Source organism: Pseudophryne corroboree, chromosome 9, assembly GCF_028390025.1.
Source record: "Pseudophryne corroboree isolate aPseCor3 chromosome 9, aPseCor3.hap2, whole genome shotgun sequence".
NCBI lineage: Eukaryota > Metazoa > Chordata > Amphibia > Anura > Myobatrachidae > Pseudophryne > Pseudophryne corroboree.
The window spans coordinates 150027635-150315992 of NC_086452.1; the positions used below are offsets into that span (position 1 = coordinate 150027635).

The window sequence follows — 288358 nt, forward strand, 5'->3', positions numbered from 1 at the left end:
AAGAGCTGATTTTTTTGGTATTTTCACCTGGCATGTCAACGGCCATATTCCTCCCACGGACAACAGGTGTCTCCCCGGGTGCCTGACTTAAACAAACCACCTCACCATCAGAATCCTCCTGGTCAATTTCCTCCCCAGCGCCAGCAACACCCATATCCTCCTCATCCTGGTGTACTTCAACACTGACATCTTCAATCTGACTATCAGGAACTGGACTGCGGGTGCTCCTTCCAGCACTTGCAGGGGGCGTGCAAATGGTGGAAGGCGCATGCTCTTCACGTCCAGTGTTGGGAAGGTCAGGCATCGCAACCGACACAATTGGACTCTCCTTGTGGATTTGGGATTTCAAAGAACGCACAGTTCTTTGCGGTGCTTTTGCCAGCTTGAGTCTTTTCAGTTTTCTAGCGAGAGGCTGAGTGCTTCCATCCTCATGTGAAGCTGAACCACTAGCCATGAACATAGGCCAGGGCCTCAGCCGTTCCTTGCCACTCCGTGTGGTAAATGGCATATTGGCAAGTTTACGCTTCTCCTCCGACAATTTTATTTTAGGTTTTGGAGTCCTTTTTTTACTGATATTTGGTGTTTTGGTTTTGACATGCTCTGTACTATGCCATTGGGCATCGGCCTTGGCAGACGACGTTGCTGGCATTTCATCGTCTCGGCCATGACTAGTGGCAGCAGCTTCAGCACGAGGTGGAAGTGGATCTTGATCTTTCCCTAATTTTGGAACCTCAACATTTTTGTTCTCCATATTTTAATAGGCACAACTAAAAGGCACCTCAGGTAAACAATGCAGATGGATGGATTGGATACTAGTATACAATTATGGACGGGCTGCTGAGTGCCGACACAGAGGTAGCCACAGCCGTGAACTACCGCACTGTACTGTGTCTGCTGCTAATATATAGACTGGTTGATAAAGAGATAGTATACTCGTAACTAGTATGTATGTATAAAGAAAGAAAAAAAAACCACGGTTAGGTCACTGGTATATACAATTATGGACGGGCTGCCGAGTGCCGACACAGAGGTAGCCACAGCCGTGAACTACCGCACTGTACTGTGTCTGCTGCTAATATATAGACTGGTTGATAAAGAGATAGTATACTCGTAACTAGTATGTATGTATAAAGAAAGAAAAAAAAACCACGGTTAGGTCACTGGTATATACAATTATGGACGGGCTGCCGAGTGCCGACACAGAGGTAGCCACAGCCGTGAACTACCGCACTGTACTGTGTCTGCTGCTAATATATAGACTGGTTGATAAAGAGATAGTATACTCGTAACTAGTATGTATGTATAAAGAAAGAAAAAAAAAACACGGTTAGGTCACTGGTATATACAATTATGGACGGGCTGCGGAGTGCCGACACAGAGGTAGCCACAGCCGTGAACTACCGCACTGTACTGTGTCTGCTGCTAATATATAGACTGGTTGATAAAGAGATAGTATACTCGTAACTAGTATGTATGTATAAAGAAAGAAAAAAAAACCACGGTTAGGTGGTATATACAATTATGGACGGGCTGCCGAGTGCCGACACAGAGGTAGCCACAGCCGTGAACTACCGCACTGTACTGTGTCTGCTGCTAATATATAGACTGGTTGATAAAGAGATAGTATACTCGTAACTAGTATGTATGTATAAAGAAAGAAAAAAAAACCACGGTTAGGTCACTGGTATATACAATTATGGACGGGCTGCCGAGTGCCGACACAGAGGTAGCCACAGCCGTGAACTACCGCACTGTACACTGGTTGATAAAGAGATAGTAGTATACTCGTAACAACTAGTATGACGACGGTATAAAGAATGAAAAAAAACCCACGGTTAGGTGGTATATAATACAATTATGGTTGGACGGACTGCCTGCCGAGTGCCGACACAGAGGTAGCCACAGCCGTGAACTACCGCACTGTACACTGGTTGATAAAGAGATAGTAGTATACTCGTAACAACTAGTATGACGACGGTATAAAGAATGAAAAAAAAACCACGGTTAGGTGGTATATAATACAATTATGGTTGGACGGACTGCCTGCCGAGTGCCGACACAGAGGTAGCCACAGCCGTGAACTACCGCACTGTACACTGGTTGATAAAGAGATAGTAGTATACTCGTAACAACTAGTATGACGACGGTATAAAGAACGAAAAAAAAACCACGGTTAGGTGGTATATATTATAATACAATTATGGATGGACGGACTGCCTGCCGAGTTCCGACACAGAGGTAGCCACAGCCGTGAACTACCGCACTGTACACTGGTTGATAAAGAGATAGTAGTATACTCATAACAACTAGTATGACGACGGTATAAAGAACGAAAAAAAAACCACGGTTAGGTGGTATATATTATAATACAATTATGGATGGACGGACTGCCTGCCGAGTTCCGACACAGAGGTAGCCACAGCCGTGAACTACCGCACTGTACACTGGTTGATAAAGAGATAGTAGTATACTCGTAACAACTAGTATGACTATGACGACGGTATAAAGAAAGAAAAAAAAACCACGGTTAGGTGGTATATAATACAATTATGGATGGACGGACTGCCTGCCGAGTGCCGACACAGAGGTAGCCACAGCCGTGAACTACCGCACTGTACTGTGTCTGCTGCTAATATAGACTGGTTGATAAAGAGATAGTATACAATACTACTAATATACTGGTGGTCAGGCACTGGTCACCACTAGTCACACTGGCAGTGGCACTCCTGCAGCAAAAGTGTGCACTGTTTAATTTTAATATAATATTATTTATCATGTACTCCTGGCTCCTGCTATAACAACCTGCAGTGCTCCCCAGTCTCCCCCACAATTATAAGCTTTATATACAATACATTGATGTGCAGCACACTGGGCTGAGCAGTGCACACAGACTGAGTCACTGTGTGACTGTGTATCGTTTTTTTCAGGCAGAGAACGGATATATTAAATAAAACAAACAACTGCACTGTCTCTGGTGGTCACTGGTCACTGTGGTCGTCAGTCACTAAACTCTGTCTGCACTCTGCACTCTCTTCTAATCTACAGTATCACAGCAATCTCTCTCTCTCTCTCTCTCTTCTAAATCTAATCTAAATGGAGAGGACGCCAGCCACGTCCTCTCCCTATCAATCTCAATGCACGTGTGAAAATGGCGGCGACGCGCGGCTCCTTATATAGAATCCGAGTCTCGCGAGAATCCGACAGCGTCATGATGACGTTCGGGCGCGCTCGGGTTAACCGAGCAAGGCGGGAAGATCCGAGTCGCTCGGACCCGTGAAAAAAAAAGTGAAGTTCGTGCGGGTTCGGATTCAAAGAAACCGAACCCGCTCATCTCTAATATATATATATATATATATCATGGTAAGTCCGGCACTCCTCCATTGAAATAAACTTGACCCGTTTCCCTCACAGTAACGAAATACAATGTAGGTAAATGAATGAAGGTGCGGCACTCAGGGCTCAGGATGAAGAAAAAACAACCACTAGCATGTCTGCAACGTTTCAATCTTATTCAGATTTTCATCAGGCTTCCATAATGATACAAACAACTATTACCTTTTAAACATCCCTGCACCAAGTGACCGCCTCCCGACATGGGCGTTCCCCCCGGCGATGGCACACCCTGATCACGTCACAGTGTATCCCACAGGTGCCTTCCAGCATGGACTTTATCCCAGCCGTGGCGCTGTCAGGTAACGCTGCAGCGCATCATATATGCTCCATCCAGCCCTGGTGTTCCCCCAGCGGCGGCGCTATGTAATGACGTCATCCTGCAGCTGCAGGATGCACGTCCACCCCACACATCTCCATGACAACCGGAGATAACAACGTATGTGATCTATATTAAGAATAAGTGTAATCTAAAACCAACACCCCTCACAGTATTTGGATAATAAGAGTGGACAGCATAGCTGAAATACATAGTCTATCTTATTAAAATGAAAAATCAGATCCTATGTTTATAAAGACCATCATAAACAAGATGTGCCCATAAGAATATAATTACAACTGTGGAGTAATATGATTATCTAAATTATTGACATCTCTATTGCCGCAATTGCATTAGTGTAATCATGATTCAACCATGTTGTCTACACTTACATAATTGCACAGACTCATTAAAGGCATGCACTTAGAATAAGGCTCCCAATGTTAATTTGTCATTAAGTCCTTTTGGAGCCATAACCCCCAAGCGAATAATCCATTCGGTTTCCTTTTTAATCAGAAGGGCACCCCTATCTCCACCCCTTCTAGAGGCAGGTATGTGATCTATCATTCGGTATCGTAGACTTGCAAGGTTATGGCGAGCTTCTAAAAAGTGTTTCGCCACGGGCTGATCACTCTCCCCGGTTTCCAAGGCTAATTTGATTGATGAGCGGTGCACCGCGATCCGTTCCTTGAAGGAAATTCAAATTCAAATTATTCAAATTCAAGATTATTATTGAGATATGGGCATCTGATAATGCTTTGCTATCTTCTTATAGCCTTCTCCTGCTTTGTGAGCGTCAACTATTCTCAGTTTCAGTGTTCTACACAACTGCTTAGAGGAACCCATGGTGCTGATTGCTGGAGCAAGGTCAGATGAGTCTGGGCTTTTAAAACCTTCGAGATTGACATCACCTGGTCTTTCCAGACAATGATTGAGAACAATCCATGTCACTGTCAGGTCTCAGCTGTCCAAAGGGGGCAGTACAAGGTATTAACTCTGCAGGGTGCCCAAACTTTTGCAGACGCCATTTTTTGTTTTCTGTTCTTTTGAAAGTGTAAATGATGGAAATAAAATCAATTTTTTTTGACATGTTATAAGAATGTCTAATCTGTAATTTGATGCCTTTTGTAGATTTTTCCATCTTTCCTTGGCTTCTTTTTGTACATTAAAATGAATTTTTGCCTGGGGTGCCCAAACTTTCAATCCCCACTGTATATATACTGGTGGTCAGAAAAATTCTGCACTGTCCTCCTACTATATACTGCGCACAACCACAATGCAGCACAGATATGGATAGTATACTTGACGACACAGAGGTAGAGTAATAGACTACTGAACCGTACTGCTATATATATATATATATATATATATATATATATACTGATGGTCAGCAAAATTCTGCACTGTCCTCCTACTATATACTGTGCACAACTACAATGCAGCACAGATATGGATACTATACTTGACGACACAGAGGTAGAGCAATGGACTACTGTACTGTACTGCTATATATATATATATATATATATATATATATATATATGTATATACTGGTGGTCAGCAAAATTCTGCACTGTCCTCCTACTATATACTAGGGATGTGCACTTGAAATTTTTCGGGTTTTGTGTTTTGGTTTTGGGTTCGGTTCCGCGGCCGTGTTTTGGGTTCGACCGCGTTTTGGCAAAACCTCACCGAATTTTTTTTGTCGGATTCGGGTGTGTTTTGGATTCGGGTGTTTTTTTCAAAAAACCCTAAAAAACAGCTTAAATCATAGAATTTGGGGGTCATTTTGATCCCAAAGTATTATTAACCTCAAAAACCATAATTTCCACTAATTTTCAGTCTATTCTGAATACCTCACACCTCACAATATTATTTTTAGTCCTAAAATTTGCACCGAGGTCGCTGGATGACTAAGCTAAGCGACCCTAGTGGCCGACACAAACACCTGGCCCATCTAGGAGTGGCACTGCACTGTCACGCAGGATGGCCCTTCCAAAAAACACTCCCCAAACAGCACATGACGCAAAGAAGAAAAAAAGAGGCGCAATGAGGTAGCTGTGTGAGTAAGATAAGCGACCCTAGTGGCCGACACAAACACCTGGCCCATCTAGGAGTGGCACTGCAGTGTCACGCAGGATGGCCCTTCCAAAAAACACTCCCCAAACAGCACATGACGCAAAGAAGAAAAAAAGAGGCGCAATGAGGTAGCTGTGTGAGTAAGATAAGCGACCCTAGTGGCCGACACAAACACCTGGCCCATCTAGGAGTGGCACTGCAGTGTCACGCAGGATGGCCCTTCCAAAAAACACTCCCCAAACAGCACATGACGCAAAGAAGAAAAAAAGAGGCGCAATGAGGTAGCTGTGTGAGTAAGATAAGCGACCCTAGTGGCCGACACAAACACCTGGCCCATCTAGGAGTGGCACTGCAGTGTCACGCAGGATGGCCCTTCCAAAAAACACTCCCCAAACAGCACATGACGCAAATAAAAATGAAAGAAAAAGAGGTGCAAGATGGAATTGTCCTTGGGCCCTCCCACCCACCCTTATGTTGTATAAACAGGACATGCACACTTTAACCAACCCATCATTTCAGTGACAGGGTCTGCCACACGACTGTGACTGAAATGACGGGTTGGTTTGGACCCCCACCGAAAAAGAAGCAATTAATCTCTCCTTGCACAAACTGGCTCTACAGAGGCAAGATGTCCACCTCATCATCATCCTCCGATATATCACCGTGTACATCCCGCTCCTCACAGATTATCAATTCGTCCCCACTGGAATCCACCATCTCAGCTCCCTGTGTACTTTGTGGAGGCAATTGCTGCTGGTCAATGTCTCCACGGAGGAATTGATTATAATTCATTTTAATGAACATCATCTTCTCCACATTTTCTGGAAGTAACCTCGTACGCAGATTGCTGACAAGGTGAGCGGCGGCACTAAACACTCTTTCGGAGTACACACTTGTGGGAGGGCAACTTAGGTAGAATAAAGCCAGTTTGTGCAAGGGCCTCCAAATTGCCTCTTTTTCCTGCCAGTATAAGTACGGACTGTCTGACGTGCCTACTTGGATGCGGTCACTCATATAATCCTCCACCATTCTTTCAATGGGGAGAGAATCATATGCAGTGACAGTAGACGACATGTCCGTAATCGTTGTCAGGTCCTTCAGTCCGGACCAGATGTCAGCATCAGCAGTCGCTCCAGACTGCCCTGCATCACCGCCAGCGGGTGGGCTCGGAATTCTGAGCCTTTTCCTCGCACCCCCAGTTGCGGGAGAATGTGAAGGAGGAGATGTTGACAGGTCGCGTTCTGCTTGACTTGACAATTTTGTCACCAGCAGGTCTTTGAACCCCAGCAGACTTGTGTCTGCCGGAAAGAGAGATCCAATGTAGATTTTAAATCTAGGATCGAGCACGGTGGCCAAAATGTAGTGCTCTGATTTCAACAGATTGACCACCCGTGAATCCTTGTTAAGCGAATTAAGGGCTCCATCCACAAGTCCCACATGCCTAGCGGAATCGCTCCTCCTTCAATGCCTCCAGCTTCTTCTGCAAAAGCCTGATGAGGGGAATGACCTGACTCAGGCTGGCAGTGTCTGAACTGACTTCACGTGTGGCAAGTTCAAAAGGTTGCAGAACCTTGCACAACGTTGAAATCATTCTCCACTGCGCTTGAGACAGGTACATTCCACCTCCTATATCGTGCTCAATTGTATAGGCTTGAATGGCCTTTTGCTGCTCCTCCAACCTCTGAAGCATATAGAGGGTTGAATTCCACCTCGTTACCACTTCTTGCTTCAGATGATGGCAGGGCAGGTTCAGGCGTTTTTGGTGGTGCTCCAGTCTTCTGTACGTGGTGCCTGTACGCCGAAAGTGTCCCGCAATTCTTCTGGCCACCGACAGCATCTCTTGCACGCCCCTGTCGTTTTTTAAAAAATTCTGCACCACCAAATTCAAGGTATGTGCAAAACATGGGACGTGCTGGAATTTGCCCATATTTAATGCACACACAATATTGCTGGCGTTGTCCGATGCCACAAATCCACAGGAGAGTCCAATTGGGGTAAGCCATTCCGCGATGATCTTCCTCAGTTGCCGTAAGAGGTTTTCAGCTGTGTGCGTATTCTGGAAACCGGTGATACAAAGCGTAGCCTGCCTAGGAAAGAGTTGGCGTTTGCGAGATGCTGCTACTGGTGCCGCCGCTGCTGTTTTTGCGGCGGGAGTCCATACATCTACCCAGTGGGCTGTCACAGTCATATAGTCCTGACCCTGCCCTGCTCCACTTGTCCACATGTCCGTGGTTAAGTGGACATTGGGTACAACTGCATTTTTTAGGACACTGGTGAGTCTTTTTCTGACGTCCGTGTACATTCTCGGTATCGCCTGCCTAGAGAAGTGGAACCTAGATGGTATTTGGTAACGGGGGCACACTGCCTCAAGAAATTGTCTAGTTCCCTGTGAACTAACGGCGGATACCGGACGCACGTCTAACACCAACATAGTTGTCAAGGCCTCAGTTATCCGCTTTGCAACAGGATGACTGCTGTGATATTTCATCTTCCTCGCAAAGGACTGTTGGACAGTCAATTGCTTGGTGGAAGTAGTAAAAGTGGGCTTACGACTTCCCCTCTGGGATGACCATCGACTCCCAGCAGCAACAACAGCAGTGCCAGCAGCAGTAGGCGTTACACGCAAGGATGCATCGGAGGAATCCCAGGCAGGAGAGGACTCGTCAGAATTGCCAGTGACATGGCCTGCAGGACTATTGGCATTCCTGGGGAAGGAGGAAATTGACACTGAGGGAGTTGGTGGGGTGGTTTGCGTGAGCTTGGTTACAAGAGGAAGGGATTTACTGGTCAGTGGACTGCTTCCGCTGTCGCCCAAAGTTTTTGAACTTGTCACTGACTTATTATGAATGCGCTGCAGGTGACGTATAAGGGAGGATGTTCTGAGGTGGTTAACGTCCTTACCCCTACTTATTACAGCTTGACAAAGGCAACACACGGCTTGACAAATGTTGTCCGCATTTCTGGTGAAATACTTCCACACCGAAGAGCTGATTTTTTTGGTATTTTCACCAGGCATGTCAACGGCCCTATTCCTCCCACGGACAACAGGTGTCTCCCCGGGTGCCTGACTTAAACAAACCACCTCACCATCAGAATCCTCCTTGTCAATTTCATCCCCAGCGCCAGCAACACCCATATCCTCCTCATCCTGGTGTACTTCAACACTGACATCTTCAATCTGACTATCAGGAACTGGACTGCGGGTGCTCCTTCCAGCACTTGCAGGGGGCGTGCAAATGGTGGAAGGTGCATGCTCTTCACGTCCAGTGTTGGGAAGGTCAGGCATCGCAACCGACACAATTGGACTCTCCTTGTGGATTTGGGATTTCGAAGAACGCACAGTTCTTTGCGGTGCTTTTGCCAGCTTGAGTCTTTTCAGTTTTCTAGCGAGAGGCTGAGTGCTTCCATCCTCATGTGAAGCTGAACCACTAGCCATGAACATAGGCCAGGGCCTCAGCCGTTCCTTGCCACTCCGTGTGGTAAATGGCATATTGGCAAGTTTACGCTTCTCCTCCGACAATTTTATTTTAGATTTTGGAGTCCTTTTTTTACTGATATTTGGTGTTTTGGATTTTACATGCTCTGTACTATGACATTGGGCATCGGCCTTGGCAGACGACGTTGCTGGCATTTCATCGTCTCGGCCATGACTAGTGGCAGCAGCTTCAGCACGAGGTGGAAGTGGATCTTGATCTTTCCCTAATTTTGGAACCTCAACATTTTTGTTCTCCATATTTTAATAGGCACAACTAAAAGGCACCTCAAGTAAACAATGGAGATGGATGGATACTAGTATACTTATGGATGGACGAGCGACTGCCGACACAGAGGTAGCTACAGCCGTGGACTACCGTACTGTGTCTGCTGCTAATATAGACTGGATGATAAGGAGATGAAATTAATATATATATATATATATATATATATATAATATCACTAGTACTGCAGCCGGACAGGTATATATATTTATTATGTAATGACTGATGACGGACCTGCTGGACACTGTCAGCTCAGCAGCACCGCAGACTGCTACAGTAAGCTACTATAGTAGTATGTATAAAGAAGAAAGAAAAAAAAAAACCACGGGTAGGTGGTATACAATTATGGATGGATGAGCGACTGCCGACACAGAGGTAGCTACAGCCGTGGACTACCGTACTGTGTCTGCTGCTAATATAGACTGGATGATAATGAGATGAAATCAATATATATTATATCACACTAGTACTGCAGCCGGACAGGTAGATATATTTATTATGTAATGACTGATGACGGACCTGCTGGACACTGTCAGCTCAGCAGCACCGCAGACTGCTACAGTAAGCTACTATAGTAGTATGTATAAAGAAGAAAGAAAAAAAAAACCACGGGTAGGTGGTATACAATTATGGATGGACGAGCGACTGCCGACACAGAGGTAGCTACAGCCGTGGACTACCGTACTGTGTCTGCTGCTAATATAGACTGGATGATAATGAGATGAAATCAATATATATATATATATAATATCACTAGTACTGCAGCCGGACAGGTATATATATTTATTATGTAATGACTGATGACGGACCTGCTGGACACTGTCAGCTCAGCAGCACCGCAGACTGCTACAGTAAGCTACTATAGTAGTATGTATAAAGAAGAAAGAAAGAAAAAAAAAACACGGGTAGGTGGTATACAATATTATATATATATTATATACAATTATATATATATATATATATATAATAAACTGGTGGTGACTGGTGGTCAGGTCACTGGTCACACTATCAGCAACTTGCAAGTAGTACTCCTAAGCAGACAATCACAATATATATTATACTGGTGGTCAGTGTGGTCACAATGGCAGTGTGGCACTCTGGCAGCAAAAGTGTGCACACTGCAGCACACTGAACACAGAAACTGAGAGAACGCAGCCACGTCCTCTCGCTATCATCTCCAATGCACGAGTGAAAATGGCGGCGACGCGCGGCTCTTTATATGCAATACGAATCTCGCGAGAATACGACAGTGGGATGATGACGTTCGGGCGCGTTCGTGTTAACTGAGAAAGGCAGGAATATCCGATGCTGGCTCGGACCCGTGTAAACCACGTGAAGTTCGGGGGGGTTCAGATCTCGAGGAACCAAACCCGCTCATCTCTAGTCCAAATCACTGGAAGAAAATGACAAAATCACTGGAATTATTTGTAAACATTTGTAGAAAGTTGCTGCTTTCTGATTACAGAAATGCTCAGATATTCTTGCGAATCCACAATCCCTTCCCAGAGGAAAAAGAAATTGAGAAACCGTTGTTTGAGAACGTTTGTTCTCTTTCCTTTACAAAGGAACAAACCACTTTCCAAGAAGACTGACGTTTTTGGGATTATGGAGACATAATGTTTTTGAATATAAATCCTAAAGCAGGTGGTGTATTAGAGCAAAAGAGTGCAAGAGACCAGCCATGCAGTTTCTGAAATATTATGACAAAATGTTACTGTATTTCATAAGCACTCATTCCTAACTCTGCTAAGTACTGTTTGGTATACTGTATCTGGCTTCCATGAGGTAGTTGTCCATTATTTCAGCTTACATTGACCTTTTTGAAAGTGGTAGAAGTGATTGATTCTTTTTTTTCTTTCCCCCCCCCCCCCCCTATTTTTAATTTTCTCCTGCATAGCCCAGTAAAATGTTACAATATTAAGTAGTGACTTGTGCCTTCTGGGGGTCCACTTCTTCACCAAACCCAGCCAAATCTCATCCTAACCCTCTGTTCCACGTTCTCTATGTACCCCATCTGTGTCACCCATGTCTGTTTACCTGTCTTCTTTAGATTGTAAGCTCTCACGAGCAGGGCCCTCTTCCCTCATGTGCTTATCCTTTGTCTTACTTTAATAATCTTCAACTGTACCACATCCAGCAGTCTTCTGCCACCTGATACTTACTCCAGTGTCATCTGCTGATGTAACTATGTTTATTTACCCTGTACTTGTCCTATACTGTCATCAACTGTAAGTTGCTGTTTTCCTGGTTGATTATTTATGTACTCTGTAATTGGGCGCTGCGGAACCCTTGTGGTGCCATATAAATAAAGGATAATAATAATAATAATAATAATAATAATAATAACAACAATAATAATAATAATAATAATAATATAGGGTGTATAATCCCCAGGTGTATATCACACATCACACAGTACAGTATATAGGGTTTATAATCCCCAGGTGTACTGTATCTCACACATCACACAGTACAGTATATAGGGTGTATAATCCCCAGGTGTATCTCACACATCGCTCGGAACAGATTATAGGATGTATAATCACCAGGTGTATAACACACATCGCACAGTACAGTATATAGGGTGTATAATCCTCAGGTGTATCTCACATATCACACAGTACAGTATATAGGGTGTACAATCCCCAGGTATATAACACACGTCGCACAGTACAGTATACATACTGGTCACAACAATGCAGCAGATATTGAGTACTGATCAGGATACTAGACGTGACACAGAGCTGCAAGATACAGCAATGGCCTACTGTACTGTGCTATATATGTATACTGCTGATCACCAAAATGCTGCACTGTCCTACTATTTACTGCTCACAATAATGCAGCACAGAGATAGTATACTTGACACAGAGCTGCAAGATACAGCAATGGCCTACTGTACTGTACTGTACTATATGTATATTGCTGGTCACCAAACTGCTGCACTGTCCTACTATATACTGCTCACAATAATGCAGCACAGAGATAGTACAGATGTATCCACATTTATCTTGACGGTTAATAGGATTATCTGTGACTGCTCAGTCAGACTTAATCCCCTGCTGTAATGACTTAATCCCCTGCTGTATTGTTCTCTGTATTGTATTGCAGTTGAGAACAATAGATGAAGGGTTTATGGTAATAAATCATGTTGTGACTAGGCACAGAAAACTACTCAAGATAACGGTGGACACATCTGTATACTTGACACAGAGCTGCAAGATACAGCAATGGCCTACTGTACTGTACTATATGTATACTGCTGGTCACCAAAATGCAGCACACTGAGCACAGATATTTGCAGCACACTGAGCACAGATATGGAGTGTTTTCAGCAGAGAACGTAGATATTTGCAGCACACTGAGCACAGATATTTGCAGCACACTGATCACAGATATGGAGTGTTTTCAGCAGAGAACGTAGATATTTGCAGCACACTGAGCACAGATATTTGCAGCACACTAAGCACAGATATTTGCAGCACACTGAGCACAGATACGGAGCTTTTCAGGGAGAGAACGCAGCCATGTCCTCTCTGTTCAATCTCCAATGCACGAGTGAAAAATAGCGGCGACGCGCAGCTCTTTATATAGAATACGTATCTCGCGCGAATCCGACAGCGGGATGATGACGTTCGGGCGCGTTCGGGTTAACTGAGCAAGGCGGTGAGATCCGAGGCTGCCACGGAACCGTGTAAAATAGGTGAAGTTCGGGGGGGTTCGGATCTCGGAGAACCGAACCCGCTCATCTCTAATTGCAATGGACAAATCTTACAGGATAAGTTGTCCTTTGAGATTTTGTAGGTACATACCAGTGGTATTTTCTCCGGTATGTAGTGTACCCAATAAATGGTGGGATGTGTGGTACATCCCGCCCATTGTGAGATATCTGACAGTGTATGACCATGATATCCGCATTCCTCCACTGGCAAGGAATAATTTCCATATTCTTCTCTTCCTGCCCACTTCACTAGAAAGTGGGTGGTATCCTGGAGATCTGGCCACTCTTCTGTGCGTTCGGGAGACTACCTAAAAAACGGAGTCTCCCACAACTTCCAAAAGAGTAGGCGAGTATATCATAATAAACGTTTTGAAAAGTAGTTTCAGGGAGATTATAGATCGCACTCTAATGCGCCACGCGGTGCACTATTGAGGGGGTGTGTCACATTCCACCCAAGGGATGTGTCTATCTCCGCCTATGGTGTCAATCAGTGGCAGGTGAAAACCAAAGCACAAAGCTCAGTACTGGCTACACTCTGACATTGCAGCAACATACACAGCAGGGCTACATACTGACATCACACCCACATTACACAGCAGGGCTACAACTGACATCACAGCTACATTACATGGCTACACACTGACATTACACCAACATTACACAGCAGGGCTACACATTGACATCACACAGGAGGGCTACATATTGACATCACAACTATATTACACAGCAGAGCATAATACTGACATCACATCTACATTATACAACAGAGCATAATACTAACATCACACCTACACATACCTCCCAACTTAACAGTGGAAGGAAGAAGGACTCCTGTGCGGTGAATCCGCGTCTGATGGTGAAAAGGGGGCGAGGCTAAAGAAAGAGGGGCATGGCGTTGGAGAAAGGGGCATGGCGGGTGGGACAGCGGGACAGTCCCCCCCCAAAAAAAAAAATGGACTGTCCCGCGAAAATTGGGACAGTTGGAAGGTATGCCTACATCATTATACACATACAGTATATGTGACATATACATTTGACAGACTTTAATCCGGCCCTGGTGATAACTACTAAGTTTAAATGTTAATGTTCTTACATTGTTTACATGCCACTTTGGGGAGTAGATCGTATCCAGGGTCAGGGAAATGGGGAAGGGAGGGGGGGGGGTGTCAGAGAAAGTGAGGAAATGAGAAGGGGAGAGCGAGAGAGTGTCAGGGTGAGAGAGGGGTGAGAGGGTAGGGGAGGGGATGTGAGGAGAGAGTGAGCAGCAGATGGGAACGTGTGGGGAGGGGAGGGGGAGGGGGTCGGAGGTGCTGTGGATGGGGGAGGGGGTGTGAGGAGAGAGTAAGCAGGAGATGGGAACATGTGTGGGGAGGGGAGGGGAGGGGGAAAGGGTTGGAGGTGCTGTGGACGGGGAGGGGATGTGAGGAGAAAGTGAGCAGCAGATGGGAACATGTGTGGGGAGGGGCGGGGGAGAGGGTGGCGTGGATGGGGAAGGGGATGTGAGGAGAGAGTAAGCAGCTGTGGAATCTGGGAGTTGCATTTCAATTTGCGGGGCAGCGGGGGACTCTGGTAAAAAGCGTGAGCCTCCCGCTAAATTGAGGGTAGGCAAGTCTGTAATAGGTGTAAAATAATATATGGACTGCGCTCAGAGGCGGATTGGCCATAGGGTTTACAGGGAAGATTCCCGGTGGGCCGCCGCACCCGTGGGGCCTGTTTTGTTTGAGGACATGTGGTCCTTTTTATAGACATAATGAATAAGATGCAAAATAATTTGCATATATGAAAATTTCTTTGCCACTTAGCCGGTGATTGCAGATGATCTAGTGTATGCTCTGTCTGCCTGCTTGGCTGACATATAAGATTGAGTGAATAGTGATTGGGACACAGTTGGTGTAATAAGCAAGAAAATATATCTTTCTAAAGAATGATATAGTTTCCTAAATTCTGAAGGTGTATCATATAATGTGCTCATAATATTTAATTTTATTTATTTTTAACTTCCCCCTTGATGCTGGACATGCCCACTATCTGGAAAGTCTTGGGGGGAGGGTGCTGCTGCCATGGCTAAACCATACATCTCTGGTGCTGCCCATGTTGGGCCACTAGTACAAATTTTTCCAGGGCCGCTTTTTGTTCCCAATCCGCCCCTGGCTGCGCTACAGAATGGGGTTTCTGGGTGAGCAGCTCTAATTAGAAAAATGAAATGTAGATAAATGATAAACACATTTTTGTTAGCAGTTGGGCAAAACCATGTGCACTGCAGGGGAGGCAAATATAACATGTGCAGAGAGAGTTAGATTTGGGTGGGGTGTGTTCAATCTGCCATCTAATTTGCAGTGTAAAAATAAAGCAGCCAGTATTTACCCTGCACAGAAATAAAATAACCCACCCAAATCTAACTCTTTCTGCACATGTTATATCTGCCTCCCCTGCAGTGCACATGGTTTTGCCCAATTGCTATCAAAAATCCTGCTGCGATCAACTTGGAATTACCCCCTAAATGCAGGAGGGTAGGCAAGCCTGTTGGTATGTATTAAAATATTTATCAACTTTATTCAGTCTATTAAAATTGCTGAAGTATAAAAACAGAAAGTAGTGAAAAGAAATGAAATTATCAGTGCATTAAAATATATATTTTACAAAAATAGCCGTTGTCTCTATTGTTCTATTTCAATGTATTATATGTAATAGCTGCTTCGCTCATTGATAATCATATACTGTTATGTTCTATATTCCTCTATGGAGATTAGTGGAATAGTATTTCCTCTAGAGAGGAGATTAGTATCAAACATTGGTGTTCCCTAAATCTCCTAAATGTAATATTAGTAACCAGTTCCCAGTTAGTAGCTGTATATATTATCAGAGCACTGCAAATATTGTGGTTATTATTTCACAGTTCATAATAATAGATGTTTTATAACTAGATTATATTGTGCCCTCAGAAAGTGTGTACACTATATCATCGTATGGACATTATATTTTGTCCAAACATAGCAAAGATCTATATATGATTAATAACTATTTCCCCACTGATCTACACCATGGCTAGGTAATAAATTGGGCAGTGTGTGGTATAAATTTTTAGCCGCTATAAGATAACATTTCATTGTCATATTCTCCGTACCTATAGTGGTTACTGCCACTGTTGTTAAGCCACATTTATGTGCTGTATTAATATTAACCGCTTATGACTGACCATCATGTACTATTGCTGGTGCTTGTAATACATGCCACCAACTATAATGGCTGCCGTCTTTTAATCACTCACCGCAAGCCACGTATATACTGTGCCCCCATACTGTCAGTGACAGTGCCTACTCCCTGCCCCTAAGGCAGGGGTGGGGAACCTTTTTTCTACCAAGGGCCATTTGGATATTTATAAAATCCTTCGGGGGCCATTCAAAAATTCTCAACTTAAAAATGACCCTGCCCCCCAGTAGGTCTGCCCCTTAGAGGTACTGAGTGCGCGCGGCAAAAAATGGGTGTGGCCAATTAAAATAGAACGTGATACACATATGCCCCCAATAGTGCAGTGCCAGAAACACATGTCAGTGCAGTGCCAGAAACACAAATTCCCCACAGTGCCAGATCCACAAATGCCCCCACAGTACCAGGTATACAAATGCCTCCACAGTGCCAGGTATCCAAATGCCCCCCACAGTGTCAGGTATGCAAATGCCCCCACAGTGCCAGTGTTATGAACCACAGGTAGTGGTTCATTCCTATTTTATGTTTTCTAGTTCTCTTGCAGGCCAGGATTTCCCTTTTCTCTGGTTTAGAAGATTCTTGTTTGCTGCCGGTGGTGAGTCTGTGTAATTGCAGCTTGTTCCCATGTGTTCAGCCTCACCTGTCTGTTAATTGCACCTCTCAGTTGTGCAGCAGGGCAGCTGCACGACATAATTAATTAGGACTCTCTGTTATATTCTGGCTCAGTGCAATACACAGATGCTGGTGATAGTTCCAGAGTTCTTGAGTTCTGAGCTAGTCCCTGCCAGTTCCTGAGCTCCTGTCTAGCAGTGTCTGTCTAGCTGGTTCCAGTGTCGGTTCCAGTTTCGGTTGCAGTGTCTGATCCCGTGTCCTGCCGTGAAGCGTTCCTGTCCAGAAGTCCTGTGGCTTTGTCTGTGCCTGGTCGAGTATCTGGCTTCTTGGTGTCCACCGGTCTGTCGTTTGGGATTCTGCCTGTCCTCCGGTTCTGAGAGTACATTGGGGGTTCCTGTCCATTTGCCAGTATTTGTACCGGTTCCGTGAGTAGCGGCTTTGCCGCGTCCATCGGCCTAGGCCGCAGTATTCTTTGGTTATATCTGTTACTGGTGTTTTGCAGAGGGTTCTGCATATGCTGTCACCGCCGGTACACAACAGTATAGTGTCGGCATGTGGACAGCATTTCCTTTGTTGTTCTTTTCCTTTGGTGGCGTGCTGCACATGTATTTAGTTTTAGGGTTGCTAGTAGCCCCTAGCCTTCTGTTTGCTTTAGTTAGAGGTCCCCTTGTTATTATCCTGTCTCGGTTCACGCATTGTCTCACTCTAAGACCTGGGGGCATCGGAGTTGGGCAGACCTAATCCGCCCTTCAAACGCGGCTGCCGTGGGCCCAAGAAACCATAGTCACTCAGGCGTGAACTGACCACACGGGTGAAACAATGGATGTAGGGTGCCAGGGGCTAATTCCACACCACACCTTATTTCAGCATCACGTTCTGGTGCTCTGGACTCACTATGCAACATCTCCCTTGTTCTGAGCACCAGGAACCTAACATTATCACCAGCCATACAACAAAAAAGAAACAAAGATAAACAGTAGTTTTTTCCTTTTTTGGTCCAGTATCTTGTCTAGAATTCAGTGTGCAGAATCTAGTCCGGTGTTTAGAATCCAGTCCTGTCTAGAACTCAGTGTGCAGAATCTAGTCCGGTGTTTAGAATCCAGTCCTGTCTAGAACTCAGTGTGCAGAATCCAGTCCAGTGTTTAAAAATCCAGTCTTGTCTTGTTTAGTTTAAAATCCTCCTATGCCAACTATGCAAGCCCTGCAGGCGTCTCTCTCAGCCCTGAACTCTGCTTTCAGTGCTTTGAAACCTGAGCGACTGGAAGTTTTGCAGCAATCTTTAAAGCAACTGCAAAACCTTCTGACTAAAATTTTGCTTATCTTGCCAGAAGTCATTGAGAGTTCATCTACCTCTAAAGAGATTCTTGCTCACAATATGGTGACAAGAGAATCCTCAGGTTCAGTTGGAGAAAAAAAGTTTAAACGTTTTCTGTGGCCCAGGCTCTCAGAAGAGGAGCCTCTGCGTCGCAGAAACTTAAATTTATGCCTATATTGTGGGGGTTTAGGCCACTATCTGCAGACCTGTGAGTTGCGCAAGCCAAAGTGTGGCGACAAGTCCTGCCCTCTGGCCAAGTTGAGTCAGGATACAAGACCTACTCCTGTCTCTACTGTGGCAGAGGTACTTGTCACACAACCCACACTAAAAAGCACTCTATCCTATAATTGGGGTCCTTGGGCTAGGGAGCCCCATTATAGATTCAGGAACCAAAGGAGAATGTTTCTCTCCTCTCTTGATTTTCCTGTTGAAGCAGAGTTTCAAACCCCTGGAGCGGTGCCCGATGCCCGGGTCCTGGAGTGGTGCCCGATGCCCAGGGTCCTGGAGCGGTGCCCGATGCCCAGGGTCCTGGAGCGGTGCCCGATGCCCAGGGTCCTGGAGCGTGCCCGATGCCCAGGGTCCTGGAGCGGTGCCCGATGCCCAGAGTCCTGGAGCGGTACCCGATGCCCAGAGTCCTGGTGCTGTACCCGATGCCCAGAGTCCTGGAGCGGTACCCGATGCCCAGAGTCCTGGAGCGGTACCCGATGCCCAGAGTCCTGGAGCGGTACCCGATGCCCTGGGTCATAGAGGGACATCGAATATTATAGCTAAGGTGTCAATACCAGAAGGGGTCTCAGAAGCTGTTACCCCAGGTAGGGACTTGAAAAGCGCAACTCCAGAGAAGGTGTCTAAAACCATAGTTCTAGAAGGGAACTCGAGAAGCAAAACCCCAGAAGGGATCTTTGAAGTAATATCCCCAAGTGGGGTCTCAAGAAACACAGCCCCAGAGAAGGGTCTAGAAGTCGCTTCCCCAGGAAAGAACTTAAGAGGCATAGCGTTAGTGGAGGTTCTGAAGGTTATAGCTTCAGCAAAAGTCCCAGAAGTCATAGTCCCGGGAGAAGTTTCGTTAATTATCGACTCAGAGAGGGAGGCTGACGACCCGGTCCCAGAGAGGGAGGCTGACGGCCCGGTCCCAGAGAGGGAGGCTGATGGTCCGGTCCCAGAGAGGGAGGCTGACGGCCCGGTCCCAGAGAGGGAGGCTGACGGCCCGGTCCCAGTAAAAGAATCCGAGGCCACTGCCCCAGCGGGGTTCCTGAAGGCCACTGCCCCAGCGGGGTTCCCGAGGGCCACTGCCCCAGTGGGGTTCCCGAAGGCCACTGCCCCAGCGGGGTTCCCGAGGGCCACTGCCCCAGCGGGGGTTAAGAAAGTCACTACCCCGGGTGGGGTTCAGAAAGTCACTACCTCAGGTGGGGTTCAGAGGGTCACTGCCCCAGGTGGGTTTCAGAAAGTCACTGCCCCAGGTGGGGTTCAGAAAGTCTCAGCCTCGAGTAAGGTCAGTAGTGACCAGGTCCTAGCAAAGCACTCTAGTCAGTCAGATGGTAAGGAAGCAGATCCTGACTCTGTTGATATCTCAACATCTATAATCTTTGATGGGGACTTAGTCCAATTTCTGGCGCTTTACAAACACTATTACATCATTATGTTGTCTAGACCATTTCTGGGCATCACTTCAGAGAACCTTGTGCTCTATCTGATACATTCCTTTAGAGGGGAGCCTTTTGAGTGGGCATCCAATTTAATGAAAACTGAAGATCCCATTCTTCAGGATCCCCCAGCATTCAGTGATGCAGTTATTAAAAGTTATGGTTCCAAAGAAATTGGTTCAGGTTTCTCTAGGTCACCCGTCTTATCTGCTGAGAGTTCACCGTATACTGTAAACTCGGCACAAGAGTCTCAGGCCGTTGTTTTGACTGCAGGATGTGCTTTTCTGTCTTCTTCTAATAGTAGTACTTTGCCTGAAAGTTCAGCTCCCAAGGTTAAGAAACCAATCTCTGATTTGAACCCAGCCTTGCTGGGAGGTACCATCAGTTCAGACAATGTTTGGGGAATTACCTTGGTCAGACCTCAAGAACTTTGTAAAAATAAGAAGAAAAAGAAATAATTATTGACTCTTGTCTTGATATATAAAAAAAAAAGAAAGATTTTTTTTCCTTGTCTTGTGTCCAGTGGCCACCGTCAAGGTGGGGGGGGGGGGGGGGGGGTCAGTGTTACAATAATTTGCTGGTGTGATACTGGATCAATGCTGACACTTTATGTGCCATCCTGACAATCCTGAATAAACTACACCAAGCTGGTTCAGCAAGGCATGTGTGGACATTCAATTATTACTGTGTGTGCAACAAGTGGTGTCACAGGTGGCGTTGTTGAAGGTAAGCCAGATCTTGCTGACTACCCAGCCAAATGAGCCAGGGTGGTGAGTCTTGCAAACCTTAAAGTTTTCTGTGAAGTGCTCTTTAAAACAGAAAATATTTTGCAAATGTGGAAAAGCAAGTGTTTGTGAAAATGATGCAGCAGAGAAGAGGCTAATAGTGCACAGCCCCAGTTAAGCAGAGTGTGATACAGTCAAAACAAGAAAAATTGTTGCTGTGTAAACTATAGGGGTGATACAGACCTGATCGCTGGGCTGCTAACTTTGCTGTCCTGCATTCAGATAGGTGCCGCCCAAGGAGGAGTGTAAATTCGCCGTGCAAGTGTGCGATCGCATGTGTATGCCGAGCTGCTAAAATCCACTGTGTGCAGTCTCTACACAGCCCAGGACTTACTCCTACAGTGCGATCAGAACAGGCTGATTGGGGCCGGAGCTGACGTCAGACACCCTCCTTAAAAACGCTTTCCGGACACTGACTGGCGATGCCTGTTGTTGGCCATCGCACGTGCGCATTGCAGAGCATACGCATGTGTAGTTATTACCTGATCGCCCGCTGTGCGAAAAGTAAAACACACAGCAGCAATAAGGTATTAATCAGGCACTATAGGTGTTGCAAACTTTAATCACAAGGTTAATGTATAAAAAAAAAGTTTGATGGTTGCAAGTGTGACACAAACCTACACAAGCAAAACCATTAATTTATGCTGAAGGAAGCAAAGTTTCATTTTGCTACACACCCAGAGACCATTATGAAAGATATTCTGAGGACTTTGCTAAATGTGGCTGCTACGCAGCAGATACAAAATGCTCAGATGCTGCAAGTCACAGAGGCCTAGGTAGAAATCATGGTGACATAACTGCATAACATGCTCACAGCCAATCAGTGAGTGAGAGCAGCCGCATCACAGAATACCCCCTACTGTCTGGTGAATTGGGAGCTGAAGATAATCATCTGCTTGACGCTCCCTTTACCTGGTATATTGGAGCTGATTATGGATCATTGTATACGGTTATTGTAGCAAGACTGCAGGTAACACTCAGTAGGGTTGGTGTTAGTCTAGCAGGAGGTGCGTATGTGTGTGCGTGGGAGGGGGGTCAGGAGGAGATGCTGGCTATACCCCTGTGTGTATGTGTGTGTGTGGTGTGTGTGTATGAAGTGTGTGTGTGTGTGTGTGTGTGTGTGTGTGTGTGTGTGTGTGTGTGTTTACAATTCAATCCTGGTAGCGAGATTGAAATTTTTTTCAATCCAGGATGCTGGAGTTACGAAAATGGGGCAAGATAGTCTGTCCTCTGTTCATATTACGCAATACTATAGGGCCTCCAGTTCCTATTTTGCCACATTACAGTGCTCCAGTTCAAATGATGTAATATAACAGTGCCCTCCAGTTCATATTATACCACTCACAGTTTCCAGTTCAGATCATGCCACCTTGCAGTCTCCCCTTACCATTATAATACCCGCTACACAGTTCACACATCCAATGTCACCGCAATTAGTCCTGGCAACAAGTCAGACCCAATTGCTTAGCAGGCAATTCTGGGTACTTGGTAGACAACTATATGACCTGTGTCTGGAGCCCACTAAGCCTCTGGATCCCATAGCAATGACACACCCTGCTCCCACTTTACCTACACCAACATGCTCACATCACCAGAGTATCAGTGTAGATGTCATTGAAATGTGTATGGCGGCATTTCCTATACTTTCGTGCACTCATGTTCTGCATAATCACAGTGCAGATATTTGCAAGACACACTCCATAAACCAGTATTAGCCCCTATTTTATTGTATCTTTCTATCTTGAGTTTACTTTAATGAACTGTGATTCAGAAACTTTTTTGAATCAATGTTAGAAATGAGGGTATAAGAATTGTGCAGTGTTACAGCCACTGCTTCCTATACATTAGACACAACTTTATACACAGGATCTGTAAAATTGTAAAATAACCAATAGTTTTTATTTTTTTATGCATACTGGTTAAAAAAGCTTATTACTCCAGTTTACAATATGCAAAGATAAAATAAAAAAATAAAAATAAAATAAAAAAACAATGTCATAATTTCACGTGGTCACTTGACAGCTGAGCCTTTCTGGCCTTCTCTGACATCTGCTTTACCTGGTATATTGGAGCTGATTATGGATCATTGTATACGGTTATTGCAGCAAGACTGCAGGTAACACTCAGTAGGGTTGGTGTTAGTCTAGCAGGAGGTGCGTATGTGTGTGTGCGTGGGGAGGGGGCAGGAGGAGATGCTAGCTATACCCGTGTGTGTGTGTGTGTGTGTGTGTGTGTATGTGTGTGGTGTGTGTATAATGTATAAGGAGAGTGTGTGTATGAAGTGTGTGTGTGTGTGTGTGTGTGTGTGTGTGTGTGTGTGTGTGTGTGTGTGTGTGTGTGTGTGTCTGTCTGTGTGTATTTACAATTCAATCCTGGGACCGAGATTGAGATTTTTTTCAAACTAGAATTCCGGGCCTCCAGTTCCTATTTTGCCACATTACAGTGCCTCAGTGCAAATGATGTAACATAACAGTGCCCTCCAGTTCATATTATACCACTTACAGTGTCAAGTTCAGATCATGCCACCTTGCAGTCTCCCCTTACCATTATAATACCTGCTACACAGTACACACATCCAATGTCACCGCAATTAGGGGCTAATTCATACCTCCCAACATGACCCTCTCCAGGAGGGTCATAATGCTCTGCTCCTGGACTTCCCTCTTAATGTATGATTGCCGGCACCTGTGTTGAACAGGATAATAAATAACAAAGGTGTTTCAGCACAAGTGATTGCAATCATACATTTAGAGGGAAGTCCAGGAGCAGAGCATTCTGTCCCTCCTGGAGAGGGTCATGTTGGGCGGTATGGCTAATTCAGACCTGATCGGCGATCAGGCCTGATCTGCGCATGCGCCGGTGCCGCAGTTTGCAGGCGCATGACAGACAGCCGACGGCTGTCTTTAGCTAGCGATCGCCTCTGCCTGATTGATAGGCATCACCACCTTACATTTATTTTTAACACTTATATGTAGCATTTTTCACATATCTTTTAACACTGCTCAGCTGAACCTCACTTTCTAACACTTTGACACCTTACTGCTGTCCTCCTTTTTTTTTTTTTTCCTTTAACACTCAGCAGCCAATATATGGCGTGGCTCTCCATATATTGCTCTGGCTGGGCCACTTTGGGGCATCACCACCTTACATTTATTTTTAACACTTATATCACCTTGTGTTTGTTTTATATTTTTGTAGCATTTTTCACATATCTTTTACACTTGTAACACTGCGCAGTTAAACTTCACTTTGACACCTTACTGCAGGTCCTCCTTTATTTTCCTTTAACACTCAGCAGCCTCTTTCATTTGCTTAACACTGATCTCTCACTCCTATCCTTTTTCTGTGTGATGCCTTGGGGTGGTGTGGCTGGGGTGGTTGGGGGTGCTCTACGCCCCAGAGGTGAACCCCTATAGCGTTAGGGACCTGTCTGACGAGGTCACAGTGAAGTTGGTGGGCAGGCTCATATATTGGCCAATATATGCCAAGAACCTCGAATATTATGGTTGTTATAATTTTAATGGTGTATGGTGCACCTACACCCTTGTTCCTATATTGTAGTACCAAGTCCCAGCAAGGTAGCACATCCCATTATAATGAGCTAGGGTGTTCATTCCAGGCCCCCTCTCTCTATAGTCTATATTATGTGTGTGTATACACACCTGAAGGCTTGGGACACCCTCATCTCTGGATTAGCACCCCACCCGCTGCCTCTCAGGCCTTTAAACAGGGAACCAGCACATGCTGACTGCACAAAAGACATAGGTAAGATCCTTTCAATTATATACAAAGTCAGTTTGGGGGTGAACTTTTGGGGCGTGGCGCTCCATATATTGCTCTGGCTGGGCCACTTTGGGGCATCACCACCTTACATTTATTTTTAACACTTATATCACCTTGTGTTTTTTATATTTATGTAGCATTTTTCACATATATTTTACACTTGTAACACTGCGCAGCTAAACTTCCCTTTGACACCTTACTGCAGGTCCTCCTTTATATTTCTTTAACACTCAGCAGCCTCTTTAATTTGCTTAACACTGATCTTTCACTCATATCCTTTTTCTGTGTAATGCCCTTGGGTGGTGTGGCTGGGGTGGTTTGGGGGTGCTCTGCGCCACCAGATGCGAACCCCTATAGTGTTAGGGCCCTGTCCGATGAGGTCACAGTGAAGTAGGTGGGCAGGCTCATATACTGGCCAATATATGCCAAGAACCTCGAATATTATGGTTGTTATAATTTTAATGGTGTATGGTGCACTTGCACCCTTGTTCCTATATTGTAGTACCAAGTCCCAGCAAGGTAGCACATCCCATTATAATGAGCTAGGGTGTTCATTCCAGGCCCCCTCTCTATATAGTCTATATTATGTGTGTGTATACACACCTGAGGGCTTGGGACGCCCTCATTTCTGGATTAGCACCCCACCCACTGCTTCCTATACATTAGACACAACTTTATACACAGGATCCGTAAAACTGTAAAATAACCCATATTTAACTTTTTTTTTATGCATAGTGGTTAAGAAAGCTCATTACTCCAGTTTACAATATGCAAAGATAAAATAAAAAATAAAAATAAAATAAAAAAAACAATGTCAGAGTTTCACGTGGTCACTAGACAGCTGAGTCTTTCTGGTCTTCTGTGACATTTCACATCATCTGTCACTGACTGTCAGGCTGAAACACTGATCAGATCTGAATATGCATAACCTACTAGAACATAAATAAACCCAGGGCAGTTTTTTTCCCTTTTGCTCCCTGTAGCTTCTTTGACGTCAGACTTAGAGACAATAAGCTGTGAATTCTAATAATGCCTAAGTGAATAGGAGCTCATTGGGAGTTCAAGCAGAGCAAGAGGGGTGTTTTTGTACAGAAGCCATTCCTGTTTCTATAAGGCGTAATGAATAATTTTCACTGACTGTGTGGGAACTGTATTGCTGCAAGCCAGGGAGAGAAAGAGAGAGAGAGAGAGAGAGAGAGAGAGAGAGAGAGAGAGAGAGAGAGAGAGAGAGAGAAATAAGGAGACAGGGAGAGAGAGAGAAAGAGAGAGAGAGAGAGAGAGAGAGAGAGAGAGAGAGAGAGAGGGAGAGGGAGAAATAAGGAGAGAGACGGAGAGAGAGAGAGAAAAACACACACCAAATGCTGCACACTCCATAGGTGGCACTAAGGAATGGCACATCAACGCTGAGCTTTAGGTTTGCAAAAGGAAAATCATTCTGAACCAGCTTGCCTGAAGAGAGGATTCTGCTGATAAAAAACAAACATGTCTGCAAAGGAACGGCAAAAAATGAGAGTTACAAAAGACAGCGTTACCTTACTCCCATGTTTTTATTTTGTAGAGGTAAGTGATGTTAGAATCAAAAGGCTGTTTGATGATTACCTGCTATATGAGAATTGTGTGCATTGCATGGTTGCAGCAGATGGTAAAGGATGCAATATCCATACATGCTGGAAAATCCGGCTTATTTTCTGGACACTGTATTTGTAGAGATGCTGAATATAGACTATGTGTAGCAGAACACTGGTTTGCATCATTTAAGTAATGTCTAAACCAACATGACTTAAGACCCAATGCAGGTGATACTAGATAGATAGATAGATAGATAGATAGATAGATAGATAGATAGATAGATAGATAGATAGATAGATAGATAGATAGATAGATAGACCAAAAATTGGGGAAATATCTAGACTGTCTCATACTCTGGTAATGAAAATCAATATTATATCTGATGACTGAAATAGAATAAGATGTGCTGTACAGACTACGATACCAAAAACTGTAATGTAAATGTGTATATAAGATATCATAGTAAATCTGTTAGTGGATACCTGACAGCTGATTCATCCTTTTCATAGCAATGTCATCAAGCAAAGATATTTAGTCATATTTTATACCACTGCTGATTATAATTAATTTTTATGTTATCATTAATACCACTATTGTATGTAATATTACTAATAGCCTATTGAGGATACAGATTTGGCAACATGTAGATTTCAGATGGCTGGTTGTTGTTTGGCAAAAAGCCTTTTTTGTTATACATTTGAGATCTAGACCTTTTTGGTGAGTGAAGATACTTCAGGGAATAACACATATTTACTGTATATACAGTGCAGTATTGCACGCAGATAGCACACACACACACACACACACACACACACACATATGCTGTTTTATATATATATATATATATATATATATATATAAAACACAGCATGTTTGTAAAAATAGCTTCTTGTAGATGAGTTACTGAAGGTCACATATGTGTGCCTGTTTGAAGGCCATGCTGTAATATTCATCATTAATTATAGGGTGGCAGTTGCTATGTATGGCAGAGTTCAACAACAGGGCATATTTACTGTCATTACATTCAGTGTGATGCCAAATCTTTAACATGTGATTTGTCTTTGATGGTTCAATGAAGAAAGTACTTATCTATGTCATGAGTCTGTGTTCTAATATATATATATTTCTAGCTCTAAAATACAGCACAGTTAGGAACAAATGGCACAGTATAGCATTTAACATTTTCAGCACCAGTTCATTAATATACACCACTATGATCATATTCTAAACCCCTAGATAAGACCCATTCTACAGAGAAGGCCCAATGAAGAGCGGATGCTATAGAGTTCCCATTTGCTCCCAATTGTAAAGCACAATTGAATATGGTCATGCTGTATAAGTAAAGCTGGGCATACACTATACAATTATCTGGCAGATCATCTGCCACATCTGGCTGGTTGGAATGAAAATCTGGTTATGGACAATTGACAATTTGCTCCCAAACAGTGGAAAACGGAGAAAACTGTTGTTCATACAGATTGGTTAAATCCGTGATTTAACCAATTTGTATGAACAACAGGTATTGTCTGTTTTCCAGTTTTTGGGAGCAAATGGTAAATCATCATTTGCTCTCATCCATTACAAGATTTTCAATCCAACCAGCCAGATCTGCCAGATGACCTGCCAGATAATTGTATAGTGTATGCCCAACTTAACTGACAATAAATAAACAAATAAATAAATAAATAAACAAACAAATAAATAAATAGAATGCCACATACAATTCAGGCAGATGATTGTTTCTGTGGGACTTGTCCCAGTCTAATGGGAAAATGGTACCATATTATTGATTGATGTACCGTATCTTCCACCAATGAAGCTCTTTCATGCATAAGAACCAGCCTAAATTTAGTAGTTGTATGGTCTTACAAAGTACCAGTATTAGATTTGCACAGACCTACTATAGTAGTGAGTTACAGAAGACTATAAAAATCAGCCAACTGACTAGCAACAATGCACATACGTTGCTTGGAAGGAGGAATACAGGTTTTTGTACAGAAGGCCAAACTCTTTGAAACTCCAAACTACTTCTATGATGTATCATCATGCATTTCCAACAAAGGTCACTGTTAGTGGCCAAGTTTGTCCCATAGCAAACACTAGAATTAAACATGAGATATATATGTGCTAAATTTATTTTTCATATCTCTTGGTTCATTTCTTCATCCAACACACATAAGAGACATTAGTGTTAATACTGTAAATGTGAAAGTTGCATCTCCCACTGCTTCTGGATCTGTGAACATTGTATATGTTGTTTGTTCCTTTTGAAATCCAATGGGAATATTTTTTCCAGCAGTAGCCCAAATGGAAACGGCAAATGAATAATGCAAATAAAGTAAAGCAATTCCATAAAATATAGATGCAACAGTAGAGGAATAAGTACTATCAGTTGGAGAGAGAGATAGATAAGCAAGCAGCTAATCAGAATCTGCTAGATGATGCTGCTTTTGTCATCATGATCATCAACATCATCATTTATCTTTACATCAGGCCTCCAGTATATGCGAATGCATCTAAAGGTGGTTACACACTATACACTAATTATTTGTGATTTGCGCAAGATTGCAATGACCATTATATAGTGTGTACTCACAATCCACCCAATGAATCATCCGATGAATTGGGTAGTTACATTATCCACATCAGATGGTAAGATGCCATGGACGATACGGTGTTGTTACATTAAGTATGTCATGATATATTGTGTAGTGTGTACAGCACAATGCAGTATATCGTTACATCACATTGCCATGTTGATGGGTTGCCATATTATGTAGGTGTGTACCCAGCTTAAGTATAATTATATAAATAGATCAGTAATATCTACAGGGAGACTTTTTACACTTCCGTGAACATGCGCTTACCAGGGCCATCTTAACATATAGGCACACTGGACAGCTGCCCAGGGCCCCATAATTCTAGGGGCCTTTGAGCAGGAATGGATGGTAGCCACACAATCAGAACGGCAAAGCAACATTCTCTGCCTCCTCCCACAGCTGAAGCTATCCACAAATCTGAGTGCTGACAGCCATTCAATGTATGAAAGCATACGGAGAGATGGCATATGACCAGAAGAAGGGCATGTTATGATTTTTTTAATTAATTGCCATGAATGGGTGGTTATGTGCCCCGTTACATTGCTTTGCCCAGAGCCTACAATGCCATGAATGGGTGGTTATGTGCCCCGTTACATTGCTTTGCCCAGAGCCTACAATGCTGTTAAGATGGGCCCTGGCGCTTACTGTACTGAAGTCATTATTGCCCACTGCCATTCCTTCCATCTCTCAAGGTATGAAGAGATGCAAATCCATAGTGAACACATATCTCGACATGGCTGCACCCATGTGCAGTACTGAAATGCGTCTTTATATGGCAATAATATATTCAAATATTCTGCTTTTATAGCTATTGCATTAGAGAATATATTCACAGAAAGGACAGTGATGTTTATAAAGCAATGCTTATGTTTGTACATGTGACTATTGCAGAGATATAATAAACATTTTATGAAAGTGGGGAAATGTACAGTAGACCCACAACTGAAATGGCCTTTCTTAGATGTTATGCTTTTATTTATTCATGATTGCACCCGAAGTACAAGTAAATAATATGAAGATGATGGTGACTGCGGATGAGCAATAGTCAGCTCTTTCTAAAGGAGCTGCATATCGGCAAGCCACAATAAGTCTGCAAACTTAGATTTACTATTGCTGGAAGAGAAACACTCATGACTTGTTTGAAGCTGGGTACACACTATAAGATATATTGTACTGTACCATATATTGCTCCGACATTGATCGGATTGATATGTCATACACATATAATGTGTAGCCCGATCCCTTGTTCATGGTCGTCATTCATTGAACCAACCATTTGGATGTACTGCACAGCCAATGGGACAATACCATGGCTAACTGCAGTGTACTGTACTTACTGTAAAAGCAACATGTAATGATACATTGCGCCATCGTACAGCGGATTGTTCAGTGTGTATGGCAGTGATCCACAAGTGACAGCAAGAAGCTCTTTGAAGGAAATTTATTGTTTGGCATGCAAATATCTACCACAATTCTATAAGTCCTGTGTTTAAAACATGAGACCATGCGCAGGTAGAGAAGCAGTTGTATAAGTAACATTTATATTTGTTTCCATTCATAAAAGTCCTCAATGTATATTTATAGAGCTAGACTTTTTGAATCAGAGAAAATCCATACAGTATGTTTAGCCACGTCACTGTGACAGTCTGTGTGGGATTCACTGGCTGAGATTTCTATCAGAATGGATGTAAACCCACTAAGCCACTCAATGGCGATACTGGCTTCCCTGTAGGGATGTCTTCACCAGGGACCCCCTAGAAGAGGATGAGCTAGAGGTCCAAGAAAACAAGTCTAAAATCCAAGATCCCAGGCAGACAGGATGGTCAGGGAATAGGATGGGTCAGTTACAGTATGAGAGATCAGACAAACACTAAGTAAAGCTCAAATTGAAACCCTATTGAACAGAGACATTGCTGTACAAGGGCTTAATTCTGAGTTGAACATAATACGAAAACAATTCTGAATGACCTCTGTGAATGGAAAGTAAATTGAAGGCTAATGTAAGTACACACAGTTGTACGCATCTATACAATGGCAATGCCCCTATTCTCCATTAACAAGAGAAGGGAATTCTTCTGAATTTGGTGCCCTCTCTGCATATGCACAATTTAGGATTGCAAGTGACTTTGGCTACCAGCCCATGACTCACCCACAAAACAGTTTTCTAATGTGCATGTAAGTTTTCTTATGTGTTGTTGACATCCAGTTGCCACACAGAAAGACCCATTCAAAGTCCACAGAGAAATAGCGGAGATGTGTGCAGCTGGAATTGCTTGTACATTTGCAAAGATGTGAATAGTGCAGCTGTCATCATTTTACTCCCTTCTTACCATAATCTCCGGGTTTTCTCTACTGTACATCAACAGGGATTGTCTCTGGAAACTCTTAGCAAAAAAAGGAGCATGTGTGTCAGTTGCTCTTACCCTAAGTCTATTTTCCAGAATATATTTTTTCATTACAACAAAAACTGAATTTTCCCCCAGAAAAGTTTGCGCTCAAATTTCTTACTTAAAGTATCATGCTATACCTTCAGATAATTCAAGATGAAAGAGGGTATAGTCTGTAGATCCACACGTGACTTTTTGAAGAGTTCATCGAAGCAAGTCAATTTACCAAACATATTGCTGTGTAGTGACATAAGTTTGTAGGCAATGCTCAAGGGCCTGATTGACTGTCTAAGTACAGTATGTCCAATGGACTAGGGATTGTCCATAGAGGAAAATCCAGTTTAATATCTATTTAATTAAATAAGAATATAATTTGCACCCCTTAATCAAATACAATATGAAAAGACAGACCAAGTATATGGAGTATTCTCTAATACAGAGATTTACAGGTAGAGATGTGGTTAGTAATCCAGTGAGGGGACATAAGTGAGACAGAGAGATATGAATAAACAGTTTTTATAGAATGGGTAGAAGACAATAACATTAATTTTATTTTGGGCGAAAATACAGAGATTTGTGAGCCCAAGCAAGAGATGAAGATCCTTAATAACACATTTCTGTAGAAGAGGGAATTTTGAAAATTAAGCAGATGTAGCTAGCTACATGCTGAGTTTCCATATCCAAAATTCTTGAGACTAGAAGTATTTCGGATATTTTGGTACTTTGGAATATTTGAATTCCATAATGAAATACAGTATCTTCGGGATGGGACCCAAGTCTAAACACAAAAATGTATTTACGTTTCACATACACCTTAAACACATAGCCTGAAGGTAATTTGATACAATGGGCAGTATTCAAATGATATATCACGCCTAATCTCCTTTCTAAAGTGATCCCCGTTATCACGCATATTGCACCCATAGTAATCAGATTTTGCTGCGTAAAGGGCTGGGCGCCTTGCTACCCTGGGGGGTAGCGAGCTGAAATGATAATACTGCACCCATCAGTAAAAACAGAAAAATGATTTTGTGCATGAAACAAAGTGTGTGTACACTGAACCATCAGAAAGCAAAGGTGTTACTACTGTATCATAGTTGTGCTAAAAAAAAATTGGATTGAATCAGATTTTCGAATATGGGAGACTTAACCTGTACCATGAATGAAGAATTGTGAAATTAAAGGGTACCTGTGGATTTTCATAAATTAGTGGATCAAAAGATTGGGATCAACCATCAACTCTAACATTTTATTACATGAGCAACATAAGAGAATGGAATTTAAATGAAAAAAAAAGTGTGGCCATGCATAATGCAAAGGATTATTGTCTCAAGACAATATTGAGCTTTTTTTTATACTGTATTTGGGAAAGGTTACTGCATGACGTGCTCTCAAATTCTTCAAGACCAGCTTTCCATTCAAAATCTTTTATCACCAGTAGAGCAGTTCTAAACAGGAGAAAATTTTTCATAGAAGAAACTCTACAGGCCATAACCAACAGGTTATGCCTGTTCAGTACCACAGAAACATTTATAGAGTTCATTTGAAGGACAAATCCTAAGATGATGTGTTCAAATAATGGTGCCTGCAATTTTTCATACACATTTCTACAATGTACAGTATTGCAAGTTCTCTTCTACTTGACTCTTTTTATTTTTATCTGGATAGTATTGAAGGAAGCCTGTATATTGACTTTAGAGAGTATTAAGCCACCATGAATTTTAAGATAAGTGAAAGAAAGTAGCAGTTCTTTAAGAGCCTCTGCATTTGACACAAGACCTTGAATAATGATTATTCTGAACATACAAAAAAAACACCTCTGGTATTCTTTGCTTCATAAAGAAAGGACTTAAAAACAATATTTGATAATGGAATAGAGGGAATATGTTATATTATATCAAGCAGGTGTAAGTGGCGTGCATCCTTTTATTGCTGAAGAGCTAATGATACTAACTGGGATAGCTTTTCCAGGACCACCTAGCTTTCAGATTGAGCATTAGCCTAAAAAAGTGTCCCTTTACATTAATAGTCCTACTCCCTGTACAATGGGTGTAATTCCAAGTTGATCGCAGCAGGATTTTTTTTAGCAGTTGGGCAAAACCATGTGCACTGCAGGGGAGGCAGATGTAACATGTGCAGAGAGAGTTAGATTTGGGTGGGGGTGTGTTCAATCTGCAATCTAATTTGCAGTGTAAAAATAAAGCAGCCAGTATTTACCCTGCACAGAAATAAAATAACCCACCCAAACTTAACTCTGCGGAAAATGTTGAGGGTATGAGCAGCTATAAGTGAATCTCCTGGGACCCAGGTTGATAACTTTTTCAGTCCAATTTAAAAATCCGGTTTTGGACTATATTTTTCATGGTTTTAAGGTTTGAGCCAAACCCTTTACAAACATGATTTTAAAGAGAGAAACTGACAACCACAAACAGAGAATGGCAGGTGTTAGAGAGGGTCCAATGCCTAGTTGCACACAAGTGTCACATATCCCACTCCGTGAGCTTGGAACTGAATATGGTTATTCAGTCATATGCCAAGCTGTACGCATCTAAGTAACTAGACCACAGAGCCGGCCTTAGGTATAGGCAAACTAGGCAAATGCCTAGGGCATTTGGTATGCTTAGGGGCACCAGCAGTTTCTTCTGATTAAAATGATATGCGGCATGCCTATATTCTGTGTGCGACTGCAGCTGCATACGAAATGCTATGTTGCAGTGTATTCCTGGAAATCACTGTAATGTAGCATTTCGTATGCAGATACAGCCGCAGTCGCACACAGAATATAAGCATGCTGCATATCATTTTAATCAGCAGAAGCTGCTTGTGCATCCTAGCCACATTGTAATGCAAATAAGATGCATTTTCATAAACAAAAGGTGCCCAACGTTAGCAGAGCTGCCAGCTGACTCATGCCAGGCATGTCCTGCAGAACTAGCGGCGGTGCTAGGGGGCACCAGCCAAAATCTTGCCTAGGGCATCATATTGGTTAGGGCCGGCTCTGCTAGACCATCATTATCCCTATGTTTGGTGCCTGTCATCATTGTCACCGTGCCATTGTACTAGCCCTATCCTTGATACAAGCAATGTGATTGTGACTCCGAATCACCCCACAATACGTGTGCTTGGCTTTGGAGCATGCATGGTGTGAAGACACGCAAGATCCATCCACAAAGAGGACTTGCATACAACACTGCAACCGTACCTGAGTGAGCAAGCATGTAAATTATAAACTGATAGATACAGTATTGCTTGAAGAAGTAATTTGTTATTATGCTAGAGTAGCTATAGTATAAACCAGGGATCAATGCCCAGAAGCATGCTGCAATATCTAACCCACTCACTTATATACTGGGCCAGGGCAGTTGAGAGCCTAGATGGGCCCAGGTACTTTTCAGGGGGTGTGGTCTAATCACAGGAGGCGCGGTCATGCACCCTAAGAAAAAAATAGTGAAAAAATGTATTTTAAGTGCCTTCTTAGCCACACTGAAGCCCAGCACACAGCAGCATGTACTGGGCTGAGGAGAAGAGCTGCAGCTGCTGCTGCCAGGTAACGGGGAGGGGTCTGGGCCCCCACTGGGCCCCTCCATCAGACCTGTGCCTGGGTAATTTGTACTCCCCCCCCCCCCCCTATCTCGGCACCACTGTACTGGGCATGTGCACATTTCTACAGTATGTTCCTGTCTTCCTTATAAAATTACTCTGTGTCTACTATTTGCATGGTGGAAAGAATAAAATGTTACTTCAAACTCCTCGCTACTATCACTTTAATCAGCCCTATCATTAATTTAAACTTTGGGTTATTTGCCTAAATGACTATAATACTTGGTTAACTCTTATTTATTTATCAAAGTAAGCAAGAGAGTGAGAGAAAATTTCAGGTGTCTTTAGCGGGTGTGGTTCATCAAACCGACAGTGTCTAGGTCAACAATGTTTAGGTCGACCACTATAGGTCGACAGTCACTAGGTCGACATGGATGGAAGGTCGACAGGGTTTCTAGGTCGACATGTGCTAGGTCGACAGGTCTAAAGGTCGACATGAGGATTTTTTTTTGTGTGTCGTTTTCTTCGTAGAGTGACCGGGATCCCAAATTAGTGCACCGCGTCCCCTCGCATGGCTCGCTTCGCTCGCCATGCTTCGGGCATGGTGCCTTCGCTCCGCTACCGCTTCGCTCTGCACACTTTACCGTTCCAATCGTAGTCCACGTGGATCGTTAAGTATGAAAAAAAAAAAAAAAAGAAAAAAATGTGAAAAACTTATGTCGACCTTTAGACCTGTCGACCTAGCACATGTCGACCTAGAAACCCTGTCGACCTTCCATCCATGTCGACCTAGTGACTGTCGACCTATAGTGGTCGACCTAAACATTGTCGACCTAGACACTGTCGATCTTCAGACCGGATCCCGTCTTTAGCATATGTGTCATTATCAAATATCAAGTTTGAAATCTAGCTTATTCCCCTTTTTCTGAGGACTGCGCATGTTCATAGCTACACACACTCTGGGGCAGATGTACTGAGCCTTAGAGAGTGATAAAGCGGAGAGAGATAAAGTACCAGTCAATCAACTCTTGACGTTTTTCAAACATAGCCTGTAACATATCAGATAGGAGCTGACTGGTTGATACTTTATCTCTCCAAGGATTAGTACATCTCCCCTTCTAAGAGATACATTATTGACAAGGAAAATACGGGGAATGCATGTGATTTTTTTAATACTGTTGAGTACTGATTAATGCATATATCCCAACTGTCCCAATTTAAGAGATACTGGGGCAGATGTATTAACCTGGGGAAGGCATAAGGAAGTGATAAACCAGTGATATGTGCAAGGTGATAAAGGCACCAGCCTATCAGCTCCTAACTGTTAATTTACATATTGGAGCTGATTGGCAGGTGCCTTTATCACCTTGCACATATCACTGGTTTATCACTTCCTTATGCCTTCTCCAGGTTAATACATCTGCCCCACTGTCTTTATTTGAGGGCCCTATCCCTCCATCCTGATCAGGACAACTTTGTCCCAATTGAGCCACATGGCTTTCAAAGGAAACCTGCCAGGGTCAGTCCAGTGCACCAGAAGCATTGGCGTTTCTATCATGGTTGCAATGTGTGCGGTGCACAAGGGGCCCCTGGGTCCAGAGGGGACCCACACACTGCACACATTGCACCCATATTTTACTACTCACCTCTCCGGAGTCCTGCGTTGGGTGCTGCAGCTGCATCCGTCGCACAAACAATACCCTCCAAAATGACCGCTGCACATGTGCAGTTTGAATTTTGTCTCCGGAACATGGCGGGTGCCATTTTTCCAGAGACCTGCGCATGCGCAGTAGGCTCTGGCACAATGTCGGAGCCTACAGCGCCGTGGAGAGGGCCCACCCGGACTCTGCACATGGGCCCCCTCCTTGCTTAAGACGCCCCTGACCAGAAGCACTGATTATGCCCTTGTGACACATGGCCCTCAGTGTCTTCTCATACATGTGATTGTGATTGTCCCTACTCATCAACACCAACATTTGGCAGAAAGGGTTAATGCTTTTGTTTACTAGTTACTACAGCAGGATATCTCCCATTTACACAATTAACTACTTAAAATGTCCAAACCATGTCATGCTATAGACTTGATAAGATAAAAATATATTTATGTGTCATAGGATATGTTCAGCCATCTATTCATTTATCTAGGGAATACAAATAGACTGACAAAGTGCTTCTACAACTTTTAAAATGACTAATAATATTTAATACAGTATCCATGAAATGCATCTTCTGCTTACAGTTATTTTTAAATTCAAATAACTAGATATTATTAATCATTTTATTTTTTACATTACATTTTGGAAAGCTGCATTTCTATATAAAGTGATAACATGTACCGGATCTAGTATGTAATACCGGCAGATGGGATTCCAGCTGTCAGTATACTGACACCGGCATCCTGTCTGCCGGAATACCGGGAGCGAGACAGCGAGTCCCCTTGTAGGCTTGCTGTGCTCGCCACAGGTTCTATTCCCACTCAGTTGGTGGCATGGACCCACCAACTGAGTGGGAATTACAGGTGGGTGTCAGTATTTCACCCGTCGGTAAAATGCCAGCTGTCGGGATTCTGACGTCGGTCTCCTGAACACCAGGATCCCGAGAGCCAGCATTTTGACTGCATCCCCGTGTACCATCTATCTACACACACATGCAGCACTTACAGGTATGTGCAAAATATTGACTAAAAATACAACTGATACAAACCCCCCTCCCCTCCCAGAAAATTGTAAATCAATGATACACCATATCAATCACTATAATCTATATATATAAATGCGAAAGCCCTCACTCACGCACTGACTCATCACTAGGAAGCTGAAATTTAACATAGGTATTCTTCAGGTGTGAAATAGGAAAACTATGTAATTAGAATTGTAATAAACCTTCCCTAAGGGGATGAACAGGAGGTTGACATAAGGACGTTATTACCGATGCGTGGCTTGTGTTGCGTGAACAATAACGCCCAAGCGGACAATCGGATCAAAATTTGGATTGCACCTCCAGTGTGTAGAACTTCATAAACCACAAAAATGGTCCTGTCACTTTTTACCATATCTCTCACTCATTCACTGACTGACTCATCACTAATTCTCTTACTTCCCGATATGTTAGGAAGCTGAAATTTATCATAGGTATTCTTCAGGGGAAGTAGGAAAACTACATAATTAGAATTTTAAAAAACCTCCCCTAATGGGATGAAAAGGGGGTTGTCATAATTATGTTATTACCGATGCCTGGCTTTCGTTGCGTGAACGATAACGCCCAAATGGACAATCGGATAAAAATTTGTATTGCACCTCTAGTGTGTAGAATACAACAAACTACAAAAATGGTCTCATCACTTTTTACCGTATTTGCTCAGGTAACACTAAGAACCATGGATTAATATTTACTTACAGTACATTAAGACATCTCAAATTTACAGCTCTATAGATTTACTAAATTTTGAATACTCATTTATATTGACCACCATGAAAATCAGAAACTCCTGTGCGAAGAACGAGTAAAACAGCTAGTAACTCATAAATTAAACAATAAGCAGGAGTGCTTTTTTTAATTAGTGTAACAATGCAACACCTGTAGAGAAAAGGTTTTGCTAGAGCATAATGTTTAAAAGCTCTTTTAAATGATTTATTAAAAGCAGATTGAGGAGTGCTGAAGCTGTGAGGGGTTCCGGTGTTAATTGCCGGCAGTTGAAGCCGCAATGAGGTGGTTATTTGGGAGCAGGCTGACTTAGCTTTCCCTACTGCTTCCTACCTTTAGCGCTTGTCTGTTTCTTCCTTTGTTCTTGATATAACTCATAAAATCATTTTTTGGATAATTTATATTGCCAATTTGAATTTTTGGTTCAAAATCAACAATTTTTTTAAAAATCAGTGTTTGCAATTTCATCATCTCACACTAATCTTATAGACCAAAATGAAAGGGCCCAAATATACAGTAAAACCAGAGATTGTACTGAGTGCATAGATACCATACATGTATATTCATTTGCACCCAGCAAAATAGTCAAATATGAATTACACAGACAGATGCTAGTGTATAATTGAGTTGGTTGTTATATATATGTTTGCTTTATGTGGTTTTGGTGAAATTGTGTGCTTGGGGATGGTATCTAAATTAAATTGATGGTATTGGTTGTTTGAGATGGGTGTCATGTCATCCTTATGTCATGTGACATTGGCCAATACCAAATAATATTTGCTGGTCTATTTGTTCTAACACTTCCAGCACTGAAATCTGGGTGGATCCAGATAAGTGGTGGTTAGGGCAAGTTGGCATTTTGTAGATGATTGTCCCAAAAAATTGGCAGTATACGGGGGTTCATTTGTTGCTAATTCTGACCAACAAGTGATCAGAATCGCAAATTCTTTTTTTTGTGATTGCTGATATATAGGCCTTTTACAAAGATCAAAATCTGGTGCAAAAGGAAAGAGGTTTTCTTTCAGCCCCATGGATGTTTAATCATAGACTCAAAGCACTTACATTTACTACCTTCTATGAAAACGTAGTGGGGCTGATTCTGAGTCACATGACTATGTCTGCATTTTGTGCTAATGCTGTGATTAATTTCATTAATACTAAGACACTCACTTCCAGTGGTGCAGTTCCGTCTCTGTACCTCTTTAGCTGCACCATTGGACAAAGCATCAAAACTTACACCAGGTTTATGGCAGGTGCAGTTTCTCCATGCGAGAATGGCCTACTGTATGAGTGGTTGTACATCTTTGGACACAGCCACTAACAGCAACACATCCGCAACATGTCCTAGCCACTCCTCTATCACCTCCCAGGAATGCCCACTGAGTTCCACAGACGCATCCAAATCTGTTCAGCATCTCTGAGCTCTAATAATCAGGACGCATGCTCGGTGCGACTGGGACACATGTGCAGGCTTAAAACAATGGCCAGCGGCGTACAGCTAGTATTTACGCTAGGCTGTTTTAGCAGGGTGCCGCGCCCTGCCCGATTTTTCAAGGGCAAAACCCGCCCTGTTCTTTCTGCTAAAACAGCCGCCCGCTTTCTGCCCTCCCAGCATGTAAAGATGCCGTGCACATGCGTGCGGCATCCATTCACGCTGTGAGAGAGCTTGGTGGAAGCCCAGCACCTCCGTTACTTGTGCCCCTCACAGTCCAGCGCCCTGCCCTGCCCCACTGCTAGATTGAACACTATACAGCATTGACATGTGAATCAGAGTAAGGCCCAGTGTGAAAGAGTTTGTACTTTATTACTGATTATACATTGGGCATAAGTCAGATGTGGACAGATCTTGCATCGCTGCTTCTTACTTGGAAGCAGCAGTGAGGCACTAGTATGGCAATGCAGCAGGTGGTGTATAGTATAAGTAGACATCTCCTGCTTGCAATAGTGATCTGTGCTGCATCCTAAGATGCAGCATCAGATCACCTGTGACACCATCGGTTGGCTGTGTGACCAATAGGGACACGCAAGCTGGCCACTGCAGTTCCTACAAAGAGGCCAGGAAATCTCTGTCTTCTGATGGAGATGTTGGCCTCAGTTTTGGGCCCCACCCCACCTCCAAACAGCTGCAGACTGTCACTCTAGTGACATCTGCAGCTGTAGTGCGTCCAATGATGTAAGAACCATACTGCACACGTCCAGAACATGTCCGGCGCATGTGCAAAGATTGGAACATCGGTACTTTGCACTATGCAACTCAGATCCTTCGGGATCTTAATTAGGCTCCTTGGGATTTAACAAAAATACTTCAAGAATTAGATCTTGCTATTAAAAAAGCATTCAAAAGCCAATTATGGAAACAATGGGGCAGATGGATTAAGCCTGGAGAAGGCATAAAGAAGTGATAAAGCAGTGATAAGTGGAAGGCACCAGCCAATCACCTCCCAACTGTCACTTTACATATTGGCGCTGATTGGCTGGTGCGTTATCACCTTACACTTATCACTTCTTTTTGCCTTCTCCAGGCTTAATACATTTGCCCCAATGTTAAAATTGGATGAAGAAAGGAACTCACACGTATACAAATGAACGTAAAATGCAGAGAGCCATGTCAGTAGGAGTGACGCATTGGATTTCGTATTTATGACAGTGTATTAAAGTTCTATAATTATTGTTGGCTTTAGTGAGGCAAAAACATTAAGTCAAAAACTCATTTAAGAAAGTAAGAAAATGAAGAATCAGGCATCTACGCAAATTTAAAAAAGGAAGTGTTAGGTTTATTTAACTCAGACAGTGATCAGACGGTAAGCAGTTAAAATACGGCTAGTCAGGATCCCGCCGATCACAATGCTGATGCCGGAATCAGTGAAATACCGCCGCTGGAATACCGGCGCCACAGGCTATTATCCCTCTGTGGGTGTCCACAACACCCATAGAAGGAGAATATAACCGTGCCTGCAAGGGGCTTTCTAGCGCTTGCCCCTTTGCTGGCATACTGGTGGCCAGGATGCCGCTGTCGGCATCCCAGCCACTGGTCGTTCATACTGAACCCGATCAGACTTTGGAGGTTTTGTTTAACTAAAACAACACTGGCATTAATGGCTTAGTATTTAGCATAATGTAATATGTATGTATGCATGTATCCACTGGCGTTTCTATAATGGGTGCAGTGTATGCGGTGCACACGGGCCCCTGAGTCCAGAGGGGGCCCCCACCGCACACACTGCACCCATTTTTAAAATACTCACCCCTCCGAAGTCCAGCGCTATTATAACTCCGTGAAAATGGCTCAGCGACCATTTTCACGGAGTTCTGCGCAAGCGCAGTAGAGAAATCTCAGGGGAAATGGCCGCCGCACCATTTTCCCGGAGATCTGCGCATGCGCAGTAGAGTCTGAGCCCTCTAGTGCTCAGACTCTACAGCGCTCCGGGCAGAGAGGAGGGGGCCCGAACGGAGGAGGCTGAACACAGGCCTCCTCCTCTCTTAAAACGCCCCTGCATGTATGTATGTGTGTATGTAAGTATGTATACTGTACATGTAACCAGGGGCGTAGCCAGACCATTGTGGGCCCCATAGCAACATTTTGAAGGTGCAGTTAATTTTATGCCCTATAATAGCACCCTAGATCATTTTCTGAACCATAGTAGAGCCTTTTTTAATGTTATATAAGCCCCATAGTAGTGCCCTAGTTTCTTTTATGAATTGCAGTAGTGCTTAAGTTCACCCTATGTCACATTTCAGAGCTGCCAGTACACATTATTCCGCACAGTACCCCCAATTCACATTATGATATATAGTGCCTCATTACAGTGCCCCGGTTCATATTACATAACATTAAAATGCTCTCCAGTTCATTTTAGAACACACTACAATGAGGAGGTCTAGGGGCATACCTAGATATATTGCAGGCCCCCCAAAAAAAGTTTGAAAGAACTCCTACGTACTACCCAATGGCGAAAAATTTATATAACACATGTAACTTTGATAGGAAAGGTAGGCCCCTCTCAGCTCTAGGCCCCATAGCAGCTGCACTGCCTGCACCTATGGTAGCTATGCCCTTGCATGTAACGATGAATAATTTTACCATTATTTAGGTATTATTTTCATATAATATTTAGGTAATAAGCTTACCTTATCCTGTGAGATGTCAGTCTGGCAGATACTACTCATACAGCAACTGGCAGCTCTATACCTAACAGTAACTATTATGTCAAAGCTGAATGACATCACAGATGCTGTTTATGATGTCAGTCAGTAACATGAACAGCACAGTTTGCTGATAAATCTCAAGCATCCTGTATTTCACAACTGCATCTATTTTATAGTAGTGTGCACATTACCGCATATATATTACATAAATGATGTGCATGAGGTTATATTTTACCACTATATTTAGTAATACCAACAGTATATTACTATTTTTATACCTCTTGAAAAACATTATATTTTATTTATACAGTGCATCCGGAAAGTATTCACAGCGCTTCACTTTTTCCACATTTTGTTATATTACAGCCTTATTCCAAAATGGAATAAATAAATTTTTCCCCATAAAATTTTACACAGAGTACCCCATAATGACAACGTGAAAAAAAAAATTGGGAGATTTTTGCTAATTTATAAAAAACAAAATAATCACATGTACATAAGTATTCACAGCCTTTGCTCAATACTTTGTTGATGTACCTTTGGCAGCAATTACAGCCTCAAGTCTTATTAAATATGATGCCATGTGCTTTTTACTAAGGAGTGGCTTCCGTCTGGCCACTCTACCATACAGGCTTGATTGGTGGATTGCTGAAGAGATGGTTGTCCTTCTGGAAGGTTCTGCTCTCTCTACAGAGGAATGCTGTAGCTCTGACAGAGTGACCATCGGGTTCTTAGTCACCTCCCCCGATCGCTCAGTTTAGGCGTCCAGCCAGCTCTAGGAAGAGTCCTAGTGGTTCCGAACTTCTTCCATTTAAAGATGAAGGAGGCCACTGTGCTCATTGGGACCTTCAAAGCAGCAGATCTTTTTCTGTACCCTTCCCCAGATTTGTGCCTCAAGACAATCCTGTCTCGGAGGTCTACAAACAGTTCCTTTGACTTCATGCTTGGTTTGTGCTCAGACATGAACTGTCAAGTGTGGGACCTTATATAGGCAGGTGTGTGCCTTACCAAATAATGCCCAATCAACTGAATTTACTACAGGTGAACTCCAATTAAGCTGTAGGAACATCTCAAGGATGATCAGTGGAAACAGGAAGCGCCTGAGCTCAATTTTGAGCATCATGGCAAAGGCTGTGAATACTTATGTGATTTCTTAGTTTTTTATTTTTTATATATCTGCAAAAATCTCAAAATAACCTTTTTCACGTTGTCGTTATGGGGTATTGTGTGTAGAATTTTGAGGACAAAAATGAATTTAGTCCATTTTGGAATAAGGCTGTAACATAACAAAATGTGGAAAAAGTGAAGCGCTGTGAATACGTTCCGGATGCACTGTATATCACCAATATAGTCATCAATATAATCATTCACAATGGCCCTGTCCAACAGCCACATAAAGTCTACATTTTCAATCACTATGATACACTAGAGTTAATTTTGTCAGAAGTCAATTAACCTACAATACCAGGGCCATGTCTCTAGGGGTGTGCGAGCAGTGCCGTCAGTGGCAAACGCAGGATATCTAGAGGGGGGTTTTCAAATGTAGTTCATAATCTCCCAGTTTGCAGAACATTGGAGCAAGTGCAGGAGTCTGGGGGAGCAGTAGAAGAACCCAGTACAGATCCTGGACATTAGTGTTCACATTGATCTTTTTTAGAGATGAGCGGGTTTGGTTCTCCGAGATCTGACCCACCCCCGAACTTCACCTATTTTACACAGTTCCGAGGCAGCCTCGGATCTTCCTGCCTTGCTCGGTTAACCCGAACGCGCCCGAACGTCATCATCCCGCTGTTGGATTCTCGCGAGATTCGTATTCTATATAAAGAGCCGCGCATCGCCGCCATTTTCACTTGTGCATTGGAGATTGAACGGAGAGGACGTGGCTGCGTTCTCTCCTTGAAAAACTCCGTAATCTGTGCTCAGTGTTCTGCAAATATCTGTGCTCAGTGTGCTGCAAATATCTGTGCTCAGTGTGCTGAAAATATCTACGTTCTCTGCCTGGAAACGCTGCATATCTGTGCTCAGTGTGCTGCAAATATCTGATCAGTGTGCTGCATTGTGGGGACTGGGGACCACCAGTATATAATTATAGTAGTACAGTCCAGTAGGCCATTGCTGTATCTTGCAGCTCTGTGTCAAGTATACTATCTCTGTGCTGCATTATTGTGAGCAGTATATAGTAGGACAGTGCAGCATTTTGGTGACCAGCAGTATACATATAGTACAGTACAGTAGGCCATTGCTGTATCTTGCAGCTCTGTGTCAAGTATACTATCTCTGTGCTGCATTATTGTGAGCAGTATATAGTAGGACAGTGCAGCATTTTTGGTGACCAGCAGTATACATATATAGTACAGTACAGTAGGTCATTGCTGTATCTTGCAGCTCTGTGTCAAGTATACTATCTCTGTGCTGCATTATTGTGAGCAGTATATAGCAGGACAGTGCAGCATTTTGGTGACCAGCAGTATACATATATAGTACAGTACAGTAGGCCATTGCTGTATCTTGCAGCTCTGTGTCAAGTATACTATCTCTGTGCTGCATTATTGTGAGCAGTATATAGTAGGACAGTGCAGCATTTTTGGTGACCAGCAGTATACATATATAGTACAGTACAGTAGGTCATTGCTGTATCTTGCAGCTCTGTGTCTAGTATACTATCTCTGTGCTGCATTATTGTGAGCAGTATATAGCAGGACAGTGCAGCATTTTGGTGACCAGCAGTATACATATATAGTACAGTACAGTAGGCCATTGCTGTATCTTGCAGCTCTGTGTCTAGTATACTATCTCTGTGCTGCATTATTGTGAGCAGTATATAGTAGGACAGTGCAGCATTTTGGTGACCAACAGTATACATATATAGTACAGTACAGTAGGCCATTTCTGTATCTTGCAGCTCTGTGTCAAGTATACTATCTCTATGCTGCATTATTGTGAGCAGTATATAGTAGGACAGTGCAGCATTTTGGTGACCAGCAGTATATATATATATAGTACAGTACAGTAGGCCATTGCTGTATCTTGCAGCTCTGTGTCAAGTATACTATCTCTGTGCTGCATTATTGTGAGCAGTATATAGTAGGACAGTGCAGCATTTTGGTGACCAGCAGTATACATATATAGTACAGTACAGTAGGCCATTGCTGTATCTTGCAGCTCTGTGTCACTTCTATTATCCTGATCAGTGCTCTGCTGCATTGATGTGACCAGTATGTATACTGTACTGTGCGACGTGTGTTATACACCTGGTGATTTTATACATCCTGTAATCTGTACTGAGCTATGTGTGAGATACACCTGGGGATTATACACCCTATATACTGTACTGTGTGATGTGTGAGATACACCTGGTGATTATACATCCTGTAATCTGTACTGAGCGATGTGTGTTATACACCTGGTGATTATACATCCTGTAATCTGTACTGAGCGATGTGTGAGATACACCTGGGGATTATACACCCTATGGGGGTAATTCCAAGTTGATCGCAGCAGGATTTTTGATAGCAATTGGGCAAAACCATGTGCATTGCAGGGGAGGCAGATATACCATGTGCAGAGAGAGTTAGATTTGGGTGGGTTATTTTATTTCTGTGCAGGGTAAATACTGGCTTCTTTATTTTTACACTGCAAATTAGATTGCAGATTGAACACACCCCACCCAAATCTAACTCTCTCTGCACATGTTATATCTGCCTCCCCTGCAGTGCACATGGTTTTGCCCAATTGCTAACAAAAATCCTGCTGCGATCAACTTGGAATTACCCCCAGTATACTGTACTGTGCGATGTGTGTTATACACCTGGTGATTATACATCCTGTAATCTGTACTGAGCGATGTGTGAGATACACCTGCGGATTATACACCCTATATTATTATTATTATTATCCTTTATTTATATGGCGCCACAGGGTTCCACAGCGCCCAATTACAGAGTACATAAATAATCAAACAGGAAAACAGCAACTTACAGTTGATGACAGTATAGGACAAGTACAGGGTAAATAAACATAGTTACATCAGCAGATGACACTGGAATAAGTATCAGGTGGCAGAAGACTGCTGGATGTAGTACAGTTGAAGATTATTAAAGTAAGACAAAGGATGCACATGAGCTCGTGAGAGTTTACAATCTAAAGGGGAGGGTTAGACAGACATGGGTGACACAGATGGGGTACATAGAGAACGTGGAACAGAGCGTTAGGATGAGATTTGGCTGGGTTTGGTGAAGATGTGGACCCCCAGAAGGCACAAGTCAATACTTAACATTGCAACATTTTACTGGGCTATGCAGGAGAAAATTAAAAATAGGGGAAAAAAAAAAAGAATCGATAACTTCTACTGCTTTCAAAAAGGTCAATGTAAGCTGAAATAATAGACAACTACCTCATGGAAGACAGATACAGTATACCAAACAGTACTTAGCAGAGTTAGGAATGAGTGCTTATGAAATACAGTAACATTTTGTCATAATATTTCAGAAACTGCATGGCTGGTCTCTTGCACTCTTTTGCTCTAATACACCACCTGCTTTAGGATTTATATTCAAAAACATTATGTCTCCATAATCCCAAAAACGTCAGTCTTCTTGGAAAGTGGTTTGTTCCTTTGTAAGGGAAAGAGAACAAACATTCTCAAACAACGGTTTCTCAATGTATTTTCCCTCTTGGAAGGAATTGTGGATTCGCAGGAATATCTGAGCATTTCTGTAATCAGAAAACAGCGACTTTCTACAAATGTTTACGAATGATTCCAGTGATTTTGTCATTTTCTTCCAGTGATTTGGACCAATAATACCATTGATTAGAACGAATAATTCCAGTGATTTTGTCATTTTTTTCCAGTGATTTGGACCAATAATACTATTGATTAGAACGAATAGTTCCAGTGATTTTGTCATTTTCTTCCAGTGATTTGGACCAATAATACCATTGATTAGAACAAATAATTCCTGTGATATTGAGGTGCTTGTGTCGCTTAGCTTAGCCGCCCAACGACCACAGTGCACCTCTTTTTCTCTTTTCTTTGCTGTTTGGGGACGATTTTTTTAAGTGCCATCCTGTTTGACACTGCAGTGCCACTCCTAGATGGGCCAGGTGTTTGTGCCGCAATCTTGGGTCGCTTTGCTTAGTCATCCAGCGACCTTGGTGCAAATTTTAGGACTAAAAATAGTATTGTGAGGGGTGAGGTGTTCAGAATACACTGGAAATGAGTGGAAATTGTGGTTATTGAGGTTAATAATACTATAGGATCAAAATTACCCCCAAATTCTGATTTAAGCTGTTTTTGAGAAGTTTTTGGGGAAATAAACACCCGAATCAGACAAAAAAATTTCAGGGAGGTTTTGCAAAAACGCGTCCGAATCCAAAAAAACGGCCGCAGAACCGAATCCAAAACCAAAACACAAAACCCGAAAAATTTCCGGTGCACATCTCTAATCTTTTTGTACATTGTTTAATGGATGGAATACAGTATTAATATTTAACATTATAGATGGTCTATAGTATAGGCTGTATCTAACATTTAAATAATATAAGTCAGTGGTCAGAAAAAGGTTAAACAAGCCATAATAAATACACAAACATAACAGAACCAGTACTGCACTTTCTAAGCACACATTCTCCCACATCATGATAAGGCTCCTGTCTCTTCTACCTGGTAGCTGCTCTCTGGTCCATTCACTAATTGAGAATTCCGATCCACACACAGCAAACGTGGTAGATGAAGCTGCTACACTGGGCATGCGCAGCAGCTCTGCTTTGTCCCTTAAACTGCATGATGTGTAAGGAGCTCTAGTAATTGTATTATATCCCATTGCTATTGTCATAATTTAAGCCACTTACCAAGAGGAGAGGGGTTTCTGGGCAACCGGAAACCCCACCTGTGTTTGCCTATGAGTGCCGTAAGCCAGTGTGAAGAGCCCTGGGGCCGGTATCACGCAGGATTCTGGATGCTCTAGGCATGTTCCTCACAGCATGTGCAGCCACACAGAGCACCACGCAGAGTGTCCACCCAAGTATGACAGCAGATTGATCTTTTCACTGTCTCTACCTGAATGTTTCCACATAGATTAATGACTGCACCCTCCAAATAACATATATTAGGGCATCTCTTCCTATTACATACACACACCATATACTGTATACTGAAATGCAAACGCTACAATGACACTGGGGGGCTGATACAGAGTTGAACGCACTTCTGTATGTGGAATGAATGTTTTCACACTGTAAATGGTTCTCAGGGCTGGATTAAGACCTCACAGGGCCCTAGGCAAGGTACTGGTCTGGGACCCCCAACCCGATACAGTTATACAGTCATACAATGAATACCTTTTGTAGACAAACTGGAACTAAACCCCCTCCCACAACAGAAACAAAAAATAAATAACAAAGCAAGTTAATACCCAAAGATATAAAACACATAGGGGTCTAATTAACAATAAATGGTGACAGATAACATTTTCAATCAGCAGTGCCTGCAATGCTGTCAGCACACCTATCCCATTGCCGCCCAATTACATCCACCCAGTTGCACATGGAGATACATATAATTCAGCAAACATCAGCATAATATCTAGAGGGATGATTCAGACCTGATCGTAGATGTGATAAATTTAGCACATCTGCAATCAGTTTCTCAGATATATGGGGGGACGCCCAGCACAGGGCTAGTGCGCCCCACATGTCTGGCCCTGCCCCCTCTGCAAGGGTGCAAAAGCATCGCTTTATGCTTTGAACCCACTGAGTAGTTCCCTGCCTGCGCAGCTCCTGCGCGCTGGCAGGGAGCTACCCGCCGAGTCCCTGCATGTGACGTCTTTTATCCGGACCGCGCCCCGCCAACAGCGTCCCCTCTTGCCCCGCGACCGCCTCACATCCCTGAGATACTTTGAGCATCTCGCTGGGCTCCCGGGGTGCACGTGCGCACTCCACATAAGGATTCAGACTGCAATCACTGCCGCTGCAGCGATCCAGTCTGAATTAGGCCCTAAGTATCTTTTGTACCTAGTATAGGGTAGGTGTAAGCACACTTTATGGATGATGCTGAGTAGATCTTTATCTGCACACTACTTTGCACACGGGCGAATATACATAAGTCAAGTGATGTAAATGCTTCTTTGGAGCAACATGCTGTATGCCCAGTTTACCCCAAGGCATTTTTAAATAACACTTCAGTGTCCCAGATAAATTCCAGATACATTCTGTAGCTGATCTTGTTGTTGTATGTTCTACAGTGCAAAGAGGGTTAAAAATGGACATGGAGAAAACGGTTCTGAGCTTCAGTTATGTGTATTTAGAGGTGTGACAGAAGTGTACATTGTGATGGGTGTAAGTAGTATTAGCAGGAGGACATTCAAATGTGTAAAGAAATCTCCTGTCATTACAACTTTTCTTATTTCTTTTATACTACTGTATATAGATACGTTCGGGCACATGCAATGAAAGAACTATTGTGGGTGCAGGGTGTACGGCCACTACGGGTCCTGCAGAAGATAGAAGGAGCAGACAGCAGTCCACATAACTGGCCTGCTCCCTTGTCTTTTCAGAGCAAATGCTCAGGCGGGTACAAGAGCAGCATCATTGGGTCCCTACCTAACTTTTGCCTTGTGATAACCTTTTCTGCCCCTGAATACATATTACAGATTGTAGGGGGAAATTTTGCTCCTATGGAAGACATTTACGGTTTGGAATGAATTATCCTATATGCAAAGTAGATTTAATTCCGCAATATAGATTATACATTGTACCTTTCCAAGGCTTTCCTGACCCATAGCAGTCTCCTGAGGGAGCACAAAGTACAACAAGGGCATGTTAACTACGACAGACCTGGACTGGATGTATATACAACTGTGATGTCTTGGAGCATTGGTGCAACCACATGCGATGATGATGATGATGATGATGATGATGATAATCAGCAGCACTAGCCACTTCTAATTAGCTGATTGTTTTGCCATCTCCAGCTTATATTACTTAAATTTGTCAGTGTGGCTGTTATATTATATGACGTCTCACATATCTATTTGCATTACATATTTGACATTTCCTTTGGACTGCAGTAGGACAGAAGAGTACTAGCAACAAAATAATTTTTTTTTATTTAATTGAATTATAGTTCATTTGTATTTCAAATGCATTTCATTGTAGTTAATTATATTTATTATGGTAAGTGCGACCTCTGGCACTGTCAACATGCTTGCTCTGCATTTTATCTACTTTATCATATTTTCTCTACTTTATCATATTGGGCCTCGTTCAGGTCTGTAAGCAAAGCAAAAAAGCACACAACTGGGCCAAACCATGTTGCACTGCAGGTGGGTTAGATGTAACATGTGCAAAGCAAAAAAGCACACAACTGGGCCAAACCATGTTGCACTGCATGTGGGGTAGATGTAACATGTGCAAAGCAAAAAAAGCACACAATTGGGCCAAACCATGTTGCACTGCAGGTGGGATAGATGTAACATGTGCACAGAGATCTAGATTTGGGTGGCTTATGTTGTTTCTGTACACAGTAAATACTGTCTGCTTTTGCATGTAGTCCACAAATGTTAGACCATTTTATTTTTTAAATGCAATTTAGATTTTAATTTGAACACACCCCACCGAAATCTAAAACTCTCTGTACGTCTTACATCTGCCCCACCTGCAGTGCAGCATGGTTTTTGCCCAGTTGTATGCGTTTTTGATTTGCTTACAAACCTGAATCAGGCCCATTGCGTGTATATGACACTTCCATACATTATTATATAGTGGGCCACTACAGTAATGGAACTTTCACATTTACTACAGACTTGTTACTCCTGATGTAAACCTACCATATATTGTATGCTCGAGTTGTAGTTCTGGATGCATCATGAGACACATCTAACCGAATAAATACACTGAACTGCATAGACACTCTAAGTTTTTAGTCTCATAGAAATTTGTGCATTTTATTTCTATCAATATTATCGTGTGATAAAGCTGCCTTTTAATTAATTGAGGAATTTAATTTCTTAATTGAAGAGACAGCATACACATCTTGAGTTCAAACAAAAGACAATTATCATAATTATAGAAGTAATTAGCAATGCTGTGAATGCCACAAGGATTTCAAAAGCGTAAAATAAGTGTACTGTATTAAAAAAGCATTGTTTAGTGCTCTATGAAGTTCATCTACAGTTTCTAAAATATCTTTGAGTCAGGTTTAAGATGAACTAAGCTATCTAGTATACATTGAATATACACACGTCATCAGTGTCGGACTGGGGCATGAAGGGCCCACCGGGGAAATGCAGTGGTAGGGGCCCATGTTTAGAGGCTTGGCCAACTTATAGTGTATGGTCTGGGCCCCTTGATAAATATATAGAGTAAATACATAGTCCTGTGCAGTATAAGGTAACCTATGTATAGTGTATAATTCAAGTGCACAGTCTGTAACATAGTAACATAGTATTTGAGGCTGAATAGAGGCAAATTGCCCATCGTGTTCAACCTATTTTAAGTTGTGATGATTCTACATACTTGCTGAATAATGTTTTATGACTAGTTAGCTACTACAACTCATGTTACCCCCGGATTAATCCACGTTGATATTTTAAGTATTATAACCTTGGATAGCTTTTTCATTCAGAAATGTATCCATTCCTTTTTTAAATCAAATTACAGAGTCCACCATTACCACCTTCCCTGGCAGGGAATTCCACATCCTGATTGCCCTAACAGTGAAGAACCCTTTCCTCCGTTGCGTTCGGAACTTTCTCTTTTCCAGTCGCAGCGAGTGCCCACATGTCCTAAACTGTGTTCTTTTAATAAATTATTCCTCTGATAACTCTTTGTGATGTCCCTTTACATATTTGAAGATATTAATAATATCTCCTCTTAGGCGCCTCTTTTCTAGTGTATACATATTCAGCCTAATAAGTCTTTCCTTATAGCCAGTCCTACTAGGCCTTTAATCAATTTAGTAGCTCGCCTTTGGACACTTTCGAGTTCACTGATGTCTTTTTTATACCATGGTGCCCAAAACTGAACACAATATTCCAGGTGCGGACGTACCAATGCCTTATACAGCGGCATGATTACATCCGAGTCCCTTGTCTCAATTCCCCTTTTTATGCACGCTAGCACCTTACTTGCCTTCTTTACTGCATTTTGACATTGTGTATGGTTATTAAGCCTATTATCAATGAATACCCCCAAATCTTTTTCCAACCCTGTTTCCCCTAGGCATTCCCCATTTAATATGTAGGATGCAAGTTTGTTTTTAGTCCCAAAATGCATAACCTTGCATTTGTCTGTATTGTACCTCATTTTCCATTTAGACGCCCAGAGTTCAAGTTTAGATAGATCATTCTGCAAGGACTCCACATCCAATTCTGAATTAATTACCTTACACAGTTTAGTATCATCTGCAAAGATTGACACTGTGCTTTCCAGGCCTTTTTCTAGGTCATTGATAAATATGTTGAACAGTAGTGGTCCGAGTACGGACCCTTGTGGTATTCCGCTGACTATTGGGGACCAGGTTGAGGACTTCCCGTTGACCACTACTCGCTGTACCCTGCTATTTAACCAGCTGCTTATCCATGTGCAAATAGTTTTCCTAGGCCAAGCTCCTTTGATTTGATCATCAGTCTCCTGTGAGGAACTGTATCGAAGGCTTTTGCAAAATCTAGGAAGACCACATCCATTGCTTTTCCTTGATCAAGATTATTGCTCACTTCCTCGTAGAAGCTAATTAAGTTAGTCTGACATGACCTGTCCCTCACAAACCAATGCTGGTTCTTGCTAATAATCCTAGCGGACTGTAGATACTCCTGTATGCCGTCCCTTAGAATTCCTTCCAATAATTCACCTCTATAGATGTTAAACTAACTGGTCTGTAGTTTCCCGGAAGATTTTTGGATCCCTTTTTAAATAATGGCACTACCTCCGCTATACGCCAATCCTTCAGTACCATGCCTGATCTAATTGAACTATTGAAAATCAAGTATAGGGGTCGTGCTAGTTGTGAACTAAGCTCCATAAGAATCCTTGGGTGAAGTCCATCAGGACCAGGTGATATATTAATCTTAATTTTGCTTAGTCTCTCCTGGACTACTTCTTCGCTTAAACAAGTATCTAACCATGAATCATTACTGTTACAATTGTTATGCTCTACTCCCACCATCAGTTCTTCACTGGTGAATACTGATGGAAAGAATTTGTTCAGTAGTTCTACTTTTATTTCGTCATCATTTATCAATTTTCCTAATTCATCTTTTAATGGACCTATATACTCCTTTTTTAACCTTTTACCATTTATGTATTTAAAAAACTTTTTAGGATTGGTTTTACTCTCCATAGCGATTTTCTTTTCATTTTCCATTTTAGCTGCTCTTATTGCTTTTTTGCATTTCTTATTACACTCCTTATAATACTTGAAAGACTTCTCCTTTCCATTAGATTTAAATGCTTTGAAAGCCTGCTTTATTTTATCTGGAAACTGATCCCTAGAGGAGGATGTGGACCTCCAGGCATTGGGGCCAACCAGTGGTTTCCCCTGTACCCCTGTGGGCCAGTCCGCCCCTGCACGTCATAAACACACACACTACTGATGAAGTACAGAGGAAAACTAGCTTTGTTACTGACAACTCTTCTTATTTGTCTACTGACATATAAATCAAACTGTATAATAATGAAAAACATAATTCCTATATCTCTATATCAAACCAGTATTCATATTTCCACACAACCTCACCATGCTCTTCTCTTGTCACCACCTACCATCTATTATTATTTATAAAAAACTCTGTTATCTCCCTTCCAACCCCCCATAACATGTTATTAATCAACCCCTTCAGAACACTCATCTATTAGTCATCAGCCCCTTATCTCCCTTCTTATCTCCATTTCGCCCCTGTTTTTCTTCACTCCTTTCATTATCTTTCCATATCATTATCACCATCATCACCATCATCCATGCATTGATTTTGCCCTACATTATTTACTTTCTGAACAATCCAGCCCGTTATATATAATCCACCATGATAATCACCCACCCATGCTTATTCATAATGTTCAATGCTAATTCATCCCCCCCACTGCTAATTATTAATCAATCCATAAACCTGGTTAATTACACTACCCAATAGGGGTCATTCCGAGTTGATTGCTCGCTAGCAGTTTTTAGCAGCCGTGAAAACGCTATGCCGCCGCCCACTGGGGAGTGTATTTTAGCTTAGCAGAAGTACGAACGCATGTGCAGCCGAGCTCTGCAAAAACTGTTTGTGCAGTTTCAAATTAGCTCTGAACCTACTCAGCGCTTGCGATCACTTCAGCCTATTTGTGCCTGGATTTGACGTCATACACCTGACCAGCGATCGCCCAGCCACGCCTGCGTTTTTTCAGACACGCCTGCGTTTTTGCAAACACTCCCTGAAAACGGTCAGTTGACACCCAGAAACTCCCCCTTCCTGTCAATCTTCTTGCGGCCGTCAGTGCGACTGAAAACTTCGCTAGAGCCTGAGCACAACCACAAAGGGCTTTGTACCCTTACGATGTGCGTGCGCATTGCGGGGCATACGCATGCGCAGAAATGCAGTTTTTTCACCTGATCGCTGTGCTGCAAAAATCGGCAGCGAACGATCAACTCGGAATGATCCCCAATGTTCTTACTTTTTTACATTGGAAATAGTGAAAAGTGCTAATGAGAGCTGCGCAGGGCCTGGGTAATGTTTCTGGTGCATGGCCTAATTACGAGAGGCATAGCTACGCCCACTTAAAAAAAATAATAGAAAAATAAAGCATTTATAACACCGCAAAGCAGTTCTGTGCATCAAACAGGGGGCACAGTGAGATCTTCAGCCAGGTGCAAATCCATGAGATTGGGGGCACAACTAATGCAGTGTGAGGGGGTAGCAGACTAAGGGCTGCTCAAACATGCTGTGCCCAGGTGATAATTGCCTGCCCCCCACCCCATCTCAGTGGCCTTGGTTGTGAACAAAAAAGCTGGTGGCCATCTCAGCATCCAACCACGGGTGGTCTTCAGTATGCCGACTGACGGGATCCCAGCGCACAGTATACCGGCGCCGGGATCCTGACAGCCGGCACACCGACAATTGTTCTCCCTCGTGGGGGTCCACGACCCCCTGGAGGGAGAATAAAATAGCGTGGCAAGCGCAGCGAGCCCGCAAGGGGCTCATTTGCGCTCGCCACACTGTTGGTAAGCCGTCGGTCGGGCTCCCGGCGCCGGCATGCTGGTCGTCAGGAGCCCGTCTGCCTGCATACCATAGTGAACCCTCCAACCACATGTGATGATGCAACTTGCAGATGCTAATAGACTGGGATCACAGTGCTGCAGAGATCTCATAATGGCAGCAGAGTGCTTTCAGTCTACTACCCATTGCAGCTACTATGTAACATAACAAAAACATTACTGTAGAATAGCATCACCAGAAGAGCTAAGCAGAGTTACTGGAGCCATTACTACTCCTCTGCCTTAATCATCCCTAACACAAACTAATAAACAATGTTTAGAGTAGTGTTCTGTACAAAATATAAATATTGTAACTATGTAACATTCCAACACGGTATGACTTATCAATTTAGGGCCTGCCTTAAAGTTGGAAGCTTTGCTTTACTGTACAAGCAGATGTTTTAGTACTTCTAGAAACCTTTGGCAACCATAGACATGCTAGTCTCAAGATAGCCATGATTAGCTCTTGTGCTATTCAGCATGTTGCTAGTTTGGGTGTGGGTGCACAGTTCATGTGGGTCTAATATCCAGGCTTTTTGTTTCGCTAATTACGTTTATTGGTTACCAACACAAAAATACAGTTGACATATCATCTCATAAAAAGAAAATAAAGTATGGAACAGAAGACATACAGTAAATTTTGTTTTTTTATATAGAAACTAAAACAAAACATTTGAAAGTTGATGTAAATAACAAAAAGGTACAAGGAGTTTGAGATATAGGAAGGAAGAAAAAGTGAAAAAAAATAAAAGGAAAGAGGGAAGCCTCGTTACTAGGAGGTAGATATATACGACCAAACGCTAGCTATAAGAAAAAATACCTGTCAAACCATTGCAGGAAAGCAAGCAAGAAAAGGGTCAACCACTCTTGAATCCCTACTGCTCTCCTCCCAAGTCCCTACATAGTGACTTACAATATAGTGATTTGAGTCTTTATAGATTGGCCATGGGTAACAAATCTTTGTAAAGTCCTGGCAGCTTTTCTACAAGATAATATACAGACATATCATGATCTAATCATAGTGGGTACAGAGACTGATCTCCAATGAACTGGAATGACTGCCTATGAAGCATTAAGTATGTGTCAAAGTAATATCTTTTTATATTGTGCTTGATGTCTCCATAGGAGATTCAGCAGTCAAAAACTAGCACATGAGGGCAAGTCCTCCTGGAGGATGAAACTAGCTGTCTCTATAACCTTATGCCGAAAATGTTGGAGGGGAAAATACTCCCTCCAAATATGTAGAGGAGTACCCACAGCCGCCTTGCATCTCCAACAAGTGTTAGGTACTCCAGGGAGCATTTTAGGTAATAAACTGGTACAACGATTCCAGCTGAAGAATACTTTATGATGTGTTTCCATCACCAACATGTTTGGTGAGCTAGAAAATGTATTTTTTAAACTTTCCGGACAGTCATCCTCTCCCATCAAGTAAGCCTCTAAGGCACATGTTAATTTAGGCCTAGTAGAAAAGATGTGATTAACCAGTATTTTATAAATATAGGACAAGGGGTGTGATGGGTACGATTTGGATATACACATATTCTCAAATGGAGTAGTCCCACAGCTGTAAGATGTAGTAGAACCTAAATGCTTAATTTGGAGGTATTTCCATACTGTATCTCTTTATTAGGTAAATCCTATTTGGCTTGAATAGAGGGAAACTTCAGAACACCAGGTGCATCAACCAATTGGCTCAGCCTAGTAATTCCTTATATGCCACAAACGAAATGAGTTATTTGGAATTCCCTGGGGAAAGGCTGAATTCCCAAATAATGAGGTCGGGGTGGTCAAGGGAAAGGAGTGATTGGGTACAAAAATTATGCTAGCAAGAGATAGTAGGACCCAGCAAAGGATGGGGGGCTAGAGGAAGAAGTGAGAGCCAATGCAACCCCGGGTTAAGTGCAGGGAGAGACTGCTTCATGACCCTCGCAAGTAACAATGCATGATAGTAAGAACGACAGTGAGGTAGCTGAGGGCCACCCCGTTGCTTACTTCTATATAGTTTCTCAAACTTAAAACAAGGTCTATGAGCTGTCCATAGTAAGTCTCTAACCACATGGTGAAGTGCGGCAAACCATGAATGTGGGTTTACAATGGGGAGGGTTTGCAGAAGATATAGCACCCTAGGTAGAACTTTTATTTTAATAACTCCTATCCTCCCTGTCCACAAGATCCTCTTGGAATGCTGGGTAAGGAGGTCCATTCGGAGCTTAGCCAGTAAGGGAGGGAAATTAGAAGAGACAATCTGGAATAGATTCTGTGCAATAGTACTAAATTTGCATTGGATGCCACGAAAATTGTGAGATAGTTTGTATTGCAGGCTTGTCTGATCCATCATGAGCTTAAGAGCCACTGATTTGGACAAATTCACCTTAAAGTTAGATAAGGCGCCAAAACGCTCAAACTCATTAAGAAGGTTGGGGATAGATGTCAGTGGATAAGTAACTATAGCTAAGAAGTCGTCCGCAAAAAGGACTAGTTTGTACTCCCTGTCTCCAACAGTCAGCCCCGTTTATTAATATTCCGCCGAATGGCCCTCACCAAAGCCTTCATACAAAAAACAAATACCAGTGGAGATAAGGGGCAGCCTTGGCGAGTGCCACTGGAGATCAGAACAGGTTCTGACAAGTCCCCATTAATATTCATACGGGCAGAAGGGGAGGAATAAAGAGCTTGAACTCTCTGAGTACCTCCCAGACCCAACCCCAGATGTTGCAGAAATCCCAATCAACCCTGTCAAATGCCTTCTCTGCATTTGAGAGAAGTATAGCTGGAGTCTTCCGACAAAATGCTACATGAATCAGATCCATAACCTTTGTGGTATTGTCCCTGACCTAATGACCAGGAACAAACCCCACCTGGTCTGAAGAGATCAGGTAAGGGAGAAACAATTTGAAGCAGTTAGCCATTAGTTTGGCAAAAAGGTTCAAATCAACATTTAACCGGGAGATGAGTCTGTAGCTAGAACATTGGGCTGGGTCTTTTACCTCTTTAGGTATAACTGAGATATGAGCAAGGAAGGATTGGGAGGAAAAGGGTGAAAGATCTGAGACCTCATTAAAAGCCTGAACATTAGTGACAGGACATCTTCATACATCTTATAGTAAGCAATAGAAAAACCATCTGGACCTGGGCTTTTGCCATTCGGAATAGGTTTAATGGCCCCTTCTAATTCAGATAAGGTGAATATCTCTGCCTCTGAGAGGGTGGGAAACCCTACTTCTGCAAGGTAAGCTTTAATTGAGGCCTTCTGAGACAGCATATCTATCTCCACTCTCGAGTCCTTCTAATTGTACAATTGGGAATAATAAGACTGAAAGGCCGTAGCTATTTCCTTTGTGGAATTACAAAGAGACCCAGACTGGGACTTTACTAGGGCAATTAATGTAGCCACATGTTGGGCACGCAACACCTTAGCCAACATCTTGCCCAGTTTGTTTCCCCAATGGAAGTAGTGGCTATGGCATTTGCGGACATCAAATTTAATTTTGTCTGACATAAGAATATTCAGTGCATGGCGAGCATCCCTGAAGGATTGAAAGGAGGACTTGTGTAAAAATTCTAGGCTCTGTATCTTCTGCAAAGAGGCATCTATTGAGGTTAAGAGCTGTTTTTTTAAGTATACCCCTAGCTGTATAAGTTTCCCCCATATATCACACACTGCTTCCCAGATAGTAACTTTAGATGCATCGGGTAGGTCTTGAGTTGCACGCAATCTGAACATAATGCCAATGTTCCAGAAGTTGAGCAATTAAAACTGTGCAAGAGCAATAAGTTCTGAAAACCGGCTGCATTCACAGACACACAGCCGCAAGCATAGGAGGCCATGGTAAGACAGATAAACTGCACTTGCCATGGGCAAGTGTTTATAAATATTGTAAAATATTGGGGAAATAGAAGTCAGTCATTCCCCCTCCATACCTTTTACATAATCATGGATTACCAGACTCCTCCCCTAATTCACACTTGCAGTAAATACTGGTGGTAAGTATTGTTGTTGTTGCTGTTGTTGTTTTTAGTTTAGTCCTTAATTCTGGCTGCAGCTTGTGGATAACTGAATAAGAGAAAATCATATAGCTATCCCTTTTTTCTCTAACCCAGAATTACCCCTCCCTTTTAGCACCTGAGTGACATCACAATCTGATCGAGCAGCTTACCAATAAATGTGCATTGGGTAATTGAATAAGCCTGTTATGCTTAGATGCATCACCAGATCCTCTTCATCTCTTTGTAGCCATATCTACTGCATGTACTTGGTGGCTGGTAAAAAGATACACTATGAAGGTGATGATGATCATCATCATTACCACTAGTTAGTCATTCTGATTGCATATTGAATTCTCCTAGTTATAGCCATCTAGTCCCATTAATTGTCATTTTCATGTGAACTTTCTTTGAATTTTGAAATCACTCAGTGGCATCATAAGGGGGGTGCGGCCCGCACCCGGGTGTCACCCGCCGAGGGTTGATACCAAAATGACAGCTGCTGCTTAGTGACAGAAGGTGGGTGCTGAACTTTAACATTATGTGCAACATCTGGTTCCTCCGACACTTCAGTCATAGCACTCTCAGGGAGCTGCCCTATCCCCGAACCCCTGGAATGCTGATAACAGGGATTCAGGTCATGCTCCTTCGCCAAGCCTCGCGACTCCTCTAAGCCACACCCCTGTTTTGCCCCCACACGCACCAGGTGTCATCAGGGGCAGTAACACCCCTGAAATTAGTAAACAACATATGTATGGCTGCTTGTATACTGTATAACAAATTTTTTAAAACTTATTTTGGTGTTCTGGCAACTTGTGAATATCCGCTATCAGAAACTAAATGCTGCTACTAAAAAATTATAGTGTTGTCAATTTTAAAATCGTCTATGAAAACTGACAGCTAATATGTACTTGGTTTTATATGGAAATAATAGCCAACAACATCTTTATCTTTACGCTATCATTATGTTTTTAATATATACATATCCTATATAACAAAAGGCTAACTGCTCCTCACATTTGTTATGTGCACCGGTGGCCACTGGAGTCAGCCAAACAGACCAAATGAAAATTAAACTGATCATGCAGGGAGATGTTACAGCCTGCTGCTAATTACGTAAAAACATGGTCCTAATTGAGACCTGATCGCAGCCAATATTGCACGGCTACGATCAGTTACTCAGACATGTGGGGGGATGCCCAGCACAGGGCTAGTCCGCCCCACATGTCTGCTCCCCCCCCCCCCCCCGAACAAGTACAAAAGCTTCGCATGGCGGCGATGCTTTTGTACTTGACGAGTAGCTCCTTACTTGCGCAGCTCCTGCGCGCTGGCAGGGAGCTACCCGTCGCTGTCCAGGTCACAGCGGCTGCGTGTGACGTCACGCAGCCACCGTGGCCCTCCCCCTGCATGGTCCGGGCACGCCTGCATTGCCCGGACCGCACCACCAAAACGGTGGCCAAACGCCAGGCCACCAGGCAGAGGCGATCGCTGGGCTGAGATGGCCATCGGCTGTCTGGCACTGCGGCGCCGGCACATGCGCAGATCAGGCCTGATTGGCTGCTGTGCAAAAACGCCCCCAGACTTCTCACTTTTCCAGCCGGCCACGCCACCAGACCACCCACACTGCCGCTGGACACGCCCCCATTAGCCTACTACGCTGCAGCCTCCCGGAGGAAGGTGCAGCAGGGTAGGCACCTATGTCTTCCCCCCATACAATTCGACCGTGGTATCCATCATTTTGACGGGCTTTTAACTAGTCTGTACATATGACATATGCAAGGCACAAATACTGTATGTAGGTACACATTGAGGGGTATGGGACTCAAGGTCGACACCCATTAGGTCGACACCCATTGGTCGACAGTGGGTAGGTCGACACTAGAAATAGGTCGACACGCGTCATGAACAAGGTCGACATGCAAAAAGGTCGACATGACTTTTTTTATATTTTTTGGGTGTTGTATTCTCCATCAAGTAACCGGGAACCCCAATTAGTGCACCGTGCCCCCTTGCATGGCTAGCTAGGTTAACGTTCCCAATCATAGTCCACGTGGATCGTAAAGTGTGAAAAAGTAAAAAAAGGGTGAAAAACTCATGTCGACCTTTTTGCATGTTGACCTTGTTCGTGTTGACCTATTTCTAGTGTCGACCTATCCACTGTCGACCAACGGGTGTCAACCTAATTGGTGTTGACCTAGAGTCCGGATACCCACATTGAGATATGTCCAATTCATATGCGTATGTTTTTTCACCACACACTGTACAGTATGTCTTTTTTTACGGTCAATGCACAAAAGCAACCTACTCTACATGAGGCCCTATGTTACACACAGGCATCTATACTATAATTCAGCCCCTACAGCCTTTATGTGTGAAATAGACTTACTAAGGGGGAGATATACTAAGCAGTGATAAAAGTGGAGAAGTGAGCCAGTGGAAAAGTTGCCCATGGAAACCAATCAGCTGCTCTGGATACGTTTATAGTATGCAAATTATAAATGTTACTTCAATGCTGATTGTTTGCCATGGGTAACTTCTCCACTGGCTCACTTCTCCACATTTTTTACTGCTTTATGAATAGACCCCTTAGATGAAACTGACTATGAATCACTCCTAGCTGCTGTAACACAGATACTGACTGCGACACACGTGTAGTTTGCTAACAAGCAGAATCAGGTCAACTGTGTATACAGTATACCAATGCGTGTCGGAAGCAGGTGGGAGAGGAGCAGAGCTGAGAGATCTCTGAGTCTGCAGTAGACTTAATAACATAATTTTAATGATAATAATAATAATAATAATAATAATAATAATAAACATTTTAACAATTTTTGAAAATAAATTCAGTGGATGTCACATAGCTACCTACAAGTGTAAGTTGTATATGAGAGATCTGACCCTATTTCTGCCAGTTTTCATTTTTCATTGCCAGGCAGGGTGTAAAAGTGGGGTGCATTTCTACTACACAAAGAAAAGAGGCACAACAGAGGTACATATCGTTTCTAAACTATAAATGGGGACCCGCAATCTCGTGTCTTTGGGGGAATTCAATTAATTGTTGAAAATTGCTGGGAATGAGTGTCCAGAGCTATTCAATTAGCTGCATCGCACCCGGCACTTAAGTCGGGAGATGCAGGTTACCGTGCCTAATGAATGCCGTTTCGTCGTGGTAAATGGCATTCTCAGACTTAAGTGTCGGGCGCAATGCTGTTAGTGTAGGTGGTGAGCTCGCAATTCACATTGCGGCACCAAGCACTCATTTTTTTAGATTTCTGCTCACACCTCAGGAGGGTGTAAGCAGAAATCCTCTAGTCACGACTTTGCATCATGGCTAATTTAATAGCTCTGGGCACTCATACCAGGTGCTATTCAATAGCACGTTTAATTGAATTCCCCAATTTTACTCTATTTCACCTTTTTCAAAAAGCTTCTATTTTCAAGCTTATCATAATTCTTGTAAAGAATAATGAATGCAGCAACACAGCATTAAGTAACATATGTAAAATACATTTGCTGTATCATTCAAGTAAAGGAGGCTACTGCTGATTGAATTATTATTGAATATTATTGTTTACTAAATAAAAAAATCTCACATTATGTTAAACAAAACAACGTTTATGAGAGAGGCATTACATTACAAGTGAGTCAAATTGTTCAAATTAATGATGATGATGACTGCCTTCTCTACCACTTAAAGCATATTATGTGAATTAAATGTGTTTCTGTTCAGTAGATGCATGTAATGCAGTAAGCAGAGTCACACGTGTCTGTGTGGCTCAAACTGCATAGAAAATTGCATCTTCGTTTTTGAAGCGTTTTATACACATAAGGGGGTATTTATAAAAGAATGGAGGGAGAAAAAGTGGAGAGAAATAAAGCAGTAACCAATCAGCACCTGTCATTACAGAACCCGTAAAATGAGAGTTAGATGCTGATTTGTTAGTGCTTTATGGGGGTCATTCCGAGTTGATCGCTCACTAGCATTTTTTAGCAGTCGTGCAAACGCATTGTCGCCGCCCACTGGGGAGTGTATTTTCGCTTTGCAGAAGTGTGAACGCTTGTACAGCAGAGCGCCTGCAAAATCTTTTTGTACAAAACAAGACCAGCCCTGTAATTACTCTTCGTGTGCGTTGATTCTAATGATGGAGGGACGGCTGTTGACGTCACACACCCGCCCAGAGAACGCCCAGCCACGCCTGAGTTTTTTTCAGCCACACCTGTGTTTTTCTAAACACTCCCTGAAAACGGTCAGTTGACACCCAGAAACACCTACTTCATGTCAATCTTCCTGCGGTCTGCCGTGCGACTGGAATGTTCTTTACACTCTGTGCAAACCCACGAATCTCATTGTACCCGTACGACGCGCCTGCACATTGCGGTGCATACGCATGTGCAGTAATGCTGATTTTTAGCCTGATCGCTGCGCTGCGAACAACAGCAGCTAGCGATCAACTCAGAATGACCCCCAATATCTCTCTGCTTTACCTCTCTTTATGCTTTGATAAATACAACCCATAGTATCTAGCTGAGGAAACTAATTTTCTTATTTTATAGATTGCTCAGTATACTTACCTAGTAGGTGTCAAGATTCTGCGCGTCAGGATGCCATTGACGGTATTATGAATGCCGGCAGCCCAAGCGCCGGGATCCCGATACCATCCTCTAAGGAAGGGTAGTATAATTATATGGGTACAGAGTGTGTCGTGTGGGTACCGCACACCCTCCACCCATTGTACTGTAGAATCTTCACGCCAATGACTCATTATTATTATTGTTAATGTGATTTTTCCACTAGCTCAGATATTTATGGGGGCATCTGACCTGTCCCTCTATCATAAGCATCATCTATAATGACTGTAATTCTTAAAGTTTGTTCTGTTAAAAACATTTATCTCAAAGAGGCACCCAACCTAATGAAGATCCAACGGGCATTTTTTTCAAGGCATGTTAAAAGACTGGGAGAGATGCAGAGCTGGATTAAGGTTTTGGGGGTGGGGAACACTAGGAGGTATCCTATTGTATCCCTACTTAGGATTTATGTGGAAAGAAACCCATAGGCTTCTATAGGCAACACCATCTATAAAAGGCGTTGCCTATCAGTTACAAGCCCTGGAAAGTTTTCCTTTCCAGAGCTTGATACATGTGGAGAATGTGGTCAAACCTCATGTTAGCGTTAGTATATTCTGCCTATAGTCACACACATAAACACATAAATACATACTGTCACACACATTTTCACAAACATGCGTACCGGAAGGCTGAAGTATAGCAGCCCGCCATACAATCAGCCACAGAGGCTGTATATAGTTGTGTGTGTGTGTGTACACACACTCACACAGATATACAAATATCCCATTGTATCCTTGAACATTGGAGGACAAAGACCCCCTGTGATTTGCTGCTATACTTCAGCCTTCCGGTACGCATATTACCTGTAGAGGTGACCAACGGTCTCATTTTGAAACAAACAATACTGCACCATGAGAGGTGTTCTTTATGTTTACTTGTAGACCCCCTATGCTGTGAGCAACAGATGGAAGATCTAAACTAGCAGTATCTGATGTGCTTGATAGAAAACCCCTCATCTGGTACACATAATACCTATATGAGTGTTGTTGTGATACAAAACTAAGGTTGAAATTACTGCACCATCAGGCGCTTGTCCTTTACTTTCCTTTTCTATATATATATATATATATATATACACAGTATATTTCTATTGTTTTTAATATTATGTTTGTCTGTATAATGGTTTTATTGTTATATATTAGTGTTAATTCTATGTATGTGGTGTAATTATGGCTACCTCTACTACCTCCTTAACAGGTGTGTGAACCAGCAGGAGGATGAGGTGTTGTCACCATTGCTTATAAGGGTGGAGGGTATATAAAGTTCTGTAATGTTGTGTGTCGACGTATGAAATAAAGTTTTACTGTCGACGGTGTGTGTGTCCTGTTTTTATTTGGGTATTTTTTTCCCAGTAGTACTACAGGTACCAGCGGGCCCGTTTTTCTCCCGCATGCTGGTACTTGTGGTTCTCCAAGTACCAGCTTGCGGGGGAGGCTTGCTGGGACTTGTAGTACTACTGGAAAAAACAATATCTTTTTATTATCACAAAAGGCTATCAGCCCCCCCATCCGCAGCCCATTGGATGGGGGGGGACAGCCTCGGGCTTCACCCCTGGCCCTTGGGTGGCTGGGGGGGGGGACCCCTTGATTGAAGGGGTCCCCACTCCCCCAGGGTACCCCGGCCAGGGGTGACTAGTTGGATATTTAATGCCACGGCCGCAGGGCACGGCATAAAAGTGACCCCCAGCTGTGGCATTATCTGTCCAGCTAGTGGAGCCCGATGCTGGTGTTAAAAATACGGGGGACCCCTACTCTTTTTGTCCCCCGTATTTTTGGCACCAGCACCAGGCGCAGAGCCCGGTGCTGGTTTTAAAAATACGGGGGATCCCCTGTCAATTTTTTCCCCGCATTTTTAGAACCAGGACCAGCTCGAAGAGCCCGAGGCTGGTTATGCTTTGGAGGGGGGACCCCACGCCATTTTTTTTTATGATTTCACCGTTCCAGCATAAAAAAAAATAAAAAAAAAATAATATTTTAAAAAATATATAAATAATATTTGTGCCTCCAAAAAAAAAAAAAAAGTACCTAATCCCTTCTAATATAAATAGATCTGCTATTCCCCAAAAAAAAATATATACCCCATAGTGTTTCCCAGACTTACTTGGATCGTGGCATCCCAACGTCCCCACAATTTTTTCATAGCCCCCTTTAGGATACAATTTTACTAATGAGATACTCAGCAAAAATGATTAAACTAAGAAAGTGTGCTTACTGCTTACCTGCCATTCTTAGGTTTAGTTAGGAGGACATGTTTACATTTCAGTTAACCTACATCGCTCCTGTTAGGCAGCCACTAGTGAAGAGGAAGAAAAAAAGATGTGAAAAGGGGAGCATACTTACTATTTATATGTCATTTATATGCCCATGAGACTTCACAGCCAACATACCCCCAGACACCCCCTCCCACCAACATGCATTTGATTTACCCATCAAATCCCTTACATGCTATTCAAAGTCAGAGCCCCTGACATGACATTTATAATGCCCATCAGATAGTCCTTCCCTAACATGCCATTTATAATACCCACTAAGCACATACAGTTGTTGTAGATATAATGGAGGGGGGGGGGGGGGGGGGGGTTTGCATAAAAGGAGCTAACTTTGGATCCAAAGCAACATTTTGATTGGCAGCTGAGGACAGCTCTGCTGATTGGCTGTTGCCACAGTTTGAAAAGTGATACACTAAGTACTGCACTCTGTTTAAATGGCCTGTCCAAATAATTTGGGACTAGACCACAGGCCTGCAGCACCCCTGTAAAGCTGACCATACACCTAAAGATTTTACTGTCCAATCTGGCTGATTGTAACAAAAATCTGGCAATGTATGGGAGCAAATGACAATTAACCGTTAGCTTCAAAATGCCAGAAAACTGGCAAAAATTGTCATTCAGACAAATTGGTTAAATCCAATGGATTCAACCAAATTGTCTGATTGGCCATTTTTGCCTGTTTTTCAGTATTTGGGAGAAAATGGTCAATTGTCATTTGCTCCCATCCATTAACAGATTTTCATACCAACCAGCCAGATTCGACAATAAATCTTTAGGTATATGGCCAGCTTAAGTGTGCTGTGGCTCCAAGGTGCTACAGCACACAGTTTAGAAATAGCTGCAGTAATATATCCAATGTTGGTATAATCTTATTTATACCATTATTTATACTGGCTTTGCAAATTAATGGTATACACATTATATATTTATTTCCTGTATATATGTATTCATTATTCCAAGAATGCAGTGTGATTGTTTTGGGGGTTATTTTTTTTGGATTTTTTTTTTTTTCTTTTTTGTAAATTAAGGGAGTATACTCCCCATTAGGAAGATAATAAGGACCTATTTCTTCTGGAATGTTAGATTTAAAGACCATCCTCTGATGCCTAATTATACCCTCTACATTGCAAAGGCTTGTAGCTCCTTGGGATTACTAGTATGCACTGTTGCCCTTTCAAAAAATGTCTTGCCCCCTACTGTTAAAATGTTTAGATTTCATTACATTTTCTCTAGTGTTTTGAATTGACAAAACATGCTCAAGAAGTTTTTTCTTGTAAGGTGGACTTGTCATCCATTATACTTCATTATACTATAAACAGTTTACTACTCCTGGTATAAAAAAAAAAACCTTAATCACCCATGTTTTGGGTGATTAAGGGTTTCAATATAATTCAATATAATTGAATGAAACAAATGTAGCTATAACAAGGTATTAGGAGTATAATAAAAATTATTAAATATTAAACACTACTCAAGCATACTGTAGTTGAATACACGCTTTTTCTTGATCACTTTACTTACTTATATTTTAAATTATGTTGCGTATTTTGAATTACAGCTTATCTGCCAGCCTGAAATAAGTAATCATTTTAACTAATAAAACCAAAATGAATATTTTTTAATATATCAGTTGTACCATAGAGCAACAGTATAACTCTGTCTCCTTTTTATATACTGTATGTGTTATACTCTAAGGCTGTCCATGAGTTTATGAGTTGTACAGTTTAGCATTCATTTCAGAGTCTGACATCATTATACTTGGTCATGGTCTTGTTGACTTGACACCAGTACTGGCACTGATGAGGATGTTGAGTAGGAATTCTAATTCATTTTGAAAATTCTAAATTGCAGAATTGGCTGATTTGTTAAACTATGGATGTTTTTTTAATCCACAACATATCTGTGGACAATGTCTTTTTATTGTACTTTTATTCAAAAAGACTGAGCTTATCCCCACCAGCAAATTTCTTTTTATTAAACTGACATCCTTCTACCTGTCTAAGGCTGCTCTTCCTATCAGTTTCATTCACACAATACTATCTTTCTGTACTATTAACAAATTATAGACTTTGACTGCTTAAATCTGTTATTACATTTCCATCCTACTGCCCTACTCAGGCTGCTTGTCCTTGGTATAAAATCAGGAATTGAGATTTACATTCAAAAAGGCAAATCACAAATTGTTATTGCTACTGTTGACAGATGCCTACAAGTTGATAGGTGCATAGCAGATGCGAGCCAGGAGGTTGGTTCTCATGTTGACTCCAAAACAACATAGGTTTTATTGAAAGTAACCAGATACAGGTGATAGAAGATAAACAGTAGTCAATATGATAAAGTATCAATCTCTACTGGACTGAGTATTGTACAACCATACAGCACTGTGACATTCCAATAACACAGTGACAAGCATGGGCATATGCCGACACTTTTGTGGAGCCAAGAAAACAACATGCACCTGCAGTCTAATCAACCTGACCTTTAAGTCTGGTGACTTAGACATAAGTCACCAGACTTAAAAGTCAGGCTGATTAGACTGCCGGTGCATGTCTGGTTACTCAGACATTTAATTTAAGTCTGAGTAACTCACACATGTGATGTAGTTAAGTCTGGTGACTCAGACATGAGATGTTATTGTGGATAATGAGTCATGCACAATAACACAATCATGTAATGTTATTGTGGCTGATGAGTCATTACAATGATACTCAGTTTAGAGACAACTTGCAGTGTTTAACCATGTAACTACATGTCAACAGCTACAACCTTGGGAGTATTCAAATTCAGCAAATGATCTTCACAGTCATCCACCACTCATTGGTTAATATAGCTCTATACAGGGTGGATCTGACTGAAACCATTGAAAACCCTTCGTTAGTGGGTCCTGGACATTCAACTAATCATCTGATTACATCAAGTGTCATCATGTAGTTTAAGAAAATGCTGGGTTCATCCCCCCTGTATCTTAAACTGGCATCCTACTGTCTATCTGAGGCTGTTCTTTCCATCTGTTATATTCATATCCAATGCTATCTTCTCATGCTAATATAAAAAAAATGAATTTCCCATCTGTATCTTTTATTAAAGTACCATCATGTCTGCCATCACTCTGCCACACTGTTTCATTTACATCTAATGCCATCTACTTGTGCTACTATTAAGAAATGATGAGCTTTAGTGACCAGGGTACTTTGTTAAAATGGCATCCTGCTTTCTATCCATCTGTTTCATTTCCATTCTTGTACTATTTTTTTTTTCAAACATGTTTTTATTGCAAATTGTACAATATGAATTACATCAATTGAGCATTATATAAAGTCATTGCATGCTTTTTCTAACATTTTCTTCCTTCAAACGTAAATACAAAGAAATAAATGCTGATTTTTATGATGTGAGCAAATGTAATAAACCTTGACTATCAATAAATTGACCATCATGCTATCCAATTACAGTCTCTCGGGTATTTTTTTTTTTTTTATGCGATTGATTAGCATATAAATGGCTGACAACAGATTATGGTCTTAATGAATTAAGAGTTTTAAGAAAAACACAGAATGAGAGAAAAAGAAATAGAGGGGGGAGAGAGGGGGAAAAGAAAAAACAGAAATAGGGTGGGGATGGGGGGATGATGAATCCATGCATGTCCGAGTCCCCTTCTATATTTCAATCCAAGGCAATTGGCGGATCCTGTACGAATGATCTAGTTTCATACCAGAGGGTCATACGGAAACACTAATGTATTTGCTGTCTAATTTCCACGGGTAAAGTGTCTATGTAACTTTCCCAAACTGAAAAAAATTCCTCAGTTTGCGAATCTTTGTGGAGTGTAGTTTCGGTCCATTCAAGTTTGAACAATTGAAATAGTTTGACTTTAAACATATCAAGTGATGGGGGTGTGGAAGATATCCATTGTTGTAATATGCATTTTCTGGCTACCGAGGAGACAAACAATAATAACTTTTTACATCCAATTGAAATTTTTGGAATGTTTGGCAAAAATCCGAGGACTGCCCATTCTGGAGTTACTGATAAAAAGTTCACCAAGTGGTCTATCGTAAATTGTCTTATCGTCAACCAGAAGCGCGGAATCATGGGACATTCCCATAGACAATGGTATAGTGTTGCCTCAGAGCAGCTACACTTGTGGCACATAGATGTGTTAGTCATACCAATTAATTTACAACGGTGGGGAGAGAAGTAGCCTCTATAAAATATTTTGAAAAACATGTCTTTGTAAGATGTGGCTGAAATTGTTCTGATAGGAATATAGAAGAGTTCTCAGAATATCCCCTTCCTCTAGATTGGGGAAATGTGCTTGCCATTTGGTAATACCCGTGTGGAACTGGCCAGTATGATAGGGTAATCGTAATATTTTATAAAAGTAAGTTATGGATTTTCTGGAATAATTCACATTTAAAAAGGCTTCATCCAGTGGATTACATCAGTCCTCCTCACTTAAAAAATTAAGCACTTTATTTGTGTAGTGTTGTGCCTGAAGAAAGGCCAAATTGCATACTGATAAAAAGACATAATGAGATTTTGCTTGTACATGAGTAAGGGGCTTTTTTGTTTCGGAGTTTGCAAGGTGTCTGACTGTATGCAATCCCTGTTTATACCATGATTTAAATGGTTGTGTTGCTAAACCATGTTGAAAGTTATTATTGGCCAGAAAGGGAAGATGCATCGAAAATAGAGTATGAAGTTTGGCTTTGTTACGTATTGTGTGCCATGTGGACCATGTTGACATTAGTAAGGGATTTTTCAGTAGATGTGTAGGAATCTCATGTTTAGGTAAATGTAAAAAACAGTTTAAATCGAGTTTGGGGAGAAATTGTTTTTCAAGTGTATAATTTGCATATTGGTCGTTCCCATGAAGCCAGTCTTTAATATATCTGCAGGTGGCTGCTTGATTATATCATTTAACATTAGGGAAGTTGATTCCTCCCTCCTACCTGTTTTTTTGTAAATTTTTCAGACTAATTCTTGATCTTTTCTTAGACCAGATAAATTTTCAGAATATCTCTACAATTTTTTTTTCATCAGATAGAGTAAATATGAGCGGGAGAACTTGCAATGGATTTAATAGCTTTGGAAAAGTTACATTCTTGTACTATTAAAGAATACTGTTTTCTACACTTATTCTTTAAATTAAACTTCTATATTAACTAGGTTTCACTGTGTTTCATATGCATCCTTGTATGTATACTTGTCTTTAGCCTGTAAAATGCCTGCCCCTTCTTCGGGGTTTGACAACCACGTAAAGAGCACTGCAACAGCAGCAACACAAATGTAAGGTGACATTGCACCTATTGTGGCAACATGAATTGATAAGGGGGGATTCAGCAACCTACAATACTGTATATGCTTCAGCAATTTAAGGAAAAGCAGCAAGCCATCAATATCTATGCAGTAAGTTATCAGTTAGGCAAAGGGGGAATATGTTCCTTGGATGAATAGCAAATTGTGTGAGTCTGAACACAATTGGTCCAAAGTCCCTAGTCCAAATGCATAATCCCTAATTTTATGGGTTTCTAATCAAAATAAGAGCTTTAGCCACAAATGCGACACTCAATGTCACTCAAGTTCCTTGTTTGATAAACTATTTGCAGGTCCTCTATAATCTACAACATTAAGAATGATAGGATTGCTGTAGGAAAATCCTCTCACAATCTAACGTTAAGTAATGCTGGACTTTGTTCACAACTATATCTTTTATTAAACTGACATCTAAAGGGCCCTACACACTGGGCGATTTTGTCGATTTTGCCGATATGATCGGTGAACGATTTTTTAATAACTATTTGGAGCATACAGTACACACTGGACAATTTAAATGAACGATTTGAACGATCTGCCATTGAATACAAAGATATCGTCCAAATTGGCTTTCAGTGATAAACAGTGATAGACCAACGATGAACAACTGTGGGGGCGCGCATCGTTCATCATTGGTGCCTCCACACTGAACAACATGAACGATTTATCATTCATTTTTGATCTACATAGTTCATATCGTTCTGTCAAATTGCCCAGTGTGTAGGGCCCTTTAGGCTGCTCATTCAATTAGTTTCATTTGCATCCAATTCCATTTTCTTGTACTACAGAGAAATGCTGATCATTACCCACCTGGATCTTTTTTATACTGTCATGATATCTGTTGATGCACCGTCACTCTGTTTCTATCATTTGCATCCAGTAGAGAATATATATTTTAATATACTGGGAGGTAATGTATTAAACTGATTTCCTATAAGGGGCTGTTCTACTTTGTTTCATTTGCATCTAATGCAATGTGAAATAAGTGAGATGTTTATTTAATTATTCTTATTAGTATTTATTATTAAGCTGCCATCTGACAGGCTATGTGGGGCTGTTAAGGCACTTTTGTTTCATTTGCATCCACTGCCATTTCCTCATATCGTAATGATATAGTATTTCCTTTAAGCTTAAGGATAGATACAGGCTTGTCCGTATAATAGAGACAACAACTTATGTTTTATTGACCCATCCTTTTAATATTGATATAGGTAAATTTGTCAGTCAGCTCACCTCACATTATAATGTTGTTAAACGTGGGGTAATTATAAAAGTTTTGCAACTGAGTGCAAAATATTGTGATACGGTCCTTAGGTCAACCTCACTTAGTCATTAGGTCGACCACTATTGGTCGACGTGCATTGGGTTGACATGGGCATTAGGTAGACATGGCAAGGGTTGACACATGAAAATGTCAACAAGTTTTTCACAATTTTTCAAATTTTTTGAACTTTTTCATACTTTACGATCCATGTGGACTACGATTGGGAATAGTATCCTTGCTCGAAGCATGGCGAGCGTAGCGAGCCATGTGAGGGGACACGGTGCCCAAACTGGGTCACTTTAACAAAGACGACACAAAACCCCCCACCTGTGTCGACTTTTTCCCATGTCAACCTTTTCTATGTCGACCTGACAACCATCGTGACCTTTTCCAGGTGTCAACCTACTGCCTGTCGACCAATAGTGGTCCACCTAATGGGTCAACCTAAATAGGGTCAACCCAACAAACCCATTTAAAAATATTAAACATATTGGTAAAAAAATGAAAATAATTTTTCCAATTTTTCTTTCATTTTGCAAACATTTTCAAACTCAAAACAGAACAAAAGCAACACAAAAACACAACAATGGTTAGGAACAAAATCAAAACATGGGCTTGTTAGGGATTGGGAATAGTATTCTTGCCTGAAGCATGGAGTGCGAAGCAAGCCATGTGAGGGGAGTCAGGGGACATGGTGCACTAATTGGGTACCGGTCACTTTTTTAAAGAAAATGACACAACCCCCCACCCATGTCGACTTTTCCCCATGTCGACTTTTTCCCATGTTGACCTTTTCTATGTCGACCTGATGACCATAGCGACCTTTTCCAGGTGTCAACCTACTGACTGCCGACCAATAGTGGTCCACTCAATGAGTGTCGACTTAAACAGGGTCGACCCAACAAACCCATTTCAAAATATGAAACATATTGGAAACAGTAATGGGTGGGGGTTTTTTGGAATCTGCACAGGACCAGATTGTGAAATAAATAAATGTCATGCAATTTTTATACCATATGAGGCAAAAATAGTGAACCAACATAAAACTACCAGCTTCGCCAGTAAGGCTTTTAGGGTAGAGTAGGGTTGGCGGTGCTCCCGGACATTAGTTCAGGACTAACTATTGGAGGGTTGTTTTGCAAAGAAGCAAAAAAAGAGGACTACTTTTGTGTCTCTCTGGGGCACACTTTATTAATGGTTGACTAATTAATGAAATAGTAGTACTTGTGCAATATATGTGCAAAAAATAAAATAAAACTTTACTTTTATTACTTTAGACAGACGAAAAGACAATATAAATTACAAGACTATTGCTGTATATAACAGCAAAACATGGATTAAAACAACTATTAAACAACAATATGGTGATATGTCACTCACTGGATGTAAAGTAGGTGGCAGAAAATGTAACTGCACACACACTAAATTGTGAGCGAGTATTAATGTTCGACGTTAGTCTGAGAGCGAAAGTTTAGAAATTCTTGTTATCTCTATCAACTTATGAATTGATATGCACCTGTATATTCATAAGAGAGATTCAAGAAAAAAACGGCTTTAAAGAATCCGGACTCCCACTGGACTGGTCCGCTTAGGTAAGTATACTACAATAATGTTTAGTATGGAATTAACGTCACGCAGAGGTGATCGCAGCCCTGAAATACTGATAGCATCTCACTGGGCTCCTGGGAGTGCACAAGCACAGTGTGGCCACTTCGCATTCTCCCTCCAGTAAGGGCTGCAGACTGCGATCGCTGCCGCTGCAGCGATTCAGTCTGAATTAGGCCCACTGTCTCTATCTCTCTGTCTCTCTCTGACACTGTCTCTCCCTCTCTCTCCCTAATACTGTCTCTATCTCTCCCTGACCATGATTCTCTCTCCTTCTTTCTGACACTGTCTCCCTTTCTCCCTCCCTGACACACTCTCTCCCTGACACTCTGTCTCTCCCTCTTTCTCTCCTTGACATTATCACTTTCTTCTGCTCCCTTCTCTTTCTCTCTCCTTCTGTCCCTGACACTCTTTCATTCATGCTTGCTCCCCTCCCTCTCTCTCTTCCTCTTCCCCATTATCTCTCTCTCTCTAACTCCCTCCCTCTGTCCCTTATACCATCTCTCTTCCCCCTCTCATTCATTTCTCTCTCTCCCTGACACCCCCTTTCTCGCTCCTGTCTCTTTCTCTCATTCCATCTTTTTCCATGAAACATCTCTCTCTTTCCCTGACCTCCCTCTCTCTCCCTCTCTATCTTGCTCCTCTCTCTCTCTGTCTCTCTCTCTCCCTCCCCCTGGCACCCCCTGTGTCTCGCTCTCACCCCCATCACTCTCTCTCTCTCTCTCTCCTGCTCCCATAAGGGGCTTGTGGTGACAATATTTTGCTATGGGGACCACAATGTTCTAGTTACGCCCCTGCTCTAGGGATACCCAAACCGTGTACTTTAGGTAAGAGTTTATGTAGTTATTGGAACTAGAAACAAAAGGCAATTTTATATTTCACTTTTTTCTTTTAACTACAAGCATATGTCTCATCTCATTATTTGTATTATTTGCCTTTTTACTTACCTTATGCAACTCAATCTAGGGCTGGTGAATGATTCCAGTGACTGCAGAAGACCTGGGGGTAAATGTATGAAGAAGTAATAACAGTGGAGAAGTATGCCAGTGGAGAAGGGTGCCATGGCAACTAATTAGCACTGAAGTAATATTTATCAAGTGCATTCTAAACAATTATAAGTAGCAGCTGATTGGTTGACATGGGCAACTTCTCCACTTGCTCACTTCTCCACTCTTTTCACTGCTTCATACATCTATGTCAAAGTACCTAATGCAGTTACATTAACATTGACCAGGTGTGAGGTACAAATGTGTCCTCATACATCTTGCTTCAATATATCACGTAGCAGGAGATACCTGGTGTGAGTGAGCTGACAGTGAGCTGACAAGTCCCACGCAACTCCATTAGTGTTGGGCATCTTTTTTTTTGCCAAAAATGCATCTTATTCACAGATATGCGACATGCCTATATTCTCTGTACATCTGCAACTGTAATTGCATTACAGTTGCAGATAAGCTGCTTGTGCGTCCTGTTCACATCATTGCATGTAAAGACGCTCAGTGCTACTAGAAGGGCTGTTTAACGTGCAGGGAGACTAAATGTGTGTGGACACATCTGTAGGCATGGATATTGTTACATTATTGCAGGTAATGACTGGAGCAAGTTATCCCTTACAACCAAGGCACATTTCACAGTTTTATTTTGCATTGTTTCACTTTAAACCAAGGATCAGTTTTGTGTAACATAGTAAAACGTTGGGGATTTTTGGAGTGGGGGAGCAGATTGTACTATCTTTAGGTAGGAAGATTAACTAAATCTTTTTCTTTCTTATTTTTATAACATCAGTCAAAAATAAGTAAAAATAGAAAAATGTTATAAAGACTTTGAACAAATTAGCAAGACTTTTGAAAGGTACCCAAAACATTAATTGGCTAGTTTTCCCGAATTTACCAGGGCTGAGAGGCAGAACAGATCTAAACCAGATTTCTTCTACAGTAGTTTGCCCCTTCCCCCCCTTTCCCTTTGTGAAATCCTTTTTTATATCACCAGGATTTCATACAACTGAGCTGTACACAATGCTCACTTTATAGCATGCCCTGCCCATTTAAACAGATTATGAGGTTGACTTCAATGGACAAATTCTGAGCATAGGGCCTCAAGGCGCACCATGGGGATACCTTTATTATCACTAGCTCGGGTTAAACCGGTCTGCTAATATGGGTGTAGTGTTGATGGAGGGGATGCAACATATGCTCTGGACACATGACATGCTGCAAGGTTCCAGAGATTATTTATGCATTTGCCATATGAACCTGTTAATTTATCATTAATATGTATCAGTACAAAGATGTACAGTAGTTAATTAAGCACAAAAAAAAAATCAGCTGAGTAGCACACAGTAATTATATAATATGCTATATCCAGTTTGATGATACTTCATGCTATTTGCTTTTGCCATTTTATGGTCCCTTTTCTGTCCTTTAAGCCTTCCATAAAAGCTGAAATCATGTTACATGTTTCTGATAGTAGGAGCAGAAAGTCGGGCCCCCATCTCATGTGACAATGTGACAGGAAAGGGTTCACGAAAAATGAATCAATGACCCTGCCCCATGACTTTTTTAGGAGTAATTCAGCGAGAGAATTCCATCTAGGATTACGATTTACCAAGACTATCCACCTTAAACATGGGATCTAGTAATACATCAATTCCTAAATATGGTCCTTAGGACCCCTAACAGTTCACGTTTTCTAGATCTCCTAGCTAGCTGGTGCACAGCTGTATTACTATATCTGTTACCTTTTAAACTGTCCACGGGTGGTCTGAAGAACATGAGCTGTTAGGGGTCCCGATGACTGATTTTGAGAAACACTATGGTACTGTAATATACAGTATTTGAAAATGGTTAATTCCCAACACTAAGGCTTTTGCACATCAATGACTAGAGAAGATTTTAGAGCTCTGTTATGCATCTTTTTAATTTTGTTGTTTTACAAAGGGAATACTAGTGGTAGCATTTTTGAATATCTGTATTTTATTATAAAAGATTCATAATAGAAAATACATGCAAATTTATGGCAAAAAATATTAATTTTACCGTAACTTAACTTTGGAAATCCAATTTAAAATAAATTCAGCAACTTGGAATTATCAGGGCAAACAGTTCTTCTTTACTTAAGGCCTGATGTGGTCATAGGGCTCAGAAAAGCAAGTTTAATTGTCACAGTATGCAGCATGTCAACACGTCTGTAAAGGTCTTCATGTTCAAGGGTGGGCAGACAAATGTTAGGGACAATTTCTAGTTTTAGGAGGTCAAACCAATTGATGACAATGGGTGAGAGTTGCCATTGCACCGGTGTAAAAACACCAGCCATGGCACCACATCTCGCCCGCCTTTCAGCCCAATCTCATCCTAAATTTGCACAATTTTTTATGCAGCCTTATGGGGTGGCTAACAAAGGTGTGTGAGTCCAAGCTGCCATAGGTTGTTGCTGCACTAACTCATGGGGGTTAATGGCTTACACGTTTACATTTACACACTTTTTATACTCAATTTATGTTATTTATTTAATGATAACATTACTCTATACCTTTATATACTGACACTGGCATGCAGTATTCTTACCCTTTTGCCCTGGAGCAGACATACAGTAATACATTTTTTTAGATAATATTTTCTTTGAAAATATTCTATTTTTTGTTAACTATTTTGGATTGCGTGATTATTTTATTTGATCTAGACCTTAGGGTTTTTTTAAAAAATGGGGCAATAGGCATGAATGAGATGTAGCATTAAGTAACAAATCAGATTCTGTCATTTTCTGATGCAGTTTGTAAAAGTACATTTACACACGTAGCATAAGTTCATGCATCTGATATAAATGTGGATTACTGTATTAAGAAATTTTTAATTATCTATAAACAAATCAGTTCTGTTTTTTGGTGTGTGGGGTCTATGTAATATGTGTTCCTTAATATGTTTATATAGCGCTTATTTTAAGTGCATATAAGATACATATGTGATCTCTGTTTTTCTCCATTAGCTGCCTATCCTGGCATCATCGGTGGTCAGTCTCTACTTTCTGGAATTAACGGACGTCTTTAAACCAGTTCATTCAGGTTTTAGCTGCTATGACAGAAGCCTTAGTATGCCCTATATTGAACCTACTCAAGAATCCATCCCATTTCTGATGTTGCTTTGTTTGGCGTTTGCAGGACCGGCTGCGACAGTGAGTATGCAGATTTAAATCTCCTATAAATAAAAACTTTGCAGTAGGATACTTACAGATAGGTCATCCCTCATCTTACCCACAATTGCTAATAATCAGTGGTTGTTTGCCGCAACTACTGTGCACTCCAACGTACGCATGCACTGCGTACTCACCACGATCCATAGGGATGGTATGGCTCACATGTAGCAATGCTCATCTATGCTGTGATGCAGCATGCTGCAACACTGCTTGCTGCATGGCATGCTAAAGGAATTAATGAAGCGATCCCCGGCTGTGAATGGCCGCAGGCTGGCACGCCATGCAGCATGCCGTGATGCAACATGCGGCATCACAGTAAGATGAGCATGGCTACATCTGTATGTATGCTCCCGTTAACGGTAGTTGCAATTCATATGCAGGTGCAACCCGTCTGCGGGTAAGATGACCGGTGACACATCTGTAGGAAAGATACTGTGGCAGTTCACTAAGTAACACTTATGTTTGAGTTATTGGGTTTATAAAGTATTGTGATGTCATAACTTGTTCTTTAGGATGTAACACAAACCCTTCTGTAAATTATTATGAATATTAGTGTGATCTGTACTGTATGTTCATAGAACTACTTGGTAACTAAGTACATTTGCAATGAAAAGTTGTTTATATTATATGCTTTTTAATTGTATATTATTGTACATGATCAGAAATGTAAGTATTGGTTTATAGTGCTTATACAGTAACTTTAATAACATTTGCTCATTTGACTCTAACTCTAAGGAATAGCATTTTGTAACTAATATATATATATATATATATATATATATACACACATGGTTGGTATGGCGTGACCGGTGGTCACCATAGTGACGCCTGAATCCCGGCAATAAGATGCCCGGCGGGGGAGGGGCAAGCGCTACAAAGCTGTGCTTGCCACAGGTTTTATTCCCACTCTATGGGTGCCATGGACAGCCTGGAGTAGGAATAGTCCCTGTTAGTCGGCATGCTGGTCACATAACAACATCCCATATATATATATTTATATATACACGCGAAAAGTGAAGCACAGTGCCTGTGATTATCCTAGTAAGACACACTAATTAGTGTTCTAAGAATACTAATTTCATCAAACTTTATAAAAAGCACATGACACACCCCAATAATAACTGATTTGCGGCTCTTACACAGTACGTGAATAAATATAGAGCAAATTGAGTGAAAAAGAGCGCCTACTAGTGTCTGGCACATTAAATTTAGTGAGATCACCCTGTGAGTTGTGTGTACACAGTGGTAATAAAAGCAGCAACTTAGCTTATAGAAACATCTTCAGGCTGATGACTCTTAGATGCGTAAACATGTAAATTAAAATGAAAACGACATAGTGTGTACTGTTTTTAAACTGTTTTTATAGATGCTCATAATTAGGAACACTGCTGGTCCCAGTAAGCAATAACAGAGCGGGTTAAATAAAAAAAGACAGTTTTTAATATACACAATCCAGTCGTAAATGCAGGTATCAAACGTACAAGATTAAAATATAAAAACGGCTTATCTGTCCGCTATGGGAAGTCCTGGGTAAGCATCAAGTTCCTGGCCCAACGCGTTTTGTCCTAAGGTGAGGACTTCATAAAGGGGATCTATATAAATATATTGTGGCAGAGACAGCATGTTTCCATTTGAAAGTAATGTGGAGGATCCAGACCAGGTTTTGGAAGCAGTAGCAGAATCCCAGGTGTGTGATCAGCAGCACCTGGGATTTCCTGATATAAGGGTTTCCAGGGCAGAGTCACCTTGCTCCTGATGGCAGTTAGTGTCCAGGTGATAGGCTGGGGTGTGTGGGTTAGACTAGGGACCACTGGAGCCTATCAAGAGTCTGCTATGCTGAAAGTGCCTGTATGCTACTGCCTGTAACACTGACTGCATATGGATGTAACTTGCTGTGTGCTGACCTGCTGTTCCAAATAAACACCAAAAATGTTCATCTGAGTTCCCGTGTGTGTGATCCTTATCACAATATATATATATATATATACATAGTGATTCAAAAGTCGCAGGACACCCTTGTCAAAGTCGCAGTACACCCTTGTCAAAGTCACAGTACACCCTTTTGGTTCAAAAACTAGGCAGGAAATAGGGAAACTGACTTAGATTCAGTTCGGTACATACCCTAAAAGATAACCCACCTCACCCATACCTTACTGGAGTATTCAGTTTTCCCATTTCCTGCACAGTTTTTGAAACAAAGGGTGCACTGCGACTCTTGAATCACCCTGTATGTGTGTGTATATATATATATATATATATATATATATATATATATACACACACACACACACACACACACACACACACACACACACACACACAGTAGTGGTCAAAACCTTTTGGAAAATATCTGTTTTTAGTGTTTAATTGCATATAGCTGCATTATTTTTAAAGTAAATCATATGAAGGTATATATCAGTGGAAAGATCATTTTATAAGTTCACTGCAATGAATTATCTTTGTTACTTAAAAAGTTGTAGCCAAATAAATATAAGGAGACTTTGTTATGTAAAGAGAGTGGATTTCTTCAACTTAAAAGTGACCAATAGGAGTGTTTGTTCTGAGAGCCAATCAGGTGTTGCGATGCCATAAAATGGATCCAATAAGGTGTTAGCATGAGTAAGTTCACATTTGCTGCTACCAGTATTGACAGTAAAACAACTTCTTTAGTTGTTTAATTATCACTAAATTGGTCAATGTTCTTTATGAGTTTTTTTTACTTTCATTTCCTGCAGTAAGCTGTGTAACTTATTTAGGATCACAAGCAAAGTAATGAGAGTTGACTGGTCACCTAGAAAGAGCTACAAAATAATTACTTTACTTGGGTAACACTACAAATTTATAAGTAAAGTAGATGGCAAAATAGCTATAGGGGGAACTTTGGAACTGTGGAATAAGTATCAACAGACTCAGTCCATTCAAAACCAAACTGGTAAAGGTAAGAAAAGATCCACAATACCGTGCTGTGATAGAAGAATGAAAAAACTGTGCCTGAGAGACAGAAAAAAATCATCTGAGGCAATTCAAAATGATTTACGCGAATGTGGTGTAAACATCAGTACCAGGATATTTTCTTTTAAACGCCAGAATTCCAAGGAAAAAGTACCTTTTATCTCTCAAAGACAGAAAACATTAGAATGGGCTAAAAAGCATATTAATTAATCATAAGAACAATGGAACAATGTCATGTTTCATGACAAAACCAGAATATCCATATTTGGTAGTGATTGAATGGAATTTGTCTGCAGAAGAACTGGAGAAGATTTGCTACCTGAGTGCTTCCCAACAAAGTTCTAATGAATATTGGGGTCATTCCGAGTTGATCGCTCGCTAGCAGTTTTTAGCAGCCATGCAAACGCATTGTCGCCACCCACTATAGGAGTGTATTTTCGCTTTGCAGAAGTGCGAACGCTTGTTCAGCAGAGCGGCTGCAAAATCTTTTTGTGCAAAACAAGACCAGCCCTGTAGTTACTCTTCGTGTGCGTTTATTCTAACGACGGAGGGACGGCTTTTGACGTCACACACCCGCCCAGCGAACGCCTAGCCACGCCTGCGGTTTTTCTGCCACGCCTGCGTTTTTCTAAGCACTCCCTGAAAACGGTCAGTTACCACCCAGAAATGCCCACTTCATGTCAATCTTCCAGCGTTCGGCCGTGCGACAGGAATGTTCGTTAGACTCTGTGCAAACCCATGATGCTCATTGTACCTGTATGACGCGCCTGCATATTGCGGTGCATACGCATGCGCAGAAATGGCAATTTATAGCCTGATTGCTGTGCTGCAAACAACGGCAGCTAGCAATCAACTCGGAATGAACCCCATTGTGCGAAACTAAGAAATGTACTTTCCTACAGTTCAGTACGTATAACTGTTTTCAAAATGTAGATTTTAAAAAGGCACATTTTCAAAAAGGTTTCCACAATTTTTGCCACTACTATATATATATATATATATATATATATAAAATTATTAAAAATATTAGCTAAAGCCATGTTATTTAGCTCCTCCACTACCCCCATGCTCCCTTTGTTGATTGTATTGTTTTTTATGCTATGTGTTTCACTGGCGGGCCCCACTTAGGACCCACTTTTCAAGAGTTTTTCGCCCTCGCGGGCACTCTTTTTATTTTTTTCCTCTCTTTTCTCTTCATTTCCCCTCTACTTCTTCTTTTTCTTGGGTTGGACCACCCGGTACATTGCATATTATCTAGGGTTAATTTATATTATGCATATATTGTCCTATTCTATGTTTCCTTATGCCCCTTAAATTGTTATCTGTAAATGTAAACGGACTCAACAGCTCTAAGAAATGCATGGTTGTTCTGGGCGCTTTCAGTACGGAAAAGGCTGATATTGTGTTCCTTCAGGAGACGCACTTTACTGGTTCCACTTCCCGGCTTCAGGGTAGGCAGTTTTCACAGGTCTTCTTTGCATCTGCTGATTGCAAGAAACGTGGTGTTGCTATATTAATTCACCACATCATTCCGTTTGTCCACATTGAAACTGTGGTGGATTCGGAGGGACGCTACTTAATGGTAATGGGTACGCTTCGCTCTGAAATTTTTACACTAATTTCGGTATATGCTCCCAATCAAGACCAACCCCAATTCTTTGATTCTTTGTTCCATCACATAGACAGGGTGGCGCAGGGAAATATAATTCTAGGTCGGGATTTCAACACAATTATTGACCCTCAGTTGGATAGATCTAGTGGTGCGCTTCTGATGCAGGGAAGGTCTGGGTTAACATTGAGGCCGAGGAGCTGGGTTTATCAATGCTCTCCTCCCTCTTGTGACTCCCCATGACTCGCCGTCCTTGGACTGTGTCTTCTCATCCTATAGTTTCTCGCTCATTAGCCATCTGGGATTTTACTAACAGGCAGTTTAAACTATCTGCGGGCTCATCTCCCCTTATCCCACTATTTCATAATCCTGACTTCCCTCCTGGCATGTGTAAGTCATCTTTCCGTGTCTGGAAGGCAGGGAACATTCTGTATTGAAATGTTATCACTGTTGATGACATCTTCCCTCAATTTTCAGATATTCAAGAATGAGCAGCAATCCCTGCTAGGGAATTTTTTCGTTTTCTACAAATACGCCACTTTCATTCCAAGATTAATTCCCTATTGACAAGAAGTCCTTTATCTTCCTTTGAATCTATTTGCTTGGGGAGATCTTCAACCAGAGGACTAATCTCTAAGATATACACATTGTTTATTAAAGATGAGTCCCCTGCACGGGATTCCCATGATTTGGCATGGGAAGCGGATTTGGGAACTAACTTAGATTCTGAGAAATGGTCAGAAATATGGGATAATGCTGCTTCTAGTTCCATCTGCATCAAAATTAAAGAAAATAATTATAAGCTTTTATACCGGTGGTACTATGTACCTTCCCGGTTGAAGTCCACGTTTCTGGACACCTCGGATAGGTGTTGGAGAGGTTGTTCAGAAGAAGGCACCTTCTTACATATATGGTGGACCTGTCCATGGATCTCTGCAATATGGCAAGAGGTCATCACCCTCCTCTCGCACCTATTCGAGGTTACCATCCCTTCTGACCCTAGATTTTTCCTTCTTCCTCTTAACCTTCCCACCCTTTCCAGACACCAAAAGACACTGCTGCTACATATCTCCGCTGCCATGACATGTCAAATAGCTATAGATTGGAAAAAAACTATTCCATCCCCCATGCAGTCAATCCTTTCACGGATCTGGTATGTTCATAAAATTGAGTATATGACCAGTATAATTAACCATTCATCTAAGTCATTTGATAAAGCCTGGGGCCCCTGGCTAACCACTCAGAATGCCCCATCCCCGTTTCGTAGCTGATTTACTTACCTGGTTTCACTGCTGTAGCCTCTACCCGCGGTCCTCCCCAACTGCTCTACACCTCTCTCATTCCTACAACTCTTTTTTCCTATCCATTCTCCACTTTTGATTCTCTTTTATTTCCTTTTGTTAGTGCCTTTGAGAAGGCGCATATGGCTTTCTCTCTTCCTTGCAAAATTTGGTCACTTTTGCAGTATGTTATTGTATGTTTATAGCAGTTGCATCAGTTTCAGCCGACATTTCGATGCTCCAATGTTTTTGCTATTTGTATGATGTATATTTACGTGATCTGCTTAATAAAAAGTTATTTTAAATTTTTTTTGGCTAAAATGACCTTCAGGCTGTGTATATAAGGTGTATATGAAACATAAATGCATTCTGTGCTTAGACTTAGGTCCCATCACCATGATATCTGACTATGGTACGCAATTATTCCAAAACACGGAAAAATCCAATATCCAAAATACTTCTGGACCCAAGCATTTTGGATAAGGGATACTCAACCTGTATATACAGTATGTGTGTGTGCATGTGTGTGTGTAATTATATTATATAAATACTGTATCGGGATGGAAGAGATGTGTCATATCCTTTTTTAAAGTATTTAGAAACAATGGGGCTTATTTATCAACGAGTTTTATCATACGCAACAAGCATTAAAACTCGTTGCATATGATTAATCGGTGCTCCATCCAATCAGCTCTTAACTGTCATGTGTTTTGTGTGTTTTATGACAGTTGGGAGCTGATTGTCTGCAGCATCATTTATCATACACAATGAGTTTTAAAACTTGTTGCATATGATAAAACTTGTTGATAAATCAGCCCCAATATATTTTGAGTAGGCAGCTCCTGTATTTCTTTGTCTTTTTACTAAATATCATAAATATATTGTATATGCAGGTAATTAAGCTAAATACTTTTTCATATTGCCTGTTATAACATATTAGTTTTGTGGTTTGGTTACTTCAAAAGGAAAATATATTTTTTATATTTTTATCTTTAGAAAATAATACAACTTTACTAGTATCCCATAAAAAATATCCTATAAAACATATACAGGTTGAGTATCCCTTATCCAAAATGCTTGGGACCAGAGGTATTTTGGATATGGGATTTTTCCGTATTTTGGAATAATTGCATACCATAATGAGAGATCATGGCGATGGGACCTAAATCAAAGCACAGAATGCATTTATGTTACATATACACCTTATATAAACAGCCTGAAGGTCATTTTGGGCAATATTTTTTATAACTTTGTGCATTAAACAAAGTGTGTCTACATTCACACAATTCATTTATGTTTCATATACACTATATACACACAGCCTGAAGGTCATTTAATACAATATTTTTAATAACTTTGTGTATTAAACAAAGTTTGTGTACATTGAGCCATCAAAAAACAAAGGTTTCACTATCTCACTCAAAAAAGTCCGTATTTCGGAATATTACGTATTTCGGAATATCTGGATATGGGATACTCAACCTGTACCATAAAAAAAATCAGACTGTTTTTGCCACGTAGTGCTGGGATGTTCAATTTCATCATACCACAAACAATTTAATTTATTAGAGCTTTTCAAAGGAAAGAAATAAAATTTTGACATCAGTGATGTCCAGTCTCTCTATACAAAAAATCCCCATGAAAGAGTTAAAGTATCAGTTAAATCTCATTTACAGGTGTGTCCTCATGCACTGTGTCTTTAGCTTTGCCAAACAGCTCCTCTTAGTGTGCCAGGTCCCGAATGACTCAGCTGAGCCAAGTGTCTCTTATGCTTAAAACGTGCATCTTATTCACACAAAAAAAAAAAGAACTGGCAATGACAAAAGTACTCAGCTAAATTTCACTGCTCAATTCAACATTTGTATATCTGTGTGCGAATAAGTCTGAATCTGTATAGAAAGTGCTAAGATGCAGCGGGCACTGCAATTTCTCACACCAAATTCCGTTGTGCTTCATATGTGACTTTGTACGTATATTTGAAACTAGTTCTTCATGTGTGGTTATATTCACAGCCCAGTGTCTATATGTAGTATTCTTTGAATGGTGGTTTGCTTCCTCTGCAAATAAACTGCAAAATGTAATGAAACAGTTGGTAAGTTACACCTCTCGGAGCGCCTCTGTCATGCCAAGCTTTTCGCATCATATGGCATACTGGGGCAAGGTGTATGAGGACACATATGTAGCAAGAAATTTGGACATTTCTGAGCCACAGCATTACCTTTTTATAAATGTCATTAATTATTTTTATCCCACAACTATTTATGTTTCAATGACATGTATTATTTACAAATTCTAGGAATGGCCATGGGCACCATGTTTAATCACAGTTGTGCTTATCTATAAATGGATATCTTCAAAAAAAATGTCATGCTTGGGGTCAAGCCTGATGTTCTGTTGCCAACATGCCGATCATCCTTTAATTATTTAGAATGATGATTCACACTTGATTACGATTGTTACCATTGGAATAGTACAGTATACTGTATATATTTTTTTATTTCAAATATGTGAGCACATATCACAAATCCCATATTTTCTTATTGGATGTCACCCTGCAAATCACTGATGCCATGATTAATACTCACACATTTTGTAAGGAAACTACTATGAATAATTATAGTAATCAACAATGAGCACTGATAAATAACATAGCCAACAGGTAACTATAAAAGATGCAGCAAAAATGCTCTAATTCTGCTGTTTTTGAAAATTCATTGGATCTACAGTATCTCTATATAAAGAGATGATGTACCCTGATGCCTTATTAGCTAAGATTCTTAATAATTAGGTTTGCCTAATTATTAATAACCTTAGCTAATAAGGCATCAGGGTACATCATCTCTTTATATAGAGATACTGTAGATCCAATGAATTTTCAAAAACAGCAGTAAACGTATAGTGTTCTGTGAATATGCAGTGCATATGCACTGTGGGCAGGCACCACTTGCACACAGCTAGATATGGTGCTGGACAAAATGTTCGACATTCAAAATGTCAACACTCACAATGTCAGCATGGACATAATGTCGACACTGTCATAATAGTCTTTGTCAGCTTGTTTTTTTTTAATTGTTGTTGAACACCATGCTCTGTCACCTATAGTAACCATAACTTATCAAGAGGCGGGCACTGTTCAATGAGTGAATGTACTCAGTGAAGTCAAAAACATCTGTGAATGGTATTTATCTTTGGCTTTGCAACTATAAAGATTAATAACATTTTATTTTTCGGATTAGGAAATTCTATTTATATTTTAATATTCCTACATAACAAATATAACAATTTTTTTTTACGTATCAGTTTACTAAAAGGCAGTCCAAGTATATTCCCATTTCACTGCACGGTATAGTGATAAACCTCGTAAAATGTAAAAATAAATTCCACAAAATGCTTTCAAGTACAGCAATATAAAGAAAACTGCCTGTCACACTTCACTAGTTATAACTAAATGGAGCTGTCCATCTCTACAATACTTCTTCAGCATCTGTTTGGATGCCCACTCACCTCAACTCACCTCTGCCATAAATTCATTTAATTGCCATGGCTTGGTGTGAAAGGGTAAACCCAGATCCAGTAACCCGGGGGTAGCTACCCACATTGGTTCGGGAAGGACCCGAGCTACAGGGCAGTGTGAACGGGTAACCTGGGTCATCCCTATGGAGAGACGGTTCACCAGCACTTGAAGATGATGTCATCTCCAAGCACAGGCAGAGGAGACGCCCCGGCAATATCCCGGGTCTGTCTGAGGATTGTGGTGTGAAAGGATATAAGACACAACACTTTAATATGTGCATTCCATGCAGACGCAGATACTCTGCACCAGCAGGGAGACACAGCACAGTCCTATTAGCGGTGGTAAAACATCACGATTTTCGCAGTTTTTCTTGATGTTTCACTGATTTTTTTTCTAATTAGATCACCTGTAAAACAATGCAGTTTCTCCCAAAAACACATAAGTTCAGTGAAACCTGTGCGTTTTCGGTAGAAACAGTGCTGTTTTTGGATGAAAATGAGGCTGTTTCCGGGGATTTGGTTTCGTCTGCCTGATGCAGGTGAAACAAAATACCTGACAAGCCGCGGCTCGCGCTGGTTTATCGGGTCTAATAGGATAACCCCCAGCGAGACAATTAGATGCAGTCATTTACCGTGGCCCATAGTATATCCGTTAACATTTAGGTAATTTAAGAAGGGAACAAATTAACAACAGTATTCCCAATCATCCTCTGTTTCCATCAAGCAATGTATGATTATGGTATATTTGTATACAATTCTGTAGTCTGATTAGCAGCTAATTCCATATACTGTGAGTGGCAAATTGAGTGGTATAGTGGCATACAAGGGTCATGTGGTAAAGTCTGATGGCATTTTTTTTCAAATGTTATAATATTATTTATTTTTAAAACTATAACATAATTATTCTACCCTGAGGCGCAAAAATCTAATTTGGCTTACCAAAATAATTAGAGACAGGCTGGCCCTGGGTGCTCCACCTACAATTCTACATAGCAAATATTCGCATTTATTTCTGAGCATGCAATGCAGGGTCAATAATGTCAGACATGCACTCAACTCTCTATGTGCCTAATATAATTAATAATAGACCTTACTATTTGTAACTATTATGTTTTATTCCCTTACCAAGATGGGCACTAGTACTCTTACTGTGCGTGTGCTGCGCCATCTTGTTACTGTGTATGAGTGACATAAAGATGGAGCCACGCTAGTCGTGGCTTCATCTGTGCCTAGGGGCGCCTAGGAGCGTCTCCGTCCGGGCGGGCGTGCACCCCCAGATGGAGACGCTCTCCTTTTCTATGAATGGGAGAGCATCTCGGTGTCAGGAGTGCTCGTTTGCGATGGAGCCGCCTCAGATGAGCACGGCTCCATCTGTAGTGAGAGATGGGCATGTCCCTCATAGCTCCTGAGGCTGCAACGTTATTACCCACGTTGGCCACTGTTCCAGCACAACATCCCAGAGTCAGTCACTGGATGGTGGTCATTCTGAACCCTGCTCTGTTGCAAGCTCTCTTTCATGCTTATTCTCTATAAGTCTAACAGTGAATATGAATGGATGCACAATAAACCACACTGCCTGGTTACGCTACATTGATTTGGTTCTTGGGTCAATCATACAATCTGCTGGTGTGTACTGTATATATAATCTCCAGTCACTTTCCCCCAGTTCTCTTCAGCCTCATCCCCCACCCTTGTATCTCTCCAGCCTCATTCTGTGTGTTTTTGCAGCTCCAGCACCCCAGTCTGTCTCCAGTCAGCCGCCTTCAGTCTCCTTTGTCACCGGTACTCTGTCATGATATAGTTAATGAGCAAGATACTAGTTTGGAGCCCCCCTACCTCAAACAATTCATCACTATATTTTCATTCCTGATTATATGTTGTTTTACCTCCTTATATTCAACTTATATATTCAACAATATATTCAAACAGTATACTCTGGACCTGAATCTAAATCCAGATACATAGCTAGCTTCCCTACCCTAATCCTGACTCTAACCCCAAACCTCACACTAACCATAACCAAACCACTATACCCTTCACCATCCTGAATACCCTATCAATAATACCCTAACCCAAACCACTACACTATCCATAATACACTATCCCTAATACCTTAACCCCTAAACTAACCCTAACCTAAACTGCTAAACCAAACCCTAATACCCTATCCCTACTCTACTAACCCCTAGACCAACCCTGATACCCTATCCTAATATTCTAAACTAATCCTAATACTTTACTACAAGCTGCTTCAACAACCTAATGACCTATTCCTTATACCCAAACTCCTAAACTAACCCTAACACCCTAACCCTAAGTTTTTTCCTCTTAGTACTATAAAGGTGTGGTGAGTTAGGGTACGTCAACTATAATGTGCATAATTGTGCCCAGCTTAGTGCCTATAATAGTATCACAAAAATACTTCAAGGGCGCTATCTAATACCACTCACATTATGTTATGATTGACATCTGTCTATGACACTCACTATCACAAAGATGTGCTGACCCTCACAAATAGACAGAAACACTTTACATATATAATAGTGGAGTGCAGCCTAAGCAACAAATTGCAATAGTTAACCAATTAAACATTCTTTAATATTTCATATCATATTCAGGCCACACTTTACGATGGCCCAAATTTGCATAAAAGTGCTCGCCACCCCATAGAAGTCCGAATAATTTTGTGCTATTTGGGGCCGATTTCAGTCTGCGAAGGGTGCAAGATCAAGTGCTGCTGCCGGCGATGAAACGCCTCGGCAACGACACATTGCACCCTTCATGTATAATTGGATTGACCCCATAGCTCAGTCACCAAATGGAGATGACACTGATCCCGCTCACTGCTCACCCCCCACCCCCCCAGGCAGCACCAGCACACTAGGAAAGCAAAGTAGAAAAACTTCCGCTTCTAAACAATAGTGCAGTAACAAAAGCAAAGGTGGTCACAAACACCCCAAAATAGAACAGGACAAAGGGGGTCATTCCGACCCGATCGCACGCTGCGCTTCCTTGCAGCCGCGCAATCGGGTCGGAACTGCGCATGTGCAGCGGCCGCATTGTGCAGGCGTGTCGTTGCCTGGTGACGGCCGTCGCCAGGCAGCGACGTCGCTAGTGTGGAAAGCGGTCGCAGCGACGACCACAAGAAGATTGACAGGAGGAAGGCGGAACCGGGCGGAAACTCACTGTTTTCAGGGAGTGTTGAGTCCAACGCAGACATGTCCAGGCGTTTTGAGGGCGGATGTCTGACGTCAATTCCGGTACCTGCATTGCTGGATCGATCGCACAGGGTAAGTAACTCTTACCTTGGTCTTCTTTTACAGGAAACATTTTTTGCATAGCAGTGCTGCACAAGCTTTCGCTGTCCTGCTATGCAGAAATACACTCCCCCATAGGCGGTGTCTAGTTGATCGCACAGGCAGCAAAAAGTTTCTATGTGCGATCAACTCGGAATGACCCCCAAAGATACTTGCAATAGTGCGCACCACTGGGATAGTCAATACTAGGTGTATTTAAATGTCAGTCTCAGTCAATTCCATAGATTCGAGGTGATCTCTAGATGATCTTGTAGTCAGATACTCCTTTCTTATGAAATTCTATGTTTATGAAAAAAACACCAGATCCTTTTCCTCATGGCAGTGTGGCTTTAAACAGATCTCCTTCTGTTAGAAGTAGTGATGTGCACCGGACATTTTTCGGGTTTTGTGTTTTGGTTTTGGATTCGGTTCCGCGGCCGTGTTTTGGATTCGGACGCGTTTTGGCAAAACCTCACCGAAAATTTTTTGTCGGATTCGGGTGTGTTTTGGATTCGGGTGTTTTTTACAAAAAAACCTAAAAAACAGCTTAAATCATAGAATTTGGGGGTCATTTTGATCCCATAGTTTTATTACCCTCAATAACCATAATTTCCACTCATTTCCAGTCTATTCTGAACACTGAACACCTCACAATATTATTTTTAGTCCTAAAATTTGCACCGAGGTCGCTGGATGGCTAAGCTAAGCGACACAAGTGGCCGACACAAACACCTGGCCCATCTAGGAGTGGCACTGCAGTGTCAGACAGGATGGCACTTCAAAAAAATTGTACCCAAACAGCACATGATGCAAAGAAAAAAAGAGGTGCACCAAGGTCGCTGGATGGCTAAGCTTAGCGACCCAAGTGGCCGACACAAACACCTGGCCCATCTAGGAGTGGCACTGCAGTGTCAGACAGGATGGCACTTCAAAAAAATAGTCCCCAAACAGCACATGATGCAAAGAAAAAAAGAGGCGCACCAAGGTCGCTGTGTGACTAAGCTAAGCGACACAAGTGGCCGACATAAACACCTGGCCCATCTAGGAGTGGCACTGCAGTGTCAGGCAGGATGGCACTTCAAAAAAATAGTCCCCAAACAGCACATGATGCAAAGAAAAAAAGAGGCGCACCAAGGTCGCTGTGTGACTAAGCTAAGCGACACAAGTGGCCGACATAAACACCTGGCCCATCTAGGAGTGGCACTGCAGTGTCAGGCAGGATGGCACTTCAAAAAAATAGTCCCCAAACAGCACATGATGCAAAGAAAAAAAGAGGTGCACCAAGGTCGCTGTGAGACTAAGCTAAGCGACACAAGTGGCCGACACAAACACCTGGCCCATCTAGGAGTGGCACTGCAGTGTCAGGCAGGATGGCACTTCAAAAAAATAGTCCCCAAACAGCACATGATGCAAAGAAAAAAAGAGGTGCACCAAGGTTGCTGTGTGACTAAGCTAAGCGACACAAGTGGCCGACACAAACACCTGACCCATCTAGGAGTGGCACTGCAGTGTCAGGCAGGATGGCACTTCAAAAAAATTGTCCCCAAACAGCACATGATGCAAAGAAAAAAAGAGGCGCACCACAGGTATAGAATGTAGATGGATAGTATACTTAATGACGACATAGAGGTAAGTACAGCAGTGGCCTTCCGTACTGCTATATATAGTATACTCGTGGTCACTGTGTCAGCAAACTGCAAAACTAAAATGCACCACAGGTATAGAATGTAGATGGATAGTATACTTAATGAATGACGACATAGAGGTAAGTACAGCAGTGGCCTTCCGTACCGTACTGCTATATATAGTATACTGGTGGTCACTGTGTCAGCAAACTGCAAAACTAAAATGCACCACAGGTATAGAATGTAGATGGATAGTATACTTAATGAATGACGACACAGAGGTAGGTACAGCAGTGGCCTTCCGTACTGCTATATATAGTATACTGGTGGTCACTGTGTCAGCAAACTGCAAAACTAAAATGCACCACAGGTATAGAATGTAGATGGATAGTATACTTAATGAATGACAACACAGAGGTAGGTACAGCAGTGGCCTTCCGTACTGCTATATATAGTATACTGGTGGTCACTGTATCAGCAAACTGCAAAACTAAAATGCACCACAGGTATAGAATGTAGATGGATAGTAAACTTAATGAATGACGACACAGAGGTAGGTACAGCAGTGGCCTTCCGTACTGCTATATATAGTATACTGGTGGTCACTGTATCAGCAAACTACAAAACTAAAATGCACCACAGGTATAGAATGTAGATGGATAGTATACTTAATGAATGACGACACAGAGGTAGGTACAGCAGTGGCCTTCCGTACTGCTATATATAGTATACTGGTGGTCACTGTGTCAGCAAACTGCAAAACTAAAATGCACCACAGGTATAGAATGTAGATGGATAGTATACTTAATGAATGACGACACAGAGGTAGGTACAGCAGTGGCCTTCCGTACTGCTATATATAGTATACTGGTGGTCACTGTGTCAGCAAACTGTAAAACTAAACTGCACCACAGGTATAGAATGTAGATGGATAGTATACTTAATGAATGACGACACAGAGGTAGGTACAGCAGTGGCCTTCCGTACCGTACTGCTATATAAAGTATACTGGTGGTCACTGTGTCAGCAAACTGCAAAACTAAACTGCACCACACATAGGCGTGCGCAGGACATTTTATTAGGGGGTGCACGATTAGAAGGGCGTGTTTAGCACCACCTATTGGGCATGTCTAACACCACCTAATGGGCGTGTCTAGCACCACCTATCAGGTGTGTCTACCACCACATATTGGCACTCAATGCAAACTAAATAATATAGAGAATTGATGCACAGATATATATATATATATATATATATAGATATATATGTATATATATATATATATATATATATATATATATATAGAATCTGTTTAATATATGTTCAATTTGTATATTTTATTACCATAGATTATATCCTAATCTCTCAAAATATATATTGATATTGAATTTGAACTTGTCCTCCTCCAAGAGGAACGCTGTATTCTGTGGCATTGGCACATGATGAGGAGAGAAAGAGCGTGGGTGGGAGCATGAGCGGGCATGCACGCGGCATGACATCATCACGACACATCCCAGAGGTTAGAGGAACTGGGAGTAGGATTACGTCAGTGATGCTGCACCATAAAAATGATTGACAGCCAGACTGAGCGGAGGGGGTGGCGGGCACAATGGGCGGGAGGACAGAAATGAGCACACTCGGCAATCGCCGATACTGCAGCAGCAGCAGGTGTGTGTGAGGGGGTTTACAGACATTAGGGGGTGCCTGTGCGCACCAGGAACCCCCCCTGCACACGCCTATGGCACCACAGGTATAGAATGTAGATGGGTAGTATACTTAATGAATGACGACACAGAGGTAGGTACAGCAGTGGCCTTCCGTACTGCTATATATAGTATATATATATATATATATAGTATATATAGGTCACTCTGTCAGCAAACTGCAAAACTAAAATGCACCACAGGTATAGAATGTAGATGGATAGTATACTTAATGACGACACAGACACCTTGACAAAGGGGCATGTAAGCCCCGAAATGTCGGCTTCTTGTAACTTTTTTTGAATACAGTTTGTATTTCTCACTAAATCCTCGAGTGCCGCTGTTTTTTCTGGATAGCTATATATATAGTATATATAGGTCACTGTGTCAGCAAACTGCAAAACTAAAATGCACCACAGGTATAGAATGTAGATGGATAGTATACTTAATGACGACACAGAGGTAGGTACAGCAGTGGCCTACTGTACCGTAATGCTATATATTATATACTGGTGGTCACTGGTCAGCAAAACTCTGCACTGTACTACTGCTATATAATACAGCTGCTCCCCAGTCCCCACAATTAAGCAGTGTGAGCACAGATATATGCAGCACACTGTGAGCACAGATATGGAGCGTTTTTTTCAGGCAGAGAACGGATAACTGGTGGTCACTGATCAGCAAAACTCTGCACTGTACTCCTCCTATATACAGCTGCTCCCCAGCCCTCCCCACAATTAAGCAATAGTGCACAGCACAATCAAGTTCAACAATAACGGAGAGGACGCCAGCCACGTCCTCTCCCTAACATTTCCAATGCACGAGTGAAAATGGCGGCGACGCGCGGCTGCTTATATAGAATCCGAATTTCGCGAGAATCCGACAGCGGGATGATGACGTTCGGGCGCGCTCGGGTTACCCGAGCCATACGGGAGAATCCGAGTATGGCTCGGACCCGTGTAAAAAGGGTGAAGTTCGGGGGAGTTCGGTTTCCGAGAAACCGAACCCGCTCATCACTAGTTAAAAGTCACACTACCGTAAGAAAAAGGATCTGGTGTTTTTTTCATAAACATAGAATTTCATAAGAAAGGAGTATCTGACTACAAGATCATCTAGAGATCACATCAAATCTATGGAATTGACTGGGACTGACATTTAAATACACCTTCTAGTATTGACTATCCCAGTGGTGCGCACTATTGCAAACACCAGCACATTGGTCCCCGCATTGCTCACCCTCCCCAGACAGCACCAGCACACTGATCCCCCTCAGTGCTCACCCCCCAGACAGCACCAGCACATAGATCCCCCTCATTGCTTACCCATCAGTACAAGCACACTGATCCCCCTCACTGCTCACCCTCCCCAGACAACACCAGCACACTGATCCCCCTCAGTGCTCACCCCCCAGACAGCACCAGCACATAGATCCCCCTCATTGCTTACCCATCAGTACAAGCACACTGATCCCCCTCACTGCTCACCCCCCCACCCAGACAGCACCAGCACACTGCTCACCCCCACCAGACAGCACCAGCACACTGATCCCTCTCATTGCTCCGCCTGCTCACCCCCACCAGACAGCACCAGCACACTGATCCCCCTCATTGCCCCCCACAGACAGCACCAGCACACTGATCCCCCTCACTGCTCATCCCCGCCCCCAGGCAGCACCAGCACTCTAATCCCCCTCACTGCTCACCCCCCCCCCAGACAGCACCAGCACACTGATCCCCCTCAATGCTCACCCCCAGCCCCCAGACAGCACCAGCACACTGATCCCCCTCAATGCTCACCCCCCAGACAGCACCAGCACACTGATCTCCCAAACTGCTCACCCCCCCAGGCAGCACCAGCACACTGATCCCCCTCCCAGCTACCCCACCAGTCAGTTCCAGCACACTGATCCCCCTCATTGCTCACCCCCACCTCCCCATACAGCACCAGCACACTGATCCCCCTCACTGCTCATCCCCGCCCCCAGGCAGCACCAGCACTCTAATCCCCCTCACTGCTCACCCCCCCCCAGACAGCACCAGCACACTGATCCCCCTTAATGCTCACCCCCAGCCCCCAGACAGCACCAGCACACTGATCCCCCTCAATGCTCACCCCCCAGACAGCACCAGCACACTGATCTCCCAAACTGCTCACCCCCCAGGCAGCACCAGCACACTGATCCCCCTCCCAGCTACCCCAAAAGTCAGTTCCAGCACACTGATCCCCCTCATTGCTCACCCCCACCTCCCCATACAGCACCAGCACACTGATACCCCTCATTACTTACCCCTCCAGTCAGCAGCAGCACTTTGATCCCCCTCACTGCTCACCCCCCCCCCCCCTTCCAGACTGCACCAGCACACTGACCCCCCTCACTACTCACTCATCCACTTCCAGGCTGCAATAGCCTACTGATCCCCCTTACTGCTCACCCCCGCCCCCAGACAGCACCAACACACTGATCTATCTCATTACTCATCTCCCCACCCAGGCAGCACACTCACCTGTTTCTTTGATCTCATCAGACAGGCCCGGCTCTGCTGTAATTTGAAGCTGGCAGCTGGCTTGTTTTCACACAGACTGTGCAGGGCTGGACCCGTAGTTCCATTTTTGGGAAGGAGATTGGCCTTACTTCCCTTCTAAATCCTCCAGCCAGACTGCCTCCTGCCCCTCTTTCTCCTCCATCCGGTTCTCAGCAGCATCCTATTTCTTTGCTGTTGGAGACGTACTGTAATGTGTAATGAGTCAGTCTGACTCATTACAGTACTGATGACAATAGTGTACACTAGAGATGAGCGGGTTCAGTTTCTCGGAAACCGAACCCCCCCGAACTTCAGCCTTTTTACACGGGTCCGAGGCAGACTCGGATCTTCCCGCCTTGCTCGGCTAACCCGAGCGCGCCCCGAACGTCATCATCCCGCTGTCGGATTCTCGCGAGGCTCGTATTCTATCGCGAGACTCGGATTCTATATAAGGAGCCGCGCGTCGCTGCCATTTTCACACGTGCATTGAGATTCATAGGGAGAGGACGTGGCTGGCGTCCTCTCCGTTTAGAGTAGAGTAGAGAGTAGAGAGTCTAGAGACACTTGATTTACTAATTTTGGGGAGCATATTAGGACGGAGTACTACTTGCTGATAGTGTGACCAGTGACCACCAGTTTAATTAATCCGTTCTCTGCCTGAAAAAAAACGATACACAGTGTGACACAGTCACATACCATATCTGTGCTCAGCCTCAGTGTGCCCTCAGTGTGCTGCATCATCTATGTAATACTGTATATCTGACTGTGCTGAGTGCTCACTGCTCACACAGCTTAATTGTGGGGGAGACTGGGGAGCAGTTATAGCAGGAGTACATATTTTAACAGTGCACACTTTTGCTGCCAGAGTGCCACTGCCAGTGCCAGTGTGACTGACCAGTGACCACTGACCACCAGTATATTGTGATCGTCGTGTGGTGTATTTATTCTATAAACGCATTCTGCTGACAGTGTCCAGTATATACGTATATAATATATACCTGTCCGGCTGCAGTAGTGATATATATATATTTTTTATATCATTATCATCCAGTCTATATTAGCAGCAGACGCAGTACGGTAGTCCACGGCTGTAGCTACCTCTGTGTCGGCAGTCGCTAGTCCATCCATAATTGTATACCACCTACCTGTGGTGTTTTTTTTTTTTCTATCTTATTAATACTACTAGTAGCTTACTTTAGGAGTCTGCAGTGCTGAGCTGACAGTGTCCAGCAGGTCCGTCATTATATAATATATACCTGTCCTGCTGCAGTAGTGATATATACATATATTTTTTATATCATTATCATCCAGTCTATATTAGCAGCAGACGCAGTACGGTAGTCCACGGCTGTAGCTACCTCTGTGTCGGCAGTCGCTCGTCCATCCATAATTGTATACCACCTACCTGTGGTGTTTTTTTTTTCTATCTTCTTGATACTAGTAGCTTACTTTAGGAGTCTGCAGTGCTGCTGAGCTGACAGTGTCCAGCAGGTCCGTCATTATATAATATATACCTGTCCGGCTGCAGTAGTGATATATATATATATTTTTTATATCATTATCATCCAGTCTATATTAGCAGCAGACGCAGTACGGTAGTCCACGGCTGTAGCTACCTCTGTGTCGGCAGTCGCTAGTCCATCCATAATTGTATACCACCTACCTGTGGTGGTTTTTTTTTTTTCTATCTTATTGATACTACTAGTAGCTTACTTTAGGAGTCTGCAGTGCTGAGCTGACAGTGTCCAGCAGGTCCGTCATTATATAATATATACCTGTCCGGCTGCAGTAGTGATATATATATATATTTTTTATATCATTATCATCCAGTCTATATTAGCAGCAGACGCAGTACGGTAGTCCACGGCTGTAGCTACCTCTGTGTCGGCAGTCGCTAGTCCATCCATAATTGTATACCACCTACCTGTGGTGTTTTTTTTTTTTCTATCTTCTTGATACTACTAGTAGCTTACTTTAGGAGCCTGCAGTGCTGAGCTGACAGTGTCCAGCAGGTCCGTCATTATATAATATATACCTGTCCAGCTGCAGTAGTGATATATATATATTTTATATCATTATCATCCAGTCTATATTAGCAGCAGACGCAGTACGGTAGTCCACGGCTGTAGCTACCTCTGTGTCGGCAGTCGCTCGTCAATCCATAAGTATACTAGTATCCATCCATCTCCATTGTTTACCTGAGGTGCCTTTTAGTTGTGCCTATTAAAATATGGAGAACAAAAATGTTGAGGTTCCAAAAATAGGGAAAGATCAAGATCGACTTCCACCTCGTGCTGAAGCTGCTGCCACTAGTCATGGCCGAGACGATGAAATGCCAGCAACGTCGTCTGCCAAGGCCGATGCCCAATGTCATAGTACAGAGCATGTAAAATCCAAAACACCAAATATCAGTAAAAAAAGGACTCAAAAATCTAAAATAAAATTGTCGGAGGAGAAGCGTAAACTTGCCAATATGCCATTTACCACACGGAGTGGCAAGGAACGGCTGAGGCCCTGGCCTATGTTCATGGCTAGTGGTTCAGCTTCACATGAGGATGGAAGCACTCAGCCTCTCGCTAGAAAAATGAAAAGACTCAAGCTGGCAAAAGCACAGCAAAGAACTGTGCGTTCTTCGAAATCCCAAATCCACAAGGAGAGTCCAATTGTGTCGTTTGCGATGCCTGACCTTCCCAACACTGGACGTGAAGAGCATGCGCCTTCCACCATTTGCACGCCCCCTGCAAGTGCTGGAAGGAGCACCCGCAGTCCAGTTCCTGATAGTCAGATTGAAGATGTCAGTGTTGAAGTACACCAGGATGAGGAGGATATGGGTGTTGCTGGCGCTGGGGAGAAAATTGACCAGGAGGATTCTGATGGTGAGGTGGTTTGTTTAAGTCAGGCACCCGGGGAGACACCTGTTGTCCGTGGGAGGAATAGGGCCATTGACATGCCTGGTGAAAATACCAAAAAAATCAGCTCTTCGGTGTGGAAGTATTTCAACAGAAATGCGGACAACATTTGTCAAGCCGTGTGTTGCCTTTGTCAAGCTGTAATAAGTAGGGGTAAGGACGTTAACCACCTCGGAACATCCTCCCTTATACGTCACCTGCAGCGCATTCATCATAAGTCAGTGACAAGTTCAAAAACTTTGGGCGACAGCGGAAGCAGTCCACTGACCAGTAAATCCCTTCCTCTTGTAACCAAGCTCACGCAAACCACCCCACCAACTCCCTCAGTGTCAATTTCCTCCTTCCCCAGGAATGCCAATAGTCCTGCAGGCCATGTCACTGGCAATTATGACGAGTCCTCTCCTGCCTGGGATTCCTCCGATGCATCCTTGCGTGTAACGCCTACTGCTGCTGGCGCTGCTGTTGTTGCTGCTGGGAGTCAATGGTCATCCCAGAGGGGAAGTCGTTCTCGTAAGACCACTTTTACTACTTCCACCAAGCAATTGACTGTCCAACAGTCCTTTGCGAGGAAGATGAAATATCACAGCAGTCATCCTGCTGCAAAGCGGATAACTGAGGCCTTGGCATCCTGGGCGGTGAGAAACGTGCTTCCGGTATCCATCATTACTGCAGAGGCAACTAGAGACTTGTTGGAGGTACTGTGTCCCCGGTACAAAATACCATCTAGGTTCCATTTCTCTAGGCAGGCGATACCGAAAATGTACACAGACCTCAGAAAAAGACTCACCAGTGTCCTAAAAAATGCAGTTGTACCCAATGTCCACTTAACCACGGACATGTGGACAAGTGGAGCAGGGAAGGCTCAGGACAATATGACTGTGACAGCCCACTGGGTAGATGTATGGACTCCCGCCGCAAGAACAGCAGCGGCGGCACCAGTAGCAGCATCTCGCAAACGCCAACTCTTTCCTAGGCAGGCTACGCTTTGTATCACCGCTTTCCAGAATACGCACACAGCTAAAAACCTCTTACGGCAACTGAGGAAGATCATCGCAGAATGGCTTACCCCAATTGGACTCTCCTGTGGATTTGTGGCTTCGGACAACTCCAGCAATATTGTGTGTGCATTAAATCTGGGCAAATTCCAGCACGTCCCATGTTTTGCACATACCTTGAATTTGGTGGTGCAGAATTATTTAAAAAACGAGAGGGGCGTGCAAGAGATGCTGTCGGTGGCCAGAAGAATTGCGGGACACTTTCGGCGTACAGGCACCACGTACAGAAGACTGGAGCAACACCAAAAACGCCTGAACCTGCCCTGCCATCATCTGAAGCAAGAAGTGGTAACGAGGTGGAATTCAACCCTCTATATGCTTCAGAGGTTGGAGGAGCAGCAAAAGGCCATTCAAGCCTATACAACTGAGCACGATATAGGAGGTGGAATGCACCTGTCTCAAGCGCAGTGGAGAATGATTTCAACGTTGTGCAAGGTTCTGCAACCTTTTGAACTTGCCACACGTGAAGTCAGTTCAGACACTGCCAGCCTGAGTCAGGTCATTCCCCTCATCAGGCTTTTGCAGAAGAAGCTGGAGACATTGAAGGAGGAGCTAACACAGAGCGATTCCGCTAGGCATGTGGGACTTGTGGATGGAGCCCTAAATTCGCTTAACAAGGATTCACGGGTGGTCAATCTGTTGAAATCAGAGCACTACATTTTGGCCACCGTGCTCGATCCTAGATTTAAAACCTACCTTGGATCTCTCTTTCCGGCAGACACAAGTCTGCTGGGGTTCAAAGAACTGCTGGTGACAAAATTGTCAAGTCAAGCGGAACGCGACCTGTCAACATCTCCTCCTTCACATTCTCCCGCAACTGGGGGTGTGAGGAAAAGGCTCAGAATTCCGAGCCCACCCGCTGGCGGTGATGCAGGGCAGTCTGGAGCGACTGCTGATGCTGACATCTGGTCCGGACTGAAGGACCTGACAACGATTACGGACATGTCGTCTACTGTCACTGCATATGATTCTCTCCCCATTGAAAGAATGGTGGAGGATTATATGAGTGACCGCATCCAAGTAGGCACGTCAGACAGTCCGTACTTATACTGGCAGGAAAAAGAGGCAATTTGGAGGCCCTTGCACAACTGGCTTTATTCTACCTAAGTTGCCCTCCCACAAGTGTGTACTCCGAAAGAGTGTTTAGTGCCGCCGCTCACCTTGTCAGCAATCGGCGTACGAGGTTACATCCAGAAAATGTGGAGAAGATGATGTTCATTAAAATGAATTATAATCAATTCCTCCGTGGAGACATTGACCAGCAGCAATTGCCTCCACAAAGTAGTACACAGGGAGCTGAGATGGTGGATTCCAGTGGGGACGAATTGATAATCTGTGAGGTGGAGGATGTACACGGTGATATATCGGAGGATGATGATGAGGTGGACATCTTGCCTCTGTAGAGCCAGTTTGTGCAAGGAGAGATTAATTGCTTCTTTTTTGGTGGGGGTCCAAACCAACCCGTCATTTCAGTCACAGTCGTGTGGCAGACCCTGTCACTGAAATGATGGGTTGGTTAAAGTGTGCATGTCCTGTTTATACAACATAAGGGTGGGTGGGAGGGCCCAAGGACAATTCCATCTTGCACCTCTTTTTTCTTTCATTTTTCTTTGCGTCATGTGCTGTTTGGGGGGTGTTTTTTGGAAGGGCCATCCTGCGTGACACTGCAGTGCCACTCCTAGATGGGCCAGGTGTTTGTGTCGGCCACTAGGGTCGCTTAGCTTACTCACACAGCTACCTCATTGCGCCTCTTTTTTTCTTTGCGTCATGTGCTGTTTGGGGAGTGTTTTTTGGAAGGGCCATCCTGCGTGACACTGCAGTGCCACTCCTAGATGGGCCAGGTGTTTGTGTCGGCCACTAGGGTCGCTTAGCTTACTCACACAGCTACCTCATTGTGCCTCTTTTTTTCTTTGCGTCATGTGCTGTTTGGGGAGTGTTTTTTGGAAGGGCCATCCTGCGTGACACTGCAGTGCCACTCCTAGATGGGCCAGGTGTTTGTGTCGGCCACTAGGGTCGCTTAGCTTACTCACACAGCTACCTCATTGCGCCTCTTTTTTTCTTTGCGTCATGTGCTGTTTGGGGAGTGTTTTTTGGAAGGGCCATCCTGCGTGACACTGCAGTGCCACTCCTAGATGGGCCAGGTGTTTGTGTCGGCCACTAGGGTCGCTTAGCTTACTCACACAGCTACCTCATTGCGCCTCTTTTTTTCTTTGCGTCATGTGCTGTTTGGGGAGTGTTTTTTGGAAGGGCCATCCTGCGTGACACTGCAGTGCCACTCCTAGATGGGCCAGGTGTTTGTGTCGGCCACTTGGGTCGCTTAGCTTAGCCATCCAGCGACCTCGGTGCAAATTTTAGGACTAAAAATAATATTGTGAGGTGTGAGGTGTTCAGAATAGACTGAAAATGAGTGGAAATTATGGTTATTGAGGTTAATAATACTTTGGGATCAAAATGACCCCCAAATTCTATGATTTAAGCTGTTTTTTAGGGTTTTTTGAAAAAAACACCCGAATCCAAAACACACCCGAATCCGACAAAAAAATTCGGTGAGGTTTTGCCAAAACGCGTTCGAACCCAAAACACGGCCGCGGAACCGAACCCAAAACCAAAACACAAAACCCGAAAAATTCCCGGTGCTCATCACTAGTGTACACCCTGCTGTTCATAAACAGTAAGGACTGCTGGTATGCTAGCATGCTGACAAGCTTTACCTGGCGCTGCTCACTTCCTCTATCGTCAATGATTAAGGCCCCACCCGATAGGGCTTGCACTAGAACGGAATGGATGACAATGTAGGAGGTGCCCCCTGCAGGCTTGGAGCCCGGTGGCAACTGACTCCATTGTCTCCGGGAGTTCCGCCCCTGCCTGTACACACATTTCCAACAACTACCCTTACAGTATCTCAGCATAACTGCAGCCTCTTTTTCTTTTTTCAGCATCAATGGTTCTATTTTTTTTATCTTTCTGCTGTCAATGACAAGTCATCATAGAGGCATTATTTTGTGCACTATTTTCCTTTTTCTTGAAAGAATGCGAGCAATAAAAAGCAGAATATGAAGAATAAAAATCACCTGTCTATCTTTAAATCAGAATAATCACAGACAAAATAAAGAGATATGGCTTACGAGAATGCCAGTGAATGACAATCTATAGACAATAGACTAGCAATCATGTTCCTCTAAATTACATGTAAAAGCATAAGAGAGTCATCCCTGGCACAAAAGTGATGATTGCAATGTACATGAGGGAACAGAAAAGTTGATAGCAGATTGTAATGGCACTGCTGTAACCTATTGTGCTCTATCCATTTTCATGAAGTTACATACTGTAATGCTTCTTACAATGCACTGATGTGTTTTATACCACCACTAATCTAAAATAAAGCTGTAAAAACACGTTATAGCATACTGTACTAATGTGTAATACTCATTTGTAGTATGACTAGTACACTAAGTGGTTCTTGCCTTTTGGAAAAATACAGACTACATATTGGGCCTGATTCAGTTGTGGTTGGTGGTGCTATCACTACTGCCTACTTACATGGAAGCAGGGGATCGGTATGAAATACCTACAATCAAAATCCCGACGGTTGAAATCCCGACAGCAATTGACAAACGGTCAAAATCCCGACATGGTCAAAATCCTGACACGGACAAAATACAGACATTTAAAATTCCGACATGGTCAAAATACCGACATGTAAAATGTCGACAGGTAAAAATGCTGACTTGAGGTTTTCATTGTTTCTTGTGTGTATGTCGACATAGGTCGACATGGACACCATGTAAGGGTACCGCGTCCCCTCGCATGGCTCGCTGCGCTCGCCATGCTTCGGGCGCGGTGCATTGCTGCCCTCGGCACACTATTATATTCCCCCTCCAGGTCCACAGGGATGGTAAAGTATGAACAAGTCGGTTTCAATGAAAAAATCATAAAAAACGCATGTTGGCATTTTGACCTGTCGACATTTTACATGTCGGTATTTTGATCTTGTCAGTATTTTGAATGTCGGGATTTTGACCATGTCGGGATTTTGACCGTCGGTCAATTGCTGTCGGTATTTTGACCATCGGGATTTTGATTGTTGGTAAATTGACTGCATCCCGGAAGCAGCAGTGATAGTGCTAACATGTTAATTTATTTATTTATTTATTAACAGTTTCTTATATAGCGCAGCATATTCCGTTGCGCTTTACAATTAGAACAACAGTAATAGAACAAAACTGGGTAAAAACAGACAGACATAGAGGTAAGAAGGCCCTGCTCGCAAGCTTACAATCTATAGAATTAATGCAGCAGGAGGCGAGAGAGAGAGAGAGAGAGAGAGAGAGAGAAAGAGTGGAAGTGAGTAGAAGAGGGGGGAGTGAACAGGAGAGATAGAGAGAGGGGGAGAGAGAAAGCAGAGAGGGCTGGGAGTGAGCAAGAGAGAAAGATGGGGAGAGAAGGAGGGGGAGTGAGCAGGAGAGAGAGAGAGGAGAGAGAGGGGGGAGTGAGCAGGAGAGAGAGAGTGGGATTGAGCAGGAAAGAGGGGGAGAGGGAGGGGGAATGAGCAAGAGAGGGAGTGGGAGATGGAGAGAGAGAGGGTGGGGGAGAGAGGGAGGAGGGAGTGAGCAGGAGAGAGAGTAAGAGAGGGAGTGAGCAGGAGAGGGGGAGAGGAAGGGGTTGTGATGAGACGGGCACTTCTTGGCATTATGCCATGCCCCCTAAATACCCGCGATTCGTGGCACTGCTCTCCCTGCTGACGGACAGGTAGGAGGTGGGGCAGAGCGGGCGGGACAGGATGGGACAATGTTTGATGTTGTGTGGGCCCCCTCCTACCCCACTACATCCCCCATGGGCGTTCTGCCGCCGGGGGTGAAGGGGGAGCGACGGGCCACGGAGGTAGTCCGTGGCAGGGTGCAGGCGATGCTGCGGGCCCTGGAAGCAGCTAGGGCCCCATAGCAGCTGCACCTCCTGCACCCTCGGTAGTTACGCAAACTGTCTGTATCTATAGATTGTTATCTGCAGTACACTGGATAATATGGATAGAACTCAGAGACCCACAATTGTAATAAGTACACAGATAGATAGAGATAGATAGATAGATAGATAGATAGATAGATAGATAGATAGATAGATAGATAGATAGATATCTTTATCTCTCTAACTATATACATACAACACAACAAGTTACCGGAACTCCACCTATAATTGTATTTGCCCCAGGTGCCATCCAGCTATAGAACGCATGGTTTTTGGACCATAACTATATACATATATATTCAATGCCCTCACAGTTAGAGATAACTCCTGGCGTGTTCGTGTTGACACCACAGGTGAACATCGTCCATCCACTGGTTTAATTCCATTTACATATAAGTGGAATATATTGTAGATATTGTAAAGCAGGGCAGTCACCAGTCTTCAGGCAGTTAAAACAGCATATTTATTCCTTAGCAAAGTTACATACTGCAGTGCAGTTAATTAAGCCATCAAGCTGATGTTTCGGTCTATGAATAGACCTTAATCATGGCATATCCTGCAAAATCAAAACAGCAAATGATCTGTCCTCATGTCCACAGCATAAAGTAGGCATTCCCACAATAATTATTGATTACACCTGTTTTTAAGCTGGGTACACACTGAGCGATATGCAGTGCCAGATGAAGGTCCACATGGGCCTGGATCTGAAATTTAGGGTCTATTATATGCGGCCGCTGAGGGTGTGACTAGTGATGTGGAGGAGCATGACCAGTAGCACCCATTACTACACTCACAGCAGCACCTGTTACTGCACTCACACGGCAGAACCCATTACTACACTCACACTGCAGAACCCGTTACTACACTCATACCGCAGCACCCAATTCTACACTGACACCACAGAACCCAATACTACACTCATACAGCAGAATCTGTTACGATACTCACACAGCACAACCCGTTACTACACTCACACAACAGCACCCGTAACTTACTACACACACAGCAGCACTCCTTACGACACACACACAGCAGCACCCCTTACTACATACACACGACAGCACCCCTTACTACACTCACACGGCAGAACCTCTTACTACACTCAAATAGCATCAACTGATACTACACACACACACACACACACACACACACACACACACACACACACAGCAGCACCCCTTACTACACTTACTAAATGTTTCTTGTTTTTGTCATGTATTGTACTGTCTATATATACCGGTATTAGTACCATCAGCATTCTATAAACCATATAAACTGTAAATAATACTGGGTTTTTATGCTTTATATGCTTTATATCCAAATAAATTGGATTATACCAAAATGTCAAAGTAAACTGCATCTGTGATATTATTTGTTTAGGAGTGAGTACTGGGAGTTATGGCCCTCATTCCGAGTTGTTCGCTCGCAAGTGAATTTTAGCAGATTTGCTCATGCTAAGCCGCCGCCTACTGGGAGTGAATCTTAGCATCTTAAAATTGCGAACAATGTATTCGCAATATTGCGATTACACACCTCGTAGCAGTTTCTGAGTAGCTTCAGACTTACTCGGCATCTGCGATCATTTCACTGCTTGTCGTTCCTGGTTTGACGTCACAAACACACCCAGCGTTCGCCCAGACACTCCCCCGTTTCTCCGGCCACTCCTGCGTTTTTTTTCGGAAACGGTAGCGTTTTTTCCCACACGCCCATAAAACGGCCTGTTTCCGCCCAGTAACACCCATTTCCTGTCAATCACATTACGATCGCCAGAACGATGAAAAAGCCGTGAGTAAAAATACTAACTGCATAGCAAATTTACTTGGCGCAGTCGCAGTGCGGACATTGCGCATGCGCATTAAGCGGAAAATCGCTGCGATGCGAAGATTTTTACCGAGCGAACAACTCGGAATGAGGGCCTATATACGCTAAGCATCCAATTTCTAAGGGCTAGTGGAACCCCTTCCCTCCTCAGCTGCTACTCATAAAACAAATAGGTGTTAGCGCAGCCCTCCCAAACATAGCATATATTATACACACAGACCCCCATCACCACATACACACACACACACACACACACACACACACACACACACACACACACACACACACACACACAGTACACACACATACCCCCCCCCACCACCACCACCACCACCACATATACACACACACTACACACATATAAAGTACACACACACCTCCACATATACACACACAGTACACACTACACACACAAAGAATACACAAACACCTCCACCACCACATATACACACACATTACACACACAAACACCCTCCCATATATATATATATATATATATATATATATATATAGCACATCTGCTAGACCAGAAAGAAGTGGCAGTGTTTGTGAAGGAATCACCGTGCACTCTGTTCTGCTGCAAACACTGGTGATTTAATGTCAGGGCCGCAGGGACCAATATAAAAGTGTCCCCCGGCTGTAGCATTATCTCTCTGACTAGTGGAGCCCGGTGCTGGTGGTAAAAATACGGGGAACCCTTACGTCTTTTGTCTCCCGTATTTTTTGAACCAGGACCAGGCGCAGAGCCCGGTGCTGGTAGTTTAAATATGGGGGAACCCCTATCAATTTCCCCCCAAAATTTTTACAACCAGGACCGGCTCAAAGAGCCCGAGGCTGGTTATGCTTAGGAGGGGGGACCCCACGCAATTTTTATTTTAAATTTTTACACTAAACAGACCCTTTCCTATAGATAACCATGCACAGATCTCACTGATCCGTGCATGATTATCCAAACTCGCCTGGACAAAGCAGGTCTATTTTTTTGCTGCTTTTTTTAATGATTCGCAAAAAAATATGACCGCAATTGAGCATTCAGAAACTAACACCCAAATACGAATGAATAGTAAATTCCCGTGTTGTATGAACAAACCGCCGCGTTTGACTGATGGTCTATTCATTCGTATTTCTGAACTTAGCCGTGAAAACCATTACCAATAGTCCCAACCCTGCCGAGATTTGTGCTTAGTAAATTCCCGTGTTGCCACTTTGGAAAAAAAATAGGATTTTGATACCTACCGGTAAATCCTTTTCTCCTAGTCCGTAGAGGATGCTGGGGACGACATCAAGACCATGGGGTATAGACGGGATCCGCAGGAGACATGGGCACTCTAAAGACTTTTCATTGGGTGAACTGGCTACCCTCTATGCCCCTCCTCCAGACCTCAGTTGTAGGAACTGTGCCCAGGGAGACTGACATTTCGAGGAAAGGAATTACTTAACTAGTGGTGAGATATCTACCAACTCACACCCTCAACAGGCATGAACCAATTGCAGCAACATGCTGAACTAAAATAACACAACTTGTGTAACTGTAATAACTAAACTGCAGGTAAAATACGCACTGGGACGGGCGCCCAGCACCCTCTACGGACTAGGAGAAAAGGATTTACCGGTAGGTATCAAAATCCTATTTTCTCATATGTCCTAGAGGATGCTGGGGACGACATCAAGACCATGGGGTCTATACCAAAGCTCCAGTACGGGCGGGAGAGTGCGGATGACCCTGCAGCACCGATTGACCAAACTTGAGGTCCTCATCGGCCAAGGTGTCAAACTTGTAGAACTTAACAAATGTGTTTGACCCTGACCAAGTAGCTGCTCGACAAAGTTGTAATGCCGAGACCCCCCCGGGCAGCCGCCCAGGATGAGCCCACTTCCTAGTGGAGTGGGCCTTTACCGACGTCAGTAACGGCAATCCAGCCGTAGTATGAGCTTGCTGAATCGTATTTCTAATCCAACGTGCAATAGTCTGCTTGGAAGCAGGACAGTCAGTCTTGTTGTGAGCATACAGGACAAACAGAGCCTCTGTTTTCCGTATACGAGCCGTTCTAGCGACATAGATTTTCAAAGCTCTAACCACATCTAGAGATTTTGAATCAGTGAATGTGTCACTAAAATAGGTTGGTTTATGTGGAAAGATGAAACCACCTTCGGAAGAAAATGTTGACGAGTCCTCAACTCTGCCCTATCTTCATGGAAGATCAGGTAAGGGCTCTTGTGAGACAAGGCCCCCAATTCAGACACCCGCCTTGCGGATGCCAAAGCCAAAAGCATCACCACTTTCCAAGTGAGAAACTTCAACTCTTTCTTTTGTAGAGGCTCAAACCAATCCGATTGAAGGAACTGCTATACCACGTTAAGGTCCCATGGTGCCACTGGAGGCACAAATGGAGGCTGGATGTGCAGAACCCCTTTCACAAAGGTCTGAACCTCTGGAAGAGAGGCCAATTGTTTCTGGAAGAACACTGACAAGGCCGAAATCTGGACCTTGATTGATGCCAATCGGTGGCCCGACTCCACACCATCCTGCAAAAAATGGAGAAAACATCCTAAATGAAACTCTTCCGTAGGAGCTTTCTTGGATTCACACCAAGATACATATTTTCTCCAAATACAGTGGTAATGTTTCGACGTTACTCCCTTTCTGGCCTGAATAAGGGTGGGGATGACCTCCTCGGAAATACCCTTCCTGGCTAGGATACGGCGCTCAACAGCCATGCCGTCAAACGTAGCCGCGGTAAGTCTTGGTACACACACGGCCCCTGCTGCAGCAGGTCCTCTCGAGGAGGAAGAGGCCGAGGATCTCCTATGAGTAACTGCTGAATATCTGGGTACCAAGCCCTCCTTGGCCAGTCTGGGGCAATGAAGATTGCTCAAACCCTTGTTTTTCTTATGATCCTGAGTACTTTTGGGATCAGCGGAAGTGGAGGGAAGACATACACTGACGGAAACACCCACTGGGTCACCAGTGCATCCACTGCTACTGCTTGAGGGTCTCTCGACCTGGAACAGTATCATGTCTATTTGAGGAACTCCCCAAAGACTTGTCACCTTTGCAAAGACTTCTTGGTGGAGGCCCCACTCTCCTGGATGGAGATCGTGTCTGCTGAGGAAGTCTCTTTCCCAGTTGTCTACTCCTGGAATGAATATTGCCGACAGAGCTTGTAGATGTTTTTCTGCCCAGCGGAGCATTTTTGTCGCCTCTGCCATTGCTGCTCAGCTTTTCGTTCCGCCCTGCCTGTTTATGTATGCGACTGCTGTTACATTGTCCGCCTGGATCTGTACGGGACGCAGGGGTGTATCTACCTATTGGCCAGGATGACACTCGCCAGGGGCGCCAGGCAAGGAGGGGGCGCCGCCTGACTGTGCCACCCACGGCCAAAGGATAGAAAAGCAGTACTGTCAGACTGTACCTGGTGAGAGTCTGTTACTGCTGGAGAGGCGCTGGTGTCTGGCAGCACCACACTTGTAATCAGACTCAAATTAAACTACAGCTCCCAGCAGCCCTTGTTGCAGGGAGCTCCCAGCAGCAAGGGCTGCTGGGAAAACTATAGTTTATTGTGAGTCTGATTACAAGTGCGGTGCTGCCGGACACTAGTCTGATCACTAGTGCAGTGCGGTGCTGACGGACACCGGCGCCGCGCCGGCTGTAACAGACTCTCACCAGGTACACAACATATGTTATATAGCACAGTGCTATAGATCTATTTGTTGTTGAAGAGAATAAAAAAGTGCCAGTGTTTGGGCGAAGGGACTGTAGCATACCTCCCAACTTTGTCCTGGCTGGAAGAGGGACACACGCGCAAAAAGGTGGTGTGACCTATGAAAAGGGGTGGGGCTTCATGGAGGACCTGCAATCGTGAGCCACGCCCCCGTTTTCGTCACTGAGGAGGCATGCCCAGTGCTCTGTGAGCCGCTGGCATGCCCCCTCTCGCTCTGACTCCAGTGAATAGATGCTGTGCTAAGCAGGGCAGCGAGAGACAGAGCCTCCCAACTGCCCCTTCCCACCGCTGGACACTGCAGCCCATGGGTGGGACAGCGGGACTGTCCAGCGAAAATCGGGAGAGTTGGGAAGTATGCTGTAGTACCTGGAAAACTACACGGTTTTCATGCATGTTAGATGTAAGTAAGTAGTAAGTAAGCGAAAACTTTAACTTGTTGAGTGTAATAAAGAAAATACATATCTTGCCTATTTCAAGGCCAGGTTCAAGGAAATGTATATCAGTTAATTTAATAATTGATCATTTTATCTTGGAAGTGATGGCACCCTGATGTTTTTTCTAACAGGAAGCACTTTTACCATCCAACTAATGGTGTTTGGTTAATGGCTGGGTCCATTTGAGGCTCATCTCACAGCAGCTCGTTAGCACTTCATTCGGGATGCAGTCAAGATGCCAGCGTTTGGCATCCCGGCGGTTGGAAAGCTGACGCCAGCATCCCGAAACTGCTCGGAATGCTGATGCTGACATCCCAACATAGATAGCGATGCAGAATGCCAAAATCCAGATCGAGTTGATGCCAAAGTCTCCACTGGCAAGCCGCGTGGGATGGTTAGGGTTAGCCTGCGAGGGCGGGAGGGCTAGGGTTAGGCTGCAGGGAGGGAGATTAGGAAGGGTGGTTTATGGTTAGGCAGCACTGAAGAGGCTTTTGGGGGGGGGGCAGTTTAATGTTAGGCTGTGGGAAAGGTGGGTTAGGGGGGAGTGATGGTGTAACATAAATACAAGACACTACTGTGTGGTGTAATGTGAATGAGGGACACTACTGTGTGGCATAATTTGAATTGGAAGTACTATTGTGTCCACACCCTTCCCCCACAAGACCATGCCCCATTTCCAATACTCACACCTTATTCCAAATGTGTGTAGGGGGGGTGCCAGCCCCTTACTTTGCCAGGGGCGCTCGGACCCCTAGATAAACCCCTGACGGGACGGTCTTAAAGAAGATGTACCGCTTGTTGAAGGCCGTTGTAAATGGCTCTTAGCTACAGAACATTTATATTAAGGCAGGCTTCCTGTTGTGACCAACGTCCCTGGAAGTTTTCTCCCTGAGAGACTGCTCCCCAGCCTCGGAGACTTGCATCCGTGGTTACCAGGACCCAGTCCTGAATCCCGAACCTGCGTCCCTCTAGTAGGTGAGAGCTGTGTAACCACCACAGGAGCGAAATCCTTGTTTTTGACGACAGGATTATCTTTCTGTGCTTGTGTAGGTGTGACCCCGACCACTTGTCCAACAGGTCCCACTGGAATACTCTTGCATGGAACCTGCCAAACTGTATGGCCTCATAGGCCGCCACCATCTTCCCCAACAACCGAATGCACTGATGGATCGACACACTTGATGGTTTCAATATCTGTTTTACCATTTTCTGGATTTCCAGAGCCATTTCCAGTGGAAGAAATACTCTCTGAACTTATGTGTCCAGAATAATCCCGAGGAAAGACAACCTTGTCGTCGGTTCCAACTGTGACTTTGGGTAATTTATGATCCACCCGTGTTGTTGGCATATTGACAGAGAGAGTGATATGTTTTGTAACAACTGCTCCCTGGATCTCGCCTTTATCAGGAGGTCATCCATATAAGGAATTATATTGACTCCTTTCTGACGAAAGGAGAATCATCATCTCCGCCATCACATTGGTGAATACCGTTGGGGCCGTGGAGAGACCGAAAGGTAACGTCTGGAATTGGTAATGGCAATCCTGAACCGCGAATCTCAGATAAACCTGGTGAGGAGGATAAATGGGAACATGCAGGTAAGCATCCTTTATGTCCACCGACACCAAGTAGTCCCCCTCCTCCAGACTGGCAATCACTGGCCGAAGTGATTCCATCTTGAACTTGAACCTTTTTAGGTAACCATTCAGATCCTTTAGATTTAGGATCGGTCTGACCGAGCCGTCCGGCTTTGGAACCACAAAGAGGCTTGACTAAAAACCCCTACCTTGTTGTGACAACGGTACCAGGACTATGACCTGGTCTTGCCATAATTTTTGGATTGCCGCTATTACTGCTTCTCTTTCTGACGGAGAAACTGGCAAGGTCGATTTGAAAAATCGGCATGGGGGAATGTCTTGAAACTCCAGCTTGTACCCCTGGGATACTATTTGCAACACCCAGGGATTCAGGCCAGACAGAATCCAATCCTGGCTGAAGAGTCTGAGACGTGCCCCCACCCGAGCGGCCTCCCGCAAGGGAGCTCCAGCGTCATGCTGGGGATTTGGCAGAAGTAGGGGTAGACTTCTGCTCTTGGGAACCTGGAGCCGCTGTGGGCTTCTTTCCCCTTCCCCTTCCTGCAAAGAAGGGGGAACCTCTCATCTTTTTGTATTTATTGGGCCGAACGGACTGCATTTGCGGGTGATAGGTCTTTTTGCCGGTGCAGGCGCAGATTGCAATAATGTCGATTTACCTGCGGTAGCCGCTGAGACTAACGCATCCAGGCCATCGCCAAATAAGGCCTCACCATATGGGAGAGCCTCCATGTTTCTTTTGGAATCTGCATCTGACGAATCCACAACGCCCGCCTTGCCGATACTGCCATGGTAGCGGCCTGTGAACTCGAGTCCAATATCCTTCATTGCTTCCAGCATGTAGGCGGTATCACATCTTTATCAATCGTGTCAATTTCTGATGGCACGCTTTCTGACCATTTTTCAATAGCGCGACTCACCCATGCGCAGGCAATAGTGGGCCTAATCAGTGTACCATTGGTAACATAAATGGATTTCAATGTCGTTTCCATTTTGCGGTCTGCCGGCTCTTTAAGAGAAGCCATGCCAGGAGCAGGGAGAATTACCTTCTTTGTCAACCTGGAAAGTGCACTGTCTAACACAGGGGGTGACTCCCACTTTTTCCTGTCCTCAGCCGGGAAAGGGTAAGCTATGTGAATCCTTTTGGGAATACGAAATCTTTTATCAGGATTCACCCACATCCCTTCAAACAGAGCATTTAGTTTGTGTGCAGGGGGGAACGTGACTTTGGACTTCTTTTCCTTACATAAATACGCCTTCTCCTGAGGTACAGGATTGGTTTCTGTAACCTCCAACACGTCTTTTACAGCCACAATCATATATTGTATATTTTTTGCCAATTTATGATCTATCTCTCTGTATTCACTATCGTCGACACAAGAGTCAGAATCCGTGTCGGTATCAGTGTTTAAAACATTTGCAAATGGTCTCTTATGTGACCCAGAGGGGAATAACAGCATCCTGAAAAATCACATCTTCCACAGATTTTCTCCAGCATGCAGCCTTAGATTCAGACTTATCTAATCTACGGTTAATCAGATGCATACTGTCACGTATCTCTTTAACCCATGCAGGCTCTTGGTGTGCTGGTAGCGCCACCACATTACAACTCTGTGTCCCTAAAATGGCTTCCTCCGGGGAGGAACTCCCTCCTTCAGACATGCCTCACACGTGTACAGCCCACCAACAGACACACTGGGACTTATTTTGGGGACAGACCCACAGTAAAATCTGTCAGAGGGACACAGGATAGGAGCAGCCAGTTCACAATTCCAGCGCCAGTATTTCCTGTGAACACAGTATATCTACAGCCTAACAGCGCCTTTTAAATAGTAATATACACTATCAAATGCACCACAATCGCTTTGTGCCCCCCCCCCCCCCTTAATAGCACCCTGTACTTGTCAGAAGTGGAGGAGAGGACCAGCGTGTTCTCTACAGCCTGAGAAGAGAAAATGGCGCTGAGTAGTGTGCTGGCTGCCTGAGGACGAAGTTCCGCCCCCGCAATGGCACGTCCTTACACTCATACAAAGTAAACACTGTAATATTTATACTGACAGGGGTAGGGCTATGCCAGCTGCAACTTATGCCCCCTTTTAGCCGGTTTGAGGTATTTTTCTTGCTGCCCAGGGCCCCCCCCCCCACACGCTCTGCTCCCTGTAGTGCCTGTGTGTGTGGGCAGCAATGGCGTGCTGCGCTCCCGCCAGCCGCTCCGCACCTCAGCCGTCACTTACTTGATTGAAGATCATTCTTCTTATACCCACCTGTCTTCTGACTTCTGGCTCTGTGAGGGGGGTGACGGCGTGCTGTGGGAGTGAGCATCTAGACACGGCTAGCGTTCAGTTCCCTTCAGGAGCTAATGGTGTCCTGTCAGCCAGAAGCAGAGCCATGAAACTCTGAGGAAGTTCGTTCTGCTTCTGCCCCCTCAGTCCCACGAAGCAGGGAGTCTGATGCCAGCAGATCTCCCTAAAAATAAAAAACCTAACATAAGTCTTTTCAGAGAAACTCAGTAGAGCTCCTCAGAGTGCATCCAGTCGACCTGGGCACATTTCTAAAACTGAGGTCTGGAGGAGGGCATAGAGGGAGGAGCCAGTTCACACCCAATGAAAAGTCTTTAGAGTGCCCATGTCTCCTGCGGATCCCATCTATACCCCATGGTCTTGATGTCATCCCCAGCATCCTCTAGGACGTAGGAGAAAAAATAAAAATCGGACCAACTCGAAATTTTAGTAAATATACCCCCTGGTCTCCATGTCAGGTTGTGTCAATGAGCACTTACACAGACACAACACTATACACACACATATCCACCACCACATACTCACACACACACACACAAATACACACACAGTACGCACTATACACATCACACACCACATAAACACACACAGTACACACTATACACACCCATACACACACACAGTACACACACACACACCACCACATACACACACACACACACACACACACACACACACACACACACACAGTACACACTATACACACACACACCTACCACCACATATACACACAAAGTACACACTATACACACACACACACACCACCACATATACACACACACAGTACACACTACACACACATTCAGTGCACACACAAGCACACCACACAAACAGTATATACATTAATCAAGAAGCTATTACACTTGCCAGGCTTCCTGCAGCAGCAGCTCCCTGTGCAATCTGGAGGTGGAGCTTGGGACTGTGAGTGACAGCAGGACCTCCAGTGGAGGAGAGGGAGGGGGGGGGGGAGGGGAGGAGGGGATGGGGGGGCACCACACTGCCTTTACGGCACCATGACATCTCAGGTGAGAGTGCTGGAGCCAGAGGAGGAGGTGGGGCATGGGAGAGAGGAGGCTGCTGGCAGTCTGTGACAGGAAAAAGTTTTTTCCTGTCAACGCTGTCAGTTTGCTCTGGGCCTATTTTCAACTGGGGGCCTGGAGCTGCAGCTCCATCTGCCCCATTGTTAATCTGGCACTGCCGATATGCCATCCGATCGCTCAAATTGGACCAACATATGACTTACATCGCTCAGTGTGTGCGCTCAATGGCCCTCATTCCGAGTTGTTCGCTCGCTAGCTGCTTTTAGCAGCAGTGCAAACGCTAAGCCGCCGCCCTCTGGGAGTGTATCTTAGTTTAGCAGAATTGCGAACGAAAGATTAGCAGAATTGCGCGAAAATATTTTCCTGCAGTTTCTGAGTAGCTCCAGACCTACTCCTAGATTGAGATCACTGCAGACTGTTTGGTTCCTGATTTGACGTCACAAACACTCCCTGCGTTCGCTCAGCCACTCCCCCGTTTCCCCAGCCACTCCTGCGTTTTATCCAGACACGCCTGCGTTTTCTCATACGTCGAAAACGGTCTGTTTCCGCCCAGAAACACCCACTTCCTGTCAATCACACACCGATCAGCAGAGCGACTGAAAAGCGTTGCTCGCCCCTGTGTAAAATTGCTTAGTTTTGTGTGAAAGTACTTGGCGCGTGCGCCCTGCCGCCCATACGCATGCGCAGAACAGCCGGTTTTTAGCCTGATCGCTATGCTGCGAAAAACGGCAGCGAGCGATCAACTCGGAATGAGGGCCAATATGCACGCTCCCACGGTCACATGCAATGTTGTCAGGTTTGATGTGCTGCACATAAAACCTAGCGATATTGCTAGAGTCCTTTTATGCTAAAGAAGGACAGAACTTGATAGTTCCAACCTTCATTAACATCACTGCAGTATGTACGGGCAATCTGGGTTGACCAATGTCAGAACAAATGCCCATCGTCCCAGTGTATACCCAGCTTTAGTATATTGGAAAACCAGAAGTTTAGTTTGTTAGGCTCAATTATCTTTCAACTTACATAAGTCATATTACCATGTGCACTGCAGGTGGGGCAGATATTACAAGTGCAGAGAGATTTAGATTTGGGTGGGTTATTTTGTTTCTGTGCAGAGTAAATACTGCCTGCTTTATTTCTACACTGCAATTTAGATTTCAGTTTGAACACACCCCACCCAAATCTAACTCTCTCTGCACTTGTAATATCTGCCCCACCTGCAGTGCACATGGTTTTGCCCAACTGCTAACAAATTTGCTGCTACGATCAGGTCGGAATGACCCCCATTGATTGTTAGGTGCTGGTAAGAATAAATAGCACATTTTCTGCCTTGACAAAAATAAGTGAGGATCGAAAAATCAACTACTGACTATGTGGATTTGTGAGTACCAATAAAACACCTGTTGCCTTCTTTTCACTATTTTGGTAAGTGGCTATACTTCTGTTCTACATATGATTGGATATTTTAGTCTATAATGAAGCACTACCATGTTGATATATTTAAGTAATGAGTGCAGATATGCAAGGATAATGATATATACATTTTTATAGATAGATCGATCAATCTAGTCTAGTAGTTTATATATAATATCTATATAATATCATAGATATTTTATATCAAATTAATACCTTAAAATTTTTTTGGCATGGGGTTCTGAGCAGACACTTGCAGTCTGTGAATCACTGATGGCCTGGACTGCTGCTGTGATGCTGGGCTCAGTTTTCTCCCTCTTCCTTACTGCTGCTTGTTCTGCCCGCAGTGTGTGAGGGGACTGTCACAGCAAGGTCTTCTCAGGGTCAGACAGGCAGCACATGGGTGTTTGAGCGCAAGTAGTACTGCACAGTAGTAGCACTGCTCAGCCGAGATGCAGTGCTGTTGCCCCATTCTCTTTCTTACCATGACCACTCCCGTCATCGGCATTTTGGGAGTCTTGGAACAGTGGCCCTCCTTCCGAGTTGATCACTCGCTGCCGTTTTTCGCAGCCCAGCGATCAGGTGGAAAAACGGCAATTCTGCGCATGCGCATGGTACGCAGCGCGCATGCGCTAAGTACTTTCACACAAACCTTTGTAGTTTTACCCAAGCTCGAGCGACGCTTTTCAGTCGCACGAGTGTTCGTTGTTTGATTGACAGGAAGAGGGTGTTTCTGGGCGGCAACTCAGCGTTTTCAGGGAGTGTGCTAAAAAACGCAGGCGTGCCAGGTAAAAACGCAGGAGTGGCTGGAGAAACGGGGGAGTGGCTGGCCGAACGCAGGGCGTGTTTGTGACGTCAAACCAGGAACTAAACAGACTGCAGTCATCGCAAGCTAGGAGTAAGTCTTGAGCCACTCTGAAACTGCATGAAATTTTTAAGTTGCAGAACTGCTAACCTTTTGATCGCACTTCTGCTAAGCTAAGATACACTCCCAGAGGGCGGCGGCTTAGCGTTTGCATTGCTGCTAAAAGCAGCTAGCGAGCGATCAACTCAGAACGAGGGCTAGTATCAGCTGTGCAGCACAGTTTATAAATATGGCAGCGGTGGAGGGTGAGAGTGGGTGGGTGCTGTCAGATTAGACAGCGCCGGCAAGGTGACTGCAGTTGTGCCCTCAGGCCGTAGCGCTCTGGGCAATAGCCCTGGTTGCCCACCCATTGAACTGCCACTGACCAGAGCCATAGTAGCTAGATTTGGGATCACAGCCGCAAGCGGCAATACACCCCACAAGCGCAGTTCAATATCAGGTTTGCATAAATCTCTGAATCAGGCCCATAATAAAGAGCCCATTCTGACTTGTCATTCTGGTAATCAGTGTACAAGTGTGTTTCTACATTTCAAAATATAGCTTTAGCTGGCTCATTCTTGCTCTCCAAGATTGTTTTTTTAAACATTGAGCCCATGGTGGTAGGGTACTAATACAGTATGTAAAATAGATCATCTGCACAGTACAAGTTTTCATATCTGTGTACTTACTTTCGTTATCTGCATTTAATCAAAGGCGCAATAAGTATTCATAGTATTATGTAATAATATGGTGTAGTTCTCTACTAGAAATTCAAATGTTTTACATGCAAGAGATATATCTTACCTAGCTGAATAAAATCCTAGGAACATTTACTGAAATGTTGTCAAGTATGTAAGTCATTGTCAATTATTACAGAGTAACAGAGCTGTAGAGTTAGCGGCAGACATTGTGGGAGTAAGTAGCTCTGTGTAAATTGCAGAGTAGGAGTATGGCCTGCTGAGTAGGTGACTCATGACTTTCCTATCCTGCTGCATTGGAACAATGCTTTCTTGCATTAGTAAGGAGTTATTAAAATTCTGTCACAACACTATGGGGGTAATTCCAAGTTGATCGCAGCAGGAAATTTTTTAGCAGTTGGGCAAAACCATGTGCACTGCAGGTGTGGCAGATATAACATTTGCAGAGAGAGTTATATTTGGGTGGGTTATTTTATTTCTGTGCAGGGTAAATACTGGCTGCTTTATTTTTACACTGCAAATTAGATTGTAGATTGAACTAGAGATGAGCGGGTTCGGTTTCTCTGAATCCGAACCCGCCAGAACTTCATGTTTTTTTTCACGGGTCCGAGCGACTCGGATCTTCCCGCCTTGCTCGGTTAACCCGAGCGCGCCCGAACGTCATCATGACGCTGTCGGATTCTCGCGAGGCTCGGATTCTATCGCGAGACTCGGATTCTATATAAGGAGCCGCGCGTCGCCGCCATTTTCACACGTGCATTGAGATTGATAGGGAGAGGACGTGGCTGGCGTCCTCTCCGTTTAGAATAGATTAGAGAGACACTTGATTTACTAATTTTGGGGAGCATTAGGAGTACTCAGTACAGTGCAGAGTTTTGCTGATAGTGACCACCAGTTTTATTTATAATCCGTTCTCTGCCTGAAAAAAGCGATACACAGCACACAGTGACTCAGTCACATACCATATCTGTGTGCACTGCTCAGGCTCAGGCCAGTGTGCTGCATCATCTATTATCTATATATAATATTATATATATCTGTCTGACTGCTCAGCTCACACAGCTTATAATTGTGGGGGAGACTGGGGAGCACTACTGCAGTGCCAGTTATAGGTTATAGCAGGAGCCAGGAGTACAATACATACTACATAATATATTATATAGTGAGTGACCACCAGACACACAGTGCAGTTTATTTAATATATCCGTTCTCTGCCTGAAAAAAGCGATACACACAGTGACTCAGTCAGTCACATACCATATCTGTGTGCACTGCTCAGGCTCAGGCCAGTGTGCTGCATCATCTATATATATATATTATATATCTGTCTGACTGCTCAGCTCACACAGCTTATAATTGTGGGGGAGACTGGGGAGCACTACTGCAGTGCCAGTTATAGGTTATAGCAGGAGCCAGGAGTACATAATATTATATTAAAATTAAACAGTGCACACTTTTGCTGCAGGAGTGCCACTGCCAGTGTGACTAGTGACCAGTGACCTGACCACCAGTATATATAATATTAGTAGTATACTATCTCTTTATCAACCAGTCTATATTAGCAGCAGACACAGTACAGTGCGGTAGTTCACGGCTGTGGCTACCTCTGTGTCGGCACTCGGCAGCCCGTCCATAATTGTATATACCACCTAACCGTGGTTTTTTTTTCTTTCTTTATACATACATACTAGTTACGAGTATACTATCTCTTTATCAACCAGTCTATATTAGCAGCAGACACAGTACAGTGCGGTAGTTCACGGCTGTGGCTACCTCTGTGTCGGCACTCGGCAGCCCGTCCATAATTGTATATACCACCTAACCGTGGTTTTTTTTTCTTTCTTTATACATACATACTAGTTACGAGAAGAGATGAGCGGGTTCGGTTTCTCTGAATCCGAACCCGCACGAACTTCATGTTTTTTTTCACGGGTCCGAGCGACTCGGATCTTCCCGCCTTGCTCGGTTAACCCGAGCGCGCCCGAACGTCATCATGACGCTGTCGGATTCTCGCGAGGCTCGGATTCTATCGCGAGACTCGGATTCTATATAAGGAGCCGCGCGTCGCCGCCATTTTCACACGTGCATTGAGATTGATAGGGAGAGGACGTGGCTGGCGTCCTCTCCGTTTAGAATAGATTAGAGAGACACTTGATTTACTAATTTTGGGGAGCATTAGGAGTACTCAGTACAGTGCAGAGTTTTGCTGATAGTGACCACCAGTTTTATTTATAATCCGTTCTCTGCCTGAAAAAAGCGATACACAGCACACAGTGACTCAGTCACATACCATATCTGTGTGCACTGCTCAGGCTCAGGCCAGTGTGCTGCATCATCTATTATCTATATATAATATTATATATATCTGATTATCTGTCTGACTGCTCAGCTCACACAGCTTATAATTGTGGGGGAGACTGGGGAGCACTACTGCAGTGCCAGTTATAGGTTATAGCAGGAGCCAGGAGTACATAATATATTATATAGTGAGTGACCACCAGACACACAGTGCAGTTTATTTAATATATCCGTTCTCTGCCTGAAAAAAGCGATACACACAGTGACTCAGTCAGTCACATACCATATCTGTGTGCACTGCTCAGGCTCAGGCCAGTGTGCTGCATCATCTATATATATTATATATCTGTCTGACTGCTCAGCTCACACAGCTTATAATTGTGGGGGAGACTGGGGAGCACTACTGCAGTGCCAGTTATAGGTTATAGCAGGAGCCAGGAGTACATAATATTATATTAAAACAGTGCACACTTTTGCTGCAGGAGTGCCACTGCCAGTGTGACTAGTGACCAGTGACCTGACCACCAGTATATATAATATTAGTAGTATACTATCTCTTTATCAACCAGTCTATATTAGCAGCAGACACAGTACAGTGCGGTAGTTCACGGCTGTGGCTACCTCTGTGTCGGCACTCGGCAGCCCGTCCATAATTGTATATACCACCTAACCGTGGTTTTTTTTTCTTTCTTTATACATACATACTAGTTACGAGTATACTATCTCTTTATCAACCAGTCTATATTAGCAGCAGACACAGTACAGTGCGGTAGTTCACGGCTGTGGCTACCTCTGTGTCGGCACTCGGCAGCCCGTCCATAATTGTATATACCACCTAACCGTGGTTTTTTTTTCTTTCTTTATACATACATACTAGTTACGAGTATACTATCTCTTTATCAACCAGTCTATATATTAGCAGCAGACACAGTACAGTGCGGTAGTTCACGGCTGTGGCTACCTCTGTGTCGGCACTTGGCAGCCCGTCCATAATTGTATATACCACCTAACCGTGGTTTTTTTTTCTTTCTTTATACATACATACTAGTTACGAGTATACTATCTCTTTATCAACCAGTCTATATATTAGCAGCAGACACAGTACAGTGCGGTAGTTCACGGCTGTGGCTACCTCTGTGTCGGCACTCGGCAGCCCGTCCATAATTGTATATACCACCTAACCGTGGTTTTTTTTTCTTTCTTTATACATACATACTAGTTACGAGTATACTATCTCTTTATCAACCAGTCTATATATTAGCAGCAGACACAGTACAGTGCGGTAGTTCACGGCTGTGGCTACCTCTGTGTCGGCACTCGGCAGCCCGTCCATAATTGTATATACCACCTAACCGTGGTTTTTTTTTCTTTCTTTATACATACATACTAGTTACGAGTCGAGTATACTATCTCTTTATCAACCAGTCTATATATTAGCAGCATACACAGTACAGTGCGGTAGTTCACGGCTGTGGCTACCTCTGTGTCGGCACTCGCCAGCCCGTCCATAATTGTATATACCACCTAACCGTGGTTTTTTTTCCTTTCTTTATACATACATACTAGTTACGAGTATACTATCTCTTTATCAACCAGTCTATATATTAGCAGCAGACACAGTACAGTGCGGTAGTTCACGGCTGTGGCTACCTCTGTGTCGGCACTCGGCAGCCCGTCCATAATTGTATATACCACCTAACCGTGGTTTTTTTTTCTTTCTTTATACATACATACTAGTTACGAGTATACTATCTCTTTATCAACCAGTCTATATATTAGCAGCAGACACAGTACAGTGCGGTAGTTCACGGCTGTGGCTACCTCTGTGTCGGCACTCGGCAGCCCGTCCATAATTGTATATACCACCTAACCGTGGTTTTTTTTTCTTTCTTTATACATACATACTAGTTACGAGTATACTATCTCTTTATCAACCAGTCTATATATTAGCAGCAGACACAGTACAGTGCGGTAGTTCACGGCTGTGGCTACCTCTGTGTCGGCACTCGGCAGCCCGTCCATAATTGTATATACCACCTAACCGTGGTTTTTTTTTCTTTCTTTATACATACATACTAGTTACGAGTATACTATCTCTTTATCAACCAGTCTATATATTAGCAGCAGACACAGTACAGTGCGGTAGTTCACGGCTGTGGCTACCTCTGTGTCGGCACTCGGCAGCCCGTCCATAATTGTATACTAGTATCCAATCCATCCATCTCCATTGTTTACCTGAGGTGCCTTTTAGTTGTGCCTATTAAAATATGGAGAACAAAAATGTTGAGGTTCCAAAATTAGGGAAAGATCAAGATCCACTTCCACCTCGTGCTGAAGCTGCTGCCACTAGTCATGGCCGAGACGATGAAATGCCAGCAACGTCGTCTGCCAAGGCCGATGCCCAATGGCATAGTACAGAGCATGTCAAAACCAAAACACCAAATATCAGTAAAAAAAGGACTCCAAAACCTAAAATAAAATTGTCGGAGGAGAAGCGTAAACTTGCCAATATGCCATTTACCACACGGAGTGGCAAGGAACAGCTGAGGCCCTGGCCTATGTTCATGGCTAGTGGTTCAGCTTCACATGAGGATGGAAGCACTCAGCCTCTCGCTAGAAAACTGAAAAGACTCAAGCTGGCAAAAGCACCGCAAAGAACTGTGCGTTCTTAGAAATCCCAAATCCACAGGAGGATATGGGTGTTGCTGGCGCTGGGGAGGAAATTGACCAGGAGGATTCTGATGGTGAGGTGGTTTGTTTAAGTCAGGCACCCGGGGAGACACCTGTTGTCCGTGGGAGGAATATGGCCGTTGACATGCCAGGTGAAAATACCAAAAAAATCAGCTCTTCGGTGTGGAGGTATTTCACCAGAAATGCGGACAACAGGTGTCAAGCCGTGTGTTCCCTTTGTCAAGCTGTAATAAGTAGGGGTAAGGACGTTAACCACCTCGGAACATCCTCCCTTATACGTCACCTGCAGCGCATTCATAATAAGTCAGTGACAAGTTCAAAAACTTTGGGTGACAGCGGAAGCAGTCCACTGACCAGTAAATCCCTTCCTCTTGTAACCAAGCTCACGCAAACCACCCCACCAACTCCCTCAGTGTCAATTTCCTCCTTCCCCAGGAATGCCAATAGTCCTGCAGGCCATGTCACTGGCAATTCTGACGAGTCCTCTCCTGCCTGGGATTCCTCCGATGCATCCTTGCGTGTAACGCCTACTGCTGCTGGCGCTGCTGTTGTTGCCGCTGGGAGTCGATGGTCATCCCAGAGGGGAAGTCGTAAGCCCACTTGTACTACTTCCAGTAAGCAATTGACTGTTCAACAGTCCTTTGCGAGGAAGATGAAATATCACAGCAGTCATCCTACTGCAAAGCGGATAACTGAGTCCTTGACAACTATGTTGGTGTTAGACGTGCGTCCGGTATCCGCCGTTAGTTCACAGGGAACTAGACAATTTATTGAGGCAGTGTGCCCCCGTTACCAAATACCATCTAGGTTCCACTTCTCTAGGCAGGCGATACCGAGAATGTACACGGACGTCAGAAAAAGACTCACCAGTGTCCTAAAAAATGCAGTTGTACCCAATGTCCACTTAACCACGGACATGTGGACAAGTGGAGCAGGGCAGGGTCAGGACTATATGACTGTGACAGCCCACTGGGTAGATGTATGGACTCCCGCCGCAAGAACAGCAGCGGCGGCACCAGTAGCAGCATCTCGCAAACGCCAACTCTTTCCTAGGCAGGCTACGCTTTGTATCACCGCTTTCCAGAATACGCACACAGCTGAAAACCTCTTACGGCAACTGAGGAAGATCATCGCGGAATGGCTTACCCCAATTGGACTCTCCTGTGGATTTGTGGCATCGGACAACGCCAGCAATATTGTGTGTGCATTAAATATGGGCAAATTCCAGCACGTCCCATGTTTTGCACATACCTTGAATTTGGTGGTGCAGAATTTTTTAAAAAACGACAGGGGCGTGCAAGAGATGCTGTCGGTGGCCAGAAAAATTGCGGGACACTTTCGGCGTACAGGCACCACGTACAGAAGACTGGAGCACCACCAAAAACTACTGAACCTGCCCTGCCATCATCTGAAGCAAGAAGTGGTAACGAGGTGGAATTCAACCCTCTATATGCTTCAGAGGTTGGAGGAGCAGCAAAAGGCCATTCAAGCCTATACAATTGAGCACGATATAGTAGGTGGAATGCACCTGTCTCAAGTGCAGTGGAGAATGATTTCAACGTTGTGCAAGGTTCTGATGCCCTTTGAACTTGCCACACGTGAAGTCAGTTCAGACACTGCCAGCCTGAGTCAGGTCATTCCCCTCATCAGGCTTTTGCAGAAGAAGCTGGAGGCATTGAAGAAGGAGCTAAAAGGGAGCGATTCCGCTAGGCATGTGGGACTTGTGGATGCAGCCCTTAATTCGCTTAACAAGGATTCACGGGTGATCAATCTGTTGAAATCAGAGCACTACATTTTGGCCACCGTGCTCGATCCTAGATTTAAAGCCTACCTTGGATCTCTCTTTCCGGCAGACACAGGTCTGCTGGGGTTGAAAGACCTGCTGGTGACAAAATTGTCAAGTCAAGCGGAACGCGACCTGTCAACATCTCCTCCTTCACATTCTCCCGCAACTGGGGGTGTGAGGAAAAGGCTCAGAATTCCGAGCCCACCCGCTGGCGGTGATGCAGGGCAGTCTGGAGCGACTGCTGATGCTGACATCTGGTCCGGACTGAAGGACCTGACAACGATTACGGACATGTCGTCTACTGTCACTGCATATGATTCTCTCAACATTGATAGAATGGTGGAGGATTATATGAGTGACCGCATCCAAGTAGGCACGTCACACAGTCCGTACTTATACTGGCAGGAAAAAGAGGCAATTTGGAGGCCCTTGCACAAACTGGCTTTATTCTACCTAAGTTGCCCTCCCACAAGTGTGTACTCCGAAAGAGTGTTTAGTGCCGCCGCTCACCTTGTCAGCAATCGGCGTACGAGGTTACATCCAGAAAATGTGGAGAAGATGATGTTCATTAAAATGAATTATAATCAATTCCTCCGCGGAGACATTGACCAGCAGCAATTGCCTCCACAAAGTACACAGGGAGCTGAGATGGTGGATTCCAGTGGGGACGAATTGATAATCTGTGAGGAGGGGGATGTACACGGTGATATATCGGAGGGTGAAGATGAGGTGGACATCTTGCCTCTGTAGAGCCAGTTTGTGCAAGGAGAGATTAATTGCTTCTATTTTGGGGGGGGTCCAAACCAACCCGTCATATCAGTCACAGTCGTGTGGCAGACCCTGTCACTGAAATGATGGGTTGGTTAAAGTGTGCATGTCCTGTTTTGTTTATACAACATAAGGGTGGGTGGGAGGGCCCAAGGACAATTCCATCTTGCACCTCTTTTTTCTTTTCTTTTTCTTTGCATCATGTGCTGATTGGGGAGGGTTTTTTGGAAGGGACATCCTGCGTGACACTGCAGTGCCACTCCTAGATGGGCCCGGTGTTTGTGTCGGCCACTAGGGTCGCTAATCTTACTCACACAGCTACCTCATTGCGCCTCTTTTTTTCTTTGCGTCATGTGCTGTTTGGGGAGGGTTTTTTGGAAGGGACATCCTGCGTGACACTGCAGTGCCACTCCTAGATGGGCCCGGTGTTTGTGTCGGCCACTAGGGTCGCTAATCTTACTCACACAGCTACCTCATTGCGCCTCTTTTTTTCTTTGCGTCATGTGCTGTTTGGGGAGGGTTTTTTGGAAGGGACATCCTGCGTGACACTGCAGTGCCACTCCTAGATGGGCCCGGTGTTTGTGTCGGCCACTAGGGTCGCTAATCTTACTCACACAGCTACCTCATTGCGCCTCTTTTTTTCTTTGCGTCATGTGCTGTTTGGGGAGGGTTTTTTGGAAGGGCCATCCTGCGTGACACTGCAGTGCCACTCCTAGATGGGCCCGGTGTTTGTGTCGGCCACTAGGGTCGCTAATCTTACTCACACAGCTACCTCATTGCGCCTCTTTTTTTCTTTGCGTCATGTGCTGTTTGGGGAGGGTTTTTTGGAAGGGACATCCTGCGTGACACTGCAGTGCCACTCCTAGATGGGCCCGGTGTTTGTGTCGGCCACTAGGGTCGCTTATCTTACTCACACAGCGACCTCGGTGCAAATTTTAGGACTAAAAATAATATTGTGAGGTGTGAGGTATTCAGAATAGACTGAAAATGAGTGTAAATTATGGTTTTTGAGGTTAATAATACTTTGGGATCAAAATGACCCCCAAATTCTATGATTTAAGCTGTTTTTTAGTGTTTTTTGAAAAAAACACCCGAATCCAAAACACACCCGAATCCGACAAAAAAAATTCGGTGAGGTTTTGCCAAAACGCGTTCGAACCCAAAACACGGCCGCGGAACCGAACCCAAAACCAAAACACAAAACCCGAAAAATTTCAGGCGCTCATCTCTAGTTACGAGTATACTATCTCTTTATCAACCAGTCTATATATTAGCAGCAGACACAGTACAGTGCGGTAGTTCACGGCTGTGGCTACCTCTGTGTCGGCACTCGGCAGCCCGTCCATAATTGTATATACCACCTAACCGTGGTTTTTTTTTCTTTCTTTATACATACATACTAGTTACGAGTATACTATCTCTTTATCAACCAGTCTATATATTAGCAGCAGACACAGTACAGTGCGGTAGTTCACGGCTGTGGCTACCTCTGTGTCGGCACTCGGCAGCCCGTCCATAATTGTATATACCACCTAACCGTGGTTTTTTTTCCTTTCTTTATACATACATACTAGTTACGAGTATACTATCTCTTTATCAACCAGTCTATATTAGCAGCAGACACAGTACAGTGCGGTAGTTCACGGCTGTGGCTACCTCTGTGTCGGCACTCGGCAGCCCGTCCATAATTGTATATACCACCTAACCGTGGTTTTTTTTTCTTTCTTTATACATACATACTAGTTACGAGTATACTATCTCTTTATCAACCAGTCTATATATTAGCAGCAGACACAGTACAGTGCGGTAGTTCACGGCTGTGGCTACCTCTGTGTCGGCACTCGGCAGCCCGTCCATAATTGTATATACCACCTAACCGTGGTTTTTTTTTCTTTCTTTATACATACATACTAGTTACGAGTATACTATCTCTTTATCAACCAGTCTATATATTAGCAGCAGACACAGTACAGTGCGGTAGTTCACGGCTGTGGCTACCTCTGTGTCGGCACTCGGCAGCCCGTCCATAATTGTATATACCACCTAACCGTGGTTTTTTTTTCTTTCTTTATGCATACATACTAGTTACGAGTATACTATCTCTTTATCAACCAGTCTATATTAGCAGCAGACACAGTACAGTGCGGTAGTTCACGGCTGTGGCTACCTCTGTGTCGGCACTCGGCAGCCCGTCCATAATTGTATATACCACCTAACCGTGGTTTTTTTTTCTTTCTTTATACATACATACTAGTTACGAGTATACTATCTCTTTATCAACCAGTCTATATATTAGCAGCAGACACAGTACAGTGCGGTAGTTCACGGCTGTGGCTACCTCTGTGTCGGCACTCGGCAGCCCGTCCATAATTGTATATACCACCTAACCGTGTTTTTTTTTTCTTTCTTTATACATACATACTAGTTACGAGTATACTATCTCTTTATCAACCAGTCTATATATTAGCAGCAGACACAGTACAGTGCGGTAGTTCACGGCTGTGGCTACCTCTGTGTCGGCACTCGGCAGCCCGTCCATAATTGTATATACCACCTAACCGTGGTTTTTTTTTCTTTCTTTATACATACATACTAGTTACGAGTATACTATCTCTTTATCAACCAGTCTATATATTAGCAGCAGACACAGTACAGTGCGGTAGTTCACGGCTGTGGCTACCTCTGTGTCGGCACTCGGCAGCCCGTCCATAATTGTATATACCACCTAACCGTGGTTTTTTTTTCTTTCTTTATACATACATACTAGTTACGAGTATACTATCTCTTTATCAACCAGTCTATATATTAGCAGCAGACACAGTACAGTGCGGTAGTTCACGGCTGTGGCTACCTCTGTGTCGGCACTCGGCAGCCCGTCCATAATTGTATATACCACCTAACCGTGGTTTTTTTTTCTTTCTTTATACATACATACTAGTTACGAGTATACTATCTCTTTATCAACCAGTCTATATATTAGCAGCAGACACAGTACAGTGCGGTAGTTCACGGCTGTGGCTACCTCTGTGTCGGCACTCGGCAGCCCGTCCATAATTGTATATACCACCTAACCGTGTTTTTTTTTTCTTTCTTTATACATACATACTAGTTACGAGTATACTATCTCTTTATCAACCAGTCTATATTAGCAGCAGACACAGTACAGTGCGGTAGTTCACGGCTGTGGCTACCTCTGTGTCGGCACTCGGCAGCCCGTCCATAATTGTATATACCACCTAACCGTGGTTTTTTTTTCTTTCTTTATACATACATACTAGTTACGAGTATACTATCTCTTTATCAACCAGTCTATATATTAGCAGCAGACACAGTACAGTGCGGTAGTTCACGGCTGTGGCTACCTCTGTGTCGGCACTCGGCAGCCCGTCCATAATTGTATATACCACCTAACCGTGGTTTTTTTTTCTTTCTTTATACATACATACTAGTTACGAGTATACTATCTCTTTATCAACCAGTCTATATATTAGCAGCAGACACAGTACAGTGTGGTAGTTCACGGCTGTGGCTACCTCTGTGTCGGCACTCGGCAGCCCGTCCATAATTGTATACTAGTATCCAATCCATCCATCTCCATTGTTTACCTGAGGTGCCTTTTAGTTGTGCCTATTAAAATATGGAGAACAAAAATGTTGAGGTTCCAAAATTAGGGAAAGATCAAGATCCACTTCCACCTCGTGCTGAAGCTGCTGCCACTAGTCATGGCCGAGACGATGAAATGCCAGCAACGTCGTCTGCCAAGGCCGATGCCCAATGTCATAGTACAGAGCATGTCAAATCCAAAACACCAAATATCAGTAAAAAAAGGACTCCAAAACCTAAAATAAAATTGTCGGAGGAGAAGCGTAAACTTGCCAATATGCCATTTACCACACGGAGTGGCAAGGAACGGCTGAGGCCCTGGCCTATGTTCATGGCTAGTGGTTCAGCTTCACATGAGGATGGAAGCACTCAGCCTCTCGCTAGAAAAATGAAAAGACTCAAGCTGGCAAAAGCAGCACAGCAAAGAACTGTGCATTCTTCGAAATCCCAAATCCACAAGGAGAGTCCAATTGTGTCGGTTGCGATGCCTGACCTTCCCAACACTGGACGTGAAGAGCATGCGCCTTCCACCATTTGCACGCCCCCTGCAAGTGCTGGAAGGAGCACCCGCAGTCCAGTTCCTGATAGTCAGATTGAAGATGTCAGTGTTGAAGTACACCAGGATGAGGAGGATATGGGTGTTGCTGGCGCTGGGGAGAAAATTGACCAGGAGGATTCTGATGGTGAGGTGGTTTGTTTAAGTCAGGCACCCGGGGAGACACCTGTTGTCCGTGGGAGGAATATGGCCGTTGACATGCCAGGTGAAAATACCAAAAAAATCAGCTCTTCGGTGTGGAGGTATTTCACCAGAAATGCGGACAACAGGTGTCAAGCCGTGTGTTCCCTTTGTCAAGCTGTAATAAGTAGGGGTAAGGACGTTAACCACCTCGGAACATCCTCCCTTATACGTCACCTGCAGCGCATTCATAATAAGTCAGTGACAAGTTCAAAAACTTTGGGTGACAGCGGAAGCAGTCCACTGACCAGTAAATCCCTTCCTCTTGTAACCAAGCTCACGCAAACCACCCCACCAACTCCCTCAGTGTCAATTTCCTCCTTCCCCAGGAATGCCAATAGTCCTGCAGGCCATGTCACTGGCAATTCTGACGAGTCCTCTCCTGCCTGGGATTCCTCCGATGCATCCTTGCGTGTAACGCCTACTGCTGCTGGCGCTGCTGTTGTTGCCGCTGGGAGTCGATGGTCATCCCAGAGGGGAAGTCGTAAGCCCACTTGTACTACTTCCAGTAAGCAATTGACTGTTCAACAGTCCTTTGCGAGGAAGATGAAATATCACAGCAGTCATCCTACTGCAAAGCGGATAACTGAGTCCTTGACAACTATGTTGGTGTTAGACGTGCGTCCGGTATCCGCCGTTAGTTCACAGGGAACTAGACAATTTATTGAGGCAGTGTGCCCCCGTTACCAAATACCATCTAGGTTCCACTTCTCTAGGCAGGCGATACCGAGAATGTACACGGACGTCAGAAAAAGACTCACCAGTGTCCTAAAAAATGCAGTTGTACCCAATGTCCACTTAACCACGGACATGTGGACAAGTGGAGCAGGGCAGGGTCAGGACTATATGACTGTGACAGCCCACTGGGTAGATGTATGGACTCCCGCCGCAAGAACAGCAGCGGCGGCACCAGTAACAGCATCTCGCAAACGCCAACTCTTTCCTAGGCAGGCTACGCTTTGTATCACCGCTTTCCAGAATACGCACACAGCTGAAAACCTCTTACGGCAACTGAGGAAGATCATCGCGGAATGGCTTACCCCAATTGGACTCTCCTGTGGATTTGTGGCATCGGACAACGCCAGCAATATTGTGTGTGCATTAAATATGGGCAAATTCCAGCACGTCCCATGTTTTGCACATACCTTGAATTTGGTGGTGCAGAATTTTTTAAAAAACGACAGGGGCGTGCAAGAGATGCTGTCGGTGGCCAGAAAAATTGCGGGACACTTTCGGCGTACAGGCACCACGTACAGAAGACTGGAGCACCACCAAAAACTACTGAACCTGCCCTGCCATCATCTGAAGCAAGAAGTGGTAACGAGGTGGAATTCAACCCTCTATATGCTTCAGAGGTTGGAGGAGCAGCAAAAGGCCATTCAAGCCTATACAATTGAGCACGATATAGTAGGTGGAATGCACCTGTCTCAAGTGCAGTGGAGAATGATTTCAACGTTGTGCAAGGTTCTGATGCCCTTTGAACTTGCCACACGTGAAGTCAGTTCAGACACTGCCAGCCTGAGTCAGGTCATTCCCCTCATCAGGCTTTTGCAGAAGAAGCTGGAGGCATTGAAGAAGGAGCTAAAAGGGAGCGATTCCGCTAGGCATGTGGGACTTGTGGATGCAGCCCTTAATTCGCTTAACAAGGATTCACGGGTGATCAATCTGTTGAAATCAGAGCACTACATTTTGGCCACCGTGCTCGATCCTAGATTTAAAGCCTACCTTGGATCTCTCTTTCCGGCAGACACAGGTCTGCTGGGGTTGAAAGACCTGCTGGTGACAAAATTGTCAAGTCAAGCGGAACGCGACCTGTCAACATCTCCTCCTTCACATTCTCCCGCAACTGGGGGTGCGAGGAAAAGGCTCAGAATTCCGAGCCCACCCGCTGGCGGTGATGCAGGGCAGTCTGGAGCGACTGCTGATGCTGACATCTGGTCCGGACTGAAGGACCTGACAACGATTACGGACATGTCGTCTACTGTCACTGCATATGATTCTCTCAACATTGATAGAATGGTGGAGGATTATATGAGTGACCGCATCCAAGTAGGCACGTCACACAGTCCGTACTTATACTGGCAGGAAAAAGAGGCAATTTGGAGGCCCTTGCACAAACTGGCTTTATTCTACCTAAGTTGCCCTCCCACAAGTGTGTACTCCGAAAGAGTGTTTAGTGCCGCCGCTCACCTTGTCAGCAATCGGCGTACGAGGTTACATCCAGAAAATGTGGAGAAGATGATGTTCATTAAAATGAATTATAATCAATTCCTCCGCGGAGACATTGACCAGCAGCAATTGCCTCCACAAAGTACACAGGGAGCTGAGATGGTGGATTCCAGTGGGGACGAATTGATAATCTGTGAGGTGGGGGATGTACACGGTGATATATCGGAGGGTGAAGATGAGGTGGACATCTTGCCTCTGTAGAGCCAGTTTGTGCAAGGAGAGATTAATTGCTTCTTTTTTGGGGGGGGGTCCAAACCAACCCGTCATATCAGTCACAGTCGTGTGGCAGACCCTGTCACTGAAATGATGGGTTGGTTAAAGTGTGCATGTCCTGTTTTGTTTATACAACATAAGGGTGGGTGGGAGGGCCCAAGGACAATTCCATCTTGCACCTCTTTTTTCTTTTCTTTTTCTTTGCATCATGTGCTGATTGGGGAGGGTTTTTTGGAAGGGACATCCTGCGTGACACTGCAGTGCCACTCCTAGATGGGCCCGGTGTTTGTGTCGGCCACTAGGGTCGCTAATCTTACTCACACAGTCAGCTACCTCATTGCGCCTCTTTTTTTCTTTGCGTCATGTGCTGTTTGGGGAGGGTTTTTTGGAAGGGACATCCTGCGTGACACTGCAGTGCCACTCCTAGATGGGCCCGGTGTTTGTGTCGGCCACTAGGGTCGCTAATCTTACTCACACAGCTACCTCATTGCGCCTCTTTTTTTCTTTGCGTCATGTGCTGTTTGGGGAGGGTTTTTTGGAAGGGACATCCTGCGTGACACTGCAGTGCCACTCCTAGATGGGCCCGGTGTTTGTGTCGGCCACTAGGGTCGCTTATCTTACTCACACAGCGACCTCGGTGCAAATTTTAGGACTAAAAATAATATTGTGAGGTGTGAGGTATTCAGAATAGACTGAAAATGAGTGTAAATTATGGTTTTTGAGGTTAATAATACTTTGGGATCAAAATGACCCCCAAATTCTATGATTTAAGCTGTTTTTTAGTGTTTTTTGAAAAAAACACCCGAATCCAAAACACACCCGAATCCGACAAAAAAAATTCGGTGAGGTTTTGCCAAAACGCGTTCGAACCCAAAACACGGCCGCGGAACCGAACCCAAAACACAAAACCCGAAAAATTTCAGGCGCTCATCTCTAGATTGAACACACCACACCCAAATCTATCTCTCTCTGCACATGTTAAATCTGCCTCCCCTGCAGTGCACATAGTTTTGCCCAATTGTTAACAGAAGTGCTGCTGCGATCAACTTGGAATTACCCCCTATGTGCTTGTAAGAAAAGAAAAAAAAACTAAATGTAAAAATGTGTGTTTTACGGCATTAGCTGAATTTTCTTATTTTTTGTGAAGCAGAGAGTAAAGGTGGCAGGATTCAGGTACCTCAGCCAGTGGTGTAGCTTTGTGGTTATGTAATTTGCTCTCACTTGTGTATTGTACCTATTCTTGGGGTGGAGGTGGCTTTCCAACATAAACAAACATACTGTAAACCTATTAACAATAGCATAAACAGTTCAACATATGTTGTTGTTTTTTTGCTTAAACTAAACAAAAAATAGTAAGATACAGCAGGTATTATACACATATGCATCATATTCTGACGAGTACTGTTGATAGATATACAATAAAGCATGCATCCTAGTAATACACAATACAGAGAGTATCCTAATGTCCGCCAAACATTGCAAACAGCATGCTAGTGTTCTCCAAACAATACAGAGAGCATCTTACTGGCCACCATACAATACAGAGAGCACCCCAGTGGCTGCCATATAACACAAGAAGCATCTTAGGGCCTAATACGGTGGGGCATGCAAAACCGATGTTCACATAGTTGAGCAACTATTTGGAATTGCACTTGTGGCAAAAAAATCAGACAACTCTTATAGTGCATGCATTACACAGTGTGTGCGCACAGTATCAGAAATAGGGTGGCAAAGTGATGGGTGCTCCTGGATGGTGACTGGAAGGTGTCTTAAAGCAAACACAAAAAAAATAATCTCATTTGCATATTATATAATATAGGAAGAATCTTAGTGACTGCAATATAAAACAGAGAGTTTCCTAGTGATGAATATATAATCTAGAGACCTTTCTAATGAGAGATGTGCAATATAGAAAGCATCAAAGTGACCACCATTCAAGTGATGGCCATTTCATGCAGCAACCATTGCACAATCTCATACCCAGCCTATGCTCAGGTTGCATTTTACACAGATTTACTCCACCCCTACTACCATGGGTGGGATACACAAATAAAGAGTGGTTTACAGTATAGCTTCTTATGAGCCCAAGATACCTTACTCCTGCCACCTTTTCTCTCTTTTTTAACCACATGTTCATCACTTTTACCCTTCCCTTTACTTCAGTAGGCCAGAATGCATGTCCCATCAGCACCATGGAAAGCGCTCACCATAAGATGGCCATACACCAAAACATTTATTGTGAGATCTGGCTGGTTGGAATGAAAATATGGTAATGTATGAGAGCAAGTGACAATTGACCATTTGTTCCTTTGTTCCCAAACACTGGAAAATAGCCAAACATGGTCAAACAAACAAACAAACAAACTGGTTAAATCCATTTGATTTAACCAATTTGTCTGAATGACCGTTTTAATTCCAACCAGCCAGATCAGGCAATAAATCTTTAGGTATATGGACAGCAATAGTCGAGTCATGCAATCCTTTACAGTATACTGAGAACAGATGGTTGGGTGGGGGATTAAACATAGTTTCCTACTTCTACATTCCCCAGTGCACCCTTAATGCCCCAGTCTGACACTGCCTGTGCAGACCATTTATTTACTGCTGCATATGTCCACATGTAGAAATGTAGTTCTTTATCCATCTCGCACAATGTGTCCCACCATCCCTCCTGTGCAGGGTCGAAACTAGGATTTTCGTCACCCGGGGCAAGGCAGTAATTTGGCGCCGCACTGCATGGCAAAGAAGAGAGTTTAAGACAGTAGCTGGCAGTGGAAAGATCCCAGGTACTGGCACTCACCCACACAGCATCAGAGCCAGTTCCGTGCAGACAGGTGGGGCAGATACACTGCCCTGGGAATCATCTGATGTCTCACTAGAGCAGCACAGCACTGTTGGTAAAAAAAAACCCTGCTCATCTGTAACTCCTCAGCACCCCCTCAAATCCTGCACCTGGGGCACATGCCCCCTTAGGCGCCCCCTAGTTAAGGCCCTGTTCCCATGGCAGCTCTCCTCATGTTCTAACTCCTCAGAACTGCCCTGTTTCCTCTTCTTACCTTGTGTTTAGCAAGTGATTGGTATATTTTACTTATCAGACTGAAAGGTGGAACTAAGCTTTGGCATCAAAGTCCAGAGTCACAATCCTTTCCCATTACATGGAAGTGCAGAAGCCAAGTTTCAAACTTGTGCCTCTCTGTGCCAGTGGCTGTGCCCATGGGGTAAATAAGAACACTGAATAAGTTATGATATGTAACTTATTTATTACTAATGGTACCCTCTAAAACCGTAGATGACTGCCTAGAGTCACCCAGTGGTGGTAGTACGGGCCCCCTGCCTTCGATTTTGTGTACATTGAGTAATGTACATTATAAAAAGTCACTTAGTCAATATTATATTGATCAGTAAAGTAGAAACAAATAAACATTTACAGGACAATAATTTTCATTTAATAGAACTGCCTACATTTTGTTGCTAGCAGAAAAACTTCATCTCTCGCAGCCTACCCTCGATTCTGAGTCACGTTAGTGCATCTGGTTGTCATATAACAAATGAACCCCTCCCAACTTCTCCCATTAGAAGGCGCAAAACCCAGCAGTAACTTGAAAAGTTATCTGAAATAAAGATGTGATTTCATTTTTTTGTGACTGACTGCAATTATTTTATTTTCAGATAATGGTGGGTGAAGGTGTCCTGTATTGTTGCCTGTCTAAGCGGAGAAATGGGATTGGAGCAGAAGCAAATATCAATGCCGGAGGATGCAACTTTAATTCCTTTCTAAGAAGAGCAGTTAGGTTCATAGGTATGATTTACTGCATCATATCATCATGGATACCATTTGACTTACTATCTATATATGTGTGTATGTATGCAGGGCCGGTTCTAGACCTTGTGGCGCCCAGGGCAAAAGTTTCCTTTGGTGCACCCCCACCCCGACAGGTAGAACAGAGTTAGTGCACGCTGAAGGCGCATGCCAAAAATAGGGGCGTGGTTTTGTAGGGAAGGGGCATGGCCACAGTTATGCCCCCAGTAGTTGTGCCCCCTGTAGCTGTGTCCCAAGTAGTTGTGCCCCCAGTAGATTTGCCCCCAGTAGTTGTGCCCCCTGTAGCTGTGCCCCCAGTAGTTGTGTCCCCAGTAGCTGTGATCCCAGTAGCTGTGCCCCCTGTAGTTGTGCCTTCTGTAGTTGTGCCCCCTAGTAGCTCCTCTTACAAACACAACAAAAATAAAAATACTCACCAGCCCCACTCCTGCTTCCCAACCGCTGCTGCTCTGTCTCTGGCCGCCCGCTCCTCTCTATGGGAGAGACGTCATGACGTCTCTCCCATAGCGCCGCACAGACACTAGAGGTCAATTATGATCTCTAGCATCTGACAATGGCGCTGTCTGCACAAAGCACACACACAGCCCACAGTGCCTGCTGCAGCAGGGGAGCGGGTGGGCGGCGGGCGCCTGTGGGCTGAATGCGGCTGCACCCACTGAGCCCTTCTTGCCCACGCCTAGATCTGCTCCTGTATGTATGTATATATGTATGTGTATATATATATATATATACATATGCAAAAGAATGAGGCGGCACTCCAAAACTTCTTAACCAGTGATCGGTTTAGTGAAAATTCATCACATCACAACATCAATGTTTTGGGGAATTAAAACCCATCATCAGGATCCTGATGATGGGGTTTAATTCCCCGAAACGTTGATGGGTAGTAGAAGCTAGGGGCCCCCTCTCTGTGCCAAAAACATGGACTCTAGTCCTGACAGTCCCCCCTTGATGGCAGTCCTGAATACACATTTTTACTTTTTTTATCAAGAGCCAAAATTCTACTATGCACACTGAATAATGTATAAATATTATTATGTTTTATATTATCAATTATTTGTATATAACATTATACTCCGTTTTATGATGTTAGTCATTTTAGAAGGTTCTTAATTATTTGCTTTTGCCATGTTAAGTTTTTTATTATAAATAGTGCAGTGCCATCCTTAGTTATTAAATTATGAAAATAGAATATTTTCTATCGCTGCGATGAACAGTGATAGAAATGTTTCTACGATCACTAGCAAAATGGACGTCTTTGTACTGTGCAGTTAATCATGAATACAGTATGAACTCAGCGACATATACCAAATATAGATGTAAAAGTAGTTATGTTTTATGAAATATTTTGTAAAACCCTATTATCTAAAAAGAAAAGTTTATCATAAAATTTTTAATAAAAAGACAGTTTAAGGAATTTGGGGACTTCCGGTGGGCGGACCTACGGCTGGCCGCATTTTAACGAGAGCTCTCCGTCCCCCTGCTCCCTTACCATCTAATAAGGGGAGCAAACACACACTCCGGCCCCTCCAAACATCACAGGGCCTGGCGGAGATAGAGGTGGGCAAGAGGGCACCAACACCCCAGCTCCCCGCCGCCTCCAACCCCGGATCTCGGACGCCAGCTGTGGCGTGTGCAGCCCGCGGCCGCCATCTTGAAAGTGGCCGGGCGCCCTGCTCCCCCTCTCCCCCGTCCTGCCTACCGCCCGAGACGAAAGAAGCGGTGCTGTGCCGGACCATCGCGCCCCTGTGTCCCGGCTCGTAGCAGCGGACGCTGCTAGGCAACAGAGCGGGACCCAGCCGGCGGGGAGACGACGCCGCTGGAAGCCGGGGGGAGACGCCGTGCAGGCCCCCCTCCTCCCCCGCAATACAAACACAGGTACTGGCCACACTGGACTGCTCTGCTGCGCAATATAAGCCAGCAACAGTACAATCACTTGAGGTGTGCTCTCCAAAGCTGCTGGCTGCGCCCTGTATGACCCCCTGATGCCTGAATTCCTGCATGGTGCCTCTCCCAGACCACAGGATCTGTAAACACAGCCCTCCTACTTGCTCTCCCTACACCCCTGCCTACCATCTATTCGTGCCAACACATTTCTCCGTGAAGGGGGGGAGAGGTTGCTGACCCTCGCACAGCTTCTGGAGCTGCTGCGCGCAGAACATATATTATCCCATCGGCGATTGACGTGCCGCATTGTCGTCAGCTGTGCCCACGCACTTGTAACTCGACAGACATAATACTCCCTGCAGGGCAGGATAATTGATTTCATCTACTTTCTCATCGTGACACGACACATCCTCTTTTTATTATCATGGATAAATATGTGGCAAAATCTCAGCGAGGTGGTCGCGGATCCGCACCGGTGAAAACTAAGGAAACTAGGGCCTCGTCCTCCATGCATGCTTGCTCTCCGCCTCCCTCACCCAATACCAATGTCTTGGACAGTGTACCGGACCCCTCCAGATACACGGCAGACGCGGTGACCAGGGCACAGGAAATCTCTGACATCCTCTCGCCGCTGTTGGACAAGAAACTCGCCGGTCTGAAAGACGCCATCGACACCACCATGACGCAGCTAAAGGAACACAGCTCCCGGCTGGATGAGGCCGAACAACGGGTCTCGAACCTGGAAGATGATCTGACGGCGACGCGTTCTATCGTCGATAGTCAAGCATCCACTATCTCCGCCATACAAGAAAAGCTCGAGGATTTAGAAAATCGTAATCGTCGAAATAATCTCCGGCTGATAGGCTTGCCAGAATCGGTCAAACCTCGGGAGCTGCTGTCCTTGGTCTCTACCTGGCTGCCGACGGAACTTGGATGTTTGCCGGGAGGTGAATCCATGTTGATCGAGCGAGCTCATCGCATTGGCCCTGACTTCCAGACGGACCGCCGCAGACCCCGGCCAGTCATATTTAAATTTCTTAACTACACGGACAAGGTCAAGACGATGGAAGCATACCGCAAAGCTCAAGGCCTCGCCTATCACGGCGATAAATTGCTTCTGTTCCAAGACTTTTCGTATAATGTAGCCATGAGAAGGCGGGAATTCTCTCCAGCTTGCAAGATCCTATTTGAAGAAGGAATCCGTTTCGCCCTGCTTTATCCAGCAAAGCTTCGTGCTCAATATAATGGGAAAACGTATTTGTTCGACACCTCTTCAGCAGCCAAGACGTTTGCAGAATCGTTACGAGATCCGTCCTAGCCGGCCTCCAGAGACAAAGACTTATAACATGTTTTCCCATGGACTCAGAACATTACTCATCTTTCCTAATGATTTCATGTTTGGTAATGTATGGCTGCTTACAAATTACCTTATTGTTATGATCATTACCGCACAGTATGTTTGTGGAACCGAATGTTCCTGGATATCCCTACCCCCCTTCATTCCCCTTCTCCCTCTTTACTTAATCCTCATTCCCTTTCTTCCCCCTCCCTTTTCTGTTTATTTAGATAGAATTATGTTTATGGTTTCTAAAGTGTCCTCTGGACCACTGTTTTGGGTTAAAAAAACTACATCAGAAAATGGACACACCACTATATTTTGCATACAACAGTTTTTCCTACTGATCACATGGCATGGATTCATTGGTATTTACAATAGTTGGGCCTCCCTACTCGCTGGGATGGGGAGAGCCACATGGTTTATTGTATTGATGTTTTACACGTCCGACAGGACAGGCATCGGTTGATTTTTGATTAAAATGGCAGTTTCTTTGGAGACTAAGACAAATCTCAAGTTCCTTACTTGGAACGTCGAAGGCTTAAATACCCCGATCAAGCGTAGGAAGATATTGCAACACCTTAAGCGGCTACGGCCAGATGTTGCGATGTTACAAGAGACACACTGGAAATTAGGAGATCCTAATGTCCTGAGAGACAATTGGTTCCTAGACTACAAATCGGCCTCATACACTTCCAAAAAGAGGGGTGTGATAATTATATTCCACAAATCTCTCAGATATACGATATTAGATACCCATACTGATGAAGAAGGCCGGTTTTTGTTTATAAAACTACAACTAGAAGGCGAACTTTATACCCTTGTGACGTTATATGCGCCTAATTCAGAACATAACGCTTTCTTCACGGATATATATGTACGACTTCAGGATTGGGCTGAGGGCAGGATAATAATTGGGGGAGATTTTAACTCTACACTTCACCCTACTTTGGATAGATCAGATACACCTAGTGGCCGCGCACACTCCACACCAGCCGCTCTACAATTTCTATTGTCCTCGCTTAATTTGGTTGACCCTTGGCGACATCAGCATCCTATCGGCCGAGAATACACGTTCTTCTCGCACCCACATGCCACTTCCAGCCGAATTGACTACTGGATGCTCTCCGATACACTGCTCTCCAGGGTAAGCGACTCCAAAGTAGAAAACATTGCCATCTCTGACCATGCACCCACCTGGTTCACACTAGACCTGCACTCTCCCAAAACTACCTCATTTAACTGGAGATTTCCCTCCTACTTATACACATCTCCTGAATTTAAGACTTACTTAGAGACTAATTTCATACACTATGTTAAAGACAATGCACAGCATGAAGATGACATAAATCTCTTCTGGTCTGCCTCCAAGCCGGTGATGAAAGGTTACGTCATTGCATATGTTGCAAATAAACGTAAGAACCTTAATCAGAGATATCAGGATCTGGGTCTGGCACTCACTAATTCATATGCACTACTGTTGTCTTCCCCAACAGAGGATAACCGTAGAATCTATATCGAAACTAAACACCTCTATGATACTCTTTGCACGGAAAGGGCGCAATACGCCCTGGATATTCAAAAACATAGATATTATAAATGGGGCAACAAAGCAGGCAAGCTTCTTGCGAACATGGTTCGTAGTCAGCGCCCCACCCCAACTATTTTATCCCTACATGCGGGCCCTCAATTGACCTCTGACCCAACGGTCATCGCAGACTCCTTTTTGACCTACTATAAGGAACTTTACACTGCCCCACCGGATGACCCTATTAGTGGCATGGCCTTCCTCCACTCTGCCGGATCCTACATTGACTGGAGACGACAGGGCTTCCCTCATGGCACCGGTCACCGACTTAGAATTGGTGACGGTGGTTAAACAATTAGCTAACGGCAAATCTCCTGGCCCAGACGGTTTGAGCGCAGAATACTATAAATTATTATTACCCCATGTTGCACCTCATCTCCTATCACTTATTAATTCAATTTTATCGGGAAATGATGCTCCTTCCACTTTTAATCAAGCCCGTGTGATAGTTCTACCAAAACCGGGGAAAGACCCCACCCAAGTTCAGTCGTATCGCCCAATTTCCCTCCTAAATCAGGACTTTAAGATTCTAACTGCTCTGATGGCGTATAGGCTGCAACTTTTACTGCCCACGCTCTTACATCCGTCCCAGACTGGCTTCGTAAAGGGGAGAACCTCGGTACATAATACCAGACAATTGTTGGCGGCATTGACCGTATCAGCCCAGTCCCCGGGGGGAACATCCCTACTGGTGAGTTGCGATGCTGATAAAGCATTTGACCGTGTGTCGTGGTCGCATCTGCTGAGAGTCCTTCATTGTCAGGAATTTGGGGCTGATTTTGTTAAATTTTTTCGCACTATCTATGCCTCTCCAGCCGCATTCATCACGGTTAACGGAATGAACACTGATACCTTTATGTTGCATAGGGGCACGAGACAGGGATGCCCACTATCCCCACTTTTATTTGACCTGGCACTGGATCCGCTCATCAGACACTGTCATCTCAATACCACCTGGCGCGGGATTAAAATTGGTAATCAAGACCTTAAAGTCACGGCCTATGCAGATAACTTACTGCTATACTTCTCGAATCCCAAAGATGCGTTTCCTAGCTTAATGTCTCTGCTGACGGTTTTTGAATCAATTTCTGGGTTCAAGATCAATAAATCTAAAACCGAGGCTTTAGCCCTCCATCCCGGTGCGACTCGCGACTGGGATGGCCAATTCCCTTTTCGATGGGCAAAACAGACGATCACATACCTAGGCCTTACTATACCTATAAACCCAGCTGACTTATATAGATACAACTACCCACGAGTCATTGCACGTATCCTTGACGACTTTCAGAAGTGGAAACACTTACCCCTCTCTTACCTAGGCAGATGCCAGTTAATTAAAATGATCACCTTCCCGAGATTACTATACCCCATTTAAATGTTGCCTCTACTGATTTCTGAGACAGACCTGAAAACTCTTAACAAGGCCTTCAGTGAATTTATCTGGGTGTACAAAAAACCTAGGATCTCGCTATTTAAGTTGTCCCAATCCCAAAAGCTGGGTGGTGTCAACTTACCCTGCATCAGAAGTTATATGCTGGCTGCGAATTATCGTTACGCAGTCGACTGGATACATGGGTTGGAGGCTTTCGCTAACACCGGCTTGGAACAGGCCTTTTGTCCTGACACTCCACTCGTTAGCTTGCTGCACACACGTCCATCCTCTCTCCCCCCTCAGATACAAAGTAACATCCTACTAATGTCGACATGCACGGCTTGGAGACAAGCACGTTCTAGGATGGGCGTCTCCAGCCATACCACCACCTTTCTCCCCTTATCACACAATCCAGATTTTCGTGGAACAACTATACATAACACGCTGGCTGCTCTGGCACGACAAGACATTAGGCTACTGTACCAGTTGATTGCTCGAGACACTTACCAGAAGTACACATATCCCACTCTTTGCGAGAGGTTTCCACAACTTCCAATCCCACTATTTGTATACTTTCAGATTCGTAGCTATCTTCACAAATCATTGGCCACAATGACAATACAAGACAAAACTAACAGTTTAGATGTCGTCCTACAAGCCACACCTACGGCTCGCTATTCTACAGCCTTTCTTTACACATTTCTCAAAAAGATCATAGACTGGGAAACTACACCAACAGGACTGACTAAATGGGCAGTGGACTTCCCAACTATCACCACTTCCGATATGCTCACAGCATTTAACAAAATCAACAAAATTCTCCCGTCGGCATCCTATGCTGAAATGAACTATCAAATATTACATCGTTCCTATATCACACCGAAATTAAGATTCCAAATGGGTACGGCTCCTGACTCCAAATGTTTTAAATGCGGAGCGCCTGAGGCAGATATATATCACTGTCTATGGAGCTGTCCCGAAATTCTCAAGTTCTGGGATCTAGTACAAAACTATATTAAAACTAAACTGCATATCGATGTGGTGGCCACCCCTGGGTGGGCTATTTGGGACGTCCACTGTCAATCTTCAACACCTGGGCTGTCCCTTGGCCAACGCAGGTTGTTGACTAAAATAGCAGCTGCAAGCAAAAAAACTATCCTGTCACAATAGATAGCTACTGACTCATTGTCCCTAGCTCTGTTGCTACCAAGGTTATCATACCTATTTCACATGGAGTGGCTTGAGATGTCTATTGATAAAGAACGTAAAACTGAAACATTCTTTGATATATGGCTCCCTTATGTACAGAAGTTAGATGATACTATCAAGATTCCCCTCCGACAGGCGGTAAAATACACCACTTGGTATAATCTTGAATCACTTATCCAGTGGCGGTTCTTGCCACGGGCAAGCGGTACTTTTGCCCGGGGCGCCGCCTTCCGGAGGGCGCCGGCGCCATCCGGAGGGCGCCGCACCAGGGCAAGATCCGCCACTGTGCCCCCCGTAGTGCCCTGCTGTGCCCCCCCGCTTTGAAGGGAACCAGACGCGTAGCGTCTAGTTTCCCTTCATGGAGAGGACCTTAGTTGTGCGGTGCGCGATGACGTCATCGCGCACCGCACAGCAAAGGTCCTCTCCATGAAGAGAAACTAGACGCTACGGTCTAGTTTCCCTTCGTCTAGAGGACCTTTGCTGTGCGATGCGCGATGACGTCATCGCGCACCGCACAGCATAGTGGCACAGACACTAGGGGTCATAATTGACCTCTAGTGTCTATGCTGTTCTATGGGAGAGACGTAATAACGTCTCTCCCATAGATCGAAGAGAACAGAAGAGAGGAGGAGAGGAGAAGAGCGGCGCCGCCGGCGGAGGGGGTCTGGATCAGGAACGGGGATGGTAAGTATACTTTTTATTTATTTTTATTTTTTATTTCAGCGCGCTGACCACGCCCCCAATCGAAGCCACGCCCCCCATATTTTTCCCGGGGCGCCACAAATCATAGAACCGGCCCTGCACTTATCCTAGGTCACCCCCCTTTCTAGGAATTGTTAAACTGACATGATTTGTAACCTGTTTCTTCCTTTGCCTGATCATTAATGTTTATTTCTCTACTATGCCATGCTGATCTACTAACATCATTTTCAGTTGTCATATACTGTAATGTATGCTTATATTTTTTGGAAATGTCCAATAAAACATTTTGGAAACAAAAAGACAGTTTAAAAATAAAATAAGTAATACTTTGCTATTTTCTATATATTAATAAACCACGCAGGGTCCACATGGGCTGCTCTCCAGCCATCAAAATGACAATGCATTACTTTTAGGGGGAGATTAAATTGCCAGCAAAGGGTGTAAATTGCTGTTGCCGCAGCGTTTAAATGCCGGAAACTGCACCTCATCTCATACCCTTCATCCGGTCGGCCGAATGCCAGAGTCAAAAGTGCTCACTACCCTATGGGACAGCATACACTTTTGTGTGAAATCAGGCTGCCATACAGTGCAGCTATTATGGCACTGATCGGCCGGGTGAAGGGATTTGCCACCCTTAATCTCAGTAAACCACTGGTGTATTTATAACGGGTGCAGTGTGTGCAGTGCTCACGAGCTCCCGGGATCCAGGGGGGCCCACACCACACACCCTGCACCCATTACTTTTAATACTTACCCTCCAGAGTCCTGTAGTGCAGCAGTAGCAGTGCAGAAATCACTGGAATAATGGAGAGGTGCCCATTTTCACAGTGTTTCATGCATGCACAATAGGAAAATCACTGGGAAAATGGCCACCGTGCCATTTTCCCAGAGACCTGCGCATGCGATCTAGGGGCAGTGCTAGGGTCCCCTAGTGACCCTGTGCCCAGAGCTGCAGTGCTGCCTGCTAGAGAGGAGGGGGCACAGACTGAGCCTGCAAATTGGCCTCTTCTTCTCTAGATGTGCCCCTGCAGTAAACATATAAAATAATACATTTAAAAAATAGACACTTATCTGTAATAAGTTATGCAGAGGCTTTTTAATGTTAGAGTAACCAGTTTCAGAAACAATAACAAACAGAACTGACAATACAGCAGGAAGGTGCTGAAGGCTCAGAGGGCTGCCTGTTGCCCATCACTGCTGTGCCGTCACATTAGGCAAGCAAAACTTAATCAGGACTTAAAGATGGAGTAATGTATGCCGGAATAAACTATCAATTCGACATACAGTACACTGCTAATGCAGTGTCTACTGTATCACAGCAGTCTCTCAATTATTGTGTTCCCATGTGGTGTGTGATTGAACAGAAAATAGGTCATGCCATAAGTAGATTTTCTCTTACATACAATAGGTCTGAAGACTTTTTATTGCTGAATATGAGCATTTATAAAAGGGGCGACATGCTGCAACTTTTTACAATATACCTTTTATCTAAAAAATAAATATATGTAAAGACCGCATACAAATCAGTATTTTATTGGTACAGGTTGAGTATCCCTTATCCAAAATGCTTGGAAGTATTTTGGATATCGGATTTTTCCATATTTTGGAATAATTGCATACCATAATGGGATATCATGGTGATGGGACACAAGGCTAAGCACAGAATGCATTTATGTTTCATATATACCTTATACGCACAGCCTGAATGTAATTTTAGCCAATATTTTTTATAACTTGTGCATTAAACAAAGTGTGTGTACTGTACATCCACACAATTCATTTATGTTTCATATACACCTTATACACACAGCCTGAAGGTCATTTAATGCAATATTTTTGATAACTTTGTGTATAAAACAAAGTTTGTGTACAATGGGGGTCATTCCGAGTTGATCGCTCGTAGCTACTTTTTGCTGCTCGTGCGATCAACTAGACGCCACCTATGGAGGTGTTTATTTTAGCATAGAAGAGCTGCGAACGCTTGTGCAGCCCTGCTATGCTAAAAAGTTTTGTGTAAAACAAGACTAGCCCTGCAATTACTTATCCTATGCGATCGATCCAGCGATGAAGGTCCCCGGAATTGACATCAGACATGCGCCCACCAAACGCCTGGACACGCCTGCGTTCGGATCTCCACGCCCGGAAAACGGTAAGTTGACGCTCCGGAACGCCTTCCTCCTGCCAATCTTCTTGTAGTCGCTACTGCGACCGGTTTCTTTGTACGCGGCATTGCTGGCCATCGCCGGGCAACGACGCGCCTGCGCAATGCAGCCACCATGCATGCGCATTTCCGACCCGTTCACACCGCTGCGATGAACGGCAGCATGCGAACGGGTCGGAATGACCCCCATTGAGCCATCAGAAAACAAAGGTTTCACTATCTCACTCTCACTCAAAAAATTCCGTATTTCGCAATATTTGGATATGGGATAGTCAACCTGTATCAACATTTGAAAGCAATTTTTATGGATTCATTGCTGCTGGAAAGAAGATTCTGAGCAGGGAGAATAAAAACAGCATTAAAATGATACTGTGCAAGAGCGTAGACAGCATCAGTGCAACTTAAAATTGTGCAGACTTTAGTGCGTCAGTTGGTATTGGGAGCTGTGCCTGGTATTGTATTGTTTCCTTGCTGGATGGCTGGGCCGTAACTAGAGGACTGCGAGTGGTGCCACCACTGCACTGTAACTATATTTGCTGGTTGAGCCGCACATAGGGGGTAATTCCAAGTTGATCGCAGCAGGACATTTTTTAGCAATTGGGCAAAACCATGTGCACTGCAGGGGGGGGGGGGGGCAGATATAACATTTGCAGAGAGAGTTAGATTTGGGTGGGTTATTTTATTTCTGTGCAGGGTAAATACTGGCTGCTTTATTATTACACTGCAATTTAGATTGCAGATTGAACTCACCACACCCAAATCTAACTCTCTCTGCACATGTTATATCTGCCTCCCCTGCAGTGCACATGGTTTTGCCCAATTGCTAACAAAGTTCCTGCTGCGATCAACTCAGAATTACCCCCATAATGTCCTTAGGATGCTCTGGGTATTCCTTTTCTGCTGGTATCGGTGGCTCTACCCCCTCAATGTGACGTCATGATGTCACCTCTTAGGAAGGGGTGGGTCTGCACAGGGCTTATTTTATCCCTGCTACTGCCCTGCTGGATAGAAAGTACAGAAATCTGACAATTGTCCACTATGCAGCATTAAACAGTTCTTCTTATAGCAGTGGTTCCCAAACTGTGTGCCGTGGCTCCCTGGGGTGCCTCGGGACACTTGCAGGGGTGCCTTGGATTGGTGGTCCAGGACCAATTCAAATTATTTATGGTCAATATAATAGGGTAAACTAGTGCTGGAAGCTGTCAGTCATAAAATATGTGGACAAACAGAAGCAAATCTTGTCCCTCACCACACAATTGAGCCTATGGATGACATATAAACACAATCTACTTCATTTAATATTTATTTCTAAATTTATCAATAAGAAACTTTTAACCTAGGGGTGCCGTGAAAAAAATCTGGTACTCTAGGGCGCCGTGATCCAAAAAAGTTTGGGAACCACTGTCTTATAGGCTTTATATAAATGCATAAACATTCATTTTCCAAATATATTTAACATAAATGGTGCATATTGGATATAACAGTAAACATTGCCATGTGGAGAATAATGCACATCTGACAATGTAATGCAATGTAAAATGAAGAACTTTAGACTCACATTCTTGTAATGTTGGACTTTGGCACTTGCCATGTTTGAATAGAAAATTATACTTATTGCTTTAAATATGAACATTAAACCTTTTTACGTGTTCATCAGGTGTCTTTATAACACAGAAGATTAGGTCTTATATATATTTTTAGAAGTACATGTTAGTCTCACACAATGTCGATGTCAGACATACTGTAGTTGTGCAATTTTCCTTACTACACATGCATCTAGGTTGCACAATGCATGCGTCCAGAGTAGGGATGAGCGGGTTCGGTTCCTCGGAATCCGAACCCGCCCGAACTTCATGTTTTTTTACACGGGGCCGAGCGACTCGGATCTTCCCGCCTTGCTCGGTTAACCCGAGCGCGCCCGAACGTCATCATCCCGCTGTCGGATTCTCGCGAGGCTCGGAATCTATCGCGAGACTCGGATTCTATATAAGGAGCCGCGCGTCGCCGCCATTTTCACACGTGCATTGAGATTCATAGGGAGAGGACGTGGCTGGCGTCCTCTCCGTTTATAGAGAAGAGAGTGAGACAGTAGAGAGAGACACAGTAGTAATTTTGGGGAGCATTAGGAGGAGTACTAGTTACTTGCTGAAGTGATAGATAGTGTGACTGTATATTATCTGACTTGTGGGGGAGACACTGACAGTGGGGAGCAGTTAGAGTCTGAGAGCAGGAGTAAATATAACGTACAGTGCACACTTTTGCTGCCAGAGTGCCACACTGCCATTGTGACCACACTGACCACCAGTATAATATATATTGTGATTGTCTGCTTAGGAGTACTACTTGCAAGTTGCTGATAGTGTGACCAGTGACCTGACCACCAGTCACCACCAGTTTAATATATATATATATATATATATATAATTGTATATAATATATATATAATATTGTATACCACCTACCCGTGGTTTTTTTTTTTTTCTTTCTTCTTTATACATACTACTATAGTAGCTTACTGTAGCAGTCTGCGGTGCTGCTGAGCTGACTGTGTCCAGCAGGTCCGTCATCAGTCATTACATAATAAATATATATACCTGTCCGGCTGCAGTACTAGTGATATTATATATATATATATTGATTTCATCTCATTATCATTAGAGATGAGCGCCTGAAATTTTTCGGGTTTTGTGTTTTGGTTTTGGGTTCGGTTCCGCGGCCGTGTTTTGGGTTCGACCGCGTTTTGGCAAAACCTCACCGAATTTTTTTTGTCGGATTCGGGTGTGTTTTGGATTCGGGTGTTTTTTTCAAAAAACACTAAAAAACAGCTTAAATCATAGAATTTGGGGGTCATTTTGATCCCAAAGTATTATTAACCTCAAAAACCATAATTTACACTCATTTTCAGTCTATTCTGAATACCTCACACCTCACAATATTATTTTTAGTCCTAAAATTTGCACCGAGGTCGCTGTGTGAGTAAGATAAGCGACCCTAGTGGCCGACACAAACACCGGGCCCATCTAGGAGTGGCACTGCAGTGTCACGCAGGATGTCCCTTCCAAAAAACCCTCCCCAAACAGCACATGACGCAAAGAAAAAAAGAGGCGCAATGAGGTAGCTGTGTGAGTAAGATTAGCGACCCTAGTGGCCGACACAAACACCGGGCCCATCTAGGAGTGGCACTGCAGTGTCACGCAGGATGGCCCTTCCAAAAAACCCTCCCCAAACAGCACATGACGCAAAGAAAAAAAGAGGCGCAATGAGGTAGCTGTGTGAGTAAGATTAGCGACCCTAGTGGCCGACACAAACACCGGGCCCATCTAGGAGTGGCACTGCAGTGTCACGCAGGATGGCCCTTCCAAAAAACCCTCCCCAAACAGCACATGACGCAAAGAAAAAAAGAGGCGCAATGAGGTAGCTGTGTGAGTAAGATTAGCGACCCTAGTGGCCGACACAAACACCGGGCCCATCTAGGAGTGGCACTGCAGTGTCACGCAGGATGTCCCTTCCAAAAAACCCTCCCCAAACAGCACATGACGCAAAGAAAAAAAGAGGCGCAATGAGGTAGCTGTGTGAGTAAGATTAGCGACCCTAGTGGCCGACACAAACACCGGGCCCATCTAGGAGTGGCACTGCAGTGTCACGCAGGATGTCCCTTCCAAAAAACCCTCCCCAAACAGCACATGACGCAAAGAAAAAAAGAGGCGCAATGAGGTAGCTGACTGTGTGAGTAAGATTAGCGACCCTAGTGGCCGACACAAACACCGGGCCCATCTAGGAGTGGCACTGCAGTGTCACGCAGGATGTCCCTTCCAAAAAACCCTCCCCAAACAGCACATGACGCAAAGAAAAAAAGAGGCGCAATGAGGTAGCTGACTGTGTGAGTAAGATTAGCGACCCTAGTGGCCGACACAAACACCGGGCCCATCTAGGAGTGGCACTGCAGTGTCACGCAGGATGTCCCTTCCAAAAAACCCTCCCCAATCAGCACATGATGCAAAGAAAAAGAAAAGAAAAAAGAGGTGCAAGATGGAATTGTCCTTGGGCCCTCCCACCCACCCTTATGTTGTGTAAACAAAACAGGACATGCACACTTTAACCAACCCATCATTTCAGTGACAGGGTCTGCCACACGACTGTGACTGATATGACGGGTTGGTTTGGACCCCCCCCAAAAAAGAAGCAATTAATCTCTCCTTGCACAAACTGGCTCTACAGAGGCAAGATGTCCACCTCATCTTCACCCTCCGATATATCACCGTGTACATCCCCCTCCTCACAGATTATCAATTCGTCCCCACTGGAATCCACCATCTCAGCTCCCTGTGTACTTTGTGGAGGCAATTGCTGCTGGTCAATGTCTCCGCGGAGGAATTGATTATAATTCATTTTAATGAACATCATCTTCTCCACATTTTCTGGATGTAACCTCGTACGCCGATTGCTGACAAGGTGAGCGGCGGCACTAAACACTCTTTCGGAGTACACACTTGTGGGAGGGCAACTTAGGTAGAATAAAGCCAGTTTGTGCAAGGGCCTCCAAATTGCCTCTTTTTCCTGCCAGTATAAGTACGGACTGTGTGACGTGCCTACTTGGATGCGGTCACTCATATAATCCTCCACCATTCTATCAATGTTGAGAGAATCATATGCAGTGACAGTAGACGACATGTCCGTAATCGTTGTCAGGTCCTTCAGTCCGGACCAGATGTCAGCATCAGCAGTCGCTCCAGACTGCCCTGCATCACCGCCAGCGGGTGGGCTCGGAATTCTGAGCCTTTTCCTCGCACCCCCAGTTGCGGGAGAATGTGAAGGAGGAGATGTTGACAGGTCGCGTTCCGCTTGACTTGACAATTTTGTCACCAGCAGGTCTTTCAACCCCAGCAGACTTGTGTCTGCCGGAAAGAGAGATCCAAGGTAGGCTTTAAATCTAGGATCGAGCACGGTGGCCAAAATGTAGTGCTCTGATTTCAACAGATTGACCACCCGTGAATCCTTGTTAAGCGAATTAAGGGCTCCATCCACAAGTCCCACATGCCTAGCGGAATCGCTCCCTTTTAGCTCCTTCTTCAATGCCTCCAGCTTCTTCTGCAAAAGCCTGATGAGGGGAATGACCTGACTCAGGCTGGCAGTGTCTGAACTGACTTCACGTGTGGCAAGTTCAAAGGGCATCAGAACCTTGCACAACGTTGAAATCATTCTCCACTGCACTTGAGACAGGTGCATTCCACCTACTATATCGTGCTCAATTGTATAGGCTTGAATGGCCTTTTGCTGCTCCTCCAACCTCTGAAGCATATAGAGGGTTGAATTCCACCTCGTTACCACTTCTTGCTTCAGATGATGGCAGGGCAGGTTCAGTAGTTTTTGGTGGTGCTCCAGTCTTCTGTACGTGGTGCCTGTACGCCGAAAGTGTCCCGCAATTTTTCTGGCCACCGACAGCATCTCTTGCACGCCCCTGTCGTTTTTAAAAAAATTCTGCACCACCAAATTCAAGGTATGTGCAAAACATGGGACGTGCTGGAATTTGCCCATATTTAATGCACACACAATATTGCTGGCGTTGTCCGATGCCACAAATCCACAGGAGAGTCCAATTGGGGTAAGCCATTCCGCGATGATCTTCCTCAGTTGCCGTAAGAGGTTTTCAGCTGTGTGCGTATTCTGGAAAGCGGTGATACAAAGCGTAGCCTGCCTAGGAAAGAGTTGGCGTTTGCGAGATGCTGCTACTGGTGCCGCCGCTGCTGTTCTTGCGGCGGGAGTCCATACATCTACCCAGTGGGCTGTCACAGTCATATAGTCCTGACCCTGCCCTGCTCCACTTGTCCACATGTCCGTGGTTAAGTGGACATTGGGTACAACTGCATTTTTTAGGACACTGGTGAGTCTTTTTCTGACGTCCGTGTACATTCTCGGTATCGCCTGCCTAGAGAAGTGGAACCTAGATGGTATTTGGTAACGGGGGCACACTGCCTCAATAAATTGTCTAGTTCCCTGTGAACTAACGGCGGATACCGGACGCACGTCTAACACCAACATAGTTGTCAAGGACTCAGTTATCCGCTTTGCAGTAGGATGACTGCTGTGATATTTCATCTTCCTCGCAAAGGACTGTTGAACAGTCAATTGCTTACTGGAAGTAGTACAAGTGGGCTTACGACTTCCCCTCTGGGATGACCATCGACTCCCAGCGGCAACAACAGCAGCGCCAGCAGCAGTAGGCGTTACACGCAAGGATGCATCGGAGGAATCCCAGGCAGGAGAGGACTCGTCAGAATTGCCAGTGACATGGCCTGCAGGACTATTGGCATTCCTGGGGAAGGAGGAAATTGACACTGAGGGAGTTGGTGGGGTGGTTTGCGTGAGCTTGGTTACAAGAGGAAGGGATTTACTGGTCAGTGGACTGCTTCCGCTGTCACCCAAAGTTTTTGAACTTGTCACTGACTTATTATGAATGCGCTGCAGGTGACGTATAAGGGAGGATGTTCCGAGGTGGTTAACGTCCTTACCCCTACTTATTACAGCTTGACAAAGGGAACACACGGCTTGACACCTGTTGTCCGCATTTCTGGTGAAATACCTCCACACCGAAGAGCTGATTTTTTTGGTATTTTCACCAGGCATGTCAACGGCCATATTCCTCCCACGGACAACAGGTGTCTCCCCGGGTGCCTGACTTAAACAAACCACCTCACCATCAGAATCCTCCTGGTCAATTTCCTCCCCAGCGCCAGCAACACCCATATCCTCCTCATCCTGGTGTACTTCAACACTGACATCTTCAATCTGACTATCAGGAACTGGACTGCGGGTGCTCCTTCCAGCACTTGCAGGGGGCGTGCAAATGGTGGAAGGCGCATGCTCTTCACGTCCAGTGTTGGGAAGGTCAGGCATCGCAACCGACACAATTGGACTCTCCTTGTGGATTTGGGATTTCAAAGAACGCACAGTTCTTTGCGGTGCTTTTGCCAGCTTGAGTCTTTTCAGTTTTCTAGCGAGAGGCTGAGTGCTTCCATCCTCATGTGAAGCTGAACCACTAGCCATGAACATAGGCCAGGGCCTCAGCCGTTCCTTGCCACTCCGTGTGGTAAATGGCATATTGGCAAGTTTACGCTTCTCCTCCGACAATTTTATTTTAGGTTTTGGAGTCCTTTTTTTACTGATATTTGGTGTTTTGGTTTTGACATGCTCTGTACTATGCCATTGGGCATCGGCCTTGGCAGACGACGTTGCTGGCATTTCATCGTCTCGGCCATGACTAGTGGCAGCAGCTTCAGCACGAGGTGGAAGTGGATCTTGATCTTTCCCTAATTTTGGAACCTCAACATTTTTGTTCTCCATATTTTAATAGGCACAACTAAAAGGCACCTCAGGTAAACAATGGAGATTGATGGATTGGATACTAGTATACAATTATGGACGGGCTGCCGAGTGCCGACACAGAGGTAGCCACAGCCGTGAACTACCGCACTGTACTGTGTCTGCTGCTAATATATAGACTGGTTGATAAAGAGATAGTATACTCGTAACTAGTATGTATGTATAAAGAAAGAAAAAAAAACCACGGTTAGGTGGTATATACAATTATGGACGGGCTGCCGAGTGCCGACACAGAGGTAGCCACAGCCGTGAACTACCGCACTGTACTGTGTCTGCTGCTAATATATAGACTGGTTGATAAAGAGATAGTATACTCGTAACTAGTATGTATGTATAAAGAAAGAAAAAAAAACCACGGTTAGGTGGTATATACAATTATGGACGGGCTGCCGAGTGCCGACACAGAGGTAGCCACAGCCGTGAACTACCGCACTGTACTGTGTCTGCTGCTAATATAGACTGGTTGATAAAGAGATAGTATACTCGTAACTAGTATGTATGTATAAAGAAAGAAAAAAAAACCACGGTTAGGTGGTATATACAATTATGGACGGGCTGCCGAGTGCCGACACAGAGGTAGCCACAGCCGTGAACTACCGCACTGTACTGTGTCTGCTGCTAATATATAGACTGGTTGATAAAGAGATAGTATACTCGTAACTAGTATGTATGTATAAAGAAAGAAAAAAAAACCACGGTTAGGTGGTATATACAATTATGGACGGACTGCCGAGTGCCGACACAGAGGTAGCCACAGCCATGAACTACCGCACTGTACTGTGTCTGCTGCTAATATATAGACTGGTTGATAAAGAGATAGTATACTCGTAACTAGTATGTATGTATAAAGAAAGAAAAAAAAACCACGGTTAGGTGGTATATACAATTATGGACGGGCTGCCGAGTGCCGACACAGAGGTAGCCACAGCCGTGAACTACCGCACTGTACTGTGTCTGCTGCTAATATATAGACTGGTTGATAAAGAGATAGTATACTCGTAACTAGTATGTATGTATAAAGAAAGAAAAAAAAACCACGGTTAGGTGGTATATACAATTATGGACGGGCTGCCGAGTGCCGACACAGAGGTAGCCACAGCCGTGAACTACCGCACTGTACTGTGTCTGCTGCTAATATATAGACTGGTTGATAAAGAGATAGTATACTCGTAACTAGTATGTATGTATAAAGAAAGAAAAAAAAACCACGGTTAGGTGGTATATACAATTATGGACGGGCTGCCGAGTGCCGACACAGAGGTAGCCACAGCCGTGAACTACCGCACTGTACTGTGTCTGCTGCTAATATAGACTGGTTGATAAAGAGATAGTATACTACTAATATTATATATACTGGTGGTCAGGTCACTGGTCACTAGTCACACTGGCAGTGGCACTCCTGCAGCAAAAGTGTGCACTGTTTAATTTTAATATAATATTATGTACTCCTGGCTCCTGCTATAACCTATAACTGGCACTGCAGTAGTGCTCCCCAGTCTCCCCCACAATTATAAGCTGTGTGAGCTGAGCAGTCAGACAGATATATAATATATATAGATGATGCAGCACACTGGCCTGAGCCTGAGCAGTGCACACAGATATGGTATGTGACTGACTGAGTCACTGTGTGTATCGCTTTTTTCAGGCAGAGAACGGATATATTAAATAAACTGCACTGTGTGTCTGGTGGTCACTCACTATATAATATATTATGTACTCCTGGCTCCTGCTATAACCTATAACTGGCACTGCAGTAGTGCTCCCCAGTCTCCCCCACAATTATAAGCTGTGTGAGCTGAGCAGTCAGACAGATATATATAATATTATATATAGATAATAGATGATGCAGCACACTGGCCTGAGCCTGAGCAGTGCACACAGATATGGTATGTGACTGAGTCACTGTGTGCTGTGTATCGCTTTTTTCAGGCAGAGAACGGATTATAAATAAAACTGGTGGTCACTGGTCACTATCAGCAAAACTCTGCACTGTACACTACTGAGTACTCCAAATGCTCCCCAAAATTAGTAAATCAAGTGTCTCTCTAATCTATTCTAAACGGAGAGGACGCCAGCCACGTCCTCTCCCTATCAATCTCAATGCACGTGTGAAAATGGCGGCGACGCGCGGCTCCTTATATAGAATCCGAGTCTCGCGATAGAATCCGAGCCTCGCGAGAATCCGACAGCGTCATGATGACGTTCGGGCGCGCTCGGGTTAACCGAGCAAGGCGGGAAGATCCGAGTCGCTCGGACCCGTGAAAAAAAACATGAAGTTCTGGCGGGTTCGGATTCAGAGAAACCGAACCCGCTCATCTCTAATTATCATCCAGTCTATATTAGCAGCAGACACAGTACGGTAGTCCACGGCTGTAGCTACCTCTGTGTCGGCAGTCGCTCGTCCATCCATAATTGTATACCACCTACCCGTGGTTTTTTTTTTTCTTTCTTCTTTATACATACTACTATAGTAGCTTACTGTAGCAGTCTGCGGTGCTGCTGAGCTGACAGTGTCCAGCAGGTCCGTCATCAGTCATTACATAATAAATATATATACCTGTCCGGCTGCAGTACTAGTGATATTATATATATATATATTAATTCCATCTCCTTATCATCCAGTCTATATTAGCAGCAGACACAGTACGGTAGTCCACGGCTGTAGCTACCTCTGTGTCGGCAGTCGCTCGTCCATCCATAATTGTATACCACCTACCCGTGTTTTTTTTTTTTTCTTTCTTCTTTATACATACTACTATAGTAGCTTACTGTAGCAGTCTGCGGTGCTGCTGAGCTGACAGTGTCCAGCAGGTCCGTCATCAGTCATTACATAATAAATATATATACCTGTCCGGCTGCAGTACTAGTGATATTATATATATATATATATTGATTTCATCTCATTATCATCCAGTCTATATTAGCAGCAGACACAGTACGGTAGTCCACGGCTGTAGCTACCTCTGTGTCGGCAGTCGCTCGTCCATCCATAATTGTATACCACCTACCCGTGGTTTTTTTTTCTTTCTTCTTTATACATACTACTATAGTAGCTTACTGTAGCAGTCTGCGGTGCTGCTGAGCTGACAGTGTCCAGCAGGTCCATCATCAGTCATTACATAATAAATATATATACCTGTGCGGCTGCAGTACTAGTGATATTATAAATATATATATTGATTTCATCTCATTATCATCCAGTCTATATTAGCAGCAGACACAGTACGGTAGTCCACGGCTGTAGCTACCTCTGTGTCGGCAGTCGCTCGTCCATCCATAATTGTATACCACCTACCCGTGGTTTTTTTTTTCTTTCTTCTTTATACATACTACTATAGTAGCTTACTGTAGCAGTCTGCGGTGCTGCTGAGCTGACAGTGTCCAGCAGGTCCGTCATCAGTCATTACATAATAAATATATATACCTGTCCGGCTGCAGTACTAGTGATATTATATATATATATATTGATTTCATCTCATTATCATCCAGTCTATATTAGCAGCAGACACAGTACGGTAGTCCACGGCTGTAGCTACCTCTGTGTCGGCAGTCGCTCGTCCATCCATAATTGTATACCACCTACCCGTGGTTTTTTTTTTTCTTTCTTCTTTATACATACTACTATAGTAGCTTACTGTAGCAGTCTGCGGTGCTGCTGAGCTGACAGTGTCCAGCAGGTCCGTCATCAGTCATTACATAATAAATATATATACCTGTCCGGCTGCAGTACTAGTGATATTATATATATATATATATTGATTTCATCTCATTATCATCCAGTCTATATTAGCAGCAGACACAGTACGGTAGTCCACGGCTGTAGCTACCTCTGTGTCGGCAGTCGCTCGTCCATCCATAATTGTATACCACCTACCCGTGGTTTTTTCTTTTTCTTTCTTCTTTATACATACTACTATAGTAGCTTACTGTAGCAGTCTGCGGTGCTGCTGAGCTGACAGTGTCCAGCAGGTCCGTCATCAGTCATTACATAATAAATATATATACCTGTCCGGCTGCAGTACTAGTGATATTATATATATATATATATATTAATTTCATCTCCTTATCATCCAGTCTATATTAGCAGCAGACACAGTACGGTAGTCCACGGCTGTAGCTACCTCTGTGTCGGCAGTCGCTCGTCCATCCATAATTGTATACCACCTACCCGTGTTTTTTTTTTTTTTTTTTCTTTATACATACTACTATAGTAGCTTACTGTAGCAGTCTGCGGTGCTGCTGAGCTGACAGTGTCCAGCAGGTCCGTCATCAGTCATTACATAATAAATATATCTACCTGTCCGGCTGCAGTACTAGTGTGATATAATATATATTGATTTCATCTCATTATCATCCAGTCTATATTAGCAGCAGACACAGTACGGTAGTCCACGGCTGTAGCTACCTCTGTGTCGGCAGTCGCTCGTCCATCCATAATTGTATACCACCTACCCGTGGTTTTTTTTTTCTTTCTTCTTTATACATACTACTATAGTAGCTTACTGTAGCAGTCTGCGGTGCTGCTGAGCTGACAGTGTCCAGCAGGTCCGTCATCAGTCATTACATAATAAATATATATACCTGTCCGGCTGCAGTACTAGTGATATTATATATATATATATATATATATATATATATTAATTTCATCTCCTTATCATCCAGTCTATATTAGCAGCAGACACAGTACGGTAGTCCACGGCTGTAGCTACCTCTGTGTCGGCAGTCGCTCGTCCATCCATAAGTATACTAGTATCCATCCATCTCCATTGTTTACCTGAGGTGCCTTTTAGTTGTGCCTATTAAAATATGGAGAACAAAAATGTTGAGGTTCCAAAATTAGGGAAAGATCAAGATCCACTTCCACCTCGTGCTGAAGCTGCTGCCACTAGTCATGGCCGAGACGATGAAATGCCAGCAACGTCGTCTGCCAAGGCCGATGCCCAATGTCATAGTACAGAGCATGTAAAATCCAAAACACCAAATATCAGTAAAAAAAGGACTCCAAAATCTAAAATAAAATTGTCGGAGGAGAAGCGTAAACTTGCCAATATGCCATTTACCACACGGAGTGGCAAGGAACGGCTGAGGCCCTGGCCTATGTTCATGGCTAGTGGTTCAGCTTCACATGAGGATGGAAGCACTTAGCCTCTTGCTAGAAAACTGAAAAGACTCAAGCTGGCAAAAGCACCGCAAAGAACTGTGCGTTCTTCGAAATCCCAAATCCACAAGGAGAGTCCAATTGTGTCGGTTGCGATGCCTGACCTTCCCAACACTGGACGTGAAGAGCATGCGCCTTCCACCATTTGCACGCCCCCTGCAAGTGCTGGAAGGAGCACCCGCAGTCCAGTTCCTGATAGTCAGATTGAAGATGTCAGTGTTGAAGTACACCAGGATGAGGAGGATATGGGTGTTGCTAGCGCTGGGGAGGAAATTGACAAGGAGGATTCTGATGGTGAGGTGGTTTGTTTAAGTCAGGCACCCGGGGAGACACCTGTTGTCCGTGGGAGGAATAGGGACGTTGACATGCCTGGTGAAAATACCAAAAAAATCAGCTCCTCGGTGTGGAAGTATTTCACCAGAAATGCGGACAACATTTGTCAAGCCGTGTGTTGCCTTTGTCAAGCTGTAATAAGTAGGGGTAAGGACGTTAACCACCTCGGAACATCCTCCCTTATACGTCACCTGCAGCGCATTCATAATAAGTCAGTGACAAGTTCAAAAACTTTGGGCGACAGCGGAAGCAGTCCACTGACCAGTAAATCCCTTCCTCTTGTAACTAAGCTCACGCAAACCACCCCACCAACTCCCTCAGTGTCAATTTCCTCCTTCCCCAGGAATGCCAATAGTCCTGCATGCCATGTCACTGGCAATTCTGACGAGTCCTCTCCTGCCTGGGATTCCTCCGATGCATCCTTGCGTGTAACGCCTACTGCTGCTGGCGCTGCTGTTGTTGCTGCTGGGAGTCGATGGTCATCCCAGAGGGGAAGTCGTAAGCCCACTTTTACTACTTCCACCAAGCAATTGACTGTCCAACAGTCCTTTGCGAGGAAGATGAAATATCACAGCAGTCATCCTGTTGCAAAGCGGATAACTGAGGCCTTGACAACTATGTTGGTGTTAGACGTGCGTCCGGTATCCGCCGTTAGTTCACAGGGAACTAGACAATTTCTTGAGGCAGTGTGCCCCCGTTACCAAATACCATCTAGGTTCCACTTCTCTAGGCAGGCGATACCAAGAATGTACACGGACGTCAGAAAAAGACTCACCAGTGTCCTAAAAAATGCAGTTGTACCCAATGTCCACTTAACCACGGACATGTGGACAAGTGGAGCAGGGCAGGGTCAGGACTATATGACTGTGACAGCCCACTGGGTAGATGTATGGACTCCCGCCGCAAGAACAGCAGCGGCGGCACCAGTAGCAGCATCTCGCAAACGCCAACTCTTTCCTAGGCAGGCTACGCTTTGTATCACCGGTTTCCAGAATACGCACACAGCTGAAAACCTCTTACGGCAACTGAGGAAGATCATCGCGGAATGGCTTACCCCAATTGGACTCTCCTGTGGATTTGTGGCATCGGACAACGCCAGCAATATTGTGTGTGCATTAAATATGGGCAAATTCCAGCACGTCCCATGTTTTGCACATACCTTGAATTTGGTGGTGCAGAATTTTTTTAAAAACGACAGGGGCGTGCAAGAGATGCTGTCGGTGGCCAGAAGAATTGCGGGACACTTTCGGCGTACAGGCACCACGTACAGAAGACTGGAGCACCACCAAAAACGCCTGAACCTGCCCTGCCATCATCTGAAGCAAGAAGTGGTAACGAGGTGGAATTCAACCCTCTATATGCTTCAGAGGTTGGAGGAGCAGCAAAAGGCCATTCAAGCCTATACAATTGAGCACGATATAGGAGGTGGAATGTACCTGTCTCAAGCGCAGTGGAGAATGATTTCAACGTTGTGCAAGGTTCTGCAACCTTTTGAACTTGCCACACGTGAAGTCAGTTCAGACACTGCCAGCCTGAGTCAGGTCATTCCCCTCATCAGGCTTTTGCAGAAGAAGCTGGAGGCATTGAAGGAGGAGCTAACACGGAGCGATTCCGCTAGGCATGTGGGACTTGTGGATGGAGCCCTTAATTCGCTTAACAAGGATTCACGGGTGGTCAATCTGTTGAAATCAGAGCACTACATTTTGGCCACCGTGCTCGATCCTAGATTTAAAACCTACCTTGGATCTCTCTTTCCGGCAGACACAAGTCTGCTGGGGTTCAAAGACCTGCTGGTGAGAAAATTGTCAAGTCAAGCGGAACGCGACCTGTCAACATCTCCTCCTTCACATTCACCCGCAACTGGGGGTGCGAGGAAAAGGCTCAGAATCCCGAGCCCACCTGCTGGCGGTGATGCAGGGCAGTCTGGAGCGACTGCTGATGCTGACATCTGGTCCGGACTGAAGGACCTGACAACGATTACGGACATGTCGTCTACTGTCACTGCATATGATTCTGTCACCATTGAAAGAATGGTGGAGGATTATATGAGTGACCGCATCCAAGTAGGCACGTCAGACAGTCCGTACTTATACTGGCAGGAAAAAGAGGCAATTTGGAGGCCCTTGCACAAACTGGCTTTATTCTACCTAAGTTGCCCTCCCACAAGTGTGTACTCCGAAAGAGTGTTTAGTGCCGCCGCTCACCTTGTCAGCAATCTGCGTACGAGGTTACTTCCAGAAAATGTGGAGAAGATGATGTTCATTAAAATGAATTATAATCAATTCCTCCGTGGAGACATTGACCAGCAGCAATTGCCTCCACAAAGTACACAGGGAGCTGAGATGGTGGATTCCAGTGGGGACGAATTGATAATCTGTGAGGAGCGGGATGTACACGGTGATATATCGGAGGATGATGATGAGGTGGACATCTTGCCTCTGTAGAGCCAGTTTGTGCAAGGAGAGATTAATTGCTTCTTTTTCGGTGGGGGTCCAAACCAACCCGTCATTTCAGTCACAGTCGTGTGGCAGACCCTGTCACTGAAATGATGGGTTGGTTAAAGTGTGCATGTCCTGTTTATACAACATAAGGGTGGGTGGGAGGGCCCAAGGACAATTCCATCTTGCACCTCTTTTTTCTTTCATTTTTATTTGCGTCATGTGCTGTTTGGGGAGGGTTTTTTGGAAGGGCCATCCTGCGTGACACTGCAGTGCCACTCCTAGATGGGCCAGGTGTTTGTGTCGGCCACTAGGGTCGCTTATCTTACTCACACAGCTACCTCATTGCGCCTCTTTTTTTCTTCTTTGCGTCATGTGCTGTTTGGGGAGTGTTTTTTGGAAGGGCCATCCTGCGTGACACTGCAGTGCCAGTCCTAGATGGGCCAGGTGTTTGTGTCGGCCACTAGGGTCGCTTATCTTACTCACACAGCTACCTCATTGCGCCTCTTTTCTTCTTCTTTGTGTCATGTGCTGTTTGGGGAGTGTTTTTTGGAAGGGCCATGCTGCGTGACACTGCAGTGACACTCCTAGATGGGCCAGGTGTTTGTGTCGGCCACTAGGGTCGCTTAGCTTACTCACACAGCTACCTCATTGCGCCTCTTTTTTTCTTCTTTGCGTCATGTGCTGTTTGGGGAGTGTTTTTTGGAAGGGCCATCCTGCGTGACACTGCAGTGCCACTCCTAGATGGGCCAGGTGTTTGTGTCGGCCACTAGGGTCACTTAGCTTAGTCATCCAGCGACCTCGGTGCAAATTTTAGGACTAAAAATAATATTGTGAGGTGTGAGGTATTCAGAATAGACTGAAAATGAGTGGAAATTATGGTTTTTGAGGTTAATAATACTTTGGGATCAAAATGACCCCCAAATTCTATGATTTAAGCTGTTTTTTAGGGTTTTTTGAAAAAAACACCCGAATCCAAAACACACCCGAATCCGACAAAAAAAATTCGGTGAGGTTTTGCCAAAACGCGGTCGAACCCAAAACACGGCCGCGGAACCGAACCCAAAACCAAAACACAAAACCCGAAAAATTTCAAGTGCACATCCCTAGTCCAGAGTCACAGTTGCAATTCAGATGTATACACATGGAAGAGTACACTGAAAATGTATTGGGCGTTCCTGGGCATTGAGTGGGAGGTGGCTAATCAAAAGCCATTTCACTCCAGTCACACTGCTGTGTGCTGTGCTCTGCTCTGCTGTATCCATCCATCTAAGGGCTGTGCGGTGTCCATCTAAGTGGCTGTGTGGTGTTCATCTAAGTGGCTGTGTGGTGTTCATCTAAGTTGTTATGCTGTGTCCATCTAAGTGGCTGTACTGTGTCCATCTAAGTGGCTGTGCTGTGTCCATCTAATAGGCTGTGCGGTGTTCATCTAAGTTGTTATGCTGTGTCCATCTAAGTGGCTGTGTAGTGTCCATCTAAGTGACTGTGCAGTGTCCATCTAAGTGACTGTGCTGTGTCCATGTAAGTGGCTGTGTTGTGTCCATCTACTACAAGTGGCTGTGCGGTGTCCATCTAAGTGGCTAAGCTTTGTCCATCTACAAATGGCTGTGTAGTGTCCATCCACAAGCTGTGTCCAGTCCCCTTAGTCTAATTCCATCACACAGTGGTGCTGCGCAGGCCTCACCCACTGTATTTACGTAAGCAGAATGACTCAATAGTTGCAAAAAATGTAAAAAATTAAAAAAGGTTAAAAAGTAACAAAAAGTTATAAAAAAAATAAAAAAAAATATAGAATTTGTTTGTACTGTTCTGTGCATTGCACCCCAGTATGCTGTACCCAGTTGTGCTTTGTACATTTCACGTACATATAAAAGCAGTCTGATGCCGTATGTGTAAGCTGAGCTGCCAATTAAATATAGTAAAAGAATGAAAAATAATGTTGTATAATTTGTACTGTTCTCTACACTCTACCTACCCTAGTATGTTATAATTGCCCAGATCTGTCGCTCTGTGACTGTGTGGATAATGCTGGGCGTGGCTAGGAGCTCTCATTGGGTTAGCAGCAGGTCTATCACACCCAGCCCACAGCTGATTGGGCGAGTAACACCCTCCCACAAAGGTTACATCCAATGGGAGGTTCTTCCCTTTAGCTGCTGTGTGTTCACAGAGCAGGATTAACAATGGGGCTGATGGAGCTGCAGCTTCATGTCCACACCCTAAAACAGGCCCACTGCATCTGCAGCAACATACCCTCCAACAATTTACACATAAAAATAGCTACAAATGCGAAAAGCGGGCATGGCCATGGGTACTGTGGCGTGGCCATGCCCCTTTTCCTATACTTTCATTGGAAGTTTGGAGAGCCAAAAATCGGTACTGACCATAAAAAAAAGGTACTGTACCTGCCTAAAAGGTATAGCTGGAGGGTATGTGACTGCATCTGCAGCAAGTCTCTTAGCTGTAGATAGGGAAAACAAAAAATCCTTTTACTGCAGTGTCCTATGGGGGTCATTCCGAGTTGATCGCACATAGCAACTTTTTGCTGCCTGTGCGATCAACTACACGCCACCTATGGGGGAGGGTTTTTTGCATAGCAAGGCTGCGAACCCTTGTGCAGCCGAGCTATGCAAAAACATTTTGTGCAGTTTCTGAGTAGCTCTGGAGTTACTTACCTGCTGCGAAGTCTTCAGCCTGTCAGGTCCCGGAATTGACGTCAGACACCCGCCCTGCAAACGCCTGGACACGCATGTGTTCGCCGCACCACTTCCAGAAAACGGTCAGTTCACACTCTGTAACGCCTTCCTCTTGTCAATCTTCTTGCGACCTTGGCAGTGATCGCTTTCTTCATTCTTGTCGTTGCCCAGTGCATGCGCAGAACCGACACTTCATTCTTCTTGTCGTTGTGGCCGCCGCGCATGCGCAGAACCGACATGTTCGCACCGCTACGAAAAACAGCAGCATGCAAATGGGTCGGAATAATCCAATATGTCCTGCTGCCAGTCCGCCTGCCCCCTCTGGTGCCAACAATCCCCACTCCCTAGCCACGGAGCAGGTGGAACAAAAGCTGCTGCGGCCTCCGGCATATATGTCTATGAAAGCCGCGCAGCGGAAGGTTTTCATAGCCCTCCCTGCGCCGCATACTCTCTGAGCCCTCCTCTGCGCATGATGTCACAGAGGTGCCTCTCCGCCACAGCCACGCTCAGATTCCCTGAGGCCCTGACTCCGCAACACAGCACTTGGGCTGCCGGTGTGTAAGCCCCGAGATGGCTAATGTAACAGATTGGGTGATATTGCGGAGGGTAATGTCCGGACGATGAATCACTGTAAAAGGTGACAGTGCTGTGCAGTGCAGTGGGTGTGCAGTGTCACTGACACTGCACAGCACTTACCTTTTACATAGATTCAGCCAGTCAGTCAGTTCTGCCAGCCAGTCACTATTGTTAGCACCGGTGTCCCAACGCACAGCATTACAGGGAAGTAGACGCACTAAATAAACTACACCTCCCAGCAGCCCTTAGCGCCAAAGCATTCCGGTGCTAAGGCCTGCTGGGAGCTGTAGTTTATTGAGTGCATCTTCTTCCATGTAATGCGGCGCATTAGGACAGCGGCACTAACAATAGTTACTGGCTGCTTAGCTACTGTGCGAGTCTCTGGGAGAGCCACTGCCAAAGGGAGGACAGCAGCTTAGCTGCTTCCAGGAGGAGAAGCAGGAGAAGCATTACCCGCGCTTCCCCCACTCGCAGTACCTCCGGGCCCCATCCACGGCACCCCCACACCTAACCCTCCATCACCCGTGGTGGCTCCGGACCCCTACCCACAGAACCCGCCCCTTCCCCACCCGTACCACTACCAAACCTGCCCCTCCCACACCCGTGACACCCCCGCACCCGCGTTGGCTCCGGACTCCCACCCGCGGCACTCACTCCTCCCCCACCCATGGCACCACCGCACCTACCCCTCCCCCACCCACTGCACCCCCACAACCACCCCTCCACCACCCGTGGCACCCCCGGACACCCTTCCCCATCCGTGTCTCCCCCGCTCCCGCCACTCCCCCAACCACAGCACCTACTAGGTGATTCATCAGGCCCTGAATGTGCTGTTCACGCCGTTGCAAGGGGCTACGACCTCTTAAATATCGCAGGCCCTTTGTCCGTGCAATATTTAAGCACTCACACAATTATGATTGGAGGTAATACTCCATATAATACAAATATTGCACACCACAAGGGTGTGCAAGGGTTAAGGGGGCTTACAATGGTGTGAAGAGCGCCCGTAGGGCTCGAATAATCTCCTAGTATATATATTAGAGATGAGCGCCTGAAATTTTTCGGGTTTTGTGTTTTGGTTTTGGGTTCGGTTCCGCGGCCGTGTTTTGGGTTCGAACGCGTTTTGGCAAAACCTCACCGAATTATTTTTGTCGGATTCGGGTGTGTTTTGGATTCGGGTGTTTTTTTCCAAAAACACTAAAAAACAGCTTAAATCATAGAATTTGGGGGTCATTTTGATCCCAAAGTATTATTAACCTCAAAAACCATAATTTACACTCATTTTCAGTCTATTCTGAATACCTCACACCTCACAATATTATTTTTAGTCCTAAAATTTGCACCGAGGTCGCTGTGTGAGTAAGATAAGCGACCCTAGTGGCCGACACAAACACCGGGCCCATCTAGGAGTGGCACTGCAGTGTCACGCAGGATGTCCCTTCCAAAAAACCCTCCCCAAACAGCACATGACGCAAAGAAAAAAAGAGGCGCAATGAGGTAGCTGTGTGAGTAAGATTAGCGACCCTAGTGGCCGACACAAACACCGGGCCCATCTAGGAGTGGCACTGCAGTGTCACGCAGGATGGCCCTTCCAAAAAACCCTCCCCAAACAGCACATGACGCAAAGAAAAAAAGAGGCGCAATGAGGTAGCTGACTGTGTGAGTAAGATTAGCGACCCTAGTGGCCGACACAAACACCGGGCCCATCTAGGAGTGGCACTGCAGTGTCACGCAGGATGGCCCTTCCAAAAAACCCTCCCCAAACAGCACATGACGCAAAGAAAAAAAGAGGCGCAATGAGGTAGCTGACTGTGTGAGTAAGATTAGCGACCCTAGTGGCCGACACAAACACCGGGCCCATCTAGGAGTGGCACTGCAGTGTCACGCAGGATGTCCCTTCCAAAAAACCCTCCCCAAACAGCACATGACGCAAAGAAAAAAAGAGGCGCAATGAGGTAGCTGTGTGAGTAAGATTAGCGACCCTAGTGGCCGACACAAACACCGGGCCCATCTAGGAGTGGCACTGCAGTGTCACGCAGGATGTCCCTTCCAAAAAACCCTCCCCAAACAGCACATGACGCAAAGAAAAAAAGAGGCGCAATGAGGTAGCTGACTGTGTGAGTAAGATTAGCGACCCTAGTGGCCGACACAAACACCGGGCCCATTTAGGAGTGGCACTGCAGTGTCACGCAGGATGTCCCTTCCAAAAAACCCTCCCCAATCAGCACATGATGCAAAGAAAAAGAAAAGAAAAAAGAGGTGCAAGATGGAATTATCCTTGGGCCCTCCCACCCACCCTTATGTTGTATAAACAAAACAGGACATGCACACTTTAACCAACCCATCATTTCAGTGACAGGGTCTGCCACACGACTGTGACTGATATGACGGGTTGGTTTGGACCCCCCCCAAAAAAGAAGCAATTAATCTCTCCTTGCACAAACTGGCTCTACAGAGGCAAGATGTCCACCTCATCTTCACCCTCCGATATATCACCGTGTACATCCCCCTCCTCACAGATTATCAATTCGTCCCCACTGGAATCCACCATCTCAGCTCCCTGTGTACTTTGTGGAGGCAATTGCTGCTGGTCAATGTCTCCGCGGAGGAATTGATTATAATTCATTTTAATGAACATCATCTTCTCCACATTTTCTGGATGTAACCTCGTACGCCGATTGCTGACAAGGTGAGCGGCGGCACTAAACACTCTTTCGGAGTACACACTTGTGGGAGGGCAACTTAGGTAGAATAAAGCCAGTTTGTGCAAGGGCCTCCAAATTGCCTCTTTTTCCTGCCAGTATAAGTACGGACTGTGTGACGTGCCTACTTGGATGCGGTCACTCATATAATCCTCCACCATTCTATCAATGTTGAGAGAATCATATGCAGTGACAGTAGACGACATGTCCGTAATCGTTGTCAGGTCCTTCAGTCCGGACCAGATGTCAGCATCAGCAGTCGCTCCAGACTGCCCTGCATCACCGCCAGCGGGTGGGCTCGGAATTCTGAGCCTTTTCCTCGCACCCCCAGTTGCGGGAGAATGTGAAGGAGGAGATGTTGACAGGTCGCGTTCCGCTTGACTTGACAATTTTGTCACCAGCAGGTCTTTCAACCCCAGCAGACCTGTGTCTGCCGGAAAGAGAGATCCAAGGTAGGCTTTAAATCTAGGATCGAGCACGGTGGCCAAAATGTAGTGCTCTGATTTCAACAGATTGACCACCCGTGAATCCTTGTTAAGCGAATTAAGGGCTGCATCCACAAGTCCCACATGCCTAGCGGAATCGCTCCCTTTTAGCTCCTTCTTCAATGCCTCCAGCTTCTTCTGCAAAAGCCTGATGAGGGGAATGACCTGACTCAGGCTGGCAGTGTCTGAACTGACTTCACGTGTGGCAAGTTCAAAGGGCATCAGAACCTTGCACAACGTTGAAATCATTCTCCACTGCACTTGAGACAGGTGCATTCCATCTCCTATATCGTGCTCAATTGTATAGGCTTGAATGGCCTTTTGCTGCTCCTCCAACCTCTGAAGCATATAGAGGGTTGAATTCCACCTCGTTACCACTTCTTGCTTCAGATGATGGCAGGGCAGGTTCAGTAGTTTTTGGTGGTGCTCCAGTCTTCTGTACGTGGTGCCTGTACGCCGAAAGTGTCCCGCAATTTTTCTGGCCACCGACAGCATCTCTTGCACGCCCCTGTCGTTTTTTAAAAAATTCTGCACCACCAAATTCAAGGTATGTGCAAAACATGGGACGTGCTGGAATTTGCCCATATTTAATGCACACACAATATTGCTGGCGTTGTCCGATGCCACAAATCCACAGGAGAGTCCAATTGGGGTAAGCCATTCCACGATGATCTTCCTCAGTTGCCGTAAGAGGTTTTCAGCTGTGTGCGTATTCTGGAAAGCGGTGATACAAAGCGTAGCCTGCCTAGGAAAGAGTTGGCGTTTGCGAGATGCTGCTACTGGTGCCGCCGCTGCTGTTCTTGCGGCGGGAGTCCATACATCTACCCAGTGGGCTGTCACAGTCATATAGTCCTGACCCTGCCCTGCTCCACTTGTCCACATGTCCGTGGTTAAGTGGACATTGGGTACAACTGCATTTTTTAGGAGACTGGTGAGTCTTTTTCTGACGTCCGTGTACATTCTCGGTATCGCCTGCCTAGAGAAGTGGAACCTAGATGGTATTTGGTAACGGGGGCACACTGCCTCAATAAATTGTCTAGTTCCCTGTGAACTAACGGCGGATACCGGACGCACGTCTAACACCAACATAGTTGTCAAGGACTCAGTTATCCGCTTTGCAGTAGGATGACTGCTGTGATATTTCATCTTCCTCGCAAAGGACTGTTGAACAGTCAATTGCTTACTGGAAGTAGTACAAGTGGGCTTACGACTTCCCCTCTGGGATGACCATCGACTCCCAGCGGCAACAACAGCAGCGCCAGCAGCAGTAGGCGTTACACGCAAGGATGCATCGGAGGAATCCCAGGCAGGAGAGGACTCGTCAGACTTGCCAGTGACATGGCCTGCAGGACTATTGGCATTCCTGGGGAAGGAGGAAATTGACACTGAGGGAGTTGGTGGGGTGGTTTGCGTGAGCTTGGTTACAAGAGGAAGGGATTTACTGGTCAGTGGACTGCTTCCGCTGTCACCCAAAGTTTTTGAACTTGTCACTGACTTATTATGAATGCGCTGCAGGTGACGTATAAGGGAGGATGTTCCGAGGTGGTTAACGTCCTTACCCCTACTTATTACAGCTTGACAAAGGGAACACACGGCTTGACACCTGTTGTCCGCATTTCTGGTGAAATACCTCCACACCGAAGAGCTGATTTTTTTGGTATTTTCACCTGGCATGTCAACGGCCATATTCCTCCCACGGACAACAGGTGTCTCCCCGGGTGCCTGACTTAAACAAACCACCTCACCATCAGAATCCTCCTGGTCAATTTCCTCCCCAGCGCCAGCAACACCCATATCCTCCTCATCCTGGTGTACTTCAACACTGACATCTTCAATCTGACTATCAGGAACTGGACTGCGGGCGCTCCTTCCAGCACTTGCAGGGGGCGTGCAAATGGTGGAAGGCGCATGCTCTTCACGTCCAGTGTTGGGAAGGTCAGGCATCGCAACCGACACAATTGGACTCTCCTTGTGGATTTGGGATTTCAAAGAACGCACAGTTCTTTGCGGTGCTTTTGCCAGCTTGAGTCTTTTCAGTTTTCTAGCGAGAGGCTGAGTGCTTCCATCCTCATGTGAAGCTGAACCACTAGCCATGAACATAGGCCAGGGCCTCAGCCGTTCCTTGCCACTCCGTGTGGTAAATGGCATATTGGCAAGTTTACGCTTCTCCTCCGACAATTTTATTTTAGGTTTTGGAGTCCTTTTTTTACTGATATTTGGTGTTTTGGTTTTGACATGCTCTGTACTATGCCATTGGGCATCGGCCTTGGCAGACGACGTTGCTGGCATTTCATCGTCTCGGCCATGACTAGTGGCAGCAGCTTCAGCACGAGGTGGAAGTGGATCTTGATCTTTCCCTAATTTTGGAACCTCAACATTTTTGTTCTCCATATTTTAATAGGCACAACTAAAAGGCACCTCAGGTAAACAATGCAGATGGATGGATTGGATACTAGTATACAATTATGGACGGGCTGCCGAGTGCCGACACAGAGGTAGCCACAGCCGTGAACTACCGCACTGTACTGTGTCTGCTGCTAATATATAGACTGGTTGATAAAGAGATAGTATACTCGTAACTAGTATGTATGTATAAAGAAAGAAAAAAAAACCACGGTTAGGTCACTGGTATATACAATTATGGACGGGCTGCCGAGTGCCGACACAGAGGTAGCCACAGCCGTGAACTACCGCACTGTACTGTGTCTGCTGCTAATATGTAGACTGGTTGATAAAGAGATAGTATACTCGTAACTAGTATGTATGTATAAAGAAAGAAAAAAAAACCACGGTTAGGTCACTGGTATATACAATTATGGACGGGCTGCCGAGTGCCGACACAGAGGTAGCCACAGCCGTGAACTACCGCACTGTACTGTGTCTGCTGCTAATATATAGACTGGTTGATAAAGAGATAGTATACTCGTAACTAGTATGTATGTATAAAGAAAGAAAAAAAAACCACGGTTAGGTCACTGGTATATACAATTATGGACGGGCTGCGGAGTGCCGACACAGAGGTAGCCACAGCCGTGAACTACCGCACTGTACTGTGTCTGCTGCTAATATATAGACTGGTTGATAAAGAGATAGTATACTCGTAACTAGTATGTATGTATAAAGAAAGAAAAAAAAACCACGGTTAGGTGGTATATACAATTATGGACGGGCTGCCGAGTGCCGACACAGAGGTAGCCACAGCCGTGAACTACCGCACTGTACTGTGTCTGCTGCTAATATATAGACTGGTTGATAAAGAGATAGTATACTCGTAACTAGTATGTATGTATAAAGAAAGAAAAAAAAACCACGGTTAGGTCACTGGTATATACAATTATGGACGGGCTGCCGAGTGCCGACACAGAGGTAGCCACAGCCGTGAACTACCGCACTGTACACTGGTTGATAAAGAGATAGTAGTATACTCGTAACAACTAGTATGACGACGGTATAAAGAATGAAAAAAAAACCACGGTTAGGTGGTATATAATACAATTATGGTTGGACGGACTGCCTGCCGAGTGCCGACACAGAGGTAGCCACAGCCGTGAACTACCGCACTGTACACTGGTTGATAAAGAGATAGTAGTATACTCGTAACAACTAGTATGACGACGGTATAAAGAATGAAAAAAAAACCACGGTTAGGTGGTATATAATACAATTATGGTTGGACGGACTGCCTGCCGAGTGCCGACACAGAGGTAGCCACAGCCGTGAACTACCGCACTGTACACTGGTTGATAAAGAGATAGTAGTATACTCGTAACAACTAGTATGACGACGGTATAAAGAACGAAAAAAAAACCACGGTTAGGTGGTATATATTATAATACAATTATGGATGGACGGACTGCCTGCCGAGTTCCGACACAGAGGTAGCCACAGCCGTGAACTACCGCACTGTACACTGGTTGATAAAGAGATAGTAGTATACTCGTAACAACTAGTATGACGACGGTATAAAGAACGAAAAAAAAACCACGGTTAGGTGGTATATATTATAATACAATTATGGATGGACGGACTGCCTGCCGAGTTCCGACACAGAGGTAGCCACAGCCGTGAACTACCGCACTGTACACTGGTTGATAAAGAGATAGTAGTATACTCGTAACAACTAGTATGACTATGACGACGGTATAAAGAAAGAAAAAAAAAACCACGGTTAGGTGGTATATAATACAATTATGGATGGACGGACTGCCTGCCGAGTGCCGACACAGAGGTAGCCACAGCCGTGAACTACCGCACTGTACTGTGTCTGCTGCTAATATAGACTGGTTGATAAAGAGATAGTATACAATACTACTAATATACTGGTGGTCAGGCACTGGTCACCACTAGTCACACTGGCAGTGGCACTCCTGCAGCAAAAGTGTGCACTGTTTAATTTTAATATAATATTATTTATCATGTACTCCTGGCTCCTGCTATAACAACCTGCAGTGCTCCCCAGTCTCCCCCACAATTATAAGCTTTATATACAATACATTGATGTGCAGCACACTGGGCTGAGCAGTGCACACAGACTGAGTCACTGTGTGACTGTGTATCGTTTTTTTCAGGCAGAGAACGGATATATTAAATAAAACAAACAACTGCACTGTCTCTGGTGGTCACTGGTCACTGTGGTCGTCAGTCACTAAACTCTGTCTGCACTCTGCACTCTCTTCTAATCTACAGTATCACAGCAATCTCTCTCTCTCTCTCTCTTCTAAATCTAATCTAAATGGAGAGGACGCCAGCCACGTCCTCTCCCTATCAATCTCAATGCACGTGTGAAAATGGCGGCGACGCGCGGCTCCTTATATAGAATCCGAGTCTCGCGATAGAATCCGAGCCTCGTGAGAATCCGACAGCGTCATGATGACGTTCGGGCGCGCTCGGGTTAACCGAGCAAGGCGGGAAGATCCGAGTCGCTCGGACCCGTGAAAAAAAAAGTGAAGTTCGTGCGGGTTCGGATTCAAAGAAACCGAACCCGCTCATCTCTAATATATATATATATATTTTTGTACTGTTCTGTGCACTCTACCTACTGTACCCCAGTATGCTCTGGACGCAAGTACACGTTTTCACTCCACTTAAACCCTGTGACTCCACACAGTGTGAGACTTTCCTATGACACAGTCCCTTATAACATCAGGGCCAAGTGTTACTTTGGCTGGTTTGGCACTCTTATTTTGTTTACTAACTTTACACTCTAAAGTGGCACTTCCTGTCCCAGTGCTTTAAATAGCTCACAGCTGAGGTAGAGCAGCAAGCAGCTTTCTCTAGTCTTCTGGCATTTGAGCTGTGAGTATGTTATCTCTGCTGAATACCCCGATTTAACTATGATTTCAATGCTGGTTAGTAAGTACCTTTTTGTGTTTTGTTTTAGCTACAGATTCTATGTTGACATCTAGCCGGCAGTTGCCGACTGAGCCTTAGCTGCGATATGTTGTTTTAAAAGTTACTTGGTATGATCCACACTGGGTGGTTTCTTTGCCCTTGAAAACTTTGTTCTAGCTGGGTGTTTGAATAGGCTTTGTGCCTTATTTTCATTACAGTGGTTGTCATTTTTTTTTTTAAAAAGGAGCAACTCTTGAATGCCACTGGGATTTAGCATTTGTGCTCAGGTAATTTCACCTGTTGGGATATATATATATATATATATATATATATATATATATATATATATTTTTTTTTTTTATTTTTTTATTTTTTTTATTTTTTTTTTTTCCCTGTGGTAGGATTTGAAGGTGGAGGTTTTCCCTGAATACTTGAGTATATTCATGTCAGCAGTATATCTACTTCTGCATTTTATTTTTTTGCACTGGTATACCTTTTGTGTCTGTTATAAGGGCCTGGGAGGCACTGGTGTTGACGGTGTTGGTGATCTGGTTTTTATGCTTAATACTGATTCTAATTTCCTATGTTTATTGTCTAGATGTTTTGAAGTGACTATCTTGATAAAGGTCCACCTATGGACCGAAACGTCGATGGTTAAACGGCATCATCTTCGAACCTGATTAAAATTGAGTTGATACAGCAAGTGATTTCTGAGACTGATTTCCGCGAGACTGCACCTTCCACCTCGGTGGTAGATGCGGTAGATAGATAGATAGATAGATAGATAGATAGATAGATAGATAGATAGATAGATAGATAGATAGATTAATTATATAATTTGGACATGTGGTTGGATCTAAAAAAATTGCCTAAAATTAGTGACACCTCTACTGTAACTTAATCTAATACGGTCACCTTCCATGGAATAATGGAGGATTATTTTCATGACACCGTACAAATAAGCATGTCACAGAGTCCCTTTGACTACTGGAAGGAAGAAAAGCCAATTTGATGGTCCTTGTACAAACTGGCTTTGCATTATTTAAGCTGCCCCACACCCCCTCCAGTGTGTAAAGAGTTTTCATCACAGCGGCGAACCTTATCAGCAATTAGCGTAGGTGGCTACTTCCTCAAAATGTGGAAAAGATGATGTTCATCGAAATGAATTACAAATTCCATGGGGAGGCCTTTGCTGGGAATTACAGTACAGTACTTCTGTAATGGTGGATTCTAGTGGGGATGAATTGATATTGTTTGAGGATGATGTACATACTGATAAGGATGGTAGTGATGATGGCATCTTGCCATTGCTGAGCTGTTTGCTTAGGTGCCCTAAGCCCATTGGTTGCTTATTTTATGAGGGCCAAAAAAAACAAGCACTTCAGTCACAAAAGTGGCCCTGAAGTTCTTGGTGTGTTAAACTGTACATGTCATTTTTAGTAGCCAACATAGTGCCCAAAGACTATTTCATCTTGCACCATTTTTAATTTCTGCCACCCACTGCTGTGTGGCAATGTTTTTAGATGTGCTATACATTTCTGTGAGTTTGGGACACTGCTTTGTCACTTAGTATCTAGTCAGCTCGCTGTGGACCTAAACCGGATGAAAACAATATTGTGAGCTGTGAGGTTGTTATTAACCTCAAGAACATTCATTTTCCAGTCATTTTTGACAATTAGCTATAGGAACAAAAAAAAGGCTCAAATTATGTAATGTTAGCTTATTTTGGTAATTTAAAAAAAAACAAAAAAAAAAAAAACAAAACCAGTCACAGCATTTAGGCAAAACTAAAACTGAGCAACAAATTAGAACTAAAACCAGCAAAAATGGTCCAGCACACATCTCTAGTTGACCCCTGTGTTTTTGGTTTTGGTTCTACTTTACCATTATGTTTTGTTTTTGGTTTTAGTTTTGGTAAAATCACCCTCAATCGTTTTGATTTGTGTTTAGTTTTTGGTTTGGTTAAAAATCGATAAAAAATCGATACTTATTGATAAAAATCAGTACACATTGGTAAAATCATGTAATTTTAGCAAACAACCTGAAATTCGGATTTGGGACTCTGCTCAGATCGGGACTCCTCTGGAGATCCGGATCGGGTTTTGGTTCAGTTCCAATCCACAAAATTTGGGTGGATTTGAATATCTGGAGAACCAAACCGCACATCTCTAGATACAGTACTATAGATGTACAGTAACATTTTCTAGGTCAGATGGGGTCTTATAAAAGTATACTTAGATTTCTTGGTGTGCCGAAGACTCGGTAACCGACCTGAACAATCTGACAGACACTGTCACATCCTACATCAGCTACTGTGAGGACATGTGTGTAACTACCAAGACTTACAACTTTTACAACAACAAGCCATGGTTCAACCCCCAGCTCAGGCAACTTCGTCAGGCCAAAGAGGAGGCCTATAGCAGCGGTGACAGAGCACTATACAACCGAACTAGGAACTCTCTGACTAAAGAAATCAGGCTAGCAAAAAAGCGGTTCTCTGACAAGCTGACAAACGATCTCTCCACCAATGACCCCGTATCTGTATGGAAAGGAATGCAATCCATAACCAACTACAAGAAAACATCAAAGTCCACCACCATGCACCAAGACCTAGTAGATGAGCTGAACCACTTTTATTGCAGGTTCACAAAAGAAGTCCCCTGCAACCCAAACAATCACCTCTATGGTGCCCCAAACACCGACGGCCAACTCCAGGCACTGAAAGTCCCCCAAGAAGAGGTGGAGGCACTGTTCAAAAGGGCCCAACCCAGGAAAGCTCTGTGTCCTGACGGAGTGTCACCAACTGCCCTGAGATCATGTGCGGGTCAGCTTGCCCCCATATTCACCAAGATCTTCAACAAATCGCTGGAGTTACAGAAAGTACCTTCCTGCCTCAAAAGGTCCACTATAGTCCCGGTCCCCAAGAAACCCTCTATCACTAACCTGAACGACTATAGGCCGATAGCACTGACATCTGTGGGCATGAAAACATTCAAGCATCTGGTTTTGAATCACCTGAAAACTGTGACTGGCCCCCAACTTGACCCCCTACAGTTCGCCTATCGATCAAATCGGTGTGTCGAGGATGCTGTCAACCTGGGCCTGCACTACATTCTACAGTACCTAGACATTCCCGGTACCTACGTGAGGGTCCTGTTTGTCGATTTCAGCTCGGCCTTCAATACAATTGTCCCCAGCATTTTCCACCCCAAATTACTTCGCCTAGGGGTCCCAGAAGCTACCTGTTCCTGGATAGTAGACTTCCTGACAGATAGGACACAGGTGGTGAAAGCAGGGGAATTCACCTCTCAAGCATGGTCCATTCGTACAGGGGCCCCTCAGTGCTGTGTACTCTCACACCTGCTCTTCTCCCTGTACACAAATGACTGCACCTCAGATGCGCAATCAGTAAAGATCATCAAATTTGCCGACGACACCACCATCATCGGCCTCATCAATGAGGGGGATGAATCGTCCTATAGACGGGAAGTAGACCGGTTGGCCCAGTGGTGCAGCCACAACAACCTTGAGCTCAACCCCCTCAAAACTGTTGAGATGATAGTGGAGTTCTGGAAGAGGTCAGCTAGTGCACCTCCGCTAACAATTGCTGACAGTGTGGTATCGCTAGTGGACTTCTTCAAGTTTCTAGGGACCACAATCTCCTGGGACCTTAAATGGGGGTCCAATGCTGACACGACTGTCGGGAAAACGCAGCAGATGTTGTTCTTCCTCAGGAAACTAAGGAAGTTCAACATCCCACAGAAGCTTCTGCTCCTCTTCTATTCCGCAATTGTGGAGTCGGTACTGTGCTCCTCGATACTGGTATGGTACGGCTCCGCCAACACAAGGGACAGATGCAGGGTCCAAAAGGTGGTCAGATCCACAGAGGAGATCATCGGGGCCGACCTTCCCTCAGTCCAGGACATGTACCGATCCAGAGCTAAAAAGCGGGCAACAAAGATAGTAAAGGACCAGCTACACCCCAGCCTCAGCATGTTTAACTTGCTTTCTTCAGGCAGTTTACAGGGCCGTCCCCGCTGGGTCCACCAGAAGCCTCAAAAATGTATTTCCCCAAGCGGTCCGCCTCCTGAACATTGACTGACTAGATGTACATGTAACTCACTTGTGTTCCTATGGTATATCTATCTGTATGACTTTACTTCCCCCCCCCCTTCCCACACACACAAACACACACACACACACACACACACACACACACACCTGCCTATCTGTTACCTACCTGGCCGTTGTATAGCAAACCGAAGACAAATTCCTAGTATATGCAAGGATATCTGGCCAATAAAGCTGATTCTGATTCTAATGATTCTGGTTTGTAAGGTTTCATATATGTATTTTTACATTTTTGTACTGTATATCATTAAATGAGTGTCCAACCTGTGTGCTCAATGGCTTGTTCAGACACATAGTGTATTTCATCACAGATGTTAACGTTTTAATATGGCAACTCCTAAGTTGCCTCTTCAGTTCCCCATCCACATCAAGGATGCAACACTTTGTAGAATCCAAAAATGTTCAATCAAAGCTCATTGGTTCTTCTTGTAATGTATGCCAGATACATAGTATTTCTCACTAACTACTGTTATTTGTTTCCATTCAAGGTGTCCATGTATTTGGACTTTGCTCTACAGCTCTAATTACTGATATTATCCAACTTTCCACTGGCTACCAGACCCCTTACTTCCTGACAGTCTGCAAACCCAACTACACAACTCTAAATGTATCCTGCAAAGAAAATCCATATGTGTTAGAAGACATTTGCTCTGGACAAGACCTTGCTGTCATTAACGCTGGCAGGTAACGTATAGAACTAGAAGCATTCATTTACATAGGCTTCACTTTTATTTTTACCTCCTTGCATGAAAAACCTGCATCAGTCATTTCACATATAAATACTGTAGTACCTAATGGGGCCAATGCAGAATTTGCTGCAATTATGCAGCAAGTTGCAGGGATAAATTGCTTTCATTTAAAATACCACAATTGCATGCCTATACTAAACTGCTACTACAGTATGACAGTTTTGTGTGCACCAATAGCATAGGCACCTGGTTTGGGACCCGGTCAGGATCCCGGCATACAGGATCCCGGCAGTCAAATCCCGTCACTGCTTGGAATGCTAAACATCGGCATCCTGATTAGGGTCATAAACCTGGAGACTGAATCCCAACCACCGGGATCCTGAACAAGCATCTGCTAGCCACTCTCACAGGTAAGCCGTGGCGGGGGGGGGGTTAGGTTAGCCACTCTCACAAGTAAGCTGTGGGGGGGAGTTAGGTTTAAGCTGCGGGAGGAGGGTTAGGGTTAAGCTGTGGTGGTGGGGGGGGTAGGTTTATGCGGCGGAGAGGGTGAGTTAGGGTTAAGCACCCCCGGGGAGGGATTAGGCTGCAGGGAGGAAGGTTTAGGTTGCGGGAAGGGGGTTAGGTTTAGGCATCGCCGCAGAGAGTTAGGGTTACGCTGCAGGGGGGGGGGGTAGGTTTAGGCTGTTGGAAGGGAGGGTTAGGGGGCCATTGGGGGAAGGTAAGTGTACTTACCTTCGTCTCTCGGGATTCTGAACATTAAACGAAGCGGTCTGTATTCTGACTGCTGGCATCCCGAACACCAGCATTTCAGTCCCAACCACTTGGTTCACACGAGGCATGCCGCACAAACATCCATGTTTTTTAATCATTTGCTTTGCTAGTTAAATACACATTTGCTATTACAGTAGGTAGTAATAGAACTTCAAAAACATCTGTAATTCAGCAGAAACATCTCTCCATCCCAAGTACATAGACAAAATTGCTAAAGCAAGCAGACCAATACATAATATACAGGGCCACAGAGACTTCTAGCGGGCTGGAGGGAACACAGCTACTCCCCCTTGCTATGTACATAACTATTTACGAGAGACATAATTATAGCATCACAGGGAGCATGTTTACACCTCCCAGGCACTCTCAGGTCTTTGCAGATGCCTAGGGCCAGGTAATCTGTAAATGTGCCCCCTTCATACCAGCAACAATGAAAGCACCTATCAGCATTATAACTGGATGAGCCCTGAACTGTTAGATTATCCTAATCTGTTTTTACTTTATGCTAGGTTATTTTTGGAAAAAGATCTGAGAAGGGAGTGCAAACAAGTATGTACGCCTAGGTCTCTGTGGGGTCTTAATCCAGCACTAATTAGCATTCATTCATTTGCATTAGTTCATTTGCACCTGTCCCTGAGCACCCATAAATAGTACAACTTTCTCAGACTTAAGGGGGGTATACACGGAGAGATCCGTGCTTAAAATCTAAGCAATCTTTAAGGGGGGTACTCACGGGAGAGATGTGTGCTGAACGATCTTAACACAGACCGCTCAGCACACATCTCTCCCCTGCTCAGCACAGCGTGATGTGCTGAGCGAGGGGGGAAACGGACGGGGGGCCGCTCACTTCACACAACGGTGAAGTGAGCAACCCACTAGATTGAGCCTGCATGGGCTCAATCTAGCTCCGGCGATAGCGATGTGTGGGGCCGCGCATCGCTATCGCTGGAGGGCATACACACGGCAGATCCATGCTTAAAATCTAGTCAGATCGCTTAGATTTTAAACACGGATCTCTCCGTGTGTACCCCCCTTTACATGCATGTAGGTCTCGGTCTGTGGGCGTTCTCAGTTCCTCGAACACATCCTTACTGTAGTCAACCTAGGCATGGACATCCTACCTCTCCATGTGGGTTTAAGTGGCGGAATCACACAAGCTTGCATACTGTCAGCACATACTGTATGCAGATGTTGGCTTTTCTAGTCAGGCGCAAAATTAATTTGTATTAGTTAAACTATGTAAATTTGAATATCATTCACTCTGCACCCACACCAATGTAACTCTTATTTATTCTCAAAGAAAAGGCATTCCTGTAATATTCATGCTCCATGTATGTTCAGTTTGAGAGATAATAGCAGCACTCAGTGTACTGTATATGGTGTATGTACTAAATATAATACAAAATTAATCAGTTTTTATTTATACTTAGGTAGAGTGACCATATTATCCTTTTACCTGGGACGCTCATGGATTACACAGGTTCTGTGGCTGATAAAAACCAGCTGAAATGTATGCTTGAAGTCAGCCAGTCACAGAACCTGTGTAATCCATGAGCGTCCCAGGTAAAAGGGATAATATGGTCACTTTAACCTTAGGAAACTTCCTACAGGAACTAATATTCACAAAGACAAATACAGTAAGGCTATAAAACAGAGGTCTTTTCCAGTAACACAAGTACAGTACTATACTGCCTTTTAAGAAAAAAGAGATTGTGTTATGTGTTTTGGAGCAAATTATATACTTTGGATTTTAGGAATATGTCCTTCATACTATATGTAATGTTTTATTTAGACCATTCGGTTGCTGAGTGTTACTGTACAGCTGCAGAGAACATTATGTTTTCAGACAGAAAGGTGTTCCCATTGTTTGTCTACTTTACTGTCTACTAGCACGTCTAATTCTATATAGAGTCATCTGGTTCTCTACAGTGAGCTTTGGCAGTGGAGTGATAATGGTTCTAAAGAGATAAAACCAAAATATGACTATATATATATATATATATATTTAATATAATACCTTTACAGATTGCATACCTCCCAACTGTCCCGATTTCAGCGGGACAGTCCCGCTAATTGGACACTGTCCCGCTGTCCCTCCCGCGGTTCGCAGTGTCCCACGGGCGAGGGGGCAGTTGGGAGAGGTAGTGATCACCGCTGCTCTGCTTTGTAAAGCAGCCGGTGATCACATTGAATAGATGCCGTGCGCATGTGCACGGCATCTATCAGCACAAGGAGGAGAGCCGGGGGCTCATGGAGCGCTGGACACCCCCCCCAAAACGACGAAAACGGGGGTCGCGGCAACAGACCATGCCCCCTTACCGAGGCCCCACCCCCTTTTCGGCCAAGGCCGCGTCTCCGGCGCGGCATGTCCCTCTTCCAAAGGGACAAAAGTTGGGAGGTATGAGATTGCACATCAGTGTACATCAGAGATCTTTAATCAGGCACATTTATCATTACTGCCTGAGTGAAGAATACTCTTAATGCAGGCACTATGGCCAATTTAGTTAAAAGTCAATTATCATATCACTATATCCCATTCTTCAGTGGCGTAACCAGAACTTTGTGGGCCCTATTAGCAACATATTGAAGGGGTCCCTGTCCTAATGATTCTTGAGAGACACCGCTCTGCAGCAATTTTATGTCCCATAATAGGGCCCTAGTTACTTTTCTGAACCATGGCAGTGCCCTAGTTAATATTATGACCCATAGTAGTTGCCTACTTTACAGATGTGACATCATATAAACTTGGAAACTATGATGCCCATAGGAATACATGCGTGGTGTACTAAGCCGCAACCTCCGCTTACTAATTGGCACCTACATCTCAGCGCGGCGCAAGTGCCTGTGCAGCCATGCTGCAGGATGAATGAGTGTGCCTACAGCTGTATTTTATGAACCATCATAGTTCCCAAGTTGACATGATGTAACATTGTAGGGCTGTCAGTACACATTATGCCACACAGTATACCCAATTCACATTATGACATACAGTGTAACAGTTCATATTATGCCACATTACAGTGCCGCCTTGTTCATACTGTGCCACACTAGAGTGCCCTCCATTTACATTTATGCCATGTTACAGTGCCCCTGGCCAAATTATGCCACACTATGGTGAGGCATAGCTGAGGTACAAATGACAAGTGTGAGGGAGAGGTGATGTGATTCACATCCCCACTGTCCTGCAAGCCCACCTTCCATTGCAAATGCCCCAATTTGCAGCATAGCATAGCAGGGTTGTGGCCTACACCCTTTCACCTCAGGCTGTTCTCAATACCTCATTTGCAATGCACAAAATCATACTTGCCTATTCTCCTGTAATGTCTAGGAGAATCCAGAATTCCAGAGAGCTCTCCCAGGGTGCTGGGCAAGCAGACAACCCTCCTACATCCTGTCCACTTTCTGCCTGGATTGCCATCAAAAATTGTGAGTCACGGTCAGTGGTGCTCCAGAGGTGGAGCTACAGCGCAATCCAAATTTCATATGGGGGAGCTACACCAACTGCCAGTGAGACAGTTTGGGATGACAGTTGGGGGCATTTGGTGTGGCTCCCCCATATGAAATTTGGACTGTGCTACTGTCACACCTCTGGAGCCGCCCCTGGTCATAGTTTAAATGAAAGACAGGTCTCCTTCCTCCTTACTTCCCATGCAAAAAAATCAGTGCGACTGCATGTAGCCAAATCAGTACGACTGCTTGTAGCCATCTTCGGAACAATTCTGCACCAAGAAATCAGCCCCTTGCTGGGTGTAAAATATCCATCTGAAATAGCTCTGTGACAGTAAGTTCTGACCAAATGGATCCAAGTGGCGATCAGGCTACAGGAGGAGATGTCACGCAAAACATGCTAGACCGTTTGGGAAGACAGGAGGTGGCTCAGCAACACCTCACGCAGTTTATCTGGAATATGTCAGCCCCCCTGGATCAAATACAGTCACTACGGATGCAACCAACTGCTAATCCGCCTCAACCAGCACCCTCTCCAGCACCAGTACATCTCCCAGCTCCAGTTCTGATCTCCCACCTTCAATTATCCCTTCCGAATCTCTTTGATGGAGATCCCAAACAATGCAGAGGTTTCATCAATCAGTGCGAGATCCGTTTCGAGCTACAAGCAGCTAACTTTCCGACTGCTCGCACTCGGGTGGCATATATCATCTCTCTGCTCTCTGGCCAAGCACTGGACTGGGCCTCACCACTCTGGGAGAGATCTGATCCCATCCTCTCCAATTACCCGGAATTAGTGTCCACGTTCAGAAGAATCTTTGATGAATATGGTAGTCCAGTTTCTGCTTACTCTGATATCCTCTGCCTACGGCAGGGTGCCAGACCAGTTAGTCAGTATGTTATCCAATTTCGCACCCTGGCGTCTGAATTAGATTGGAACAATGACGCTTTGGTAGCCGCCTTCATGAACGGGCTTTCTGACAAAATTAAGGATGATCTTGTGTCCCGAGATCCACCCACTATCTTGGATGAGCTAATTTCTTTATGCAACAAGATCGATCTCTGTCATAGAGAGCGCATGGCTGAATGAACTCGGAGTGATCGTCCCAGACCTTGTTTCATCTCTCAGAAAACCACTCCCTCATCTTCCGATGTTGAACCGATGCAACTCAATCGTGCTCGTCTCACTCCCGAAGAACGTGCCAGAAAACGCCAGAATAATTTATGCTTGTATTGTGGGTTTTCTGATCATTTATTAAAGAATTGTTCCATCCGTCCGGCAAACTCCTCCACCTAACTTGTACAGGAGAGGTCAAGTTAGGTGAATCATCCATATTATCCAGGAAATCTGAGTCGACTATTTCTGCCATCCTCGAACATCTAGAATTTTCTAAAGTTGTTTTTAGCACTTGTGGATTCTGGATCTGCCAAAAGTTTTATTACCTCTGAGTATGTTCTCCAACATATTATTCCTACAATTCCACTACAAAGAACTGTTACCTTAACGGCTGTTGACGGTAGCCAAATTCCACATGGTACCATCACTCATCGTACTGTACCACTTCTACTAAAAATTGGTGCGCTGCACTCAGAGTCAATTTCTTTCCTGGTAATCCCCAAAGCCTCTCATCCTCTAGTTCTTGGACTTCCATGGTTATAGGAACATCGACCTCAAATTGATTGGTCCACACTACAAATTACAGCCTGGAGTTCCTATTGTAGGAGGAATTGTCTCCAAATGGTGGTTCCTGTTCGAGCTTCCTCCGCTGTAGTCCTTCCCACTGAATATCAAGACTTTAGGGATGTATTTAGCAAACAGGGTGCAGATGCCTTACCACCACACAGAGAATGGGATTGTCCTATTGACCTCCTGCCGGGTAAGAGATTGCCCAGAGGTCGAACCTATCCCTTGTCACTTCCTGAGTCTTTGGCCATGTCTGAGTATATCGCAGAGAACCTGGCTAAGGGGTTCATCTGTCCCTCATATTCTCCAGCTGGAGCGGGATTCTTCTTATTTAAAAAGAAGACCCTGTATTGATTATAGAGCCCTAAATGACATTACCGTGAAAAACAGTTATCCACTTCCCCTAATCTCTGAGTTATTCGCCAGAGTCAAGGGTGCATCCATATTCACCAAACTCAATCTTAGGGGGATCTATAACCTCATCAGGATTCATGCTGGAGATGAGTGGAAGACCGCTTTCAACATGAGAGACGGACATTATGAATATCTGGTCATGCCATTCAGTCTCTGTAATGCCCCAGCGGTATTTCAAGGTTTTGTTAATGAAATTTTCCGAGATCTTCTGTATCAAAGTGTGGTGGTGTATTTGGATGGCATCCTGATATTCTCCACTGACTTAAGTACACACCGTTCCCAGGTGAAGGAGGTTCTCCATCGACTATGAGCTAACCATCTCTTCTGTAAACTGGAGAAATGCACATTCGAGGTTCCCAACATCACTTTTCTAGGTTACATTATCTCAGGTACCGAGATGCAGATGGATCCAGGGAAATTACAAGCCATCCATAATTGGGCTGTTCCAACTACCCTAAAGGCGATCCAACAATTCCTGGGGTTCGCTAATTATTATTGGAAATATACAGGGCTTTGCCACTATCGTGGCTCCTATCACCAACCTTACCCGGAAGGGAGCGAACCCAAATATTTGGTTGCCAGAGGTGGATAAAGCTTTCTCACTTCTAAAGAAGGCTTTTACTACTGCACCTGTCCTTTAACAACCGGATGTATCCCGACCCTTTATATTGGAAGTTGATGCATCCACCATTGGTGTTGGGGCGGTTCTTTCCTAGCACTTTGAGGATGAAAAAAGCCATCCCTGCGGGTTCTTTTCCCAGAAATTTCTCCCTGCTGAAAGAAATTATTTTATTGGTGACCAAGAAATCCTAGCCATCAAATTAGCCCTGGAAGAGTGGCGACATCTCCTTGAAGGCGCAGTATTTCTAGTCACCATCCTCACTGACCATAAGAAACTCCTTTACTTAAAGACTGCCCAATGGGCAATGTTCTTTTCGAGGTTCAATTTCAAGCTAAGCTTTCAACCTGGAACCCTCAACCAAAGGGCAGATGCCTTATCCAGTTCATGGAACCCCGAAAACTCCAGGTCCGAAGATCATTGCCATCCAATCCTGAATCCCACTTCCATTTCAGCCATCCAAATAACCACTGCCCCACCCACAGGAAAATCTTTTGTGGAACCTCATATTCGAAGATAAGTACTTCATTGGGCTCACACCTCCAAGTTCTCCGGCCGTATTGGAGTCCAAAGAACTTTTGAGTTCCTTAAACGCAATTACTGGTGGGCCTCTATGAAAAAGGATATTCGGACATTCAATGGACTTTGTAACAGATTTACCTGCCTCTAAGAATAACACCGTTATTTGGGTGGTCGTGGACCGTTTTTCAAAGATGGCTCACTTCGTCCCTCTGCCGGGACTTCCTTCTGCACCATGTTTGGCACAATTATTCATACAAGAGATTTTCAGACTCCATGGGCTGCCTGAGGAGATTATGTCTGACAGAGGAGTCCAATTTGTAGCGAGATTCTGGAGGTCACTCTGTTCAGCTCTGGGGATCAGGCTAAACTTTTCCTCCGCTTATCATCCTCAGTCAAATGGTCAAACTGAGAGGGTCAATCAAGATCTGGAATTTTGTCTCCGTTGTTAGATTTCTTCTGCTCAAGATGACTTGTGCAAAGTTTTGCCTTGGGCTGAATTCGCCCACAACTATCATTTCCATTCCTCAACTCAAACCATTGCATTTCAAGTTAACTATGGACTTCATCAGAGAGATCACGAATTACAGACCCTTCCTAATCCCGGCGTTCCAGTGGTTGATCTCTCTTTACAATGCATCTCCAAGATTTGGAAGGCGGTTCGGACAGCCATCCTAAAAACTTCTTCTAGATATAAATTCCATGCCGATCACAAACGATGAACCATTCCCAAGCTTTCCCCGGAGACATGGTTTGGTTATCTACCCGTAATCTCATGCTGAAGGTTTCTTTGAGGAAGTTTGCACCTCGCTACATTGGACCTTTTCCCATGGAACAAATCATCAACCCTGTGGCCTATAAATTGAAGCTACCGTCTTCTCTACGAATATCAAACTCCTTCCACATCTCCCTCTTAAAGCCATTAATCCTGAATCGTTTCCAAGCCTCCTTACCCAGACCACCCAAAGTTCAGTCTCAGCATGGAGATGAGTTTGAGGTAAACAAGATTCTGGACTCTCGCTGCCGGTACAGTCAACTCCAGTGTCTTCTGGATTGGAAAGGATATGGTCCAGAAGAAAGGACTTAGGTTAGTTCCAGAGATGTACATGCTCCTCGTCTGATCCAATCCTTCCATCGTAAATATCCTGAGAAGATTTATGGGTGTCCAGTGCCCACCTGTAAGAGTCAGGGTTTCCAGCCTCGACTTAAACCCCGTACCCCGTCCTTTATCTTTCCGCCTGCTTCGCTGTTTCAGCCACTACTTGCGGCTTTCCAGAAGTCATAAGACGTCATATTCCGCAGCACCTCCTGCATCCGTGAGTCGCCGGCTGAGGACAATCCTCTGTGTCTGGAATAGCCGCAGCCTTCAGATGGGAACCTCTTGCAGTTACAGACACCATCTTCTTCCTGCTTCTTCTTTGCTGATTCTGGACACTTCCTCTCCAGCAGTGATCACCGGACTCCAGCTGCCAATCACTGACCTCCTCAGGGTATAACACCGACAGGACTTTGTTGATCAAATTGCCAGAACTTTGAGTCATTCCTCTGGACTAGTACTCTTAGTGCATATGCTCCTGCCTGCTCCTGGTTCTCCAGCTCAGTGCATTACACCGATTACACAGGGTTCTGCTGCTCCAGGTTCAGCCCGGATTATTACTCCGGTTCCATCCGGTTCTGTGCCTGCTTGTTCCAGCCCGGATCATCCTGACGGTTCCAGACCGTTTCCCATCTGGATACAGCCCGGTCGTCATCCAGTTCCAGTCCGGTCACCTGTTGGTTCCAGTCCGGTCACCTGATGGTCCCAGTCCAGTCACCTGATGGTTCCAGTCTGGACACTTGCCGGTTCCAATCCAGTCCCCATCCGGCTCCAGTCCGGTCACCTATCAGTTCCAGTCCGTTCCTCTCATCTCAGCATTACTCCTATGAGGAGAAACTACCTGTGACCTCCCTGTTTCCTCCCAACCAACATCAAACCTACACCAGTTCCTGAAGCCTCATTGGATACAGAATCAAGTTCAGCTAGGTCTGTAACACCTCTCTATAAGGATTTATTTAAGACATAAAGCATACTTCCCATCCAGATATGGGCGGAACAGTATCCCTGTTGAATTAATTTCAGAATGTGGCTGCTTATCATGATAATTACACTTACACATTCATACACTTCAGAAACATAAGTCCAGAGATGGGATAGATCTCCCCAAACCTATCTTTCATAAATCCAGGGAAGCCACTGAAGCACTATTGTACAAGTGGGATCACCAACATTTCAAAGATGGTAGACCCAGGGTAGTTTCTACTGTACAAGTGGGCGAGCTGTGTAATTGCATGGGGTGCCCATGACCCCCTGCTGGCTGCTGCCTGTGACACACAGTCACTGTATGACTGCCGCTGCACCCACATCTCCCCACCACTACCATCACTGCCCAGTACTCCACTTGCTGTGCTGAATTACTAGGGATGATGTGGCTGCGTAGTCACCACATCACTTTATGGAGACTGTGCTGTTATTAAAGCCATCCAGGATGCCTCGGAGGAGTGAAGCACTTAATGTTATAAAGGGCATTATTAAGGTGTGTGTGGCATACTATGTAAGGGGCATTACGGTATGTGGCATAATGTGTATGTGGCATTACAGTGTGTAGTGTATTGTGTAATGTATATTACAATGTGATGTATAATATCTAAGAGGCATTATAATGTGGTGCATAATGTGTAAGTTGCATTACTGTAAGGAGGATAATGATAAATAATTTAAGGAGTATGACTCAGGAATAATTTTTTATCCTGCGGTGTCTCGGGATACAGGATGCAAACCTGGGGTGTAAGGTAGTCATTTCCTGCGATGCTATACCCCTTGCAGTGAGACCACGCCCCCTTTTTCTGTGCGTGCAAATTTGGAGCGCACATGTATTTCTCAGTATGCTACATGTTTTAAATATTCGGGGGAGGGGGGTGGCACATTTTTACTGGTCGCACTGGGAGCCATATTGTCAAGAAACGTCCCTGGTAGACCTCTCTTTCAAATGATGTGGCCCCTTTACATATATTGTTTGGTGATCCTTGGGAAAACCAGACTAAAGGGGAGATGTGCTAAGCAGTGAAAAGAGTGAAGTGAGCAAGTGGAGAAGTTGCCCATGGCAACCAATCATCTGCTCTGCATAATTTTTTAATTTGCAAATTATCAATGTTACTTCAAAGCTGATTGGTTACAACTTCTCCACTGGCTCAGTTCTCCACTCTTTTCACTGATTAGTACATCTCCCCCAATATCATCATGTGCTACGGAAAAAAAATGAAAAGTGATATTTTCCATTTATTTCCCCAGACTGGCCAGAAAAAAGTGGAGCACCCTTGTATGAAAGATTGTAGTTCTCTCTTTCAGACAATGTGTTCCCTTAGTAGCTATTGTCTGGTGATTATACCGTAGTTTCGTTGATGACTTGTCCACCATGTTTGTGTATACATTTGTATCATAAATGACATTAACACAAATACTAACTTTGTTGTACCTACTGTAATACATACATTTAGTAAACATATATATATAATCTATAAGCAGCCTCTCTGCTCATAATAATGCCTTTCTATAACTAAACAATTGTTAAGCAGTGACTATCTGACACACTTTATAGAAAAAAAACATGCAGAAAAAGGGTCCTTTAAGGTTGAGCCATTGTAGTTTGAAAATGTAAGTCTGTAACAAAATTCGAATAGGAAAGTAAACTAATTAAGGCTTTCTTCTTGAGGAGTAATTGGTTATGTCTCTAAAGGAACTTTTATAAATACATTATAATTTTGCTTGTCTTTTCTTGGCAGAAAATCATTCCCTTCTCAACATGCCACCCTGGCAGCATTCGCAGCTGTTTACATTTCTGTAAGTAGACGAACTTCATTTAAATTCAAATACACAATTTTTACAGCAGTAGATTAAAGTGATATTACCTTCTGTATTATAATTTACAAAGTTACGTTTTACATAGCAAATCTGTTACTTACGGCTGAATGTCATATTCTGCAGCTGTAAATGGCTGCGTCCCTTCCAGAAAAAAAGAATGGCAAATACTGTGTGTACCATCAGGAAGGGGCACCATGCACTGCAAAGGGGGACAATACCTCCCCTCATCAACTGGCCTGGGCTCCTCCCACACCCCTCAAATAGACTAGGGCCCAGGTAATTAATACCCCCTCCTCCCCACACCCTTGGCATCCCTGATTACAAGTGTGTGAATGCCTAATGTACATGAAAACATTGCTGTACATAATTTTATTTGAATGCAAGTTTTAAAGTCCAAATTAAGCAGTGGGAGCTGAAACATGAATCTATCAATATTATAACTGTAGGATCACACATGTACTGTAGTTCAATGTTTCTTATACTCATCTGTGATGTTGTCAGGTGAGGGGTCTTTGGTGCCTTGAAAACTTGATGTCATTTCTTGCAACATTAAATTATTATTATTATTATTATTATTATTATTATTATTTATTTATTTTTTTGCAAGTAAATTTTCAACTACACTCCTTGCTTCTTTTTTGCCAATAATGCATCTTAGTCACAACGCAATGCAACTAAGATACACGAGAAGACTGTGCTGACTAACTTGATATATGACACTTGTATACTGTGTGCAACTGAGTCTCTGAATCTGCATATAAAGTGCTACAATGTACAGTAGCAGCCACAGCTCTTTTCTAATTGTATGGTTGTGAACCATATACAGACTCAGTCAAGCACAGGTAAACAAGTGTCATATATCAAACTAATCATCACAGTCTCCTCGTGCTGACCTGGTTGCTCAATCATGCCAGACATCTTGCGCTGCATGGTTTATTGAGGCTAGATATATGAATACACATCTGTACATGGTATGAGGAATCCTGAATATCACGTCCATATGTGCTTGTTAAATCTAAACTCTTGGGAGGCTTTACACTACTTTCTGGAACATGGCTGTGCACCAATTGAGTTAATAGAGCAGTACTGAGGTTAGCCTCTGATGTTTGAAAAACTCGCAAACCGTAATGCTCTCACTTTGTGTATGGGCTCATGCCGAAATAAAAAAAAAAGGGCTTTGCTACACTGTAGCAACCACAAAGCTCTTTGGAATGTTATTATCTGTCATAGCATTAATGTCTGTATTCACAGAATTCTAGGGGCCTAAGAACAAACAAATATTATATGCCACAATCTTGTGCATTGTGTGGGCCTGATCTGTGAATTTGAGTACTCTCTTGCTTCAATTCTGGGCTGTTGTTTCTCACCTGTATGTTTCCATTCCACACAACTGACTGTGGCTGCTCTAGCTGGGCATGAAGTTAATAGCCTGACTTGTTGGAAAGTTGGCATGCTGAGACAGTGCCACATTGACAGTCACTGAGCTCTTTAGTAGGGCCCATTCTACTGCTAATGTTTGACTGTACATTGTATGGCTCTATGATTGATTGTATGCACCTGTTAGCAAAGGTTATGGCTAAAATGACCAAACACTATAAGTAGAAGCAATTTCCACATACTTTTGGCCATGCAGTGTACCAATCCCATAATTCACTGCCAGCAGAATTCAGGATGAGAAGTTTGGTAGGCAATACATGTTGGCATCTCCAAGAAATGCTTGACCATGCATCAAACCAGCTGCATTGACAATCTTACACCAAGCAACATTTATTTTCAAACCTCCTTTGGCTATTATGCTTATGGAAGCATTGGCAGGGCCACCTTAACGTATAGGCACACTGGGCAGATGCCCAGGGCTCCATGATTCGATGGGCTTTTCACCAGGGACAGCTGGGCCAGAGGGCATCTGCCTCCCAGACCGAAGCCTCCGGAGATTCTTGGCAGGCAGGTAGACAATGTTACAGTACCTTGCCACCGTGATTGTGAATTACACCCAATCCTGTCCAGGCTGCAGCAAGACAACAAGTGGCTACCAGCTTGCTGATTGGTGGATGGCTGGAGCAATCCACCAATCAGAGTGCTGACAGCCATTCACTGTATGGAAGCATGTGGCGAGACAGTGCGGGGCCACAGGAGTGGTAAGTTATGATTTTTTTTCCCTATGAATGGGTGAGTAGCGGCCAAAGTGTATTGCTTTGCCTAGGGCCTTCAATGCCTTCAATGCTGTTAAGATATCCATGAACATTGGTTATAAAGACAGACAATAGTGATTGTCTCTGAAGGCATAGGAGAAACAAACGTGAATCCCACTCAGCGAGTTTTGGGTGGGATTTTTCTTCAAGTGTAATGACAATTATTAGTAGAGGTAAATGCATCACTGATAGTGCTTGGTGGCTGGGAGTGACATGCTCACTCTAGCAACTGTAGTGTATACGTACATGTATTAAGTCCATATCATACACAGAGTACAGTACATGTCAGCATGTTGTGAATGTTGAACAGATACCTCAAGTCAATCTTTGCAGATTGTGGAAAAGACTTTATTTTGCATATGAAATATGTTCACTTTAGAAGCAATGCAACATCAGACATTGATTGACATGATGACAAGCTTTTAACTGTGCTGGAAATACTTTGCTTTCCCTCTTACAGATAGAACAGCTCACACAGGAGAGGCATACAGCCAAACCTGCTAACTATCAATTAATTCTTCAGATAAAGCAGCTATTCATATTCTACCCACTCCCACACATTAACCCTGTGCATGTCAAAGAGGAAACTTTCTCTTTTATAGCTTTACACAAAGGCATAGCTACCATAGGTACAGGGAGTGAAGCTGCTATAGGGCATACTTACCCTCTCCATGAGGGAGAAAATGCTCTGTTCCTGGACTTTCCTGGTAATGTATGATTGCTATCACCTATGGTGAGCTAGTTAATTGATAAGAAAGGTGTTTTCAAACAAAAAAATACTCACCTGCCGGCTTCTGCTTCCCGACTGCTGTTGGCCGCGTCTCCGCCGTCCGTGCGTGTGACGCATGACATCACACGCAAGTCACGGACCGGAGGGAAGGAGGGACGGGAGGGGAGAGGAGGGATGGGAGGGAAGGTGAGGGGAGGGGAGGAAGGGATTTGAAGCAGCTCGGGCCTTCAGCTGTCAGTAACTGTGACAGGGAAGGTGGGCCCCTCTCAGCTCTGGGCCCCATAGCAGCTTCACTCCCTGCACCTATGGTAGCTACGTCCTTGCTTATAATATAACACATGTAACTGTGACAGGGTAGGTGGGCCCCTCTCAGCTCTGGGCCCCATAGCATACTTGCCTACCTGACCCTCTCCATGAGGGAGAAAATGCTCTGTTCCTTGACTTTCCTGGTAATGTATGATTGCCATCACCTGTGGTGAGCTAGTTAATTGATAAGAAAGGTGTTTCACCACAGGTGATGGCAATCATACATTACCAGGAAAGTCCAGGAACAGAGCATTTTCTCCCTCATGGAGAGTGTCAGGTAGGCAAGTATGTGGTAAGCTTATGTTTAAGCAATAACTACAGATGTGTCTTTTCTCATGTCTCCCAAGATGACCCTTCCAGGAAGGAAAAAATGCTATGTTTTTGGGCTTCCCACTTAATCTTGTCATCACCCGTGGTGAAACACCTTTCTTATCCATGAACTAGTTCAACGTAGGTGACGGCAATCATACATTAAGAGGCAAATCTAGGAACAAAGAATTGTGTCCCTGCTGGAAAGGGTCATGTTGGGAGGTATGCTTTCTTATGGTTGCTTCAGTCACAACCAAATAGCAGCTCTCACGCACCTGGTCTTTTTGCTTACTCATGGTGCTCCCCCTCCTCCCTGTCATTAAGACTCCGCTCGGGGCGGTGGAGTTTCGCATAATGACGCGTTTGCATTGTGACGTCACAACGCAAAGCATCATTCCGTGAAACTCCACCGCCGAATGGAGTCCTAATGACGGGAAGGAGGGGGAGCACCAGGAACAGGGCCAGCCCACACCATACGCCAACTACGAGGCTAGCCACTGTAATTCCCCCCCAGTCTCCTCCCCCTGACTACACATAGAATGGGAATGGTGTCATATTGGCTCCGTCCAAATGACATATAGCCGTGAGCCAGCAGCCAGTGATATTCTCCTATAGAATCTGACCTCAGGGCAGGCTCCAGGTGTGAGTGACAGTGTAAGTGTGTGTTTGTGTGTATACTGTTTCTGCTATAATGTTTCTGCTAAAATGGGGATTCTTGCCTGCAGTAATGTGTAAAATGGGTACACTTGCCTGTCGTAATGTGTAAAATGGGGACTCTTGCCTGCTGTAATGTGTAAAATGGGGATTTAATGTATCAAGGGCATTGCGGTGTGGCACAATATGATGCAGGGGGCATTACTGTGTGGGGCTTAATAATATCCACTTAACTGACGATTTTTCCTTTCAAAAGAGTTAACAATATTGTTTTTTAAGATTTATTTTATTTAAAAGTTGAAGAAGTATTTTTTAAAATATTGAAACATTATATTATGCACATCTGCAGAACAGATCTCCTTGTCAAAAACGGGGGGGAGAGGGGGGGGGGGGCAGGGGGGGACAGCGCAGTTGCATGACCATGCCAGTTAAGTGGATATGGTATAACCTTTTTTTTCCTGTAGTGGCCATGATCTATTGGTGCAGGGTCAAAAACTGGGGTGTAAGGTAGTCTTTTCAGATGAGGCCGCACCCATTTTAACAAGGCCACGCCGATTTTAACGAGGCCACGCATCCTTACTGGGAGCGCGCACATGAAATATTTTTTTGTTTTTTTTATCTGGGGGGTGCATCTTTTATGTCAAGAGGGGAGGCGAGGCATTTTTTAAATTTCGCACTGGGAGCCAAATTGGCTAGAAACAGCCCTGCTTATTTGCATTAATCAAAGAACTGGAAGTGACAAAATTACATTGCCTGCTTACACTGATCAACTTGATGTGAGACATTTGTAATTCTGGAGTGTATGAGTCTGTATCTGTGTAAGAAGGGCTCCAATGTGAGTGGTTGCGGCTTTTGTGTTTCGTATGTGACTTTTGTATGTGTGCAAAACCAATTTCTTTGGCATTAAATCTGCAGGTTAGCATCTCTAGTACACTACAAGCGGCTTTTCTCTGTGTCTGCGATGGCACAAAATGTATAGAAAAATACAATACCCTACTTTTTTCTAGGGTTGACCATTGGCCATTAATGGTTATACACCATCGATGGTTAACAATCAATATTAGATAGTTTTGCCATCAATGTTGGAGACCCAAACGTTCTGTATCATCCATGGTACAGAGCCCCGCAATGTTTTTTTCTTTCTACTTGTTGTCATGACACTGAGCCTAGCTTCACTTCCAGATGCACCCACAGAGACCCATTCCCACCTCTGATTGGCTTGATGCCTTTTGAGTTACAGAACAGGAATGACCATTGGTGGGTGAAACCATCAATGGTTCCACTACCCATGGATTATACCATCAAGGTGAACCACCAATGGTAACATAAATGGTTAATCCACTAATGGCTATCCCTACTTCTACCGGAGCATCTCAATCATGCAGGGTGTCTTGCACCATACAGCTTACAGACAACCAGTAAGTAAGGACACATAACACACACAATATGTATGTATGCTCCATTACTACCATCATTAAATGGCCTTTACTTTTGATAAAAGTTTAAATTCTGGATTTTGCAAACAACTCATGGAGAAAGTATAAGTACTTCAGTCAGTCATTAGATATGTTTGCATTTTTTGTCACTACATGTAAACTTACTTTGTATTTTTCATTATATGTTTACCCAAATACCTATCCTAAAGTATTTAGAATTCTATTTATGGTTCCCCAACCTATTTAGGAATTATATGCAGCTTTCTAAATTTGGTGCAAGCATAACAATTTAGGAACCTATTGAAGAAGTGGAGATAAACCAAATCTCTGTTGAAAAGTTATTTCTCCAAATCTCTCATTTTAAATGGCCAATATTGCTCCTCTTATTGCTGTCCATACTATGGGGACAGTGGCTTTAGTCAATTTACCAAGAGTGAAAAAGCTTAAATTTGATATGCTAGTAAACATAACCTCCGGATGGTGTTAGCTATATACGGTAATAGGGTCCAGCAAATAGATAGAGGCTTCATTGGATTCATTACAGGTTTCGCAAGCTCATATTCCTTTTACATTTCCCTCTTGCCTGCAGTTTAAGGTTGCCAGGAACAGTAAAGGAGCAGGGGTTTTGTCTGGGCTCCCAGAGCAGTCCCAGTATGATACAACATTCTGTATCTTATTAAAGTGCCCCCAGTTCATATTTTGCATCATTGTTTGAAGGGACCAGTGGAGACACTGTGGATGGCTGGGTCAGCTGGCTGTTTCCCGAAATGTGCGTCGGACTGTGACGCCATGAATTAAAAACTCTTAAACGAATATTCAGCCTCCTGAGTGCTGCTTCATTGGAATCTTTATATATACAGTGGGGCAAAGAAGTATTTGGACAGCCACCGATTGTGCAAGTTGACCCACTTAAAAAGATGAGAGAGGTCTGTAATTTCCATCATAGGTACACATCAACTGTGAGAGACAGAATCTGGAAAAAAAAAAACAGGAAATCACATTGTATGATTTTTAAACAATTTGCTTGTATATTCTTGTGGAAAATAAATATTTGGACACCTACCAAGCATCAAGATTTCTGGCTCTCACAGACCTGTTACTTCTTCTTTAAGAAGCTCTTCTACCCTCCACCCGTTACCTGTATTAATGGCACCTGTTTGAACTGGTTATCTGTATAAAAGACACCTGTCCACACCATCAAACAGTCAGACTGCTACCTCTCCACCATGGCAAAGACCAGAGAGCTGTCTAAGGACACCAGGGACAAAATTGTAGAGCTGCACAAGGCTGGGATGAGCTACTCGACAATAGGCAAGCAGCTTGGTGAGAAGAGATCAAATGTTGGCGCAATTATTAAAAAATGGAAGAAATACAAGATCACTGACAATCTCCCTCGACCTGGGGCTCCATGCAAGATCTCACCTCATGGGGTATCTTGAGAACGGTGAGAAATCAGCCCAAAACTACACGGGGGGACCTGGTCAATGACCTCGAGAGCTGGGACCACAGTTACAAAGGTTACCATTAGTAACACACTACGTCGTCATGGATTGAAATCCTGCAGCACCCAAAAGGTTCCCCTGCATAAGCCAGCATATGTCCAGGCCCATCTAAAGTTTGCCAGTGACCATCTGGATGATCCAGAGGAGGATTGGGAGAATGTAATGTGGTCAGATGAGAGCAAAATCGAACTTTTTGGTATAAACTGCACTTGCCGTGTTTGGAGGGAGAAGAATGATGAATGGCATCCCAAGAACACCATACCCACTGTGAAGCATGGGGGTGGAAACATCATGCTTTGGGGCTGCTTTTCTGCAAAGTGGACAGGACGACTGATCCGTATTAAGGAGAGGATGAATGGGGCCATGTATCGTGAGATTTTGGGCAAACACCTCCTTCCCTCAGTAAGAGCATTGAAGATGGAACGTGGCTGGGTCTTCCAGCATGACAATCACACTACCTGGGCAACTAAGGAGTGGCTCCGTAAGAAGCATTTCAAGGTCCTGGAGTGGCCTAGCCAGTTTCCAGACCTCAACCCAATAGAAAATCTGTTTAGGGAGTTGAAAGTCCGTGTCGCCCGGCGACAACCCCAAAACATGACAGATCTAGAGAAGATCTGCATGGAAGAGTGGTCCAAAATACCTGCTACAGTGTGTGCAAACCTGGTCAAGAACTACAGGAAACTTTGACCTCTGTAATTGCCAACCGAGGTTATATTACAAAGTATTGAGTTAAACTTTTTGATTGTCCAAATATTTATTTTCCACAAGAATATACAAATAAATTGTTTAAAAATCATACAATGTGATTTCCTAGGTTTTTTTTCAGATTCTGTCTCTCACAGTTGAAGTGTATGATGGAAATTACAGACCTCTCTCATCTATTTAAGTGGGTCAACTTGCACGATCGGTGGCTGTCCAAATACTTTTTTGCCCCACTGTATGTATGTATATATATATATATATATATATATATATACACATATATACACATATATATATATATATATATATATATATGCTGTATACTCCATACTGTAATCTTATATTATATATATATATATATATATTTTTTTTTTTATATATACACCCAATACACTAATTTTCCATCTCTTTATATATCCATACAGCGTTCTCGGCACTCATAATAATAATATTAATAATAATAATACAGCATTGCCGGGTGCCATCCCATGGAGGTGCAGTGGGAGGCGGCGCCATCCCAGGTGGCGCACACATACTTGTGGATAATACAGGGCAGATGCCCATCAGTTTACGGGCGTCAGCCCTGTATTGTTCATAAGTTTGTGAGTGCCCCCTTTATACACAAATATAAATAGAGAAAAGTCTGGTACTCACTGACATATACAGGTATACCTTACCCCGTTGCCTGCAACAAATGACCCACCTGCAGAAGTGCGACTGTATATAAAAATACTAGAAGAAGTGTCACTCAGGGATTTCAAAGTAAACACACAAAAGCTTTTGTGTGTTTTTACGTTGAAATCCCTGAGTGCCACTTCCAGTATTTTTGTGTATATATATATATATATATATATAGACTTGATGGAGCCGGCACTCATTTTCTAGTATTCAGCAATCGCACCTTGGTGCCCTCCAAATTGTAGTAATCAAAAATGCTGTACTCTAGTCGACTTGTTAATGAAGCAACGTACTCCCAATATTCAGATCAACGTTTCAACACTTTAATGTGGCGCTATTGTCAGGATACACCACACTAAAGCGTTAAACGTTGATCTGAATGTTGGGAGTATGTTGCTTCATTTACAAGTTGCCTAGGGTGCCACCTTTTTTATTAATAAATATATATATATATATTCAAATAGGGATAAAGTCTCTGCGCCTTCAGTGCTTGGGTGTAGACACTTCCATCTGTGTATAACCAGAAAATGATATATATATATGCGTACCGGAAATATGATCAAATAGTGCCTGTAGTGGTATCTTTAATAGGTCATCTCCCCTTGTCTTCTTACTCCATGTATAAACGCCCTCAGCGGGGTGTTAGAACACAATTTACATAGGCAGAAGGAGAAGATGTGTCAGTAAGAATGCTCTTACTATTTATAAAGTGACTTGTGCCGTATTTGTGCAAAATAATGTATTTTATATATGAAGTGCTCTGTGCCTATAGTGTTTCTATAAACCACTATATTTCTTGTGATTTCTAATATAGATAATCAAAATCACACCTCAGTGGTTAAAAAGAATAATAAAATAATAAAAAGAAGATAATGACTCACTCCTTTTTGTAAATGCTGCTCATATGAGGCGATCAATGACCTAATCTGGTACCTCTATAGAGAAAGTTTTTTTCTCATGAAAAAAACACAGAAGGAAAAAAAAAAAAGGGGAAGCTAATAGTGTGATATAGTTTTTTCAAAATTTTAATCACACACATACATAAAAAATGGAATCGTACAATTTAAAAATCAATAATAGGCTTATCTGTTATACAGGTAGTTGGAGAGGTAGCGGAAGCTACCTCTCCAACTACCTGTATAACAGATAAGCCTATTATTGATTTTTAAATTGTACGATTCCATTTTTTATGTATGTGTGTGATTAAAATTTTGAAAAAACTATATCACACTATTAGCTTCCCCTTTTTTTTTTTTCCTTCTGTGTTTTTTTCATGAGAAAAAAACTTTCTCTATAGAGGTACCAGATTAGGTCATTGATCGCCTCATATGAGCAGCATTTACAAAAAGGAGTGAGTCATTATCTTCTTTTTATTATTTTATTATTCTTTTTAACCACTGAGGTGTGATTTTGATTATCTATATTAGAAATCACAAGAAATATAGTGGTTTATAGAAACACTATAGGCACAGAGCACTTCATATATAAAATACATTATTTTGCACAAATACGGCACAAGTCACTTTATAAATAGTAAGAGCATTCTTACTGACACATCTTCTCCTTCTGCCTATGTAAATTGTGTTCTAACACCCCGCTGAGGGCGTTTATACATGGAGTAAGAAGACAAGGGGAGATGACCTATTAAAGATACCACTACAGGCACTATTTGATCATATTTCCGGTACGCATATATATATATCATTTTCTGGTTATACACAGATGGAAGTGTCTACACCCAAGCACTGAAGGCGCAGAGACTTTATCCCTATTTGAACATTTTTATTGTGACTCAACGAAATATGAGTCAATAAGAGAGTCTATACTGCAGCCCCTACACGTGGGAGTGCTGTTTGGAATTTAACGTGAATAAGTTATGCACGAATTTTTATATATTTATTGTAAACGTTTTAGGTTTTAAGCGCTTACTATACACCTCTACTGTACACATATATATATATATATATATAGAACAGACAGTAGAGGCACTCTCCAGAATTCATAAAGATGCAAAAAGGTGAATTTATTTATACGTTACACAATACACTCGAATGGTATTCCTTGATATGTCCTCAAGCGCTTTCGGCCCACAGAGGGCCTTCCTCAGGAGGCAGTATGTAATAATTCCATCAGAACATAAGACCAAACACAGGGTCTACCCGGATATCCAGCAGTAAGCTGGGTTATGCCTGACAGGCTCTATATACACCAGTGATCAATTAGAATTTGGCGCTAAACACGCCCCTAATATGACCTCATATCAAATGCGACATAATTATACAAACTAACATCTAAAGCAATCAGTACAAAATAAATACCAAAATTTCCCAACCAAGAAGGGGTAATGCAGGACACACTTATACTTAGCGGCCAGGCTCCATGTGACACAAGTGGGCAAAGCCCGTCCGTTGTAAACACTGATAGCGGACATTCCCCGTCCACAGCTGCTGAGTACAGACGGACCGCAGTGACATGCGTAACTAGGCAACAAGCCGCACTTCCTGTCTGTGAAACGCACGTGTCACAAAGACGGAAGTAAAGCTGGAACGCATATCGGAACTCTCTTAGACAGAATAAAGACATCCAGTCTGTCAAATCCAAGTAAATTCTGAATTAATTCACTCCAATACGGAATCTATATTAAATAACATGGGACCTACACCGGGGAATGAGGTACACACTAAACTGGCTAGGTCCCATGTTATTTAATATAGATTCCGTATTGGAGTGAATTAATTCAGAATTTACTTGGATTTGACAGACTGGATGTCTTTATTCTGTCTAAGAGAGTTCCGATATGCGTTCCAGCTTTACTTCCGTCTTTGTGACACGTGCGTTTCACAGACAGGAAGTGCGGCTTGTTGCCTAGTTACGCATGTCACTGCGGTCCGTCTGTACTCAGCAGCTGTGGACGGGGAATGTCCGCTATCAGTGTTTACAACGGACGGGCTTTGCCCACTTGTGTCACATGGAGCCTGGCCGCTAAGTATAAGTGTGTCCTGCATTACCCCTTCTTGGTTGGGAAATTTTGGTATTTATTTTGTACTGATTGCTTTAGATGTTAGTTTGTATAATTATGTCGCATTTGATATGAGGTCATATTAGGGGCGTGTTTAGCGCCAAATTCTAATTGATCACTGGTGTATATAGAGCCTGTCAGGCATAACCCAGCTTACTGCTGGATATCCGGGTAGACCCTGTGTTTGGTCTTATGTTCTGATGGAATTATTACATACTGCCTCCTGAGGAAGGCCCTCTGTGGGCCGAAAGCGCTTGAGGACATATCAAGGAATACCATTCGAGTGTATTGTGTAACGTATAAATAAATTCACCTTTTTGCATCTTTATGAATTCTGGAGAGTGCCTCTACTGTCTGTTCTATAATTTGAATGCCTTTGCATTCTGGAGTGATCACCCCAGTCGTTGTCTCCTTTGAAGATGTGAGTGCGACCATTTTTGGATATATATATATATATAGGTATAACTGACACCTCAGTGTCCACCCTGCCCGGTACCACCATCCACTGCCAGGCTCTGCCCTCTCCCTGATGTTTTGACTTCCTTCACCTCAAAATTAACTCCTGCGTGCTACCCATCGCTCTCACAGTGCACAGGGGGGGGGGGGCTTTTCAAAATCTTGCTATGGGGCCCTTAAAGGTCTAGTTTCGCCCCTGCAGAGTGAGATGTGGCCACACCCCCAGTATTGCCCCTGCTACTAGTGACTGTAGCAAAAATATTAATAATAAGTAGAGATGTGCACCGGAAATTTTTTGGGTTTTGTGTTTTGGTTTTGGATTTGGTTCCGCGGCCGTGTTTTGGATTCGGACGCATTTTGGCAAAACCTCCCTGAATTTTTTTTGTCGGATTTGGGTGTGTTTTGGATTCGGGTGGTTTTTTTTTTCTAAAAAACCCTCAAAAACAGCTTAAATCATAGAATTTGGGGTTAATTTTGATCCCATAGTATTATTAACCTCATTAACCATAATTTCTACTCATTTCCAGTCTATTCTGAACACCTCACACCTCACAATATTATTTTTAGTTCTAAAATTTGCACCAAGGTCGCTGGATGACTAAGCTAAGCGACCCAAGTGGGCAACACAAACACCTGGCCCATCTAGGAGTGGCACTGCAGTGTCAGACAGGATGGCACTTAAAAAAATAGTCCCCAAACAGCACATGATGCAAAGAAAAAAAGAAGTGCACCAAGGTCGCTGGATAACTAAGCTAAGCGACCCAAGTGGCCGGCACAAACACCTGGCCCATCTAGGAGTGGCACTGCAGTGTCTGACAGGTTGGCACTTAAAAAAATAGTCCCCAAACAGCACATGATGCAAAGAAAAGAGAAAAAGAGGTGCACTGTGGTCGCTGGACGGCTAAGCTAAGCGACACAAACACCTCAATATCACAGGAATTTTTCGTTCTAATCAATGGTATTATTGGTCCAAATCACTGGAAGAAAATGACAAAATCACAGGAATTATTCGTTCTAATCAATGGTATTACTGGTCCAAATCACTGGAATAAAATGACAAAATCACATTTGCAGAAAGTTGCTGCTTTCTGAATACAGAAATGCTCAGATATTCCTGCGAATCCACAATCCCTTCCCAGAGGAAAAAGAAATTGAGAAACCGTTGTTTGAGAACGTTTGTTCTCTTTCCCTTACAAAGGAACAAACCACTTTCCAAGAAGACTGACGTTTTTGGGATTATAGAGACATAATGTTTTTGAATATAAATCCTAAAGCAGGTGGTGTATTAGAGCAAAAGAGTGCAAGAGACCAGCCATGCAGTTTCTGAAATATTATGACAAAATGTTACTATATTTCATAAGCACTCATTCCTAACTCTGCTAAGTACTGTTTGGTATACTGTATCTGGCTTCCATGAGGTAGTTGTCCATTATTTCAGCTTCCATTGACCTTTTTGAAAGCGGTAGAAGTTATCGATTCTTTTTTTTATTTTTATTTACCCCTATTTTTAATTTTCTCCTGCATAGCCCAGTAAAATGTTGCAATGTTAAGTATTGACTTGTGCCTTCTGGGGGTCCACTTCTTCACCAAACCCAGCCAAATCTCGTCCTAACCCTGTGTTCCACGTTCTCTATGTACCCCATCTGTGTCACCCATGTCTGTCTACCCCTCCCCTTTAGATTGTAAGCTCTCACGAGCAGGGCCCTCTTCCCTCATGTGCTTATCCTTTGTCTTACTTTAATAATCTTCAACTGTACCACATCCAGCAGTCTTCTGCCACCTGATACTTATTCCAGTGTCATCTGCTGATGTAACTATGTTTATTTACCCTGTACTTGTCCTATACTGTCATCAACTGTAAGTTGCTGTTTTCCTGCTTGATTATTTATGTACTCTGTAATTGGCGCTGCAGAACCCTTGTGGCGCCATATAAATAAAGGATAATAATAATAATAATAATATAGTGTGTATAATCCCCAGGTGTATCTCACACATCGCTCAGTACAGATTACAGGATGTATAATCAGTAATCACCAGGTGTATAACATACGTCGCACAGTACAGTATATAGGGTGTATAATCCCCAGGTGTATCTCACACATCGCTCAGTACAGATTACAGGATGTATAATTAGTAATCACCAGTTTTATAACACACGTCGCAAAGTACAGTATACATACTGGTCACAACAATGCAGCAGATATTGAGCACTGATCAAGATACTAGAAGTGACACAGAGCTGCAAGATACAGCAATGGCCTACTGTGCTGTACTATATATGTATACTGCTGGTCACCAAAATGCTGCACTGTCCTACTATATACTGCTTACAATAATGCAGCACAGATATGGAATGGATACTTTCAGTGACACAGATCTGCAAGATACAGCAATAGCCTACTGTACTGTACTATATATGTATACTTCTGGTCACCAAAATGCTGCACTGTCCTACTATATACTGCTCACAATAATGCAGCACAGATATGGAATAGATACTTGCAGTGACACAGAGCTGCAAGATACAGCAATGGCCTACTGTACAACTATATACTATTGGTCACCAAAATGCTGCACTGTAATACTATATATAATGCTCACAAAAATGCAGCACAGATATGGAATGGATACTTGCAGTGACACAGAGCTGCAAGATACAGCAATAGCCTACTGTACAACTATATACTGTTGGTCATCAAAATGCTGCACTGTAATACTATATATACTGCTCACAAAAATGCCGCACAGATATGGAATGGATACTTGCAGTGACACAGAGCTGCAAGATACAGCAATGGCCTACTGTACTGTACTACTATTATACTGGTGGTCCCCAGTCCCCACAATAAAGCACACTGAGCACAGATATTTGCAGCACACTGAGCACAGATATGGAGTGTTTTCAGGCAGAGAACGTAGATATTTTCAGCACACTGAGCACAGATATTTGCAGCACACTGAGCACAGATATTTGCAGCACACTGAGCACAGATTACGGAGCTTTTCAGGGAGAGAACGCAGCCACGTCCTCTCCGTTCAATCTCCAATGCACGAGTGAAAATGGCGGCGACGCACGGCTCTTTATATAGAATACGAATCTCGCGAGAATACGACAGCGGGATGATGACGTTCGGGCGCGTTCGGGTTAACCGAGCAAGGCGGGAAGATCCGAGGCTTCCTCGGAACCGTGTAAAATAGGTGAAGTTCGGGGGGGGGTTCGGATCTCGACAAACCGAACCCGCTCATCTCTAATATTAAGTACATGGTGTATACATGGGACCTCATACTTTTGTGACTTAGATGGATGCCCATAGCTAGGAAACCTTTTGTAGCTTGAATCAGCTAAAGAAAGCTGACCAAGCTTGTTCTCCTGGGTCCCATCTTCCAGAGGTATAAAGGGACAGGACTGACAAGTCACAGGTGCAATGCATTAGAGACTAGGAACCATAGAGAAGGGACCCCTAAGCCTCTGGGCTCCATAGCAACTATAGTCTTGCCCCTGTCTTCCACCTAGTTGGTAACTCATTGTGGAACAGCCTAAATTTGTTTTAAATGGTCAAACAAGCAAAAGATGAACATGAGACAGATCCATTCTTGATAAAAACAAAAATAAGAAACAAGTAGAGAAAGGTGTAAAAATAGATGTAAATGAAAATATATTACAAAGCAGAAGTCTTCATGTAAAGTGTAAAAAGGTTTTTTTCTGCTAGCGTTGAAAAACAAATTTGCATACATAAATTATTGCATTTTAGAGCTATTGTGCTTGCGAAGAATAAAATAATAAATTTACAATGCTTTTAATTAATAAGTTCTTTTTTTTTTCAGTACAATTTAATTTATACTTATATTTTTTTTTATTTGACTAAAGTTTCATTTTCTTTTTTATTATTATTCTTTACTTATAGAGTTCTAACATATAGGATGGTCAGCTAAGGGGTTCATCTACTTTAATCTGCAGGTGTCACAAATAATCCACACTTTGTTCTGCATAGGTAAAAGAATAGTTGCACTTATCTTAAAAGTAGATAGAAAGAAGAGGAAAAAGGGTCGCACAGACATATGTATATGCTAGTCAATGATTACCAGTAAGTCACAAAAAGTCATTTCCCATATACTTAAATCTCATTTATTAATTGTCACTTAAATTGTATGGGAGGTGCTCCTGGGAATAAATTATATATTCCGAAAGACCAGAATAAGGAAGTATTCCCTATTATGGGCACACTCGGACTTTGTGACAGTATTCTTAAAGTCTAATATCAATAATGATATTTGACCACTAATATTAAAATATAACTTTTATTTGTATCTTAAAACATCTGCGAAAATATTGTGCATGTGAGAAAAAAGTGCAAAAATAATAAACAAATGTGAAAATGAAACTAAAAATTCAGTCAATGCTGTCTATTTATTCTTCACTCTTTCAAGTGTTTAGAATGTATCCATATTTGTTGCAATAATCTTTTATTTAGTGTCCAAATGGAAACAATGGTATCCTTTAAATGTACCTCTGTGAGAGCTATTAAGGACTGGGTTATCACTCTCAATTGACAATCTCTCTCATTCTTGGTAGTGTGCGCATCACTATTTCCAAGTACAACAATCAGACACTATCAGGTCCTGTCTGGTATATATGATTTGTCCTGCATTGTCCTAGGTATCTATCCCACAGGGTTGTCTTTACTAGCCCCCTATCAAGTAAATAAATAAGGAATTCTTAATATAAATTTTCATCTACTGTATTGTCATTTATTGTTTGGGATCGCCTGACCTATAGGTTATATTAAAGATATAATATCATGCCAATTATGATGAATACTAATGATGGTCATAAACATGTGGCACTTTCCAAACTGATTTATCTCCACCTGCATGCTATTTTTGCATGCCTGTATAAATGATCTTAGTTCATGCCACATGGGTTTAAAGGACAAAATATGTTCCCTGTCAGTTATTCAGGAGTCCTGCCGATTTGAAATAAGCCCTATATGATAACAAGAGCTGTGCTGTTGGGTAACTAATGCCCCCTGATCATGGCTTCTGTTCCCACATCCACACTTTATCTAAAAGTTTATGTCAGTTGAAAAAGTGTGGCACATATGTTTTTAAAATGTGTATCCACAGTCGCACCTTGGTCTTAAATCTCGCCAATTGGCAAGGTGTGGCTAATGTGTTTTATCGGTGCGTTGTATTATATAATGATATAAACAGGGATTGTGTGTTGTCCTTTTCCCACGTACCCCAGCTAATATCTGCTGGTCGTGGCTTGTATCTATAAACCCACATATATAATAAGGGGTCCAAATAGCAATCCCATTAAAGGTAATAAAGCTGTGTCCCACACAATAGCCACTATTTGAAGCAGAAAGTGGGTTCTTAATATTAATGAAAATATTTTGACAATTAGAAAATAGGCAGCTATATATTTGTGACACACTATACACTATCCATTTACGATGCTTCTCAACAGTAATAGTATGATAATAGTGGATAAGTGTAATTTATTATGGAGATGTAGTGCATATTCAACATGCACCCATCTATCGCGGCTCTCAGCTCCCAGACTATGCTCTATGTGATCACCGTCAATACGGGACCGCCTGGGGCACAGCTTGTCGGAGCCGCAGACTTAGCAGCGTGCTGCCGCTGACCGCCGCCTCCCATTTCCCAGGCTACACACACCACTGGCGGTGTCCGTTGATGCGGGGCCGCCGGGTGTATATCCCGCCGTGGCCGCTGACCGTCTCCCGTGTATCGGGCCACACGCACTGCTAGCAATATCGGTCAGTGCGAAGCTGCCGGGTGTGTGTCCCGCTACGACTGCGGCTGCAATGTATGCTGCTGGGCTATGTCACAATAATAAATACATGTGGTACATTTATCTAAATAATGGATACATTTAAGTGCAGTGACTGAACATTTAAAATGCTAATTGACAGACAACCAGCCGTGTGAACTGTCTCCTAACGACCGTTTCGCATGAGTTTTTTTTTTTTTCCCCTATGATTAAGCTCATGCGAAACGGTCGTTAGGAGACAGTTCACATGGCTGGTTGTCTGTCAATTAGCGTTTTAAATGTTCAGTCACTGCACTTAAATGTATCCATTATTTAGATAAATGTACCACATGTATTTATTATTGTGACATAGCCCTGCAGCATACTTTGCAGCCGCAGCCGTAGCGGGACACACACCCGGCAGCTTCGCACTGACGGATATTGCTAGCAGTGCGTGTGGCCCGATACACGGGAGACGGTCAGCGGCCACGGCGGGATATACACCCGGCGGCCCCGCATCAACGGACACCGCCAGTGGTGTGTGTAGCCTGGGAAATGGGAGGCGGCGGTCAGCGGCAGCACACTGCTAAGTCTGCGGCTCCGACAAGCTGTGCCCCAGGCAGTCCCGTATTGACGGTGATCACATAAAGCATAGTCTGGGAGCTGAGAGCCGCGATAGATGGGTGCATGTTGAATATGCACTACATCTCCATAATAAATTACACTTATCCACTATTATCATACTATTACTGTTGAGAAGCATCGTAAATGGATAGTGTATAGTGTGTCACAAATATATAGCCGCCTATTTTCTTATTGTCAAAATATTTTCATTAATATTAAGAACCCACTTTCAGCTTCAAATAGTGGCTATTGTGTGGGACACAGCTTTATTACCTTTAATGGGATTGCTATTTGGACCCCTTATTATATATGTGGGTTTATAGATACAAGCCACGACCAGCAGATATTAGCTGGGGCACGTGGGAAAAGGACAACACACAATCCCTGTTTATATCATTATATAATACAACGCCCCGATAAAACACATTAGCCACACCTTGCCAATTGGCGAGATTTAAGACCAAGGTGCGACTGTGGATACACATTTTAAAAACATATGTGCCACACTTTTTCAACTGACATAAACTTTTAGATAAAGTGTGGATGTGGGAACAGAAGCCATGATCAGGGGGCATTAGTTACCCAACAGCACAGCTCTTGTTATCATATATTGCTTATTTCAAATCGGCAGGACTCCTGAATAACTAACAGGGAACATATTTTGTCCTTTAAACCCATGTGGCATGAACTAAGATCATTTATACAGGCATGCAAAAATAGCATGCAGGTGGAGATAAATCAGTTTGGAAAGTGCCACATGTTTATGACCATCATTAGTATTCATCATAATTGGCATGATATTATATCTTTAATATAACCTATAGGTCAGGCGATCCCAAACAATAAATGACAATACAGTAGATGAAAATTTATATTAAGAATTCCTTATTTATTTACTTGATAGGGGGCTAGTAAAGACAACCCTGTGAGATAGATACCTAGGACAATGCAGGACAAATCATATATACCAGACAGGACCTGATAGTGTCTGATTGTTGAACTTGGAAATAGTGATGCGCACACTACCAAGAATGAGAGAGATTGTCAATTGAGAGTGATAACCCAGTCCTTAATAGCTCTCACAGAGGTACATTTAAAGGATACCATTGTTTCCATTTGGACACTAAATAAAAGATTATTGCAACAAATATGGATACATTCTAAACACTTGAAAGAGTGAAGAATAAATAGACAGCAGTGACTGAATTTTTAGTTTCATTTTCACATTTGTTTATTATTTTTGCACTTTTTTCTCACATGCACAATATTTTCGCAGATGTTTTAAGATACAAATAAAAGTTATATTTTAATATTAGTGGTCAAATATCATTATTGATATTAGACTTTAAGAATACTGTCACAAAGTCCGAGTGTGCCCATAATAGGGAATACTTCCTTCTTCTGGTCTTTCTAAGCTTATCTTAAAAGTAGTCAAATATATTCATTGCACTTAGATATGTACTGTAGATGTGCTCTAGATTGGTGTGTTCATTTCATTTTCCTTTCTCCTTCTTTCCATGCAGCACAATAGTTTTTTTTTTCTGAATTTGCTCCTAACTCAGTCCAATAATGTCTTATGCATGAGTAAAATACAATTTCTCCCAGCAGAATTAGTATTGTATTGCAACCTCTGTAGCTGTGTCTATAGAGTTAGTATATGCTGTACGGGTATGGTTCATTGGGTAGACCCATATAAGTCAACAGGTCGACCCCCATATGGTTGACATGCTGTAATTCAACAGGGTCAAAAGATCGACAGGGTCATTAGGTTAACATGTGCAAGGTAGACAGTACAAAAGGTCAACAGGTACAAGAAGTCAACACAGTGAAAAGGATGACATGTAAATGGTTGACACAGCAAAAGGCGACCCAACTATTTTTGTGTGTCATGTTGTATGTTAAAGCACATGATACCCCAATTAGTGTACATTGCCATGCCTTGGGTAGTCTACTATAACCAATAAAAGTCCACATGGATGGTAAAAGACAAAAAAGTTGAAAACAATAAAAAAAACTTGTCAACCATATGTGTGTCAACATTGTTATGTCGACCATCTGAACCTGTCGACCTTTTGCACTTGCGACCTTTTCTACTGTGTGCCTTTGAGATGTCGACCTACTGACCCTGTTAACTTTTGTACTGTTGACCTAATAAAGGTCGAGCTATCAACCGGATACCATACTGTACTTCATATATATAGTCAAACATACAAATGAATGTTAAATGTTAACAATTTATAACCCTCACTTTGCTAAAGTACATTAAGCAAAATAATGAATTCTATAATTAATTATCCAGTTTATTTGTTGCGGTTTTCAAGCAATTATTGTTTAAAAAGTGATGGAACACAGTAAACAGGACTTTAATGCAATCCATAGACATGACAGCTTATATAAAGCTCACTCTACAACTACACAAATATACTATTACTAAAATGTAATGTCTTCTTTTACTTTCCAGATGTACTTCAATGCAACATTAACTGATTCCTCCAAGTTATTGAAACCATTGCTGGTGTTCTCCTTTATAATATGTGGGATTATATGTGGTCTGACTCGGATCACTCAATACAAAAATCATCCCATTGATGTTTACAGTGGCTTTCTCTTGGGTGGGGGAATAGCTTTATACTTGGTAAGTAACAATAAGGGTTTATGTTATTACATAGTTCAAGATCTGAAGCATAGTACTGTATTTGTAATTTGTTATTACTATTTGTATGTTTTGCATGTGGGATATTATTTATTTCATAAACCTTTGAGTACCAGTAGCAGAAACATACCTGCACTTCTGGATGCAGAAAATATACCGGTGCCAACATTTCCATCCCTAAGATTTACCTTTTCCTGGAATCTGTACCAAAGACCATGGCACAGAAAGCTGTCCATGAATTCCTTTAACCATTATCCTATAAAATAGAAAACAGTAACAGCAAACCGCAATCAGATTTCTGGTAACATAAATAATTGTATTTATCAACTTTAATTCAATGTATTCTTGGTAAACCCCTTAATCAGAACATACGGGGGCCATACATATAGCCTGTATTGGGGAAATTCCCATTTTGCCGACACCGAGGTCGGGGGATCTAAGAAATCCAACATGTTGGAAAATCTTTATTCCCCGATTCCAACACAAAAATGGTCAGAAAAGGCGATTCAACGATTTTTAACATTATATTTGTCTGTTTCCCCAATACATTGCCAATCATCGATGTCCACTGATTTGCAGATGTGATTGTCAGAATGTAGAATTGTGGCGCAGATGTATGGCCTGCATTATTCCTCAAAAGGATTGCACACAGAAACATTGTAAAGACTCTATACCCAACAATAATACTTACAATGCATAAAACATATAAAACATACACATTGAGCCCTGTATTGTTACTAAGGAGTCTGCTACTGACAGATGGGTCATTGTCACCTGGGAGTGTTTCTGTCCATAACCTATTTAGTATACCAAGCCCACATCTGTTATGGGATGTGAAGTAAGGACTTTCTAAAATAATCAGGCGCTAATACAGTATATTAAATCCTAATTATAAAAACAAGTGCTAAACAGCTGCAGTCACACAGATGTGCCTGTGGTAGCACGACTCCAAAACAGTCGTTTGGCAGTCCAAAAGGTTGAACAAAAGGAACCACCTATACCAACAAAATATTGAGAATACTACGCCTATAGGTTAGCATGAGCTATGACTGAACTAAACCAAAGCACACATATACCTGTATAGAAATATAGCTTATATAATTTATTTATGTAGTACAATAAAAAAAAAGATAGATAGATAGATAGATAGATAGATAGATAGATAGATAGATAGATAGATAGATAGAAGCAATCCATTGTCCGGATAATTATATCCACAGCCACAATATATATTATCCTCTGTGACAGAGTCTGCATCATAATAATGGTACATTACATATGTAATAAATTCTGTTTAAAAGGATAGTGTCCCCTCATTTATATATGGAGGTAAGGAAAAAGTTCCAATATATGTTCAAGCATGCATGTCTGCTGGTCAACCTCTTATAAATGCAGAAAAACCCACTGTATATAGTTATTTTCCTTAATTCACCCCCAAAAGGGGATATATCAAATGCTCACCACAAATGTTGGATCCCGTATTCCACACTGTGAGCTGGAAATGCCATCAGCCGTGATGTTAGTAAGCTTGGGCTGGATCCCATTTTAGTGTATAGCAACACTGACGGTTTCTTTAACCTCCAGAGAAACCACTATTGCTGGACCAGGAGGACACCTTTGTTTAAGCAGTGGTAGTGTCGGCTTTATTAGCTTTCTGGACTTGGAATAAAGCAGCAGGACCAGCAAAATATAAACTTCTCTAATGCATTACTCTCCTTTGGGAGCTTTTGAAAAAGCTCCCAAAGGAGAGAAAATCATTAGAGAAGTTTATATTTTGGTGGTCCTGCTGCTTCAATATACTATATAACTGTACTACATAAATAAATGCTATAATCTATACAATATTTCTATACAGGTACATGTGTGCTTTGGTTTATTTCAGTCATGACTCATGCTAAACTACAGTATAAGTGCAGTATTCACAATATTTTGTTAGTTTGGAATCTGAATTCCTTTGTGTTAACACTTATACAGTGAAAGACACCATATTTGAAGGGTTTTCATACAGAATCCAGTTGATACTGTATGCCCTGAAAGCAACCGCATGGCATCGCCAGTAATGAATGGGTCTATGAACAAAGCCTTGGAGAGAGATAAAGTACCAACCAAACAGCTATTAATTGTCAGTTTTCAAACACAGCCTGTAACATGCCAATTAGGAGCTGATTGGCTGGTCCTTTATATCCATCCACTTAAACGATCTCCAAGGCTTAGTAAACCCCATAGTCGTCTGTCTATCTATCTATCTATCTATCTATCTATCTATCTGTCTGTCTGTCTGTCTGTCTGTCTGTCTGTCTATCTATCTATCTATCTATCGCTATCCACTAAGGGTGTGATATGTTATGTTGACAAGAACTTTGATGACAATGTTTTTGTTGGCACAATAATCCCAGAACTAGAGATGAGCGGGTTCGGTTTTACTCGGTTTTTCACTGATCTCAAAAATGCATGTTATTGGCTCACAGATATCACGTGTTTTGGATAGCCAATAAGAAAACTCCAGATAAAACCGAACTGGCGTTAATTCTGGCGTTAAATCCGAACCCGCTCATCTCTACCCAGAACCAATGTCAACCCCGTGAAATGCTAATTAAAGCATTTTAATGCTGTTGGCGGTATAACTGTAAACATGGGTCAACATTGTAGGGATGGGACTATCACGCCAATAAGAACATTGTCAACAATGTTCTTGCCAACATTATGACCATATGCCATTTACTAAATTTAACTGCGTTTACATATGGAGGTATCAAGTCTGGTTGTGGTCTTCAAAACAGAATTGCATTAAACTTACAGTTTATAGTAATTCTGGTGTGGATATATTTTAAATATCTTGGGGCAAATAGCAAAATGGTCATGACATGCCTACCTGTTAGCTCCCCCAAATGGTTCCTGACTGTCAATCACTTTGCAAATAAATCCTCTCTGCAACCGCCATTGCAAGACCATTTCGGAACATTTGCAGTGCGACTTTGCGCATGTGTTTGAATGACAATAATTGCTCAACTGTGAAAAATTGGGTTTGCCTGCATCTCTGAATCAGTAAAAATAAAATTAAAGCAGAGGAACCCATAAAACACATTAGGAAAATAAATGACTGGATGAAACTGCAAATAAAGGAAAGCAATTGTTAAAAAGTCGCTGTTTAATAACCGGTATGTTCTACTTTCATTAGCAATAAAAGCTCCAGCATAAAGCTATGTTCGTTGAAATAATTTGAAGATTCCTGGGGCTTTTCACACTTGACTCCTCAAATTGATTATTTTTAACATAATGAGCCTTAAATGGCAATAATTACAGTGACAAGAAAAGCATTGAGTCCTAATAAATTTTAGCAAATTAAACCTCATGGTTTTATTTTCTATATGTTTGTCTTCTTTGGCTCTCTGTGGCATTTAAACCACATGTATTTTAACTTTTTTTGCTAAACAGTCATCTCACTTTAGCATGTTTTCATTTGTGTTACTCTTATTTTAAGATATTTATAACAGTAGTATTCTAATGATGTCATTATTATCTTTTGCAGGGCCTTTATGCTGTTGGAAACTTTCAGCCCAGTGAAGACAACATTCCCCAGAAACCTCCTCCTCCTCCACTCAGAGAGCCATTAAGGTCATTAACAGACCTCAGTCAAGACACCAGCAGAATATTACCAGGGAAAAATGGCAGTAGTAGTGATGGCATCTCTTCCCATCCTTCTGAATGTATATTGACCAGAAATAATCGAGAGTCAGGCTCATTGACAAATATTAAGAGAGCAAGTACAGATGTAGAAGTTATAACACCCCGAAGTCCCATGGGCAAGGAAAACATGGTCACATTCAGCAATACTCTTCCCAGAGTACATACTTCATCATTAGAAGACCCAGTTAGGAGAAATGCAACTATTCATGCATCCATGGATTCAGCACGTTCAAAGCAACTTTTATCTCAATGGAAAACTAAAAATGAAAGTCGTAAGCTGTCCCTGCAGGTAATTGAAACTGAGGGTGGACTTTCACCACAAAGAGTGATAGAAATGAGGTCCAGCTCTGAGCCTGTGAGGGTCGGAGTCAACGGAGACCATATTGGCCCAGGGAATCCATACTTTAAATTACAACCCGGTAGTGTGCCAGGCTGCAACAATACTGGTATTCCTGGTGGACCTAGAGTGTCTATACAGTCACGACCTGGGTCATCTCAATTAGTACATATCCCAGAAGAAACTCATGAAAATATTATAAATACATCTCCTAAATGCAGTTCTGCTAGATCAAAATGGCTTAAGGTGGCAGAAAAAAGTGTTCCTTGCCGAAGTAATAGTCAGCCAAGGATAATGCAGGTCATAGCTATGTCAAAGCAACAAGGTATGCTTCAAGGTAGTCCAAAAAGTTCAGAGGGGAGTACAGTAAGTTGCACTGGATCCATCAGGTATAAGGCCCTTATGGAACATGAACCAACAAATATTGTGCGGATTGAAGCCCACCCTGAAAACAACAGACCAATTATCCAGATGCCTTTAGAAGGGGAAGGGAGTGGCTCATGGAAGTGGAAAGCTCCTGAGAAAGGAAGTTTGCGTCAAGCTTATGAGCTGAATGACCTCAACAGAGACTCTGAAAGCTGCGAGTCGTTAAAAGACACTTTTGGGACTGCTGACAGAAAAAGAAGCAATATTGACAATGATCACCTTCTTCATGGAATAACCACAATACGAGTGACACCAGTAGAAGGAAGTGAAATTGGCTCAGAAACTGTATCCATTTCATCAAGTCGTGACTCTACTTTAAGAAGAAAAGGCAACATAATTTTGATCCCAGAGAGGAGTAACAGCCCAGAAAGCACTCGGAATATCTTCTACAAAGGAACATCACCAACACGCACCTACAAAGAGTGAAACAATAAGTAATGTTTCCATTGGTTTATACTGGAGTCAATTCTATTTGATAAAGCTTGTGCTCTAATTAGTTTGGAGAAAAAGCAGAAAATGATCTTACATGTGCCAAAATTACAAATGCTCAGATGGACTGTGGTTAAACTTTACTGATGTAGACATTAAATCCTAAACTTGTGCAGAATGGGACAAAATAAAAGCACAATGCAAAGAAATCAAACCAATGTGAAGGAATAAAAGCATCATACAATCAGTTTCTTTAAACACAAATGACTATAAGAAGTAAAGAGATATAGTTAGAAACAGAACAGTGGTACTTAGACACTTTATTTCATGAATGTGCCAACTTTGATGTTTCTTAATCTATAAAATTATTGTTTTCACCACAAAAATAGCAAAGATTTTTTTTTCTAATGTAAAATAGATATATATTTGCAGATTATGCACTAACATGTTGAGAGGTGGCGCTTGTTAAATCTAGCTAGCAAATCTGCACAAGTACATAATGTAGTTCTTTTGACCGTTCAGTTGCTTCTGCTAGGGCGGTAATGACCGCCTTTGTACAGAATACGACATTCAGCTCTATTATTGTGGAATAATCACACTTGACTTGCCATAATTTTGTGCAGACCTGTCCTCACGGTTTACTTTGACAAAGTTTGAGTGTGATACACTTACAATGGTATAATTGTTTTATTTTATTAGTTCTTCTATAACCTGCTTATTATTCAAAGTTCAGATTGTACTCCAGAAAAGGTGCTCAGTAGTGAGACATTCATGCACTGTGGATGTCTTGCCACTTTCCATGATTGTTCCTCTTTTCATAAGCTCATAAACACAGGGTTTAATGTTTTTGAGAAGTAGACCTAAGCCTTCAAGGTTCATTGATTCTTTGACATAAACTAATATATTTTATACAGAACACTGCCTGAACAAGTTATGGAGAGTTATGAAAATATTTTATATTCTGAGACAAAATGTTCTTAAAAGATGAATATACAGAGTAGTAATAAAATGGTAGTACATATTGACGGAGACAGTTTACACAGAGGAAAATGTGGAAGGTAGGTACAAAGAGCCACAGGAGAAAGGTCAGTGATCTCTGATGAATATGACTAATTTTGGGAAATGGAATGCTTGTCTCAGTTGGTCATTTTTGTGCGAGCAGTAGTATACCCAAAAGGTTCTACTGGATTGTCTCAAAAACACAGACCAGAAGCAAATGATTCCTGCACTTTAAAAAAAAATAATTTTATTATCAAACACTGTCTCACAGGATTGGCTAAAAATCAGAATGCAACTTAAGTGGACACTTATGACATCTATAGCTTACACATTGGGTGTAAGAATTATGTCTACAAGGAATCAAGGATAATTAGTTTTCCTTGAAATTGACACTATTACTTATACCTATTCATTAATAGGTATAAATGGAACAAGAACAAATTAATGTGACAACCACCACTGTTAAATTCTAAATACAGTGCAAGACAAAAATATATATTGGCCCCTTTTGTCACGTTCATTCATCTCATCAATTATCCCTTATTTAAGGGGGGTTTATAAGGTTATTCTAAAATCTAATTTGAGAAAATGTAAATCTCAGTACAGTGTATCAGGTATGTGACTTTTTTCTACTCGAACTTTCCAAAGTCTTAAACATGATTTCTGATTGTTTCAGTAATCCCTGAAACTGTGCTCTTTACATGGACTTTGTTCATGTAAATCATTTTATACTTAAAGTGCCAAAATCTACTTTTCTTTCTTTTTTTTTTGTCTTTTCTTTTTTTTTTTTTATAGTGGGAGTAAAATAATATAAAAATAGGATATTGTGAAAAATCAATTAAAAAAACAAACAGTTATTTCAAATAGACACCTGCATGAATATTTGATAAGATAAAATGCCTTTTGTAAATGTCACATTTGTTTACATTATACTAATACCTTAATTTCAAAACAATCAAGTATCAGATGACATCTTTTTAAATTTCTAATTTTCTTACTAAAGGGGCACTAATTTCTTTGTGAGGCTGTGCTTTACTGAATAAATACTATAAAATATGACTATGTTTTTCAACAAGAAGACCTGTATGTAAAGTATTGTGTTTAATAAAATGTTATGCAAATGTTTTCAAAATTGAAAAATTTGTAAATTGCTATAAATGTATTTTATCAATGCTACTGTGTGAGTTTATTGTGTAAAACATCACAAAAAAATAAAGATACAATCTATAATACATTTTCGTGCTCCCATCTGTAAAATCACAAAATGGAATTTGATGGGGTGAAACTACTTATACTTTGATGCTGAACATGCTTGATTAAATTTGTTACATTGGGCCTAATTCATGTTTGTATGCAATGGCCGATGTTCACGCACTGTAGCAATTTTTGTCAAACTGCTCGTGTGCTGCGACCGCAGTGCTCATGCGCGTGGGTGCCACTGCGATCCCGCTCGCACTGAGAACTTTGTCACAGAGTGATTGACAGGGAGTGGCCATTTGGAGATGTTAGCGGGGAGTTTAAGGGGAATGGTTGGGAAAATGTAGACGTGTCATGGCCATTTTCAGGGCCTGTAAGTTCTGATGGCTGCATGACTATACATGCAAATACATGGTGTCTGAGCTGCTACTGCTGTGCCCAGTCTGCTTAGCCATAGTCCAACCCTAAGCTTTGATGTTCTCCATAATTGCGAATAGTCCGCTAATGTGTATGCAGTTGAGTTTGCGATGGCTCCGGTGGGTGTTTTTTTTTCATTCATGGGAGGCAGCTAGAAAATCATGATTGCATTTGCATACAAAAAAGAATTAGGCCCATTGTTTGTTTTTGTCATCTCATAAAGTTTTTCATGTTTGATGTAGATGCAGAAATCTCACATTCAGAACTTCATTGTGTGCAAATTGGTGCAGAGAAAACTTTTGCTACATATTATGAGTTGCCCACATGTAGATGTGCCTATAATATGCTAGGAGGTCAAACTTCACAATTAGTACAAAACATGCTAAAAATAACAGTGCACAATGCTCATATATTATGGTAAATGGCCGGAAAGTGCAGATAAATGCAGATAATACGTACTCAATTTAAACGGAGCATATAAGAAGCTACTTAAACAAATTGCAGATATAAAATATAAAAACGTAAAGCAAAAAAGCAAGTAACTTTGAGTCTGAAACAATCCATGTTGCAATGCAGGATGAGCAAATACATTTATATGTTTTCAGTGCAGGGTAAATACTGACTGCTTTTGCATGTAGCCCACAAATGTTACACATATTTATTTTTTCACAGCAATTTAGATTTCAGTTTGGACTCACCCCACCAAAATATGAATCTCTCTGCACATGTTACATCTCCCCCCCTGCAGTGCAACATGGTTTTTGCCCAGGTGCACAGTTACAGTACTTGCTTTTGTTTGCTTTACTTCCAAATCAGAATCAGGCCCACTGTTTGCCTCATCACCCTCACAACATACCCTTACTTCACTTTGACAATGTCTGCACTAGCCCTCCAACCTATGTCCCAGCATCAATGTTATAGGGAGCCGCAAGTTCAAGTTGCCCTTTTAAAAAGAGATGTGCATTCTGAAAAGACACAAACGTATTACAAAAAAAGTAAAAACTTGCATCTATGTCTAATTGTGAAGGTGGTTCTCAATTAACATTTCAGTTCTGCACAAACCATCAATTCCAGAACTGATGCTTATTCAACAAATTTGAAAGGTGTCACTTCTAAAGCTAGTGCTGTATGATGTAAGCTACAGTTATTCCACCCCTTTGTAATACTAACAGAAATGATGGTTGGTTTAGATATTTATAGGGGATTTTTAATTCAATATGAAAGCTGCAAACATGTCTGGTATAGTCACTTACCGGGTAGTAACATTACTAATTGACTGTACCTTTGCTTCCCAGAGGTGCACAGGAAAATTTGTGATGTTGGGCTGGGTGGTCTTCTGTTTGCCGGCGGTCGGGCTCCCGGCGCTCAGTATACCGGCGCCGGGAGCCCGACAGCCGGCATACCGACAATTATTTTCCCTCGTGGGGGTCCACGACCCCCATAGAGGGAGAATAAAATAGTGTGGCGCGCGTAGCGCGCCACCGTGCCCGTAGCGTGGCGAGTGCAGCGAGCCCGCAAGGGGCTCATTTGCGCTCGCCAAGCTGTCGGTAAGCCGGCGGTCGGGCTCCCGGCGCCGGGATGCTGGTCGCCGGGAGCCCGACCGCCGGCCAGCCGTAGTGAACCCGTTGGGCTACCATATTCTACCCTCTTGTGTGCAGTCGAATAACATGCAGAACATTGCACTACATTTTATTCCCCTCTCCCCCTTCTATAGGATGATGACTGAAAACTTACAATTTGTACATCACAAATTTTAGCAGGTGAAACTTCTATCAGAGAATGATACACTGAACATCTATATCAGCACGGACTGTTGTGCATTAGTTATACTGTACATGATATATATTAATGTTTATTTTTAGGACTTACATCTGGCTTATTAGGTCTTGTGTGTATCTCCCAAAGGAGACATGGGTGTCTTTCCATATGTTGGAGCAGAGCCAACATTCTTTGCTTTGTTCTCTGGTAACCTCACCTAATCCTTTGTGCACATAGGGACTGACTCCGAAATGTATGCATGCTTGATTATTCACAGTTGAGCAATTATTGTCCGACTGCACATGTGCTGTGATGGTCTTGCTACAGCGGTCACAGAGGAGATCTATTCACAAAGTGATTGACAGACAGTGACTGTTTGGATGTAGAAAGAACGCAGACGTGTCATGGCCATTTTTGAGGCTACTGCATTCCTGTACGCAGGTGCAATGGCTCCAGCGGTTTACCTTTTACAGCAAAAACTCATCGCTTTTCAATACTGTGCATGTGCGGTCATAGGGCCTGATTCAGAGATGGATGGAAGTTCAATGCCGCATACAAGCAGCATTGACTTTCCATCCGATCTCTAGGCTGGGCATGCAGGAGATGTCTCAGCAGAAGAGATGCCTCCTGCATGTAGCTGGGATCCCAGCACTGCGAAGTAAGCCTCAGCTTGCACAGCTGGCCAAAGGAAGCGGGGGCTGCGAGGCCAGGAAGTCTGCATGGTGACACATAGACCCTTGGCTCTCCCCTCCAAGAAAATGGGAGCGATGTGCCCGTTTCTAGGAACCATCTCCCCACCCCATCAACACCACTGCCCAGTAGCGTCACAAGCCAGGTGCGGGAGGTGCGGCCCGCACCTGGGTGTGACGCCTAGAAGGGGTGACACCACACTGTGGGCTCCTCCACAGTGACAGGAGCCGAGTGCTGCAGTGTGAAAGTCTGCTACAGCACCCGGCTCCTGTCATAGAAGAGGAGCCGACAGTGCTGGTAGACAGTCTCCAGGGGCAGCTCAGTACAGCTCAACATCTCCGGAGATGCTGGGCACGCCCCCGGAGTGACGACCCCACGAGGCCATGCCCCTTTGCAGTCGGCCATGCCCCCTTTTTGCCATGAGCGCGCACCGGGTGTCACCACACCCAGTGATGCCACTGCCTGTCAATCAGGAGAACCCTGTAAAACAGCGCTAGGCCCATTCTGTGCATGTGCAGAATGGACCTCGCGTAGCCTCAGATTCCTTATTAATGGTAATCTGCGTGAGACAATACCTACGTCCATCTCTGAGTCAGGCCCATAGTCCCCATTCACTTGTGTATGAACAACCGTAAACCATTGATGGTTTCCCCCATTATTAAAAACTATCGACCATCAATGGTTAATTTACAGTACTGTATTGATGGACAACCCTAATCTGCACCTCTTATTTTACTATATTACCATTGGCACTAGCTTTGCTACTTTTCTTGTACAATCTACTTCTGCCCATGCTGGATTTTTTTTAACACTTGGTGATGATCTGTCATCATGACTATACAAAATAAAATACATTTTCATCTTAATCATCCCTTTGAGGGCAACTAAGACACTGCATCTTCCAACTGTTGTAATAGCTACTTTCACTTAATTACACTTTTTTTTATCAGTGCTAGGATCTAACATATTGGGCCAGATGTAATGAAGTCCGAGTTGGGCGGAATCCCGTCCGAACTCAGAAGTTATTTTTAAAGCGGCAATTATGTACAAGGCAAACCGGACTTCATTACATCCGTCCTTAAAGGAATTACTAAGTAAAGACAGGTCTGTGTCATGGCTTTATAAGGGCAATGATAAAGAACCATATGTTTCCTTATTATCGAAAATATCAGCATGGTCTTATGACTTATATTTACAAAATCACATCTTTGGTTTAAGTGCATTTTTCACTTTTTGTGGGGAGTATTTTTTGCTTCTATTAACAAATTGTAATTATTTATATAGTAGCTGACAGTTGACGCACCAAACATGATATAAAACCAGTCTGTCTTATTGACAGTTTTGTCCTATTTTCAAGTACTTTTGAGCGAATGATCGATTGTCATTTGTTCCCATCCATTTTCCAGATTTTCATTCCAACCAGCTAGATTGGGCAGATGATCTGTCAGATATCTGTATAGCGTATGCCCATCTTCTGATAGGTGAATATATATAATTTACTCAAAACAGCAGACCAGAAATTGCTAACAGACATCTTGGTAAAGTAGAGTATCTCAAAGTATCTAAAGCGCCCCAAGCAATTAATCTTTTCCTGTAACATAACATGCAATGTATCTTTATTCATTTTTAGTCATTACAGATTTTCTTGACAATGAGACTGTAATGTTGCAGTTTTTTCCATTTTATTAATCCCTCATTATACTGTAAAATCAGATAAGTCACTTCGTCTTACACTGGTATCTATAGCACCTCCATTCATGTACTGTAACCTATACCTTTGAAGTTCTGGTGTCACCATTTTCTTATGCACCACTGAGAAACCCTTAAAAGACACAATCTTCTCTTTAAGGGGTGTATTAAAGCAGTAATGGGCACAAGGTGTCAGCTTTCCGACTGATTCTCTGGTGCTTTTCATCCACCAAAATCCCAGATTTTTCCTCTCATCCCATAGAGGTTGAATGTGATGTATGTAGTGCACAATGGGGCATAAGGAAGTGATAAATAAGTGATAAGTGCAAGGTGATAAATGCACCAGCCAATCAGCTCCAATATGCAAATTGACAGGAGCTGACTGGTTGGTACGTTTATCACCTTGCACTTGTCACTGGTTTATCACTTCCTTATGCCTTCTCCAGATTAATAAATCTGACACATTGCGAGCACACATCACCGCTATTTGAATACGGGACACAGAAAACCCACATCACTGTATCAATGCTTTTCATTTTCTGCACATCTAAGTTAAAATGTTGCTGCTCCAGATAAGCATAAATACAGACAGAGGAATGATTGTTTACAAGTATGAAAATATATCAATGAGTTTAAAAAAAAAGATGACAGAATTTCAATCAAAGTGCAATTTAAGAAATAAGTAAAGGTTCATTATAATTTTAATTGCAAATGGTGTAAGAGAATCTGAAGAAACTTATGGTAATTAAGAAGAAAGACTGTATTTCTTATCTGTAAAGTAAGTAATATTACTGTATAATAAAGAGTGATTACAGATTTCAGGTTAGGACCAGGGCAGGGTGGCAAATTTCAGTAAGGGGAGCCAGCACATAGCACTGACCAATAGTGCATGAGCAGTGATAACTGAATAGGTTTTGCAGTACAGGTTGAGTATCCCTTATCCAAAATGCTTGGGACCAGAGGTATTTTGGATATCAGATTTTTACGTATTTTGGAATAATTGCATACCATAAAGAGATATCATGGTGATGGGACCTAAATCTAAGCATAGAATGCATTTATGTTACATATACACCTTATACATACAGCCTGAAGATCATTTTATCAAATATTTTTTATAACTTTGAGCATTAAACAAAGTGTGTCTACATTCACACAATTCATTTATGTTTCATATACACCTTATACACACAGCCTGAAGGTCATTTAATACATATTTTTAATAACTTTGTGTATTAAACAAAGTTTGTGTACATTGAGCCATCAAAAAACAAAGGTTTCACTATCTCACTCTCACTCAGAAAAGTCCGTATATTGGAATATTCCGTATTTCGGAATATTTGGATATGGGATACTCAACCTGTATTACAAGTACAGATGTAATACCTGTTAAATCAGCATAGAGAAGATTTTGCTTGCAAACAGCAAACAAATTTAAATGTTAGCAGGGTCATTACCGGTGATAGCTGTGTTCTAGCCGAAGCGAAGGTAACCCTTTGAATAATACCTTCCCATTGGTGAAGATTCTTGTTTCTGCTCAAAGAACAGAAAAACAACCACAAGAGAGGACAGAGTGTATCATTTATCAAGACATCCATTTAACTCATGAAGGTGATAGCCATAGAAGTTATATAACATATTTGGAGGAAGCTAGGAACCCAAGTTGCTTCCATAATTGTCAAAGCACTTCAGGTTTGAAGATTTTTCCTTAGAAAGTGTCCCTGATCTGCCGATGCAGTTTCACACAAGGTCTAGTGACGCTTTTCAGTCGCACTGCTGGCCGCAGAGCAATTGACAGAAAGTGGGTGTTTCTGGGTGGTAACTGACCGTTTTCGGGGAGTGTGTGTAAAAACGCAGGTGTGTCAGATACAAATGCGGGCATGCCTGGAAAAACGCAGGCGTGGCTGGCCGAACGCAGGGCGTGTTCGTGACATCAAAACAGGAACTAAACAGTCTTAAGTGATCACAAGCTAGGAGTAAGTCTCGAGCTGCTCAGAAACTGCACAATCTTTTTTTGCAGCAGCGGTGCGATCCTTTCGTTTGCACTTCTGCTAAGCTAAGATACACTCCCAGAGAGCGGCAGCTTAGTGTTTGCATGGCTGCTAAAAGCAGCTAGCGAGCAAACAACTCGGAATGAGGGCCCTTGTGAGGAACTTAAACTTAGCAACTTGTTCTGATTAGATAGAGGGTAAATGGACACTTTGAATTACTTTATACTGTAAATAAACAGCATATCCTGCAGCTAATATCTTTGTGACATTTCTGATACAATATGGGATAAGGTTTATGATAAGATAGGTTTACAAATCTCTGCATAGTGTCAAAAACATTGTGTAGTTGTTGTTTTCATCCTTGGTAGGTAAAGGCAAGACATGATTATCTGATATCAGAATTCTGATGTCAGACATGGAAAGACATAGAAATTGTGGATGCAACTGTGGAAGTGCAACAGAATGAAGGGGGTATTTGTCTATCTGATGCTAATGAGGATGTTAATGATAAATGTGTTGGAAAAGAAGTTGATAAAATTCATGAGGAGGATGTTGTTTGTGTCAAAGTAAGTGAGCCACCAGTGGCAGCAGTGATGAACAAAAAGGGCATTGTAATGCCTGGGAATAATACCCCAAAATCCACCTATTTCATATGGAATAATGTTTTCCAAAATTCTGAAACATTTGTCAAGGCATCTGTACCATTTGTGGTGCCAAAATAAGTAAAGGTAATGATGTTAACCATCTAGGCACATCTTCCCGGTTACATAATTTGCAGTGAGTTAATGCAAATTATTTATGAAAATCTAAAAAATCCTGTAAAATAATAACAAGCAGTCCAGCATCAACTACCAGCAGTATGGGCCAGCACATGCAATCTCCACCTCCAACACCCTCATCTTCAACCTTTTCATTAATGATCAGAATTAGTCCTGCTGTATCCTACTTCTAAAGGCTGACTGATTCCTCCTCTATCCAGGATTCCCAAGAAGTATCCTTCCATGATAGGGCTGCTGCTGCTGCTACTGCTGTAGGTGACTCTTCATCCCATAAGGGCAATAAGAAGACTAGCAGTTTCAAATAACAAGCACTTACAAGAGTAACCAAGTATATCAGCTGCCATACTGTTGCACACCTGATCACAGCCATGATGGCTATGTTAGCAATAGATCTGCATCCAATATCCATCATCAATATACAGGTTGAGTCTTCTATACCCAATATGCTTGGGACCAGATGCATTTTGGATATTGGATTTTTTCATATTTTTTCATATTTGCATATCATAATGAGATATCTTGGGAAAGGGACCCAAGTCACAATATTTTTTATAATTTTGTGCATGAAAAAAGTTTGTGCACATGCACAAAATACATTTATGTTTCATATACACATTATACACACAACCTGGAGGTAATTTTTTGCAATATTTTTGATCATTTTGTGCATGAAACAAAGTTTGTGTACACTGAACCATCAGAAAGCAAAGTTGTCACTATCTCAGTCTCGCTCTAAAAATTCTGTATTTCGGAATACCTTATTTCAGAATTTTATCTGGTTTTAGACGATTATTTGAGGTTGTGTTTTCTCTCTACGAAATTACATCTCTATTCCATTTTACCAGAATAGCAATTCCTCACCTCTACCAGGAACTTAAACAAAAAATTATTCTTTGCCTAAAAATGCCATTGTACTAACTATCCTCTTAACAGATATGTTGTCAAGCGGTAGTGATCAAACTAAAGCAGTGGTTTCCAAACTTTTTTGAATCACGGCGCCCTAGAATATCAGAATTTGTTTCACGGCACCCCATGGCCAAAAATTTCTTATTGAGAAATTTAGAAAGAAATATTACATTAAGTAGATCGCGCTTATATGTCATCCTTAGGGTCAGTTGTGTGGTGAGGGACAAGATTTGCTTCTGTTTGGCCACATATTTTATGACTGGCAGCCACCAGCACTTGTTTTGCCTATTATATTGACTATTAATAATTTGAATTGGTCCTGGACCACCAACCCAGGGCACCCCTGCAAGTGTCCCGAGGCACCCCAGGGAGCCACGGCACACAGTTTGGGAACCTCTTAACTAAAGATTACATATATGACTGTGACAGCCCACTAGGTGTATAACCTACAGCAGCAGCAGTATCTAACATACAATACCAGATAATTCAAAGGCAGTCTATTATCTGTATTACTGGCTTCACTAAGAGGCATACAAGTGGCAATCTGTTGGAAAAACTCAGGGATGTAATAGCAAAATAGCTTATCCTGCTAGAATTTGTAATTTCTGATAATGCAAGTAACATTATACAAGCATTACGAGTGTGTGAATTTGAATACGTACCATGTTTTGCACACACAATAAGCTTGGTGGTTCAGAGTGTCCTGAGAAATTACCATAATGTTCCCCCTAGAATAAGCCACACCATAATTTATAGCATGAATGAATAAAAAATGAAACCTATTGCACTGTGGATTGATTTTCCTAAGAAAACAGTTGTTTCTATGGTATCAGAAGGTAACACATACCATCAACTTTCCCAGAAATTAAAACTTAACTTTCCTACCTTAAATATTGATACATATTCTAATGTTTTTCAAATATTTAATTAAGCACATTCCTTTAGGCATCTAGAGTAAATAAATGATTTTTATCACACATACATTCCTTTTTTAGACCTTTTGTCTTTCTAGACCATAGTTTGTGAGTCAGATACAAAAAATGGTTTTACTCATTTTGGGGTAAATTTACTAAGGGGCTTGTCAAAGCCACCAATGATCTGTGGTTTTCAATCCCTCAGTCAAAGATACTGATCATCAGTGCATTTAACAAACAACCCATTGATAAATTTACTCATTAGAAGTTGACCAACAAGTCTGAATTGCATAAAAATAAGTGTGTTTTTAAATATCGTATTTAAATTCAGCCTGATCATCAAAAAAAGTAGGTACATTGATCTGGGTGCTTCACTGCCATGCTACAAAGATTATATCTGTGGTGTGGGACACTTGGAGAAGAGGGACTTTTGCACTGTAGAATCTACCTGTGTTATGTGGACTACAGTGTGCTATGGGCTACCTGGTGGTTCTTGGTGATGCTCACACAATTACCCTTGCCCAGCAGTCTTTTAGCCTCCTGCAATGCTAGGATTTGCCTATAGAAGCCGCCTTTCCAGGGTGAATTAGGTCCACCCTATACTCAGATGCCCCAAGGTCTTATGTATGGACAAGGCAACTATTGGAGGCTGGGCAAGAGTAAATTGCAGTATGGTGAGACGTTCAATGAACCCTACATACATACCGCTGCACTACACACAGGCACAGAGAAAAAAACAAATTCACGCAAGTGCAACAATGCACAGGTTGGAATATAAATTTAACACAATCAGTATACATGCAACAATACACAGGGTGTTATTAGCAACAAGACCATATTTAAATGCAACAATGCACAGGATGTTATAAGCAACCAAAAACTGTATATAAATGCAACAATGCACAAGGTGGTAATAATAATAATAATGAAATAAATGCGCTAAGCAAGAGTCTCTGTGGAAGCTCCACACAAAACCTGAAATCTTTGGCAAGCTGGATCCGACCAGAACAATGTTCAGACAATGTGTCCAAATCTCTGGAGTTCACAGGGTTCACAAGTTCTCACAGGAAACAGGAACTATCACCAGCGATTTGGGAAGGAACTGGGAGAGAATATAAATGGGCTATGCCCAATCACAGACCTGATTAATAAACTAAGAACTAAGTGCAGCTGTACTGCTGCACATGCTAACAGAAACTAAGCAATGGGTAACGCCATCTGTGGGGGTCAGCAGGAGGCATGGCATCCTGGCTCCTCAACAATGGCTGGGATGCGTGCCTCCCGGTGCTATCAACCTGACAACCAATTTTTAATCATTATAGCTATAATTACTAATAGAGAAAATAAATATTTTGTTACTACGAAAAACTGCTCAACTGTAAGGGGGAAATTCAGTTACTGGTGATGTGCCACTAAGCATTACTGCAATACATGGCTATGCACATATAAACCAGTTATGGTACCCCTGACATTGCAAGGAGTTGGGTATACGTGACCGGCGGAATGCCAACAGGAAGGGGGGGTGAGTGCAACAAGCCTCTTGTGTGCTCGCTGCACTCACCATGCACGGGGACACCCATGAGTGGGAATAGTTCCTTGTAGTCGGCATTCCGACTCAGTGGGTGGGATGTAGGGGGAGGTGCTGTGACCAGTGGTCTCCTGACCGCCGATCACATAATTACATCCCATTGCAAATTGTCTAGTGCACCTCTATGGGGAATGAGGCAAAACCTATGTAGTTTGCCATGATGTGCCTATCTGAAACAGCACATTGCGGCCACCCCCAGAGTGATATTTCCAGTTACCACTGTTAGCTTCATTGCATAATTGCCAACTCTCCTGATTGCTGATGATTAAAACATTCAATTTATCCCAGCATTTTACTACATAAAAAGGTGACTGCTATTGGTAATAATAAAACATCAAAACTAATCATTCTGCATAAAGTGGCTTGTGTACATATCACCACAGTACTCTGGAGAGCTGCACACAAAATAATGGCTGCAGCAGCATTTCCTGTATAACAAAAACTTCCTGTGTACCAAACACTTCATGTATAACAAATGGATAGCAGTGATGCAATCACATCCAGCAAACATCCACAATCTACTCTGTTTAAATTAGAGATGATCGGGTTCGGTTTCTCTGAATCCGAACCCGCCCGAACTTCATGTTTTTTTTCACGGGTCCGAGCGACTCGGATCTTCCCGCCTTGCTCGGTTAACCCGAGCGCGCCCGAACGTCATCATGACGCTGTCGGATTCTCGCGAGGCTCGGATTCTATCGCGAGACTCGGATTCTATATGAGGAGCCGCGCGTCGCCGCCATTTTCACACGTGCATTGAGATTGATAGGGAGAGGACGTGGCTGGCGTCCTCTCCATTTAGATTAGAAGAGAGAAAGAGAGAGATTGACCTGATTTACTGGAGATTAGGAGTACTGTAGAACTGTGTAGAGAGTGCAGAGTTTACTAGTGACTGACCACAGTGACCACCAGACAGTGCAGTTTTATTTAATATATCCGTTCTCTGCCTGAAAAAAACGATACACAGTGACTCAGTCACATACCATATCTGTGTGCACTGCTCAGCCCAGTGTGCTGCATCATCTATGTATATATCTGACTGTGCTCAGCTCACACATCTTATAATTGTGGGGGAGACTGGGGAGCACTGCAGTGCCAGTTATAGGTTATAGCAGGAGCCAGGAGTACATATTATTATTAAAATTAAACAGTGCACACTTTTGCTGCAGGAGTGCCACTGCCAGTGTGACTGACCAGTGACCTGACCACACTGACCACCAGTATAGTTTGTTAGTAGTATAGTATACTATATTGTGATTGCCTGAAAAAGTTAAACACTCGTATCTGACTGTGCTCAGCTCACACATCTTATAATTGTGGGAGAGACTGGGGAGCACTGCAGTGCCAGTTATAGGTTATAGCAGGAGCCAGGAGTACATATTATTATTAAAATTAAACAGTGCACACTTTTGCTGCAGGAGTGCCACTGCCAGTGTGACTGACCAGTGACCTGACCACACTGACCACCAGTATAGTTAGTAGTATAGTATACTATATTGTGATTGCCTGAAAAAGTTAAACACTCGTATCTGACTGTGCTCAGCTCACACATCTTATAATTGTGGGGGAGACTGGGGAGCACTGCAGTGCCAGTTATAGGTTATAGCAGGAGCCAGGAGTACATATTATTATTAAAATTAAACAGTGCACACTTTTGCTGCAGGAGTGCCACTGCCAGTGTGACTGACCAGTGACCTGACCACACTGACCACCAGTATAGTTAGTAGTATAGTATACTATATTGTGATTGCCTGAAAAAGTTAAACACTCGTCGTGTGACTTCACTTGTGTGGTGTTTTTTTTTTAATTCTATAAAAAACTCATTCTGCTGACAGACAGTGTCCAGCAGGTCCGTCATTATATAATATATACCTGTCCGGCTGCAGTAGTGATATATATATATTTTTTATATCATTATTTATCATCCAGTCGCAGCAGACACAGTACGGTAGTTCACGGCTGTAGCTACCTCTGTGTCGGCACTCGGCAGTCCGTCCATAATTGTATACCACCTACCCGTGGTTTTTTTTTCTTTCTTCTTTATACTTATACATACTACTACTACTACATCTCTTTATCAACCAGTCTATATTAGCAGCAGACACAGTACAGTACGGTAGTCCACGGCTGTAGCTACCTCTGTGTCGGCACTGGGCAGTCCGTCCATAATTGTATACCACCTACCCGTGGTTTTTTTTTCTTTCTTCTTTATACATACATACTACTACTACTACATCTCTTTATCAACCAGTCTATATTAGCAGCAGACTCAGTACAGTACGGTAGTCCACGGCTGTAGCTACCTCTGTGTCGGCACTGGGCAGTCCGTCCATAATTGTATACCACCTACCCGTGGTTTTTTTTTCTTTCTTCTTTATACATACATACTACTACTACTACATCTCTTTATCAACCAGTCTATATTAGCAGCAGACACAGTACAGTACGGTAGTCCACGGCTGTAGCTACCTCTGTGTCGGCACTCAGCAGTCCATCCATAATTGTATACCACCTACCCGTGGTTTTTTTTTCTTTCTTCTTTATACATACATACTACTACTACTACATCTCTTTATCAACCAGTATATATTAGCAGCAGACACAGTACAGTACGGTAGTCCACGGCTGTAGCTACCTCTGTGTCGGCACTGGGCAGTCCGTCCATAATTGTATACCACCTACCCGTGGTTTTTTTTTCTTTCTTCTTTATACATACATACTACTACTACTACATCTCTTTATCAACCAGTCTATATTAGCAGCAGACACAGTACAGTACGGTAGTCCACGGCTGTAGCTACCTCTGTGTCGGCACTCAGCAGTCCATCCATAATTGTATACTAGTATCCATCCATCTCCATTGTTTACCTGAGGTGCCTTTTAGTTGTGCCTATTAAAATATGGAGAACAAAAATGTTGAGGTTCCAAAATTAGGGAAAGATCAAGATCCACTTCCACCTCGTGCTGAAGCTGCTGCCACTAGTCATGGCCGAGACGATGAAATGCCAGCAACGTCGTCTGCCAAGGCCGATGCCCAATGTCATAGTACAGAGCATGTCAAATCCAAAACACCAAATATCAGTAAAAAAAGGACTCCAAAACCTAAAATAAAATTGTCGGAGGAGAAGCGTAAACTTGCCAATATGCCATTTACCACACGGAGTGGCAAGGAACGGCTGAGGCCCTGGCCTATGTTCATGGCTAGTGGTTCAGCTTCACATGAGGATGGAGGCACTCAGCCTCTCGCTAGAAAAATGAAAAGACTCAAGCTAGCAAAAGCAGTAGCACCGCAAAGAACTGTGCGTTCTTCGAAATCCCAAATCCACAAGGAGAGTCCAATTGTGTCGGTTGCGATGCCTGACCTTCCCAACACTGGACGTGAAGAGCATGCGCCTTCCACCATTTGCACGCCCCCTGCAAGTGCTGGAAGGAGCACCCGCAGTCCAGTTCCTGATAGTCAGATTGAAGATGTCAGTGTTGAAGTACACCAGGATGAGGAGGATATGGGTGTTGCTGGCGCTGGGGAGGAAATTGACCAGGAGGATTCTGATGGTGAGGTGGTTTGTTTAAGTCAGGCACCCGGGGAGACACCTGTTGTCCGTGGGAGGAATAGGGCCGTTGACATGCCTGGTGAAAATACCCCAAAAATCAGCTCTTCGTGTGGAAGTATTTCACCAGAAATGCGGACAACAGGTGTCAAGCCGTGTGTTCCCTTTGTCAAGCTGTAATAAGTAGGGGTAAGGCCGTTAACCACCTCGGAACATCCTCCCTTATACGTCACCTGCAGCGCATTCATAATAAGTCAGTGACAAGTTCAAAAACTTGAGCCGACAGCGGAAGCAGTCCACTGACCAGTAAATCCCTTCCTCTTGTAACCAAGCTCACGCAAACCACCCCACCAACTCCCTCAGTGTCAATTTCCTCCTTCCCCAGGAATGCCAATAGTCCTGCAGGCCATGTCACTGGCAATTCTGACGAGTCCTCTCCTGCCTGGGATTCCTCCGATGCATCCTTGCGTGTAACGCCTACTGCTGCTGGCGCTGCTGTTGTTGCTGCTGGGAGTCGATGGTCATCCCAGAGGGGAAGTCGTAAGCCCACTTGTACTACTTCCAGTAAGCAATTGACTGTCCAACAGTCCTTTGCGAGGAAGATGAAATATCACAGCAGTCATCCTGTTGCAAAGCGGATAACTGAGTCCTTGACAACTATGTTGGTGTTAGACGTGCGTCCGGTATCCGCCGTTAGTTCACAGGGAACTAGACAATTTATTGAGGCAGTGTGCCCCCGTTACCAAATACCATCTAGGTTCCACTTCTGTAGGCAGGCGATACCGAGAATGTACACGGACGTCAGAAAAAGACTCACCAGTGTCCTAAAAAATGCAGTTGTACCCAATGTCCACTTAACCACGGACATGTGGACAAGTGGAGCAGGGCAGGGTCAGGACTATATGACTGTGACAGCCCACTGGGTAGATGTATGGACTCCCGCCGCAAGAACAGCAGCGGCGGCACCAGTAGCAGCATCTCGCAAACGCCAACTCTTTCCTAGGCAGGCTTCGCTTTGTATCACCGCTTTCCAGAATACGCACACAGCTGAAAACCTCTTACGGCAACTGAGGAAGATCATCGCAGAATGGCTTACCCCAATTGGACTCTCCTGTGGATTTGTGGCATCGGACAACGCCAGCAATATTGTGTGTGCATTAAATATGGGCAAATTCCAGCACGTCCCATGTTTTGCACATACCTTGAATTTGGTGGTGCAGAATTTTTTAAAAAACGACAGGGGCGTGCAAGAGATGCTGTCGGTGGCCAGAAGAATTGCGGGACACTTTCGGCGTACAGGCACCGTGTACAGAAGACTGGAGCACCACCAAAAACTACTGAACCTGCCCTGCCATCATCTGAAGCAAGAAGTGGTAACGAGGTGGAATTCAACCCTCTATATGCTTCAGAGGTTGGAGGAGCAGCAAAAGGCCATTCAAGTCTATACAATTGAGCACGATATAGGAGGTGGAATGCACCTGTCTCAAGTGCAGTGGAGAATGATTTCAACGTTGTGCAAGGTTCTGATGCCCTTTGAACTTGCCACACGTGAAGTCAGTTCAGACACTGCCAGCCTGAGTCAGGTCATTCCCCTCATCAGGCTTTTGCAGAAGAAGCTGGAGACATTGAAGGAGGAGCTAACACGGAGCGATTCCGCTAGGCATGTGGGACTTGTGGATGGAGCCCTTAATTCGCTTAACAAGGATTCACGGGTGGTCAATCTGTTGAAATCAGAGCACTACATTTTGGCCACCGTGCTCGATCCTAGATTTAAAGCCTACCTTGGATCTCTCTTTCCGGCAGACACAAGTCTGCTGGGGTTGAAAGACCTGCTGGTGAGAAAATTGTCAAGTCAAGCGGAACGCGACCTGTCAACATCTCCTCCTTCACATTCTCCCGCAACTGGGGGTGCGAGGAAAAGGCTCAGAATTCCGAGCCCACCCGCTGGCGGTGATGCAGGGCAGTCTGGAGCGACTGCTGATGCTGACATCTGGTCCGGACTGAAGGACCTGACAACGATTACGGACATGTCGTCTACTGTCACTGCATATGATTCTCTCAACATTGAAAGAATGGTGGAGGATTATATGAGTGACCGCATCCAAGTAGGCACGTCACACAGTCCGTACTTATACTGGCAGGAAAAAGAGGCAATTTGGAGGCCCTTGCACAAACTGGCTTTATTCTACCTAAGTTGCCCTCCCACAAGTGTGTACTCCGAAAGAGTGTTTAGTGCCGCCGCTCACCTTGTCAGCAATCGGCGTACGAGGTTACATCCAGAAAATGTGGAGAAGATGATGTTCATTAAAATTAATTATAATCAATTCCTCCGCGGAGACATTGACCAGCAGCAATTGCCTCCACAAAGTACACAGGGAGCTGAGATGGTGGATTCCAGTGGGGACGAATTGATAATCTGTGAGGAGGGGGATGTACACGGTGATATATCGGAGGATGATGATGAGGTGGACATCTTGCCTCTGTAGAGCCAGTTTGTGCAAGGAGAGATTAATTGCTTCTTTTTTGGGGGGGGTCCAAACCAACCCGTCATATCAGTCACAGTCGTGTGGCAGACCCTGTCACTGAAATGATGGGTTGGTTAAAGTGTGCATGTCCTGTTTTGTTTATACAACATAAGGGTGGGTGGGAGGGACCAAGGACAATTCCATCTTGCACCTCTTTTTTCTTTTATTTTTCTTTGCGTCATGTGCTGTTTGGGGAGGGTTTTTTGGAAGGGACATCCTGCGTGACACTGCAGTGCCACTCCTAAATGGGCCCGGTGTTTGTGTCGGCCACTAGGGTCGCTAATCTTACTCACACAGCTACCTCATTGCGCCTCTTTTTTTCTTTGCGTCATGTGCTGTTTGGGGAGGGTTTTTTGGAAGGGCCATCCTGCGTGACACTGCAGTGCCACTCCTAGATGGGCCCGGTGTTTGTGTCGGCCACTAGGGTCGCTAATCTTACTCACACAGCTACCTCATTGCGCCTCTTTTTTTCTTTGCGTCATGTGCTGTTTGGGGAGGGTTTTTTGGAAGGGACATCCTGCGTGACACTGCAGTGCCACTCCTAGATGGGCCAGGTGTTTGTGTCGGCCACTAGGGTCGCTTAGCTTAGTCATCCAGCGACCTCGGTGCAAATTTTAGGACTAAAAATAATATTGTGAGGTGTGAGGTATTCAGAATAGACTGAAAATGAGTGGAAATTATGGTTTTTGAGGTTAATAATAATATGGGATCAAATGACCCCCAAATTCTATGATTTAAGCTGTTTTTTAGGGTTTTTTGAAAAAAACACCCGAATCCAAAACACACCCGAATCCGACAAAAAAAATTCGGTGAGGTTTTGCCAAAACGCGGTCGAACCCAAAACACGGCCGCGGAACCGAACCCAAAACCAAAACACAAAACCCGAAAAATTTCAGGCGCTCATCTCTAGTTTAAATACTAGTTCAGCATCTTACTGTACCTTCTGACTTCCACATTGATAACAATAAAATGTTTCACCAAGTTTTGAAGTAATACAGTGATGTGGAGCCTCTGTTAAGTCTGAGCCCTTTAAAAAAAAACAGAAATGGAAAAAAAGATGCACTAGAATGTACGAATACATTGCATGGTTTTAGTGATAATAACTATTTAATCCCAGTGCACTATTTGACATTTTAGAGTTGTATGTATAGTGACTGTTCTACTGCTTTTATTGTATTAAGTACCACTACACCTAGAACAGGTTGAGTGAACAATGGACAAATATAAAGGGAAGTGCTAGAAAGAGTATTCTTTATGATTTGAATCATTCTTTTGTGTGTATAGTGATATACTTATTACAGGCATATATTGACTCCATGGAATGTACAAGTACAGGGCAAGGCAAACAATACTCACAAATTTTAAGGGTAGGTTAACAAAAAATGTATGGTAAATGCTATTCAATATTTTAGTACATAATCTAAAAGTGCCTGGAATACGGTTTATTTATAATTTTTTTTAACATGATATTCTAATTTCTTGGAATATAGACAGCCTAGTTAATGGTTCTTGGTCAATGTTTGTGGACCTCAGCTTTCAGGTGGCTTCATTGGCTGTGTAGAGGCTTTTCAAGAAGATGATGAGGATTATTTTCAACCCAGTAATGAAAATTCTTCTTGATAAAGTAGCCAAACAGCGAGCTTCGTCAAGAAATCGCAACGATAAAACCAGAAATGACCCATTGAGTGAATCGAAACTTCAGAAATCGACTACAAATGTATATCACAAATGAAGGTCACCATCTGGACAATGGGGGTCATTCCGAGTTGTTAGCTCGTTGCCGATTTTCGCTATGCTGCGATTTGTTGCAAAATGTGCATGCGCAAGGCACGCAAGGCGCATGCCCTTAGTTATTTAACTAAAAACGTAGTAAATTTGCTGTGGATTCTGCGGCGCTTTTCAGTCGCTCTGCTGATCGGTGAGTGATTGACAGGAAAGGGACATTTCTGGGTGGTAACTGAGCGTTTGGGAGTGTGCTAAAAAATCGCAGGCGTGTCAGGGAAAAACGCGGGAGTGTCTGGAGAAACAGGGGAGTGGCTGGCCGAACGCAGGGGGTGTTTGTGACGTCAAACCAGGAACTAAACGGACTGAGCTGATCGCAAGTAGGTCTGGAGCTACTCAGAAACTGCAAAGAATTATTTAGTAGCAGTTCTGCTAATCTTTCGTTCGCTATTCTGCTAAGCTAAGATACACTCCCAGAGGGCGGCGGCCTAGCGTGTGCAATGCTGCTAAAAGCAGCTAGCGAGCGAACAACTCGGAATGAGGGCCCATATCATATTCAAAACTAATAGAAAATAAAAAGTATTCCATGCGCTTTTAGATTATGTACTAACATTTTTGTTTACCTTTAACATTTGGGAGGCTTGTTTGCCTCACTCTGTACTTGCAGAAAATTTTAATCCCATGTATGTAAATACAGTAGATATAAAAGATAAAGTCAAACAAACAGCACTTTGAGTTTAGATCATAAAAAAGATGTTCTACTGATAGAGGAGCATCGCTCATCAGTCTATAACATGTAAAAGCCCATCAAAAGGTAATAATTACTCCTCAATGTAATGACACTCGGACTAATTTAAGAATATTTTGTTTTACTTCATTCTACTTACAGTTAGTGATGAGCGGGTTCGGTTTCTCGGAAACCGAACCCCCCCGAACTTCACCTTTTTTACACGGGTCTGAGGCAGGTTAGTACCTTCCCGCCTTGCTCGGCTAACCCGAGCGTGCCCGAACGTCATCATCCCGCTGTCGGATTCTCGCGAGATTCGGATTCTATATAAGCAGCCGCACGTCGCCGCCATTTTCTAACTCGTGCATTGGAGATGATAGGGAGAGGACGTGGCTGGCGTCCTCTCCGTTTATTGTAGAACTAGAAGTTGATTGGTTTATTGCTTTTGCTTAATTGTGGGGAGGATTGGGGAGCAGCTGTTAGGAGGAGTACAGTGCAGAGTTTTGCTGATAAGTGACCACCAGTTTTTATCCGTTCTCTGCCTGAAAAAAACGCTCCATACCATATCTGTGCTCAGTGTGCTGCATAATATATCTGTGCTGAGTGCTCACACTGCTTAATTGTGGGGACTTGGGAGCAGCTGTAGCAGGAGTACAGTGCAGAGTTTTGCTGACAGTGACCACCAGTATACGTTGTCTGCCTGAAGAAAAACACTCCATATCTGTGCTCAGTGTGCTGCTTTATTGTGGGGACTGGGGACCACCAGTATAATTAATATTATATAGGAGTACAGTGCAGAGTGCACTGCTGTACCTACCTCTGTGTCGTCATCCATTAAGTATACTATCCATCTACATTCTATACCTGTGGTGCATTTTAGTTTTGCAGTTTGCTGACACAGTGTCCACCAGTATACTATATATAGCAGTATGGTAGGCCACTGCTGTACCTACCTCTGTGTCGTCACTCGTCATCCATTAAGTATACTATTATCCATCTACATTCTATACCTATGGTGCATTTTAGTTTTGCAGTTTGCTGACAGTGTCCACCAGTATACTATATATAGCAGTACGGTAGGCCACTGCTGTACCTACCTCTGTGTCGTCACTCGTCATCCATTAAGTATACTATCCATCTACATTCTATACCTGTGGTGCATTTTAGTTTTGCAGTTTGCTGACACAGTGTCCACCAGTGTACTATATATAGCAGTACGGTAGGCCACTGCTGTACCTACCTCTGTGTCGTCACTCATCATCCATTAAGTATACTATTATCCATCTACATTCTATACCTGTGGTGCATTTTAGTTTTGCAGTTTGCTGACACAGTGTCCACCAGTATACTATATATAGCAGTACGGTAGGCCACTGCTGTACCTACCTCTGTGTCGTCACTCGTCATCCATTAAGTATACTATTATCCATCTACATTCTATACCTGTGGTGCATTTTAGTTTTGCAGTTTGCTGACACAGTGTCCACCAGTATACTATATATAGCAGTACGGTAGGCCACTGCTGTACCTGCCTCTGTGTCGTCACTCCTCATCCATTAAGTATACTATCATCCATCTACATTCTATACCTGTGGTGCATTTTAGTTTTGCAGTTTGTTGACACAGTGTCCACCAGTATACTATATATAGCAGTACGGTAGGCCACTGCTGTACCTACCTCTGTGTCGTCACTCGTCATCCATTAAGTATACTATTATCCATCTACATTCTATACCTGTGGTGCATTTTAGCTTTGCAGTTTGCTGACACAGTGTCCACCAGTATACTATATATAGCAGTACGGTAGGCCACTGCTGTACCTACCTCTGTGTCGTCACTCGTCATCCATTAAGTATACTATCCATCTACATTCTATACCTGTGGTGCATTTTAGTTTTGCAGTTTGCTGACAGTGTCCACCAGTATACTATATATAGCAGTACGGTAGGCCACTGCTGTACCTACCTCTGTGTCGTCACTCGTCATCCATTAAGTATACTATTATCCATCTACATTCTAAACCTGTGGTGCATTTTAGTTTTGCAGTTTGCTGACACAGTGTCCACCAGTATATTATATATAGCAGTACGGTAGGCCACTGCTGTACCTACCTCTGTGTCGTCACTCGTCATCCATTAAGTATACTATTATCCATCTACATTCTATACCTGTGGTGCATTTTAGTTTTGCAGTTTGCTGACACAGTGTCCACCAGTATACTATATATAGCAGTACCGTAGGCCACTGCTGTACCTACCTCTGTGTCGTCACTCGTCATCCATTAAGTATACTATTATCCATCTACATTCTATACCTATGGTGCATTTTAGTTTTGCAGTTTGCTGACAGTGTCCACCAGTATACTATATATAGCAGTACGGTAGGCCACTGCTGCACCTACCTCTGTGTCGTCACTCGTCATCCATTAAGTATACTATCCATCTACATTCTATACCTGTGGTGCATTTTAGTTTTGCAGTTTGCTGACACAGTGTCCACCAGTATACTATATATAGCAGTACGGTAGGCCACTGCTGTACCTACCTCTGTGTCGTCACTTATCATCCATTAAGTATACTATTATCCATCTACATTCTATACCTGTGGTGCATTTTAGTTTTGCAGTTTGCTGACACAGTGTCCACCAGTATACTATATATAGCAGTACGGTAGGCCACTGCTGTACCTACCTCTGTGTCGTCACTCGTCATCCATTAAGTATACTATTATCCATCTACATTCTATACCTGTGGTGCATTTTAGTTTTGCAGTTTGCTGACACAGTGTCCACCAGTATACTATATATAGCAGTACGGTAGGCCACTGCTGTACCTGCCTCTGTGTCGTCACTCGTCATCCATTAAGTATACTATTATCCATCTACATTCTATACCTGTGGTGCATTTTAGTTTTGCAGTTTGTTGACACAGTGTCCACCAGTATACTATATATAGCAGTACGGTAGGCCACTGCTGTACCTACCTCTGTGTCGTCACTCGTCATCCATTAAGTATACTATTATCCATCTACATTCTATACCTGTGGTGCATTTTAGTTTTGCAGTTTGCTGACACAGTGTCCACCAGTATACTATATATAGCAGTACGGTAGGCCACTGCTGTACCTACCTCTGTGTCATCACTCGTCATCCATTAAGTATACTATCCATCTACATTCTATACCTGTGATGCATTTTAGTTTTGCAGTTTGCTGACAGTGTCCACCAGTATACTATATATAGCAGTACGGTAGGCCACTGCTGTACCTACCTCTGTGTCGTCACTCGTCATCCATTAAGTATACTATTATCCATCTACATTCTAAACCTGTGGTGCATTTTAGTTTTGCAGTTTGCTGACACAGTGTCCACCAGTATATTATATATAGCAGTACGGTAGGCCACTGCTGTACCTACCTCTGTGTCGTCACTCGTCATCCATTAAGTATACTATTATCCATCTACATTCTATACCTGTGGTGCATTTTAGTTTTGCAGTTTGCTGACACAGTGTCCACCAGTATACTATATATAGCAGTACCGTAGGCCACTGCTGTAACTACCTTTGTGTTGTCACTCGTCATCCATTAAGTATACTATTATCCATCTACATTCAAAACCTGTGGTGCATTTTAGTTTTGCAGTTTGCTGACACAGTGTCCACCAGTATACTATATATAGCAGTACGGTAGGCCACTGCTGTACCTACCTCTGTGTCGTCACTCGTCATCCATTAAGTATACTATTATCCATCTACATTCTATACCTGTGGTGCATTTTAGTTTTGCAGTTTGCTGACACAGTGTCCACCAGTATACTATATATAGCAGTATGGTAGGCCACTGCTGTACCTACCTCTGTGTCGTCACTCGTCATCCACTAAGTATACTATTATCCATCTACATTCTATACCTGTGGTGCATTTTAGTTTTGCAGTTTGCTGACACAGTGTCCACCAGTATACTATATATAGCAGAACTTTAGGCCACTGCTGTACCTACCTCTGTGTCGTCACTCGTCATCCATTAAGTATACTATTATCCATCTACATTCTATACCTGTGGTGCATTTTAGTTTTGCAGTTTGTTGACACAGTGTCCACCAGTATACTATATATAGCAGTACGGTAGGCCACTGCTGTACCTACCTCTGTGTCGTCACTCGTCATCCATTAAGTATACTATTATCCATCTACATTCTATACCTGTGGTGCATTTTAGCTTTGCAGTTTGCTGACACAGTGTCCACCAGTATACTATATATAGCAGTACGGTAGGCCACTGCTGTACCTACCTCTGTGTCGTCACTCGTCATCAATTAAGTATACTATCCATCTACATTCTATACCTGTGGTGCATTTTAGTTTTGCAGTTTGCTGACAGTGTCCACCAGTATACTATATATAGCAGTACGGTAGGCCACTGCTGTACCTACCTCTGTGTCGTCACTCGTCATCCATTAAGTATACTATTATCCATCTACATTCTAAACCTGTGGTGCATTTTAATTTTGCAGTTTGCTGACACAGTGTCCACCAGTATATTATATATAGCAGTACGGTAGGCCACTGCTGTACCTACCTCTGTGTCGTCACTCGTCATCCATTAAGTATACTATCATCCATCTACATTCTATACCTGTGGTGCATTTTAGTTTTGCAGTTTGCTGACACAGTGTCCACCAGTATACTATATATAGCAGTACCGTAGGCCACTGCTGTACCTACCTCTGTGTCGTCACTCGTCATCCATTAAGTATACTATTATCCATCTACATTCTATACCTATGGTGCATTTTAGTTTTGCAGTTTGCTGACAGTGTCCACCAGTATACTATATATAGCAGTACGGTAGGCCACTGCTGTACCTACCTCTGCGTCGTCACTCGTCATCCATTAAGTATACTATCCATCTACATTCTATACCTGTGGTGCATTTTAGTTTTGCAGTTTGCTGACACAGTGTCCACCAGTGTACTATATATAGCAGTACGGTAGGCCACTGCTGTACCTACCTCTGTGTCGTCACTCGTCATCCATTAAGTATACTATCCATCTACATTCTATACCTGTGGTGCATTTTAGTTTTGCAGTTTGCTGACAGTGTCCACCAGTATACTATATATAGCAGTACGGTAGGCCACTGCTGTACCTACCTCTGTGTCGTCACTCGTCATCCATTAAGTATACTATTATCCATCTACATTCTAAACCTGTGGTGCATTTTAGTTTTGCAGTTTGCTGACACAGTGTCCACCAGTATATTATATATAGCAGTACGGTAGGCCACTGCTGTACCTACCTCTGTGTCGTCACTCGTCATCCATTAAGTATACTATTATCCATCTACATTCTATACCTGTGGTGCATTTTAGTTTTGCAGTTTGCTGACACAGTGTCCACCAGTATACTATATATAGCAGTACCGTAGGCCACTGCTGTAACTACCTTTGTGTTGTCACTCGTCATCCATTAAGTATACTATTATCCATCTACATTCAAAACCTGTGGTGCATTTTAGTTTTGCAGTTTGCTGACACAGTGTCCACCAGTATACTATATATAGCAGTACGGTAGGCCACTGCTGTACCTACCTCTGTGTCGTCACTCGTCATCCATTAAGTATACTATTATCCATCTACATTCTATACCTGTGGTGCATTTTAGTTTTGCAGTTTGCTGACACAGTGTCCACCAGTATACTATATATAGCAGTATGGTAGGCCACTGCTGTACCTACCTCTGTGTCGTCACTCGTCATCCATTAAGTATACTATTATCCATCTACATTCTATACCTGTGGTGCATTTTAGTTTTGCAGTTTGCTGACACAGTGTCCACCAGTATACTATATATAGCAGAACGGTAGGCCACTGCTGTACCTACCTCTGTGTCGTCACTCGTCATCCATTAAGTATACTATTATCCATCTACATTCTATACCTGTGGTGCATTTTAGTTTTGCAGTTTGTTGACACAGTGTCCACCAGTATACTATATATAGCAGTACGGTAGGCCACTGCTGTACCTACCTCTGTGTCGTCACTCGTCATCCATTAAGTATACTATTATCCATCTACATTCTATACCTGTGGTGCATTTTAGCTTTGCAGTTTGCTGACACAGTGTCCACCAGTATACTATATATAGCAGTACGGTAGGCCACTGCTGTACCTACCTCTGTGTCGTCACTCGTCATCCATTAAGTATACTATCCATCTACATTCTATACCTGTGGTGCATTTTAGTTTTGCAGTTTGCTGACAGTGTCCACCAGTATACTATATATAGCAGTACGGTAGGCCACTGCTGTTCCTACCTCTGTGTCGTCACTCGTCATCCATTAAGTATACTATTATCCATCTACATTCTAAACCTGTGGTGCATTTTAATTTTGCAGTTTGCTGACACAGTGTCCACCAGTATATTATATATAGCAGTACGGTAGGCCACTGCTGTACCTACCTCTGTGTCGTCACTCGTCATCCATTAAGTATACTATCATCCATCTACATTCTATACCTGTGGTGCATTTTAGTTTTGCAGTTTGCTGACACAGTGTCCACCAGTATACTATATATAGCAGTACCGTAGGCCACTGCTGTACCTACCTCTGTGTCGTCACTCGTCATCCATTAAGTATACTATTATCCATCTACATTCTATACCTATGGTGCATTTTAGTTTTGCAGTTTGCTGACAGTGTCCACCAGTATACTATATATAGCAGTACGGTAGGCCACTGCTGTACCTACCTCTGTGTCGTCACTCGTCATCCATTAAGTATACTATCCATCTACATTCTATACCTGTGGTGCATTTTAGTTTTGCAGTTTGCTGACACAGTGTCCACCAGTGTACTATATATAGCAGTACGGTAGGCCACTGCTGTACCTACCTCTGTGTCGTCACTCATCATCCATTAAGTATACTATTATCCATCTACATTCTATAACTGTGGTGCATTTTAGTTTTGCAGTTTGCTGACACAGTGTCCACCAGTATACTATATATAGCAGTACGGTAGGCCACTGCTGTACCTACCTCTGTGTCGTCACTCGTCATCCATTAAGTATACTATTATCCATCTACATTCTATACCTGTGGTGCATTTTAGTTTTGCAGTTTGCTGACACAGTGTCCAACAGTATACTATATATAGCAGTACGGTAGGCCACTGCCGTACCTGCCTCTGTGTCGTCACACGTCATCCATTAAGTATACTATTATCCATCTACATTCTATACCTGTGGTGCATTTTAGTTTTGCAGTTTGCAGACACAGTGTCCACCAGTATACTATATATAGCAGTACGGTAGGCCACTGCTGTACCTACCTCTGTGTCGTCACTCGTCATCCATTAAGTATACTATCCATCTACATTCTATACCTGTGGTGCATTTTAGTTTTGCAGTTTGCTGACAGTGTCCACCAGTATACTATATATAGCAGTACGGTAGGCCACTGCTGTACCTACCTCTGTGTCGTCACTCGTCATCCATTAAGTATACTATTATCCATCTACATTCTAAACCTGTGGTGCATTTTAGTTTTGCAGTTTGCTGACACAGTGTCCACCAGTATATTATATATAGCAGTACGGTAGGCCACTGCTGTACCTACCTCTGTGTCGTCACTCGTCATCCATTAAGTATACTATTATCCATCTACATTCTATACCTGTGGTGCATTTTAGTTTTGCAGTTTGCTGACACAGTGTCCACCAGTATACTATATATAGCAGTACGGTAGGCCACTGCTGTACCTACCTCTGTGTCGTCACTCGTCATCCATTAAGTATACTATTATCCATCTACATTCTAAACCTGTGGTGCATTTTAGTTTTGCAGTTTGCTGACACAGTGTCCACCAGTATACTATATATAGCAGTATGGTAGGCCACTGCTGTACCTACCTCTGTGTCGTCACTCGTCATCCATTAAGTATACTATTATCCATCTACATTCTATACCTGTGGTGCATTTTAGTTTTGCAGTTTGCTGACACAGTGTCCACCAGTATACTATATATAGCAGAACGGTAGGCCACTGCTGTACCTACCTCTGTGTCGTCACTCGTCATCCATTAAGTATACTATTATCCATCTACATTCTATACCTGTGGTGCATTTTAGTTTTGCAGTTTGATGACACAGTGTCCACCAGTATACTATATATAGCAGTATGGTAGGCCACTGCTGTACCTACCTCTGTGTCGTCACTCGTCATCCATTAAGTATACTATTATCCATCTACATTCTATACCTATGGTGCATTTTAGTTTTGCAGTTTGCTGACAGTGTCCACCAGTATACTATATATAGCAGTACGGTAGGCCACTGCTGTACCTACCTCTGTGTCGTCACTCGTCATCCATTAAGTATACTATCCATCTACATTCTATACCTGTGGTGCATTTTAGTTTTGCAGTTTGCTGACACAGTGTCCACCAGTGTACTATATATATAGCAGTACGGTAGGCCACTGCTGTACCTACCTCTGTGTCATCACTCATCATCCATTAAGTATACTATTATCCATCTACATTCTTTACCTCTGGTGCATTTTAGTTTTGTAGTTTGCTGACACAGTGTCCACCAGTATACTATATATAGCAGTACGGTAGGCCACTGCTGTACCTACCTCTGTGTTGTCACTCGTCATCCATTAAGTATACTATTATCCATCTACATTCTATACCTGTGGTGCATTTTAGTTTTGCAGTTTGCTGACACAGTGTCAATCAGTATACTATATATAGCAGTACGGTAGGCCACTGCTGTACCTACCTCTGTGTCGTCACTCGTCATCCATTAAGTATACTATCCATCTACATTCTATACCTGTGGTGCATTTTAGTTTTGCAGTTTGCTGACAGTGTCCACCAGTATACTATATATAGCAGTACGGTAGGCCACTGCTGTACCTACCTCTGTGTCGTCACTCGTCATCCATTAAGTATACTATTATCCATCTACATTCTATACCTGTGGTGCATTTTAGTTTTGCAGTTTGCTGACACAGTGTCCACCAGTATACTATATATAGCAGTACCGTAGGCCACTGCTGTACCTACCTCTGTGTCGTCACTCGTCATCCATTAAGTATACTATTATCCATCTACATTCAAAACCTGTGGTGCATTTTAGTTTTGCAGTTTGCTGACACAGTGTCCACCAGTATACTATATATAGCAGTACGGTAGGCCACTGCTGTACCTACCTCTGTGTCGTCACTCGTCATCCATTAAGTATACTATTATCCATCTACATTCTAAACCTGTGGTGCATTTTAGTTTTGCAGTTTGCTGACACAGTGTCCACCAGTATACTATATATAGCAGTATGGTAGGCCACTGCTGTACCTACCTCTGTGTCGTCACTCGTCATCCATTAAGTATACTATTATCCATCTACATTCTATACCTGTGGTGCATTTTAGTTTTGCAGTTTGCTGACACAGTGTCCACCAGTATACTATATATAGCAGAACGGTAGGCCACTGCTATACCTACCTCTGTGTCGTCACTCGTCATCCATTAAGTATACTATTATCCATCTACATTCTATACCTGTGGTGCATTTTAGTTTTGCAGTTTGCTGACACAGTGTCCACCAGTATACTATATATAGCAGTATGGTAGGCCACTGCTGTACCTACCTCTGTGTCGTCACTCGTCATCCATTAAGTATACTATTATCCATCTACATTCTATACCTATGGTGCATTTTAGTTTTGCAGTTTGCTGACAGTGTCCACCAGTATACTATATATAGCAGTACGGTAGGCCACTGCTGTACCTACCTCTGTGTCGTCACTCGTCATCCATTAAGTATACTATCCATCTACATTCTATACCTGTGGTGCATTTTAGTTTTGCAGTTTGCTGACACAGTGTCCACCAGTGTACTATATATAGCAGTACGGTAGGCCACTGCTGTACCTACCTCTGTGTCGTCACTCGTCATCCATTAAGTATACTATTATCCATCTACATTCTATACCTGTGGTGCATTTTAGTTTTGCAGTTTGCTGACATAGTGTCCACCAGTATACTATATATAGCAGTACGGTAGGCCACTGCTGTACCTACCTCTGTGTCGTCACTCGTCATCCATTAAGTATACTATTATCCATCTACATTCTATACCTGTGGTGCATTTTAGTTTTGCAGTTTGCTGACACAGTGTCCACCAGTATACTATATATAGCAGTACGGTAGGCCACTGCTGTACCTACCTCTGTGTCGTCACTCGTCATCCATTAAGTATACTATCCATCTACATTCTATACCTGTGGTGCATTTTAGTTTTGCAGTTTGCTGACAGTGTCCACCAGTATACTATATATAGCAGTACGGTAGGCCACTGCTGTACCTACCTCTGTGTCGTCACTCGTCATCCATTAAGTATACTATTATCCATCTACATTCTAAACCTGTGGTGCATTTTAGTTTTGCAGTTTGCTGACACAGTGTCCACCAGTATATTATATATAGCAGTACGGTAGGCCACTGCTGTACCTACCTCTGTGTCGTCACTCGTCATCCATTAAGTATACTATTATCCATCTACATTCTATACCTGTGGTGCATTTTAGTTTTGCAGTTTGCTGACACAGTGTCCACCAGTATACTATATATAGCAGTACCGTAGGCCACTGCTGTACCTACCTCTGTGTCGTCACTCGTCATCCATTAAGTATACTATTATCCATCTACATTCTATACCTATGGTGCATTTTAGTTTTGCAGTTTGCTGACAGTGTCCACCAGTATACTATATATAGCAGTACGGTAGGCCACTGCTGCACCTAACTCTGTGTCGTCACTCGTCATCCATTAAGTATACTATCCATCTACATTCTATACCTGTGGTGCATTTTAGTTTTGCAGTTTGCTGACACAGTGTCCACCAGTGTACTATATATAGCAGTACGGTAGGCCACTGCTGTACCTACCTCTGTGTCGTCACTTATCATCCATTAAGTATACTATTATCCATCTACATTCTATACCTGTGGTGCATTTTAGTTTTGCAGTTTGCTGACACAGTGTCCACCAGTATACTATATATAGCAGTACGGTAGGCCACTGCTGTACCTACCTCTGTGTCGTCACTCGTCATCCATTAAGTATACTATTATCCATCTACATTCTATACCTGTGGTGCATTTTAGTTTTGCAGTTTGCTGACACAGTGTCCACCAGTATACTATATATAGCAGTACGGTAGGCCACTGCTGTACCTGCCTCTGTGTCGTCACTCGTCATCCATTAAGTATACTATTATCCATCTACATTCTATACCTGTGGTGCATTTTAGTTTTGCAGTTTGTTGACACAGTGTCCACCAGTATACTATATATAGCAGTACGGTAGGCCACTGCTGTACCTACCTCTGTGTCGTCACTCGTCATCCATTAAGTATACTATTATCCATCTACATTCTATACCTGTGGTGCATTTTAGTTTTGCAGTTTGCTGACACAGTGTCCACCAGTATACTATATATAGCAGTACGGTAGGCCACTGCTGTACCTACCTCTGTGTCGTCACTCGTCATCCATTAAGTATACTATCCATCTACATTCTATACCTGTGATGCATTTTAGTTTTGCAGTTTGCTGACAGTGTCCACCAGTATACTATATATAGCAGTACGGTAGGCCACTGCTGTACCTACCTCTGTGTCGTCACTCGTCATCCATTAAGTATACTATTATCCATCTACATTCTAAACCTGTGGTGCATTTTAGTTTTGCAGTTTGCTGACACAGTGTCCACCAGTATATTATATATAGCAGTACGGTAGGCCACTGCTGTACCTACCTCTGTGTCGTCACTCGTCATCCATTAAGTATACTATTATCCATCTACATTCTATACCTGTGGTGCATTTTAGTTTTGCAGTTTGCTGACACAGTGTCCACCAGTATACTATATATAGCAGTACCGTAGGCCACTGCTGTAACTACCTTTGTGTTGTCACTCGTCATCCATTAAGTATACTATTATCCATCTACATTCAAAACCTGTGGTGCATTTTAGTTTTGCAGTTTGCTGACACAGTGTCCACCAGTATACTATATATAGCAGTACGGTAGGCCACTGCTGTACCTACCTCTGTGTCGTCACTCGTCATCCATTAAGTATACTATTATCCATCTACATTCTATACCTGTGGTGCATTTTAGTTTTGCAGTTTGCTGACACAGTGTCCACCAGTATACTATATATAGCAGTATGGTAGGCCACTGCTGTACCTACCTCTGTGTCGTCACTCGTCATCCACTAAGTATACTATTATCCATCTACATTCTATACCTGTGGTGCATTTTAGTTTTGCAGTTTGCTGACACAGTGTCCACCAGTATACTATATATAGCAGAACGGTAGGCCACTGCTGTACCTACCTCTGTGTCGTCACTCGTCATCCATTAAGTATACTATTATCCATCTACATTCTATACCTGTGGTGCATTTTAGTTTTGCAGTTTGTTGACACAGTGTCCACCAGTATACTATATATAGCAGTACGGTAGGCCACTGCTGTACCTACCTCTGTGTCGTCACTCGTCATCCATTAAGTATACTATTATCCATCTACATTCTATACCTGTGGTGCATTTTAGCTTTGCAGTTTGCTGACACAGTGTCCACCAGTATACTATATATAGCAGTACGGTAGGCCACTGCTGTACCTACCTCTGTGTCGTCACTCGTCATCAATTAAGTATACTATCCATCTACATTCTATACCTGTGGTGCATTTTAGTTTTGCAGTTTGCAGACAGTGTCCACCAGAATACTATATATAGCAGTACGGTAGGCCACTGCTGTACCTACCTCTGTGTCGTCACTCGTCATCCATTAAGTATACTATTATCCATCTACATTCTAAACCTGTGGTGCATTTTAATTTTGCAGTTTGCTGACACAGTGTCCACCAGTATATTATATATAGCAGTACGGTAGGCCACTGCTGTACCTACCTCTGTGTCGTCACTCGTCATCCATTAAGTATACTATCATCCATCTACATTCTATACCTGTGGTGCATTTTAGTTTTGCAGTTTGCTGACACAGTGTCCACCAGTATACTATATATAGCAGTACCGTAGGCCACTGCTGTACCTACCTCTGTGTCGTCACTCGTCATCCATTAAGTATACTATTATCCATCTACATTCTATACCTATGGTGCATTTTAGTTTTGCAGTTTGCTGACAGTGTCCACCAGTATACTATATATAGCAGTACGGTAGGCCACTGCTGTACCTACCTCTGTGTCGTCACTCGTCATCCATTAAGTATACTATCCATCTACATTCTATACCTGTGGTGCATTTTAGTTTTGCAGTTTGCTGACACAGTGTCCACCAGTGTACTATATATAGCAGTACGGTAGGCCACTGCTGTACCTACCTCTGTGTCGTCACTCATCATCCATTAAGTATACTATTATCCATCTACATTCTATACCTGTGGTGCATTTTAGTTTTGCAGTTTGCTGACACAGTGTCCACCAGTATACTATATATAGCAGTACGGTAGGCCACTACTGTACCTACCTCTGTGTCGTCACTCGTCATCCATTAAGTATACTATTATCCATCTACATTCTATACCTGTGGTGCATTTTAGTTTTGCAGTTTGCTGACACAGTGTCCACCAGTATACTATATATAGCAGTACCGTAGGCCACTGCTGTAACTACCTTTGTGTTGTCACTCGTCATCCATTAAGTATACTATTATCCATCTACATTCAAAACCTGTGGTGCATTTTAGTTTTGCAGTTTGCTGACACAGTGTCCACCAGTATACTATATATAGCAGTACGGTAGGCCACTGCTGTACCTACCTCTGTGTCGTCACTCGTCATCCATTAAGTATACTATTATCCATCTACATTCTATACCTGTGGTGCATTTTAGTTTTGCAGTTTGCTGACACAGTGTCCACCAGTATACTATATATAGCAGTATGGTAGGCCACTGCTGTACCTACCTCTGTGTCGTCACTCGTCATCCACTAAGTATACTATTATCCATCTACATTCTATACCTGTGGTGCATTTTAGTTTTGCAGTTTGCTGACACAGTGTCCACCAGTATACTATATATAGCAGAACGGTAGGCCACTGCTGTACCTACCTCTGTGTCGTCACTCGTCATCCATTAAGTATACTATTATCCATCTACATTCTATACCTGTGGTGCATTTTAGTTTTGCAGTTTGTTGACACAGTGTCCACCAGTATACTATATATAGCAGTACGGTAGGCCACTGCTGTACCTACCTCTGTGTCGTCACTCGTCATCCATTAAGTATACTATTATCCATCTACATTCTATACCTGTGGTGCATTTTAGCTTTGCAGTTTGCTGACACAGTGTCCACCAGTATACTATATATAGCAGTACGGTAGGCCACTGCTGTACCTACCTCTGTGTCGTCACTCGTCATCAATTAAGTATACTATCCATCTACATTCTATACCTGTGGTGCATTTTAGTTTTGCAGTTTGCTGACAGTGTCCACCAGAATACTATATATAGCAGTACGGTAGGCCACTGCTGTACCTACCTCTGTGTCGTCACTCGTCATCCATTAAGTATACTATTATCCATCTACATTCTAAACCTGTGGTGCATTTTAATTTTGCAGTTTGCTGACACAGTGTCCACCAGTATATTATATATAGCAGTACGGTAGGCCACTGCTGTACCTACCTCTGTGTCGTCACTCGTCATCCATTAAGTATACTATCATCCATCTACATTCTATACCTGTGGTGCATTTTAGTTTTGCAGTTTGCTGACACAGTGTCCACCAGTATACTATATATAGCAGTACCGTAGGCCACTGCTGTACCTACCTCTGTGTCGTCACTCGTCATCCATTAAGTATACTATTATCCATCTACATTCTATACCTATGGTGCATTTTAGTTTTGCAGTTTGCTGACAGTGTCCACCAGTATACTATATATAGCAGTACGGTAGGCCACTGCTGTACCTACCTCTGTGTCGTCACTCGTCATCCATTAAGTATACTATCCATCTACATTCTATACCTGTGGTGCATTTTAGTTTTGCAGTTTGCTGACACAGTGTCCACCAGTGTACTATATATAGCAGTACGGTAGGCCACTGCTGTACCTACCTCTGTGTCGTCACTCATCATCCATTAAGTATACTATTATCCATCTACATTCTATACCTGTGGTGCATTTTAGTTTTGCAGTTTGCTGACACAGTGTCCACCAGTATACTATATATAGCAGTACGGTAGGCCACTACTGTACCTACCTCTGTGTCGTCACTCGTCATCCATTAAGTATACTATTATCCATCTACATTCTATACCTGTGGTGCATTTTAGTTTTGCAGTTTGCTGACACAGTGTCCACCAGTATACTATATATAGCAGTACTGTAGGCCACTGCTGTACCTGCCTCTGTGTCGTCACTCGTCATCCATTAAGTATACTATTATCCATCTACATTCTATACCTGTGGTGCATTTTATTTTTGCAGTTTGTTGACACAGTGTCCACCAGTATACTATATATAGCAGTACGGTAGGCCACTGCTGTACCTACCTCTGTGTCGTCACTCGTCATCCATTAAGTATACTATTATCCATCTACATTCTATACCTGTGGTGCATTTTAGTTTTGCAGTTTGCTGACACAGTGTCCACCAGTATACTATATATAGCAGTACGGTAGGCCACTGCTGTACCTACCTCTGTGTCGTCACTCGTCATCCATTAAGTATACTATCCATCTACATTCTATACCTGTGGTGCATTTTAGTTTTGCAGTTTGCTGACAGTGTCCACCAGTATACTATATATAGCAGTACGGTAGGCCACTGCTGTACCTACCTCTGTGTCGTCACTCGTCATCCATTAAGTATACTATTATCCATCTACATTCTAAACCTGTGGTGCATTTTAGTTTTGCAGTTTGCTGACACAGTGTCCACCAGTATATTATATATAGCAGTACGGTAGGCCACTGCTGTACCTACCTCTGTGTCGTCACTCGTCATCCATTAAGTATACTATTATCCATCTACATTCTATACCTGTGGTGCATTTTAGTTTTGCAGTTTGCTGACACAGTGTCCACCAGTATACTATATATAGCAGTACCGTAGGCCACTGCTGTAACTACCTTTGTGTTGTCACTCGTCATCCATTAAGTATACTATTATCCATCTACATTCAAAACCTGTGGTGCATTTTAGTTTTGCAGTTTGCTGACACAGTGTCCACCAGTATACTATATATAGCAGTACGGTAGGCCACTGCTGTACCTACCTCTGTGTCGTCACTCGTCATCCATTAAGTATACTATTATCCATCTACATTCTATACCTGTGGTGCATTTTAGTTTTGCAGTTTGCTGACACAGTGTCCACCAGTATACTATATATAGCAGTATGGTAGGCCACTGCTGTACCTACCTCTGTGTCGTCACTCGTCATCCATTAAGTATACTATTATCCATCTACTTTCTACACCTGTGGTGCATTTTAGTTTTGCAGTTTGCTGACACAGTGTCCACCAGTATACTATATATAGCAGAACGGTAGGCCACTGCTGTACCTACCTCTGTGTCGTCACTCGTCATCCATTAAGTATACTATTATCCATCTACATTCTATACCTGTGGTGCATTTTAGTTTTGCAGTTTGTTGACACAGTGTCCACCAGTATACTATATATAGCAGTACGGTAGGCCACTGCTGTACCTACCTCTGTGTCGTCACTCGTCATCCATTAAGTATACTATTATCCATCTACATTCTAAACCTGTGGTGCATTTTAGTTTTGCAGTTTGCTGACACAGTGTCCACCAGTATACTATATATAGCAGTATGGTAGGCCACTGCTGTACCTACCTCTGTGTCGTCACTCGTCATCCATTAAGTATACTATTATCCATCTACATTCTATACCTGTGGTGCATTTTAGTTTTGCAGTTTGCTGACACAGTGTCCACCAGTATACTATATATAGCAGAACGGTAGGCCACTGCTATACCTACCTCTGTGTCGTCACTCGTCATCCATTAAGTATACTATTATCCATCTACATTCTATACCTGTGGTGCATTTTAGTTTTGCAGTTTGCTGACACAGTGTCCACCAGTATACTATATATAGCAGTATGGTAGGCCACTGCTGTACCTACCTCTGTGTCGTCACTCGTCATCCATTAAGTATACTATTATCCATCTACATTCTATACCTATGGTGCATTTTAGTTTTGCAGTTTGCTGACAGTGTCCACCAGTATACTATATATAGCAGTACGGTAGGCCACTGCTGTACCTACCTCTGTGTCGTCACTCGTCATCCATTAAGTATACTATCCATCTACATTCTATACCTGTGGTGCATTTTAGTTTTGCAGTTTGCTGACACAGTGTCCACCAGTGTACTATATATAGCAGTACGGTAGGCCACTGCTGTACCTACCTCTGTGTCGTCACTCGTCATCCATTAAGTATACTATTATCCATCTACATTCTATACCTGTGGTGCATTTTAGTTTTGCAGTTTGCTGACATAGTGTCCACCAGTATACTATATATAGCAGTACGGTAGGCCACTGCTGTACCTACCTCTGTGTCGTCACTCGTCATCCATTAAGTATACTATTATCCATCTACATTCTATACCTATGGTGCATTTTAGTTTTGCAGTTTGCTGACAGTGTCCACCAGTATACTATATATAGCAGTACGGTAGGCCACTGCTGCACCTACCTCTGTGTCGTCACTCGTCATCCATTAAGTATACTATCCATCTACATTCTATACCTGTGGTGCATTTTAGTTTTGCAGTTTGCTGACACAGTGTCCACCAGTGTACTATATATAGCAGTACGGTAGGCCACTGCTGTACCTACCTCTGTGTCGTCACTTATCATCCATTAAGTATACTATTATCCATCTACATTCTATACCTGTGGTGCATTTTAGTTTTGCAGTTTGCTGACACAGTGTCTACCAGTATACTATATATAGCAGTACGGTAGGCCACTGCTGTACCTACCTCTGTGTCGTCACTCGTCATCCATTAAGTATACTATTATCCATCTACATTCTATACCTGTGGTGCATTTTAGTTTTGCAGTTTGCTGACACAGTGTCCACCAGTATACTATATATAGCAGTACGGTAGGCCACTGCTGTACCTGCCTCTGTGTCGTCACTCGTCATCCATTAAGTATACTATTATCCATCTACATTCTATACCTGTGGTGCATTTTAGTTTTGCAGTTTGTTGACACAGTGTCCACCAGTATACTATATATAGCAGTACGGTAGGCCACTGCTGTACCTACCTCTGTGTCGTCACTCGTCATCCATTAAGTATACTATTATCCATCTACATTCTATACCTGTGGTGCATTTTAGTTTTGCAGTTTGCTGACACAGTGTCCACCAGTATACTATATATAGCAGTACGGTAGGCCACTGCTGTACCTACCTCTGTGTCGTCACTCGTCATCCATTAAGTATACTATCCATCTACATTCTATACCTGTGATGCATTTTAGTTTTGCAGTTTGCTGACACAGTGTCCACCAGTATATTATATATAGCAGTACGGTAGGCCACTGCTGTACCTACCTCTGTGTCGTCACTCGTCATCCATTAAGTATACTATCATCCATCTACATTCTATACCTGTGGTGCATTTTAGTTTTGCAGTTTGCTGACACAGTGTCCACCAGTATACTATATATAGCAGTACCGTAGGCCACTGCTGTACCTACCTCTGTGTCGTCACTCGTCATCCATTAAGTATACTATTATCCATCTACATTCTATACCTATGGTGCATTTTAGTTTTGCAGTTTGCTGACAGTGTCCACCAGTATACTATATATAGCAGTACGGTAGGCCACTGCTGTACCTACCTCTGTGTCGTCACTCGTCATCCATTAAGTATACTATCCATCTACATTCTATACCTGTGGTGCATTTTAGTTTTGCAGTTTGCTGACACAGTGTCCACCAGTGTACTATATATAGCAGTACGGTAGGCCACTGCTGTACCTACCTCTGTGTCGTCACTCATCATCCATTAAGTATACTATTATCCATCTACATTCTATACCTGTGGTGCATTTTAGTTTTGCAGTTTGCTGACACAGTGTCCACCAGTATACTATATATAGCAGTACGGTAGGCCACTACTGTACCTACCTCTGTGTCGTCACTCGTCATCCATTAAGTATACTATTATCCATCTACATTCTATACCTGTGGTGCATTTTAGTTTTGCAGTTTGCTGACACAGTGTCCACCAGTATACTATATATAGCAGTACTGTAGGCCACTGCTGTACCTGCCTCTGTGTCGTCACTCGTCATCCATTAAGTATACTATTATCCATCTACATTCTATACCTGTGGTGCATTTTATTTTTGCAGTTTGTTGACACAGTGTCCACCAGTATACTATATATAGCAGTACGGTAGGCCACTGCTGTACCTACCTCTGTGTCGTCACTCGTCATCCATTAAGTATACTACTATCCATCTACATTCTATACCTGTGGTGCATTTTAGTTTTGCAGTTTGCTGACACAGTGTCCACCAGTATACTATATATAGCAGTACGGTAGGCCACTGCTGTACCTACCTCTGTGTCGTCACTCGTCATCCATTAAGTATACTATCCATCTACATTCTATACCTGTGGTGCATTTTAGTTTTGCAGTTTGCTGACAGTGTCCACCAGTATACTATATATAGCAGTACGGTAGGCCACTGCTGTACCTACCTCTGTGTCGTCACTCGTCATCCATTAAGTATACTATTATCCATCTACATTCTAAACCTGTGGTGCATTTTAGTTTTGCAGTTTGCTGACACAGTGTCCACCAGTATATTATATATAGCAGTACGGTAGGCCACTGCTGTACCTACCTCTGTGTCGTCACTCGTCATCCATTAAGTATACTATTATCCATCTACATTCTATACCTGTGGTGCATTTTAGTTTTGCAGTTTGCTGACACAGTGTCCACCAGTATACTATATATAGCAGTACCGTAGGCCACTGCTGTAACTACCTTTGTGTTGTCACTCGTCATCCATTAAGTATACTATTATCCATCTACATTCAAAACCTGTGGTGCATTTTAGTTTTGCAGTTTGCTGACACAGTGTCCACCAGTATACTATATATAGCAGTACGGTAGGCCACTGCTGTACCTACCTCTGTGTCGTCACTCGTCATCCATTAAGTATACTATTATCCATCTACATTCTATACCTGTGGTGCATTTTAGTTTTGCAGTTTGCTGACACAGTGTCCACCAGTATACTATATATAGCAGTACGGTAGGCCACTGCTGTACCTACCTCTGTGTCATCACTCGTCATCCATTAAGTATACTATTATCCATCTACATTCTATACCTGTGGTGCATTTTAGTTTTGCAGTTTGTTGACACAGTGTCCACCAGTATACTATATATAGCAGTACGGTAGGCCACTGCTGTACCTACCTCTGTGTCATCACTCGTCATCCATTAAGTATACTATTATCCATCTACATTCTATACCTGTGGTGCATTTTAGCTTTGCAGTTTGCTGACACAGTGTCCACCAGTATACTATATATAGCAGTACGGTAGGCCACTGCTGTACCTACCTCTGTGTCGTCACTCGTCATCCATTAAGTATACTATCCATCTACATTCTATACCTGTGGTGCATTTTAGTTTTGCAGTTTGCTGACAGTGTCCACCAGTATACTATATATAGCAGTACGGTAGGCCACTGCTGTTCCTACCTCTGTGTCGTCACTCGTCATCCATTAAGTATACTATTATCCATCTACATTCTAAACCTGTGGTGCATTTTAATTTTGCAGTTTGCTGACACAGTGTCCACCAGTATATTATATATAGCAGTACGGTAGGCCACTGCTGTACCTACCTCTGTGTCGTCACTCGTCATCCATTAAGTATACTATCATCCATCTACATTCTATACCTGTGGTGCATTTTAGTTTTGCAGTTTGCTGACACAGTGTCCACCAGTATACTATATATAGCAGTACCGTAGGCCACTGCTGTACCTACCTCTGTGTCGTCACTCGTCATCCATTAAGTATACTATTATCCATCTACATTCTATACCTATGGTGCATTTTAGTTTTGCAGTTTGCTGACAGTGTCCACCAGTATACTATATATAGCAGTACGGTAGGCCACTGCTGTACCTACCTCTGTGTCGTCACTCGTCATCCATTAAGTATACTATCCATCTACATTCTATACCTGTGGTGCATTTTAGTTTTGCAGTTTGCTGACACAGTGTCCACCAGTGTACTATATATAGCAGTACGGTAGGCCACTGCTGTACCTACCTCTGTGTCGTCACTCATCATCCATTAAGTATACTATTATCCATCTACATTCTATAACTGTGGTGCATTTTAGTTTTGCAGTTTGCTGACACAGTGTCCACCAGTATACTATATATAGCAGTACGGTAGGCCACTGCTGTACCTACCTCTGTGTCGTCACTCGTCATCCATTAAGTATACTATTATCCATCTACATTCTATACCTGTGGTGCATTTTAGTTTTGCAGTTTGCTGACACAGTGTCCAACAGTATACTATATATAGCAGTACGGTAGGCCACTGCCGTACCTGCCTCTGTGTCGTCACACGTCATCCATTAAGTATACTATTATCCATCTACATTCTATACCTGTGGTGCATTTTAGTTTTGCAGTTTGCAGACACAGTGTCCACCAGTATACTATATATAGCAGTACGGTAGGCCACTGCTGTACCTACCTCTGTGTCGTCACTCGTCATCCATTAAGTATACTATCCATCTACATTCTATACCTGTGGTGCATTTTAGTTTTGCAGTTTGCTGACAGTGTCCACCAGTATACTATATATAGCAGTACGGTAGGCCACTGCTGTACCTACCTCTGTGTCGTCACTCGTCATCCATTAAGTATACTATTATCCATCTACATTCTAAACCTGTGGTGCATTTTAGTTTTGCAGTTTGCTGACACAGTGTCCACCAGTATATTATATATAGCAGTACGGTAGGCCACTGCTGTACCTACCTCTGTGTCGTCACTCGTCATCCATTAAGTAAACTATTATCCATCTACATTCTATACCTGTGGTGCATTTTAGTTTTGCAGTTTGCTGACACAGTGTCCACCAGTATACTATATATAGCAGTACGGTAGGCCACTGCTGTACCTACCTCTGTGTCGTCACTCGTCATCCATTAAGTATACTATTATCCATCTACATTCTAAACCTGTGGTGCATTTTAGTTTTGCAGTTTGCTGACACAGTGTCCACCAGTATACTATATATAGCAGTATGGTAGGCCACTGCTGTACCTACCTCTGTGTCGTCACTCGTCATCCATTAAGTATACTATTATCCATCTACATTCTATACCTGTGGTGCATTTTAGTTTTGCAGTTTGCTGACACAGTGTCCACCAGTATACTATATATAGCAGTATGGTAGGCCACTGCTGTACCTACCTCTGTGTCGTCACTCGTCATCCATTAAGTATACTATTATCCATCTACATTCTATACCTGTGGTGCATTTTAGTTTTGCAGTTTGCTGACAGTGTCCACCAGTATACTATATATAGCAGAACGGTAGGCCACTGCTGTACCTACCTCTGTGTCGTCACTCGTCATCCATTACGTATACTATTATCCATCTACATTCTATACCTGTGGTGCATTTTAGTTTTGCAGTTTGTTGACACAGTGTCCACCAGTATACTATATATAGCAGTACGGTAGGCCACTGCTGTACCTACCTCTGTGTCGTCACTCGTCATCCATTAAGTATACTATTATCCATCTACATTCTAAACCTGTGGTGCATTTTAGTTTTGCAGTTTGCTGACACAGTGTCCACCAGTATACTATATATAGCAGTATGGTAGGCCACTGCTGTACCTACCTCTGTGTCGTCACTCGTCATCCATTAAGTATACTATTATCCATCTACATTCTATACCTGTGGTGCATTTTAGTTTTGCAGTTTGCTGACACAGTGTCCACCAGTATACTATATATAGCAGAACGGTAGGCCACTGCTATACCTACCTCTGTGTCGTCACTCGTCATCCATTAAGTATACTATTATCCATCTACATTCTATACCTGTGGTGCATTTTAGTTTTGCAGTTTGCTGACACAGTGTCCACCAGTATACTATATATAGCAGTATGGTAGGCCACTGCTGTACCTACCTCTGTGTCGTCACTCGTCATCCATTAAGTATACTATTATCCATCTACATTCTATACCTATGGTGCATTTTAGTTTTGCAGTTTGCTGACAGTGTCCACCAGTATACTATATATAGCAGTACGGTAGGCCACTGCTGTACCTACCTCTGTGTCGTCACTCGTCATCCATTAAGTATACTATCCATCTACATTCTATACCTGTGGTGCATTTTAGTTTTGCAGTTTGCTGACACAGTGTCCACCAGTGTACTATATATAGCAGTACGGTAGGCCACTGCTGTACCTACCTCTGTGTCGTCACTCGTCATCCATTAAGTATACTATTATCCATCTACATTCTATACCTGTGGTGCATTTTAGTTTTGCAGTTTGCTGACATAGTGTCCACCAGTATACTATATATAGCAGTACGGTAGGCCACTGCTGTACCTACCTCTGTGTCGTCACTCGTCATCCATTAAGTATACTATTATCCATCTACATTCTATACCTGTGGTGCATTTTAGTTTTGCAGTTTGCTGACACAGTGTCCACCAGTATACTATATATAGCAGTACGGTAGGCCACTGCTGTACCTACCTCTGTGTCGTCACTCGTCATCCATTAAGTATACTATCCATCTACATTCTATACCTGTGGTGCATTTTAGTTTTGCAGTTTGCTGACAGTGTCCACCAGTATACTATATATAGCAGTACGGTAGGCCACTGCTGTACCTACCTCTGTGTCGTCACTCGTCATCCATTAAGTATACTATTATCCATCTACATTCTAAACCTGTGGTGCATTTTAGTTTTGCAGTTTGCTGACACAGTGTCCACCAGTATATTATATATAGCAGTACGGTAGGCCACTGCTGTACCTACCTCTGTGTCGTCACTCGTCATCCATTAAGTATACTATTATCCATCTACATTCTATACCTGTGGTGCATTTTAGTTTTGCAGTTTGCTGACACAGTGTCCACCAGTATACTATATATAGCAGTACCGTAGGCCACTGCTGTACCTACCTCTGTGTCGTCACTCGTCATCCATTAAGTATACTATTATCCATCTACATTCTATACCTATGGTGCATTTTAGTTTTGCAGTTTGCTGACAGTGTCCACCAGTATACTATATATAGCAGTACGGTAGGCCACTGCTGCACCTACCTCTGTGTCGTCACTCGTCATCCATTAAGTATACTATCCATCTACATTCTATACCTGTGGTGCATTTTAGTTTTGCAGTTTGCTGACACAGTGTCCACCAGTATACTATATATAGCAGTACCGTAGGCCACTGCTGTACCTACCTCTGTGTCGTCACTCGTCATCCATTAAGTATACTATTATCCATCTACATTCTATACCTATGGTGCATTTTAGTTTTGCAGTTTGCTGACAGTGTCCACCAGTATACTATATATAGCAGTACGGTAGGCCACTGCTGTACCTACCTCTGTGTCGTCACTCGTCATCCATTAAGTATACTATCCATCTACATTCTATACCTGTGGTGCATTTTAGTTTTGCAGTTTGTTGACACAGTGTCCACCAGTGTACTATATATAGCAGTACGGTAGGCCACTGCTGTACCTACCTCTGTGTCGTCACTCATCATCCATTAAGTATACTATTATCCATCTACATTCTATAACTGTGGTGCATTTTAGTTTTGCAGTTTGCTGACACAGTGTCCACCAGTATACTATATATAGCAGTACGGTAGGCCACTGCTGTACCTACCTCTGTGTCGTCACTCGTCATCCATTAAGTATACTATTATCCATCTACATTCTATACCTGTGGTGCATTTTAGTTTTGCAGTTTGCTGACACAGTGTCCAACAGTATACTATATATAGCAGTACGGTAGGCCACTGCCGTACCTGCCTCTGTGTCGTCACACGTCATCCATTAAGTATACTATTATCCATCTACATTCTATACCTGTGGTGCATTTTAGTTTTGCAGTTTGCTGACACAGTGTCCAACAGTATACTATATATAGCAGTACGGTAGGCCACTGCTGTACCTACCTCTGTGTCGTCACTCGTCATCCATTAAGTATACTATCCATCTACATTCTATACCTGTGGTGCATTTTAGTTTTGCAGTTTGCTGACAGTGTCCACCAGTATACTATATATAGCAGTACGGTAGGCCACTGCTGTACCTACCTCTGTGTCGTCACTCGTCATCCATTAAGTATACTATTATCCATCTACATTCTAAACCTGTGGTGCATTTTAGTTTTGCAGTTTGCTGACACAGTGTCCACCAGTATATTATATATAGCAGTACGGTAGGCCACTGCTGTACCTACCTCTGTGTCGTCACTCGTCATCCATTAAGTATACTATTATCCATCTACATTCTATACCTGTGGTGCATTTTAGTTTTGCAGTTTGCTGACACAGTGTCCACCAGTATACTATATATAGCAGTACGGTAGGCCACTGCTGTACCTACCTCTGTGTCGTCACTCGTCATCCATTAAGTATACTATTATCCATCTACATTCTAAACCTGTGGTGCATTTTAGTTTTGCAGTTTGCTGACACAGTGTCCACCAGTATACTATATATAGCAGTATGGTAGGCCACTGCTGTACCTACCTCTGTGTCGTCACTCGTCATCCATTAAGTATACTATTATCCATCTACATTCTATACCTGTGGTGCATTTTAGTTTTGCAGTTTGCTGACACAGTGTCCACCAGTATACTATATATAGCAGTATGGTAGGCCACTGCTGTACCTACCTCTGTGTCGTCACTCGTCATCCATTAAGTATACTATTATCCATCTACATTCTATACCTGTGGTGCATTTTAGTTTTGCAGTTTGCTGACACAGTGTCCACCAGTATACTATATATAGCAGAACGGTAGGCCACTGCTGTACCTACCTCTGTGTCGTCACTCGTCATCCATTAAGTATACTATTATCCATCTACATTCTATACCTGTGGTGCATTTTAGTTTTGCAGTTTGTTGACACAGTGTCCACCAGTATACTATATATAGCAGTACGGTAGGCCACTGCTGTACCTACCTCTGTGTCGTCACTCGTCATCCATTAAGTATACTATTATCCATCTACATTCTAAACCTGTGGTGCATTTTAGTTTTGCAGTTTGCTGACACAGTGTCCACCAGTATACTATATATAGCAGTATGGTAGGCCACTGCTGTACCTACCTCTGTGTCGTCACTCGTCATCCATTAAGTATACTATTATCCATCTACATTCTATACCTGTGGTGCATTTTAGTTTTGCAGTTTGCTGACACAGTGTCCACCAGTATACTATATATAGCAGAACGGTAGGCCACTGCTATACCTACCTCTGTGTCGTCACTCGTCATCCATTAAGTATACTATTATCCATCTACATTCTATACCTGTGGTGCATTTTAGTTTTGCAGTTTGCTGACACAGTGTCCACCAGTATACTATATATAGCAGTATGGTAGGCCACTGCTGTACCTACCTCTGTGTCGTCACTCGTCATCCATTAAGTATACTATTATCCATCTACATTCTATACCTATGGTGCATTTTAGTTTTGCAGTTTGCTGACAGTGTCCACCAGTATACTATATATAGCAGTACGGTAGGCCACTGCTGTACCTACCTCTGTGTCGTCACTCGTCATCCATTAAGTATACTATCCATCTACATTCTATACCTGTGGTGCATTTTAGTTTTGCAGTTTGCTGACACAGTGTCCACCAGTGTACTATATATAGCAGTACGGTAGGCCACTGCTGTACCTACCTCTGTGTCGTCACTCGTCATCCATTAAGTATACTATTATCCATCTACATTCTATACCTGTGGTGCATTTTAGTTTTGCAGTTTGCTGACATAGTGTCCACCAGTATACTATATATAGCAGTACGGTAGGCCACTGCTGTACCTACCTCTGTGTCGTCACTCGTCATCCATTAAGTATACTATTATCCATCTACATTCTATACCTGTGGTGCATTTTAGTTTTGCAGTTTGCTGACACAGTGTCCACCAGTATACTATATATAGCAGTACGGTAGGCCACTGCTGTACCTACCTCTGTGTCGTCACTCGTCATCCATTAAGTATACTATCCATCTACATTCTATACCTGTGGTGCATTTTAGTTTTGCAGTTTGCTGACAGTGTCCACCAGTATACTATATATAGCAGTACGGTAGGCCACTGCTGTACCTACCTCTGTGTCGTCACTCGTCATCCATTAAGTATACTATTATCCATCTACATTCTAAACCTGTGGTGCATTTTAGTTTTGCAGTTTGCTGACACAGTGTCCACCAGTATATTATATATAGCAGTACGGTAGGCCACTGCTGTACCTACCTCTGTGTCGTCACTCGTCATCCATTAAGTATACTATTATCCATCTACATTCTATACCTGTGGTGCATTTTAGTTTTGCAGTTTGCTGACACAGTGTCCACCAGTATACTATATATAGCAGTACCGTAGGCCACTGCTGTACCTACCTCTGTGTCGTCACTCGTCATCCATTAAGTATACTATTATCCATCTACATTCTATACCTATGGTGCATTTTAGTTTTGCAGTTTGCTGACAGTGTCCACCAGTATACTATATATAGCAGTACGGTAGGCCACTGCTGCACCTACCTCTGTGTCGTCACTCGTCATCCATTAAGTATACTATCCATCTACATTCTATACCTGTGGTGCATTTTAGTTTTGCAGTTTGCTGACACAGTGTCCACCAGTGTACTATATATAGCAGTACGGTAGGCCACTGCTGTACCTACCTCTGTGTCGTCACTTATCATCCATTAAGTATACTATTATCCATCTACATTCTATACCTGTGGTGCATTTTAGTTTTGCAGTTTGCTGACACAGTGTCCACCAGTATACTATATATAGCAGTACGGTAGGCCACTGCTGTACCTACCTCTGTGTCGTCACTCGTCATCCATTAAGTATACTATTATCCATCTACATTCTATACCTGTGGTGCATTTTAGTTTTGCAGTTTGCTGACACAGTGTCCACCAGTATACTATATATAGCAGTACGGTAGGCCACTGCTGTACCTGCCTCTGTGTCGTCACTCGTCATCCATTAAGTATACTATTATCCATCTACATTCTATACCTGTGGTGCATTTTAGTTTTGCAGTTTGTTGACACAGTGTCCACCAGTATACTATATATAGCAGTACGGTAGGCCACTGCTGTACCTACCTCTGTGTCGTCACTCGTCATCCATTAAGTATACTATTATCCATCTACATTCTATACCTGTGGTGCATTTTAGTTTTGCAGTTTGCTGACACAGTGTCCACCAGTATACTATATATAGCAGTACGGTAGGCCACTGCTGTACCTACCTCTGTGTCGTCACTCGTCATCCATTAAGTATACTATCCATCTACATTCTATACCTGTGATGCATTTTAGTTTTGCAGTTTGCTGACAGTGTCCACCAGTATACTATATATAGCAGTACGGTAGGCCACTGCTGTACCTACCTCTGTGTCGTCACTCGTCATCCATTAAGTATACTATTATCCATCTACATTCTAAACCTGTGGTGCATTTTAGTTTTGCAGTTTGCTGACACAGTGTCCACCAGTATATTATATATAGCAGTACGGTAGGCCACTGCTGTACCTACCTCTGTGTCGTCACTCGTCATCCATTAAGTATACTATTATCCATCTACATTCTATACCTGTGGTGCATTTTAGTTTTGCAGTTTGCTGACACAGTGTCCACCAGTATACTATATATAGCAGTACCGTAGGCCACTGCTGTAACTACCTTTGTGTTGTCACTCGTCATCCATTAAGTATACTATTATCCATCTACATTCAAAACCTGTGGTGCATTTTAGTTTTGCAGTTTGCTGACACAGTGTCCACCAGTATACTATATATAGCAGTACGGTAGGCCACTGCTGTACCTACCTCTGTGTCGTCACTCGTCATCCATTAAGTATACTATTATCCATCTACATTCTATACCTGTGGTGCATTTTAGTTTTGCAGTTTGCTGACACAGTGTCCACCAGTATACTATATATAGCAGTATGGTAGGCCACTGCTGTACCTACCTCTGTGTCGTCACTCGTCATCCACTAAGTATACTATTATCCATCTACATTCTATACCTGTGGTGCATTTTAGTTTTGCAGTTTGCTGACACAGTGTCCACCAGTATACTATATATAGCAGAACGGTAGGCCACTGCTGTACCTACCTCTGTGTCGTCACTCGTCATCCATTAAGTATACTATTATCCATCTACATTCTATACCTGTGGTGCATTTTAGTTTTGCAGTTTGTTGACACAGTGTCCACCAGTATACTATATATAGCAGTACGGTAGGCCACTGCTGTACCTACCTCTGTGTCGTCACTCGTCATCCATTAAGTATACTATTATCCATCTACATTCTATACCTGTGGTGCATTTTAGCTTTGCAGTTTGCTGACACAGTGTCCACCAGTATACTATATATAGCAGTACGGTAGGCCACTGCTGTACCTACCTCTGTGTCGTCACTCGTCATCAATTAAGTATACTATCCATCTACATTCTATACCTGTGGTGCATTTTAGTTTTGCAGTTTGCTGACAGTGTCCACCAGTATACTATATATAGCAGTACGGTAGGCCACTGCTGTACCTACCTCTGTGTCGTCACTCGTCATCCATTAAGTATACTATTATCCATCTACATTCTAAACCTGTGGTGCATTTTAATTTTGCAGTTTGCTGACACAGTGTCCACCAGTATATTATATATAGCAGTACGGTAGGCCACTGCTGTACCTACCTCTGTGTCGTCACTCGTCATCCATTAAGTATACTATCATCCATCTACATTCTATACCTGTGGTGCATTTTAGTTTTGCAGTTTGCTGACACAGTGTCCACCAGAATACTATATATAGCAGTACCGTAGGCCACTGCTGTACCTACCTCTGTGTCGTCACTCGTCATCCATTAAGTATACTATTATCCATCTACATTCTATACCTATGGTGCATTTTAGTTTTGCAGTTTGCTGACAGTGTCCACCAGTATACTATATATAGCAGTACGGTAGGCCACTGCTGTACCTACCTCTGTGTCGTCACTCGTCATCCATTAAGTATACTATCCATCTACATTCTATACCTGTGGTGCATTTTAGTTTTGCAGTTTGCTGACACAGTGTCCACCGGTGTACTATATATAGCAGTACGGTAGGCCACTGCTGTACCTACCTCTGTGTCGTCACTCATCATCCATTAAGTATACTATTATCCATCTACATTCTATACCTGTGGTGCATTTTAGTTTTGCAGTTTGCTGACACAGTGTCCACCAGTATACTATATATAGCAGTACGGTAGGCCACTACTGTACCTACCTCTGTGTCGTCACTCGTCATCCATTAAGTATACTATTATCCATCTACATTCTATACCTGTGGTGCATTTTAGTTTTGCAGTTTGCTGACACAGTGTCCACCAGTATACTATATATAGCAGTACTGTAGGCCACTGCTGTACCTGCCTCTGTGTCGTCACTCGTCATCCATTAAGTATACTATTATCCATCTACATTCTATACCTGTGGTGCATTTTATTTTTGCAGTTTGTTGACACAGTGTCCACCAGTATACTATATATAGCAGTACGGTAGGCCACTGCTGTACCTACCTCTGTGTCGTCACTCGTCATCCATTAAGTATACTATTATCCATCTACATTCTATACCTGTGGTGCATTTTAGTTTTGCAGTTTGCTGACACAGTGTCCACCAGTATACTATATATAGCAGTACGGTAGGCCACTGCTGTACCTACCTCTGTGTCGTCACTCGTCATCCATTAAGTATACTATCCATCTACATTCTATACCTGTGGTGCATTTTAGTTTTGCAGTTTGCTGACAGTGTCCACCAGTATACTATATATAGCAGTACGGTAGGCCACTGCTGTACCTACCTCTGTGTCGTCACTCGTCATCCATTAAGTATACTATTATCCATCTACATTCTAAACCTGTGGTGCATTTTAGTTTTGCAGTTTGCTGACACAGTGTCCACCAGTATATTATATATAGCAGTACGGTAGGCCACTGCTGTACCTACCTCTGTGTCGTCACTCGTCATCCATTAAGTATACTATTATCCATCTACATTCTATACCTGTGGTGCATTTTAGTTTTGCAGTTTGCTGACACAGTGTCCACCAGTATACTATATATAGCAGTACCGTAGGCCACTGCTGTAACTACCTTTGTGTTGTCACTCGTCATCCATTAAGTATACTATTATCCATCTACATTCAAAACCTGTGGTGCATTTTAGTTTTGCAGTTTGCTGACACAGTGTCCACCAGTATACTATATATAGCAGTACGGTAGGCCACTGCTGTACCTACCTCTGTGTCGTCACTCGTCATCCATTAAGTATACTATTATCCATCTACATTCTATACCTGTGGTGCATTTTAGTTTTGCAGTTTGCTGACACAGTGTCCACCAGTATACTATATATAGCAGTATGGTAGGCCACTGCTGTACCTACCTCTGTGTCGTCACTCGTCATCCATTAAGTATACTATTATCCATCTACATTCTATACCTGTGGTGCATTTTAGTTTTGCAGTTTGCTGACACAGTGTCCACCAGTATACTATATATAGCAGAACGGTAGGCCACTGCTGTACCTACCTCTGTGTCGTCACTCGTCATCCATTAAGTATACTATTATCCATCTACATTCTATACCTGTGGTGCATTTTAGTTTTGCAGTTTGTTGACACAGTGTCCACCAGTATACTATATATAGCAGTACGGTAGGCCACTGCTGTACCTTCCTCTGTGTCATCACTCGTCATCCATTAAGTATACTATTATCCATCTACATTCTATACCTGTGGTGCATTTTAGCTTTGCAGTTTGCTGACACAGTGTCCACCAGTATACTATATATAGCAGTACGGTAGGCCACTGCTGTACCTACCTCTGTGTCGTCACTCGTCATCCATTAAGTATACTATCCATCTACATTCTATACCTGTGGTGCATTTTAGTTTTGCAGTTTGCTGACAGTGTCCACCAGTATACTATATATAGCAGTACGGTAGGCCACTGCTGTTCCTACCTCTGTGTCGTCACTCGTCATCCATTAAGTATACTATTATCCATCTACATTCTAAACCTGTGGTGCATTTTAATTTTGCAGTTTGCTGACACAGTGTCCACCAGTATATTATATATAGCAGTACGGTAGGCCACTGCTGTACCTACCTCTGTGTCGTCACTCGTCATCCATTAAGTATACTATCATCCATCTACATTCTATACCTGTGGTGCATTTTAGTTTTGCAGTTTGCTGACACAGTGTCCACCAGTATACTATATATAGCAGTACCGTAGGCCACTGCTGTACCTACCTCTGTGTCGTCACTCGTCATCCATTAAGTATACTATTATCCATCTACATTCTATACCTATGGTGCATTTTAGTTTTGCAGTTTGCTGACAGTGTCCACCAGTATACTATATATAGCAGTACGGTAGGCCACTGCTGTACCTACCTCTGTGTCGTCACTCGTCATCCATTAAGTATACTATCCATCTACATTCTATACCTGTGGTGCATTTTAGTTTTGCAGTTTGCTGACACAGTGTCCACCAGTGTACTATATATAGCAGTACGGTAGGCCACTGCTGTACCTACCTCTGTGTCGTCACTCATCATCCATTAAGTATACTATTATCCATCTACATTCTATAACTGTGGTGCATTTTAGTTTTGCAGTTTGCTGACACAGTGTCCACCAGTATACTATATATAGCAGTACGGTAGGCCACTGCTGTACCTACCTCTGTGTCGTCACTCGTCATCCATTAAGTATACTATTATCCATCTACATTCTATACCTGTGGTGCATTTTAGTTTTGCAGTTTGCTGACACAGTGTCCAACAGTATACTATATATAGCAGTACGGTAGGCCACTGCCGTACCTGCCTCTGTGTCGTCACACGTCATCCATTAAGTATACTATTATCCATCTACATTCTATACCTGTGGTGCATTTTAGTTTTGCAGTTTGCAGACACAGTGTCCACCAGTATACTATATATAGCAGTACGGTAGGCCACTGCTGTACCTACCTCTGTGTCGTCACTCGTCATCCATTAAGTATACTATCCATCTACATTCTATACCTGTGGTGCATTTTAGTTTTGCAGTTTGCTGACAGTGTCCACCAGTATACTATATATAGCAGTACGGTAGGCCACTGCTGTACCTACCTCTGTGTCGTCACTCGTCATCCATTAAGTATACTATTATCCATCTACATTCTAAACCTGTGGTGCATTTTAGTTTTGCAGTTTGCTGACACAGTGTCCACCAGTATATTATATATAGCAGTACGGTAGGCCACTGCTGTACCTACCTCTGTGTCGTCACTCGTCATCCATTAAGTATACTATTATCCATCTACATTCTATACCTGTGGTGCATTTTAGTTTTGCAGTTTGCTGACACAGTGTCCACCAGTATACTATATATAGCAGTACGGTAGGCCACTGCGGTACCTACCTCTGTGTCGTCACTCGTCATCCATTAAGTATACTATTATCCATCTACATTCTAAACCTGTGGTGCATTTTAGTTTTGCAGTTTGCTGACACAGTGTCCACCAGTATACTATATATAGCAGTATGGTAGGCCACTGCTGTACCTACCTCTGTGTCGTCACTCGTCATCCATTAAGTATACTATTATCCATCTACATTCTATACCTGTGGTGCATTTTAGTTTTGCAGTTTGCTGACACAGTGTCCACCAGTATACTATATATAGCAGAACGGTAGGCCACTGCTGTACCTACCTCTGTGTCGTCACTCGTCATCCATTAAGTATACTATTATCCATCTACATTCTATACCTGTGGTGCATTTTAGTTTTGCAGTTTGATGACACAGTGTCCACCAGTATACTATATATAGCAGTATGGTAGGCCACTGCTGTACCTACCTCTGTGTCGTCACTCGTCATCCATTAAGTATACTATTATCCATCTACATTCTATACCTATGGTGCATTTTAGTTTTGCAGTTTGCTGACAGTGTCCACCAGTATACTATATATAGCAGTACGGTAGGCCACTGCTGTACCTACCTCTGTGTCGTCACTCGTCATCCATTAAGTATACTATCCATCTACATTCTATACCTGTGGTGCATTTTAGTTTTGCAGTTTGCTGACACAGTGTCCACCAGTGTACTATATATATAGCAGTACGGTAGGCCACTGCTGTACCTACCTCTGTGTCATCACTCATCATCCATTAAGTATACTATTATCCATCTACATTCTTTACCTCTGGTGCATTTTAGTTTTGTAGTTTGCTGACACAGTGTCCACCAGTATACTATATATAGCAGTACGGTAGGCCACTGCTGTACCTACCTCTGTGTTGTCACTCGTCATCCATTAAGTATACTATTATCCATCTACATTCTATACCTGTGGTGCATTTTAGTTTTGCAGTTTGCTGACACAGTGTCAATCAGTATACTATATATAGCAGTACGGTAGGCCACTGCTGTACCTACCTCTGTGTCGTCACTCGTCATCCATTAAGTATACTATCCATCTACATTCTATACCTGTGGTGCATTTTAGTTTTGCAGTTTGCTGACAGTGTCCACCAGTATACTATATATAGCAGTACGGTAGGCCACTGCTGTACCTACCTCTGTGTCGTCACTCGTCATCCATTAAGTATACTATTATCCATCTACATTCTATACCTGTGGTGCATTTTAGTTTTGCAGTTTGCTGACACAGTGTCCACCAGTATACTATATATAGCAGTACCGTAGGCCACTGCTGTACCTACCTCTGTGTCGTCACTCGTCATCCATTAAGTATACTATTATCCATCTACATTCAAAACCTGTGGTGCATTTTAGTTTTGCAGTTTGCTGACACAGTGTCCACCAGTATACTATATATAGCAGTACGGTAGGCCACTGCTGTACCTACCTCTGTGTCGTCACTCGTCATCCATTAAGTATACTATTATCCATCTACATTCTAAACCTGTGGTGCATTTTAGTTTTGCAGTTTGCTGACACAGTGTCCACCAGTATACTATATATAGCAGTATGGTAGGCCACTGCTGTACCTACCTCTGTGTCGTCACTCGTCATCCATTAAGTATACTATTATCCATCTACATTCTATACCTGTGGTGCATTTTAGTTTTGCAGTTTGCTGACACAGTGTCCACCAGTATACTATATATAGCAGAACGGTAGGCCACTGCTATACCTACCTCTGTGTCGTCACTCGTCATCCATTAAGTATACTATTATCCATCTACATTCTATACCTGTGGTGCATTTTAGTTTTGCAGTTTGCTGACACAGTGTCCACCAGTATACTATATATAGCAGTATGGTAGGCCACTGCTGTACCTACCTCTGTGTCGTCACTCGTCATCCATTAAGTATACTATTATCCATCTACATTCTATACCTATGGTGCATTTTAGTTTTGCAGTTTGCTGACAGTGTCCACCAGTATACTATATATAGCAGTACGGTAGGCCACTGCTGTACCTACCTCTGTGTCGTCACTCGTCATCCATTAAGTATACTATCCATCTACATTCTATACCTGTGGTGCATTTTAGTTTTGCAGTTTGCTGACACAGTGTCCACCAGTGTACTATATATAGCAGTACGGTAGGCCACTGCTGTACCTACCTCTGTGTCGTCACTCGTCATCCATTAAGTATACTATTATCCATCTACATTCTATACCTGTGGTGCATTTTAGTTTTGCAGTTTGCTGACATAGTGTCCACCAGTATACTATATATAGCAGTACGGTAGGCCACTGCTGTACCTACCTCTGTGTCGTCACTCGTCATCCATTAAGTATACTATTATCCATCTACATTCTATACCTGTGGTGCATTTTAGTTTTGCAGTTTGCTGACACAGTGTCCACCAGTATACTATATATAGCAGTACGGTAGGCCACTGCTGTACCTACCTCTGTGTCGTCACTCGTCATCCATTAAGTATACTATCCATCTACATTCTATACCTGTGGTGCATTTTAGTTTTGCAGTTTGCTGACAGTGTCCACCAGTATACTATATATAGCAGTACGGTAGGCCACTGCTGTACCTACCTCTGTGTCGTCACTCGTCATCCATTAAGTATACTATTATCCATCTACATTCTATACCTGTGGTGCATTTTAGTTTTGCAGTTTGCTGACACAGTGTCCACCAGTATACTATATATAGCAGTACGGTAGGCCACTGCTGTACCTACCTCTGTGTCGTCACTCGTCATCCATTAAGTATACTATTATCCATCTACATTCTAAACCTGTGGTGCATTTTAGTTTTGCAGTTTGCTGACACAGTGTCCACCAGTATACTATATATAGCAGTATGGTAGGCCACTGCTGTACCTACCTCTGTGTCGTCACTCGTCATCCATTAAGTATACTATTATCCATCTACATTCTATACCTGTGGTGCATTTTAGTTTTGCAGTTTGCTGACACAGTGTCCACCAGTATACTATATATAGCAGAACGGTAGGCCACTGCTGTACCTACCTCTGTGTCGTCACTCGTCATCCATTAAGTATACTATTATCCATCTACATTCTATACCTGTGGTGCATTTTAGTTTTGCAGTTTGATGACACAGTGTCCACCAGTATACTATATATAGCAGTATGGTAGGCCACTGCTGTACCTACCTCTGTGTCGTCACTCGTCATCCATTAAGTATACTATTATCCATCTACATTCTATACCTATGGTGCATTTTAGTTTTGCAGTTTGCTGACAGTGTCCACCAGTATACTATATATAGCAGTACAGTAGGCCACTGCTGTACCTACCTCTGTGTCGTCACTCGTCATCCATTAAGTATACTATCCATCTACATTCTATACCTGTGGTGCATTTTAGTTTTGCAGTTTGCTGACACAGTGTCCACCAGTGTACTATATATATAGCAGTACGGTAGGCCACTGCTGTACCTACCTCTGTGTCATCACTCATCATCCATTAAGTATACTATTATCCATCTACATTCTTTACCTCTGGTGCATTTTAGTTTTGTAGTTTGCTGACAGTGTCCACCAGTATACTATATATAGCAGTACGGTAGGCCACTGCTGTACCTACCTCTGTGTTGTCACTCGTCATCCATTAAGTATACTATTATCCATCTACATTCTATACCTGTGGTGCATTTTAGTTTTGCAGTTTGCTGACACAGTGTCAATCAGTATACTATATATAGCAGTACGGTAGGCCACTGCTGTACCTACCTCTGTGTCGTCACTCGTCATCCATTAAGTATACTATCCATCTACATTCTATACCTGTGGTGCATTTTAGTTTTGCAGTTTGCTGACAGTGTCCACCAGTATACTATATATAGCAGTACGGTAGGCCACTGCTGTACCTACCTCTGTGTCGTCACTCGTCATCCATTAAGTATACTATTATCCATCTACATTCTATACCTGTGGTGCATTTTAGTTTTGCAGTTTGCTGACACAGTGTCCACCAGTATACTATATATAGCAGTACCGTAGGCCACTGCTGTACCTACCTCTGTGTCGTCACTCGTCATCCATTAAGTATACTATTATCCATCTACATTCAAAACCTGTGGTGCATTTTAGTTTTGCAGTTTGCTGACACAGTGTCCACCAGTATACTATATATAGCAGTACGGTAGGCCACTGCTGTACCTACCTCTGTGTCGTCACTCGTCATCCATTAAGTATACTATTATCCATCTACATTCTAAACCTGTGGTGCATTTTAGTTTTGCAGTTTGCTGACACAGTGTCCACCAGTATACTATATATAGCAGTATGGTAGGCCACTGCTGTACCTACCTCTGTGTCGTCACTCGTCATCCATTAAGTATACTATTATCCATCTACATTCTATACCTGTGGTGCATTTTAGTTTTGCAGTTTGCTGACACAGTGTCCACCAGTATACTATATATAGCAGAACGGTAGGCCACTGCTATACCTACCTCTGTGTCGTCACTCGTCATCCATTAAGTATACTATTATCCATCTACATTCTATACCTGTGGTGCATTTTAGTTTTGCAGTTTGCTGACACAGTGTCCACCAGTATACTATATATAGCAGTATGGTAGGCCACTGCTGTACCTACCTCTGTGTCGTCACTCGTCATCCATTAAGTATACTATTATCCATCTACATTCTATACCTATGGTGCATTTTAGTTTTGCAGTTTGCTGACAGTGTCCACCAGTATACTATATATAGCAGTACGGTAGGCCACTGCTGTACCTACCTCTGTGTCGTCACTCGTCATCCATTAAGTATACTATCCATCTACATTCTATACCTGTGGTGCATTTTAGTTTTGCAGTTTGCTGACACAGTGTCCACCAGTGTACTATATATAGCAGTACGGTAGGCCACTGCTGTACCTACCTCTGTGTCGTCACTCGTCATCCATTAAGTATACTATTATCCATCTACATTCTATACCTGTGGTGCATTTTAGTTTTGCAGTTTGCTGACATAGTGTCCACCAGTATACTATATATAGCAGTACGGTAGGCCACTGCTGTACCTACCTCTGTGTCGTCACTCGTCATCCATTAAGTATACTATTATCCATCTACATTCTATACCTGTGGTGCATTTTAGTTTTGCAGTTTGCTGACACAGTGTCCACCAGTATACTATATATAGCAGTACGGTAGGCCACTGCTGTACCTACCTCTGTGTCGTCACTCGTCATCCATTAAGTATACTATCCATCTACATTCTATACCTGTGGTGCATTTTAGTTTTGCAGTTTGCTGACAGTGTCCACCAGTATACTATATATAGCAGTACGGTAGGCCACTGCTGTACCTACCTCTGTGTCGTCACTCGTCATCCATTAAGTATACTATTATCCATCTACATTCTATACCTGTGGTGCATTTTAGTTTTGCAGTTTGCTGACACAGTGTCCACCAGTATACTATATATAGCAGTACGGTAGGCCACTGCTGTACCTACCTCTGTGTCGTCACTCGTCATCCATTAAGTATACTATTATCCATCTACATTCTAAACCTGTGGTGCATTTTAGTTTTGCAGTTTGCTGACACAGTGTCCACCAGTATACTATATATAGCAGTACGGTAGGCCACTGCTGTACCTACCTCTGTGTCGTCACTCGTCATCCATTAAGTATACTATTATCCATCTACATTCTATACCTGTGGTGCATTTTAGTTTTGCAGTTTGCTGACACAGTGTCCACCAGTATACTATATATAGCAGTATGGTAGGCCACTGCTGTACCTACCTCTGTGTCGTCACTCGTCATCCATTAAGTATACTATTATCCATCTACATTCTATACCTCTGGTGCATTTTAGTTTTGCAGTTTGCTGACATAGTGTCCACCAGTATACTATATATAGCAGTACGGTAGGCCACTGCTGTACCCACCTCTGTGTCGTCACTCGTCATCCATTAAGTATACTATTATCCATCTACATTCTATACCTGTGGTGCATTTTAGTTTTGCAGTTTGCTGACACAGTGTCCACCAGTATACTATATATAGCAGTACGGTAGGCCACTGCTGTACCTACCTCTGTGTCATCACTCGTCATCCATTAAGTATACTATCCATCTACATTCTATACCTGTGGTGATTTTAGTTTTGCGCAGTAAATATAGTAGTAGGCCATTTCTATTGATACTGGCATATAATTCCACACATTAAAAAATGGAGAACAAAAATGTGGAGGTTAAAGGGAAAGATCAAGATCCACTTCCACCTCGTGCTGAAGCTGCTGCCACTAGTCATGGCCGAGACGATGAAATGCCACCAACGTCGTCTGCCAAGGCCGATGCCCAATGTCATAGTAGAGAGCATGTAAAATCCAAAACACAAAAGTTCAGTAAAATGACCCAAAAATCTAAATTAAAAGCATCTGAGGAGAAGCATAAACTTGCCAATATGCCATTTACGACACGGAGTGGCAAGGAACGGCTGAGGCCCTGGCCTATGTTCATGGCTAGTGGTTTAGCTTCACATGAGGATGGAAGCACTCATCCTCTCGCTAGAAAAAAAGAAAATACTTAAGCTGGCAAAAGCACAGCAAAGAACTGTGCGTTCTTCTAAATCACAAATCCAAAGGAGAGTCCAATTGTGTCGGTTGCGATGCCTGACCTTCCCAACTCTGGACGGGAAGAGCTTGCGCCTTCCACCATTTGCACGCCCCCTGCAAGTGCTGGAAGGAGCACCCGCAGTCCAGTTCCTGATAGTCAAATTGAAGATGTCACTGTTGAAGTACACCAGGATGAGGATATGGGTGTTGTTGGCGCTGGGGAGGAAATTGACAAGGAGGATTCTGATGGTGAGGTGGTTTGTTTAAGTCAGGCACCCGGGGAGACACCTGTTGTCCGTGGGAGGAATATGGCCATTGACATGCCTGGTCAAAATACAAAAAAAATCAGCTATTCGGTGTGGAATTTTTTCAACACAAATGCAGACAACAGGTGTCAAGCCGTGTGTTGCCTTTGTCAAGCTGTAATAAGTAGGGGTAAGGACGTTAACCACCTCGGAACATCCTCCCTTATACGTCACCTGCAGCGCATTCATCATAAGTCAGTGACAAGTTAAAAAACTTTGAGTGACAGCGGAAGCAGTCCACTGACCACTAAATCCCTTCCTCTTGTAACCAAGCTCCTGCAAACCACACCACCAACTCCCTCAGTGTCAATTTCCTCCTTACCCAGGAAAGCCAATAGTCCTGCAGGCCATGTCACTGTCAAGTCTTGACGAGTCCTCTCCTGCCTGGGATTCCTCCGATGCATCCTTGAGTGTAACGCCTACTGCTGCTGGCGCTGCTGTTGTTGCTGCTGGGAGTCGATCGTCATCCAAGAGGGGAAGTCGGAAGACCACTTGTACTACTTCCAGTAAGCAATTGACTGTCCAACAGTCCTTTGTGAGGAAGATGAAATATCACAGCAGTCATCCTGCTGCAAAGCATATAACTCAGGCCTTGGCAGCCTGGGCGGTGAGAAACGTGGTTCCGGTATCTATCGTTAATTCAGAGGCAACTATAGACTTGATTGAGGTACTGTGTCCCAGGTACCAAATACCATCTAGGTTCCATTTCTCTAGGCAGGCGATACCGAAAATGTACACAGACCTCAGAAAAAGATTCACCAGTGTCCTAAAAAATGCAGTTGTACCCAATGTCCACTTAACCACGGACATGTGGACAAGTGGAGCAGGGCAGACTCAGGACTATATGACTGTGACAGCCCACTGGGTAGATGTATTGCCTCCCGCAGCAAGAACAGCAGCGGCGGCACCAGTAGCAGCATCTCGCAAACGCCAACTCGTTCCTAGGCAGGCTACGCTTTGTATCACCGCTTTCCAGAAGAGGCACACAGCTGACAACCTCTTACGGCAACTGAGGAAGATCATCGCAGAATGGCTTACCCCAATTGGACTCTCCTGGGGATTTGTGACATCGGACAACGCCAGCAATATTGTGCGTGCATTACATCTGGGCAAATTCCAGCACGTCCCATTTTTTGCACATACATTGAATTTGGTGATGCAGAATTATTTAAAAAACAACAGGGGCGTGCAAGAGATGCTGTCGGTGGCCCGAAGAATTGCGGGCCACTTTCGGCATTCAGGCACCGTGTACAGAAGACTGGAGCACCACCAAACATTCCTGAACCTGCCCTGCCATCATCTGAAGCAAGAGGTGGTAACGAGGTGGAATTCAACCCTCTATATGCTTCAGAGGATGGAGGAGCAGCAAAAGGCCATTCAAGCCTATACATCTGCCCACGATATAGGCAAAGGAGGGGGAATGCACCTGACTCAAGCGCAGTGGAGAATGATTTCAACGTTGTGCAAGGTTCTGCAACCCTTTGAACTTGCCACACGTGAAGTCAGTTCAGACACTGCCAGCCTGAGTCAGGTCATTCCCCTCATCGGGCTTTTGCAGAAGAAGCTGGAGACATTGAAGGAGGAGCTAAAACAGAGTGATTCCGCTAGGCATGTGGGACTTGTGGATGGAGCCCTTAATTCGCTTAACCAGGATTCACGGGTGGTCAATCTGTTGAAATCAGAGCACTACATTTTGGCCACCGTGCTCGATCCTAGATTTAAAACCTACGTTGTATCTCTCTTTCCGGCAGACACAAGTCTGCAGAGGTTCAAAGACCTGCTGGTGAGAAAATTGTCAAGTCAAGCGGAACGTGACCCGTCAACATCTCCTCCTTCACATTCTCCCGCAACTGGGGGTGCGAGGAAAAGGCTCAGAATTCCTAGCCCACCCGCTGGCGGTGATGCAGGGCAGTCTGGAGCGAGTGCCACTGCTGACATCTGGTCTGGACTGAAGGACCTGCCAATGATTACTGACATGTCGTCTACTGTCACTGCATATGATTCTCTCACCATGGAAAGAATGGTGGAGGATTATATGAGTAACCGCATCTAAGTAGGCACGTCAGACAGTCCGTACGTATACTGGCAGGAAAAAGAGGCAATTTGGAGGCCCTTGCACAAACTGGCTTTATTCTACCTAAGTTGCCCTCCCTCCAGTGTGTACTCCGCAAGAGTCTTTAGTGCAGCCGCTCACCTTGTCAGCAATCGGCGTACGAGGTTACTTCCAGAAAATGTGGAGAAGATGATGTTCATCAAAATGAATTATAATCAATTCCTCCGTGGAGACATTCAACAGCAGCAATTGCCTCCAGAAAGTACACGGGGACCTGAGATGGTGGATTCCAGTGGGGACGAATTAATAATCTGTGAGGAGGGGGATGTACACAGTGAAAGGGGTGAGGAATCGGAGGATGATGATGAGGTGGACATCTTGCCTCTGTAGAGCCAGTTTGTGCAAGGAGAGATTGATTGCTTCTTTTTTGGTGGGGGCCCAAACCAACCAGTCATTTCAGTCACAGTCAGGTGGCCGACCCTGTCGCTGAAATGATGGGTTCGTTAAAGTGTGCATGTCCTGTTTATACAACATAAGGGTGAATGGGAGGGCCCAAGGACAATTCCATCTTGCACCTCTTTTTTCTTTCATTTTTCTTTGCATCATGTGCTGTTTGGGGACAATTTTTTGGAAGTGCCATCCTGTCTTGATTGACACTGCAGTGCCACTCCTAGATGGGCCAGGTGTTTGTGTCGGCCACTTGTGTTGCTTATCTTAGTCAAACAGCCACCTTGGTGCGCCTCTTTTTTTCTTTGCATCATGTGCTGTTTGGGGACTATTTTTTAAATCTGCCATCCTGTCTGACACTGCAGTGCCACTCCTAGATGGGCCAGTTGTTTTTGTCAGCCACTTGGGTCGCTTAGCTTAGCTACACAGCTACCTCATTGCACCTCTTTTTTTCTTTGCATCATGTGCTGTTTGGGGACTATTTTTTAAATCGGCCATCCTGCCTGACACTGCAGTGCCACTCCTAGATGGGCCAGGTGTTTGTGTTGGCCACTTGTGTCGCTTAGCTTAGTCACACAGCCACCTTGGTGCGCCTCTTTTTTTCTTTGCATCATGTGCTGTTTGTGGACAATTTTTTGGAAGTGCCATCCTGTCTTGATTGACACTGCAGTACCACTCCTAGATGGGCCAGGTGTTTGTGTCGGCCACTTGTGTCGCTTAGCTTAGTCAAACAGCCACCTTGGTGCGCCTCTTTTTTTCTTTGCATCATGTGCTGTTTGGGGACAATTTTTTGGAAGTGCCATCCTGTCTTGATTGACACTGCAGTGCCACTCCTAGATGGGCCAGGTGTTTGTGTCGGCCACTTGTGTCGCTTAGCTTAGTCAAACAGCCACCTTAGTGCGCCTCTTTTTTTCTTTGCATCATGTGCTGTTTGGGGACTATTTTTTAAATCTGCCATCCTGTTTGACACTGCAGTGCCACTCCTAGATGGGCCAGTTGTTTTTGTCAGCCACTTGGGTCGCTTAGCTTAGCCACACAGCTACCTCATTGCACCTCTTTTTTTCTTTGCATCATGTGCTGTTTGGGGACTATTTTTTAAATCGACCATCCTGCCTGACACTGCAGTGTCACTCCTAGATGGGCCAGGTGTTTGTGTCGGCCACTTGTGTCGCTTAGCTTAGTCAAACAGCCACCTTGGTGCGCCTCTTTTTTTCATTGCATCATGTGCTGTTTGGGGACTATTTTTTAAATCGGCCATCCTGTCTGACACTGCAGTGCCACTCCTAGATGGGCCAGGTGTTTGTGTCGGCCACTTGGGTCGCTTAGCTTAGCCATCCAGCAACCTCGGTGCAAATTGTAGGACTAAAAATAATATTGTGAGGTGTGAGGTGTTCAGAATAGACTGGAAATGAGTGGAAATTATGGTAATTGAGGTCAATAATACTATGGGATCAAAATGACCCCCGAATTCTATGATTTAAGCTGTTTTTTAGGGGTTTTTGAAAAAAACACCCGAATCCAAAACACACCCGAATCCGACAAAAAAATTTCGGTGAGGTTTTGCCAAAACGCGTCCGAATCCAAAACACGGCCGCGGAACCGAATCCAAAACCAAAACCAAAAAATGTCCGGTGCACATCACTACTTACAGTATGATCTGTAAATTACAATTTTCAATAATAAGTACAAGCCTTAGAAAACATTGAGAACAGAGTTTAACTGCCATATCAAGAAGGAGATAAAAAAAAAGTTAAAAAAAGAGAATCTGTCCTTTTAATTCAAGGCTGCCAATCTGTCATACATAAACAATTTCGGGAATTGGGAGCCAGATGTGCTAAGCCTTGAAAAGTGATAAAGTGGAAGGTGATAAAGTACCAGCCAATAAGCTCCTAACTGCCATGTCACATGCTGTGTTTGAAAAATGACAGTTAGGAGCTGATTGGTTGGTAGTTTATCACTATCACTCTCCACTTTATCACTTTTTAAGGCTTAGTACTTCTGGCCCTAAATCTCTTATATATTGACAGGCTCGTAGTGGTCCATAGGGGTAGAGGGAAAACCCCCGGTGGGCCCCATTGCATGGGGCCCCACCCTCTCCTCTCTAATCCTCCACACTGTGCACTTGAATTATACATTATGCGTATGTTACTGTACATTAAACTGCACAGGACCATGGTGTACTGTATTTTCTACAGTGCATTGCTTTTGTTAATCTGGTACATTATCATGCATGCACTATCAGTAGTTACTATATATATATATATATATATATTATTTGGGGCCCAGACCATGCACTAATGGTTTTTCAAGCCTCTAAGTATGGGCCCCTACCACTGCATTTCCCCAGTGGGCTCTTCATGCCCCAGTCCGACACTGTATATTGATATGTTCTAGCAGCCATATGTGAAAGCACAAGCTTTGTAATTGCACAATATATGGGATGTCACTTTATGAGTTCTTGAAAAAGGATGTTGTTGGGATCTTATCATGTAACATCACTGTAAACAGCCGGGTTTCGCAAACTCAGGGGGTAATTCAGATCTGATCGCAGCAGCAAATTTGTCAGCTAATGGACAAAACCATGTGCACTGCAGAGGGGCAGATATAACGTGCAGAGAGAGTTAGATTTGGGTGGGTTATATTGTTTCTGAGCAGAATAAATACTGGCTGCTTTATTTTTACACTGCAATTTAGACTTCAGTTTGAACACACCCCACCCACATCTCTGCACATGTTATATCTGCCCCCCTGCAGTGCACATAGTTTTGCCCATTAGCTAACAAATGTGCTGCTGTGATCAGATATGAATTAGGCCCTCAGTACTCAAGGCATCCTAACAGTCCAGGTTTTAAGGATAGCCATGCTCAAGCCAAGAAGGAATAATCAAACTGACTGAATTACTAATTAAGTTACCTGTACTTAAGCATGGATATGCCTAGAACAGGTTGGTATCGGTCACCATACCGACGCCGGCATCCCATCTGTCAGATGGCCGGTGGGGGGCGAGCGCAACTAAGACCCTTGTGGGCTCACTGCATTTGCTACAGGTTCTATTCCCACTCTATGGGTGTCGTGGACACCCACGAGTGGAAATAGTCCCTGTTGGTCGGCATACTGACCGGTGGGCTAGTCAGTGTTAAGGGATGCCGGCACCAGTCGCATAACTGCATCCCCCCCAAAACCTGGGCTGTGTGGGAGCCTTGAGGACTGAGTTTGGGAACCACTGCTGTACATTATATGATTATAGATCATGACTGAAGAATTGGGACAGTACATTGTAAAAACAGTACACTAATCACTGCTACAGAGGGAGTATTTTAACCGCATTTTTTATAATGTCTTCTTAATCTGAAAATAACATCTATTGAAAGGTGACTGATATGACAAAGAAGGGGAAATTCACTCTTCAGTTTAGGTGAATTTAGTGTTGGACGACTTAAGATATATATTTATGTATTCCAGTAATAATTTATTAATTGGTCTGGAAAAATAGTAGATCGATAAAAAATATTATCTCCTCCTATAGAGATGGGATTGGCATTTCTTTAAATGGATTATGATATGCCTGCTGTTAGGAGACCAACGCTGGGATCCGACAGCCAGAATACCGGCAGCGAGCACACCGTGTCCGCTCATGGGCTCGCTGCGCTTACCACGCTTTGGGCCCGGTGGCGACCTTCAGACGCCACAGAGTTATATTGGCCCTCGGGTGTGGCGTGGACCACAACCTGAGTGGGGATTCCGGGCCAACCGCCGATATTTCACCAGGTGTCAGGATTCCAGCATCGGTATCCTGACCGCCGGGATCCCGGCAGCCGGCAACTGGATTGCCTTCCCTTTAAATGGTTTCTTTTTAATTTAAATAGCATTTAAATAAATGTTCATCTTGTGGGGGGAGATCATTAGATTAGTAGTTGATTTCTTGGAATAGAATATTTTCATCCAGGATAAGTTAATTAGACAAAATACAATTCAGCAATAGCATATGATACTTGTCACAAAGAACCAAAATGGTTTAAAAACATTCCTAAGGGGCAGTTCTAACATATCATGCATCATTATAGAAAAGATGCTGTTCTTATATATAAAGGAATATTTAAAAAGAGAGATTAATGAAAAATAATAATGAAGCTTCTTCAAAGAATTTGGCATTTAACGATATAAGGCGTTAATAATAAGAATGTATTATTATTATTATTATTATTATTATTTTTATTATGATTATGATTATTATTATTACTGCTACTAATACAATGGGGAAAATGTGATAAGGTGTTTTTTATTGGCATATATTAAAGGGTTTGATAGGGATTTTAATGAAGTTGGGAAAATTGATACTTCATAAGGTTATCAAAAAGTTATCAATACTATTTTGCCAGATAGAAAGTCTGTATTTTGTAAAGCATGTTACTTAAAAGATTAAATGGTTAAAAGTTTACATCATATGGACAATACTGACACCTCCTCCTGCATTTGCATTGGTAAGGATTGCATTTGCAAAGCGGCAGTGACATACCTCCCAACTGTCCAGTTTTTCACGGTCTGTCCCACTGTCCCTCCCGCGGGTCGCAGTGTCCCACGGTGGTGGTGGTGGTGGTGATGGGGTAATTGGGAGATCCCCCTTGCTGTTCTGAGCAGAGCAGCAGTGAATAGATGCTGAGTGCTGTTAATGCTCACATAGTGACGAAAATGGAGTAGTTTTTCACTAAAAAAATCACAACGTGATCCTGATGAAGGTAAATATACTGAAACGTTGATAGTTGAGGAGACTCATGTCCATTTATTTGAGCTGAATGACAGTCCCATGAGTGCCACCCGCGTTGCCAATAAATTTCCATGTTGTAAGAAACCACTGGAGGGCACCTGGGTAAACATGCTGATGAGGACTGGGTCCTGTGCTTTGCTCTCTCTCTCTCTCTCTCTCTCTCTCTCTCTATATATATATATATATATATATATAATATAGGGGTTAGCGCCGGGGCCATTTTTCGGTTTTGTGTTTTGGTTTTGGATCTGGATCTCCTTCGTGTTTTGGATCTGTATTGGTTTTGGTTTTGGTTTGTTTTTTTAAATCATAAAATCAGCTAAAATAACACAATTTGAGGGTGTTTTTGCTCCTACAGTATTATTAACCTCAATAACATTCATCTCCACTCATTTCCAGTCTATTCTGAGCACCTCACACCTCACAATATTGGTTTCATCCCGTTTAGGCCAAAAGTTTGCACAGAGGTGGCTGGATAACTAAGCTAAGCGACAGAAGTGGGCAGCACAAACATGTGGCACATCTACCAGTGGCACTGCAAAAAAATGCTCCAAAGAGTACATAATGCAAAGAAAAGAGGTGCAAGATGGAATTGTCCTTGGGCCCTTCCACCCACCTTTATGTTGTATATTAAACAGGACATGCAAAGTTTAAAAAACCAATCATTTCACTTGTGGCTGAAAGGATTGATTTGTTTGAACCCCCACAAAACAAGCTGACAATGGGCAGTGCACAAACTGGCTTTAGTACTTTAAATAGGCACAATGTTGTCATCAGCATTCGATTCCTCACCACCATCAGTGTGTACATCCTCTTCTTCACAGACTAATTTGTCCCCACTGGAATCCACCATCACAGGTCCCTTTGACTTTTTGGAGGTAATTGCTGGTAAAGGTCTTCCTCATGGAATTTGTAATTCATTTTGATGAACATCATCGTTTACACATTTTGAGGAAGCAACCTCCTATGCCAATCGCTGACAAGGTTCCCAGATGGGCTAAAAACTCTTTCAGAGTACACACTGGAGGCTGGGCAACTTAAGTAAAACAAAGCCAGTTTGTGCAAGGGCCTCCAAATTGCCTCTGTCTGACATGCCTATTTGGATGCTACTGTATCACTGAAATAGTCATCAACCATTTTTTCAATGGTGACTGCATCAAATGCAGTGACAGTAGACATGTCAGTAATTGAAGGCAGCTCATTCAGTCCGGACCA

The 288358-nt window shown here is 43.3% G+C and overlaps 1 protein-coding gene across 1 annotated transcript; it reads left to right on the forward strand.

Moving 5' to 3' along the window:
* The first annotated feature begins 25787 nt into the window (after nucleotides 1-25787).
* On the forward strand, nucleotides 25788-219864 carry PLPPR4 (phospholipid phosphatase related 4). The gene is made up of 7 exons (XM_063939851.1): nucleotides 25788-26172; nucleotides 78557-78742; nucleotides 138047-138176; nucleotides 180165-180360; nucleotides 191639-191696; nucleotides 212563-212736; nucleotides 216284-219864. Exons 1-7 carry the CDS (start codon nucleotides 26095-26097, stop codon nucleotides 217628-217630), a joined length of 2169 nt encoding a protein of 722 aa, XP_063795921.1. The 5' UTR covers nucleotides 25788-26094; the 3' UTR covers nucleotides 217631-219864.
* Nucleotides 219865-288358: the final 68494 nt, after the last annotated feature.

Excerpts from the sequence above, each read along its gene's own strand:
- PLPPR4 (XM_063939851.1), top strand. The coding sequence starts at position 26,095 with ATGTCTGCAAAGGAACGGCAAAAAATGAGAGTTACAAAAGACAGCGTT. Across the intron at positions 26,173-78,556 it reads CATGTTTTTATTTTGTAGAG|CTGCCTATCCTGGCATCATC; the intron begins GTAAGTGATGTT and ends TTTCTCCATTAG. Across the intron at positions 212,737-216,283 it reads GGGGAATAGCTTTATACTTG|GGCCTTTATGCTGTTGGAAA; the intron begins GTAAGTAACAAT and ends TATCTTTTGCAG.